Consider the following 216,278-nt stretch of genomic DNA (forward strand, 5'->3'; position numbering starts at 1 on the left):
TCCCTTGTTTGTCTTCGGCGCCTTTGAACTAAAATGCAGGCATGGAGAGAACAGTGTCTGTGGAAGGAGAGGAAATGTTAGTTGGAAGGAAATAAGAATCTGAACTATAAAAATTGTCCCTAAGACAAGAAGAGGGTGACTGCCCCAAAGTCAGGTGACACATCTCAAATGGGGCCCGGGAGTGTTTGTGACGTGAGTTATGGTGTGTGTGTGTGTGTGTGTGTGTGTGTGTGTGTGTGTGTGTGTGTAGGGGGAGTGGCGAATCTCTGAAGCAAGCTTGCTCTTCCCAGTGGAGATGAAGACCAGAGGAAATGCCTGGATTTTTGTTTGGTTCACTGCTCCAGAAAAACAGCCCTAGGGTGAGGAGCCTGGGTAGATTGTTCAAGGCAAATGCAAGGAGGCAGGAGGCCTGGGCAGGAGGAGGGGAGCTTCTTCCATCTGTAGTGCCGGATATGGGTTCTCCACACTGAGATCTCCCGCACTGCTGTCCTCCTGTGCTCTGAAGAGCCCTTGGAACCCTTTTCTTGGTAACATGAAATCTCTATGCAGGGCTTCCAGGATCTATCTGAATGATGATTTAGACCAAGTTGTTCACAGCCTCCTTCCCCGCCAATAATTCTTCCAGAGAGCATTTAGCTGATTTGGAAAAAGTCTATCAAATCCCCCAGAGGACAGTGTGCATCTCAACTGCGGATGAATGTGGTTCTGCTTCTGACCTCCACACTCCAAGTCTCACAAACGGAGTCACTCAAATGTGCAGAAAATGCTTGCCAGCTTCTGAAGGGAAAATCGGTTACTGCTGAGGGAAGCCGGGTGTGGGCGAAGGAGATGAGAACGCTTCTCTGGGTGGGTCATGTCAATGGTTTTCTGGGTATTTCCAGAACTGGGACTTCAGTGAGCCAGACTCATCCTGCCCTCCTCCTGTGGAAACACCTGACTAAGCACCTAATATGTGCCAAGGGCTTTGTTCAGGGCTTACAAAGACTTAAGAAAACAGTTGGTGAGCCCTGAGCAAAGAAACACATGAGCTAGGCTGCACAGGCAGCCCCGCTTTCCGCTCGGGACACCTCTAAGGGGCAGTGCAAGACCCCACAGACAGCAGTGGGATTCCCTAGTGGGAGGAAGGGAACTCAGTGGGGATGCCGAGGGGCTTGAATTTGGGGAACAGGGTTTTAGAGAAGAGCAGATCAGAAACGATAACCCAGATATCTGCATGCAGGTCCCCTTTAGTCTTTGGCCACATAGAAAACTGCACATGCCGTAAGACTTGGCACAGGGGCCGGGAGTGGGGTTCAATAGGTAAATGTGCTTGTTCTACAAGGGAAAGACTTGAGTTCGATCCCCAGAACCCCACATAAAAAACTAGGCATAGAAGTATGCCTGTAAGCCCAGACCGTGAACAACTTGGTCTGGGAAGGCAGAGATAGGGGGATTCATGGAGTTTGAGGCCAGTTTCAGTGAGAGATCCTGCCTCAAACAATGGGGCAGAAAACCATTGAGAAGACACCTGACCTCTGCCCCCCCCCCACTCACTGCCCTCTGCCCCCCCCTACTCCCAACACACACATGCAAAACACATGTGTTTTGCACAGCCTGACCAAGAACAGCTGGTAAGGGAGGTGAGCTGGTGAGACTCTGAGGTTACACAAGGATGGCAGATGTTACATTGCTGGCCAGTCAACTCTATCACCAAACACTGCGAATTGAGCGGAGGCTCCAGAAATGCCCATCCTTCAGAACAGGACCACACTAATCCTAGCACAGGGGCCACTCTTGACCCACATTATCAAAGCTTAAAAGTAAGCCTCAAAAGAATGCAGTAGAGCAGTGGTTCTCAACCTTCCTAATGATGCGACCCTTTAATACAGTTCCTCAGGTGTAGTGACCCCAACCATAAAATCATTTTCATTGCTATTTCATAACTCTAATTTTGCTACTCTCATGAATTGTAATATAAACATCTGTGTTTTCTGATGGTCTTAGGTGATCCCTGTGAAAGGGTCATTCCACCCCAAAGAGGTTGTGACCCACAGGTGGAGAACCACTGCAGTAGCATCATGAAGAAATCAGATGTCCACCAGAGCAACACACAACACTCTAGACTCAATGTTGTACCATCCAATAATGCTTAGCATCCAGTAAGAAAATCAGTAGGCAGTTGAAGTAGGAAAATAGAAAGATGAGCCAGGAAACAAGGTCAGAAGGAACAGAGTAGCGGTGAGACAGACATGGGCAGTAACAAAGACTTTAAGATAGCCATCACGCTGGGCGGTGGCGCATGCCTTTAATCCCAGCACTCGGGAACCAGAGACAGAGGAACTCTGTGAGTTTGATGCCAGCCTGGTCTACAGAGTGAGTTCCAGGACAGACTCCAAAGCTACATGGTGGAAACCCTGCCTTGAAAAACTAAAAAATAAAAATGAAAAAAAAAAATAAATAAAGGATAGCCATGAGAACAAAAAGGAAGGAATGGACATCTCAATGTAAATATCTTCACAGAGAAAGTTTTTTTTTTTAAAAGACCAATGGAAATTACAGAACCAAAATAAATAAATAAAACACATACACATGGAGTCTCAATAAGAGAGGATGAAAACTAATCAGGCAGAGGGGAAAGGAGAAGAAGTAACGACCAAAGTTTCCCCCAAAGATCCATATGTTAGAAATTTGGGTCCCAACAAGGTGATATTGGGAGAGGGTAAAAGCTGTTACATGAACATGATGAGTTATTTCGAGACAGACCCCAAAAATATATCTTTAACAGGAGTCTGACGGGATGGCTCAGTGGGTAAGGGTGCTTGCTCCAAGTCTGACAACTTGAATTTGATTCCCCGGAGCCCAGAAGAAGAGAACCCTCTCCAGTAAGTAAGTCTCAACTACAAATCAATCATGGACTTAAATGACTAAAACTGTGTGCTGAAACAACCATTTTCTATTCATAAGTTAACTAGCTTATAAATTAGTGTTTGTTATAGCGACGGAAAACTGACTAACCTAACAATCAACTGTAAGTCATGGCAGAAAGACTGGACTAACTACTTCTCAGACAAAGACACAGCAGTCAGTGCACACATGGAAAGCTCTCGCCATCATGAGTCACGGAGAAAAGGCAATTAAAATCACAATGACATCCAACTTCCCAGCCACCACTGTGAGTAAAGGTAAAGAAGGTTGATGATCCCGAGGGTTTATGAAACCGTGGATTAGATAGAACTGTTACCCATCGTTGACAGATGCATAAAACAAGCTCTTTGTTAAACCACCAAAGGAGGATAGCGATTTCTCCATACTCTCACTTCTTTCTGTACAGCACTTCCCTTCTGTTAGCAAATGGACTGCCTCTTGCAGGCTAGCAAGGGTGTCTTCAACCTTCCATCTACCCAGGGTCCAACCAGATCACCCACTCCAAGTGCCAGCTGTCTCTGCTTGCTCTTTGTACCTCTGGCCAGCTGGGCATAAAAAGAGGTTTGTATAACCCAGCTCTTTCCTCAGATTAAGTAATGTGCTGGAATCATTCGGAGCTTGGGGGATACACTTACTGGTTTGTTGTAAAGGGTATAATAAAGGATTCAGGCTGGGCAGTGGTGGCACACACCTTTAATCCCAGCATCAGGAGGCAGAGGCAGATGGATTTCTGTGAGTTCGAGGCCAGTCTGGTCTACAGAGCGAGTTCCAAGACAGGCTCCAAAGTTTCCAAGAAACCCTGTCTTGAAAAAAAAAAAAAAGGATTCAGATGAAGAAATATATTGGACTAGTCCCAGAGGGTCCCAAGAATAGCCACATTTATCCCCAAAGAGTTAGAGATCACCACATTTTGGAAGCTCTCTGAACTCCATCTTTAGAGATATTTATCTGGACGTCATATTATAATCACGGCCAATTATTAACTTGATTTCCCCCTCCCTTCCCAGCAGGATAATGAGAGTCTGAAGGTCCCTAGCTTCTAGTTGTGGCTCTCATACTGGTAATGAGCCCTGACCCTGAAGCTAGCCAGGAGCCCACTACAAGTCACCTCATCAAAACAAGAGAAGTCCCTATCACTCCAGAAACCCCAAACAATTTAGCAGCTTTGTGCCAGGAGGGATGGAAAAGACCCACTGATAGAACAAAGGTGACTGACTGTAGCATCTCTGTCCCTCAGGAAGCTGCAAGAGTTCAAGATGCCGAGCGTCAGACTCTGAAGGGCTTCATCCTTGAGTACCAGTCTCAGAATATTAGCCAAATAGTCTTCATTGTTGGTTTCTTATCTAATTAAATACATCTCTACTCTAAAACCAAGCATTTCGATTCTTAAGTATTCACCCAACAGCAATGAAAAATGCACATGGACCAAAGATTTCAGTGGTATTTACAGTAGTATTATTCATTATGGCCCTAAAGTCAAAACAACTAAAATGCTCATTAAAAAGAAAACAAACGGACACACCTCAGCATCCTCAGACAGATGGAGTACTACTCAACACACAATGCTCAAGATATTATGCTGAATGAAAGAAGATGGAACCAATCGTGCATTTCATGAGATTGGGTGATCTCAGGGCTGGCTACAGATAGTGCATTTTCTATAACATATAGATAACTCACAACAGCAGTTACTTACAGCCAAGGGTAGACTGGGAAGAAAGAATTTCAGAGCATGAAAATGCTATCTTATTAGGGACGTGAAAAAATTTAAATGTGGCTAAAGAGATAGTTCAGTGGTTAAGAGCACTTGGTTTAGTTCCTAGGACCCACATGGAGGCTCACAACCTGTAACTCCAGTTCCAGGGGACCAGGTGCCTCTTCAGACTTGCTTAGGCTCCAGGCATACCTGTGGTGCATGTATGTGCATGCAGGCAAAACATCTATACACAGAAAAAAAAAAAACAATTGTGGTGATAGTGTGTTCCCCAATGTATTGTGCACCCTAATTAACTTATCTGAGGTCAGAGAACAGAACAGCCACTAGATAGACATAGAGGCCAAAAAGTGGTGGCATGCATACCTTTAATCCTAGCATTCTAGAGCAGAGATCCATCTGGATCTCTGTGAGTTCAAAGCCATGCTGGAAACAGCCAGGCATGGTGACACATCCCTTTAATCCCATGAAGTGATGACAGGAAGCAGAAAGGTATATAAGGTGTGAGGACGAGGAACTAGAGTCTTCTTAAGCTTTTAGCTTCTAGCAGCTGTTCAGCTGAGATCCATTCAGATGAGGATTTAGAGGCTTTCAGTGTGAGGAAACAAGATCAACTGAGGAACTGGCAAAGTGAGTTTGGATGTGGCTTGTTCTGTTTCTCTGATCATTCAGCGTTCACTCCCAATACCTGCCTCCAGGTTTGTTTTTATTAATAAGACCTTTAAGATTCACGATACAATCAATCAGTTATAATTATCAGGAGTATAGGTTAGAGAGATACATACTCATACTGAATTTTGTCAAGCTGCACACTTAAAGATGTGAGCAGCTCCCAAGAAACAAACCAACTAACACATGCCTTGTCACAAGAGAGATGCCATGAGAAAGATGTGGGTTTGACATCTGATTTTGTCATGTATTATTTGCCAGGCTTGGTAAAATCAGGTCTTCTCAAAATTCATACTCCTCAGTCATCAGGAGGAGAGTGAGAATGAGATAGAATAATGTGTGAAGTCAGCAGGGGTCCAGTGATTGTGAAATTATTTTATGTTATATCATAATAAAATGGCATGTGCCACTGTAAAAAAAAAAAAAAACTTATGTAAAGAAATGAAATAATCAACTGTAATGCCACCCAAAATAACTCCTGTAAACTTGAATGTAGAATTCTTTTCTGTTCATGTATATGTTCATGTGTGTGTGTGTATATATATATATATTTTTTTTTTCATGTATATTCCTCTGTATAACTGACAGTGTCAGGCATACGCAATATTGATTCTTCAATTATGTAACAAGAGAGTGCTTTTAATAGATATGTTTATAAAAATATCAAAGAAGCAAGGCTGGTAACTTCTGAAAATCTGTGTCCTATAGAATATCTTCATTGAGCATGTGTGTGTGGGGGGGGTGGTGTTACACATACGCACACATGTGTGGGTGTTGTTCCTCAGGAGCAATCCACATTGGTTTTGTTTGTTTGTTTGTTTGGTTGTTGTTGTTTTTATTTTCTTTTTCTTTTTTGAGACAGAGTCTGTTATGTAACACTGGCTGTCCTGAAACTCACTATGTAGACCAGGTTGGTCTGGAACTCACAGAGATCCACCTGCCTCTGCCTCCTGAGTGCTGGGACTAAAGGTATGTACTACCACTCCTGGCAATCCACATTGTTTTTTGAAGCAAGGTCTTTAAAAGTTCACCAAGTGAACTTTTAAAAAATTAGGGCCAGCCACATGCAGAGTGTGTAAAAATGCTTGCAACAAAGCCTCAGGGCCTGAGTTTGGTCCCTGGAACCTACGTGGTGGAAGAAAAGAGCCAGTTCCTCCAAGCTGTCCTTTGTCAATGAGCATGCTGTGGCATATGTGCCTAAACAAATGTCTGGAAAAAAAAAATCAGATGTGGCTTCCCAGACTCCATAATAGCCTTCCATGTCAAGACAAAGTTCAGCAGGTGTCCAGAACCTTCACGCTTGGGGAGATCTAGAATGTGTAGCTCTGAGCATTGATGAAGGCTCTTCTCCACATCTCCTTGGACCACAAGCTGGGTAGAAATGTTTTTCTCTTGGATTCTTGGCAGCATATGGATCTTCCAATGCCCATGACCTAGGCTTCTTTGGATTGGCACACTGACATACCTACCAGGCCTCGTAGCCAAGACAAAGTAATCAGGGAGAGCAGTCCCCTCCACTCTGACTCAAGCAAGATAAAGGCTGAACAGATGGTAACAAACTGGGACCAGAGTGCTACCTCATCCAACTCTTTGAGTTCCTGGCTAATGGATCATAATCAGCTCTCAGCTGCATCACATCCTCCTCCTGCCTTCAGACATCACAGTCTTTCCTTGCAGACTCCGATTTCTCATCAGTCTTTGAAGCTTTCCTGATTCACCTAGGTCGACCAGTTGTCCCTGCTATGCAGTACCTGCCACTGGCCCTGCGCTTCATGGTCATAGCTCTATTTCTCGCCTGTCTGTGCTGCTACCCTTATCTCTGTGAAGGTTTGGTGTGTTGTCCATGCTATGGAAGGCGACGAGGGGAAATTGCATTCTGATGTACAAGTGTAGCATTTTTACTTTCTGAGGAGATCCTCTTGGTGAGAAGCCTTTGGAAGGACAAGTGAGGAAGCATCGCTTTCTTAGAGTTGCGGTCAGACACTTAAGTGCAGTGATACCTGTGCTCTCTGCTCACCCATTTCTCCTAGGTGTTTTTCTTTCTCCTCGGTAACAGCAGCTGGCCTTCAGGGAACCTGTGCCACTGCATCCAAGTTTCCATCCTCTGGGTTCCGTGCCTTCCTACCCATGTTCCGTATCTCCTGCCTGGGCTCAGTTCAAGCTAATTAGCCGCCTCACCAGAAAGTGAACAGAAAGACAGTCTTCCTTCTGTGACTCAGTGGAGGAGGCTGATAGGAAAAGCATTGTCAGGGTCACTTTTTCATGCAACTCCCAATATGAATCACTGTTACTTAGGTCACTGGAGCTGCTAAGGTTCCCTACACGTGATAACGTTCCTACGGTTAGCTTTCCCTAGACTTCTCTAAACACTGGTAGTGTCATATCCTACAAACACATGCCTGCATTTGGTTTTCATCAAGATAGCCTGTGGTGGTATTGTGTTCCCCAAAATATTGTGTACCCTAATAAACTTATCTGGGGTCAGAGAAGAGAAAAGCCACTAGATATGTAGGCAGTGGTAGCACACACCTTTAATCCTAGGATTCCAGAGGCAGAAATCCATGTGTTCAAGGGTACAGCCCAAGCATGGTGACTCATGCCTTTAATCCCAGGGAGTGGTGGTAGAAAGCAGAAAGGTATATAAGGTGTGAGGACCAGAAACTAGAAGCATTTGGCTGGTTAAGCATTTGGCCTGGTTAAGCTTCAGGCTTTCGAGCAGCAATTCAGCTGAGAGCCATTCTGGATGAGGACTCAGAGGCCTCCAGTCTGAGGAGACAAGATCAGCTGAGAAGTTGGCCAGGTGAGGTTAGCTGTGGCTTGTTCTGGTTCTCTGATCTTCCAGTTCACCCCAATAACTGGCCTCAGGTTTGATCTTATTAATAAGAACTTGGTAAGATTCCTGCTACAATAGCCAGAATCAAAATTTCTATTGCTTATTAAGCGAGCAAACAAACTCCTGGCAATACCGGCAGCTGGCTGCTGGGTCCACCCACACAATCTCTCCTGATCCATCAGGCAGGGAAGGAAGCTGGCCAGCTTACACATTGGGGTTAACTGGCCTATGGGCTCTTTTAATGTCCATTGTAAGAGAAAACTCCCTGAATGCTGGATGAGGTAGGCAGCTGAGTGTCTCTGCATGCGTGAATCTTGTCTCTGCTGAGGAGAGAAACTTCCTGTGGCAGCTGGAATATCAAGTGGCTGTTCACCATCAAGTCCTGCAGGTTAAAAACTTACCTTCATAATTATACTTGCAGAGTAGGTCTTTCGAGTAGTGTGAGGGCTCTGGGGACAGTCTGTGGAAATTACCAGGATTGATGGGCTAGCAGGCAGCTCCAGAAACACCAAATAAATCCCTCTGCTATCTATCACCCTATCTGTCTATAGCCCTCTATCTATCTATCTATCTATCTATCTATCTATCTATCTATCTATCTATCATCTATCTTCATCATCATCATCATCATCTATTCCTCATTAGCCTATGTAACTATCATCTAGCTCTCTATCCATCTATTATCTATATCCATCCATTATCAATTTATCATCTATCTATCCATCCATCCATTACCTATAAATTATATGTACATTGATTATCTATCTCTTTCATCTATTCCTCTCTCATTAACTTGTCTTCTCATCACCGATCACTCTCTTTATATATCTATCCATCATTATTTATCATATATCATTTATTCTCTCTATCATTTATCCATCCATTATCTATCATGTATCCATTCATAATCTATCAATCATCTCTTCATTTATTTTCTATATCTCCGTCATCTGTCCATCATCTACTTTCTGCTTGCTCTGTCTGCCTGCCTGCCTGTCTGTCTATCTGTCATCACCATTAGCTCTGACTGCATTTTCAAAGGCCCTGGCATTTCTGTACCTTAGTTAGCTCGCTGCTAGTAATTTGGTTGTTAGTCTGGCTTGCTGAGAAGGCCTGAGGCACAGCGCACCGTGGGTTGATTCTTGCTTTGTGCTGAAGCTCCCACTTTCTGGGTGACACTAGAGAACATAGCCTACACTCATTAGTTCATGCTTGTCAGAACTTACGATATCCATAAAAAAGCCGCTTATGAAGGCCCATCCTGATTGGGAACAAGTGACACCTCTAGCTCGCTCTTAATTGTCCTTCTATGCAAATTGTTCTTTCCCTTTCTAATTTGTTATGTGAGAAAATATTAAATTAGTCTGAACATGTAGGAACGGTCTCCCAGTTTTGAGCTTTTCACTTCTTCCCTTAGGCGTTTAATCGTTTTTTTTTTTTTTTTTCTTTTCTTTTTTTTTTTTTTCTGGTCTAGATTTGTTTGGCAAGTTGAAGAGAGAAGATAACAGGATTGGGGGCTGAGGGAGGCAGCTTTTTAAAGACAGACGTACAAAAGGAGCTGCCATCTGAGGTCTCAGATTAGGATGGGAATCACATTCTCTATAGCTGTATCTTTACTATAATTGAATGTTTAAAACAGAGGCTCTGACGTGACTCAAGAGCCTGCAATTAAATTTATTTTTCTAAGAAGTGCCCTCTTAGTATATAATATAGCCTAATGGCTGCCCTTCACAACTCACTTGGAAAAAGAGAGTATTTCATTGTGAATATATTTCATTTTAAAGGGCATATTACATCTTAATACACGAATTTTTGAGAAACGACAAGATGTTAGGATTTCTGAAGACCTGGATACTTACTCCTCTTCTTGTTACTTATCTGTTGGGATGACCCTGACCAACCTGAGCCAGAATTTCCATTTCCATCAGCTTGCAACCTCTTCCATGACTCAGCCACATGACCACTGAGCTCCCTAAGAGGCAAGGTGCTTTATAAATGGGAGCAAATGTTAGAATTCACAGGACATGTCAGTTAGGAGTAAGGCATACACAATCCCCAGCCAGCCTGACCTGGATGGACTAGAATGGGCCTTGATGAAATTAATACCAGAGCCTCAGGGCCATTTGAGTAGACTTCCTGACTCCATGCTCTGGTCTAGGTTACTATGTGGAGGGCAAGCTTTCTGCAGGGCTTTTGGAATTTCCCAGCAGAATAAACCCAGAATGCACTGGTGACCCATGGTTGACATGTGCAGGAACCGGTCCTGCTGAGATGTCTGCACAAGTTCATAAGATGTAAACCGAGACCTGGGGAGATGGCTCTGTTGGTAAAGTGTTTACTGTTCAAACATGAGGATCTGGGTGTGATATTACCCAAGTCAAAAGCTTTACATGGCAGTGTGAGCCTGGAATCCCAGCTCTGGGGAGGCAGAGGCAGGAGGATCCCTGTGACTTGCTGGCTAGCTGAATCAGGCAACTTCAGGTTCAGTGAGAGTCTGAAATAATAAAAATGGAGAGTGATTTATGAAGATACCTAATGTGATCGCTGACCTCCACATGTACACGTGTGAACATACACACAGCATAAACACACACAGAGCACATATACACAGTTTACACACACAGCTTATATACACACAGCTTACACTACACACAGCACACACACACGGTGGACAGGCACACAGCATATACACATACAGCTCACAGACAGCATACATACACAGCTTACACACACACACACACACACACACACACACACACACACACATTTTTTGAAGAAATAAATACCTGCCATTGACTGCTCCTGATGACTAGGTTCTTGGTTCTTGCCTCATTCCATCCCCACAACTCTTAGTTTCCCTGTTGCTACAATAAAATACTTGACAATGTAAGGGAGAAGAGGGTTATTCTGTCTGGGGCAGTTCATCTTGGTGGGGCAGTTCAATGGTGGGGCAGTTCATCATGGTGGGGCAGTTCATCATGGTGGGGCAGTTCATCATGGTGGGGCAGTTCATCATGGTGGGGCAGTTCATCATGGTGGGCAGTTCATCATGGTGGGGCAGTTCATCATGGTGGGGCAGTTCATCATGGTGGGGCAGTTCATCATGGTGGGGCAGTTCATCATGGTGGGGCAGTTCAATGGTGGGGAAGTCAGGTAGGAGCTTAAAGTAGCTGGTTGCATTGTATCCACAACCAAGAAACACACCAATGAGTATTTCTTAGTGCTCACTTTCTCCATTTGATACAGTCCATGATCCCTTTTGAGGGAGTAGTCCTGCCCACAGCCAGGATGGGTCTGCCCACATCTGTCGACACCTCCTCACCCCAAGAAACCATCTCCCAGGTGTTCCCAGCTTCTGTCAAACTGACAGTTGAAGCAAACCATCCCCGTAGCCCTCTGAAGCTCTTATTACCATGTCAGAGAAGAGGAAACTGAGGCCCAAAGAGGCATAGTCACCTGTCCAACATCAGAGAAGGGGAACGCCCAGCTGCGACTCTCAGCTGTGCGGTTTGGCGGCAGACCCTGAACGTTCAGCTACCACACAGGCGCGGAACGAAGTGGTGCCGAGCCTGATGCTTGCACAACTTTAAAGCGCCTCCCCCAAAACACAAAGCTGCAGACACAAGCCAGGCACGAAGATGAATATCAACTTCTAGGGAGGAAAGAAACGGCAAAAACCACACAATTTTAAATAGCTGACAAAAATACCACAAGATTCACAAAATTCAGAAAAATGACTTTTTACAATTAATTTACTGTCCTGTATATTTTTCTGTCCCCTTCATTTTGTTTTTTGGCTCCACACTTTGCTCACTTCTTATGATTTTGAAATCTCTCTCTCTCTCTCTCTCTCTCTCTCTCTCTCTCTCTCTCTCTCTCTCTCTCTCTCTTTATAAAGAGAACAGGAAGTTAGCTGAGTTTTTCCCACAGCTCGGTAAATAGGATCCCACCCCCCATTATAGTAGCTGTAGCTCACAAAGCAAGTCACTTTGGAAGGACATTTATCTACTTTTGTGGTGCCCATACAGATGTGACTGCACAACAACAGAGATCCCGATAATCCTCGGTTACGGTCTCTAGACACAAAGCTTTTATTTGCAGTCATTATTAAGAGTGAGCTGAGTTAAGAGCGTTTCTGGTTGCATCTGATAGGCATCTGAGCCTGTTTGTGTCCCTGATGATGAAAAGAGCATTCTATCCTTAGCAAGTGGATCTATACTTTCTGAATCATTTCTCCGCTCCCGCAGAACCCCACACCCATTTTCCTTGGCCATGTTTGTACTGAAGAGCTTGACCGGTAGCCCTCCAACTTTTAGGAGTATTTTGAGAGTGCCCACTTAGAGCTGGTGCTCTATAGCAGCATCCCACAAAGGCACATGAATGTGTCCCCTGGAAAGCGCCTACTCGATAAAGGATGAGAAGTATAAACTGTCTGTATATTTGCTGCCAACATTTAGAAAAGAAAGACACTTATGGCAACCTGGCTGTGCTTTTCTGTGTGTTTGTGCATGTGCATGTGTGGTGCATGTGTGTGCAGGTGTGTGTGCCCAAGAGCACATACCAAGGCCAAAGGAGGAGGTCAGATGCTCTGCTCTGCATACTCAGCCTTACTCTCTTGAGACAGGGTCTCTCACTGACCCTGGAGCTGGGTTCGATACTGCAAACCCCAGTGATCCCACTGTATCTGTGTCCCACAGCACTAGGGTTACCAACACACACATAGCCACTCTTAGCTTTATATATGTGCTCTGGAGATTTGAACTCAGAACCTTGTGCTTATCTAGTAAGCACTGTGACTCGCGGAGCCTTATCCTTATCCAGTAACTCAGTTTAAAAGGTCTTAAAGGACTTGGTAAGCCCAAATGAACATCAGTACATGACTGGATAGATAGTGGGCAGTCAACACGGTAGATCCTTCGCAGGTTTCAGGGGAAATGAAGTATGCATCTAGACACAGGTAAGGAAAGGTAGCCTTTATTTAATGTTAAATCTTGTGAGACAAGAAGTTAGAGGACCGTGTAGACTCCTGGTTATCTATGTGTGAATTTTGGCATGGTTGAAAATGTACTGGGATACTTTGGATGCATGTTTAGGAAACTGAGAGGTGCTTGTGTCTGAATCTCGACTGAGAATTGGGGAATGAGAAGGGAAGGTTTTAATTTTGACTTTACACCTTTTGGCACTGCTGGACTAAATTGATGCTGCATACTCGTTAGTAGCATATAACTCAAAGCAGTTTAAGAAGAAAAGGAAGTGCACTGATTCCCAGAACTGTGTTGTTCTAGAGCGCCGGCCAGGCAGGATCCAGATGGTGTGGGGCTTTTTGCTTCTCTCGCTTCAACACTCCTCCCTTCCTTGAGTTTACCCACAACTAGGCTCTCCCTCTGAAGTGACAAATGGCCACCAGTCCCTTCAGACTTAAGCTTCTCTCAGCTCAGTGGTCACTGGGGGGATTGGGGCGGCAAATCAGCTTGACCACACAGGTGACACCTGGACCCAGGAAAAGCCATAAGCTGACCCTACCCAGGGAGGGCCTGCATCTAAGGGGAAACACCTGACATTCCAATCATTCCCTACACCCTAGACAAATGTCAGGCCTGGGTCCTGAACCCTGGAAATTCCCTCACCCCAACCTCTGCTATGATAAAAAAACAAAAACAAACAAACAAACAAAAAAAACCAAAGCCACCCTGCCTGGGCTCCGGGCTCTCTGATCTCACCACTGCATAGGACAGAGAGTCCAAGCTTCGAGCTTGAAAATAAAGGCTCTTTGCTTTTACATACAGGATTTGTTCTCCGTGGTGGTCTTTTGGGGGTCCCCACGATCTGGGCATAACAGTCACGGGACAAAGAAGAGAGATCACTTTCCCGAGTTTCCAGTGAGAATCATGGGGTTGAGTCTCCTTGGATCAGTTCTACAGTTTGACTTTCACTAAAGCTACAGAGATGCTATAGGCAGAGTGGCCAGCTAGAAGGCCAGGCCAGTCTACCTAAGTCATGTGGAAGAGCATTGATAGAGAATGGGGAAAGGACTCCAACAAGGAAAAGCGGGGCCCTTTTCTTAAAGATGAGGGAAGTTCTCATCAAGTGAGAACAGCCACCTGCCACACACATTCCATTCCAGCCTTAAACATCAGGAGACTCTTTATAAAGATAGTAAGTCTTCAGGGTAAGCCACCAGAGAGAGCACAATAGAAACCATTAACTACCACAATCGAACTCAGGGGAGAGAAATCTCCCCTTTGCTGGCTTTTCAAAAGAACCTCAAGTTGTAGTGTGCTGGAGGAATTAGGCCAACAGAATAATTAGTGGTAAGTGTTGGGTTGGATTCAACAAATTATAGTATGTCTATACAATGGGGGAGGGGGGAGTCTGTAGACATTGAACCAGGTGGTAGATGAATATTGATACAGAATGCACTTTACCACAATACTTTCAATTCAGACTGAAAAGCAATATTTACAGCACGAGCTCATCTTTATTTGTCAAATGTGTATGCCTGTGTACAAAACAGAAAGACAAAACGATTGCACCAGCGCTTCATGGATGGCTGTTCTGGTTTGTACATTATAAATTGTACTGCTTTACTTTGGTTCCGTATCTGAATTTCCTAAGCTTTCTCTAATGAATATTTATCACCTGAACATGAGCAAGGCACAATGATACACATGTATGAGAATGTCATAATGAAATCCTTTATTGTGTATGCTAACTTAAAAATTCATAAAAATAGTTATTACTGACTGAAAAGCCAGACAGTCCCATGAAATCCAATATTCATTTCCGGAGACAAAAATGCCTAATGCTTTTAGCTGTTTTTCTAGAATTTATCCCAATTTCATGAGATTATGTGTTTATGTTGATATTGATGCTGTTTAGGGGTTTATGTAGTACATACATATTGGCTTTCTGTTTGTTACCATTCCTAGCCACTTGCTAACTACATGGCTGTGCATGCGCTGTCCAGCAGTCAGGCAAAATGCTTAGTCACTCCAGGGCTTCATGTCCTGCTTAATCCCTGTGCCTTGGGTGGTGTAATCTGCATGCAGTGTGATCACGTAATCTATGCACATGCACGGCGTAGCTAAGTAATCCCATATGCGCATGCGTGAGGCGACCTATGAAAGCAGGCTCCCTCTGCCTGACCCTGTCGGCACTTTTGTTTCTGGTAGGCCTATTTGCATGTCTCCCCTTCCCCTCCCCTAATAAAACTCTTATAGTGGGTTCTGTTGTGCCTTGTGTTTTCTCTCGTGCCTGGTAAATAGTGCCGCAAATAACACCGTTGTGCTGAGATTTTTCCTGGGAAGGCATGTCACACATACATCTACTCACTGCAGATAGCGAACTGAAGACAGACCAAGAGTAACAATTCAGCCGAAGTCCAGCTTGGTGAACGAATGAGTTTATGGAGGTAACTTACAGTGGTAGGGGTGACGAGTTACAGAAACAGGGAGGACCCAAATGCAGCTGCATCACTGAGGAGCCCACCCCAACAGGGTGAAGATTCTCAAAAACTGCAGCCCGGTAGCTCTCTGCATAATTTATAGTCAAATTCAACTGGTGCTGTCCACAACTGTGCTGGTCAAAGTCTCCTCCTCCGGCCGTGTCTACTGCTTTCATAATCTTGGGAAGGGATCCTCATGAGTTCTGTAAATTTCAGCTTCCCAGACATGTGAAGTTTACTTCCAAGATCTCATGAGCCTCCTCCCTTCTTTCTGGAGGGAATATTTGCATTGGGAGAAAACTCGTATGGTGCATGTTCTCATAAAGAAGATGGAGGCATACCATGGGTAGACCAACCCCCGTTGCCATCCTCCTACCATATGTGCTTGCCTGAGCCAAACAAACTATATCTTTCAATCAACTGCTATTTGTTGTTTTCATGGTTAGAGCAATGTGACTATCAGCCACCGCCGAGCCATCTGCTGCTGTATGTCACTTTCCCTAAATAACCATTCTTCTTAAGGATTTTCTTTTGACCCCAGAAAATCTGCCACTGAGTGAAAACCTGTTAAATGTAAATAAAAATTCTATTAAATGAAGGGGGTGAACATATTGAGGCATTCCATGTCAGCCCCAAATACCCAAATGACTTTCTCAGACAGAAACATACCTAAGACACGAATATCATCAATGTATGTTCAAATACACAATCCAGGATGAGCTGAAAGTAACTAGTGCACATTTAATGCCATATAAGGAGGGCTGAGCTCATTCACCAGAGCTGGCCAAGCAGAGTCCAGGGCGTGATGGTTGAAGGCAGCTGTACTTGAAGGTCTTCTTATCTCATCGTTTTCTTCAGCAATTAGTCTGATCCTTGTCTTTCGTCTAACTGAACTTAGACACATTGGGTGCAGAAACACAATTTAGGGCTAATTAAAAGTCAACTAAAAGGGGAGGGGGAGTCAAGCCGGTGGAGACAGTACATGCCTGAGGCTTTCTGAGATGGTCTTTCTTGCTTAGTGTCCTTACCTAACAAAGCATCTGGGAGCTCTTCCTAACACATGGAGCGACTAATGTATCTAATGTGCTAGCTACTATCTGGAAACTTAAACCAATGTGCTCGGCTATTGTGTGAAACTGTAATGTCAAATGATCCTTCTTATAGGAATTATGTTGCATGTGCTTCTTGGGTAAAACTTTATCTCCACAATAAAAATAAGTTAAAGGACAGATAAATGTTATCTAGAATGTGGCATAATTTTAAAGCAGATATTGTGAATAGAACATTTGAACAGTCCTTGTATAAAGTAATTACATAGAGTTTTGTTTTTCTTACACATAATTGCTTTTCCTATCTTCTTTTGAGGCAGCTATCTTGCTATCTAGCCTAGGTTGCCCAGGCTGCCTTCAAACTTCAATCCTCCCACCTTAGCTTCCCAAACTGTGGGCCTACAGAACTTTCCATCATGCCCAGACCCCACTGCTTTATTACAATATTTTATTTTGAAATTTTTTTCACACAGTATATTTTGATAAGCATTTTTCTCCTCCCCCAATTCCTCCCAAATCTTCTCATGCCCCTACCCAACCAACTTTACTTTCTCTCTCTCTCAAATAAACAAAACAAAAACAAACAAAACACACAGTAAGAAAAAAAAGCCCAAATAAAGCAAAATGATACAAAAAGTCTCCAAAAGCACGGTCAAGTTTGCTCATGTTGGCCAACTCCGCCTGGGCAGGGGGCCTGCCCTGGAGTGTAGTTGTTTGATAGAACCGTGGGAATCCACTGGAGAAAACTGACTTTCCCTTTGCCAGTGGCTATCAGTTGCAGACAGCTTTTTGGTTAGGGGTGGGCCTGGTCTCCACTTCCACTCTCAGTGCTGGGAATCCTGTCTGGTTTGAACCTGTGCGGGCCTTGTGCATGCTGCCATGGAAGACCATATTTCCTTGGTGTCATCTACCACCTCTGCTGGCTCTTACAACCTTTCTTCCTCCTGGATCCCTGAGCCCTGGGGAGAGACATTTGATCCAGACATCCCATTGAGGACCGAGTGCTCCAAAGTTTCTCGCTTCCTGCATGTTGTCTAGTTGTGGGTCTCTGTATCAGCTCCCATCTACTGCAGCAAGAAGCTTGTCCCACAAGAGCAGACAGAGGCCCTGATTGGAGTCTTAGCCCAGTGTCTCCATTGTTTTTTGATTTTGTTTTCTTTATTAAAAAAAAAAAAAACTACAAACAAACAAAACCAAAATATTTGATGTTCTTGAAATTTCTAGTAATCTCTTTTGTAAGGTTACAGAATGATGTAGTCAAACATGTCATGCTCGATTTTGATCCCTACAAATGCTCCCTAACTGACGTATCAGACAGCATTCTCTTGGCCTTTTCCCGTCCTCCTGCAAAACCTCTCTTCCTTCCGGTGCTAGACTGCAGGCTGAGCCCATTTCTCCCCCTGCAGGCTTTACCCCTTTACTTTAATGGAGCCTATCCCTCAATGCCTTTCTTAGAAAGGTACTCAGAGGTAAAAAATTTTAAGACCTTCTTTTTCTGGAAATGTCCCTATTAAATCTCATTTTCAACTAATGTTTTGGCATAGTATAGAACTTAAAATTAGAACCCCTTCCTTCCTAATTTTAACACACTGTTCTGTTATCTTCTAGTTCGGTGACAGGCTGACCTCTATTTCTCCCTGACAGCCTTTATGATCTTTGTTTCTGATGATCTGAAGTTGGGGGATGGCAGGCTTTGATGTAAGGATTTCTTTGTAGGGGCTTCTCGTGCGCGCCTTCACTTTACACATCTCACTTCATCACTCTCCGTTTTCTGTTAGTGAAACCTGACTGGGAGTGGCGTGGGTCTACTGAGTGTCCTCAGCTTACTACCTTTGCGGCCAGAACACAGAGGGCCTGAAGGGACAAGCCCATTCAAGAAGAGAGGGGACAGTCTGAGGGTCAGGGGGGTGGGTGAGAGAGACACGGAGCTGTGTGAAGACCGGGAACTGTGCCTGCTGAAGCATACCAGTGCAACCATGCTCAGTGGGCCAAGTTTCTTACCCAGTCTGACAGGCAAAGAATAATGAAATAGCAGTCAAGCCTCAGAGGTTACCCCTGGGGATGAGGAAAAGCTTGGGAGCTTTTGTGCGCATGCTCTAGTGTGGACGTGCAGGAGTGGATGTGTGTTCATGTGCTCATGTGCATGCTCACACATGTGTGCATGAGTGCAAGTGTGTACACATGTGTGCATACATATGGATGCCTCTGTGTATGTGTGTGTGGTGTGTTGTTCACAATACTGTTCAGAGTGGGTAAAATGGGGTGAAAATCTACAAAGCCTGACTTTGTATGAATGAGATGAGCATGGGTCTACATTTCCACTCTCACAGATTTGTACTCTCAGTTCTCTTTGAACATGAGACTTTCTGACCTCTATCCTCCACCCAGACAGATTTTCAGGCTTTTTTTCATCTTTATTATTATTTTTTATGACAACCTCTTTTAAGTATTAAAATAAAAAAAAAACTTTAATGAAAGTATGTCTGTGTTGGGGGAGGTATGTGCATGTGAGTGCAATGCTTTTGGAGTCCAGAAGAGGGCATCTGATGTCCTGGAGCCAGAGTTGTGAGCCATCTGACAGGTGCTGGGAACTAAGCTCAGGCTCTCTTAACTGCTGAGCCATCTCCCAGCCCCCAATTCCTGTGATTTATAGTAAAATACCCGCTTGTTTCCTAGCCAGACACTGTGCTCAGTCCTTTATGTCATCTTGTTAATGTTTCCTGGATCCCTGTGGAATAGATATTATACATCATTTCCAGGTAAAAAAAACAGAGACCCTGAGAGGGAAGTAATGTACCTGCATCTTTATAAACTGCAGAGCATGCAATCTGAACCTAGATCTGATTCTGGGTGCAGTGTGGTCAATGGAGCAAATTTTTGTTGGGAAGCTACTCCTGGACACCTTCCTGACTGCTGGGAAATCAGGCAAGAGCACCAGGCTTCATGGAACTTGCATTCCACCAGTGGAAACAGTGTGCAAATTAGACAGCAGAGTGTGTCAGACATAAATAATACTCAGAGCTAAGAAGGGAACAGAAAAGAGGGATGGGGAGGGCAACAGTCTGGAGAGCTGAAGCTTAGGCTGATGCTGGGACGTGGGTGATGCTGGGGTCTGGGTGGTGCTGGGATATGAGTGATGCTGGTGTGCATGGTGCTGGGATGTGGGTGATGCTGGGGTGTGGGTGGTGCTGGGGTGTGGGTGGTGCTGGGATGTGGGTGATGCTGAGGTGTGGGTGGTGCTGGGGTGTGGGTGGTGCTGGGATGTGGGTGGTGCTGGGATGTGGGTGGGTGTGGGTGGTGCTGGGGTGTGGGTGGTGCTGGGGTGTGGGTGGTGCTGGGGTGTGGGTGGTGCTGGGGTGTGGGTGGTGCTGGGGTGTGGGTGGTACTGGGGTGTGGATGGTGCTGGGATGTAGGTGATGCTGGGGTGTGGATGGTGCTGGGGTGTGGATGGTGCTGGGATGTGGGTGATGCTGGGGTGTGGGTGGTGCTGGGGTGTGGGTGGTGCTGGGGTGTGGGTGGTGCTGGGGTGTGGGTGGTGCTGGGGTGTGGGTGGTGCTGGGGTGTGGGTGGTACTGGGGTGTGGATGGTGCTGGGATGTAGGTGATGCTGGGGTGTGGATGGTGCTGGGGTGTGGATGGTGCTGGGATGTGGGTGATGCTGGGGTATGGGTGATGCTGGGGTCTGGAGTCTGAGTGGTGCTGGGGTCTCAATGGTACCGAGGTTGGATGGTGCTGGGCTTTGGGCAGTGCTGACTTTTTGGTAGTGCTGGAATTTAGAGTATGGTGATATGAGAGGAGGTGGATTCTTACTAAGAGGTACATTAATATCTAAGAGGCGAATTCTTACAGGAGGTACCTGATTAAGGACACATTGGGTGTACTCTTAAAACTGAATATGGCCGTTCTCCGGAATCATTGGGCTAGTTGTTGAGAACAGGCTATTATAGGAGCGAGCCTTTCCTGGCTCCCAGCGCTGCAGTGATCTCTCACTCTGTGATCACTGCTGCCATGATGCCTTCTGCTATGGTAATAATGCAAACTGCAGGGGTCCTTGCAGAGCTTGTGCCCTGATGCTGGGACAGTTTGCCGCCAAATCTTTAGCAAATGAGTCTCTTTGGTTTATTAGTCCTCAGTTTTGTGCGTTTCGTCATAGTAACAGAGAACAGACTGACAGAGTGGCCATGAAGAACCTCACATGGGGCTTTGTATGAAGACCCCAAGGAAGACAGTGAATAAGCCATACTGTGATCTAGGCAGAAAGCATTCTGGCAGGAGAAACAGCCATACAAAGGTTCTGAGGTGTAGTGGGGATGTCAGGTGTATCCAGAGAGTGGAGCAGAAGCCACATTAGGGGAGGAGGGAATGCCGTATTCCTCTGGCCATGAAATCTGTACATCACCACACCAGGCACACATGGGTGAGTCCCCTCCAGTAAAGCAGGCTCACATCCACATCTCTCTAAAGGCTGCAGAGAGTAGAGGCTGGGTTTTGTTAGTAGGGAGAGAGGGAGGGAACCTGTCTACCCAAGCTGAAAGAGCCTGGGGGGTTCATGGGTATGACCGGTGAGTGAGACCCTTCACATGGCATCAGAACGGCTGTGACGCAGCCCTGAAGTCCCTTGTGCCACCATGTCCATTGTCTCTTCTTCCTTGCTGGAACCAAGAGAGAAGCTGTCTAACTCTGAAAGCTGTGGATTGGAGGAACCTGCTCCTCCCTAAGCACTGCCTCCTGAGGAGTTAATCTGCTCATCTTTCACACCTGACAGGTGACTGTGTAGAACTCTCTGTTGAACTCAGATCTGGGCTGGAGACATGGCTCCTGGGTAGCCTTAGTTCCAGACATTCCAAGTCGGGAGTTTTGGAGGTTCTAAGGAAATCAGGCTCAACCCAAAGGGAATCAGATGCAGAGAACAAAACAAATTGGATTCTTGGAGGAAATTGCTTTTTGCCTCTTCGGTCTAGCGCCTTTTTATTCAATTCTGGGGAGTGCATGTAAGTTAGTTATAAACAATCAACTTGATATTTTCCACCTGTTAATCAATAAATATTTAATATTAAAGAAGCCAATTTGGGAGTGTCTGGTGGGCCTGGGTGACATGATTTCAGAAGGCTAGCTATGCCTCAGCTACCTCCTTGGGTTTTCTCTCCTAAACTGCCCTGGTGACCCCTTAGGACTTCCACTCCGTGAACTTGAGTGTTGAGTCTCTTCCAAATGACAGCCATTCCCATGATGCTCAGCAGTCTATGAGGTGCCCCCTGGGCATCAGCTGGGTGGAACAGGGACAATGGTGACTATTCAGGCTTTTAACTCTCTTCATGTGAAGAATTTGACCTCGAAGTTGGGCTTGGTGGCAGGAGCTCGAGATGAAGGCTCAGAGACAGAGGAGAGACAGACAGTAGCTAAAGCATGACAAGAAGAGGCTGAAAGGGGCTGAGGAGATAGCTCAGTTGGTAAAGTGCTTGCCTTATAAGTATGGAGACAGAGGACACAAGTTCAACCCCCAGAACCCACAAAAAAATAGCCAGGCATTGTGGCATGCATGCTGGTAATCCCAGAGATTAAAGGACACCGCAGAGATAAAGGACAGGCAGATTCCTAGTGTTCTAACCAATGATAGCCGCCATCTCAAAGAGAAGGTGTCTCTGATACACATTCACATGAATGTGCAGATACACAAAGAAGAGGAAGAGAAGACACTGACCACACAATCCTCCTTGTAATTTTTTTCTCTTCCCACCCCATAGCTCTTATCTCACAATGTGTGACTTCATATAATAAGGACAGGAGAGGAAGAAGAGGAAAAGGAAGGGGGATGGGGGGGAGGAAAAAGAGAAAAAGGAGGGGGAGGAGATGGAGGTAAGAAGGAGAGAGACTCAGGGTCAAGCTGAATAAGGTCATATCACTCCAGTTGGAAACTCCTTCTTGATGGGGTGGCACAGTGTACTCCTGGGAGAAATGGTCATATAAGCTGGCTCATTGTCAAGTGGTGGGGAAAGAGGAGAGGGCATGTCCCTCAGCCTGCAGAGTGCAATGTGGAGGAGGTTTTGAGAAGGATGTGGGCCAGAGCTAAGGCTTAAAGGATGTAATATTCTCTAGACAGACCCAAGGAAGCAGCACAGTCACAGAACCGCTGGCCTGTACCATGCCCTGCCTGTGGGAAAGCCAGCTCACATCTCATTTGCAGGGGATGAAGTCCGGTTTTACTTGAATAGCTATATGGGAACTTGGGTCTTGGAGTGCTTTAAATATCTTGCTAAGAGGTTAATGCTTCAAGCTGAAGAGACATGCAGGGATGCAGAGACCTGATTCCGTGCTACCCCAGGAGAAACCTCCATCTCTAGCTTCTAAGTCTTGGTCTGTAACAGTGCAAGTAACCAGAGGGTTTGCCTATACATCCACTCATCCACACACCCGAATTGTGCAGCTGCTGACTCACCATATACTCACCCATACGTTCATCCGCTCACCTACCCCCCTCACCGGTCACACATCCATCTGCCTTTCTGTCCACATCTCTTCCACACCTAAGATCCACTCCCTCTCAAATGACGGGGCTATTTATTTTGTTCTGTCTTCTTTCTCTGTCCTCAGCCACTGGAGCCTTACTTCTGTCCAAGTTCGAGCAGGTTATAAATTTGTAGAGTGGTACATATGTGCATAATCTGTGTCCTCCTCTCTTGCTGGGAAAGTTCTGTTTTTCCATCTATTTCTTTGCTGTGCTGCTGAAGCAGGAGTGTATTTTTTCTCCCCTTGGATTTGAGCCTTCACAAGTGTTCCAGAAGAAAATTAAACCAAATAGAGAATTAGATTCCCCTCCCTTTTCTTGGAAATATCTTGCCACTGGGCCACGCTCCCTGGGAATTAAATAACTCTTCAAAAGGAGATCAGAAATAGATTTCTCAGCGGGGTTTCTAGACGTCAGTAAATGAATTTATGGAAAATGGGTTAGGTTTGGCAAATTTTAAATTGCGATCCGGTGAATGTGTCATCTCTTTGTACAAATAACTCTTTTTTACCCTCTCCTTCTCCATATTCAACTGGAATAATTGCTCTTTAGTTCAGTTGTCCAGTCTTGGATATCCCCTCCAGCTTGACGCTAATGGGTAGGAAAGAGGATGCAGTGGATAACTGATACATGCTGTGATAGAGTCCTGACAGATGCAGCATCAGCCATTGTTTGGAGTTCAGTGGCAAGAGTCCAATGTGATCTAAACTGGAGGGTCGTCAGATGCATACACTTTGTAACTCTGCTTTCTCATTGTTCAGTGGGAGAAAGCTTCACAGGCCACCCCACCCCCCAAGCAAACTGAAAATTTGCCTATGAGAATTAAACACATCCTGCAGTACTTCTTTTAGTTCAATTGGAGCTAGTCATGTGTGAATATATTTGAGATGGGGAATCCAGAGGGAGTGGACAGAGGGAGACATATTGAGAAGCAAGATGGAGGAGCCATGGACAGAGGGAGCAGGATGGAGGAGCCATGGACAGAGGGAGCAATATTGAGAAGCAAGATGGAGGAGTCATGGACAGAGGGAGGAGCCATGGACAGAGGGAGCAATATTGAGAAGCAGGGTGGAGGAGCCTAGGTCTGCATGGCAGTTGCACTAGGGACAGTTTGAAGCTACCTGGGGATTGCAGGAGCAGAGTGTGTTTTCTCTCTCGCCTCTAGATCCCTTGACCTGTTGCTTGCTCACCAAGCCACCATACCCATAGGCCTGGCGGTCAGTCAAAATATGAGAGTGTCACAGACAGGCTGAGGCTTCTCACTCATGACCCTCATTCTTCATGTCTGCTGAGCAAGCAGGATCACCATGGGGAAGAAACAGGAAAGATGAAGCTAACCTCCATGTGTCTGCTAGCTTCTCTAAGAAGCTACTTCAGGTCAGGTCTCTCCAACACCCAATGCCCGGAAGGCAGAGGGAGGGCTTTGCAGCCAGGCTAAAGTGAGAGGTCAGGTCAGGACTCCCCCACCCCACCCCCACTCACCTGCAATGCCTGGGGAGAGGAAAGCATAGCATCAGTGGCAGCCATCCTGCTAACACGGGCCAGACACTTCGCAGATGTTACTTCCTGTAACACTGCCAGCAATCCCCTGAAGCCAGGACTCTGTGTTCCCATTTAATAACCGAGGAAATAGAGGCACTGGGGGAGACTGAAAAAATGTCTCTTGGGTCCTAATAAGTGGGACAAGGTTGAAGCAAAAGAGACCCTAAGGCCTACACAGGCTAAAAATCACCTCAGTGTCCCATTACAGAGTGTGCCAAGGCAGAATAGAGCGGCAGAGGAGTGCAATGCCATAAGGGGGGGCAGGCACCCCAAGCATCCCTTCACCATCACTGCCTCCTCCACCTCTCCCCTGCTCTTCCTTCTTCTCTTTCTCTCTTTCTGTTGCTTTGCCACTTAGGAGCTGAGGTCTGGCTCCAGACTCTGCCCGCTGAAAGACCCCCACCAAAGGCCCAGACACAGTTCCCCCAGAAACCCAAAAGAGCTGAGGGAAGAGATATCTTAAAACTGAGTCAGTTCCCCCTTCCTGGAGAAGGTGAAGTCAGGTGTTTTCAAAAGAACAAAATCAGGATGTCTGGTGGTGACTGATTAACCACAAGTTAATGCCCTTCTCCGGAGATAACATGACCAGACCCTGGAGATGAGTTGTAAAACTCCTGACAGGGCAAACAGATAAGCTGAAATAAGACAAAGTCCAGGCCCAGGAAAAACTGGACCAATCAAGGATGGACCCTCTAAGAAATTTTGTGGTTTTTGCCTATAAAAACTAACTTCCCCAAGAAAGAGTAACTCCTCCCTGCCTCACTGCGCTTTGGCCAGTGAGTGCTTGAGATGAGTTCCCTGTCACAACTTGTAATGGAAATAAACCTTGCTTTTGCATTCTGGTACCTCGTCCTCAGTGTCTCTCTGGGGGTCACGATCTGGGCACAACACCCGCCACAGCCTCCCTGCGTTGCTTCTTCGGTGGTTTCTGATGAGATAGGAATTTCCGGAAGACACAAAACTCCACAGCAGTGAAGCGTCAGGGAGCTCAGAAAGATTCAAATCCTGACTTATCAGCTGTGTGATCTCATGGGGTCTCTCATCCTCCCAGGTCTCAATTTTCCTGTCTTGATAAAGGAACTGGTGCCCACATCCTTCTAAGCAAGCTGCCATGAAGCCTGAGGGACACTGTCACCCAGGGCTTGAGCAGCATTGGGGGTTACAGAAAACTAACTGGCCTTTCTGGACTGGATGGTCTCCCACATGTGACCCCTCTGACTTCCTAACCTTCCATCTCCCCACCCCAGCTCCTTTTCTCTTCCTAAGCCTCCTACCTACTTCATGCTAAGTATGAAGTATATACTCACATTTAAGTATTTTTACATGTAAACATATACTCAGTCTTTCTGTGCTGTCTTCAGGGGACAAATCTAGGACCCCTGGAGATCACCAAATCCATGGATGCTCAAGTCTCCCAGACAGGATGGTGTAGCATTTGCTTATAATCTATGTGGCTCTGTCTAGAGGTCTCACAACAGCCAGCGTACTGCAAATGCGGCCGGAATGGGTGTTTTGTATCTTATTCAGGGAACAGTTCAAGGAGAAGTCTGTACATGTTCACTAAGTATGACTTTCCCTCTCTTTTCAGCGCATGGATCCTTGATGCCGTGGCTACAGAGTCCACAGCTGTGGCTCCATGTATGTGCACAGCTGTGTGGATCCACACACAAATCAGAGTCCATTTCTCTAGCTCCTGCTCTGTTGTCTTACTCATTTCTACAGCACCAGCACCGTAAAAACCCACCTGCTCTTGTTAGGCGTTTAATAAATTAACAAACGCTGTTTGAGTGAATGAATGAAACTGTGCGTTTTTTAAAAAACTTATTCCGCACACCCCGGCCTCCGAGTGCTGAGCCAGGACAGTGGTCCCCGCAGCTCCACTCTTCTGGGTGAGTTGAGGCAGTTTGGATGCGAGCCTACCAGCAGATACTTAAGTGGGGGAATCCTCAGTAGCAGAGGTCATGGCCAATGGGAAGACAGGGCGTCCTTTGGCCCAGTACCTCACCTGGATTCCTTCCCTTCCTCTGAACTCATCTTCTTTGCTTCCTCCCCGTGAGGCCTCAGCTGGCAGGTGAACCGGCAACAGCTGTGCTGCAGGCAAAGCAACAAAGCAGGAAATACGTGCAATTTCCTGAGCAGAGGACTAGGAGAGCAGGGTTCATAAAGAAGAGGAAAGCGCGGAGCTGAGCCCCGGCTGGAGCCTGCTAACCTCATTTCCTGGGGACCCCAGGAGCCTGCAAATAGCCATAGGGTCCGGGAGGGGGGCATGATAGGTCAGCCCACATCCTGGCTCCAGGGCGGCCGGGTCTCAGAGCCATCCAAATCTCCGGTAGAGCCAATGCAGGACTCTGTGCCCTCACAGTTGCCTCAACGACGCGCTGTGTTGGAAATTTGTGAACTGGTTTCAGCCCTTCAAACTCAGGCTCCCTTATCTAAGTGCTTAACCGGACAGTCGAAGACAGCTTCAGAGTTCCCAAGCTTTTTGGGGCGTATGGAGAAATGTGGTTTCTTGCTTTGTCTATCACAGATTTCATTTTCCACAGCAGTTCCAAGCTACTGGATAAAATGCAACCCAGCCTTCCATCTGTGGGTTTGAATCCACAGATTCAATTAATTGTGGGATTTTAAAAAATGTTTTTTTTAAGACAGAGTTTTGCTATGTAGATTTGGCCTGGAACTCATGGCAATTCTCCTGCCTTAGTCTTCAGACTGAGCCAACACTATTTTTCAAAATTTGCGTCTGGCTCTGCTGAAATCGCTCAGCAGTTAAAGGAGCCTGCTGGTGGCTGGGCCTGGTGATGCAGGCAGGAGGGCAGAGAGAGCAAGGGGATCTCTGAGTCTGAGGTCAGCCTGGTCTACAAAGTGAGTTCCAGGACAGCCAGGGCTACAAAGAGAAACCCTGTCTCAAAAAAAAAAAAAAAAAAAAAAAAAAAAAAAAAAAAAAAAAGGCACCCGCTTGTAAACTTGATAACTTGAGTTTGAGCCCTAGTCTCCATGTGATGGAAAGAGAGAACCAACTTCTGAAAGCTGTCCTCTGACTTCTACACACATGCCTTTAGCATGTGCATAACATGAACACATAATAAATACATAAAATGTAATACAATATTAAATTAAAAATTAGCACAAGTACTGAACACATTGGAGTTCTTTCCTTGTCAATCCCACACAGCACAGCCTAGCAATCATTTGTGAGCAGTTACTTAGTAGCAAGGACTATAAGTAGTCTGGAGATGATATAATGTATGCAGGATGCTGTGCAAATTCAATGTCATTTTATGTAAGGGATTTTATAATGATATCCAAGCAAAATCCTGTAACAGTCTCCGAGGACAACAAAGGGTGGCCTTATGCTTCGGTCCAATCCCATAAGCACAGTTTGATGCAAGTCTTTAGAAGTCATGGTTAGCTTCTTTAGGTTAAATGAAACCTTCCTAGTCTCTCTTGGTTCTTTTCTGGTGTCTCAGAGTGTGTGCTGGCACAGATTGAGGCAGTAGAGGAAGCCTACCTCTGGATCCTTGTTGGAAACTGATGAAGAGTGGCTGCTCTGGGCTACTTCTTGGCCTGCGCCTGCTTGGGTGTGATAGGTCCAAGTCTGGTCTGGACGTCGAACCCTATGGCTAGTGAACTGTGTTCCCTGGCCCTCTCTCGTCAGGTCCTAGGCATGCTCCTGTTAGCCTGCTCAGCCCCATCTTGGTTCTTACTGGTAGGCACCTGTCATGTCTTCCATGGAGACACCATGAAAAGCCAATCATGTCAATGCTGCCTTCCAAGTCTATACTTTTCTTTCACTATGGCACTTTTGTGGGAAATATCAAATATATAACACTATTTTAAACATACAACTTCAAATATACATTTTTAGTTGGTGGTTATCTAGAAAGATGCCACACACTCAAGAGGAATTTAACTAAAGAAAATTGAGTGAAGATAACAAAGTATCACTGGACAGAGGATTAAAGGATTAAAGAACAAAGAGAGAACAAGGACACCAGGGGACCAGCAACAGTGGGAAGCTGTGACCGCCTTTTGTTCTTAAGGGGAGAGACACTGAGTGAGAAGTGAGTGCATGGGAAAGTAGCAAGACAAGATGAACAGCAGGCACAAAAGTTGATAAACTATGACCCATGGCCTGTCACTCATTTTGTAAATAAAGTTTTATTAGAATGTAGTCAAACTCATTTACTTACACACTGTACTGTCTGTACCTACTTTATGATTCAGCTAAGGGGTAACAGTGACAGAAACTGTATTGTCTACAGTATTTAAGTTATTTACTGTTTGATCCTGTGTAGAGAAAGTTTGCTGATCGCTGCTTTTATGTGCTGAAGTATTTCCCATGCCACTCATTTACCGAATTCCGAACTGCTCAGTTCCTCAGAATGTAACTATGTTTAGAGATGAGGTCATTTTTGTTTGCTTGCTTTTGTGTTTGTAGGCAGATTTTCATGTATCCCAGGCTAGCCTGAAATGACCCATGTAACTGAGGCTGGCCTTGAACTCCCGATCCTCCTGCTCCCATCTCCCGAGTACCATATTACCTGGCTGAGGTAAGGTTAACAATGAGGTGATTAGAGTGGCCCTAGTCCAATCTGACTGGTGTTTTCACAATAAGAAGTGGGGACACCGATGTGTACATAGGGAAGATCTTGGGGAGCTGAGGAAGATAGTCACCTACAAGTTGAGGAGGGACACCCCAGGAGAAACCAACCTTGCTGACACTTCAGTCACAAAGTCTTCACCTCAGAACTGTGAGGAAAGAAATGCATGTTGTTTACGGACCTCCATGTTTGTCATGGTAGCCCTGGATATGAATGTACATCTGGAGGCAAGGAGGGACTAGATGGAGTGAGCCCTCACCATTCTCTCCCACTCCTGAACAGCTGTGGAGACACCACTGGCTGAGCCCAGCCAGAAACCTGTCTGAAGGCTCGCCTCCCAGGGCACAGAGCCAGGCCCAAACCATGGAGAATGGAGGCAAGAGCAGAAAGTAGACAGGCCAGTATGTGCGTAGGAAGAGGGGAGAATGGCGGCTGCCAGGAGTCTCCATCTCACGGCACCCAGAGTCTCCACTGGCTCTCACTCTTGTGTGCATCTGTCGCCTCCATTTTTCTGGTAAGGAAAATCACAGACATAGTAAAATGTCACCCGAGAAGTGTTCAGTAGGTGTCTCTAGTAGATAAAAACTTAAAAGAAACAGGACCACAATGCCTTTATCACACCCAAGGAAATGAACAAAAATTGCTTGATTACACCTGGTCCTATCCCTGCTCAAAGTTCTCTGTTGCCTCAGAAGTATGTAAGAGCTAGTTCTTCCTCACAGGGCTTGAAGGCCATGCATCATATTTATTCACTGAAAAACCTTTATTTGTCCTCTTTAAAATGTCTTGCTTATCACACCCCCATATGGGCTTGTTCCTCTGTCCCCAGAATTTCCTGTAAAGTGCCAGATAGATTTAAAGTCTTGTTACGTTCAAGGGTGGTGACTTCGATTGCATCATTTTACAGGAATGGAATTTCTGCTTCTCCCACTTTCTGTAATGGTGAGAAGACAGTGGGTTTGATGGAGTTAGCTGATCTTCCTGTTACCAAACTCTGTTAACTATTAACTATCTAACAGGAGAGAGTGGACTGATGACCACTGCCCATTGTTACCTTGCATGCTCATTATTTCAATCAGCTTGTAAAATGTCGACTTTTCTTTCTCTCTTTCTTTTTATTTTATTTATTTTATTTTATTTTTTTGAGACAGGGTTTCTCTGTGAAGCCCTGGCTGTCCTGGAACTCACTCTGTAGACCAGGCTGTCCTCAAACTCACAGAGATCTGCCTGCCTCTGAGTGCTGGGATTAAAGGCGTGCGCCACCACTGCCCGGCAACTTTTCTAATCTAATACTTCCTCTATATTTATTGACAGAATTATTCTATAAGGAAGAACTTCCCCTCATCAACTAGTGACTCTGAAATATAATCTTAATAAAAAGGCAAAAGTTACGTTCTTTATTGCTTTCAGGACACTGAGTTGGTAGGATAAATATCAATGGCTTTTTTCTTGGTTGTTATTAAGAACTCAGCATTTGGGGGCTGGGGCGATGGCTCCGTTAGTATTGAGCTTACTGAGCAGATATGAGGACATAGTCGACCACTGACACTCGAGTAAGAAGGCAAGTGTGACCACGTATAATCCCAGTGCTGGGGAGGCAGAGGCAGATGGAGCCCTAGAGCTCAGCGGCCATCTAACTTGGCTTAAACAGTGAGCCCTAGGTCCCAGGAGGAGATTCTGTCCTCAAAAAATAAGGTGGACAGCTCCTGAATCACAGCAGCCAAGTTTGACTTCCACACACCCCCAACACACACATATACACATACATACTGATACACAAACATACAAGTCAGAGTTTAAATATATATTTTATATTCTTAAATCTACTCATGTCAATACTTATTTTTAGCTAAATTGCTCCATTTTCAGCCAGTGGCTGATTTTTCCAAATTGGTTCTTGTGTCCTTTTGACTCAATACCACTAGCATTTAGTGATGTCCTTGCTCTCTGGCACAGTAAGAAGCCCGTACACATCTGGTGTAGCTCTTTCTCCACTAATGAGGCCCAAGGCTCTGCCCAGTTTCTCTAGAAAACAAAAGCTGAAGGAAACCATGTATTCAGACTTCACTGGGAAGAGTTTTGGGGAAGCAAGAGAGGCAAAAATCGAATAAAATCAAAGACAAGGCAAAGAGAGAGATGTTTACATGGAGCAACGTGCCCAGGTTGCCTCCTCTTCTCAATAGCCCTAGAGCAATGGTAGGCACTATCTCACCTGCCATTTCCTCCTGTGTCCCTGAGCTGTGCTTCTCAGCCTGCCTCTCATCACAGCATGAGGGGAAGCCAGAGTACCCACATGGCCAGTCCAGCCAATGTGCAGTCGAGATGGTCTCTCTAGACACTCACTACTGTTTGTGGGGAGTCCCTCGTGTGTGTTGGTAACAGTGATCACGGATTTTGCAGCTGGTAGAACAATGCATCGTTGTTGGTACTGCGTGGATCAGGAACATGGCAATAAAATTAAGGCCACTGATGTAAGGAGGCCATGTAGAACTAGGGTAGCACATTGGCTGGCTTTGGTATGTCCATCCCTTCTGCCACTTAGAGTCATGCATGTGTGTTTAAATCCTCCTACAATGTTCAGATTTAATAAGAAGCAGATTATCTGCACTTCTTCCCTTAGAGGGGAGGGCAAATCCAGTTATTTGAGGTAATGGCCTATTGCAATCTCAAAAGACTTAACAGTAAAGCTACGGTTCAATGGTCAAAATCCATATTCATTACCTCACCCCTCAGCTGCCTATTTTAGTCCTGCAACATCTGGTTCAATAGAACCTGAATCATCCACCCTGGTGAAAACGTTTCCACCTAGACTCCAAAACCCTTGCATTCAGTAGATGCTGCAGTGATAGGAAAAGGAAGCAAACCTTCCCTGTGTCTGCTGGGGATGCTAGTGAGGCCAGTTAGAGTTCACTTGGTCTCTGCACCCAGGCATCTCAGCAGCATGAAGCAGGCTTCTTCAGCATTCGCACTACATTTAGGGTAGTGATCCTGCAAAATGACCTTGGTTTGGCTTGCTAGCTGTGACCTCGCCAAGTCATCCCGCCATTTTCAATTCAGATGATGCTATCTGGGGAATGAGGCACATGGAAGACTCTGTCTTGTGGTTCTGAGCCCCTCTGTCATGTCTGCTGGGTACTCTTTGGTCTGTGACAAGGCAGTAAAAGATCTCACGAGGACCAGTCAAGCATTCTGTCAACCCTCAGATGCTGGTGCTGAGGAAAAAAGAAAGAAGCCTGTCTCTGGAGTAGAGTCGGATGGAGTCTGATGGAAAATTGCTTTTTCCTGCCAAATTAGAAAGGTTGACGTCATTGATGTGCCCAAATGGGGACAGTAGGTTACCGCCAGACATGGTGCTGTAGCTAGGGCTCAGACTCAGTTCCCACTGCTTTGATGTGGTCATTTAATATCACAGCTGGAGTGGCTTCACTGAACAGGAACCCATGTGTTGGGACCATTCCTGTCCTACTTTGGTCCAAGGCCTATTCTTTTAGGAGCATAGAGACCAAGGAAAGGGGGCTGGCTAATATCAGATGGCTGTTTTGTGCCCAACTGCATAATTTCATTCATACTCCAGGATTCCTGTCTCCAGATCTTATTCAGTGCGTCTACCACTGTTCTAGTACATTCTCTGTTGTGGCAACAGAAGACCTGAGATTGAGTAATTTATAACCAGCAGAAGTTTATTTGGCTAGTGGTTCTGGAAATTGGGAAGTCCATAAGCATAGCACTGGCACTTGGTGTGGACCGTTGTTCTGGGTCACCCATGGCAGGAAGTGTAAGGGGCGAGGTATGTGATTATTTTATACATGTGTGTAAGGGAGCACCAACCCCCACTTCTTAACTTTTTCCCTTGATAACAGCCTTGATCCGTTCATGCTCTCACGACCTCGTCACCTCTGAAAGGTCTGGTCTGTCAACACTAGTGCACTCAGGTTTAAACGTGTGTGGGCCAGAGACTGTCCTCCTCCATTGCTCTCTAGCTCCCACGCATGAATTTTGAGAAACACATCGAAACCATAGCGGCCACCATCTACTGACATTAGGGACCCAGAGAATGGCTGACTTAACATAGGGAGTCCTGCTCCATATGCCGCCAATGAAAGAACACACGGTGCCCCCAAGCCGGTCGACACAGAAGATGCAAAGCCACAAGTTCCTCTGTCACCAGAGACAACCAACCAGATAAGAAATGGAGCGGTAACTTGGTGAGGCTTCAGCTAGAAGGCCTTCTTGGGTGAGTTGCAGCATCAGGACACTGGAAGTGGTATATGGACTGTGGTCTTTTCTTCTAGGTCCCCGACTAAGGGGCCAAACCACTTATTGCTGCTGAGGGGTCAGTATTTTCCCACATTACCCACCATCCTGCAGTAGCTCTGCTCACAGGGAAGTTCCTTCTCCCCATCCCACCCCATGCAATTCATACAGCCGGTTCTAAAGCCAGAACCCTGTTCCCGAGTGAATTCCCAGAGGCTTCACACTCAGGTGGATCCAGAGGGCTCTCCAGCTTGCCCGTGGTTTAGCTCTCCTTCCTGACGCTCAGGACTGTGACCCAGCGGGTCTCACGGCACTGGAGATATTCATGGCGGGGCGTTTGAATGCACCAAAATAAGATGCAGCAGAGGGTTGGGAATGGAGCCGGAATGGAGACCCATGATAAAGTGCTGGCTCAGCATGCGTAAGAGTTCAATCCACTTCATGTACTATGTATGGTAGTGCATCTGTCTTTCCACCACTCAGGAAGCAGATGCAGGAGGATGAGAAGCTCAAGGTTTTATATACATGCATACATTCATTCATTCATACATGTACACACATACACACATATACACATACATACATACACATACATACATGCACATATACATAAACACACATACACATATACATACATTGAGAGTGAGACAAAGACAGAGTGTGAGAGAGCCATAGAATTCTATAGCAAGGCCATGCTGTGATTTGAATGTGTTCTTTTTTTATTGATTTTTTATTTTTATGTGCATTAATGTTTTGCCTACAAGTTTAATGGAATTATGGACAGTTGTGAGCTGCTGTATGGGTGCTGGGAATTGAGCCTAGGACCTGTGGAAGAGCGGCCAGTGCTCTTAACCCCTGAGCCATCTCTCCAGCCCTCTCTGCTGTGTTCTTAAACCCTATCTGACTACAGGATTCCAAGAGACTACACACACTATACCACAGATGTTCATTGGCATCTTCGTATTGGTCTCATGGATTACAGCAGAAAAGCAGTGACTCACTATATAATAAAAAATGGTACATTTGGGATTCCGTCTGGCTCAATACAGAAGACACTAATGAATGATGTGAACAGGTGGCACTGACTCCCATGGCACCTCCTTGGCACCACGGTCTTCCAACAAAAGAACAATAGAGGAGGGCTGGTGCCTCCTTTGCACAGAAAAGAGACACGCTTTTGAGCTCCTTGCCATTAGGGATAAAGAAAAAAAAAAGTCACCATATCAACAGGCACATGGCCGGTGTCAGACGTACCACAACTGGACTAGCAGCTGTGCTGCGGTTGGTTGCCACCTGCCTCGGTTTACAGTAATCCACTACCATCCACCAAAGGCTGAGAAGAGCTCAGGGAGGGATGTGATGTTCCTGCGTCCTTTTACGTGGGTGAAAGCAGCACTATACCCCGGAACACCTCTTACAACAAAGCTTTGCTTCTGGCTTCCCACTTTGACCACGACAGAGGGTGAGTCTCCCCACAGCCCTCAGATCAGCCAGGGGACTGGTAGGAGGGCTCTGTTATGTGTATTCATCCAAGCCATGAATTCTAGTGAGAATTCTAACTGGGGTTCAGAGAACTACACAAGGCATGGGTCCCTGGACATCTCTCCCACGGTACATTTACTCTAGCAAAGGGAAATAGGTTTGTTCTGGAGAAAGATAACGTAGGAGTTCATATGGATGTTTTCAGCTGATTACAGTCTCAAGGTGTGTGGGTTTTGCCTGTCTCTCATCTCGTTTCCATTCGTTTAAATTTTCTGTGTGCCTATGTTCATGTGTGTGCTGATGCACATGTATGTGCATGTACACTGGTAAATGCCGCTGTGTACATGGAGGCCAAAGGACACCAATCTCAGGTGTTTTTGGACACAGGCTTTCTCACCGGCTTAGAGCTCACTAAATCGGTTGGCTTGGCTGGTAGACAGCCCTGGGAATCCATTCATCTCTGTTCTCCAGGGCTGGGGTTGCAAGTGTGACACTATACTTGGCTTTTTCATGTGAGTTCAGGGGAATTGAACTCGGGTCCTCATGCTTCCAAAAACACTTTCCTGATGGCAACTCTCTTTCCAGCCCCGACTCTTGGTTTTTGTTTGGAAACTCTGAATTCATAATTACATTAACAGAAGTACTTCTTTGTTCATCCTGCTGTATTGTAGGCTAGTTTTAAGAGGACAGAAGGAAGAGTGTCCTCTCTATACTAGGCTGTACCATATTTGGTACTGATCACTAGAGATTATAATACATCAGCCCCTTTGAACTCAGACTGTGTGACTTTCTTTGGCCAATAAAATGGGAGTCGGTGAGAGTGATGCCGGTCATTTCCAGGAAGAAAGCTTAACAGCCCAAATGTCTTTTCTCTTTGCCTCAGTGACTGGCTTTAAAATATCCCAGACATGCTGTTCCCAAAGCTTGGGTTGCAGCGGGAAGATGGTATGGGGTGAGGCTGGAGCCCACATATAATAAAGAGGCAGCCTGAGGCTGTGGAAGGCACAATCATTTGGGTTTATCTGTCACTATAACACAGCATCTCACCCAGCCTGTCCTGATCCTCATGACATTGAATACATTGAAGATTTCTCCCTGTTCTTCTTAATCCTTAGGATATATATCCCACAGAGAACTTACTGTTTTATAGAGCTGTCCACACTCACTCCTTCTCTTCTTCTTATACCACTAACATAGTACTGGCATTGCCATGTTCTTCACGCTGGGCTATTGTTGAGAAAGATTCATAGATGTGGAATTGCTGTGCTGGTGGCCAGATGAAGTTGAAATTTTGCTCGATGCTCCAAATCTCTCCCTGTTAGGCTGGCATCTTGCTGAATTTCTCCCAGCGCCTTGTGATAGGGTGAGTGTAGTGGTATTTTACTTGTGCTGAAATGTGGTAATATTCTATTCGTGCTTTAATAAATAAAGTTTGCCTGGAGATCAGAGGAAATAGCAAGCCATTTTAAATAAACAAAGAAGTCAGGCAGCGGTAGCCCACGCCCTTAATCCTATCACTTAGCAGGCAGGATCTCCGTGTGTTCAGGGCCACACTAGGGAACAGAGCCAAGCGTGGTGACACACAACTTTAATCCCAGTACCAACCATGGAGTTCTGGAGGCCCATACAGACATGAAGTAACAGAGCTGGCCAGGAAGAGGAAGTGATGTAGCTAGACTGAGAGCAAATCAGATGGCAGAACAGCAAGGCAATAAAGGCGTGGGTAGACAGGAAGTAACTCACATTTGGAAGCTGCAGAGTTGGTGAGGTAGGGTTGGCTGGTGGCTTTCCCTATTTCCCTGATCTCTTTAAGGCTTTCACCCCTATATTTGGCTCCGTGTTTTTTATTTAATAAGACCATTTAGAAATTCGTCTACAGATGAGTCTTCAGTCTTATCAACACAGCTTACTAGTAGGTTTTGGGTATCAGCCAATATGATAGGGAAGGAAGATTGCTCAGCTAAGCATCCACCTGATAATTCATAGTCTGAGAAAGTTGAGCCTCTTACCACATAATTTAATGGCCATTTGTGTTCCCCTAATGGACTATTCATATAATCTGCCCATTTGGGGTGGCTGGCAGCTTTCTTCTTAAATTTCAGAAGCTCTGCATCCCCTAGGAATATTCACATTTAGTCTAAGATATAAACTGCACTTCGGATAGAATGCAAGGAACTATGGGACATCTAGCATGATTACTAATGCATCCTTCCTTTGACCCAGCAACCCCCAGAGGCACTGGACTTGACCTTGCTGAGCTGGTGAACCAGCAGTTTCCTACTATTCTTCTTCTTATACAATAAATAAACAAATAAACCCTTAGCCTTAAGGTCATCAGCGTTTTGTTTATGTATTTGCTTTTATTGCTTGAAGTTTTCATATATATTCAAACTATTGTAAATATGTATTTAAATGTTTTCTTTTTCACAAAGCAGGCCAAACATCTTTCTCTTGTCAGTCTGTCATTTTTTCTCCTCATTTATTTCTTATATTTTCTTCCACATGCCCCTTAACAATTTAAAATGCAGAATCTGATATAAAGTCTACCATGTATTCCCCAGTGCACAGCAAGCAAGTTCCCTAGTGATATAGTTTAGTTTGAATATGTCCCTAAAGTGCTGGAAACTTAGTCCTCATGGCAGTGTCTCAGAGGCAGGACTTAGGAATAGATTCCTGCATGGTCCAGCCATGGATGGGTGGATGAATGGATGGGTCCATGAGTTACTGGGGAAGTGGCTTTGAGATATAATCTTGCTGGCGTACTTGCTATTTCATTCTGTAATGTCCCATGTCAGGTGAGATACTGTGAGAAGGCCCTCATCAGGTCTTGCTGTCAGCCTCCAGAACAAGACAAGACAAATCAACTGGTGTTCTTCACAATCTACCTAGTCTGTGGTGTTCAGTCATAGCAGCAGAAAACAGATGTAGACACTGGGAAGGGCAAGGGGAAGGTCAGGGATCTGAGGGCTTTGTTCTATTTCTCTGTTCTCTTTTAGGAGCAAACACACTGAGATGGAGGGTAGGCCATGGAGCACTGGGGACAGCCTGCTGCTGACACCATTCCATAGTTCATGGAACCCCTAGAAATAACTGGGGTGTGAACAGAGGCTGAACCCTATCTGTTTCCCTGCCCCTGCTCAAGCCCACTCAGAGCTTTGTTACCTTTGGGTCTTACCCCTTTGGCCATATACACCATGTCTTTCTCCCTGACCTGAGAGAGCTTGCATACTTCAAGACACCCACGCCACTAGTTCAGCTCAGGGCTGTGCTTGGTATTTTAGACGAAGGATCCTAGATCCAGTTTCTACCCCACAGAAACGAAAGCACTGTTACTAAAAATGTATATTCTAAGACATTTGTTGCAATGTCATCTGCAGTGGTAAGATCTCACCTATCCTAGTTAGGGTTTCTATCATGGTAAACACCATGACCAAAAGCAACTTGGGGAAAGTTTTATTTTGCTTACACTTCTATATCACAGTCCATCACTGAAGTAAGTCAGGGCAGGAACTCAATGCAGGAACTGATCTGGGGGCATAGAGGGATGCAGCTTAATGGCTTGCTCTTAATGGCTTGCTCATTCTGCTTTCTTGTAGCACCCAGGACCACCAGCCTAGGGGCAGCACTGCCCATGGTGAGCTGGGCTCTCCCCATGTATCATCAGTCAAGAAAATGTGCCACAGGCCGGCCCACAGGCCAATAAAATCGGGGCATTTTCTCAGTTGAGGTTGTCCTTCCAAAGTGATTCCAGCTTGTGTGAAACTGACACAAAACTAGCCAGCACACTATCTTTCTTGTGTGCGTGGCACTTGGGATAAAGTGTAGGCCTTGTACATTTGGAGCAAGTGTTTCACTACCAAGGCCCACCCCCCAGTCCACTTCCTACTTCTTTAAACATTTTTGATTTAATTTTCCTTGTAGCAACATGAGTGTGGGAGCAGGTGTGGCACAGCAGGTGTGGAGGGCAGAGGACAGCTTTGAGTCAGTTCTTTCCGCCCTGGGTTCCAGGGTTTGGCCTCAGGCCGACAGGCTGGAGCATCAAGCACTTCCACCTACCGAGCCCTCTCACTGCCCTCGGGTTCCACGGCCGAGCACTGTGGCCGGAAACAAGAATGTTTCTCAATAGGTCCAGTAAATGGTGGTGCTTCCAGGTGACAGGCATTGAATCTTTCTCAACAATAACCCAGCAAAAAGAACATGGCAATGCCAGTACTATGTTAGTGGTATAAGAAGAAGAAAAGGAGGAGTTAGTGTGGACAGCTCCATAAAATGGCACCTTAACAGTAAGTTCTTCGTGGGATATATATCCTAAGGATTAAGAAGAACAGGAAGAAATCTTAAATCGTATTCAATGTCATGCGGATCAGGACAGGCTGCGTGAGATGTTATGCCATAGTGACAGAGCTTCTTAAACATGAGCAGCAGCTGGATTTATTGGCCTGAAAAGGTGGCAAGATACACTGCATTTCAAAAGGTCCTCCAGGGAGATGAACCCTGTGGTGTGTGTGTGTGTGTGTGTGTGTGTGTGTGTGTGTGTGTGTGTGTATAAAAACAAACAAACAAAACAAAAAAATTCCTTTAAGTCTGCAGGTTTGTAATTATTTATTATTTATCTATCTTTATGTGTATGTAAACATGTTTGTCTCATGTGCAAGTGTGCCCTTGGAGGCCAGAAGTGGTGTCAGATTCCCTGGAGCTGGAGTTACAGAGAATGTGAGCTGCCTGATGTGGATGTTGGGAAGTGGAACTCTAGTCCTCTGGAAACCCAAGCCATCCCCTCAGCTCTTATACTACCAATACTATGATTATTATAGTAACATATAATAACATAATAAATATTACAATAAAACTATTGCTATTTTAAGTAAGCACTGATGAATACAGAGAGATTGTCTTGGGCTGTTACTACTCAGGATTGTGCAGCAGAAGAGAAAGATGAAAGAGGAGACAAAATTGCTACTTTCTGCAAAATGGAAATATTATTTATGGTAAAAATTAAAATGGAAATGTGGAAATTAGCATCCTAAGTTATAGCTATAATATTATAATGAATATGGAAAAGTTATATAGGAGTGTGGAAAAATTAAAATATTGATTTAATTACGTGAGTAGAGTTTGGGCAATTTTTATCTAAGATTCTGTGGCTATTTCGATGTTGTTTTTCCTAGCAACTATTTCAAATGGGAGCCCAGTATAGCTCCTGGCGCACAGACACTCAGTAAATGTCAGATGTTGCTACAGTCACTTTATTTTGAGACCAGCTTCCCGAGCAGCTTCCTGTTCTTGGACTCCTTCCAAACGCCATGGCTCCTCACAGCAGCCACCATGGCTCCTCCCTGCGCTGCTGTAAGGCTGCTCAGTGGTCTTGACTATAGAGCTGTCTGGTCCTGTGACACCCAGCTCACTGCCTAGAGCACAGTGACACAGAGATGAGGGGTCCATCTTGAATTATGGGTGACCCCCTTGTAAGTGCAGAGATCCCTGTAAGAGGGAGGGAGGAGTCAAACCTAGGGGCTGGTGCCATGCTGATGGTTGGAGCAGCATCCACAATCCAAGGACTTTGAACAGCGACAGGAGCTGGAGGAGGAAAGAATGGTCTCCCCCAAGCTGCGGGAAGACCCCTCACTACGCCTGGGTCAGTTGCTTTTCTCGTTGCTATAGCTAGTTTCCTGTAAGGAAGCAACGGTTTCTCCTGGCTCACAGTTAGAGAGGACACGTTCTATAGTGGTGGAGAAGTCACGGCAGGAACTAAGTCTGGCTGGTCACATTACATCCACAGCCAGGAAGCAGGGAGTTAACAGGAAAGTGGTGGAGGGCGGGGGTGTTAAGGGACACACAACATGAAACCTCAGTCATGTACTTCCTGCAGCAAAACTCTACCTCCTAGAGGTTCCATACCCTCCACAGACAGGGCTACCAGCTGTGGACCAAGCACAAACACATGAGCCCATGAAGGACATTTAGCATTCACCACCACGTCTGACCTCCAGAGACTCATTTTAGACAGACCATGACAATGGTAAGAAGATCTCTTCTTTCAAATTACAAAACCATGACCACCTTTTACACCACCTATAGCAAACTGATAGAGGAGGGTTGGGTAAAACGTGTCTCAATAACCCAGTTTCCTGTATAATTCCATTTTGTTAACTAGAGCTAAGTACTACACTGCTTTCTGCTTGAATTCCTGTATGACTAATTCCTAGTCCCTTCTCAGGCAGACGGATGCCTGGGGAAGCCTGTGGACAAGGTGTATGCTTGGGAAGACAACAGCTCCCACACACATTTACATATGTATAAATGACAGAAACAAGAAGACCGGGAGGAAATGAAGCAAAATATTAACAGAGGTGGAAATATTAACTTGTTTTCTGCCCTGGGCTTTTGAGGATTTCCCTAGATATCTCCAGCAGCTCGCAGACATGACTCTGGTCAGAAAAAAGAAAACATAATTTTAATTGATCAGAAATGAGACAGTCTAAGTGTTTGCCCCATCCTCTGGCACTGCAGAAGTGATCACGAGGGTAGAGAGGTGGGGAAAGGTCTGTGAGAGGGCAAGATTCTGGGCGGGGGCCTGGACACATCTGCATTTGAGGACAGTAGAAGCAGAAGGCGTGCCTGGTGGGGGCTGATGTGACCTGAGAAAAGGATTGTGCTTCCTCGGGAGGGATGGTTTGAATGAGAATGCCCCCGTAGGCTCATATTTTCAAACACTTGGTCCCCAGTTGGTGGAACTGTTTGGAAAGGATTAGGAGGTGTGGCCTAGCTGGAGGAGGTGTGTCACTGGGGACTGGGGCTGGGCTTTGAGGTTTCAAAACTTCATGCCATTCCTAGTTAGCTCGTTGCCTATTGTTATGTCTCAAGATGTGAGTTCTCAGCTACTGCTCCAGCACCTGCCTGCCTGCCTTCTGGCTGATGGTTATGGACTCCAACCCTCTGGAACTATAAACCCCAAATAAACACTTTTTTTTTAGAAGTTGCCTTGGTTTGAGTGTCTTATCACAGCAACAGAAAATAAAAAAGATATTAGGGTAATAAATAAACCCAATTAACTTAAAGGAACAATCCTCAGAGGTTATAATAAGAGTACAAAAAATGTCAAATATTATTATTATGGATGATTAGTGTTGGATGCTATATTAGTATGCTCTGTACAAAATCTAACACTATATTACTGTATTATGTCACTTAATCCTCCCGAACACTCTCACAGAAAGGTTTCAGAATTATCCCTAGATATGTAGATGAGGTTATAGAAAAACAGATGTTGGGTAATTGCCAATAAGTAGTTGAATCTGGATTTGAATTTCCAAATCATTCAAAATAGTGTGTTTCAGAAGTGGGTCAAAGAGGCAGGCAAATGAAAATGCCGGAGACCTTGTCATATCTGGTCAATATTCACTTTCTATTGTGGTGTAACAAATTACCAGAGTTAGCAGCTTAAAATTATACCCTTCTATCTCATTGCTGTGTGTTCTGAAGTCAGGTGGGCTTGTCTGGTTTCTCTTGAGGGTCTCATAGTCTCAAGTGTCTGTCATGGCCAGACCAGGCTCACATCTGGAGACTGTAGGGAAATCCATTTCCAAACTCTTTTATGTTGTCACTCAAAGTCATCCCTTATGGTTGTAGAACTAAGGGTCTTGTTTTCTTTCTCGCTGTTGTTAAATTCTTCCCCTGCTTCTCATTTCTAAATTCTTTTGATACTCACTGAATAAGACTCCATACCTTTACATTAACCCTGCCCCCTCTCTAGTCTCCCTTTTGCTATAGACCATGTGACTGTGGAGGCATCTCAGTCTGCTAACAAATCCCCTACTCCAAGGGGAGCAGGTCGAACGGGGCTAGTATCACTGGGTCATTCTTAGAATTCTGCCCTTGGCCACGAGCAGATTTTTGCTTTTGTCTTGGCAAAAAAGAACAGTTGGAGTTTTGATAAAAGAATGTACCTTATGGAATAGTGGGTTTTGGAGAGATTACTGGGTATTAGTGTCTAGAGGGGACTGAGCTGAGGAGAGAATGAAAGCAAAGGGTCCGAGGCAGGATTTCTCATAGCTGGACGGGGCAGAGCTGAAAAGAAAGCCAGATGGGAAAGACATTAGGAAGTGAGACTTCCGTGGGTCGGGGGACTCGTTCTGCAGGACTCTCGACCTTTTGGGACCCTTTCCCTCCAGGCTTTCATCTGAGCCTCATTACACACCTTGAGGCAGATGGCATCACTCCCTCCAAATGACAAATGGGGAAGCTGGCAAGTCTGGGAACATCTGTGCCTCAGAGGTGTACTTTGAACATGTGGCCAAGACTGCTGCATGGGCCTATTCTTCCTGGATCTCAGGACCAGGACACTAAGCAGCATGGATTGATGGCTGCATTGTTACGGTCCTCTGGGTTCCTGTCATCTACCTTTGCCTGGCCTGTGGGCAATTTTTTTCCATCCTAAGAGAAACAAGTCGGGAGTCTGGTTGACAGGCATCCATCAGAAGACAGGAGACAGGAGAAATTCCTCTCACATTCTGGGCTTCAACTTTCTGAGGGGAACTTCGGAGAGGCAGGATGATGAGAGGAGCAGCAGAGAGATTTGCCTCATCCCTGTAAGGTATGGAGAAGAGGCAGGACTATTTAACAAGGAATGGGAAGGACAAGGAAGATGGAGAGTGGGTGGCTCACAGAAGGAGTGTGGACACTGGCTGGTTGTGGGGAGTTGGAGCAATTGCAGAAGAATGAGCCCCTGCAGAGACACAAGATGGAATCCCCACTGCCCACATTCCCCTAAGGCAGGAACAGCTCCGTCTAGGATGTTAGGCGTCAAGGTTCCCAGGTTTTGCATATGTGTGCCCTAGAATAAGTGCCTACTGCTCCAGAATCTGCTTTTGTGACTCAGAGATACCGATGACGGCTGTGAGGGTGGGCCCCGGGGCCTGTCAGAGCAGCAGCCTCCTCCAGTGACCCGTGGTCGGGCAGCCAGGAAGTCCTGAAGGAGTCCTTCCCGTGACTGAAGAAGCAGCTACAGCCCCAGGCAGCCTGGCTTTCAGAAATACTATAGGGGGAAAAAGCACTCCATTAAGAAATCTAGTCTGGTAATCTCAGGCCTCAAACACTTGCATTTTCTCCAGTCTGTCTGGCTGGGGGGAAAAGGCAGGAAGGAGAATTTAAAGTGGCATGTATTGATTGGCTCGGCTCACCAAAAGAGGGCCCTTTCCCAGCTCTTCCAATTACTAGAGAGACACTCCACCCCCACCCCTGGAGTGCTCCCCCCTCCCCATGAATTATGATGTTATCATCCTTTGCTTGCATTTCCGAAAGCTGCCTGGTGAAGCACCGTTTCTTGCACCTGGGAGGAATCAGCTGATGAATGGGATGGAAGTTCGCATTCCGAGACCTGGGAACCGGAAGTGGTTGGGAGGGAGTTGAGTTCTGAAGGTTGACTACCTGGTACTTTAGGAAGATCACGACATTTGGAGGGAGCCTGGCCTGGGCTCCAGTCCTGCCACCCACCCTCCTTTTCATTTTTGATTTTTATCTCTGTGCACTTCCCATCTCCAAGCATTGGTTTTCCTGTCAATAAAGCGACAGACCTCGCATGCTTGTGAAGATTCAAATGGATGCTGTCTTTGAGTGCATGAAGAGAGGTGTTAGCAACACCCTTGGGGATTGTGGCCTCATATCCTGCCTTGTGGGTGCAGGGGTTAGAGTTCCCAACGGATGGGAATCCCTGTCTTGAGTTCTCTAAAATAACTGTTGGATTAGACAGTGTTAGTTCCTTTAGCTTTGCACTGCCTCTTCTTGTCTGAGATTTCAGCAGCGACCACTAGGCTGGAGTCCTTGTCTGGTGAGGGTTCACTTCCTGAAGACTCAAGGCCATGTTTTGCTGTCTTCACACAGTGGGAGCCCAGGTTGCTCTCCAAGGTCCCTTCTGTAAAGACTCCACTCTTCGGACTCACTCACCAAAGCCCTCCCCCCCCCCCCGCCCCCTCCCGCAATCTCACTCCATCTTTGGGGGCTAGGATGGTAATATGAATTTGGGAATGTATAAACATTCATTCCATTACAGTTGCCAATAAGGCTAATCAATCTGTTTTTAGGATCCCAGAGACTCCCTTTATCTGGCTTTCATTTCTCTGGGCATTCTCAGGAAGAAAGTAATTACCTCCTGAGGCAGTAAATCATTAACAATAGCATCTCAGGTGAGTGAGTGAGTGTGTGTGTGTGTGTGTGTGTGTGTGTGTGTGTGTGTGTGTACATCAGCACACACTGTGGGGTGGGATGGAGGGGATTGTTTGGGGTAGGGATTGTGCTGAATCCTCTGACTTATGACTTTGTGATCTTTACAAGAATGTACCTGCAGAGATGGAGTTAACATGATCCACAAAATGGGAGAGACAGGGAGTTGCGTTGTTCTCATAGATGTCTTCATGTGCACACATGATCCTTTTTTTTTTTTTTCAGGCCTGAAGGCTCCCAATGCATAGTTAACCAGGACAACCATATGGACACTCGAATGGGCTGCATTTTTAGGGGTTCAAGCATGACTCAGATGACTTCTGTATTCAAAAGACCTGCAGCCGAATACACAGCTGCAATATGCACAGAGTTTGCAAAGCTCTGCGCACACAGATTATAAACCTGGACTACAGCTAGCTAGGAGATGGGAACTCATGTTGACTCATGTGACTCTGGGGCAAAAGCTTTCCTTTCCTATGCCTTGGTCATAAGTGAAGAAATGTAATCAGTCTTGAAGGACTCCTCCAGATACAAATTCTGTTGAATGTATATAATAGACCAGCTACTTGGCAAGAGCTTGTATAAAGAGGGCTTAGTCATCTACTAATCCAGAGATGCACAGCCCACGGCTGATGTGGCATGCTAAGTGAGATCATAAAACCCAGGGGTTTTTTCTTTCCCTTTTTCTGTCACATGTAAAAGTATCAGCTTCTCTCATGATCACAAAGTGGCCTCCAAGTAATGCCTCTTTGTTGGAAACAAACAAGAGTAAGGGCAAAAAGACCCTGAAGGCTTAGACCAGCAGAGTGTCTCCATAAATAAGCAAGGGATGGCTTCTCATGAAGGCCTGAACTGAAGGTTTAAGGTCGAGTCTCCCAGAACTGCACACCACCGCCGCTTGACTTCTGGGTGGCTAGCAACTGAACTGGACTTGGATCTGACTCACACTGTTGGCTGCAAAGAAAAAAAAAGTCAATTCCTGCAATCCCACATGAACACTCCTGGATAATCATGAGAGCACTGGCCAGTCAGCTGATCTCACGATGGCTTACAAAGACGGTATCCATCTAGAACATTCCTGCACATAATCCTATGCACTATAAACCCATGAATTCACAAGCATTGCTCCCTTGACCTCAGCTGGGTTCTGAGAACCTGGTCCAGAACCTGGCCTACCACAGGTGCACGCTAACTACCTGTGACTGAACCAACAGGTTTCCCATCAGTGTACTTGGACCTCAGTGGCCTGGACTCTCAGGCAGAGGGGGATATATTGGACAACTGGATTTTCTGGCAGCTGGAAGGTGAGGCAGAGATGCTGATGATCTTCGATGAATTCCAATTACACTGCTCTAGCAGTTTCTATCCCCGAGGCTGAAGGGTGGAAACCATATGCTACCTGTGTGTCAGGTCTCGGGTCCCACAGGAAACATAACAATGAGAGCAATGGAGAAGAGCTTTGTTTACAAAGCTGTGGCAGATTAAGGGAAACCGATAGGGGGTGAGGAAGTCCTTTGGGGATGGTAATGTGGGGGAAATGTTTTCATCATCTCTCGTGGAAAGGATAGGGAGAGAGTGGCTCCCTCTAAAAACAGCTGTGCACACAAGATCCTGTCCCTTCCAAACTCCAAAGAACAAAACAACCTAGGGGAAGGAAGGAAGGGAGGGAGGGGAGGAGGGGAAGGAGGGAGGGGAGGAGGAGCCCTAGCCTTTCCTGGGCCTGGAGCTGTGGCAGGAGAGCTTTGTCACACTCATGGGGAGCTGAAGGACCAAACATTCCCATCTCCTTCCTCCCGCCTTTGGACCACCATTTGGTGCCTCCCTTTTGCTAAGCTGGATGGGAAACTGTAGCAGGAATCTTAAATGGTCTTATTAATAAAAACAAACCTGGAGCTGGGTATTGGGGTCACTGCTGGAAGTTCAGAGAAGCAGAACAAGCCACAGCTTCCTCACCTGGCCAATTCCTCAGCTGATCCTGTTTCCTCAGACTGGAAGCCTCTCAGCTGAACTGTGCTGCTCCAAAGCCTAAAACCTTAACCAGCCAGTTCCTGGTTTTCATGCCTTATATACCTTTCTGCTTTCTGCCCTCACTTCCTGAGATTAAAGGCTCACTTCATGGGATTAAAGGCTTGAGTCACCATGCCTGGCTGTTTCCAGTGTGTCTTTAAAGTCACAGAGATCTGGATGGATCTCTGCCTCCCAAGTGATAGGATTAAAGGCGTGTGTGCCACCATTTTCTGGCCTCTATATCTAGTGGCTGTTCTGTTCTCTGACCCCAGATAAGTTTATTAAGGGTACACAATATTTTGGGGAACACAATATCACCTCAGGAAACGGGGCCTGTGGGCTGATGTAGTCTGTGGAGGTCACACTCCAGAGCATCAAGTGGGATAAAGGGTGTGGTGTTAGGATTTACAGTACGCAATAGCTTTGGTCATTGTTCCTGTTCTTAGTGTGGGATTCCCAAAACCTTTCAGAATTTCTGAAGTCATCAGAGGCATAAAGGTGAGAACAATAAACCCTTCAGCCATCCTTGAGTTTGTGTGAATAAGGTGAGGTTTGGAAAGCTCCTCAGGAAGAAGGCTGAGTGCCAGGGAGGCGACCATTTGACCCGAGGTTGGCCTTTCAACCTGAAAAACAAACATCCACAGAGGTGAGCACAAGCAGCAGCCAGGAGGGGAGCTCACCTGGAGAGGACTCGGAAGCTCTGTGTCACCCCCACGCCCTGTCACGTGTTTCTTTGGAGTTCAAAGACTGATATTCCTAAAACAAGGGGATTTGTTTCCCTTTTAGTGTGTTGACCAGTTTGATTGGATAGAAATGAAAAGTCTTTTGAAGAAACGTGAATCCGATTCCTATTCCTCTGGTGCTCCCCATCCCTGGCCTAACTCCTCTCATCCTGACTGGACTTCCCCCAAACAAGGACTACATGGCCTCCAGTCTTCGTACCGAAATGTCATTAGCTATAGGAAGAGACTGGCGTGTCCACACTCCCGGACAAATGTCTGCTAGGGTGTTGCCCGGTTTCAGTCCCACAGAGATTAATGTGCGAGCTGTTGTCTGTTTGATGGGCTAATGCAGTCTGAGGCCATGTGTGTTCTCTGACCCAATGCAGCTCCTCCCCTCCCCAGAATCATTAACTAGTCCCTTGACGTCCTCCAACTCCTCCCTCTCCTACAGAAAAATGTTGTCTGCTGGGCAGGTGAGCTAACTGCGCTGTGCGATGGCCTCCAACCAAACAATTCATGGCTGCTTTTTCTCCAGTGGATTTGCATCTGTCATTTTTACCCCTGGACCATCTGGGGACAGAGGAGAATTTCCCTCTGGCCACATACATTTTTCTCTTCATCCCTTCTTGTCATTTCTTCTTCCTCCTCTTCTTTTTCTTCTTCTTCCCCTTTCCTTTGTCTGTCTGTCTGTCCCTTACTTTCTGAATGGCCATATGTAGCCAGGCCAGACCTGAACTCAGGTCACTATGTATCCAATGATGACCTTGAGCTCCGGAATTCCCTGCTTCCACCTCCTGGCTGCCGGGGTTCCAGGTATGGACCACCATGTGGTGTATGTGATGTTGGGGGACTGAAACTGAGCCCCATCCCCAGCACTCTTGCCTCGTCCTCTTGACTATGTGCCAGCTCTGTTTTGTGTTTGTTTGTTTTTTGAGACAGGGTCTCGTTTCATAGCCCTAGCTATCCTGGAGCTCACTCTGTAGACCAGGCTGGCCTGGAACTCACAGAGATCCACCTGCCTCTGCCTCCCGACTGCTGAGATTAAAGGAGTGTGCCACCACACCTGGCTTATGTGCTTGTTTTGTGTTACTGTAACAAAATCTCTTAGACCAACTTGAGAAGGTTCATTTATCGTGGTTTCAGAAGTTTTGGTCCATGGTTACTTAGCCCTTGCTTTTTGGCACATGGAGAAGCAATGCATTATGATGGGGGCAGTGGCAGAGGAAGCTGCTTCCCTGGTGGCGGTTGGGTGTCCAGGTCCCAGTGTTCCTTTCTAGGGCATGTCCCCAAATGACTAGGAAACTTCCAACTAGGCCTCATCTTTGAAGGATCCTTCTGTTAGTGCCAATGCTGGCGACCCAGCCTAAAACACAGGGGCCTTTCGGGAACATTCCAGATCTGACTGTAGCAGGCTGCCCCAGGGCTTTGCCTTTCCGTGATAAATTCATGACTTAATATCCTGTTTTTTGGGGTTCTGGGAGCTGTTCTTACAAATAACTTGGGAGAGTGTAGTGGTATTTGCTCCTCCAATGACCTTGGGCTATATGGCTCAAAAGAGGCGCTGCTTCCTGCCATTGTACGCGACCTCGTATAAGGAGGAGAGAGGGGCCGCGTGGCCCCTTCTCCCTTCTATCTATCTATCTATCTATCTATCTATCTATCTATCTATCTATCTATCTATCTATCATCTATCTATCTATCTATCTATCTATCTATCTATCTATCTATCTATCTATCTCGTGGTGTAATCAGACTCCAGACAACCTGGGAATTGAACCCGGTTCCTCTGGAACATCAGTCAGTGCTCTCAACCACCAAGCCACCTCTCTCCTCACATTGGGCATGACTTATTATGATCAATCTATGTGAGTCTATTATATGGATAACAGAATTTATTAAGGTATAAATTGAGGAAATACACTCACGAATACAGAACGGAGTAGACAGCTGAAGGTGTCCTCTGTTCTGACCAGGGGTGAATCGACCTCACAGGCAGGAGCAGGGAGAAGGGGCATGTGACCCTTTTCCAACTCCTTGTAAGAGGTCGCGTACAATGGCAGGAAGCACCACCTCCTTTGGGCCACAAATGGGTGGAGCAAATACCACTTTAGGAGAGACTGTGGGTTCCTCTGATTAGCACACTTCTGTTGGCCATGGAAGTAGGGGTGACTTTGTGGGATTGAGGCCTTGGGAGTAATGAAATCAGGGTGGGGAAGAAGTGCTGAAGTTCAGGATTAACATTTGAGTGCAGATGGGAAGTCACTTTTAGAGAGGAAGAGGCCAGGATCGGCAGTTGGAACTGAGTTTGAGTTTGAGGTAGGCTCAGTATCATTTATTGAGTGATTGTTGTGTGCCAGACTCCATGTTAAATGCTTTGTATACCACACCACAAACCTGCCAGGAAACCGGTAACTTTCATTTTGCTGGTCTAAGTGAAGCTCCGACTCTCAATGACTTGTTAAAGGCAGAAATGGCAGTCAGAGTCGAGATGGCCCAGGGGCAGAGACAGGATGCTTTCTTTCACTCTAGTGGCTGCCCTCTGGATGCCACAGATTGCTTTTGATTCCACTTGAACCTCCAGAATTTTTAAAGGACCCTTAAGGCAGAGACTGACCTCCCCAGATGGCATGTTTACACATAAGATCCTCATTATCTGACGTCTGTGGGGAAAGTGGATGTGTGGAAAGCTTGGGCTGACGTGCAGCTGTTGTCTGGAACTGGGTGATAGCTGCTCCAGTTAGACGGGAGATTAGTTCTCCCCAGCCACAGTCCCACCACTCTCTCTTGGCCCCCAGTGCTAAGGCTGAGGAACAGTTGTTGTTTCTCATCCTGCCTGGCTGCTGGCTCTTTTGCATTTGATCCACTCTACTTGTTTATGTTTTATATGTGCATGTGCATGTATGTGTGTGTGCGTGTATGTGTGTGTGTGTGTTTTCTTGGGTGTACATGTACATGTGCCTATGAGTGTGGAGGCAAAGTGACAACCTCACTGTTGTCCCTCAGGAGTAGTTCACCTTAGATTTTGATACAGAGTCTCTCTCCGAGACCTGGGGCTCCCTGATGAGACAAGGCTGGCCTCAGGCATCCTCCCATTTCTGCCTTCCAATTGCTAGAATTACAATTGTGTGGTACCACACACGACACTTTTTACACAGATCCTGAGCATTGATCGCAGGTTCTCGGGCTTGCAAGGAAAGCGCTTTATCTACCTAGCCATCTCCTAGTCCTAGTTATTTATGCTGTCTTCTTGGTTCCATTAGGCATTTGGCCTGGGTCTCCAACACAACCACTTCCCTAAAGTACAAGATGATCTATTGGAGTTTGAGCATGCATTGGAACTTCATTCATATGTGTGGCCTCCTTCCTTTTCAATGTTTACTTTCATGTTTTAGTATACTTAATATTGCAATACAACAGTCATGGCTATAATTACAAATAAATTATGCATGCATCTTGGTCATGCTTGCTCAGAATCATTTCATCCCTAGGACTTTGAGATAGGCTTTGAAGTTAGTGGTCTTAGTCCCTATTTTTTACAATATTTGTGGGATGCTATGAAAATACCTTCAGCTTTCTAGGCCTAGACTAGAGACTGAATGCCTCACGAACACTTTACTACTGAGCTGAATCCCAGCCCCCTTCAATTCATATTTTTTTTTGTTTTGAGATGAAATCTCACTAAATTGCCTGGGTTGGCCTCAAACTCACTTAAGGCAAGCCTTGAACTTGAAATCCTCCTATTCTGTCCTTCCAAACTGCTGGGACTAGACATCTGTACTTCCAGGCCTAGATGTAGTTTTTTTTCTTTTATCCTCTCTTAATCTGGATGATGGAGGTATTGATATGGTTTATAGAAAGATCATTTCAAAATTCCAAACCCTAGCAAACTGTCAAGTGTGTCTTTGAGGGAAGCCAAGGGGTACAGCATGTGGCGGCTGGTCTTGGAGGGTGACTGGAAGACCAGGAGGGTGCAGAGCCATAAAGTCAGGGTTACAGTGCCACACACTCACCCTGCCCCAGCCTGCAACAATGACTGATTCTCAGGTTGGTGACTGCTGTTGACAACAACAGTGGCCTTGCTCTCCTTTAAAAAAAAAAAAAAAAAAAAAAAAAGCAGCTTCCCTGGTTCCATTGACCTCCCCTCAGTCGGCCTGCACTCGCTTTCCCAGGGAGGACACTTTTCTGGCTTCTACCCAAAGTTCTTTGCCCTTGGGCTCCTTCTGGCCCAGGGAGAGAGCCGGGATTTAATGGAGGTGAACTCAGGGGAGGGTGCTAGTGGTGGTCATGACAAGCTTTCCTACACCCCAGAGGGAAACTATAACCCTGAGACCAGGCATGTGGCATCTTCTCAAGGAAGGGCTGGTCTGCCTCATGGTGGGGAAGACCCAAGTGTGTGTGGGATCTCTGTGGTGGGATGCTTCATGTCTGCCCTTTCCTCAGTCTAGTTGCCAAGCTTGATTTTAGATGTTCTCATACCCTCAAGGTATGGGGAAATCAAATCAGCCAGAATTGAAGCCTGTAAGGGAGCCGAGTAAAGACACAGATGTCCCCTGCTCGGGACAAAGGACCTTCAGTGCTAAAGCTGGGACTGGCAGGGCAAGTGGCTAGGCAACCTAGGTGGTACTGGAATTCAAACCTCCGTAAATACTGTCCAGAGCGCACTGTGGGTGAGATTTGGGGTCTGTGGGAAGGCAGTGAGCCCCGAGGGAGGAACCGAGTGCAGGCGGAGTTAGTTCACTGTGCTTCTCCGGCCCTTACAGGGCAGGCGAGCATGGCGAGACTAGAGAGATGGCGCCAGATCCGATTCCCGCAAAGGGGGCCATAGCCTGCGCACCCTCAGAGGCACTACTTCCAGTGTGCCTTTTCATTTGTGACTCCAGTCCAAACCCCTGAAAGGAAGGTGAAAGACGAGGGGATCGGGGTTTTGAGAGGCTTGGAACCTGGTAGGCGTCACCAAGATAACACACGGCGGTCTGTTTTGCTTCCAGAGCTTGTCCGGTCACTGGCAACATCATTTCCCAGGCGGACTCCCTTAACAACGGAATCCTTCCGAATGATTTTTGCTGTAACTCAGAAGCTGAGCTTTGCTCAATCTCTCTGTGCCTTTTGAATACTTGATTTTCCATGATTGGTTGGCTGGGGGTGTGGCTGAAGGTGGGGAGATGGGGGCAAATGTCAGTGTCTTCTATTTCTAACTTATTAACACCAGATCAGGCGAGAAGGTCAGAGCTGTCAGTGCATTCCAGGTGTTTGTGAATTTCAATTATCTTGCAGAACTCTCCACTCCCAATCTAGATGGCCTACGGCTCAGTCTAGTCTAGAATCCAGGAGCGAGGAGCGCCGCCTGAAAGCTGTTTCAGCTTTGTGTGGAAGGAAGGTGGCTGATGGTTCATGTACATAGTCTCAGTCACTCACCAAAATTAAAATATTAGCATGTGTGACTCACTTACCTTGTTGCTGTGACAACATATTTCGATCAAAGCAACTTAAGGGAGAAAGTTCAGGGTACTTTCTCACGGGTACCAACTCACAGTTCGGGGTACTGTCCATGACAGCGAAGAAGTCACGGTGGCGGGACTTGAGGTAGCTGGTCACATAGCCTTCACAGTGAGGAAGCAGGGAGGGATGGTACTCAGCCAACTTTCTCCTCTTTCTACAGTCCGGGAGCCTCCAGCCCGTGAAATGGGACTGCCCACATTTAGAGTGTGTCTTCCCATCCTGACCTAATCAAGATAATCCCTCACAGGTTTGCTAAGAGGTGATGCTAGACTCTGGCCGGGTGACAGTATTAACTATTGTAATGTGAGAGACCGGTAATCAGGCGAGACTTTGTTGACTACAATTACTACACTGTAGAGAGACTCATTTGAGCTGAAGGTGTTCTTGAAGCTAAAGGAAATCCCTCCACCCATTCGGTCATTCTATAGACAGTTACCAGGTGTCTCTTATGGGCTGGGCATCATGGTGGGTGTTGTAAGGATATGGAACTGAGACTAACTACAGCCTTTCCCTCATGGGGTCCCCAGGTCAGCTAAGGATAGGCTCCTGGATATACAAAACGAGAGGGAGAGCATTACAGGAAGAGGTCATGACAGCCAAGATGGAGTATGTAAACCTGGTGTGTCTGGAACTGGGGGGGGGGGGCTGGTGTGGCTCACAGAGCACAGGGGGCAACAAAGGAGCACAGAAGGAATCTCCAGAAAGGCAGGAAGTATCCTATGGTGTCCAGAAATAGACCCCTGGAAGACCTAAGGGTCAACGAAGAGAGTTCAATGTCGATAGTTAAAACTTCCAAGAGTCATACAAACTTGGGAGCTGCCGAACCTAGGTCACAGAAGACACGTTCCAAAGTTTGGCTGAAGGCTTGGTATGTGCTGTGGGTCTGGTGTATTTCCCGGACAGAACTGGAATCCATTTAGAGGTGAGTTTAGAGCATGGGAAGAACTTCAGAGGTTACAGCAGAGGATGCTGTGCTAACTTTCCATGACAGTAACAAATAACTGAGACAGTCACTCAAAAAGAGAAAAGGTCTATTCTGGCTCATAGTTTTGGAGGCTGTAGGCCATGATTGGTTGCTTTGGGGCCTGGGATGAGGCAGCTGTACATTGTTAGGACTGTACAGCAGAGCAAAATTGCTTATCTCATGGCCAGGAACAAGCCAGTAAGAGGCTAGGTCTCACCATCCCATTTAAGGATGCACCTCCAATGACCTAAGGTCCTCTCGTACAGCCCCACCTCCTAAAGGCTTCACTGCCTCCCAAGAGTGCTACTCCAGGGTTGGGGGATAGCCTTGAACACATGGACCTTTGGAGAACACTTAAGATCCAAACTATAGCAGTGTTCCAGCAGTGAAACTTGCCCGAGATTGGCAGGCCAGGGGGGAAACGGAAGGTTGGTCCCAGGTGAGTGAGTCTACTGGACTGGCTGGTGTAAAGACAGGGATAAAGAACAGACCAAGCTGTAGTCGTCTCCTCCCCAGACAAGGGGTGAGACCAGTGCGATGGAGAACAGATGTGGTCCGGTTATGTGTTGTTGTTCTAGACTTCCCTCTACTCTGGTTTCTTTATCTGCAACTAGGCGTCCGCCAGACTTCTCCAGCAGAGCTGCTGTGAGGGCTGGAGTGGGGAGCCGTGCACACAGGCTGTGCAGCTATCCTTGCAGGGAACGCTTTGCAGGTAACACTTCCTCCTTAGGTGCAAAGTGAAGCGCAGGCACTATTTGGGGAAAGAAGAAAACTGGGCCCTCTCACAGCCTTCTGGAGTTGTGAGAACTTGTCTCAGCAGCCTCACAGGTCATGTGCTTACTTCTGAAGCACTCCTGAGGGACCACTGGAGGTGGGGAGTCTGGCTGGCCAGGTTATCAAGGTCCCCAGCAGGAGTCTGCCTCAACCTAATACTTCAAGAAGAGGGCGCAGGCACCTGCCAAGCATCCCAACGTGCCTGTTTCGAAGATGCTTTACAAAATGCTGGCATGCACTCGATTCTCAGCATGCAGGAATTAGCACTGGGGCTTTGGCAGATGCTCACAACCAGGTCTAGTGTGTAAGTAGCCTCAGCCAGCCAGGTTCAAGGTGCCTTTCCTTAATCATATCTGGAGCCAATAAACTCCTAATAAAAAGGAGAGGATAAAATGAGGATTTCTAAGACAACAGGAGCAGCTCAGGGTGGCTGGTATCAAAGTTATAGTCATCTACGAAGTTTGTTTGAATTCATATTGCATTTGACTTTTTTTTTTTTTAAACCTGTAGCATGAATCTCTTATTCTCCAAGGTATAATGCCAAGCTCCATTTCATTTAGTACCCACTACCACCATGGATCCTAACAGCGAAGGCATGCCGTCCTGACAGCTCCCGTGACAGCTAGAGTGTGTCTGCACTCCGTGAGCACAGCGAGTGGAAACCTGGTGGGACAAGCATAAGAACCCCTGATAGCTGGTCTCCATCTCGTCTTGTCTAGAAGCAGCACCTAGCTCTTTAGGTTGTTGTGATGATAAAGTCTGGATTTCTGTAACATGAATTCTAAACAGTCTTTTAATAAAAAAAATCCTGGGGCCTGATATTGAGGTGAAAGCTGAAAGATCAGAGACAAAGGAACAAGCCACCTTGTATCTGTAGGACTCCTCAGCCTGAAAAGCTTTCCTCAGCCAAAAGACTTTAGTTCCTGTCTCCTCATGCCTTATGTATCTTCCTCTGCCCAGCCATGTCATTTCCTGTCTCAACCTTCCTAGTGCTGGGATTAAAGGCATGTGACTCCCAAGTGCTGGGATTAAAGGTGTGTGCCACCACTGCCTGGCTTCTATGTTTAATCCAGTGGCTTGTTCTGTTCTCTGATCTTCAGGTAAATTTTATCAGGGCACACAATCTATCACCACAGTTTTCTCTATGAGACAAATGATAGGGAGAGATTTTGGATACAGGCAGATTGGATCCTTGTCACTTTTTTGCTGTCTCCCTCAACAGCAAGCAGAATGTAGAGTGGGGTTGTGTGAAGAGAAGGAAAGAACAGTTAGCAGAAATCAGGCACCCCACCATTATGGCAGTAGTGCCGTCTAGCATGGCAACAAGATATAAATAGGTGCTAATAAGTAAAATCAGGCTAATTGCTGAAAAAATACCACTCCTAATAAGTCTGCCTTACATAAATGTTTGCACATGTTAAATCATTTAATACCTACGCACCTGGTCTTATCAGCATGGAAAACTGCCAACCTCGCTCGCCATCCTTAGTGGTGCAATTTCAGGCAACTCTCTTCATTTGCCTGGGGCTCAATTTCACTGGCCATAAAATGAGACTAATGATGAACTTCTTGTAAAAATGGACCAGATGAGGTAATGTGTAGGAAAGGCCTTTAAAAACGGGCCAGCACTGTACTGAGGTGGTTAGCAGCAGTTATTATAACTAATAATTGTCCACAGCAAGCATGTATTTCAGGGGGTGAAAATGGTTGAGAATAGAGTTTGAAAGCCGACCTTCGAGATGGTCCAGAAGGGCTGGGGGAATGGTTCAGTGCTTTGCTTGCAGTACAGACATGAAGACCCGAGTTTGATCTTCAGCACCCAAGGAAAAAAAAAAAAAAAAAGCCAGTGTGGTGGTGTGCACATGCAATCCCGGCACTGGGGAGGAAACAGGAGGGCTCTTACTGGCTAGCCGGTCTAGTTGAACCCTTCAGCCCAAAATTCAGTGGGAGACCCTGTCTCCAGAAAATAAGATCGAGAGGGATTGAGGATACACTGACATGGACCTCTGCCTTACATAGACATGTGTAATCACCTCCTCCAAGAATAATCTAGAAGCACTATATTCCAAGCTCCTGTTTTTCTTTACAGTGGAGTCTATAAATTAGAAGCATCTAATCTCTCTTTGACACACTGTCTTTTTATTATACCATCTTTGGTCCTTTGGGTATCTTCAGAGGCCAAATTGTTAACTTGTTTCTGAAAGAAACCTGGGTGTCCCAAGCTTCTAGAATAAGGTAGGTCTCCTTATGAATGTATCTTAAAAATTAAACAAAGCACTTCGTTGAGGATTAAAAAAATTGATGTCCTGTGGGCTGCACTGAGCTATTCATAATCTGACAAATATGGATTCACTATTTATATCTAGGAGTTCTGCTCTCTCAAGCCATGCCCATTAGCTCCCCATTCAAATTCATTTTTGGCTAAAAGCAACCAATGGCAGACCCCTGCTGGCCTAGACTGGTACTGTATAGGGGAATAATACACTTCCAATCCTATTAATGGAGATATCAGCAGGAGACTAAAGAGCTGAGGTGCCAGATGTTCAGTTCTCATTCTCTGTCTCTCTGAATACCTGTGGAAAGTGTTGAACATCTTCCCCAATTGTTCTTTAAAGAAAATACTTATTTTACTTTATGTGTGTGTGTGTGGTGAGTGTATGCATGCACACTGCATACACGTACAAGCCTGTGTTCAGAAGAGGGAGTTGGATCCCTGAAGTTACAGGCAGTTATAAGGTGCTGGGAACTGAACCTGGGTCCTCCAGTGGGAGGGGTAAGTGCTCTCACCACGCACGGAGCCATTTCTCCAGACCTTTGCATTCTTTTTTTGATACTGAGCCTTTTTACTGAATCTGAAGCTTGCTGTATCAGCTAGGCTGACAGGGATCCTCCTGTCTCTGCTCCCTCCAGTGCTGGGGTTACAGATGAGTGGCCTCCCTGAACATTTTATGTGGGTGCTGGGGTAACAGATGAGCGGCCTCCCTGAACATTTTATGTGGGTGCTGGGGATGCATACTTAGGCCTTCAGGCTTGAGTGACGAGCACTCTATCCACTGGGCCATCTCCCCAGCCTCACCTCCCTCTATTTCTAATTGCCAATATTTGTCAAAAGCCTGCTGAAGTGGGGGCAAGAAGAAAGGCTGGTTTTCGTCTACAATGGTGGATGGTTCTTGAAGGGGGATCGCAGATCTCAGTCTCCCTTTGGGGTAGTTTGGGCTTGGATCTCTGTCCTCACAGCTCATGCTGTGTTGCTAACAACAGCTTGTAGGGTGCTCAGGTTTTCCAGTGTGTTCATAACCAGTGTTCGGTGCATATTCTAACCCCATTGAGCACAGCATCGTCTCTCAAAAGCAAAGAGGAGGACTGCAGGAAGGCCAAGGGAAAAAGGAGTATTTAAGGACACAGGCAGAGGGATTGCACTAGGAAGTAGAGTCTGTAGGATCAGGAATACCCAGGACTGCAATTCTCGTCATCATTAGTCTCTCCTCTTTCATGAAACGGGAATAAATTGAGGTCCACTCCTGTGAGGTAAAATAGGACCCCTGGGAAAGGAAGCAAGGCAGAACAAGGACAGGAGGAAGACCCCAAGAACTTGTGAAGAAAAGCATAGGTCTTGTTTGAGGGACAGGGATGTGGAGTGCCCCTCTGGTTGATGGCAGCTGGAGGTAACAGTGACGAGGTTAGCCAGTACAGGCAGATAAAGGACCTGTTTGTGTCCCACCTTGGTATTGGCTGCAGTGGACAGAAAACAAACCTGAAGAGCAGACCAAAGGATGAGGAGAGCCGGAGGGATGGGCCAGACCATTTCACATCCATTTGAGACCTCACAGATGACCTTTTCTCTTCCCCTTACAGTACAATGGGCTAAGGAGGTTTGCCAGTCAGGGTCAAAAGTCAGGGTCTTCACTCACTTGGCCCATCCAAACTCATTTGTGACACGAGCCAGGGTATCTTTTGCCTAAGCCCCTCACTTTCTTCCTGCGCAGAGCTCCTATCTCTTCAGTTTGGCTTGAGTGACACAAACCCACTCTTCACAGTAAAACAAAATCGTCACTTCATTAGAATCCCAGGGAATGTTCTGTGATTGCAAGGAGGAGAGCTGTGATTGCTAATCCAGACAAGGAGGTGGTTTTTGGAGGTCTTGTTGGCTGGGCCAGTAGGCAGTGAGAAACCCACTCTTGATTTTCTGCACTCTTCTTCCATATGATGAACTCCGAGATTCACAGCCAGTTCCCTGTTAATAGCTATTTTGGTCATTACCACGGTTTTTTTGTCATTAGAAACAATTTTATATAAACATTCCTATGCAAAAACTCTTGCATGTGTCAAGGTTTTTAAAGAGGTGCGTTTTGAATATTTGCTTTTTATTGTTTTTAATTATGTTTGTTTCTGTGTGGGTATGTATGTGGGTCCTAAGTGTTGGCCTCCTGGACCTGGCATTACACACAGCTCACAGTTGTCTGGCAGTATAGAGAATAAACTCTGCAGAAGCAGAATGTGCTCTTAATCACTGAGTCATTGCTCCAGCCCAGATAAAGAGATTTCCAGAAATACAATTGGCTTCCATTGACTTTCTCTTCCAAAATACCTACTTTGATACTTAACAAATAATAATGATTTATTATAATAATTCTACTATCCAATCAACCTAGGAGTTCATTTAACCTCTGTAGAACTCTGCTTGAAGTGTCTTGTTTTTCCTTTCACAGCCTTGGAAAGTGTCATGAAATGAAATGGTGAGCTCGTCCAATTTCAGGCCATACATGATGTTGTACATTCCTAAAACCAAATCGCCACGTGCATCTGCACATACATTAATACAAACATAAACACACAATTCATACATGTGCACATATACATACAAATGAAAACCCCAAGTCCCTGGAGAGGTGTGAAACAGCGCAGTTGAACATCACACCATCAACAGCTCTGCTCACGCATGCCTATCATTCACAACTACAGTGGGTAAAGTTCCCAGCCCCTGGATACAAAGTGGAGGAGGAGGCTGAGGCTGAGAGTGAGAGGCAGGCAGCAGAGAAAAAGACAGCTGTCCCTGCAAGGGGGGCTATTTATTCCTTACCATTGTTAAATCCTTCTGTGGCATTCCAGAGGGTCTAACAATCTCCTAAGAAAACACCACCCTTGGGTCTCTTTTTACATGAAAGGACATGAACTCTGTACCAGACAGCCTACGGCTACATGGGAGGAATTGTGATCTGAGGGTCACACACATTTCTGTAAGAGGAATGGTGTCCTGACTGAATTACCAGACACACACACACACACACACACACACACACGCACACACACTGTACACAGTACACGATTAGTCTCTTGGGATAAGGGAATGGTGGCACAAAAACTTGACTCAAATGAAAATGAGGTGGCAAAAATGAATTCCAAGAATGCTTCTCAGGGAAACAGTTGTACGAGGTTGCAAGATATACTTTGAAAGCCATTTGGAAGTGGGTGTGGTGAGACCCCAGGAGGGATAAGATAGATTAACAGCAGATGGTTGCTAAATGGTCTTCTAAAAAGGGGTTAGAGCTTTTGTTTCTGAGTGTGGTACGCAGGTGGGGCAGAGCTCCAGTGACAAGCACCCCGACTCTTCACACTGCCTCCATCTTTCCTTTAAATAAACGTTGATCTAATGTTGAAAGAACAGCCGTTTCTCTTCCTGATGTGCACATATTTCCCTCTGGCGTTGAGCACACACTCTCCAGCACCTCCCACCCACATGCTGTGTCTGAAGGTCTCCATGGCTTCAAGGAGAACATGCTAGTGAAAACATAGGAAGTTAATGGCCAACGCTGTTGGAAGCCAGACAACAATAATTCCTCCTTCAACCCTCCTGGTTTCCTTTCTTCTTTGTGGTGTTGAGGACACTGCACATGCTGGGCTCCACGCCCAGCCCCAAACTCTCATCCTTGAAAATGGATGTAAACTCAAACTGGGGTAAATGGGGCCCGCCACCACCCTCGGCTTGCTTGGAATATTGGTTGTATCTTTACCTAAACAGGCCAGTGCTGTACTTACTTGACACAGAATAAAAACCCTAGACTGAAGCCCAAGAAGAGTTCACTATGATTTTACAGTGGGAGAGCTGGGCGAGAATGGGACTCCTCATCTTAGAAGACTCTACCCTTAGCCTAGGAGTACAAGGAACGGCATGGCTGCTGGAGACGGCACAGTCGCTTAGAGGGAGGCTGGGGATGGGAGTTAGGTTTCTCAACTCTCTTCCTTGCTCTGCTAGGAAAAACAGGTGTCTGTCCACCTGCTAGGAAAAACAGGTGTCTGTCCACCTGCTAGGAAAAACAGGTGTCTGTCCATCTGCTAGGAAAAACAGGTGTCTGTCGGTGGTACCGCCTGATTCAGGCTTGCAGCTAAAGGTGTCTTCCAGTTATCAGCATCCAGAACAGTATCTGGAGAAAGTGTGACTTCGAATGCTAATCAGTCTATCCACAACATGTCTGAATAGTTCCTTTGTGTGAGGCAATTTTGTTAGCACTGGTAACACAGCAGCCAACAATACACCCTTCACAGAGCTACAAAGAATAAACAAACATAAGATAATCTGAAGTACTTACAACGGGTCTAACAGGGACCATGAAAGAGCCTGGAGGATCTCAAGGCTAGACTGAGCAGTCCTGTGTGGGCTAACGTAAGGATATGCTCCATCCACATCTGTAAGGGGACTCCAATGATGAGTGACTGTCAGCCCAATGAGTAGTTATCAAAAGCTACTATTTCCCCCTCCCTCCTTCCCTCCCATTCCCTCCCCTCCCTCTTTCTACCCCATCCCCTCCACTCCTCAGAAAGGCTAAGGCCTCCCATGGGAGTCAACAAAGCATGGCATATCAAGTTGAGGCAGGACCAAGCTCCTCTCCCCTGTATCAAGGATGAGCAACACATCCCACCATAGGAAAGAGGTTCCAAAAAGCCAGCTCATGCACCTGGTCCCACTGCTAGGGGCCATAAATAGACCAAGCTACACAACTGTCACCCACATGCAGAGGGCCTAAGTTGGTCCCATATAGGCTCCCTAGCTGTTGGTCTAGAGTCCATGAGCTCCCACGAAAAGCTACCATTTCTAAAGGCTCACTGTGTGTTCCAGCACTGTACTAGTTCCTGGATATCATCTACTTGTTTACTCCCTAAGTTAGGAAAGGACAAAGTCAGTACTAGAACCAAGACTGTTTACTTCTGAAACCCAGGCTCAGGAGAAAGCTTTACTTATTCCATGTTCCAAAGGCAGAAGGCACATGTTGCTTTTTCTTAAGAGACGCCACAGTAGTGTTAAACAGTTCTTCATGTTAACAGGCCTCCCCTCTACCATCGCAAAAAACCTAGGTCTAAATTTTGTTTTTCATGTCACTCCATCATTCTTCATTCCATCCCCTGGAGACTTGCTTCTTCCCTACTAACACACACAAAATCAATTACGTCACATTACCCAAGGCTCGCTGTGTTTATACAATAGAAGGAGAAGAGCATGTTTTTGTGAGCAGAGATTTTGTTTTTCTATTCTGTTACCTCCCAGGGGAAATAGAAATACCTTCTCTGGAGCTAGGCAGTGTGTGTGGTTTGGGAACTGAGTTGACAAAAGGGTGGGTCCACATCACACCTTATTTACTTTCTCTTCGGTGAAAGGATCTTAGCTATTTTTTTCTTCCAAACCAAATCCTCTTACTCTTGAACAATGACCCAAGCCGAGAAATTTCCCAAACATCTGAAACCTGAGAATTTGTGTCTGGGATCCTTGGAGCTCATGTTTTCCAGATGGAGAGACTGGAAGAAGGGGTAGGGGAGTGGGAGGAGGTGGGTGGATGAAAGATGGGGGAAGCCTGAACTTTGGATCACTTCTGACTTCCTTGGAGTCTGCCATCTGACAGTGTGCCAGGCCCGAGGAGACAGCGGTTGTCCCTCTGAGACTGTGCCAGTGACGATTAGGAAGTCATTGTGAAATCGTCTTTTCTAAGGGCAGTGATGGGCTTCGGTAGCACAATATAAAAGAATGCCTATGGCTTGGCTATCACAAGGGGTATAAACACTCTGGATGGATTTTGTCATCACTCCACAGGTGGTATGCCTGCAGCCACAAGTGGTAGACCTGAGGGACCTTGATTCTTTCCCGAGTCTTGTCCTCTTGCCAGAACTGGGGGAGGGCTTAGCAGGCAACTTTGAGTAAATAACAGACAAGTATTGTGGCTTTACTGAACATGTGGCGACATATAGATTAACAGAAATGGGCTGAGTATAAGAGTAAGAGCTAGTCAGTGGTAGGCCTGAGCTAATGGCTGAGCAGTTTAAATAATACAAGCATCTGTATGTGTATTTTATAAGTGGGCTACAGGACTGCCAGGGCTTGGCAGGACCCGGAGAGAAAAACTCTAGCAACAAAATATAGTTTCGACAAATGTGGGAATGCTTTTCTTGGATCAGATAGGCCCGATCTACCAGGGTAAATGGGTTCTAATTTACCTGTTAACAAATAGAATTGGTTTAAGTGTGGAGAAAATAACATTTTTTCCCCCTTTTGTTTTTGTTTTGGAGGCAGGGTCTTGCTTATGTAAGCCCAGCCTGGGCATGACCTCAGAGTCATCTGCCCTCATCCTGTCATGAATGGAAGACATGATGTAAAATGAAATACATCAGACACAGAAAGACAAATACTGTCTTCTCACTCATAGGTAGAAACTAAAGATGTGAATCTCGTAGAGAGTGAAATAGAGGAACTAGAGGCTGTATGGGCAGGGGATACAGAGAGCTTAGGTAGTGAGGACCAAAATACAGTTGAGAGGAATACGTTTTGGTCTTTTGTATCCCAATAGGTGACTGTAGCTTACAACAATATGCTGCCAGGTGAAAATGTCCACTTCTACTGCTACCTACCAGTGGCTTATCTCTACCCAAACCCACCCTCCTGACACTGCCACCACCAAGACTACTTCTTTTTTTTTTTTTTTTTTTTTGGTTTTTCGAGACAGGGTTTCTCTGTGTAGCTTTGCGCCTTTCCTGGAACTCACTTGGTAGCCCAGGCTGGCCTTGAACTCACAGAGATCTGCCTGGCTCTGCCTCCCGAGTGCCACCACCGCCCGGCCCACCACGACCACTTCTTAAGTGTGCTCTCCTACTGTGCTTCTGGCCTCTTCGAATAGGTTGATTTTAATTCTAGGATACAGCCTCTCCCTGGGCCCAAAAGGTCTTTTAATGAATGGGGTTGTGGGAAAAATTAATAAAAAAAGTTCCTTTCAGTTAACACCCTTTACCTCCAGATGTTAAAATAAAATAGCAGGTAGCCAATAGCTACAGCCTTGGACTCAATGTTCTCAAGACCAAGCAGAGCAGTCAGGCCCTTTTGAACCTGCTCTCCTGGCCTGGGGCACAGGAGTGCTTTAAAGTGTCCTGGTTTAGAGAGGCAAGCAAGCAGAGATTTCCTGCAGTGGCACGCCTGTAGACCCATCTTACCCTGAGGTCAGAAGACACCACCTCTGCAAGCTGAGTGGTGCCCAGAATTAATGGACTTCTTTGGAGTATGATATGAATCTGGGACCTGGGCCAGATAGTTTCATTGGGAAAATGTGGACAATTTCCACCTCTCTCCTTTCCTATTGCGGACTGTATGGTTCTAAAGTGAATTATGATTTAATCTTTTCTGCTAAAGGTATACAAAATGTTGGTTGCAAAGAAATAATGAAAACCATTTTCATTTCTTTCAATGAAAAGAAAGGAAGATGGTTGATTGATAATATTACAGTAAGAGACAAAACTCTGATCATAACCACAGCAAAAAGCTATAGAAAAATCCTTGTCTGTGCACCAAACGGAATGAAACTGATTAAAACACCATTTCTACACACAATCAGTGCAGCCTGTGCTTTTATAACCATGCGGTATTCATTGGACAGAAAGATAGTTCCACTTGAATGCTCCTGGATTTTTAAAAAAAATCTTTGGGTCATTAGATCAGGAACAGGTTACTCCAAAGTCCTTAAAGGTCCATGAGAAATGAACTGAATCTTCATTCCAGGGCTAAGTATATATACTCCATCGGGATCAGAAGTCAGTTACCCTTTGGTTGATGGCTCCAACATAGAAGTTCTCCAGGGAGGGAATGGTATCCAGCTCCATGTTCACCTTGCTTTTGAATTCTTTCTTTTCCTAGAACAACTCACCACCGGTTTTCCAGGCCATAGTGTATTGACATTAATGTTTATTCTTCTTGCAGCACAGAGTTGGAGAAGTAGAAGTGAGAATCTGTTATTACAGGTTAAATTGTTACACTCAATTTGCAGAGAGGGTCTAGCTTTTTTTTTTTTTTATTGTACTTCTGATTTTGTTGTAATGACTATTGCCTAAAATAAATGGGCAATCGACAGGGGCTTTGGGATGCCTAAGTGACTTTTATAATAGCAATATTTGTTGTTGCAGAATTTGACCTGTATTCTGGTTATTAGTTTTATTCATCACATTGAAAACTTGGCACATCTACTGTTCATGCCATTATATGCAAAGCACTGTAGCATGAAAGTCACTTACAAAGCTAGAAGAAAAAAACGTCTCTGAACACAAGGGGCTCACGGGACAATGAACCCTCAGTTAAGTGGATGTACATTTTGTTTAGTTAAATGTTCTGGATTGTCAAACATTTATTCCTTTTAAGCCCAAGGAGGTTTTTCTTTCTCTTTCTACCATCTGTTATAAGCATTTAAAAGTATTTACTGTACAAATACTTGCTTTTGAGCATCTTGTGTGTGTGTGTGTGTGTGTGTGTGTGTGTGTGTGTGTGTGTGTATGTGTGTGTGTGTGTGTGTGTGTGTAAGCTCAGTCATTATTCTGAATAGGACAGTGAGACTCCTTTGATACAAGTGTCCTCTATGAGGTTTGGCAACCCCTCCCCCGCCCCTGGTCCACTTGACATTGTCACTCCCTTCCTTGAATTTGGTTTCTCTGGAAGTCTTCTCTGTCCTTAAGTTCAATCTTCTGTAGACTTGGAAACTAATCAAATATTTACAATTGTTGGAGGAGAACAGAGGTTCTGGGCCGGTGCCCCATGTTTGGATGTATGGCCTCTCTTGGACGTTTGCTTTCTGGTATTTATTTCCACTAGGTAGAAGGCTTGGCTGCTTACTTCTTAGTTTTCAATCATTTTTCAGTGGGTTGCACTTCTGCTAGGGTTTCCTAGTTGTTTCAATTACTCATTCTCAAGCCATTTGTTTGGATTTCATGTTCAGGAACCACAAATAAATGAAGTTATCAGACGGCTGAACCTAGATGAATGGGTAGCAACTGAAACCTCAAACAGCATGAAGATTGTGATCCATTTTTATATGGTGGATGGCATACTGTGGCCATCTCAGACACAGAATTGTAAAATAGATAGCTTCTTTTGCCACCCATTTCCAAGAATAGGAAGCAGGACTACATCAAGCTGCTGGAGACATCTTCATGTGTCAGAGCTGGCTGACACTGGAGATTCTAAGTCTGGGAGTCAAGACAGCACTGATGCTGTCTCCCGGTGATTCTATTACTTATGGCCTTAAAATGAAGGAGGCAAAGCAAGACTAACAGTTCTCTCCTTCCTAAAGTGCAGCTCTGGGTCAGAAGAGGATTGCAATGCTGTCTTTAGTCCTTCCTTCACTGTGTTTTTTTTCCAGGCTGTACAAAGCAAGGGCTAGCAAAGGTCTAATTTATTTACCCAAGGCTGAACTGTGTGGAGGGAGTGCCAGGGGTAACATGATGTTATTTATCAATACCAGATGGAGTCAGTATAGTTAGGAGTGAAGAGGGGATACCATAGTCTGACAGCCCAGCTATTTAAATCCTGGCTCTCTGTTTATTAAAATATACCTTGGCTATAGTACTTAAGTCTCTAAATATGATCTCTGAGCAATAAAATAAGAGACAATAGTATTAGTGCTTTGAGAATTAAATAAGGCAATGTGAAAAGCAAGGAGGAGAGTGCCTGGCCCAGACAAAGAGCTCACTAAATGGTAGCTATTACTGTTAACAAAAATAAATGTTTTAACACTGGAAATTGCAATATTTAACAAATAGACACTCAAGTGCAGCCACTGAGTGACTGCAAACAGTCTTGTTTCTCATTTGTTTGCTGTAACATCGTTCTCTTATTGAAAGGCTGGGAGCCTGATTTTCTGCTGAGCATATCTCACTCTGGCACTTTGTGAAGGCCAGGAGATATTCCAGACAAGGTACAATTTCACTTTTTTATGAGTCTAAAGGAAATGAGGCTACATGTAAGTGGAATCAAGAAACAATCGATTAAAAAAAGGAGCTGTATAAAGGAAAGATAATAAAATGAGAAGGACTGGGACAACAGGATGCAGAATTGAGGTACTGGCACCAGGAAGCAGGGATGAAGACCTTCCAATACACTGTGGTTTGTAATGCTGGAGACTGTCAAGTGCTACAGCGCCTGGCAATGCCCACTCAACCCCCAGCAGCTGGGGAGGAAGTGGGACACAGTGGTCGCTCCACGAGACAGACAGTCTTCTGTCCTGGGGCTGGACCTCAGATTGGCTTATTGGGTGACCTTGTGAAGACCAGGAGATACTCCAGACAAGATGCAATTCACTTTTTTTATGAGTCTAAAGGAAACGAGGCTACACATAAGTTAAATTAAGAAACGATTAATCAGAAAATCTTTTCCCCAAAGTTCCCGTACCATGTAGAAAGAGTTAATGAAGACATATTTGATAGAAGGAAATTATAGCAGGGTTGACGAACATACATGAAGTGGCTTTTAGGATTTTGAAACATTAAGTTTTATGCTTTGGGAAGGTTTGCCTTTTCAGATCTGCATAGTTGTAGCATCTCTGATATTCATACCGGCTACTGAAGGCTGGAGTACATGACTCCAGGTGTCAAGACAACTGCTGAAGTCAGACTGAAATGAGCTTATTTACAACTTCATTTGCTCATCAATTATATTCAAATAGGTACCTTTAAAGTTCCATAGAGATGGCTCTCCTAGCTTAACTATAATTTGTTCAAGGCTGGTTTTTACTTCTAAACATTTGTCAAAAACTGAATTTTGATCTTCCTTCTAGTTAATCAAATTTGCAAAGCTGCAAGTGGTATCTGAAAAGACCACAGGAATGAATATTGCTTACCTTATAACCTACTCCAGGATCAAATCTAATCTAATCTAGCCATTGTTCACTTGGCTTGGTTCTAAATACTAACACTCTGCAGTCTACCCTTTGCCACCATCCAGAGGTCTCCTAAGGCACTTTAGGAAGTCAGGAGTAAATTAGGTCCCCAAAGCTAATAACACAAACACAGTCATCTCTAGCATTGCCCCAGCTAAGTATGCAGATCATCATGAATATTTACACTTAGCAGGGTCTTTTGTGCACAACTCTGGGAGACAAATGGTATTTCCAGTAATAGTTTATTGATTTCCAAATGCACAGGGGCGCCAAGTCTGAACATCCTGGGATAGCAGTAAATCTCTCTTACAAAATAATTTACAGTATGAAAATGATATACTGAAACATTAACTCAGATATGCAATTCCCTTGAAAGATTGAGTGTTCCCTTGTTTAGTGGAAAGGGTGGCAGGGGACGATGACTAAGGAGGGAATGTGACTGTGTACACGAAAACAGGCAGAAGACAATGGATTCGTTGGCTCTACCCACTCACGCGTTGTGGCTTGTCACTGTAAAAAGACTGGTCAGGTTTAACTTCCATAAAGGATACATCAATCAATGGTCCCCTCAAAGTCACATCAAGTCTAGCATGGACTCTGGCTGTTTCTCCACCAGTGCGCCTCCAAATGTCTTCATTTATTTTCACTTTCCTGCTCTGGCCCCTAGTTCTGGTGTTTCTGGTGTGTTCTCAGCCTCACATGGTAATGTGAGACCAAATGATCAAAATGATCTCCTGTTTTCCTGAATACTACCCAGCTCCTGTGGCTCCTGGAATTCCATAGGGTGGGGGCCTCAGAAATACTGGGGTGAAGGCAGTGTCAGTGAGATCTGCAATCTCCCTCTGGGCCTATTCCCTTAGGGCAAGGCTGGACTTGATTTATAATGGGATTTTTGTCTTTAAAAAACAAGCAAACAAAATTCTAAATGTGCCCACAGTAAACATGCAACCGATTTACTGAAAAGCATGTACTGAATAGCTATTACATGAGAGTAGAATGTCAGGAATCAGCAGGACATTTTCTCTGTGGGGAGATAGGACTTCCTAGACCTCTGACTACTACAAGGTTATAAGCTGTACACTCAGGCCCAAATGGAATGACCAAAATGATCCAAGTCACCAAAATGACAAGGCATCTAAATTTCCCATGTTATTAGACATGGTGGAAATGGGTGGGGTGCAATTTCCTTCCTGGCTGTCACCCTGGATCAGTGCTTTAAAAGTTGACACCTACCACTAGGGGCTATTCTGGAAAGCCAGCACTCACACTCCAATTATCTGCTGACATTGTATGGACTTAGAAGAAACCTTTGTGGTGGTATATAAGATCAGCAGGGGCAGTTGTGAGTCTTTCTCATTTAACTTTTTTTTTTTTTTTTTTTTTTTTTTTTCGAGACAGGGTTTCTCTGTGTAGCTTTGCGCCTTTCCTGGGACTCACTTGGTAGCCCAGGCTGGCCTCGAACTCACAGAGATCCGCCTGGCTCTGCCTCCCGAGTGCTGGGATTAAAGGCGTGCGCCACCACCGCCCGGCCTCATTTAACTTTAAAATAATTAAGCAGTATGGTATGTGCACGTGTATATAAATCTCACTCCCATTTACACACACACACACACACACACACACACACACACACACACACACACACACACACCAGGAAGAGTCCAAAGTCAAGTGATTTGAATTGGCACCTTCTCACAGAGAACAGAACACGGTAGCTGGGTTTACTAAAATATGAAGATTTGCTTTTCTATAGCAATGAAGCAGGAGATATTGAAGACTGCTGTCACCTTCACACTCTTGAGGGCTGAATACCACCTTTTTTTCTTTTGTGGGGATGGCACTGAAAAGAAAAGGCTCCCCATCTCCTGGAAGGGGGAAATCTCCTTAAGTTAACAATGAGTATTTAAAACATCTACTAAAGCAGAGGAATAAGGCCATCTTATGTCTCTGAAAAATAGTTTACAATGTGAGTGAGCATATTGCACTGGGGAACTGAAAGCCTCTTCCTCTCTCTGAATCTGTAGGTGAGTCATGGTATGGGGCAGAGGGCTGACTGCAGAGCAGGGAGAACCATGTTTAAAACTGGTTCCTGTGTTTCCTAGCAACGACAGACATGTGGCTTGCCCTGGGTACATCTACAGAGAGCCTGGCTCACAGCCTGTCCTCGGGTACTTCCTTGTCCTGGTTGTCCAGCTGAGAAGTTAAACACTTCTTAGAACTGTCCAAATCAAAGATCAAATCCCTCTAAGTACTCAGAGGCTGCCAGTACTTCCTGTGGGTACCCAACTCATTTCTGGAGATGTTCTTTACCTGAATCACATGATGATTTCTCCCCAGGGATCTGGGTAAACTCTGCTGTCCACAGTCAGTCAGGACACACAACTCTAACTCACACTGACCTGGAAGGCAGGAAGCTTCCTCATGATGGGGCACAAGGCCAAGCAGCAGGGCCTAGCTCAGAGAACGAAGCTGGCGCCACTGCAGAAGGCATCCTACATCTCACACTGACAAATGCAGCCACAGGTACTTCGGGACCTGGGCAGAAGCTGCTGTTTGATGCTTTCCTGGTTAAAGTTTCACCAGGTGCTGGAGACAGCAGGAGCCCAGAAAGCAAATCCAAAACTTGTTCAAAATAAAGGGGAAATGCTTTCCTTGAGGATTCCGGACAGATAATTTATAGAGACAGGTTGGCAAATATTTTTATATTTCTGTTTATAACCACTACATAAATGCTTGGATTCCCAAAATACTGATATAAAGTAATAGCATGATTAGGTATGGAAAGCCAATGATCTGTCCATTGGTAATACAAGGTCAACATATATAGATCAAACAATGATTACTGGGGAAAGACAACACAAGCTTCCAAATTCTGAAGCCTTTTCAATTTTCGGATTTTCCACATTTGTTTTAGAGTGTTTTTGATCCTTCTTTTAGATTTTTTTAAAACAGGATATCATTGGAGGTTATTAACTCAGGGTGCATTAAATTCTCCAGTCTTTGCAGACAGATGGTAAAGCATCAAAACTGTCTAAGCCACCTACTAGTCACCAGTTTGGGAATGAGATCTTCAACCATCTCTGCCCTAATATCCTTATATGTGTAGTGAGCTAGGGTAATCCTAACCTAGAGCATATAGGCTTGGCAGTTTCCTGTCCTCAAAGGAATAAATTTTCTAGCATGCACAGGATTGAACAATGATATAAATAGGACTCCTACAGTAAGCACATGTTGTTTCTGCCTCAGAACTATCCTGTACACACACACACACATCAGCTGCCCCTAAAGCTTTGTGGTAAGTACACAGGTTATAGGCAGGCAAGCAGACAGGCAAGGAAAGGGGGATTTCCCCCAAGGCAGACTCCTTGGATCTGCCTCAGAGACACTGGAAACAGACCTTGGTCAACAGCAACCCCAAGGCTGCTTGACTACAGTTCAGACAGAATCTCAATGGGAACATAGAAATACCACACAAGCAGAGGAGAGGGAATACACTGCCCACTTGCAAACAAGAGTTACCTTCCAAGTCTCCTATCTTCTCTTAACAGTTGAAGTGTATGAACATTCTCTTCTCTACCACGTTTGTTCTATTAAAAATAAGGTTCTCCCCAACTTCAAATCATTTGGTAAGAAAAACTCATGTCTCAACAAGATGTGGTGTGTGTGTGTGTGAGCTTGCAGTTGGGTATCTTCCAGCACACCACTGCTTCCTTGACCCTGAAAAGTGTGGTTGTAAGGAACTGTGATCTGAGAATGGGAGAAGGCCAGGAAATCCAGCTCTGGGGCATGCCTGCTCATACTATATCGGAGAGGAGAGCTGGAGTATGGGAGGGGAACTGAAGGCCTGCTGCAGGGGGAGGGAGGATTCCAACTGTAGCAAATAGAGGGAATGTTTGCTGGCAGATGGACATGAATCCAGCCAGCCAGCGAGTGGCAAGGATTCTTCTCACAGAGCACTGAAGCCACTTTAGGCTAACCTGGGGGTGGAACTGGTACATTTTACAGTGACAATTCCCACTTGGCGATATACATGCCAGTCTTTTATGTTGTGACAGGCCTATTAATCCATACAGCTAGCCCAAGATTTCAGGTTTTATCAGACACTATAGTGACCATTTTGGAAAATTTGGGCAATCTGAATTCTGAAACACTGATTTCAACTTTCGATCAGATTTCTTTACTCCTCCCCCTCCACACTCCTTAAAGTCATTTCCTTTCTATCTCTTCAATCACTTTTTCCATTTCCACAGCACTGAATTATGAATCTCAAGTCCCAGATAACCTCAAGTACTAAAAATATCTTCTTCTTTCCAGCTCTGGACTATTTCTTCAATCCCATTTTCCACCCAGCTGCCCTAACGCCTTCCACAAAGGCAGAAGTGGACTACGAGAGACTGCCGGATGAGTCACTATGGCCATACTTGCTTTAGGCTTCAGTATGAACAAAGTGGGTTTTCTGTTTGCAGGTAAGGAAAAAACTGACTTCCTTCCAAGATATTCTAGAACCTTCCTAAGGAAGTGATACTGTTGACTTGCACAATATTCCAGGGGCTGGCTTTCCTGAGTAAGTTCAAAGCAGCCTTTGGGGAGTTGCCTGAAGAGCCCTCCAAGTTGATCAAAGGGGCTCTTCCTGTGACCTACCACAAGAGAACAAGAAGCACACACTCAGTATGCATAAAACTTGTTGTCCCTTGGAGACATGTGTGCCTGCTGTGGATCTGGGGACATATCCAGTGGAAGAAGTTTGTTGCCAGGCAGCTTTCACAGATATCAGAAGCCATTACATACACGCTGTCACATACACACGGGGAAGGGGTGTTTTCCATGGGGAATGGTAAGTCTTCATGTGTCCTCTTCTTCACTGGCACCACTACAAAAAAAAAAAAAAAAGGAAAAACAGGTGAGTTCAGTATCAATCACAGAAAGGGAGGCAATACAATATACAGGTTGACAATCTCGTGCTACTCCTAACTACCATGATCGTGCAGTAGGGACACAGGCAAGTGCCTCAGTTTCTTTGATTTCTGAATCTAAATTTAACTACAGTGATCATAAAAATTAAAAACTTACCATCCTGGGTGGTGAACGGATTAAATAAGAACACATGTAAAATACACGGTACCCAGTATACAGTGAGTAAGTAAAGGAGCAGGAGGCCTCATCAGACTTAGAATTTTAATGAGCAAAATAAACTGCTGGTAGACACCAGGAGTTTGAGTTCCTCTAGGTGTTAGGCCACCTATTATTAGGTCAGAAAAACAAGCAGCAGCAATTACTGGCACTCTGCACTGGGTAGAGCCAATGTCTCGCCCATGCAGCAGAGTCAGTCTCCAGGAAGTACTCTACCTCATCAGGACACTGGATCATTCTCTGCGTACCTTCCTTGCCCTTAACACATTCCATAGTTCTGTATTTATTCTGTATTCTCATTCCCCTTCTACTGAGGTATATAAGGGTAGCATTAATACTATTTTCCCAATGTCTACACATCTAGAACTTGTACAATAAACACATAGAGGTGCTCAACAAACACTGACTTCCAAAAACAACAGGAACAAAGGGTGGGGGAACAGACAGGGTTGAAAAGAATAGCCACAGACAGTACTGATGTACCCAGAGGATTCCAGGGTCAGTGTTTCAGTGCCCAAACACAAGTGTATAGGCCCAAGGACAGAGCTACTACTTCCGATGCTCCGAGTTCAGCATCACTGGTCCCAGGAAAGTAAGGCAGCAGGTCTGAGCACACTTACAGAAAGGCAAAAGCAGCAAACCTGCCCAGGCACTCCTCAGCCACTTCTAGAGGTCACCAACTCAAACACGGACAAGAACCAATTTGATCTCCCTCCTGCTTACTGACCTGAACACAGAAATACCATGACCTGGAACTTGGTTGTTTACCTAATCCTTCTATCACTCCTCCCTCCAATCTCAGGATATTGGAATTATTATTTTCTCACTGCCCAGATGAAGAAAGTGAGCTCTTTGAGACATAAGAACCTAGAGTCCTTTGAGATCAAGGTTTAATTTTGGCTGGAAGGCTAACATTTCAAGCTGGTAGAGACAGAAATGGTTTGTAGTGTGTTAGCTCCCAGCTATGACCTAGAAAAGTTCTCAGAAAGGATTATCTTCGTCTACATAAATCTGTGCTCTTTGTTTCTATCTGGGGAAACAGTCAAGATAAAATAAACTAGCAGTGGGGTTCTAGTACTTTCAAGGTACAAACACCTAGGACACAGGCCTACAGATTAAGGAGTATATACTCTAAAAGCCAGAAAAGCCAATTCAGTAATGTGTCACATTCAGAATTCTGCCCTCCTTTTCTCCTATTGGTTGTCCAGTCAAGGGATAAAGGATGCATGTAGGCAGGGCTGACCAGAGGACTGCCATTAGAGCAGTATTTTATTTGGTGGCATCTGTCCCAAAGGGAACAAAGTGTCTTTTATGAGTTGATTGTAGCCAGAATCAAAGCACAGTTCAAACTGGCCCCATATTCTCCCCTCGGTATTCTATTCAGAGCAAGCTCTTTTTGTTTCTGTCAGTCTTACTTCTAATAGAAGAGGACTGATGGTGACTGTACCCTTTCCTTAAGCTGCAGTTCACTTTCTAGCATTCTTGAGATAAAGCATTCATGAACCTACTAAAATTACATTCACAGTTTTGTCTGTGTGTCCCTTTGATTGAGAAAGGCCATGATTTTCATCATAGTCTCAAAGAGGTCAGCAACTCCAACCCCAAACTGAGAATATCAAATCATACACAATTTCTTTTCCAGTTTTTTTTTCCCCCAAGAGGGGGAGGCAGTTTGCGACAGGGTTTCTTTGTGTAGCCCTGGCTGTCCTGGAACTATGTAGACCAGGCTGCCCTTGAACTCAGAGGTCCTCCTGCCTCTGTCTCCTGAGTACTGGAATTAAAGGCATGTGTTCAGGTATTTTACTATAAAACTTGGAGTAGCTCAGGGAAAAGGTCAGAGGTATTGACTGACAAAATCTATTCTCATTTCCCTAAGAGAGATCTGTTCTGGGGCCTGAAAGATAAAATTATCTCACTGTTTAGAGCATGAGACGCTGTGACTCTGACATATTATTTATTGATTTCCTCAATTGCTAAATATTTATTGAATGTCTAATGTGTATTTGGCTAGATGTCAGGACTAGAATAAGAAAGAAGGGCACAGTAGTCACCCACACAGATGTCACAGCTTTGGTGTGATGGACCTGGGGCGACAGCTTGTTTTGTTTTGTCTTTAAAGAAAAAAGAAAGCATATTTTCATAGTACAACCTATTTATCATGGTAATTCAAAAAAGATCTTAATGAAATGTGTAGCACAGGCTACCCCAGCTGGTATATGGTCTCTTCTGGTGGGTTACCCATAACTTCCATCTGTGACAGGCATCTCCTCTCCTCTCCATTCTGCTCTCATTTATTACATGAGCTAGCATATGTTCATACAATCTTATCTGAAATGCCTTAAAATCTCCATCTTCTCCAAGTGAAGCAGCACAGTTTTCCTCTTCGGTACCTATCTGCTTCTGCAGAAACACCTACTTGTTACATAGGGATCTACAATTGGACTGGGGATTGCAGAAGGTGTCTGTTGCAGAAGGTGTCTGTTGAATGTATCAATTTCTAGTGAAAGAGGGGATTAGGCAGAGAGCCATGCTATCCATTCTACTGAGGTCCTTAAGGAGGGGGTAGCATTATATAATGACCCTGAGGTCATGAGACTGAGAAGGTTGAAATCTCAACTTCCTCATGGCAGTGCTGTATCTTACAGTGACTATATCTTACAGTGTTATAGTCAGAGATTTAGATACACATGATACAAGGAGTTGGACCCTTCCTTTTAAAAATCAAAAATCAAATTTGTCTTCTTCTTACCTTCCCTCAACACCTTTGTTTTGGCATCTGAAATTATTATATTCTAGATTAAATATGCTATCTCAATTTCCTTCAGATATCTGAGATGAAACGGGTTCTTTTTTTTTTTTTTTTTAAATGTGTATGTGGGGTGTGTGTTTATGTCTCTGTGTGATCATACGGAGGCCAGAGGTTGAAGTTGGGTGTCTACCTCTATAAATCTTCACTTTTTTTTTGAGACTGTCTTACACGGAACCCAAAGCTTACCATTTGAACTAGAATAAATGTCAGCAAGTCTGTGGCATCTGCCTGTCACAACTCTTCCCCTAGTACTCGGGCGATAGACATGAAACGACAACATGCAGTTTTTAATGTGATGAGCTCTGAGTTTCTAAATTTAGGTTCCCATGCATTTGCTGGTCCCCATGCATTGAACCATCTCCCTAGCCCTTATCTTTTTATTGAATGAAAACTTCCAAGCTAAGGAGATACAGGGACTGGACAGAAAGTTTCACGGTTCTGACCATTCTAAGGAGGTTTCTAGAAAAATTTTCCCTTGTCAATGCTGATAATAGCAGGGCACTGAGTACTGTGGATTAGTCAGGAGGCTTCTACTCACTGACTGGTCTGGATTGAAGACACTGTATTTAGAAATAGTAGTCTCAAAGCTGTAGTACACATTCCCTGGTTGTATGTAATGACTTTCCAGGATGACTTGGACATGGGTAATCTTAAAGAGAACAATTTACAAGTCTTTAATTTCTACATATCTTCTTCCCTAAAAGTGATCACCTAAAGAACATGGGGTATAAGTTTTGTAGTCAGGTCCACTTTCAAAATCTTCTCACTCCCACTTCAGAAAAGATATGCACACTTTTCTTCATACTGCATTGTATATGCAAAGACTTTAAAGAGATCCCATGAAAGCAGGGTGAGAAATAGTAAGACATTATTCTCTATTTCATCTACACAAGGTAATATACTTATCTATATGTTTCACTAAAATCTAAACTCAGAAGTCAACTGTCATAAAGTATTAGTATGTTTATTTGAATTGAATATAAATAAAATCAGATCTAACAGAAAGTGAGTGTGATTTGGCTGGCTAGTTTGGGTATAAGAAAATGATCTGCCAATTAGATTATATAGTAAATCTCGTCTGTAAATTTAATAATTTTGTGATGCCAGTTTTGACAAAAAACATACACAAAATGAGATGAAAACTACAAGATGTGAGCAGTTACATCCTTTCTAATTATCTAAATCTGACCCAAAACTTAAGGAATTAACCTAAAGGTGGGAAAGGAAGCACACATTTTTTCTTATATTCCTTTAAGGGATATAAAACCACAAAGTTTATCTAAAGGAACTAGGAGTACCTAAATTCTGAATGGGAGGGTGGTGTGAGATTTAGCACCTTTCTGTCTAGGGACAGGGTCTGTGGGAATAGGATGGGTGGGGCCAAGGAGTCCCAGCTAGTGTAATGAATGCTGTGTTCTCTTCCCAGACTTGGACACACTGAGATAGTCTTTCCATTTTGATGAGGCACCTAGAAATGTGAACTGGGAGAAGATACAAGGCCCAGTCCCACTCAACCCAAGCACCTGCTGAAAGAGGGTTACCATGCAGAAGGAAATCCGACAAATCTATACAGACAGGTGGCTCAGCTTTGCAGCTTCTGTCTTCTGAGTCGAAGGGAAGGAAGCTAGGAAGTGAGCTGGCACGCACTCAGAGTTGACAGACTTAACAGTTTTTTTTCCTATGCACATAAATACTTTTACTTTGATTTGGTTATCACTTGTGTCTTGCTGAGTTCATGGTTATTAATTAATCATTGCTCTAAAAGAATTAGTCAAGAGAATAGAGAAATTAGGAGGTATTGACACTGAAGAGGGAGGAGGAAGGCTACATGTAGTTAGGATTAAAAAAGATTTAGTATTCTTTAAAAAAAAATTAGGCCACATAGGCACTGCACAAGAAGCTAATTAGGAAGCCTTTAGCTTTCAGTATTTGAGGAAGCAATTGTCTAGTTCTAGTAAGTGACTGTCTAGTTCTAGTAAGTATGTCAGCTGTGTGGGGGATGTATCACACTCTGATCCAGGAGTTTTCCTCCATGACACACCTGCCCCTACGGCCTGGGCAGAAGGGGACTGTGCTGCTGTGCTGTTAAATATAGGAACTTACTAGTCTTGACCTGTGGAACTAGTCAGGTATAAATATAAAGCAAAGCAAAATGTTCCTCGTGGTCTTGGGTCCAAGAAGAAGAAGAGTATGGAAAGATTGGCATTCCAGTCCAGGTTCTGCTGTATGACTCTGGAACACATTTTCTCACCTGAGAAAGTGGGACAGCCTGAGTGATAAATGTAATTTAGGAAAACTCCAAAACAGATAAAGCTAAGCTCCTTTCCAAATTAAACACTTGTTGAGTCAATAACTGGCTCTTATTTGTAGGGTTTACCCTTTCCCATGCCCCTCCCCTTTCTACCTTTTCTATCCATCTGGAAGGCTGGTCAAGTTGTACTATCTGTTTTCCTAGTTGGGCCCAAACAATGGGTTGATCGGCATCTAGAAGAGCCTGAAGAATAAGCTCTGATCTGAGCAAAAACTTGATGGTTCCTACTTCTCTTGTGGTTCTTGAAAAAGCAAGGCTTTGCTTCATTCTCACTCATCTTCCTTCTCAAGCCATGGGAAAGAGAAAGGAAAGGGCCATTCTTTCTCTAGACTGCATTGTGATTTATATATAGTCTTCCCTCCTTGGGTAACTAACATGATTTACAAAGGCCTAACTTAATGGTCCATAAGCAATTTATATTCATAGCATTTCTAACAATTACTTCTAGTACTGGCACCTCCATTCTGCAGTTAAGAACTGAGATGCTGGGGCTGGAGAGATGGCTCAGTAGTTAAGAGTACTGGCTGCTCCTCCAGGACTCATATTCACTTCCCAACATCCACATGGTGGCTCACAACAGTCTATAACTCCAGTTTCAAAGGGTCCAACACTCTTTTCTGGCCTCTGCAGTTACCGGACAGTACACAGACATACATGCAGGGAAAACATGTATACACAGAAAATAAAAGACAATAAATCTTTTAAAAAAGATTTGGTTTGCTATTATAGATTCTGGTAGGCACATCTCCATTTTACAGAAGAGAAAATTGAGGTCCAAGGATGTTACATGATTTATTTGTTCAAGGTTCATAGCCTGTAAATGATAGATCTAGGTGAAACAATCAACTTCCAGAAACCACACCGAACTGAGGAAAGAGGTGAGTTTTTAACTCTTCTAGTCAATCCCTTGTTTCCAGCCCTATAACAAGTAGTGGTGACTTAAGATTTTTTTTAACACCTGAAAAATGGGACAGTAATGCCCACCATCAAGTTTTGTAGTAGAATTAAAGACGTGTGCATTGCTTTTTTTTAAGATTAAAAAAAAAAAAAAAAAAAAAGCCAGGTAAGAAGGCTTATAGAAGAAGGAAATACAGATCTGGTTTGTCTCACAGCCTCACAGCTGCCATGTCTGCAGATCTATTTAGAGCCTCTGAGCATAGCTTTTGACCAAGTGTCAAGTTTGATCCCTGTGAACCTAGCAGCCATTTTCACAGGTGATGCTCCTCACACTTACATAAAAGTGTGTGTAAAGTCCTTTTTCTCTGGAAGATTACAAACCTTTCATCCAGTGTCCTGCAACAGGAAAGTAAATGAATGGAAGTAACAGATAGCTCCTTAGCCTGCCAATACCACATCTGCTTTAGAACTCCCTTCCGGAGGACTGAATTCTTTGTTGCTGCCAGATTGAAGAACTGAGGCTACTTCTAGCCAAAAAAAAAAAAAAAAAAAAAAAAAACAAAAAACAAAACAAAACAAAAAAAAACAAACAAACCTTTTTGGATGTCTTTTACTCTCTATACTAAATGGGTACTAATTCTATGAACAAGAAAAAAAAAACTTTCTATAGCACCATACACCAGGGATAATCCCCATTAACACACTGGAATATATTTGCATCTGTCTTTTCTCTGCATGTATAAAATACATACCTAGCTTTCATAAAATTGGCTCATACTTCCTAAGCTCATTTATAACCCAGTTTTTCCATTCAAGTATCAGTCATAAACATTTTTCCTCATCAAGAAATATATTTCTTTAAGATTATGATTCATGATTGAATTGCATATATTTAGAATACCAAATATTGGATATTTAAAGGATTTCTACCATTTTACTATTTCCCATATTTCTGTGACATACATCAATGCTGATGAATCATCCTTAAAAATTTCCAAAGAAAAGTATCAGAAGAGAAACTTCTAGGTCAAAAGGCATTATTGTACTTTTAAAACAAACTTCAAATGTTAGAAAGACTTTAGATTAATAAAGAAATTATGCTTCACTCTTCTTACTGTCAAAAAGAAATTGTTCATATCTTGTCATTTTCTGTTTCAGGAAACCATATTGAATGGCCTTGGTTCCTGGGGCTTCTGGTGATTGCCATAGCTACTCCTGATGGTACAGTACTGCTTCTTAGATACTTGGTAGGATGTCCTTCAGTTGGGATTTGTTGAATGTCTTGCTCATGATTACAGGGTTTTGGAAGGAAGATGACAGAATTAAAGTGTAATCAGGACCATGTACTATCAAAGTTCAAGTTCAATATAACTCCACACTGTTAAAGCTGATCATGACCATTGGCTTCAATACTGATTGTCAAGTTTCATACAGTGTACTATTTGGAAGTAAGCTACTATGAGTAGCCCAAACTTGCTCCCGCTCTTTGAAGAGTATTTATATAAGTCAACTGAAATACTTTTGGATGTAAGATTTGTCTTTTCTCCTTTTATTCACCTATTAAGTCATTTATATGAGTGTAGACTCCTAGGCATTAATTTTATACTTGGGGTTATAATCTAAAACTATTTTGTTGTTCAGTTTTGGCCTTTGGGGTGCTTTTAGCTAGTTCTTAGCTTCCCTTGACATTTCTTCACCAATGTGAACTTTTTTGGCTTGCTTTTGAGCTCTTTCTTATTTTATGATATTACAAGATCCTCCAGGCTTGTCTTATGTTTTCCCCACTTCTTAGAATCAACTATTTCTCCAATAAGCCAAGGATAGGTTGGCTCCTGACACATTATTGTTAAAATGTGTGGCAGAAATCATTGTGTGCTGATTTATAACCATTACTTACACAGAGATGAGAATGCCCATTTTCCCTACATGCCTGCCACAAATAGGATGGTTTCAAAGTCTATGCAGGAAACTAAAGTAGTATAGAAATAAGAATGTCTGTGTGTGCATTGTGTGCATGTGCATGTGTCTGTTAAGAGGCAACTGCCGGGAGGACAGTTAAGTTTTCCTTTTTTTCTGCCATTATATTGGCTGCAACCTTCCTTCCTTCCTCCAGCACTTCTGGACATCACCTCCCTGCTGATCTCCTGTGAGTGAGGACTGAAGGAACCCTTCACACCCTCTATTAGGGCCCATGCAACTCTAGGGGTGGAAAACGAGAAGGAGAAAATAGCCCAAAGGTTTGCTTTCCCTGCTTCCTATACCTTCAGGAAATCACCTGACCCAGTTTCCTCATCTTCTCTTGGCATATGAATAATGGAAACCAAATCTCTTAAGGAGTTTCCTTAAAAACAAAAACAAAAACAAAAAAAAAAAAACTTAGACATAAAATTTAATAAAATCTGGGGCTTCAAATTTTCTGTTGCCCCAAGCTGCTAGATCTTGCAAGTAACCAAAGGAAAGGAAAAAATGATCAATAAATAAATGTACTTGACACTAATCTTATCTCTATAGCGTGCACAAGCTTACGTTATTTCAATAGCTTTGAGTCCCATGATGACTGTGGGAAAAGGTGTGAAATCTGTAGACCATTATAAGTTGGAATAACTACAACTCTTAAAAAACTAAGGCTACTTCTCCTATTGCTAAGAATTATGAACGTTGATTTAGTAGTTAAACTGAAGAACCAGCCTGCCCCCATCTTAGACTTAAAAGCCATCTTATAGTAAGGACAAACTAAGTTCATTCCTATTTATGATTAAACATCTGTTTTTCAAGGATTAGGCTATGTCCCACCTGTAACCTTAACTACAAATGGTCCTGGCCTGCAAGTTCCAAGAGTGACAATCATGTCTTTGTTTCAAAATAATTGTTTATAACCATCTTGCAAACCTACCTTTATTTTAAAAGGTTATATAACCACCTATGACTACCTTGCTATGTCGCCTTGCAATCATGTCTTTGTTTCAGGAGGTAGTTAGGACTAATTGTTATGTTTATGCTCCTCTAACCCTGCTTATTTTGCCCACCAAATCTCCCGTTTTGAAACCCCCTTCCCCTAAACCTCGTCTCCCTCACATTCAATGCTGACCTCTTGAACCCTGCCTTAGGGAGAGGTAGTCCACATACATGAATAAAAAGCTTACTTTACTTAATTGCTTTCTTTAATTAATTTGGCCATGATGATATGGGGAAGTGGTCTTTCTCCTCCCACCTTTGTTTGGGATTAACAAAACATATGTGGTTTTGAGTCACAGCTCTACTATTTAGTAGAAAGGACTTTTGACTTTTGCTTTTACTTGAAAACGGGGGACAAATTAGTTAGTAACTAGCTAAAGAGTTACTAAAAGGAATTAAACGTGACACACACAAACACACACACACACACACACACACACACACACACAGTGTAAGTTCACCCACGTGGTATAATATCTAGCATACTTTAGGCACCCGATATATTTTGGAGTTACAAATGAATACGTAATGTTTAAAATGACCCCATAGAGTCTGAATGTTCTGAGAAACCTCCTTAGCAGACCGTGGGTCACCATTGGTCCTAGAGACACTGCCCAGGAATCTCACATGTTGTTAACAGTTTGTCTCTACAGGTAAACGAAGAGCCCATTTTCTTTTCTAATTGTCACTGAAATTAAGGTGTATGTAACCACTCCAACACCAAGTGTGGATCAAAGTGCTGTATCATAAACAATGATTGCTCTTATAAAACATAGACTTGCTGGTAAAGGGCAGGTCTGATCAATGGATCAGTAAAACTGTTATCACCAAGGACTGTCTTAGTTACTTCTCTATTGCTGTGATAAAACAGCATGACTAAGGCAACTTACAGAAGAAACAGTCTTGGGGGCTTACAGTTGTGGAAGGTTAAAGTCTATGACCACCATGGTAATGCCCAGTGGGCAGGCAGGCAAGCATGGCACTGAAGCTGTACCTGAGAGCTTCTATCTTGATCTATTAGCACCAGAGCTATCTGGAAACGGCATGGACTTTGGAAACCTAAAAGTCCACCTCCAGCGGCACACCTTCTTCAACAAGGTCATTCCCTCTTAATCCTTCCCAAACAGCTCCACCAACTGGGGACCAAGTATTCAAATATATGATCTTATGGGGGCCATTCTCACTCAAACCACCACAAGGACCCAGTAGAAGCAAGCTTATGTCTAAACATCCCCAACAAGGGAACCTCAAAAACCAACTTATCTCCATAAGGAAAAGATTTATCTTCATGAAGAAAAATTCTCATCTTGCTTCCCTATTAAACAGCTACATGTTTGGAATCTTCCAGTGTTCTGCAACTTAGCTGCAAGTTGCTCTCAAGACAGACTCAAACTGCAAGACTTTGAATTGTTACCCCTCATTTTAATGATCATTGGCAGGAGAGGGGTAAGGATGTCATTAAGTCTTCCAGGCCATCCTGAGGGTGAAAGAGTGTTTAAGCCACTGCTTCCCTCTCTCATTCAGATGAATGTCAGCTGAAGCTTGGATCCAGTAGAGGGAGAGTTGCACTGGAACTGTGGTTGTGACTAGTAGTATGTAGCAGAATATTTTAAGGTGTGTCACTTTTGTTTATGCCATATTTGTTTAACTCCGTGAAGCTGTGCTACTATGCCTGTGTGAAACACCTGATGGTGTAATGAAGAACTGGCCACTAACAAGGCAGGAGAAAGGATAGGTGAGGCTGTCAGGCAGAGAGAATATATAGAGGGAGAAATCTGGGGAGAAGAAAAAGAGATGAGGAGTGAAAAGATATAGGCGTCAGAGAAGGAGGAGGACTCCAGAGGCCAGCCACAGAGTAAGAAACAAAGAAAGGTTATTTAGGAATACAAAGGGAAAAAGCCCAGGAGCAAAAGGTAGAGGGGATAAATTAAAGTTAAGGAAAGCTGGTTAGAAACTAAGCCAAGCTAAGGTTGGGCAGTCATAATTAACAATAAGCCTCCATGTGTGATTTATTTGGGAGCTGGGTGGTGGGTCCCCCTAAAAACAGCCAAAAGACAAACAATAACAGTAGTAAAAAAAAAAAAAAAAAAAAACACATGATAATCTTCAAGATCCCATTCTCTCACACACAAGAGGCTTCCTTTAACAAAGGTTTCCATGTTGGTTAAGGGGACACATTATAAGCACTCACTATAGGAATGGTGTGATTATTTCTTAGATACTGAGGTAGTCACTTACCAACATTTTTACATTCAGTTTTCACAATAACTGTGTAGCAGCACTGACAATCCATTTTACAGATGAAGAAAATGAAGAATGGAGTAAGAAAGTATCATCTCACGGTCCCAGAGCTAGATAGAACTGCACCTACAATCAAGGCCTGTCCCTTGTTTTCAACCCTGTACAGGAAACTCAGTGATGGTTAGGCAATCTATTAGGAGGCTTGTGAAGTCAATCTCCCGGCATCTACCCAACCAGCTAATGCCTCAATGCTAAAGATTTTCCAAGGCCTTGGGAGACTTAAAACTCCACTGTGGTTACAATTGCTAGAAAACTTCATGTCATGGTGAATCCCCAACAGCCTTGTCAAAAGGAGGTTGGAAGTTAAGACTTTTTCCCCCTTTCAGTTTTTACAACTATTCCTGTTATAACCTTGCTGAAAGACAGCCTTTCCCCTCAGCTTCCAGATAACAGTCATGCAAAAGACCCACTACCAAGACACATGAGAAGCAGAATCACTAGAACAGAGTCCATCTAGGTCAATTTCAGTTTTGTCTGTCCAGGTCAGAAGCACCAGGCTATTTAATCTCATTATCCATTGTTTTATAATCTGGGATAAAGAGTTATCAAATAATTCCCTCTTTCAATGAAAATATTTATTGAACATTTGCAATATATTAAGCACTTTAATAGGTGCTGCTTTAAACCATCATGAAAGAGAGACAAGGTTTTGGCTCTCTTGCGGTATAATTTCCAATGAAGCAATAATCAGCACACTAACTGTACTGAGTAGAAAGTACTATGAAGAAAATGACGCAAGACGATAGGGTAAAACCAGTGCTTGTGTCAGGCCATTCAGGAAAGTGGAAACATGAGGCTACCCCTTACAACTGAGTAAGTATTAAATGAGTAACAGATGAAAATGATTAATGTATTTCCTAATAATTAGTACCCAGCCACATCTAAATGTTCTATCACTTCTGTACTTGTCTTTTTCATCTCACAGTAGCTGAATCCCTACTAATGTGCAAATAAATAACCAAGTGATGGAATATAGTTAAAGACCTCAGAGTGTGCAAAAATGTAGGTAGTCTGCACACTATAAGGAAGAGAACAAAGTTACGTGACTCACATTTAACAAGTAAGAAACTGTTTTATCACTCATCATTGACAGATGGATTAGTACCATCCAGGAAGACAATGGAGTCAGGAAGAAGGCATGCCAGGTGGAGGGAACAGCTTGAATCAACTCTGGAAGATGTGAAACAGCTTAGCATGGTCAGAGGGCTGTAAAAAGTCCAGAATAGCCAGAATAAAGCAAGGGTGAGTAGGTTGAAAGTGACTCATCACAGCTCCCGGTGCTTCCTTTCATAGGTCATGCCTGAAGTGTCTCCTAAGAAGATGAGGGGTATAGATGGGAAAGAATAGAAGATTAGGAGGGTGTCAGATCTCCATATGGCGTCTACCACACTGCCAGCACTTCAAAATGTGAACAAGAGCAATGTTTAAAATATTCAGGCTGTATTCTGTGCAACATTCCCTCAAGACAGCACAAACAGATGTTTCAGGGGAAAAAAAAAGAAAAACAAATACCCAGTGGTAACTCAATATAAAGTCTGCGTGGGGGAACTGGGCAGGCATCAGGCTTCTGAAATATGACTATACAATCAGTGCAGGTCTGAGACTCAGAATGAAAGAGTGTCAAGAGCTAATGTACTAATGCTGGAGGTCTGAAGCAAGGGAAACTTGCTTCTAAGCAGAGCCTGTGTGTGTGTGTGTGTGTGTGTGTGTGTGTGTGTGTGTGTGTGTGTGTCTTTTTGCCAATGCCAAACTAACTTGTCTGTTCTAAGGCCTATGCCAGGGACAGCAAGAAAACTCTTAATGGGGAAAGAAGAAAGTGTGGAAACAAATGTTTTCTATCAATAGGCCAGAGGTCTCTGTGGACCATCTTCCCCAGGGTTCTGAGTAGATGTTTGTATAAGATAGCAGAAGGTCCTGTTCTACTGCCTGATCCCTACTCATCTATCCCCCTTCTTGCGGCAGGTATGTTTATTATACGTTTCCCCAGGAGATGGAAAAGATGGTATGAAAGTTCTCTCCACCTGTATCCTATTCCAATATTCAGCAAGCTGAGGAGACAGAAAATAGGCATGGATTCAGCAGGATCTGCCCTTACTAGGAAGCAGGTTCCTAAGACAGGTTCCTGTAGCCATCTGAAAAGATGAATACATTTATTTTCAGCCAATCTTACCAGAGGCTCTTTCTGGATTGTACTTCAGTGTTATCAGATGAGAGAGAGCACCAGTCTGGTCATTACTAGAAGACCCCCAAACCCATGACAACAGCAAACAAGGGAGAGGGAGGAGTGAGCAGAGAGACAATACATAAATACAGGAAACTGAACAACGCAGCCTTCCATCTACTGCATGTCATCTAATTTAAACTAAACAAGGCCTATTGCTCTGAACTCAGTGTCCTGTATACTGGAGGAAGCAACAAATACTGAGCATGAGATCATGTGAGGAACATACAAGGCCTTTATTCTTTTTAATAGGTCCCCAGAGGCCATTAAGCAAAAAGTCCCTATGAAAGTTGTTCTTCATTCTAAAGTCCTATACTTAGAACTTGTCTTCTGCTTGAAGCTGTAGAGTTAAAAGTTGGCTGTGGGACTACCTTAACCCAGCTAAGCACAGATGAGTTACTGGATGAGCCGGTTGTAACCACCGAGGTAGTGGGATGTAACCACTGAGATGGATGGTTAGGGTTACTGGGGAAAGAAAATGCCCAGCTTTAAGGGAGCTTGGACTAGTGTGTGAGAACAGAGTGCTAAAAACATTGAAGTAAGGATAGTTAAAGACACATTTGCTCTCCTCTCAGTTTTTCCTGAAGCCTGTTCTGTGACACTGAAATGATATAATTCTATCACTCAGACTCCATCTATGGAGACGGGTCTGTTTATGTTTATTTCAACATAAATCTAGTGTCATGGTATTTATTTATGATACTTACAAAGCAGTCACTCTCTGTTGGCCCTGCTATAAGACCCTGCCAGACAGGACAGTGCAAACACCCAAAAGAACACCAGGATAACAATGCCCCGAGTAAAGGCTGAGCACCTACTAAGGCTGCCCAATTGATGGGCATCTGTCAGTAATCTGTAGGACAGGCTCCCCTGCTGTCAAACTTCCAATCCTGCCTTTCAAACTGAAGAAACCCAGCAATCATGCCCAAGAGAGACAAAGGTTTAAAGTCAATCCTTTCACTCAGTAACTCCCCTGCAAAACTGACTCTCCTTGGCCTCAGTTTTCTTGCTTGTGGTTAGTGAATCCTAGGTTCTTTATGAATGTAAAGCATAGGAAACTGGTAAATGATCAATGTTTTCATGAAATGTATGAGGATAATGTCACCTACTGCTCTGTTCTCTTCTTCCTTAAAGGATTAGGAGTCTCAGGTTCTTACATTCTCAGTCCCAATCTGACTTGTTTAATATAGAACAATGCATTACAGATAGCTTCCATCTATACCAGCATGAGAAGTTAACATAAAGTACGAAGATCAATTTGCTTTCCCAACCCACTCTCTACTTAAATATTCCATGCAATCTTCACTCAGCCCAGGAATGGCATGGAAGAATGGTTAAGTATTTCACACATTTCTTCAAGGAGAAGAGAATTCTTTTGGGGGCTGTCTTTACATTTAAGGTAAGACACTCCTTTATAAAAAAAAGCTATTTTAAGGACTTTTAAATAAATAAATAAATGTAACTAGGAAAAATGATCACTCTCACAGTTTAAATAAAGCCAGTGGAAGTAATATTTGTTGTTTTTTAGAGAGAGGGCTATTTTCTCCACAAACTGATCTTCCAGGTATCTCTCCAGAGTCAAACTCCTGATAGTACTTGGGGATCTGGTGGGCCTAACCCACTGGCTAAGTCACATGCCTCTCCTTGTCTACTGAAGAAGATAGGCAGACCATGCTCTGGAAAATTAAATGCAGTAGTCCAGCAAAGGAGGCTGGGGACCACTGGTCTATGTGAAAAGCAAGATAACATCTCCCCCCTCCCCCCCCCCACACCAAAGCTTATCTCTTAACTGTTTTAATTGGCATGGATGGTTATGCTTTACAGATGTAGAAATTGAGGCTCAGGGAACATGGCCACATCTGGAACCCACATTTGGACAATTACAAACCCCATGTTTTTCAGTAAAAAGAAAGTTGAGGTTGACTGTGACTTCTGTCAAGCCTGCATCACTCAGATCTCATTAATTAGAAGGATAGGTGCTGTGCAAAGCATGGTGGCTTCCATTCACCTGATCAAAAGAAGTTTCAACCTATCAGTCTCAAGTAGACTATAATGCAATCTCTCTGGTGGATCTTTCTTTGATCTTTTGGTTATCAATTACCATCTCAAAGAAAAGGGTTGGGAACTGAGATAAAGTAAACCTGGTGAGGTCATTTTTCTCTCTGAATTCTAGTGTCCCCATCTATAAAATGGGTCATATATAACCTATGTAATAGAGTAGGTGTGAGCCTAAATAGGAAACCTTATTAAAATTCTAGCACAGGGTAATACTTTTTATAAACAACGATTAATGTAACTACTGCTTTTATTTCAGATTAATAGTTTTTAAAAGCTCAGAGGCTTGCAACAACTTGTTCTCATTCAATAAGTACTATTTATAGTTGAAAAAATAAAATCATGTGTTTTTTTCATAGCTAAAAACGAACAAGACAAAGAACTGTAATGCAAGCACAGAGGACTGAGTTCAAGAAATAAAGACACATTTTCTGTGGGGCTAGCCCTCGCTGGTATGCTATAATCTCTTTCGAACTGAAGTATAGCTTTGCAGAAACTGTAATATATACATAGATGACCAGGAACGTTGACCATTTAGAGGGCCAAGGACCTGTAGGATGAATTGATGCCAAAGGCTTTGCTCTAGTTTACAGTCCCTGAAGGTAAATTTGTTAGGAACTCTGTTAACATGGGCAGCTCAACAGAAAGCAGGGTTCAGGCTGGTCTTCAGGCTTGCCCAACAGTTTATTTGAGCACAAGGCAGTGAGATGAGGGAGAGTCAGGCTGTTAACAAAGTATCCCTGCTTTTACCTATAACGGCTGAGATATGAGCCTAATAGGAGCCACACACAAGTTCCCTTTGTAGGAGTTTTAGTCTTCCTGCAATTCTGACAGACTTGATCTGGTGGTAAACTGTCCTTGCCTCCTGTGTTCTGTTCACAGAAGCAAGTGCTGCATGAGGCAGCTTCCCTATGCACCTGCATCTCCATGTCCCTTTCACAAAGGCTTTCGAGGCTGAAGGAAAACTAACCCTGCTACGGCAAACATAAAATGTGCTTCAGATCACTGTCCCCGAGGAACAGTGGACACTGTGGCAGACTGCCCAGACCCACAGGTCTCAAATGTTCCTGTCCTCTTGCTGTTTTCCCTACAGATATAACAGGCAGTTTCACTATGTGAACCTACATGTGTGATCAGAGATACAATTTCACTTATTTATTTGCATTTTAGCTAATCCCTTAAAATTTTGTGTAAAATCTAAACTTTTTAGCACAGGACAAGTATTAGTAACTTTCTAGCATGAAGGGGCAGAAAATAACTTCTTCAAGGTTACTGCTTGGGTTTCATCTAGCATGCATTTCTGGGAAGGCACAAACTAGTTCTTCCTGTTATTGACAAGAGTGTGTAAAAATTAAACCTTGGGAGACTCACAGAGGGAAAGCACTATCCATGCAACAGAAAAGGAGGCATCGGAAGTTTCACAATATTTTTTTTTAATAGATTTTCAGCTATAAAATTCTGGTGAGATTTATTATCACATATAGAGAGCATTTTTACTTTCCCTAAGCCAATTTCTAGAACAGGTCTTGACCTTTTTCTTCTCCTCCATCTCCCCCTCCCCTTTATGGAGCATGTGTTGTTGGAGGCAAATGAACGTTTTCTGAACCCTTAACAATATGTCTTTTAGTATATACAGATAAACATACATACAAACACACATATATGAACACATTCTAAGTTTAGTTTATAATTACTATTCTGTCTTGGATTTACCTTGTAAATAGTAAGTCAGTGATCTTAAATTAAGTAGCCAAGTTTTATTAGGGGGGCATTCCTAGATAGTTACAAGATTTAGCTAGTATAATATAAACATGTAGTATTTTTGAGGATACTACTATATTCTGTGAACTACAAGACCTCTTACCCTTTAATTTCTGCAACTTATGAATGACAACTCATAATACTAAATGCCTATAGCATCACAGCTATAGATACACTGTGCAAACAAGGGAGATAATTTCTTGGATAACAGAGGATTATACCCCCCCCCCAAGAACCCAGAGCTTTATGGTCCATACTCATTCTTTACAATATGCGCTCACTCTTACATAAAGACCAATTCACACAACTACTCCAAATCCCAGCATACTCTGCTTCCAAGTGGATTTTTGTCTCACTATTCACCCTCAACACTGAAGGTTATGCCAATATATGGCTAATGGACAGGGAGATGGAGGTCCTGAACGAAACAGCAACCTTTGCTGACTCTGCACATAAGGTTAAGATCTTGGAAGACTCCCTTTTCCCTTCCTTACAAAATCTGAGTGGTTTGTGCCTAGCAAGCAGTGCAAACATGCATTCAGAAAGTAATCTGCTTGCATAGGTTTGCCAATATGCACAGCAAATAATCTTCAATGTGCCCTTCCAGGAAAGATCTAGACTCTCATTTCAGGCACACAATTCATTCTGACCAAACCATTCTATCTACTGCATGAGTGCAAGAACATATGCACACACACAGGGCGCCTCTCATTTCCTCTGGAGTAATGGGAGCCTGGGCAATACTTTAAACATTCATTTTCTAACATAAATTAGAATGGAGCATCAAAAACACCAGTGACATCTGCATGGAAACAAAATGTAGTCATTAGAGTTGGTGCTATTACAATGAAAGGAAATGTATTCATAATGGTAGAGCATTTAAAATAATGTAATGCTGGATTCTGTGTTCATAAAAACAATAACGAAGAAGCAGGATAGGTCATATAAATTAAAAGGAGTAACAGGGGCACAGAGTGGCTTCAAGGGCTCTGGGCATTGTCAGTGACATGGCACATGCCTAGATACACAGAGGTGAAGTTTGATAGTGAAAAGGCAGAAGAAGCTGGAAGGGCACCAGGCTAACACTGACAGAGTCTGAATTCTGTCTCTGCTCTACCCTTCGATACTGGGCAAATTACATCAAAACTTGTCTATATCTCTGTTACTCAGATACATCTATAAATAAGGAGAGCTGAATCCTCTCTTACCAGCTCCAGGAAGAGAGGAAAGAACAAAACACCTGTAAAGTGCTTAGTATCCAATGCATAGTAGGCATGCATATAATCAACAGTTTCTTTTTTTTAATCATTAAATAACTGTATGACACTGTAATATCAGCAAAATAAAGTAGAACTAACAAGCCCTGGCTTTGCAATGCACAAGTTTATTATAAACAGCAAATGAAATGTTTGTCAGATACTACATATTAGCTGACTTGGTAGTTGTTCCCAGCTCATTCCACTAACGATTACTTGCATATATGTCCTACACTGCAGCTAGCACTGGCTGTATAAGCTTGCTGCAATGTGTATTACAAAAAAAGAAAAAGAAATCTGGTTTGGTGCTAAGGTTACAAAGTATGATCTTGGCAAAGTGTTTACTTCCCTGATTAATAGAGACATGATCCTTTCATCATGCTTGGGCAAAGATAACAATACGTCAAGATGCAGCCCCCTTTTCAGTCATAAGGGAATCCTAGGGGTGGCTGATGACTCCGTGACTAAAAGTACATGATACCAACCCTGGCCACCTGAGTTTGATCTCCAGGATCCACATGGTGGAAAGAAAGAATCAACTCTTGCAAACTGTCTCTGATAAGACCCAAAGCAGTCTTGACATCAGAAGCCACTGAGCCAAAGCCAGAATTCATTTTCCTTTGTATGTATTCTGTGATACAAAGAAAGCTTTGTTTCCAGAAAGTACTGGCACCAGAGTTTTCTGTTGCTCAAGCCGAACACAATTCTAACTGATATAATGTGGAAGTACTCAGGAGAATCAAAAGGCATACACTTGAGGATATCTTTTCTTTGCCAAGATTTTCCTTCCCCTTGGTTCCAGATCACTAACATGTACTATTTTTTTTTTTTTGTATGTATGTACACATGTGCAGAGGTCAGAGGCAAGTCTTAGGTTTTATTCCTCAGGTATCATCCACCTTCCTTTATTTACCTGTTTTTGAGACAGGGTCTCTCTGGAGGTCACCTCGTATATGATAGGCTGGACGGTCCATGAGCCCCAGGAAATCTTCATGTCTCTACTTTCCCATAGCTGGGTTTAAAAATGTACCACTGTACCTGGCATTTCTACATGGGCTCTAGGGATTAAATCTGGGTCTTCATGAAGGCAAATATTTTATCAACTTAGTCACCTCCCTACCCCTATTTATACTGCATTTTAACTTATTTTTTAGAATTCCCCTTGATAACCATTGTGTTACAAAGTCACCTGAATTTTAAGAAAAATTTAAACACACTGCAAATAGCTTCCTTATCCTGCCTCTGGGTTGAGAAAAGCACAGGTGAAGGTTGTACTGTTGTTTTTGTTATTTTAATAGTTATTTCACTTTGCAGGCTTGCATTCATGGCATCTCTTATTCCTATTCCCTAGATTATTTTATACCATATATTTTATTCCTATTCCCTAGATTATTTTATACCATATATTTAATCTACTCTTATTTACACAAAATAGTTTTCTTTCTTCGCTATTTAAAAAAATGTTTGTTTTCCTTCTTTCTTGGGAATAATTTTATTTGGCACCAAAACACGTATGACTTGAAAACAAGAAGAGGAGGATGAGAAGAAGAAGCAGAGAGTACTGTGTGTATTCATTTAGATGTTCACATCACATCATTCAGCAGTTCCCTTCTGAGGTATCCAAGTTCCACATTGGTGACCAAGGTTCTGGAGGGAGGGAGAGAAGGAGAGGGAGAGGGAGAGGGAGAGGGGGAGGGGGAGGGGGAGGGGAGAGGGGGGAGAGAGAGGGGGGAGAGAGAGAGAGAGAGAGAGAGAGAGAGAGAGACTAAAACATGTAGTGGTCTGATACAGGTCTGGAGTTCTGTGCCTTGTATTTGTAGCTCTGCCTCCACTTCCCGTATCCATTTTGGCTTGGCTAGCTCCTTCGTTCGGTCAGCTTTCTGCTCAAACACACCTCCTTCAGTCCTTTGAGCACTTTCCACACCTTATCTACAGCAGCTTCCTCTCCCAAGCTTCCAACTCACTTCTCTGTTTCATTTTCACTGTAACACCGCTATCTGAAATTATTTTGTCATTTAATGATAAGTTTTTGTTTTGTATTGCTTTTGGTTTGGGGGGGGGGCAGAGTTTCAGTGTGTAGTCCAGGCTGGCCCTCAATTTAAAATCTTCCTGCTTCTTTCTAGCTCTCCAGTCCTGGGATTATAGGTATGTGTTTTTGTCTCTTTTCCTACCAGAATAAAATTCTAACAGAGAGATCTTCCCTGGCATTTTTACCTTGTATCTTGGCATCAAGGGCAGTGTTCAAGTGCCTAATAAGTATGACTTGAAAACTAGAGGAGGAGGAGGAGGAGGAGCAGCAGCAGCAGCGAGTACAGCTTGTATTAACTTAGTATATCTCCTCTACTGACCTTTATCTCCTTTTAGGGGAGGTACTGGGGTTGACAAGCTTGGTGCATACTATGGATAGTGAGGTAGGCTTTGGGAGCCTATGTGGTGTTGAAGAAAAAACAAAAGTCCTAGTCCAATCCTTATAAAATACATGGAAACGGGAGTAGATCCGTTCATCTCTCAGCGCTTTAGTTTCATAATCTATAGGAAAAACTGATTCAGTGAATCAGTAGACAATGACACGAAACAGGGATGGCAGTTAGTTAATTCTCGGCTATTCCCTAAAGCTGTAAAAAGAAAGCAGTATAGGAATCCTAGGGAAGTGGTCTAATATTTTTCCTATTTCAACAGTTCCCTTAGCAACTGTCCTGATACTTTAGTAGTGGTTCTCAACTTTCCTTATGCGTTGAACCTTTAATACAGTTCCTCACGTTGTGTGGCCCCAACCATAAAGTTATTTTGGTGCTCCTTTGTAACTGTAATTTTGCTACTGTTATGAATAATAATGTAAATATCTGATATGCAGGATATCTGACATGTGATCCCCATAGGGTTTGAGACCCCACAAGTTGAGAACTGCTGTTTTAGGGCAACACTCTCAAGATGCTATGTCATAAAGTTCAGCCCACAGGCCAAGTTTTAAGTCTTGAGTACATTCTCAAAACTCTGAGCATGAGTCTACCCTATAGAACAGGAGAGATTTATTTCTCACTTCTCACTTATTTTAAATGGCTACTGAATCCCACAGAGATAAGGACACAAATCCACTTTAAAGAACTTTGGGTGTTGATGCTTCCAGAAATATACAAATCCTTAGGTCTTATCAAACCAGTACAATCAAAGCCATAAGGGCTGCTGGAGAGAATACTTGTCACAGCTGTTTGAAAAACTCCAACACCTTAGATTCACTTCATTTTGTCGGTTCATTTGTTCATCAGTAAGCACCAAGTAAGTGTCAACTCTTTATGTAGTCCTAGTGATAAGAGTTGCCAAATCCCGGGCAGTTATTAGATGTTAGTCATTATCACTTGCTGTGGGATGTCTTTCTGTGAATATGTGTTGCTATGAGTGGTTAATAAAGAAGCTGCTCTGGCCTATGGTGAGTCAGGTTATAGCCAGGCAGGAAATCCAAGAGAGACACAGGAAGAGGAAAGGAGAGGTGGAGGAGAGTCAGCTGCTGCTCAAGGAGCAACATGTCAACAGACCAGTAAAGCCATGGAACACGTGGCAAAACATAGATTAATAGAAATGGGTTAATTTAAGATCTAAGAGCTAGCTAGCAAGAGGCTTGTCATAGGCCATCCAGTTTATAAATAATATAAGCCTCTGTGTGTTAACCTGGGGCCAAGCAGCTGTGGGAGGCGGGCAGGACCAGAGAAACTTCCAGCTACAATCGACCAATCTTTTATGTTCTTCATCCTTACTCTATCCCATAATCACTACGAATAGCTCCAGTCTACAGACAAGAAATCTGAAGCTGGGTTGACATAGACCTCCTCCTCCTCCTCCTCCTCCACCTCCTCCTCCTTCTTCTTCTTGGTAGTATATTGAATTTTCTATTGCTTTTTGCATGATTAAAATTTGTAAATACGACAACACTGTCTTTTGTCTATTTAACAAGTATTGAGCTAAGTGGATTTTCTCTTTCTAATTTCTGAGTCTTGAAGACTGGCCTCAAATTTGCATTTTTTCTGCCTCACCCTTCTCAAGTGCTGTGCTTATAGGCATGCTCCACCACAGTCAGTTAGACTAAGCCTTTGTAATGCCAAACTCCACGCTGTTAATGACCACATTTTAGCAAATAGGTTCTGAACATGTACTTGGTACCTATCAGGGTGCTAGATACTCTCTTAAATTCAAAATAGACTAGGACCTTCCTCGGGGTGGGAGATATATCTCACTTATTATGTTCCCAGTCTCCTGAACATGCCTTGATGTGTTACTTGATAAGAATGACTCCTTTTCTAAAAGACATAGCAGAATAAAATCGACAAGCTTATATGACTAAATTAACATTTAAAAAAGGACCAAGGCACAAAACTCTAAGGGTCAGTGAATGAAGAAGGCAGGAAAAGGGAAATGGGCTTTTCTCCGCCATTACTAAGTAGTCAGAGGAGGCTTATAGACTCAAATGCTTTCAGGACATGACAGGCAGGACAAGTCAATGACCTGCGCTGTGAAAGGCTGTGGTACACTGAAAAGCACACGCCTATCTTAACAACAGCTCAGCTCTAGCTGGCCACTATCATGGAGAAATATTCACCTTTGGATTTTAAATGCTGATCCAAAATTTTAAAATTACTCAAAGCAGACAAAATATTCCTTTATGACAGATTTGATTGATGACTTAACAGCCTGCAGTCTTAAAATTCAATTACTATTTCATAATCTCTAAAAAATATTTTAATGTACATGTGTGTGCATGTGTGTACACAAGCATACATGGATGTGAGGATGTCAGATATCCTGGAGCTGGAGGTACAGGCTGTCAGCTGACCAATGTTAAGTGCTGGGGACAGAACTATGGTTCTCTGCAAGAGCAACAAGTGCCCTTAACTGCTGAGTCAACTCTTTAGCCTCTATTTCATAATCCTTTCATGGTCAAGGGCCCTCATTTACCTTAACGGGCTTTAAATTTTGAGATTCTTAGGTTTTTTTTGTTGTTGGTTAGTTTTTTTGTTTGGAAGGAAACAAGTTTATTTAGCATGCTGCAAAAAAAAAAAAAAAAAAAAAAAAAAAAAGAAAAAAAAAAAAAAAAAAAAGAGCAACTGGTCCGACAGTAACAACTTTTAATCTTCCAAAAAAAAGCATTCCAAGTAGGTCATTAGTTTCCTTATAAAAATTTAATGGGTGTGGTGGCGCAAATGTTTAATCTCAGCACTTTAGAGGCAGAGGCAGGTGAATCTGAGTTCGAGGCCAGTTTGGTCTACAAAGAGTTCCAGGACAGCCAGGGCTACAAAGAGAAACTCTTGTCTCAAAAAACCAGCCCCCTCCTCCCTCCTCAAAAGAGAGAGAGAGAGAGAGAGAGAGAGAGAGAGAGAGAGAGAGAGAGAGAGAGAGAAATAAAAAGAATTTAATATATTAATTGACAACAAATCAGGTCTTCATAGGAGAAAAATGATTAACTTCAACCTAAACAAGCGAAGTTGGCATTTTTATTAAGGAGTAAAAATTCATTATAGATTAATGTTAAGATTTTTCCATTAAAGCTTTAGATTACTGAAAATACACCATAGATTTTATTTCTATCTTGGAATCTGGAAATTAGAATTATTGAATTAAGAAAGTGGGCTCTACGATCTGATAGCAGTGAGTATAGTAGGAAAATGTGGGATTTCTACTCTAAGAGAACAGTTTCGATTGTCGCCTTTACTAACGGTGTGTGTGTGTGTGTGTGTGTGTGTGAGAGAGAGAGAGAGAGAGAGAGAGAGAGAGAGAGAGAGAGAGAGAGAGAGAGAGAGAGAGACTGTTCTAGTTTGATTTCTGTTGCTGTGAATAAAAACCATGACCAAAATCAACAATGTGCATGATGGTATGTGTTCAGGGAGTGAAGGGGAGGGGTCCATCTTAAACTTCCAGGTCACAGTCCATCACTGAGGGAAGTCAGGGCAGGAAGTCGGGCAGGAACCAAAGCAGAAATCATAGGAGGTTTCTAATGGCTCACAGCCTTTGGCTTTGGCTCAGTTATTATTACTTTAAATATGGCTCAGGTCCATCTGTCTAGGGAAGTACTACCCACAGTGTGCTAGACCCTCCTGCATCCACTAGCAATCAAGAAAATGCCACACAGATATGCCCACTGGCTAATCTGATGGAGGTAATTATTCAATGGAGGGTCCCTTTTCTCAAGTGTGTCAAGTTGACAACCAGGATTAGCCATCACAGCAACCTTCAATGAATTATACAGATTCTTAAGTAATTTCACCTACATTATAGGACTTTCCTGGGTAGTGAATGAAATCAAGGAGAGAAGCTACTTCACAGGGTGCTGTCATTATCAGAATATTAACTAGTAAGCCTTCTTTAAACTCTGTTCTGTGCCTACACTCAAAGCTTGAATCCATGTTAAATGCTCTCTTTGGGCCACCTAAAATAAATCACTGAGCTTTTAATCCTCATTCCTCACTTAAACTTCCTTCAAAGCATCTTGCTTGGTCCCCTTCCCTAGAGTTCACAGACTATGGCTCAGTAAATGCTACACTGCAGCACAGAGTTGTGAGCAACCTCAGACTGATTACAGTTTTAAAGAAGTTTTCCTATTATCAATTACTAACATTTCCCCTGCAGCTACTAACCATTCCACTGCCTCTACCTGGCTGAGCAAGTTTTCAGGGCCAGGACCATCAGGAGTCTAGACAATTCTAGCTGTTGCCATCACTTAGTGAATGTATTGTGCTAAGCCCTGTTTCTGCACAGCACAGGTGGAAAATCCAAAAGTCACAGGTCAAATCACTTCTCAAGGCTGTGTCCATGAGAAAATGATTTGGGTTTTGACTTTTGAATCTACATCTATCCTAACTTCAAAGACCATGCTGTCTGAACTGCACCAAGTGGCCTCTCTTCAAGTAATAGATCTGAGGTGGGTATATGTCTATGTGTATATACATATGTATGTATGTGCTTGTGTGTATTTTTGTATGTGTGTATGACCTTCTTTCACAGACAGAATACTTTGAGAATGTTTCTTCATTATTCCCACCACAGCAGAGAAACATAATAGAAACAGAGGAAAGTCAAAGGAACAGAGTTGGCAGCACCTCCAATTTCCTTCTTGAATTCTCTCTGCTAGTAGAGTAGCAACACTGAAGATTATCAATTGCAAATGAAATCTTTGACTGACAGAGGAGGCAGCCTCATATGATGACAAGTCTTTTCTTTGCTCCTATCCATATTCAAGTAAATATTATCCTCAGTTAAATCACATTTGTGATCCATGCTCTTTCCCTCTCATCATAACTGAAAGAAGCACCCTGCTTGATAGTATTATCATTAAAATAGTACTGGATCATGAATAAAGTGAAAATTCCTCTATGATATACAGAATCATGATGATGGGGAGCACACATTGCCTTCTATTACATCTTTATTCAAAGTAGTCCAGGGGTTAGTGACAGCCTGAGTCAGAGCTGGAGAACTAGAAACTGGAGAACTGGTTGAGTTTTCCAAAACCATGCCTTATTAGGAAAATAGGTATCAGAGTTATTTCTTAGCAGTTCATGTTGATAGACAGACCCAAACAGCCAGAAACCAATGTTTCCACCTCTAACATAGTTTACTAATAGTTAAATTCATTATACACTGCTTTAATGTTCTCGAAGTCATATGACATCATTTAGCATAAATCCCTTGTAGCCAGAGTTTTCCTGCCCGGCCCACAGTCAGGACAAATCTCTAGCTACAAATGGAGTCCAATGAGTTGGCAAGAGTTTCCACCTAAAACCTGAGAAAAGATTCTAAAACGGAGGTAAAAACAGCTTCCTAATTGTCTCTCTCAAATGAGCGGCAGCTTGCCGGTTTTTGTGGGTTCCTGGCGTGTGGTATGGTGGGAATGAGGCCTCTGCAAGTGGCACATTAAGCTGCATGGTGGATTTAGCCTCTGCTAGTACAAAACAAAAAAAGAGGTTTCTGGGCTACACGCTGCTTGGATAAAAGCATAGACCCATGATAGCTCCCAGAGCTGGTGGTAAAAGTACTACCACTATGTTGGGAAGCTGAGGTGGGCGGAGCCAGCAGCCATAGCACCGTTTCTGTCTTACAAATGCTGCAGTTTAAAGCAATAAGACAGATTCAGATGTAATAGTTTACAATGTGTGTAAAATGTATGTAGGCTTGAAAGAGACAAAAAAGGTGACATATACTGTTATATAAACAAATACATAGTTTTAAAAAATAAAGTCTTTAAAGAGATAGTAAAATTAATATAAAAAAATAAGCCACATAAAGATGAATCATAAAGATGGATTGTGTTGTCTTTGGGATTTTTAACTGCAGAAAAATATTTGATCATAAAAGATGTTGAGTTAAACCAATATGTATATTTTAAAGATACCTTGACTTCAAAATTTGGATATAAGGATGTGTTGCTTTGGAAAGGAGGCTCTCCTTTTGTTTCCACAGAAAGCAAGAGGCTATGGATTTGTTCCAGATTAAGATACATCAGGTTTGACCAGCCAAGACCCCCTGAAAGGTCTCCGATGATACCATGGCCCAGATAATCCAACGTCCAGATCAGATTCAAGGCAATTGGTTCAGACAATACAGCCTCATGGACTATTCCATAATGCTAAAATTTTCTTTGTGTCCCCATAAGATACAGGGCCCCCCTCCAGCAGGAAATAGTAAGAGAAGCTACGCCCAAATTCCCAAATTATATGTAATTTTACTTTGTTAAAGTTAAAACCTTCCTTTTTGAAAAAAGAAAAGAAAAGGGGAAGTACTTTGGGATGTTCTGTATGGCAAATGTGTTGCTCTGATTGGTTAGTAAATAAAACACTGATTGGCCAGTAGTCAGGCAGGAGGAAGTATAGGCAGGACAAGGAGAATTCTGGGAAGTGGAAGGCTGAGTCAGAGACACTGCCAGCCGCCACCATGACAAGCTGCATATGAAGATGCTGGTAAGCCACGAGCCACGTGGCAAGGTATAGATTTATAGAAATGGGTTAATTTAAGATATAAGAACAGTTAGCAAGAAGCCTGCCACGGCCATACAGTTTATAAGCAATATAAGTCTCTGTGTTTACTTGGTTGGGTCTGAGCGGCTGTGGGACTGGTGGGTGAGAGAGATTTGTCCTGACTGTGGGCCAGGCAGGAAAACGCTAGCTACAATCCCTCATAAGTCTCTCAACACCACTGAGGCATGAATCAGTCCTGTGTTGGTTATTAGAGAACAGGGCTCCCAAGAAACAGGGACTTTTTCCTGTCACTGAAAAAGTCCTGTCACTGAAGGAATAAGAGAATAAACAATCAGTTGACTCCAAATTCACTCTTTTCCTCATATACTCAGCCTGTAAGAGGCAACAGTAAACAAGAAAATGGAGAAGAAGCCATATGTTAAGTTAATGGTCATTGCTCTGATTATCTGTGAAATGCTGGGTGTGCCCCGACAAAGTAACTTATTCTGGGATGGACACTGAATGTGGGCAATTAGGGGGCTACTCTGTTATCTAGTTATTGGGAAACAGTATGGATCTGAAGAAAATATAAACTTTCTTAGACTGTATACTTCTGTCAGGCTCTGTATCACAGCATAGCAGAACATCATGTAATTTGCTGACCTTTCTTAATGCCCCAACCTATCTCAGGAAGGAAAGGCCCATTTAACTATAATGTCCTGAACTGCCTATGACCATCTATCTCAGGAAAAGTTAACCAAAAGACAAATGGTTTTACTGGGCTTTCTCTGAAGACAGTGGTAAGGCAATGGTGAATCCTGCATCAAAGAATTCCTGTGGAGCTGAGGACAAAGTGATACTTTGACAATTTGAAATTACAAAGTGAGATGAGAAGCACAAGGAAACAGAGAAGGCTGTTCTATTGGGAGAACAATAAAGTAGATAAAAGAAGAAAGTAAAGAAGGAAACTGAGAAAATGCTCTAGTTCTAACCAGTGTCCACTGTCTCTACCAAACACAAACACTTCCTTGTTGTGGAATATTAGTTTAAGATGTGTTACATTCGTTTATGCTGTGGGGTATTTGCTAATGATGTAAAGATGTGTTGCATTCTTTTATGTTGCATTTGTTTAACTTTGTGAAGCTGTATTACTTGACCTGCCTAAAGCACTTAGTTGGTCTAATAAAGAGCTGTACAGCCAATAGCTAGGCAAGAGAAAGGATAGGCAGGGCTGGCATGCAGAGAGAATAAATAGGAGGACAAATCCAGGGAGAATAGTGAGGAGTGAGAAAAGGAGGAGAGGAGGAAGCTGGGAGAGGGGGCAGCCACCCAGCCAGGCACAGAGTAAGAAGTAAAGAAAGATATACAGAATAAAGAAAGGTAACAGCCCAGAGGCAAACCATAGTTAAAGAGAAAAGGGATAATTTAAGTTAGAAAATTGGGCTAGAAACAAGACAAGCTAAGGCTGGGGGCATTCATTAAGTAAGAATAAGTCTCCATGTATTTATTCGGGAGCTGGGTGGTGGACCCCCAAAGAGTTAAAAAAACAAAACAAAAAAAAAAACAAAAACAACAACAACAAAAAAACAACAAAAACTACACTTCTTGAATTGGATCCTGCTAAATGAATACCACTTTTCCAGATTCTTCACCTCACCCTGTGCTATCTGAACTAGCTTAGGGGGCGTTTCTGTTTCTTATCATTAAATGGCTGCTGACTAACACAACAACAAACAGGAGACATGGGAACAACTGAAAGGGTAGATGGCTAAAAAAGAAACTAAGGTTTTTATTTATCCTGTTAGATCTATAGTGTGGAGAAGAAGCCAATACAAACTGGTATAATGCTAAAAGAACTCACTTAGTCACTTTGTTTTCCAATTCAGACAGGAAGGGGTGAAGCTTAAGGGGCTAATGTAATCAAGGTACAGTGATGACTCAGATGGTCTAGTATCTGAAGCTACAGCAGCTTTTTGACACCTCTCCCACTACATCAAAGTCACCTCTAATAACAGGTGTGAAGTACTGATTTATCACTGAGAGAGACGCCAAAACAAAAACTTACCTGTGTCTAATAGAGGCAATTTCTTCCTAATCTTTTTTACGCAGTAGGGACAAAAGCAAGGAAGGCCAACTTTGCTTGACTTAGATGACTCAAGTAAAGATGTCATGCTACCTTTTTAGTGCTGGGATTGTTAACACATGGGCCCCCATACAGTGAGGAAGAGGAGTCTGGTGATTGTTGAACTCTCACTATCAGAAGTTGCTTCTTTTCTAAAGAGAAGCACCAAACAAAGGAGAGAAGAAAGACAGAAGCATGCCCTTCAGAAGGAGGAAGACTTGGCACACGTTTTGGATTCTGTAGAGATGTGGCAGTAGGGAAAAATAAGGTTTCTCTCCAGACTTCCAGGCTGACATTTGTGAAGATGTTATGATACTGCAAAATACACTGGTGGGAGCATAAAATGACCCCAGGATATCAAAAGATGCTGGAGAAATGTTGCACAGAAGGCTGCATTAATTCTCGACTTCATGGCTTTGTATGTTTCCAAAGATCTGACCTTGGAAATGAAGAATCATTTTGTCTCCTTTTTGGATTCATAACATAGCCCAGGAGAGAGTGAGGGGAAAAGCTGAGCAAAGTCGAAAAGAGAGGCCAACCCCCAGTGTACTCAAACAAATACAAAATGGAGCTGTTAGTAACATCTTTTGTTTCCAAATTACCCTTCCTTCCCAGTGGCACCACTTCTATTATAATGTCTGTGATCTGCAGAAGGAGAGAGCAGAGAGAGAGAGAGGGAGGGAGAGAGAGAGAGAGGGAGGGAGGGAAAATATCTTTAGGGTGACATCAAATTCAGAATTCTCATTTTCTAAATGTTTAAACTTAGGCCTGAAGAATTTCAAGAACTTTCTGAACTTACTCAACTAAATAATGCCACAGCCAGGATTACTCCTCAGGCCCATGTTCTACATTTAATCCCATGCTTCTCTTTATTGCTGCCGTAATGACCATGGCCACCATCTTCTAAGAAACAGCCACGGACTCAGGAGTCCTTCCCAGTCATTTTTCCATCAGGGCCATGGCAAGAAGTGCTCACGTAGTTAAACAGATCTACTACACATGCAGAAAGAAAAGCCAAAAGGTCTAAGGCTAGCACTTAAGAGCTTGTGTATCACACAGAGGGTGTGACACACCAGGTAAGTAAACAATAGAGGTAAAAGTTCGAGCTAAAGAGGCAACGAAGTCCAACCTTGAAGGAAAGATAGGGATGTATGTATGGGTAAAATGAATGACAGCCAAGTCTTCTAAGAGCAGAGCTCCAGAGTAAGAACCAGGCATCACAGCCATTGGTCATCGATGTTATAATAGATCCAGAATGATCTTTTTTGAGTCATGTAAGGAAGCCAAAACGATTCTTTTCCTCTTTACATACAATAACTTTTAATTAAAATAATACTACATGCTTTTCTTTGACACAACCACCAAAAATTAGTAAAAACCAATAAAAAGAAAAAAATTGTATCTAATACAAAGTCTTAGGACCCAATCAAGTCTTCCCAGGTAAACTTCTTGGCACTCATTAGACACTCAGTAGACACCCAATGAAGAGACTCTGTTATAATCTTACTAATTACTACTGCCAAAGGAACTTAATGTCCTATTTCACTACTGATTATTTTGGTAAAAAATTAATGCCTGTAATTTGACTCAGTTCAGGAAGAAATTACATATTTAGGAAATATTTTTTTTTTACTCTCACAAACATTTATTAGGATAAAGTTTTGTGAGGAAAATGTGACACAAATGCAGTGGCAGGAAAAAGGAACAATACAAAATTTGAATAGTTTACATGTATTTAAATGGGTAACAGTGGACACCAACTTATTAAGGTATTAAGGTCTTACACTCTACTATATACAACTTAAACATGGCATAAAAGCAGTATTATAGATTATCAGTATGTATGATAGTGAAAATGAAATATGTTCAACTAAGTTAATTTTTTACTTAATTATTTAAAAATCTTAGAAATAAGTAAAAACACCATACATCAAGATTAACTAGACCTAAAGATTATACAACTTGATGAATTTACATATAATTAGAATAGGCATTTAGAACAGAAGCTGTGGAACACATTAAATTTTATACTTTCAGTATTTAATACATTTTATGTACGTATCCTAAATGTTTCTAGTTCTAATTCTATCATGGGTTTTTATTTGGTTTTGTTGTGGAAAAATTAATTTAATGGGAAAAAACCCTAAAGGACAAAGATACAGATATACAGGCATAACTCTTTCAGCCTCAAGCCTCAGAGCCACCATCTCCTTTATTGAGCCTCTTCTACAGCTTGGCCTCTGCTGTTTCATTATCAGGCAATACTCACTTCAGAAGCAGGAAACAGCTCTTCGCCAACCTCTCTCTACCCAGCAACCTGTCAGGAGAAGCAGTAGCAGGGAAGGCTCTTTGAATAGTCCAGTCCTTCCACTTCATGAAGAAATCAACCCTTTATCCTTGGTTAGTGTAAATAATAGCACATTTATGATCAGGTCTTACTTGCTTGGACAGAGAACTTCATTGCTCCAAAAATCTATGCTACCAGAATCACAAAACATACAGAAGCCAGAACTTGTACTCAATTATCCATCAGTTTCTACTGAGAAAGAAATGTTTCTAAACAAGTACCTGAAGCGTGATCCTAATTAGTCTTATTAATAAAAACCTAGGGTCAGATACTAGGGTAAAAGCTGAAAGATCAGAGAAGTAGAGCAGATACTAGAGATTTCTTACCTCTCCGAATCCTCAGACCAAATAGGGGCCTGAGACCCTGTCTCCATTTCCCGAGTGCTGGGATCAAAGGCATGCACTACCACTGCCTGGCTGTTTTTCTCTTTTAGTCTGGTTCAATCTCATGTAGAACAGGGTGGCCTTGAACTCCTGATCTTCCTGCTTCCTCCTCCCAAGTGCTGGGATTAAATGTGTGCCACCACTGCCTGGCCTCTATGGTTAACTAGTGACTAGCTCCGCCTCCTGATCTCCACGCAGGCTTTATTTGTCAGAACACAAACAAAAATCCACACAAGTATCCACATCCAAGAATAAGCAGGTGGCTTTTTAGATAAGGTATGAGGAAAGGGGAGACTGAATCTATTAAAGCCACCAAAGAAGATGGCAAAGGGCCTAAGTCTCTGAAGGGAGTTCTAATATGGGCACAAAGTGCTTACAACAGGAAGGGCAGTTTCTTCAAGTCAGTTTGGTAGCTACAAGAGCTCACATCTTTCTTTCCAAACAGCAACAGGATAGATCTCATTTGAATAATGGTAGTATTGTTTGTTTATATAAGCACAATCTATAACTCTCCTGAATAAATAACATACTTTCCTATCATCATTGGCAGTCCTGCCTAAGTGAACAGCCCTAGGTGCTTTAATATACTTGGATTTTAGCAATAATTAGGATACATAAGCATTTCTGCCAACCATTTGGATACCAACCACATGATGGAGGAAGTTGTTCTTAAGGTCTGACTCTAAGGATGAATCTACGCCTTAAGCTTTGATTCTGACACTGTCTAAGCAGAACCCTTGCCAGTTCCTGGGAGTACTGATGAGAGTGATGCTGAAGAAATAGGTTTGGGTGACTTTCCCTTACAATGCTTTCTAAAGGGAGTCGAGGCTGAGTCACATCAAGGTTTTTTCTTCCATATCTAGAGCATCTTACTACTTCCCAAAACCTCATACAGTTACTCATTTAACTATTCACTCCTAATTGCTAGCACCTTGCTACCTACAGTTTGCAGACAACAGAAGCAAATTCATTAATAACAGCTGAGGTGATATAGCCTACAGATGGTGACAGATTGTAAGCAAGTGAACTTAATGTCTTCCTAGTCCAAATCAAAGTTCTGACTTCTACTTGCATTCAAACCTTTAATGAGTGGCTATTATGTTCTACAGCACACTGGTGGAAAAGCCAATTAAAAAAAACAAAAACAAAAAACAACCACAACTTTATGTCAAGTCCTTCCTAACCAAGAAGGAAAACAATGAGTTAAATATAGAAAACATTTTCACATGGCAACAGGTCTTTATAGAAAAGCAAAGCAGGTTAAAGAATAAAGTTCCTAAGAAGTAATATCTCGGGAGGCCTGGGTAAAGTAAGTGAACAAACCACATGAACATCTAAGGATGACAATTCAGGCAGACAGAACATGAAACAGGTCACTGTGGTGATGTTTTATTTGTGCTCTAACAAATAAAGGGCAGAGCCAGTCACTAGGTTAGACATAGAGGCCAGACAGTGGTAGCACGCACCCTTAAATAATCCTATCACTTGGGAGGTAGAGATCTCTGTGAGTTCAAGGCCACACTGGAAACAGAGCCAGGCAGTGGTGGCACACACCTTTAATCCCAGGATTTGAGATCTCATGCCTTACTTGGGAAGGACACATGCCTTTAATCCCAGGAAGTTATGGGGAAGCAGAAAGGTATATAAGGCGTGAGGACCAGGAACTAGAAACTTTTTAGCAGCAGTTCAACTGAGACCCAGGGGCAGGGGGAGGGGGAGAGGGAGGAAGACTCGGAAGCTTTCAGTCAGAGGAAATAGGAAATACTTGCTCTCTTGAAAGAGAAGCTTTCAGTCTGAGGATTTGTGGAAACAGGATTGTCTGAGGGGTTGTCGAGGTGAGGTTGGTTGTAGCTTGTTCTGCTTCTCTGATCTTTCAGCTTTCACCCCAATATCTGGCACCAGGGGTTTTTTCTGTTTTTTGTCTTTTTTAATTAATAAAAGACCGGTTAGCAATTCGTGTTATGGGACACCAAGAACACAAAGGTCACGATATAAGAAAGATTTCCTCATCTGTTGAAGAAGAATAAGAAGTGAGTGTGGTTTAAATTGTTCAGTGGGATAAGTGGCCAACATGAGGGCAAAGCAGTGAGCAGTGACAGTTTGTGACTTTACAGTCCACTTCTCCTGGGTAATTCTAAAGCAAAGCTGGGCCTGGTATACTAATAAATCAAGAGCTACAAGCTCTTCTTAGCATCTGGAAAGTTTCCTCTACCTTGTATGTCAAGAATGGGATGAGAAGTGGAGATGGAAGGGAAGTAAGAGTGGCAACAGCAGCAGATTTCTTGGAGAGAAATTCTGTAGTCCAGACCAGGATGGAAACCTGGAGGGAGCGGAGAAGGCTTTGGATTTGACATATACTTTAAGATAAATCTGTCAGGGTTTGTCAATTAAGTAGATATGAGATGCAAAGAAAAGAAATGATGAGAAGGACTCCTACCCTGAGATAGGATGCTACCATTTCTAAGAAAGCAGAGTCAAGGATAAAAGCATTTGGCAAAGAGAAGAACACAGGGTCATGCTTTGAACAAACCCAGTTCTGAGAACAAAGACATGAAAGACAGAACAAGAAGGCCCTCCCTCGGTGTAAGTCTTCAACACTTGTAGCTCCAGCTGAGGAACCTTGGACAAGCCACTCTCACTCAATTTAATCACCTACCTAATACACGGGCAGCAAACCCACCTCTCCTGACTGACATCAGAAGGAAATGACAGGTTGTGGAATATTAGTTGAAGATGTGTTACATTTGTTTATGCTGTGGAATATTTGTTTAATGATGTAAAGATGTGTTGCATTAATTTATGTTACATTTGTTTAACTCTGTAAAGCTGTATTACTTGGCCTGACTAAAGCACCTGGTTGGTCTAATAAAGAGCCGAACAGCCAATAGCTAGGCAGGAGAAAGGATGGCGGGGCTGGCATGCAGAGAGAATAAATAGGAGGAAAAATCCAGGGAGAAGAGTGAGGAGTGAGAAAAGGAGGAGAGGAGGAAGCCAGGGGCTAGCCACCCAGCCAGCCACAGAGTAAAAAGGATAGGAAGATATATAGAAAAAAGAAAGATTAAAAACCCAGAGGCAAAACATAGTTAAAGGGAAAAGGGATAATTTAAGTTAGAAAAGCTGGCTAGAAATAAGACAAGCTGAGGCTGAGCATTCATTAAGTAAGAATAAATCTCTATTTGGGAGCTGGGTGGTGGGCCCCCAGAGAGTAAAAACAAAACCAACTACAACTTGTAATATAAATTGTATAGGCAATGTATCAAGATTAGTTTCCTTGCTTCCTCCTTTGCTAATTCTCATAAATGCTTGTTTAAATGAGTAACCTTTAATCTTAGGTTGTCATTAATTATGTCTTCACAAATACCATGTCAAAAAGACTTGACCTGTCATCATCCAATCTTATTTCATCTGTTTAGCACTTTACATTTTAAAGGGTATAGAATATTGTTTCTGATGGTTTTTCTTATACACAACCTTTCATGGGTATTATCTTAATCCTTAATATACAGAGTAACTACTAATGCCTCTATATATGACAGATGAAAGGCAGGCAAGTTCTACTGCAGGCCTTCTGGTCTCACTGTTCTGTCTGTTGGCCTGCAAATCAGAAAACTGAGATCTTGGTGTAAAATCTATTTGTCACTGAAGCCTAGTCACATTAAAGAATTCCAACACACTGAATGGTGGGTATTTCCATAACCCTTAGTGAAAAACAAACAAACCCAATGACTATTCATCAGATGCAGTATTTGATAATTTGCAAAACACTTCTTTTCTTGGATCCTGTCAATGTGAGACACCCTTGATATCTGCTAGATGTACAAGGACTCTATTATGGGACCAAAGGATGAGCCAATTTAAATACCAACTTTAAACTGGAAAAAAAATCACAGCTGAACATTGCTTTATATTTAGTAATGTGTTTTGCCACACTCATGCATCACTGATTTCACCAAGATCTGAATTCCTTTGTGCTAGTCAACATGCTAAACATTTGGGATTCAGTAGCACCGCCGTGCTGCTACTGTCAAAAATAGAGCGGAGGCCAAGTATGGCGAGATACTCCTAGCATTTGGGAGGCTACGGCAAAAGAATCCTGAGTTTGAGGCCAATTGGAGCTATTATAGTGCAAGTTACTACCTCATAATGCCAAAAGTCAAAACAAATAAATAAGCAAGTAGAAGAAAAGGGATTACAGTGTTAATTATAACGAAGAAAACACAAATCCTATTTATGTCATTTTTAGATAAAATTATAGAAATTAACTGTTCTTGTCTTTAAAAAATTTTTGAGTAAAAAAAAAAAAACAAAAAACACCCTCAGCAGTCATTTCTAGGTTTCTATTCCCCAGGAATGTAATACCTTCACTATCTATATACTTGATATTTATATTTCAATTGTGGTAGAAATTATCTTTTTTTTATTAAGAATTTTTTTATTCATTTTACATACCAATCACAGATCCCCCTCTTCCTTCCTCTCACCCTTCCAGGCTTCCCCTCAATTCCCTCCTACAAGAAGGTAAGGCCTTCTATGGAGTCAGCAAAGCCTGGTACATTCAATAGAGGCAGGTCCAAGCCCTTCCCCCTGCAAGGCTGTACAAGGTGTCCCACCATAGGTAGTGGGCTCCAAAAAGACAGCTCATGCACAAGGATGGATCCTGATCCTCCTGCCAGGGAGCCCCGTAAGCAGATCAAGTTACACAAATGTCGTGCTTATGTAGATGGCCTAGTCCAGTCCCATGGAGGCTCTACAGGTATTGATCTATATTTCATGAGTTCCCACTAGTTTGGTTTGGTTGTCTCTGTAGGTTTTCCCCATCATGATCTTGATGCCCCTTGCTCTTTTCTCTCTTCGACTGGACTCCTGGAGCCCAGCATGGTATTTGGCTGTGGATCTCTGCATCTGCTTCCATCAGTTACTGGAGAAAGGCTGTATGATAACAATTAGAGTATTCACCAATCTGATTACTGGGGTAAGCCAGGTCAGGCACCCTCTCCACTATTGGTAGTAGTCTAAACTGGAGTCATCCTTGTGGATTCCTGGGAACTTCCCTAGTACCTGATTTCTCCCTATCCTCATGATGTCTCCCTCTATCATGGTATATCTTTCATTGCTCTCCCACTCCATCCCTATTCCAGCTTGACTATCTGTTCCCTTATGTTCTCATCCCTCATCGCCTACCTCCATTGCCCCTACCTCATCCTCAGTTTACTTATGGAGATCTCATCTATTTCCCCCTTTCCAGGGCAATCCATTCACCCCTCTTTGGGTCCTTCTCTGGAGCTGTGGGTTATCCTTTCCTTTACATCTAGTATCCACTTATGAGTGAGTACATGACATGTTTGTCCTTCTGAGTTTGGGTTACCTCACTCAGCTTGGTATTTTCTAGTTCCATCCATTTGCCTGCAAATTTCATGATGTCATTGTTTTTTTTTTTTTACTGCTGAGTAGTGTATTGTGTATATGTACCACCTTTTCTTAATCCATTCTTCAGTTGAGGGGCATCTAGGTTGTTTCCAGATTCTGGCTATTATGAATAATGCTGCTATGAACATAGTTGAGCATGTGTCCTTGCGGTATGATTGAGCATTCTTTGGGTATATGCCATCCAGTTATGCCAGCACCATTTGTTGAAGATGCTTTCTTTTTTCCATTGTACAGTTTTGGCTTCTTTGTCAAAAATTAGGTGTTCATAGGTGTGGGGTTAATGTCAGGGTCTTCAATTCATTCCATTGGTCCATGTGTTGATTTTTATGCCAATACCAAGCTGTTTTAATTACTATTTATTACTATAGCATTTATCAAACTTAACACTAGCCTATGGAACCAAGTTTAGAAGGTGAAGTTAACAACCCAATTCATGGTCATCTCATACACTTGGGAAGCCCTGTACTGGAGAATTTATACTTATACATGCATGACATAGGTCTTTTCAGTAGTCTGATTTTTTTTGTTTTGTTTTGTTTTGTTTTTCAAGACAGAGTTTCTCTATGTAACAGTCCTGGCTGTCCTAGAACTCACTTTGTAGACCAGACTGACCTCAAACTTACTGAGATCCACCTGCCTCTGCCTCCCAAGTGCTGGGATTAAAGATGTACGACACCAGCACCCGACTGTCTAATGACTCTTTAGGCTTGCAGAGTTTTGAGCCAACAGAAGAAATAAAATTCAGAGAAGACCATAGGCTAATAAAAAACATACAAGGATTGTGTGTGGTTTTATTTTCTACCAAGATCCAATACCTCGATAGCACTGTGTGTACAGGGTAGACATTTGATAAAAGTTGTTAAACGGCCTGATAAAGAAAAATATGATAACCAGCTCACCAAGATTTTAGATGACAGTCACAACTTTATTCTAGCTTTAATTATTTCAGTTTCCATACCTATACTTTCAGACAGTGCTTAAGTTATTATTTTTGAACAAAGAATTGAGAACTATTCCAATGGCCTTTCAGACCATGACCCTTATCACATTCAAAAGCAAGGTTACACTGTTTTTGTTGATGATCAGCACATCAACGACATCTTTGAAATAATCCCCTCTCTATTATAGAGGAAAATTACATTTTCCAGCATAATTATTCAGTCAACTGAACTCCTAAATTCTGATATTTTTTTCACACACACATTACCTTACTAGATTTTGAAAGTTCTGGAAAATTGTGGGTAAGTTCAGTTTTCAGTAATGGTTATCACTCCATGCTCCACATTTTCCATCCAGCCAGAAGGATTGAGAAAGTTTTGTCTTCTATAATAGATATTAAAAGAAGGACAAACAGGCCTCCTAAAAATGTCCTTTAAAAATTACACACTATTTACATTCCTAAGCCCATACTTGAAATTCCAGAATATAAGGACTTAAATGTTACCATTCTTTTCTCTGTCTCTGTCTTCCCTCCCATACTTCTCTTTTCCTTTTTTCCTTCCTCCTTTGCTTCCTCTTATTCTTTCTGAGACAAGGTACCATGGAGCCCATGCTGGCTTATAACTCCCTGTAGAGCAGAGGCTAAGATGAACTTGGATTTCTGTTCTTGCTGTCTCCACTTTCCCAGTGCTGGATTATCCCCTGTTTCTGTGGTGCTGGAGATTAAACCCAGGGTTTTCCTAAGCCAGTACAATCTCTAATTGTATTGTAAATGCTTACACCCATAGATAAATGTAGCAATGAGCCCTCATCAAAGAAACTTCTTTCTGTAGCAGATACAGACTCTTAACAGAGATCTACAACTGGTCAAACTGTAGAGAACAAGTGGCTGTGGCATGCCCAATCCCAACTGGTACATCTACAATGCAACCCCTAAACCTAAGTCTCAAGGAATATTGTGGAGGGGGGAAGAGAAAGATTCTATGAGCCAGAGGGCCACAATGCCTGTTGTGAGCTAGTATCTTTAGTTATGACAGGAAAGCTGCATCCATGAAATCTCAAAAACATGATTGCTTAATAAACATGACCTTCATAACGACAACAGTAGTCGACATGCCAACATGGATGGAAGAAATTCCTATTGTTCCTTCCTTGATGAAGAGCTATAGGCAATGGCTGCTGAGAGAGAATCAGCTTTCTCCAGAGATGAGCCCCATGACAGGTTATCCAATCCTAAATGGTCCTCCCTAAACACATGCACATACATGTATGAGCATACATACATATGTAACAATAGTAATTAGGGAAGAGGTCATGAGTTTGAGAGGGGGCAGATGGAAGGAGTTCGAGGAAGGAGTAGAAAGGGTAGAAATGACGTACTCTACTAGTGACAGGGAACTTATTAATTTCTTAAGGAAAGACTTTCAATGTCAGAACGCCTGACTCTGATAGTGTTTGTCTTTTCATGGGGCTAATGTATATAACTGCAACACACAATAAACATTATTGTTCCTCTTTTAAAAATAAATAAAGAAATTAGAAGTTAAAAAAAGTAAGAATCATAGAGGAGGATACTTGATGTCAACTCCTGAAATTCACACATGTACACACACACACACACACACACACACAAGAAAATAGTTTTTTTTTTCTTCCTTGTTTGTTGTTTTTTTAGATTGGGACCATGATCTCCAACAAAATGGTAAAAGTAAACTTAATAGGACAATAAGATTCAGTACAAGGACCTATAAGTTCTCTGACTTGCTTAAAGTCCTCAACATTTCTGGATCTCTATAAGGATAATAATATTGTCTTCTTCCTAGGTTATATGGGTTTCTTGTGTGTAATGGGGTACCTTCATCAATACAGCTCCAAAAGAACTGATAAAATAAAGCCATGATCAAGTACCTAAGTTGATTACTTCTACAAGTCTTTTACTTTCTAGAAAACTGTCTCCCCTTCCCAACCACAGAGGCTGAAACTCCTAAGAAGCACGCTTTGTGGGTCCCATCCTTCAGATTTAACTGTACTTCTGAATTGCTTCTGGCTGGGTAGTATCACTGAGGTACTCATTCATATGCTTCCCTGAGTTTCTTTTCATAACCAATGTAACATTCTTCTTTCCTCATGTTCCTTAAAGAGACTCAGTTGGCTGGGGGAACTCGACCCTTCATTTTAGTTTATCAAAATTCCCAAGCAGAGGGAATGAATGCTGAATGTTAGGGCATGCTGGGTTGGAGCATCTGTGCCTGGCCTTTGCATATATGCAGCTTGCCAGTAATTGCTAAGTTTTCTCTCTGACAACAATTATCACCCCAATTTGTTCCCCACCCCCACTCCACCCCCCTAGTTAATTATCAGTTCTGGAATTAAACTGCTTGCTTCTCCTGCAGTTGTCATGGCAACAGTTGGCCTGCACCTGCCACTGGGTGAACAGAGGCTCTTTCAGAAGAGGCAATGGCAGTTGCTGGCTCTACAAAAGCCAGGGGGTAAAACAATGTTTACCTGTCTAGGGACTGAAGTTCCTGTTTAGTCTCCTTCAGGTACTTTCTTGGCAAGCCTAATCTCAACTTTTTTTTTTTTTTTTTTTAATACTGCTAGTTTGTATTTGACAAAGAAAGGGAAAATTCTGATAAAGTGCTGAATCCCTGTTGACTTTTATAATACTGCCCATCAGCTTTACTAATTCCCAGCCAACAAGTTATAAGATCTAGATCTTCTGTCTCCTGACAAAGGCACTGTAGTATAAATGCTAAACATGGAGAATTTTAAGCTTGCTAGATCTGGGTTCTTCTAATCCTAGCAATATTACTTGCTAACTGTATGGCCATAGGTCAATCACTCAACTTCTTAAAGTATCAATTCTACCATATCCATAAGTGTGATGGGTATAACTATAAGAGCTGCTTTAGAAGTATAAGAGTCCATAGGTCTACCTCCTACTCAATGTTCACTGTTCAGAATTCTCACTGTTGTTGCTGGTTTACTATCAATCCTGGACAATGCTTAAAGACAGGACAAAGCTGCCATCTTGGTCACTTTATACTTGTCTGAGTGACAGTACCTTAAGTCAGATAAAATGCCACATTGCCCCACAACATCTAGATCAAGATGCATCTAACAGCCAGAGCAGAGAAATGCTGAGATGTGCTACTTTCCCTGCCTGGCTTCCCTGAAATTTTGTCAGCTCCTCCTTCTCTGTACTGTTTTTCTCATGTTCAATCTCACTTTCCTTTAAATAGAAGTGATGGAACCAGAGTGTAAGAAGACGTGTAGTCACCAAGGAAACAAAATGCTTTTCATTTTACAACCACATTGCAACCTACAGAGAACTGGTAGTGGTACTGAGGACTTGGGGGAGTGGGGCGTTTATATAAGAAAGTGTTTTTCTTGCCTGAATCCCCTGCTTATGAATAAAAAAGCATTTCTTTCGTGATCCTATAAAAACTCATGTTTAAGGTGTCTAAACAAGTACCTTTTGATTCACGGTAAAAATCTCACCATTTGAGATACTACACACTATTATTCAGTTTTGTCTTTCTTAAAACTTTGAAATCACTTCCTTATAGTTCTAATGTTAAGAAAACTTCTACTTAGTGACTCTACAGCTCATACCAACAAAAACTAATGGGATAAAGAAAGGAAGAAAAACTAAACAAAACCCACTATTATTTGTTCCCAGCATGTAATATAAATGCCTATTAAAAGTTTCCATTGCCCTACCTCTTCCCACCCCCCCAAAAAGTACCCTTAGAGGGTAGGGAAATATGCAGTTATCTCTTGCCTGTCTCTCATTGGAAAGAAGCAAGAAGGCACTTGAGACTAACTAGCAGGTTTCTTGCACAATGAAAAGGAAACAATGAACAATTTTGCTGTGAGGGGGACATAACAAGGCATTAAATATAGTTATTCTTTAAAAAGATGCTAGAGTTCTAACTTCCTAAAACTTATTCTGCTAAGGACCAAGCCAAATGGCTAGGAAGACAAACAAGAAAGAGAGTGGGGCCATAGACAAACTCCTTAGCATCAGTTCTAACTGAGCACCAACATAACATCCTTTCACATCAATTTCTTTGACTAGTTTTTAAGTAAAAGATCTATGCCCTCCATATGGAAAATGTTGGTACATTAAAATTGCCTTTCTCCATTAATTTGAAAGGAATTAGATAACTATTTTCCAAACTTGGTTTTAAATTAGAAGAAGGTAGGAACTATAAAAATAGGAATATAAATAGAATGCAAATCAAATGACGTCCTTCTACAAAAGTTTTATCTCAATTTTTTATTTTTCCATATAACAGATACAAAAAGAATGCTTTCTGTTTTGTGTTGTTTGTTATATATTATTGGATGTCAGATTTTAAAAATTACATGTTTCTTTTGTGTGTATTTATGTGGGTAATTGTATACCAGAGCATGCATGTGGAGTCAGATGAAAAGTTGTGGGAGTTAGTCTTTACTTCTATCATGTGAGTCTCCAGAACCGAATTCAGGACTCATTATGCTTGGTGGCAAGCCCTGTTACTAGATGAGCCATCTCACTGGCCCAGATGTCATATATTGATGGAGAAAGATGCATTCAAAACAAACAAAGAATCTACAAATTATGAGGGGTGAGTAGAGGAAGGACAGGAAATCCCAGCTTCAAGAAGTAATGTGTAACAGGAAATGTCTATACCTTTTGATGTCTCAGCACAGCATCCCAGGCCCCTTACAAGCTCCACTCTACATCTCACCAGTTTTATCTCCTGCAGTCCGTCATACAGTCATTCAATAGTCCTCACACAGCATATGTAACCTTTTATTTGCTGGTTTCTCTGCTTGGATGACCTTCCTATTCTTTCCATCAAAAAATGCCTAGTCCTACCCATTTGCCAAGATCCAGAAGAATTCTTTGAGTTAGTAGTACACTACACTCAATAGATTTACTTCATAGGATTACTATCATGCAATGGTATAGATTACACTCTGGAGTCAAACTACTTGAGCTTGGAAGCTGACTGCCATTTTTTAAAACAACATGATTTCATAAATGTGTAACTTCTCTGTGACTCATTTTTTCATCTCAGATGAAAAATAAAGATAATAAATATATAAACCAGTTATTAGGGCTATCATTAGCAATACATGATTTAATTTATCTAAATATTTAAAATATATACTCACATAGTTGGTAATTCATTAATGTTTCTTTAAATATCTTAATATTATACTGCAATTCAATATGATAATAAAATTATTTATTTAGCTCTCTCAAACTAGACTTTGAGACCTTTATAAATATAAGAAAAAAAAAGTCTTTGTCCTTATATCCCCAAGGCCTAGCATAGGCCTAGGCACAATTTAGGCAATCTAAGATATTTGCTTGATAAATTAATGAAAGAATTCTTCTGCAATCTCTTCTGTTTGGGAAGTTAGGAAACAGAACTCCCAATGGAGGGCCTCATTTTGATAAGCCTTGAAGTCTATTGTAGAAATAGGCACAGCATCATAACTACTATGCCGGGCAGCAGGTAGAAGTTTATTAGAGAAGAGCTACAGCAGGAAAGGTGACAATCCAAGCCTGTTCTTACCCAGCCTTGTCTTTAGCATTATGAAATCCTGAAAAGTAGGCAGCTATATAGGAGAGTATATGCTATAACTACATGGCATTTCCATTTGGAGGCAGATTCATGTCAGAGGCATTTTAACTGAAATTTCTGGCTGCAAATGGATTCTATCATGGTTAATACACGTGCACAAAATAAAGTTGTGACTCTCAGGCGAGTTTCTGAAAACCAATTACTTTAGCAAGGAGGCTAATTTGGTATAGAGAGGCAGCACAATGTGCAGCATAGTTTCATTGTCCACATGGCTACAGGAAGAGACAAACAACCCAACTCAGCATGGGAAAACAAAGTAAGCCCATGTTCTATATCATGGAAATGTCAGTTAAGAGACTCCCAGGCTGAAAGCCAACTTAAATGTTGGAACCTTACTTTGCATAATAAGCTGCCCAGGAATTTCTACTCTACCCACAAATATCAGAGCTCCTTTCTTCAGCTTTTAGACAAGCCTCCTAAGATGAAGAGAATGCAACAACCAAACCATCAATTTGCAACCTGAGGACAAAAGAAACGTGTGTATCAGTGACTTAATTCATTTATTTCAATATACTCTAGGAAGTCAGAAAAATATATGGTTATTCATTTTGGAAAGGTAGAATATATAACATGCACCTTCAGGGTAATTTTTTTATTTAATTAAAATATAACTACTTTATGTCCTCTCTCCTACCACTCCCATGCCTGCCCCACAACCAAACGAATTAATGGCCTCCTCTTCCTTAACCATTGTTGTTACTAAAGAAACAAAACTGTGATTTACAATTTTTAAAATTACTAATTAAAACACACACAACTAAAATTAATAAATATTCCCCAAAGACTACGTGCTAGATAGAGGCTTGGCTGCCAACTCTGGCAGTACTGGGAGGTAGTGCATCCTTAGAAAGTGAGGTCTGCTGAAGAACCAGGTTATAGGAGTGTGCCCTCAAGAGCTATTGAGATTCTGGCTCTTCTATATTTTTGTCTCCCAGGCACCAAGAGAGGAAGTTTACTATCTACCATGATGTACTAGCTTGTCACAGGTCCAAGGACAAGGCAGCCCATGACAATGGATTAAAGCCTCTGAAACTGTGTGTTAGGAAAAAGTAACTTCCTTATTGGGTACTTTGTTGCACAATGGAAAAATGACTTAATACAAACCCCAAACTTGGTAAAGGTAGGATAAGGAGGTGAGTGAGAAATAACAGTATACAAGGTTAAGTGACCATCAGTCACGGGCACAAACAAGAAGAGAAGAGAGGTAAAGTTAATACCTTTTGCTCTTACTCTTTCCAAACATGCTTCCTATTTGATCACACAATCAGCACGGGTCACATTCACAATGATCTCAGCAGGCGCTTTAAGCCTGAATAATAGCCAGCTTTGAAGATGAAAATTCTACAGAAGTTCCCCCTATAGCTGATATTATTAAAAAGCCATTTTCCTCTTAGTTTAAAAAGAAAAATCACAGAAAACCTCAACAGCAAATCAAAATTTAATCCTGATCTTGCTCCTTTTCCTCTGAACACAAGAGTTTAAGGGTCTTTCTCTGCCTCTGGCCGACTCCCACAAAACAATTGCTTTCACACCAGCTGATCATACTGCCACCCTCTCTCCTCAAATACATATTACTTCTCAGCAGGCTTCAGCAGGGGTAGAGAAGAAGCCAATCTGTGAGGCAGTGAACACAAGATCTCCCATAATAGTACAGAGAAGACAGAAAATTGCAGCCAAAAGTGTAAATTGCTTTTTGCTTGAAGAAAAAAAAATCATTCTGGGCTTCAAAGACACCTTCTTACGAGATGACTCCATATAGGTAATATCCATGGTCTACGTATTAAGTCTTTTGCTCTACCATACCCTCTGAGGATCCTTGCCAGCCATATGGCTGTGTATCATGATCTGAGGACTAGCTAACACACAGCAAGCAATATGCAACTATCCTGTGACGTAAAACAAAGGCGTGCTTGGCTCCCTAGAGAATCCTCTTGGTGCTGGTGCTCAGGAGACATTGTGGGGATTAAATAGATATCCCTGGATAAGTACAGGAGCTAAGCACAAGAGAAATCATTTTCAGAAAACAGGCCACAGCAATTACACATCAGTGAATCACGATCCCCAGGTTAGAGGAAGTGATACTCGAAGGACTGTGTGTGAATTCTCTTGGTTTTCACCCTGGAGTCACAAAGAGCCTTGTGTTTGCCTTCTGCAGACAGTCCAAATGAGCCCCGAAAACAGATCAGACTCACTTCCTAGTTCTGCTACTTACTAACTAGCTTGTGATCTCTCTGAGAATTTATTAATATGTCCTCATTTGACAAGTGGGATAATTATATCATGAGATTTGCATGAAGTTAAATGAAGATATATAGTAAGGACTTCGGACATAATAAACCTTCAATGCAGGGTAGCTACAATTATTATTGCTGTTGTTAATTTGCTAGACAACTATACAGTAAAACTTGGTAGAGAACAAGCATAAACAAAAGCACAGTATCTGGCTATATCTTATCAAACAGCCTAGAAGGTCAAAACTGGAGGAAAGAAGGCAAGAAGATTCCAGCTGGTGGAAGGGAAGAACAATCTATTCCACAGGATACGGGATTTTCTTGTTGTTCCTTCCTCAGTAGAGGATGACTAGATATGGGACCTAGTTTCCAGATTCATTCCTTAGCCATTCTTTACGCAGGGAGACCTGCTTTTCCTTCCTTCTTCCTTTACACATCAAACTCTTGTTTAATCTCTCAGCAACACAGAAAACTTTGGAAAAAAATTCTCTTTGGCTTGTTGAAATGGTAAAATGTGTATCATGAAAGAAATTTTAGATCAAAGGCATCTGCCCTGAAGTACTAATTGGAATAGATTGAGCCAAATGATAGTTCAACACAAATAAGCTGAATGGAACCAATAAGCATGAATTTAAAGGTTAAAAAGAAAGTAAGAATCCTCTTCCCGCCAGGCGGTGGTGGCGCACGCCTTTAATCCCAGCACTCGGGAGGCAGAGGCAGGCGGATCTCTGGGAGTTCAAGGCCAGTCTGGGCTACAAAGTGAGTTCCAGGACAGGCTCCAAAGCTACACAGAGAAACCCTGTCTCGAAAAACCAAAAAAAAATCCCCTTCCCTCTTTTTGCCAGTTTAGAACACCCTCTCAAGTACACACAATACTGAAAAAGGTTTTGTCAAATCCTAGTCCAAGAGAATTCTGCTGACATCCATGGCAGTCTGGCTTGAGGGAGAGAGCTTAACATCTTAGTTACTAGTAAAGAAACTTTATGCCTTGTCAAAATGACACTAAGGTATCTGCAGTTAAACTTGAAAACTAGTTTCTCACGTCTCTGCATGTATCCTTTTACTCTCCTAATCAATGTGACTTTGGAATGTGGCCATAGCACACTGGAAAGTTCAGCCGAGTCAAGCTCTGTCAGGATAGAAAAGCCATTTGCTATCCCATGGAACCTTCCTAGTACTTCTGCAGAGCTCTTGTCTCTTAGCATGGTCTTGCTTGAACGCTCTTTAGAGGAAAGAAAGTCTAGAGCTGTGTCTGCCCTAGATTTCAAGAACCTAGAGAATAAAGGGGCGAAGTGCCATGGAGAATTTGGTGTCCAAACCCTATCATTACAAGTCTAGTGCTATGGCTTAGACATGTTCTGTCCTTGAGATTCACATGCTGCACATTTGTCCCCAGTGTGGCCATATCCAGAGGTAAGGTAACCTTTAAAGGGTGAAGCCTAGTGGAATGTGACTTGGCCACTGAGGCACCACCCTGGGAAGGAATTAATTTAGTCCTATGGAGTTGGGTTAGTTCTAAGAAAACCTCCCTATGAGCCTTTCTTCTGCACATATTCAAGCTACTATGATGCCATGCACAATGAGGTCCTCACCAGCACCAATCAGATAGTGGTGCCATGGCCCCTACAACCTTCACAACTATAAGCTAATCAATATCCTTATGTAGCACCCACTCTCATGGATTTTGTTGCAGAACACAAAACAAAACCTCCAGTCCATTTTCTATTCTGAAAACAAAGCAGAGACATCTAAACTACAAAGCTGCTCAGGCCAGTTTTTGTTCAAAGTGCTGTTTCTGCTCTTTTTGGGAAAAACTTCATGTAGCCCAGGCTAACAAGGCTTGCCTCAAACTGTTGATCCTTCTGCCTCTACTTCCTGAATGCTGGGATTACAGGCCTATGGTTTAAAATTCTTTAATGGCTTTCCACTGACGCTAGGAAGTGCAAACACCCAAAGAAGGCTTCTAAGTCCAAAATTACGACAGTGTGCTTTTTATCTTCTACTTTCTCTTGTCTAGGGCTTTTACATAAGAATTTTCCTTGACCCACAACAACTAACCCATGCTCATCCTTTGCCCGCCTTCTCATCTTCCAGACCTCTGTCCATATATACCCTTTTCTATTAGGGCTCCCCATTCATTCGATTCATTTATTCACATTCATACACTCTCTCTTCTTTCCTTCTTTCGTCTCCCCTCTTTATTTTCCTTCCTTCCTTATTTTTCTGGTTTAATCCTTTACTCAAGCAGCTTGGACTTCCCTTACCACAGCATTTCTTCCATACTGCTGCTTTACAAGCTCGCCTCTTCTATCTAGACTCTAAATGCACCAAAGTAGGTACCATGTCTGCCTTAGTCACCATTATGGGTATAACAGTGTGTATGTAGCACAGTACCTGTGCTACAGCAGGATCATAAAAATACATTTTTAATGTTTACTTCTTTATTTTTGTATGTAAGCGACTGTATGAATTTATGTGTATCCCATGTGAACAGGAACCCACAAAGGCTAGAAGAGGGCATCAGATCTCCTGGAATTAGAGTTACAGATGGCTGTGAGGTGCCATGTGGGAGCCATTATTTCTCCTAACTGCTGAGCCATTTCTTCAGCTCCCACAAACACATTTTAAAGGAATAAAAAAAATGGGAAGGAGATAGTGAGGGAAGGAACCATAATATAGAGCAAGACTGTTCCTGAAAATGTTTTCAGGTAGAATCTGAAGGGATTCTCTGAGGCTCTGTAGGTTTAATGCATGATGCTTCTGGCTTGAACAACAGCAAACCAGAGCTCGTTATTTCCCTGTAGTTCTAAAGTGGAAGCCGAGAATTACAGTTTTTAAGAGAAGGAAGTACCAAAAGATGTAGATCCAGGACATGATTTGGAACATCTTAAGAAAGGGGTTCAATAGTGCCAGGTATGGGTTACTTCCTATCCATCAGTGAAGTCCCATAGACTTTCCCAAAACATTACAGGCTATTGGCATTGTTCTTGGTTACCTCTCCAGAATTTGATGGTAAGGCCTATTGTTGAAGATACCACATATTTGAGTCAGTAGATGTAGAGAAATTGAGCTGGCACTGACCTAGAAGATTCATCTCTAGTGGCTAGCTTCCACAGTAGTGAAGATACCATACAGGCTTATGGGGAATGATGTACTCAATAATCTAACTCGCTGTAAATCTTACAAGATATGCCCATGGGGAATAGTGGGACCAATAATCCAGGAGTAACTGAGCACTTTTCTGGTTGGATTTAAGGCTCAATCCACAAAATGGAATGCATGCCTGCTACTGTTAACTGGACCAAGAATCCGCAGCTGGGTAGGCTCCTTAACGGACATCATTTTAAACTGCTCCCTAAATATTTATCTTTATAGCTATAAATTAGTGTATTTTCAACCTTTATCAGGGAAGCTTCTTTTTGCAGCAAATAGTGACTAACATAAAGACTCACAATTGATCAATATGCAGAGACTAAGAAGATACCATAGACTGCTCAGCCCTAAATAGGACATTTGTATCATGCCCTTCTCTGCAAAAGCCTCAGGGGATCACTAGAGAATAGGGTGGAAAGATTTTAAGAGTCAGAGTTACTACAAAACAGTGTTTCAGGACATGACAGCCCTCTACACACATGAACTCACAGTGCCTATGACTGTATGCGCAAGGCCTGCACGAAATCAAGCCAGCCAAAAATCCCAGAATGGAAGAGGGAGAGGCTCACAAAGTCACACCCCTAGGTGAGGACCTATTGGCAACTGATGGCTGCTGGGGGAAGAAAACCATCCAGTTTCTTCTGGGCGGTGACTTTTGATAGGTTGCCCATGTTCCACAGGATGGTCCTACACCCATGCACACACTGGCAGCACTAAATGGACTCTGGGTTTAAAAGGAACACAAGAAGTTGGAAGGTAAAAGTGATTGTGGGGATATGGAAAAAGTTGGAGAGGAGGAAGTAGGGAGTAGATCTGTCAAAACACATTATATTCCTGTATAAAATTCTTAAACAATACATTTAAAGTGAGGGAGAAGTTCAAAATGTGGTAATCAGCTTTAACTGTCAACCTGACAGGATCTAAAATTACTCATTAGACAAACCTCTATGTAAACTTGGGAGGGATCATGTGGGTTAGACTGGCTTCTGAGCATGACTGTAAGGCACTATCTTGGTCAGGTAAGTGCAGTGGGAAGGCCTTCCCACTGTGAGTGGCACCATTCCCTAGTTGGGATCTCAGACAATATAAAATGAAAAGGTGGGGTGAGCCCAAGCATTCACTGCTCTTTTCTTCTGCTGCAGATGCAATGTGACCAGCTGCTTCGAGTTCCTATTGCCTTGACTTCCCCACCATAATGGACTGTACCTTGAACCCTTTCTCTAGTAAACTGCTTTGGTCAGGGCATATTTCATTACAGCGACAGGAAAACAACAAATAGCACCTGAGACAGGAGCAAAGAGGAACTACATTCGTTGTTTGGAAATAAAACCAGAGTGAAACACTGGCTCCACGGGCAATCCTGGACAGTTCATTTAGGTTTAAGAAGGAATGGAGCTCCATTAGTGAATCTGGCACTGAGTTCTGAGGAACACTGGTCTCTTTAGAAGCCGCTCAGGCTCTACTAGGATGAAGTCAGTGGTTCACCAAGGGATACAGTCTTAACTCCACATAAAGAAAAATGTTTTATACTCATTGGGGTTCTACTTCAAATTCATTAGAAAGGCTGTGTGTATGGTTAAAATAAAAGTTCAAATAGCAGAGACACCCTTTCTGCTATCTCCCTGTCTTAAGTCTATTAGTCTGCATGACAGATGGGGCCTGCCTGGACAGTACAGTTTGCTTGATGGCACAGCTGCAGCATTTCCTAGTCTTTTCTCACTGCTCAAGCAGATGGAAAGAGAAGAAAGGAAAGTCAGGTCCAAGTTTACTAAAGGCTGAGGCAATAATAAATGCTCTGTTAAATTTCTTCAATTGTTGACATAGAAAAGTACAAAGGCCTCCTTCCCGCTCCTTAAATTTTTTTTCTTTCTTCTTTCTTTCTTTCTCTTCTCTCTTCTCTTCTCTCTCTTCTTCTTCTCTTTTTTCTTTCTTTCTTTTTTTTTTTTTTCCAAGACAGAGTTTCTCTGTGTAGCTTTGGAGCCTGTCCTGGAACTTGCTGGACAGTCTATAGACCAGGCTGGCCTCGAACTCACAGAGCTCCACCTGCCTTTGCCTCCTGAGTGCTGGGATTGAAGGCGTGTGCCTGCACCTGCACCACCACCACCCAGCCAAATAAAGTTTTTTATACCTATGACCTAGAACTTATTTTGACATTCATCGTGACAGAAATAATGTACAGTCTAGAGCACAGTGACAAAATCTAATTTCTATCAAAAAAGAACACTGTAAGTTTAGTAGGTCCACCTGATAGTCTAGTATCATTCAAATACAGAGCCCGCTCTTCTTAACAAGGGACTCTGAATGTGCTAAAGAACAAAGCAAAGTCTCTGTCACCATATACTTTCAAGTCTACCTTTATCTGAAGTTTACAGGCAGAAAATGACACAGACAGGGAAGGAGATGGGAGTCCTACAGAATAAAGGCCTCACAGCCCTGGATTAAGACAGATATTCCTTTTCTCTGCTGTCCTTTACTTATCTATATTTCAGGAGGCATTAGAAGGTCACAAATGTCATTCCACTTCTGAAAATAGACAAGCAGCAAAAATGTCATCTTACCTGGGTCCTTCTTCTTCACCCTGAAATAAAAAGAAGAAACAGTGTTAGAAATCATTGTTGGTAAAAACTGGTTGAGATTTCTTTCATTTTCCTCTTTATGCCCAAACCAAAATCAAGGTTGTTTTATTTATCTTAACAAAGACAAACCAAAAGATGTCTAAGAGCTAAGACAAGGACTAATATATCCTTATGTTCAAACTGCCCAGCAGAGATGGGCTAATAATTTGCCCTTGAAAGCTTTGAATGTGAACGCACAGACCTAGGAGGTCTAAATAATAGCCTTGCTTTTTTATTTCTATGGCTGGCAGTATTTAGATCTGAGCAAACCAAGAACCCCAAAATAGCAGCAGGTCTTGGGCAAAGCTGACCAGCTCCAAAAGCATCAAGCTGTTTTCTTCAAAAACTTAATTTCTGTCTTGGTCTAGCATTTTTTCTTGAAATATGAACACAGTGGTTCTAATACACAGCATACTAAGGTAGGAAGAGTTCTAAATTAGGACTCAGGAAATAGAGATTCTTCTTGAAGTCTGAGACTTATGAGGATGTGCTACTGGGACACACTAACTGGTTAAAATGACCCTTGGTTTCCTCCTCTGTAAATGGGTAGTCTGAGCATCAGTAATCTACCTCATTCATTACCCAAACAGTACTTTTCCTCTTTTTCTTATTCATTCTGCAAAAATGTGTATTCTTTTTCTAGTTGTTTCATTTTCTTGACCTAACTTGATCAGTAACCCTCACAGCAGATTATTTGGCATCTCCCTCTGTAACAAAATGAGAGCTTTCAAATGACTTTGAAGCCTTTCCCATGGCAGTTCATTCATCCTTCTAGTGACAAAGTACCTTTCACACTCCCTTCTTCAGTAATTTAGGGTTGATTTCAGTAGAGAACATACCTTCTGGTTGCACTCCCCAGAGAATCAATTAATAAATGATTCCAACTTGTATAAGCTGGAACCAGACACTGTGGGTTCAAATCTTGGCTCTATCACTTACTTGCTGTGTTACTCTAGCCATGTTATTCTGCCTCTTTCAAATTCAACCTCCTAGTTTATAAAGTGAGGTAATAACTGTCTCTGAATTAATAGGATCAATATGAGGATTAAATAATGCTCAAAATTGCTAAGCATACATAGTGCCAGAGAGGACATTGTTAATAAAGGTTACTGATTAATATCAGTAGTAATTTAGTATGGATCATTTAAAAAAAAAGTGTGTATAAGTGCTAAGGACAATGATCTAACCTTCTATGAGGTCTCAACAAGGGGCTCATGTACACAGAAAATAAACTAAGTATGTTATGGGCTCTACTGAAGGCATAAAACAGAATGACTTCAGGGACAAAAGGGAAGAGAGGGTGACATGTACATTGATACTTGAGATAAGCAGGATTCTCCCAGGCTGACAATACTAAAAAGTGGGAAGAAGACTGGACTAACAAGAGAAATGCATAACAGTTTAATTAATATAGCCACACAGTTAGATAGTTAGATAGATAGATAGATAGATAGATAGATAGATAGATAGATAGATAGACGATTGATAGGACAGTAAGAACAACACTGGAATAACAAGAGCAAAGACATAATAGTTTCATAGATAGATGATAAGATAGATGAAATGAAGGGAGGGACAGAATTTGGGTTCTGTGGAACAAGAAAAGGAGGATGTGTCTATGTATTCTGGGCAGTGTGGGTTTAAGAGTGCAAGTGGGATAAAGACAGATTACCAGACATTAGGCCTGTAAAGGAAGCTCCAACCAGGAAAGTGATTTAATCATTCTATGTACTGGAGATTAAAAAGAAGGGCATTTCTTTTCAGAGAGTTTCAATATTGTAAGGGCACTAATCATTTGTACTTCAATGAGAACAGGGGGCAAAGTAGTAGAAAGTAGAAAGGCTGATACAGGGGTGATATAAGTTGCATTTTGATCAATTAATACATCTCAAGAGTACTATAATACAGCAAAGAAAGTCATATAATTTAAATTTCGTGAGTTATATAACTACCAATGACACAATTAAACCTCAACAAAATTTTCCAATTATCTTTGGCTATTTAAACATAACTACCTAAGAGAACCTTGTAGGAAAGAAAATACATCTAAATATACTCCCATGATTTAAAGCAAGTTCTCTTCACAGTCACACATCTTGGTACAATGGTTATGAGATGGGATTTGTGTATTTCATGGTACACATACCCTCAGTTCTAGCACTTAAGGCTGAGGAAGAAGGGTGGTGAATTAGAATCTTACCTACATAGGAAGGCTTGTATGAGATTGAGTAGGATTTTTGAGTTATAAAAACAATCTCGCATTAATCCCAGGATTAAAGTTTGATAATTAACATTTCCAGATTCAGTTTTCTAAACAAGTATGTGATATAGTGTCCAATAATGGGGACCATTACTGAGCTTCTTCTGAATTACTAATTGATATTGTTCATCAGGAAACAGGAGAGGAAAGAAAAGGCAGTTTTGTTGTATTTCCACCTTTCTCAGAAACAACAGTCACTACTACAAAGCATGCAGAATGCCAGAACAAAGGTTTCACTACTGAAACAATGAACAAAGTGTAAGTCTATTTAGACAGCTTCACCAGACATCCAGATGGCTATAACTTGCTGGTAAAAGATGTGTAAGTCTATTTAGACAGCTTCACCAGACATCCAGATGGCTATAACTTGCTGGTAAAAGATGTACACATGCTAGTCTTGCTACCCCAAATGTTCACTGTGGTGATATAGTGTACCCTAATAAAGCTTGCCTGGGGATCAAAGGACAGAGCCAGCCACTAGATTAGACACAGAGGTCAGGCAGTGGTGGCACACACCTTTAATCCCAGCATTTGAGGTCTCATGCTTTTGCTTAAGAAGTACACACACACACACCTTTAATCCCAGGAAGTCATATGGCAGAGCAGAGAAAGTTATATAAGGCATGAGGGAACAGGAACTCACTCTCTTTAGGCTGAGGATTTCGTAGAGGTAAGAACTAGTAGCTGGCTGCTCTGCTTCTCTGATCTTTCAGCTTTCACCCTAATATCTAGCTCTGGGTTTTTTATTAAAAGACCATCTAAGATTTGAACAACAGTTCACCTCTATCCTGAAAACCTTGCTAATTCTAGGCACTCCTTTAAGATCAGGCCTGACTCAGTAACTTCCTCACTGAGAGCTTGGGGAAAATAATGCTCTTTTCTACTCTTTGTGTCTGTGGAGTTCATTCTTTTCACCTAGCAGCTAAAAAAAACTGATGGTGACAGCACCACATGGTGTCTCCCTCAATGGATTTCAACCATTTGAAAAAGTTTTGTTCGTATCTAGGGTGCATAAGTATATAGTAAATAATTACTTAGGAGTTCAGGCAAAGATAGAACAGGATTTAAGAATAATTTGTATTGCCATTATAAGTTAATTCTGGCTACAAATATCAGAAGTGACTTGTTAGATTAAGCATTATTCCCAAATCCCTCCTTCCAACATCATGAATGCTCTTGGATGACACAATGCACTCTAATGTGACCCTTTCTTTCTACTTCCACCAGGTTCACTAAGTTCAAGTTGAATCCCAAATCTGCTTATTCAGGTAAACCTGCAATCATCATGACAAGTTAAATAACGAAAATGAATGTAAGAGAGACAACCGTTGTCCCCAAGAGTTGTTTTTTGAGAATTTAAATGCTTCACAGTATTCATTAAAGATAGTAAAAATTAGTAACAATTTTGAGTATAGGTGGAACATGCAAAATACCACAAAACTTAAATTACAACGTTTAAGATTCTACATTTAACTTGCTTTGAATCGTATCTCCTTCACTATGGAGTAACACTAGATAGTTTAGGCAATAGTTTATTGTTGATTTCTCAGGGTGCTGGGAATCAAACCCAGAGCCTTAACATGCTATGTAAACACTTCCATTGAGCTATGCTCTCGTCCTAACTGGGCTTTTAAAATGGTAGTAGATGTAGTTCATACTTAGAATCTGACATTCAACTTCAATTAGCAAACTCACATTTTTCTAAAAATACCTGGACTCAAAGTCAAAACTAGTAAATTTTAAAATTCAAAGTAAATGCTTAAGATATATACACATTTTATTTTTATTAATTTCTCCACAGAAACCACCTTTTCTAGGATTACCTATCTCATTGCAAGTCAGAACTCTCCTTTCAAAAACTGGAAGGGTTTGGGGCATATACTCAATTGACAGTGTGTCCAGCAAGCACAAAGCTCTGGATTCCATCCTCTGGACAACACAAATGGAAGAAGGCGGCATATGTCTCAAATCTCAGCACTTGGGAAATAGAGGCAGGAGATAACCCAGAGGTTATCCTCAGCCACATGGCAAGTTTGAAGCAACAGTTCACCTCTATCCCGAAAACCTTTCTGTCATTTCTCTTCAGGAGCTCTGTATTCAAGGCATATTCCCTTTTAATTAGTTTTCAAAAGTCTAATCTGGTATGTCCTAGTGTGGATTTCTTAAGAGTTTATATTGTTTGGGTTTGCTCTGCTTCTTAAATTTGAAGGTTTACATTTCCAACTGAATGTTGGGCACCATTATTATTTTTCAGACTTTTTTAGCTTAACATTTCTTTCTTGCCTCTTGATTAAATGAGCATCAGGCAGGCCCTTTGTTATTGTCCCATGGGCCCCTGAAGCTTAGTTCAATTGCTTTTTAATCTTTTGATAACAATGGATCACTATCAAATTGTCTTCAAATTCACCAATTCTTTTCTGATGTCTCCAATTTGCTAAAGAGCCCATGCAATGACTTCTTTGTCATGTCTCTGTGTGTTTATCTATGTGATACTGGACAGAGAACCCAGGGTCTGTCTAACACATGCTATGTAAGTGTTCTACCACTAAGCATTGTCAGTTATCATGGTTTTAAATTTTATATTATCATTTGGTCCTTTTCTGCATCACCTGTTTCCCAGGTGCTTGTAAATATCCATTGTTATGATAGCTGTCCTTGTCTGATAATTCTAATAGCTCCATAATCTTGTTGCTGCCATGTGCTTTTTTCCTTACAGTTGGGGTTTTATCAATGTAATGAGTAATTTTGGACTATACCCTGAAAATACTAAGTTGTATTACAGCAATCTGTAACTATTTATAACCTTCTATTTTAGAAGGTCATCAACCTGTTAAGTTCAGAATGAGTATGTCCTGAACTACTTTTGTGGACTCTGGTTTAAATGCTAACTTAGTGTACATGCCTCTGCCTGGCACAGATGACAGTACTCCACTCTAGTTTCCACAGTTAGCTATGGAAAGGGAGAGGTGCCAACTCATTACTACAGAGCAGAGTGTAAGCAAGTTTCCATCCACTGATCCTGGAGTGGAGGAGCAGTGGCTTGTTAACACAGGGTAAGAGGAAATAGAGCTCTGCAAACAGTCTCCACAGGGAAGGCTATTAGTACTTCCTTATTGAAAAAGCAGTCAGGAGTAACGTTAGAGTTCCACCTACAGGTGCATGTCAAATGAGCCTTACTACTGAGAGGAGAAAGGGCATAAGCAGAAAATAAGGTTTTGCCTAAAAGTTCCATGGAGAAATAAAGATAACTTGTGGTGGCTGGAGAGATGGTTCTGTGGTTAAGAGGGCTGGCTGTTCTTCTAGAGGACCTGGGTTCAATTCCCAGTACCCACACAAATCACAACTGTCTGTAACTCCAGTTCCAGACAGTTGCCAGAAATACATACAGGCAAAACACCAATGCACATAAAATAGAAATAAATTATATCAAAGAGAAAAAGATAACTTGTTACTGTAGGGGAACATAGATATCAGATATTCAGTCCACTAGCTCCACTGCAATAGTGCTAACTGGGGCTGATGAGCAGTGAGCTCTTTATGTATTTACTCTAGAAAAGGCAGGTATGATCAAAAGATTTCTCTAGAACTGGATAACACTTTTCCAAGTTCTTTGGTTACAGACAGTAGATTTTTCTTGGGAATTCCCTTTCTGTCTGTGTCTGTTAGTGTTTCCATTTTGTAGAACACCCAAGCTAGGAAATACAGGAAGGATGGGATTCTTGGTAACACTCTGCCTTGTAGGTCTTTAAGTTCAAAGTTCTCAGGTCGTACTATGTGGTGATATTGTGCTCCCCAAATATATTATGTATCCTAATAAACTTATCTGGGGTCAGAGAATAGAACAGCCACTAGATATAGAGGGGAGAAAATGGTGGCACACATGCCTTTAATCCTAGCATTCCAGGGGCAGAGATCCATCTGGATCTCTGTGAGTTCAAGGCCACACTGGAAACAGCCAGGCATGGTAACAAGAGCCTTTAATCCCAGAAAGTGATGGCAGGAAGCAGAAAGGTATAAAAGGCGTGAAAACTAGGAACTAGCCTGGTTAAGCTTTTAGGCTTTTAGCAACAGTTCAGCTGAGACCCATTCAGATGAGGACACATAGACTTCCAGTTTGAGGAAACAGGATCAGCTGAGAAACTGGCAAGGGGAGGTAGCTGTGGCCTCTTCTGTCACTCTGATCTTCTAGCTTTAACCCAATATTTGGCTCCAGGTTTGTTTTTATTAATAAGACCTTTTAAGATTCATGCTACAGTACTGAATCTTTTCCCCTCTGTTAAGTGACTTTCATTCAGGGATTAGAGAAAGGAGTAAAATGAAACATGATCATGACTCCACTGAAGAACCAGAAGCTCAGTTCTCTTTCTTTGCTTTGTTTTGTTAGATAGGCTCTCACGTATCCCAGACTGGTTTTAAACTTATGTGGCCAAGGATGACCTTGAGCTTCTAATCCTGTCTCCACTTCCTGAATACTGTGTGCCCCAACACATTAGTTTTATATGGTGCTAGAATCAAACCCAGGGCTTCAAGAATGCTAGGCAAATGCTTTACCAAGTGGCATCATGAGACCTGACATTCTGTTTTTAGCATTAAAAATAAAATAGATTGATAAGTGGAAAGTTGGAAAGATGACTAGAAATACAGATAAGCAATAAGGAAAATGTAAGTGAATTAGAACTTAAGTGATAGGTTATAAGGGTGTAATCCAGAAAATCCTTCCAATTTTGCTGTATGTTTGCTTGATATTTATAAAAATATTGAAAAGGAAACCTTTGACTAAATTCCAAATACAGGTGATTTTTCTTCTAATTCTGTATTGTACAAAGGAAACAAGAGAGTTCCTCTGTGGAGTGAGAGGTATTGGATATTTGCTCTAACTAATAAATTACCAAATTAATTGGAATGAGATGCTATTAATGACACAGCTCTTTGGAAATGCTCTACCTAACAGAATCCTTCTTCTATTTATTTATTTATTTATTTATTTGGGTGCCAGATCTCATTACAGATGGTTGTGAGCCACCATGTGGGTGCTGGGAATTGAACTCAGGACCTTTGGAAGAGCAGTTGGTGCTCCTAACCTCTGAGCCATCTCTACAGCCCAGAATCCTTCTTCTTATTCTTATAGCTTCATAGTGTCCACAGCCTAGTCAGTCTAAGCTTTGTCAGCTATTGTATCCTAAGAATAATTCTATAAGCTGAAGTATTTAAAGAAGAGTTAATGTTATGGAGAAGCTAAATTCATTATTTAGAATAATAATAAAAGAGAGGGAACTAGTCACAAATGAAAGCTTTCTTTTTGAAAGTATAACTTAACATAGGGCCTCAATGTGAAAGGAATCTGAGACAGTTATTGCTTTTGACCCTTCCAGTCAAAATAACTAGCTCACCTTAAAATGCCTTAAGTGAATTCTCCTGATTTCTCCCATTACAAGCAGGATACTTAACATACAACACATAGAAAAGGGAAAGCAGGCAGTAGAATAAGACAAACTTAATTCTAAATTCTGGTTCCATTCTACTAACTAAATGACACTGGGTTAGTGTTTCTGTAGTTCTTTGATTCCCAACATAGCATCTATATAGTCTTAAGAGTTAAATAAAATAACTATAAAGTATTCTCTTGTATATCCAGAAATTCAGACACACACTGCTAATTTTAGGAAGGCTGACATGAAAAGAACGACATCTATTCTTTCCACACACAAATGAAAACTAATCAAGAGTCTTGGATGGGTAGAATGGTACCTCATATTCCTGTTGGACTGACGTGGACAAGGCCTGAGTCTGGTACTATACTCTGACTCCTTCACTGGCCAGTATATATATTCCTTGGCCTGGGTAAGACTGCCAGTTAATGCTGAACTCACTAATTCAACAGCAGTCCTGGAAAACCCGCAGGACTGTCTCACGTTTTCTTATAGGACAAACTACCTCACCCTACCTAGCATGTGTTTGACCAGAAGTTTTACTTAACATTATGAAGTCCTATTGAACACTAGCCTCTCTCTGAAATAGATGTTTTGTGTTTTTTTAAAAATGGTTGCTTTGGCTGACTTACCTACCTACCTACCTACCTACCTTTCTACTTTCCCTCCCTCCCTCTCTCCCCCTCTCCCTTCTTTCCTTATGTATATGTGCCTGAGTATATGTTTATGTAACGTGTGCATACAGGAGCTTACAGAGGAAACTGGATCTCTGCAATTAGTTACAGACAGTTGTAAGCCACTATGTAGAAGCTGGGAACCAAACCTGGGTCCCCAGCAAGAGCAGTAAGTTATCTTAACTGCTGAGCCATCTTTCCAGATCTTCCTCCCCCATGCCTGTATATTCTTGGTTGGCTTTTTAGAATTAGCTGTGTAGTCCAAGTCTGGCCTCCAACTCAAAGCTCTGACTGCTTCTGCCTCCTAAGTGCTGAAATTAAAGCTAGTTACCAACATGCTTAGCTTGTCATGGTATATGTATGTATATGTGTATTTATATATATGTATATACACACACATACATATACACACACAATTGGAAATGTCCAAATATGTTTGAAATATCCCAACACTTTATCCTGTTATGAAATGCATATAGTTAAGTAATATTGATTCACATTTATCTTGTGTCTTTTGTTCATGTTATTCTCTTTTCTTTTCATAATAGTGCTCTACTTTTTGATTTGTTTATTTCTTAAGAATTTTGGTTTTCTTTTTGAAACAGGGTCTCACTATACTGGCTGAAGTGATCCTCCCTTCTCATCCTCCCAAGTAGCTGTGCCACAATTCACAGCCCCATGTGCTGCTCTTAATCCAGCAAATATACCTTCAATAATACAGATGGATCCATAAAATACCCAACGGGAAGCACCCCTTTGTGGTGATATATTGTGTATGCTAATAAATTTGCCTGAGGATCAGAGGACAGAGTCAGCCACTAGATTAGACACAGAGGTCAGGCAGTGGTGGCACACACCTTTAATCCCAGCATTTGAGGTCTCATGCCTTTGATTGGGAAGCACGCACACCTTTAATCCCAGGAAGTAATATGGCAGGGCAGAGAAAGGTATATAAGGCATGAGGGAACAGGAACTCACTCTCTTTAGGCTGAGGATTTCGTAGAGGTAAGAACTAGTGGCTGGCTCTGTCCTCAGATCCTCAGGCAAGTTTATTAGGGTAAACAATATATCACCACATCCCTTTGCTAGTCACAAAATTAAATCCACAATTTTTCACTCAGTACTATTTTAGGCTTTACCTGACTCATTCTAATTCAGTCCTGTTCTCAAGTCTAAAAAAAGTTACCATTTCTATATTCATTTCACAGCTTGAGATGGGTTATGTCTGTCACTTGCTCTCTTCTCTAGTTTAGATTTTTGGCTTCTCTTCTTAACTATGATTAGTATCTGCCCCACTGACTACAATCCTTTAAATTATGTTGGATAATACTTTGCTAGGACAAAAAGCCAGGTATAGACCCTAGTAGCCAATACCTGCACTCTTCAGTCCATACTAGTTGAAATCCTCCCCAACTTTTCAGTTCATTATGTTTAGAGATCACAAGCAGGCATTTTCATAGCTAATGAATATGACAGTCAGGTTCCTTATAGTTTTCCTGCTAAAAATCACCAACATTTTCATTTACCTCTGCCTTTGGCTCAGCTGATTCATTAGAGGTATCAAGTTGTTCCTTGGCCTGGGCCATCTGAGTCATCAACCTATCCATGTGAGATTGGATGTCCGCCAGTATCTCAGTCACATGAGCTGTGGCCATTGCTTCTTGGATGTCCACTAAGTGAAGGGCCTTCTGCTCCTCATCAGCAATCACTTTCTGAACTTTCTTAAATTCTTGCTGTATAAATACCTTCATCTGGTCTCGAGTTACCTGTAGAACACAGACACGTAAGAAGTGTAGATTGAACATAGCAATGAAATGGAAAGGTAGAGTTTTTTAACAGTGCTAAGAAGTCCTACCCAAAATACAGATTATGGTTGCTATCTCATTTTGAAGTCTTAGTAATATGCTCTCAATAATATTCTTCCAACACCTTCGATAAATGTCCTGGTAACCGTTTTTATTGTTCAGGAACTAATTCCTTATCTTTGTTTTTTGCTTTGGGTTTTATTGATTTACATATCAGTAATATATAACCACTTTAAAAAATTATAATAGAAGAATATATGAAATAAAAAGTACAATTTCTAGCCAGATATGGCAGTTCAAGCCTCTAATCCTAGTATGCCAGAGACTGAGGCACAGGAATGTCAAGGAGTTCAAAGTCAGCACAAACTACCAGTGAGTTTCAGGACAGCTGAGCTATAGAGGACCCTGTCTCAAAAACAAACAAAAAAGAGGAGAAGAGGAAGAAGTTTGAACCAGGAATAGTGGTACATGCCCGAAACCTCAGCACCTAGAAGACAGAGGGAGGAGGGAGGATCAAGGTTTTGCGGTCATGTTGGTGAGTATAGTAAGACTGCCTTGAAAAGTCAAAACATAGCAATAATAACAAAACTCAAGGAAACTACCAGTTCAGCAGGTGTTCTATTTTTTATATGGTTACTCACACATACCTAAAACTGGGTAGAGTTTCTATGGATTACAGTGAATATATGGCTCTAAGTCTTGCTTTTCCACTTAAAATGTTAGTGAAATACAGACAGCACCTTCATCTTTTGTATTACTTTTTACCACTTGCAGGATATAAAAATGTATCCCATTTATTCCTTTTATAACAGAAATGTGCTATTTCTACATTTTTGCTATTACAGACAACATAACAATGAATATCTGAGGAATAACTCTTAATATTTACATGAGTGTCTTCAGAAATCTCTCAAGTCACTAAGCCATTTCATACATATGCTAAAGTTATTGTGATGGTGCCAAACTGCTCTCTGAAAAGGATGGAGTGTGAAAGGAATGTGTGAAAGGAAGCACTTCTCTACAATCTTATCAATACCGGGTAATATCAAACTTCTACATTTTTTAATATAGTAGGCAAAAATGTCTTATTTTACTACAACCATAAACCGAACACACACACACACACACACACACACACACACACACACACACACACACACACACACTGAAGAAGTAGAACTAAAGGTAACAGGAAAAAGGACCATCAGGAAAGAATGTGGGAAGAAGAACAAGTAGTTGTTGCCTAAGTGAACTTCTTTTATAGATAAGGAAACAGACATAGAAGTAAACTTAGGTAGGAAGAGGAAGAGACTTTTTAGTCTTTTTTTTCCTCAGCCTGAGACTCTTTTCATAGAAGTCTAGCAGGGTGAAAAGATCACACTGGAAAAATGTAAGAAAAAAAACTGAGGAATAGAAAGACTGAAAGTAGGGGAAGGAGATGAGGCCATTTTTAATTAGCCTATTACAAACTGAATGAGGACTGACAAGTACCTCTTTTAACAATTCCATAAGGATGCCAAGGCAAAAGAATGCCTGCATGCCACATCAACTGGCTAAGTGATCTAAGCCCTCCAGAATTCAAATTGTCCCTGTAGGTGCTCTCCCTGGTACTAGAGAAAAGAGGGTGGGAAATGTAAAATGAGTTAATGAGTTTATCAGATTGGGTAGGCTTTGTGCTTATATAAGTTTTTTTATATTTCTATTTTAATGTATACATGTCAGTGCTGCTATGATGGCCATTTCTGGTCTGATATTCTCCCTAAATATTTTTAATGGCTTTAAGTGACTGAAAATGACAATTATGATAGAAACTAACTGCAATCTACTTGACTAGACGTCATATACACATGTGGCTGAAAGTTAGGAAGCTAGCATCACAATCAGGGAAACTGGTTCAGAGAAAAGGCAAATTAAGCCAGGCAGTGGTGGCACACACCTTTAATCCCAGCACTGGGAGGCAGAGGCAGATGTATCTCTGTGAGTTTGAGGCCAGCCTGGGCTACAGAGTGAGTTCCAGGAAAGACGCAAAGCTACACAGAGAAATCCTATCTCAAAACACCATAAAAAAAAAAGAAAAGAAAAAAGAAAAAAAAAGGCAAATTAATCCTAAGTTTTAATAATTAAATTCCTCATTTCCTATTGCTTTACATAGTTTTAACAAGACACTTCATCTTATATAAAGAAAGCAAAAAAACGATGAGTGGAGAGCAGAATAATCTATCAAACCTTTATACCTTCCTATTTCCATCTATACTAATTCACAGGTGGATACATTCACTTTACTCCAGAGCCTAAGGAACAGTCTCCCTGGGAGAGGGCGTGCAGAAGGATGCGTGTTCTGGACAAGGACTCCTGCTTTCTAAACTTCCTTTCCAGTTATCTCACCTTGTCACCAGAACTCTATCCTGCTAAAAACCACAGTTCTCAAAAGCAATGAGCCCATTATGCTGGTTCCTATTACCTGGAAATTTCAGATATCATTTCTGAGTGAGTTTATTGGTACTTCTTCAGCCTGTTCTAAAGTTCCCCAGAAATGTCAGTGATAGTCTCACTATATGTGATGTCTATAAAAATAATACTACAAACTCAGAGAAGAAAGGGAGATAGACAGAATGGTGAAAATGGAATCTGGAAGCTTCTTTCTAGACAGCATCCACTAAACTATCAAGCCTTACTCCAAACACAATCTTAATGTGGACTCTTAGAGGCTAATTAAACCAAGATGGAACGACTTAATTAGGAGAAAACTATGCTCCTCCTCTTTGAAGTGCATACTTACTAGGGCACTGAGTATCTCCAGGAAAATGTTACCTGAGGGACATGGAAACTTCCTCTTGTTGGTCAGCTGGCTCCCAGTTTGCTAAAACCTTTAGCACTTCCCTTTTGAGCACAACCGTCTATCTGGTTATAGCTGCATTAGCATACAAATGCTATTACTTAAACACAGCTTTATCTATAATTTGGAAACACTGGTAGTGAATACCTATAGGTGACCTTATTTTATATGTGAAGAAGGGAAGCTCTGGGGAAGAACAGTCTTAACGTGTCTCTGTCTCTCACTCTGTCTCTCTGTCTGTCTGTCTGTCTGTCTGTCTGTCTGTCTGTGTCTCTCTCTCTCTCCTTGGATGTCCTGAAACTATGTAGACCAGCCTGGCCTCAAACTCAAGAAATCTGCCTACCTCTACCTCCTCAGTGCTGAGATTAAAGGCACAGTCCACTACACCCAGGGATGGAGTTCATTTCTACCTAAGTTATTTCCATATTTAATAGAAGAGTTCTCTTATGATCCCCACTAGGATAAAGAATTTACATCTTAAAGAGTTAAATCTTATCCCATGATATATTCTATATACTCCTATATTTAATATTTCCTAGCTAGGCTAGACCCAAGAGGTATGTAGAATGGCACTTTACACATAAATAATTGAACACATAAAACCTTGAATTAAGAAGCTTGTACTTAAAAACAATATTCACTCAAAGTATTTGACATGGACTGGAACTTAATAACTCCTTGATAGCTGAACTATAGGAAACCAGGTTTTATTTCTTTTTACTAATCAGAGGTAGCTTTAAGAGAAGAAGAATGGAGCCGGACGGTGGTGGCGCACGCCTTTAATCCCAGCACTCGGGAGGCAGAGCCAGGCAGATCTCTGTGAGTTCGAGGCCAGCCTGGGCTACCAAGTGAGTTCCAGGAAAGGCGCAAAGCTACACAGAGAAACCCTGTCTTGAAAAACCAAAAAAAAAAAAAGAAGGATAGCTAGAAAGCAAGCATCATGGCTTAATAAAAATGTATTCCAGAAAAGTAGGTCTTCTTCAATGACAAGATCTCACAAGTCCATGTCTCATGTATGACTGAAAAAGCCAGTTTATTAATAAAACAACAGTGCATTTCTCAGGCTACGAAAATTATCAAGCAGTTTAGAAACACAGCAGATATGAACTCTGAACTACATTCCATCACCAACATTCTCAGTAAAGTCATTCTCATGACCTAGTTAGAAACCTGACTTCCTTGGGTTTTACACTAGGGTATTAAGATGTTTCAAGAAGACAGACATTAAGGAGAGTGGTATTTCAAGTCTTCCTGTTGGGCTACAACCCAGTAGAGGAGTGCTTGCCTCCCATCTGCAGTGTCCTTGGCTTAGACCCCCAGCAGCACAAAAAACAAATACCCCAATCTTCCTTAAACCAGCATTCCCACCTTCCCTGCATGCCTCCAGAGAAAAGCAGCCAGGTGTCTGCTCTTCACTTCTCTTCACGATCCCTGTTTTGCTAACAAAGCACCACGCTCATAGTCTAAACTCTCTATCACAGTTGCTGCACTTCTCTAGCTCCTTCATTACCAACTTCCTCTTGGCAATTCTCTACACTCTTCACAAGTAACTACGATTGAGAGTTTTCAACCCTGCACCATTCACACTTGAAGCTAATAATTCCTTGCTGTGGGGAAATGCTAAGGCACTGTACGATGGCCAGCAGCATCCTCCCTACCTCAGCTCTGACAACGTTGCTGGAAGCACTGAGAAACACTAGACTTTGCTTTCGTAATTTCATTCCATCTTTGGAATGCAATTATTATCCCCTTGAGAGAATTTTCTCTCCAGGCAACTCATCTCAGGATTCCTCTTGACTCATGAACTTCTCCATCTGGACACATTCCTATTACCTAAGCCATCGTCACACTTCAAGCCAAATCACCACCATTCCCACCTTTGTTTTTCAGTGTCCCATGTTTGGGACTATCGGAAGCACTATGTGTGAATTGCTTCAGTTAGCCATCACAGTAGCACCGTGAAGAAGCTATCATTATACTTATTTTACAGATGAAGAAACTGAGGTGAGGAAAGAAATCTAACCCTGCTCCAAGTAAATGGCAAACTGGAGTTTAAATTAACATACTTTGAATACATAATCTGCCTTCTAACTATATTATTTTATTTTCCCATCAAACACTGAAGTGCCCTCTTACCTCCCATTCAAAGTAAGGGCATTTAGGCAGGTATCCAGGATACCAACTCAGGTCAGTTTTATCTTCCCCTTCCCAGGTTTTGCATATAGCACTAGGCAGCTGGTTCTGAGGGAACCACACTACCTCTGACCTTCTACAGTATAGCTGGAAGTTTCTCCCAGCTATGAAAATCCCTTTCTTTCCTTAGCATTCCCCTCCACTGATCTTCATTAAACACCCAGGCTCATGCTTCAGCTCTCCATTTCAGCCCTCCCTTGCCCATTCTATTGTGGCCCTTTAATCTAGTCCTATTCTCCCCACCACCACCTTCCTAAAACAAAATCCTAAGTGATAAAGCAGTTGATTTGAACCTATGGTTAGAATCCTGCTACTACTTTCAACTATATCTTGCATAGTTTTTGTTCCCTTTTCATCTCTCCTTGGCTCCGAATTCTTAGCTTTTTGACCTTGACTTCAAACATCACTTTTGATCCTTTCAATATTAGTGACTATACTTGTTCCTCATTCTCATCACATAGGAAGAGAGACCTTAGCTTTGATAGCTTTTGACCTGGCTTATACCTCTAACTTTCCAAACCACATTCTCTCAGACAATAATCCAAAATTTCAATCAAAATACTCCATCCTTCCTCTATTTTCCTGATATTTCTTTCCTAAACTATGTCTTGGTTTTTGAGCCATAAGTTTTAGAGCTCCTTACACATGGCATTATGCTTCATCCTTTCTTTCCCCCACAGTTCTCCTTCCTCAACATAAACATGCATGCCTTGAGCATACATATCAGAGGACAATATGTCTTGGAGATTTTTGTTGTGGAATGTTAGTTTAAAATGTGTTACATTTGTTTATACTGTGGAATAGTTGTTTAACAATGCAAAGATAGGTTGCATTCTTTTATGTTGCATTTGTTTAACTCTGTAAAGCTGTATTACTTTACCTGTCTAAAACACCTGATTGGTCTAATAAAGAGCTGAACGGCCAATAGCTAGGCAGGAGAGAGAGGATAGGCGTGGCTAGCATGCAGAGAGAATAAATAGGAGAAGAGAAGGAAGAGAGAGGAGCAAGAAAAGGACAGAGGACACCAGGGGCCAACCACCCAGCCACACAACCAACCACAGAGTAAAAAGGAAAAAAGGTATATAGAATAGGGAAGAATAAAAAGACCAGAAGTAAAAGGTAGATGGGATAATTTAAGAAAAGCTGGCTAAAAATAAGGCAAGCTAAGGCTGGGCGTTCATAAGTAAGAATACGTTTCTGTGTATTTATTTGGGAGCTGGGTAGTGAGTGCCCAAAGAATAAACAAACAAACAAACAAACAAAAAACCCACTAGAGGTTTTGATACTTGAAAGGGCCTAGTAAGCACATGAATTGAATCTGCTGATCAAATTGAGAAGTGAACAGCAACTGCACAGTCCAGGCATCTAAGAGAGACACAGTCACACCAAAGGATGAGCAGCCTTTAGTGAGAGACATGAACATCTAACCACTATGGATATAGCACCGCTGCCAAGCACCTTCTCCTCCTGGGACTGTTTGTCCTGTTGTCAGCTGCTATGACTTTATCATCCTGACAACTTGACATGCACTGAAATGGATGCAGCACAAAGCAGTTCACTGGGGATGCTGTGCTCGTGTTGACTAGACATTACTGCTTGTTCTTCAGATACTTCTCTCTTTACCTGACCTCAGAGTAGTAACAGAGACCACAGTCACAAACTTCTGAGAGCAGAAAAAATAATTCTGGATGACCTGCACTCCAGGACTATAAAGCAGAAGGAGTCTCCAGGGACATCCAGGACCCATAAAAACTGAGAAGAGAGCTTCTAGTCTGTCTTGTTTTTCTGTGACCTCTCCTTCTGAACCCAGCATAAACCAGAAAGATAGTTACTTAGTAATTAAGTGGAGGTAGAAAGTGACACTAAAAGTTTGTGAGGGAAACTACACATAATTTATAATATTTTTGACCCTGTTACATTTGCATACACTAAGAAGGCCTATTCTATCTGCTGAAGACTAAAGCAATTTTAAAAGGACTCACCTCTTAACTCAAGTCCACAAAAAGAAGAACACCAAGTGTCCATCCTCATATGTGGATCCTAGCTTTGAGTTTTTAGATTTGTGTGTGTCTAACTTAAAGAGATTTATGAGCTCAGGAAACTAAAAGGATCCAATGAGAGGGAGGGGAAGAGGTGGGTGAGGAGAGAGTAGAGCATATATATGAAAGCACAAATGGAGGCCGGGCAGTGGTGGCGCACGCCTTTAATCCCAGCACTCGGAAGGCAGAGCCAGGCGGATCTCTGTGAGTTCGAGGCCAGCCTGGCCTACAGAGTGAGTTCTAGGAAAGGCACAAAGCTACACAGAGAAACCCTGTCTTGAAAAACAAAAAAAAAAAAAAAAAAAAAAAAAAAAAAAAAAAAAAAAAAAAAAAAAAAAAGAAAAGAAAAAGAAAAAGAAAAAAAGAAAGCACAAATGGAATACTTGAAATTAAAGGGTTAAACAGGGCAAAGGGTGGGGATACAGGGGACAGGATGGAGTGATGATTTGGTTAATTCAAACTAAGATGTTTGAAAAAAAAACTATGGAAACCCAGTACTTTTTAAGCTAATTAAAAGAAGAGGAAGAGGAGGAAGAGGAAGAAGAAAAGACAACACAGACGCTGAGGAAATCCAAAGAATCATTAGGTCAAACTTTAAAAACCTCTACTCTAGAAAATTAGAAAACCTAAAAGAAATGGGTAATTTTCTCAACTGATACACTTACCAAAGTTAAATCAAGAGCAGATAAACAATTTAAATAGACCCATAAGCCCCAAGGAAATAGAAGCAGTCATTAATTCTCCCAAACAAAAATAGCCCAGGGCCATACTGTTTTAGTGCAGAATTCTACCAGACTCCCAAAGAGCTTACACCAATGCTCCTCAAATTATTCCACAAAATAAAAATAGAAGCAGCACTGCCCAATTCATTTCATAAGGTCACACTCACCCTGATACCCAAACAACACAAAGATTCAACAAAGAAAGAGAATTACAGACCAATTTCCCTCATGAACATTGGTGCAAAAATACTCAATAAAATACTTGCAAAGCAAATCCAAGCACACATTAAAAAGATCATCCACCATGACCAAAAGTAGGCTTCATCCCAGAGATTATAGGGATAGTTCAGAATATGAAAATCAGTAAATGTAATCCACCATATGAACCAACTGAAAGGAAAAACAAAAACAAAAAACAAAAAACCATGATCATCTCATTGGATGCCAAAAAAGCCTCTGACAAAATCCAACATCCCTTTATGATAAAAGTCCTGGAAAGAGAAGTACAAGGCATATACCTCAACGTAATAAAGGAAATTTATAGCAAGCTAATAGCCAACATCAAATTAAATGGAGAGAAACTCAAAGCAATCTGTGGGGGCCCACAGAGGCCTTATACTCAAGATCAGAAAGGCTGAGCTTGCTTTACCCAGCAGGGCTGCATAATAGGATGATTTGGCCAAAGGCATGGTTAACCAGGTGTTTTTAAGGGTCTATATACTTGTTGGTACTTTATATCTCAACCTTGAAAGGGGGAGGTCTTTTGCCCCTCCACTTGCTTATGTATTTAAAAAGCCCATCATGAATAAACTCAGGGCTACTGGGTATTAACCCAGGGCCCTCCCAAAGCTATCCTGTGTCTCTCTGTCTTTTCTTCCTCTATGTCTATATTTCCTATCTAGCATTTCTCAATTCCTCACTCCCCACTACAAGGGACCCTTTGGTAGGTTGGGGCTGGACCCCAACACTGGGCCCCTGACAGCAACCCCACTAAAATGGGGGGGGGGGTTCACCTCTCAACCTCATTCTAGTTGTCTTTCAATCCAAATACCTTCCCTACAAAGTCAATTACTTGTATATTAGGGAAACTCTACCTCCAAAATAACTGCATATCACCAGGCACCAGTAGACACTTAATAGGGAACTTTCCTTTTACAGGTCCTCTTCTCTGCAGGTGTAGAGTCCAGGGAGTCTGATGTACTAGAAAAACGGTTTCAGGACTGGCTCTGCTGGCCACTTCTTGAAGCTCAGGCAAAAAAAGTTTATTTGTAAAGTAGAGTAACAGTGTTCTCATAGATTTTTTTTTTATGAATTTAGCATAAAATAACACATGGAAAGAGTTATGTATACTCTCCAGGCACACAGGCCAGTGAGTAATCTGCTGCTCAGAGATAACAGTATCTGAACAGTCACTGTGGGCGTCTGTGTGATAACTCACTGGGTTCTCATAAGGAGCTCCTTGCAAGCTTTTTTAAAGAGAGACTCCACACTTGGGAACTGAGATTCTAGTATCCTGAGAGCACACAGGAAAAACATTCTTAGAAGTGAGGAATATATAGAATCTCTTGCCTTAGGAGCCTCAAGTCCTTAGGAAGCAATTTCCACCTTCTCTAGTTTGACAAGACCTCACTGAGCATCATCTCAGATAGTCTACACTATGTAGCTGAAGTTTTCCTGTGTCCTACCTGGCCTTTGGTCAGGACAAATCTCTCTCACCCACCAGTCCTACGGCTGCTTGGACCCAAGTAAACACACAGAAGCTTATATTAATTACAAACTGTATGGCCATTAGCTCAGGCTTATTACTGACTAGTGTCTACATTTAAATTAACCCACAATTCCTATTTATTTATATATTAGACAGAAAAGGGGAAATGCTGTGGGATAATGCTGTTGCATACTGGTTTAACAAAACTGATTGGCCAGCAGCCAGGCAGGAAGTATAGGCAGGGCAAGCAGACGAGGAGAATTCTGGGAAGAGGGGATCGGGCAGGACACAGGAAAACTTCCAATTACAAATGGGGCCAAAATGTGGGTCAGGAGTTTCCACCTAAAACCTGAGATAGCTTAAAAAAAAAAAAAAAAAAAGGTTCAAAAACAGAGTTTTGGGAGGTGGGCAGAGCCAGCTGCCAAAGCTTCTATTTCAGTCCTAGTCAATCTACAGTTTAAAGCAACAAATTCACAATAAGTCAGATTCAGATTAAATAAACTTCTAAATGGTTTATAGTGTGTGTATGAAAATGTATGTAGACTTGGAAGAGGGGAAAAGGAATATAGACAGTTATATAAAGAAATAGTTTTAAAAAATAAAGTCTTTAAAGACAGTAAAGGTAATATAAAAATAAGCCACATAAAGATGGATATTACAGAGAGAATCTGAATTGTGTTGTCTTTGGGATTTTTAACTGCAGAAAGACATTTAATTATAAAGGCTGCTCAGTTAAACCCATATATATATATTTTAAAGATATCTTGACTTCAAAATTTGGATCTAAGGATATGTTGCTTTGAAAAGGAGGCTGGTTTTGTTTCTACAGGAAGCAAGAAGCTATGGATTTATTCCAGGTTAAGATGGATCATATTTGATCAACCCAGACCTCCTAAACCTTAACAGATGGTTCCTATCAACAAAGGTTATAGCCGGTCTTCCCAGGACTTGAACATTACCTCAAATATTCTCAGGATCCCCATAAGACTACCAGCGGCCCCTATCACCAGGAAATAGCCTAGAACACTATGCCCACATTCCCCAAAAAATAGATTAAGGATGTTTGTCTTTGTTTAGATTGTTGGTTGCAAATTGTTATTTATTGGTCATAGTCAATCTCCTTCTAAAAGAAGAAAGAGGGATAGGATATAGATATGATAGGATGAAAGGGTAGATTATTGAATTTACTTTTAAAGAACAACTTGATTTAAATTGCTATAGATTTTAGTTTATTGATACAAATTTAAAGTTAATTTTGTTATACTGTATGTATATTTCTACTCTTGTTTAAGGTATTATGTTTGTGCAGTTCATTTGAAATTGTAATGGATAGTTTAAGAAATACAGATTAATAATTAGTCTTCTATGATAAGTCATGTTAGTTTAGTTTTCTAGGTATACATAGATATATTTCAGATAGATAGGTAATCTTCAAACACTTCAAAGACCTACAAAATATGGCATTTAGGACATTCTGGACAGTGAGAAACATCTGTTCCTGGCAGGATCGATCTACTTCAAAGAGAAAGATGGGTGTCAAAGACACTCCATATAGAGTTATCTTCTTGGCAAAGACAGCCATTTGGGCAAGAAACTGTTGTTGCCTGGACTACTTGACAAAATGTTGTGTCAACTGGACATTCAGGACCCATGGAAAGGTGACCACTGAATTTTGCAAGGCAAGGTGATTCTTCAGGTTCCTGCTTCACAGAGGAGACTACAGGATATTCTACAGGACACATGGAGAAAGAATTAAAAAACTCAAGACCTATAGGATGAAGATGGATGCCCCAACACTGTATACGAACTTTAGGTGACTGTCCAGGGAGACAGCTGTCTCTGTCATTCTAGATTTTTGGAAGTTGCTTACAATGCATTTCCTGTTTACTTAGGTAATATATCCTTCTGGGGTCTTTGATGTAGTTGAAGACTAGATAGTTATAGTTATAATTTTCCTTGGTTATGATAAAAGATAAATTAGATATGAAACTTTAGACTCACAAATATAGGATAGATGGAATATTTTCATTAATTTTGCCAAATACAAATAGACTAGATATTATAACTATAATTCTTGCTTGATAACTATTTTTTGTTATATGTAATTTTACTATGTTAAAGTTAAAACCTTCCTTTTTGATTAGACAGAAAAGGGGAAACGCTGTGGGATAATGCTGTTGTACACTGGTTTAATAAAACACTGACTGGCCAGTAGCCAAACAGGAAGTATAGGCGGGGCAAGCAGACTAAAGGAATGCTGGGAAGAGGAAGAGCAGAGTCAGAAGTCACCAGCCAGGCACAGAGGAAGCAAGATGTAAAGGCAGAACTGAGAAAAGGTACCAAGCCACATGGCTAAACATAAATAAGAATTATGAGTAATTTAAGTATAAGAGCTAATCAGTAATAAGCCTGAGCTAATGTTCATACAGTTTGTAATTAATATAAACCTCTGTGTGTTTATTTGGGTCTGAGTGGCTGTGGACTGGGCGGAACATAGGAAAACTTCCAACTACAAGACTACAATAGCAGCAAAGCAGAATGTGTTGGAAGAATGGGTCACATTCTGCTCTTCAGTACCCATAGAGTCTCTAGACACAGTAGTCTCTTCAATCTCGCAGATTGCCTCTGACTCTATTTCCTTTTCTGTGCAGATGGAAACCCTATTCTTTCCCTATGGGAAATCAGTAGCCTGTGTTGTATAAGACATCTTCATAGCCAAACTACCACTATCTTCAGGATTCCAGCTGGACCTGCTCACCAAAGACCATCCATCACAGTTGATATTCCCTCTTGGAAAGGGGATGGAGAGGATCATGAAACCCTTGCTTGAGTATGCAGTCAACCCTCCCAACCATTTGTATGTAATTCTGCCTAAGTACACATGGCCTTTGGGTCTCTGGGAAAGGCTAGAGGTGGGGAATATAGGCAGGGAATGATGCAGGGAAGATGTTCCATCTATACAGCTATGGGGAAGCTACCATCCTTCCTGGGTACTACTGTAAGTCATCTGTCCTCCTGTCCATAACGCCTCACCCATTGCTCTGTAAGGAACTCTAATAACTCATTGGTTCCCTTGGGTGAACCTTAGTGGAACTGTAATTTGGTTTGTCATTAGGACCTAAGGAGGAGGGGTAGATATTGTTCATGTCTCTTTTCAAGTCAAGGAATTTTAGCAACATCTGTATATCCAAGAACCAAGAGCCACAGTATTCATTAACTAACATGCTTTTCAGGTCCCCAAAGGCTGTGATACCAAATGTTTCATATCTCTGTTTCGTATCTCAAAAGTCTTCATTTTGAGGCCTAGAGTTGTAATTCAGTGATATGGTGCCTGCCTGGCACCTACAAGGTTCTAAGTTCACTCTCCAGCACCACAAAATAAAAATTTCCATTTTCAGATTATTAATTACAACACAACATGATTAATCCTACTACTATAGAGATAAAACTGAATGAAGGTTCCAGTAAATTGACAGGTAATAGGTGCTGTGCTATATGGACCAGGTCATGTGAATCTTTCAATGTAAAAGGAAAGGAAAACATGCCATTCTTGATAAGAAACACCCTGAAAGTCTGAATAAACTCTACATTGGTATATATTCATAATCTACTTGTATAGGTAAAATGTCAATAATGTTCTATGTAGTCTACATAAAAATCACAGTAAAATACTTATCAGCATCTTAAGCTCTGTGACCTTCCACAATTTCTTTCCTCAATTTTTGTTTATTTTAGCCCTCTATCTAAATGCTGAGGCAATTAGAAAGGTATTGTCCTCAAATTTTATATAAACATATCCTTAAAAGCATCTAAATATAGACTACAGTACACTGAGAGTTGTACTTTAAAGACTTAGTTTTAAGTTACCAAAGAAAGCATCTTTTTGTTGAGTATACTATAATTTTATTTCTTGAAAGGTTTAACTTATCAGGAAATGTGGAGGGAAGGTAGGGAAGATGCTAACTCTTACATAAAAGTCTAGCTGGTTTTTATCACTATTATCATAGTAGAGTTTTATATCTAGGTTCCCAGGCTCCTAAATTAAATGTCAAATACAATCCACACTCGAAACATGAAGCGTGGCTGCTATGGAGGAGTGCAGACAGTTCCACTCTCCTCTCCCCATTAGCTGTGTAAGCAGCACCTGCAAGCATTCAGCAGAGTAGATTATCAAGTCTCCTGTCAGTGTAGAAAGGAGCAAGGGTGGACATCACAATGAAATGGTTTTATTAAGCCATTTAATGCTCAGTCCCTTTGCTTTCTAACAATGTTCCAGCTCCCCCGGTGACTCAAAAATCATTGCCATCTTACTTATAAAATGCCTATAATCAATGTATGTAGAAGTTCCTTATGTTTTGGGGCCCCAATAAGAAAGAGTTACAGTCAAAGGGTAAAGCTGCAAAGGAAACAAGAGGGAGTAGGGGGAAAAATAAAGAATCTTAGTGGCATTTACTTTAAAGCAGGGATACACCACTTGGTGTGACTCTTAAAAGAAATATAACTGCTTTTTCTTTTAATTTGGCACCAGGCAGATCTGCTGGAGTATTTTGTCCAGAATAGCAGAAGAGATGCTATGCAATGAATTCTTATTTTTATCACGAATACCAAGACACAGCTGCACACACACAAGGTGGATATATCTACCTTGACTTGCAGGAGCAGGAAGCTATGCTGAACAAGGCCACATACTTGACAGCCAGACCAGGCCTGCAAAATGAGCCTGCCAGCCACACCAAGAGATCCTAACTTTGAGAATTTAACTCAATTTATTTGCATATCATTATTACTCAAAGAGATATCAATGACCCTTAAAACCTACAATCTATAAGTATTACTAAGCCTGAGAAGTGCTAATTGATCCAAATAAAGAATCTAGTTATTTGTAAGTGGGTAGCTAATTTTTTTCTCAGAAAGGATTGGAAGGGTCTCCTCAATTTTGTAGAGAAGTAGCTGGCCCCAGATCCACTTGTCCCCCTTTTAAAGGCATTTCTCAGGACTAGAAGGGCTAGTAGTAGCCACCATTAATAGGATATCATACTTTATCTCATATAGTCTTCCTTTCAACCTCTGAAGTATATACTATTATCCCCTATTTTACAGACAAAAAACCAAAAATCAAAAAGTTGAGCACAGGATTTGCCCAAGCTTGTACAGCTATCCATGTCAAAGCTACTCTTAGGGTAGGAGCTGAATAATTGTAGAACATATACTGCTTCTTCCTGTCAGAGGTGAACATCAGGTTCCTGACCCTTATGCCTGTCTAAAGAAGGAAAAGAAAAACATTGTTCATGGCTGACACTTTAAGGATGGAGTAAAGTAATTCAGGCAGTAATTTTGCCTCCCCCAAGAGCTTTATGAGATATGAGCCACAGATCTTATAATTCACTCATTAAAGAATACAGTTCAGAGCTGAGCATCATGATACATGCCTTTAATCCACTGCTCAGGAGGCAGAAACATGTAGATCTCTGTGAGTTTGAGACCAGCCAGGTCTATGTCGTGAGTTCCAGGACAACCAGGGATATGTATGGGGACCCTGTCTCAAAAAAAAGCGTACAGTTCAGCTTTTTTTCTATTCAGGTTATTACTATATCCAGAGTTGTGGAACTAGCACCACTATCCATCTCTGATCCCTTTCATTATCCCTCAAAGAAACCCCATGCTTGTAAACTGTCACCATTTCTTGGCCCTAGACAACGCCAAGTCTACTTCCCATTCCTATAAACTTGTCCAATACGAGCTTCTGTATAAGTAGAATCATACATTATTTGGTCATCTGTGAATAACTTTTTAAAAACTTATTTAAGGGATATGATATCCCCAAATGTCAAGAACACAATATTCCAAAATCTGACTATAGAAGAGTGGAATAGGTTACCCCAAAATATGACTCATTGTTAGGTTAAGTTGCTTTGATGTTATTATTCTTTTGTTTTGTAGACAAGACCTGACTATGTAGCCCAGGCTACATATTCACAGCAGTCCTCTTGCCTCAGTCTCCTGAGTAACGAAATGACAAACACACCCCACCATTTCCCAGCACTGACTTAGGATTATTTAACACAAAAAAACTTACCCTTTTGTGAGAGACTTACAAAGGAAATCTGTCTAAGGGCATCTCCCTCTCTGTATAGAAAAAGAAGGTGCCTCTAAATCACAGATGCATATCTACCATGCACACCTCTCCATCTTTGTTTACCAATCTGTTTTGGACATCTCCCAGAACTGGCCTATCTCAATGATATTCACATATCAATTCAAGCCTATTCACTGGGTTATATATGCAAACAAATTTGTATTCCTTTTTTCTACTGTTGATTTGTTTCTGTTCAAAGAATTTCTCAATTAAGAACTCTCAGTGGTAGAGAGGAAAATTATTTTTTTTCCCTACATGAAATTTCCAAGGGTCGTTGATGGTATGGCATCTACAACTACTTCATTTTTCACTGCTAAATACTATTTCACTGCAAATGTACCATGCTTTATTTATCCATTCTTCAGCTGAAGGACAAGGGGGATTGTTTCCACTTTCTGGACAGATTGACTAATGCTGCTGCGAAGATAAGTGTGTACATTTTTATGTTCACCTGCTTTCATCTCTCTTAAATATTTTTGCACACACAACAATAGAACTGCTAGATAATATAACTCATTGATTATCTATTAGAGGGACTGACACTACTTACCAATGTGGCTGTACCATTACACATTCCAGTCATAAATGCACGAGGGTTGCAATTTCTCTACACTCACACAGTAAAGAAAACTGCAGATCAACCTCCCATATTTCTGTTATACCTGGCTTGGTAAGTCTTGAACTCCTTGCATCTATGAAGTGGGACAACTGGAGCAAGTGGTCAGCTTTACAAGAGGGTACCTCTCTGTCATCATAAGTAAAACATATTGACCAGTAAGAACATTGATGCAATGAAATAGCTGATTATATGACTAGAAACTCAACTCTGCATTACATTTTCCCTGTTCCAAATAACTTTAGACTACAACTGTCATATTTACCAAAATACAAACAAAACAAAAAAACACTGCTGTAGCAGGAATCTTAAAAGTTCTTATTAATAAAATCAAACCTGAGGCCAGTTATTGGGGTGAATGCTGAAAGATCAGAGAAGCAGAATAAGCCACAGCTACCTCACCTCGCCAGTTCCTCAGCTGATCCTGTTTCCTCAGACTGGAAGCTTCTGTGTCCTCATCCCAATGGCTCTCAGCTAAACTGCTGCTCAAAAGCCTGAAAGCTTAACCAGTCAAAAGCTTCTAGTTTCTGGTCTTCACACCTTATATATCTTTCTGTTTTTGCCATCACTCCCTGGGATTAAAGGTTCACTTCTTGGGATTAAAGTCGTGTGTCACCATGCCTGGCTGTTTCCAATGTGGCCTTGAACTCACAGAGATCCAGAGGGATTTCTGCCTCTGGAATGCTAGGATTAAAGGTGTGAGTGCTACCATTTTCTAGCCTTTGTATCTAATGGCTGTTCTGTCTCTGATCCCAGATAAGTTTATTAGGGTGCACAATATTTTGCGGAACACAATACCACCACACACTGCAAAGAATCTGTTCCTGCCACCAAAAACCTAAGGCCTTATTAACTAAAACTTTTATTCAACAGTAAAGGCAAATTGGCTTTCATGATTCTACTACCCCAGAATGGATTCAAGGATCAAAGTTTATTCAAATGATAAAAATGTATGCATTTATAAAGGCTGTTAGCTGTAAAGGTCAGAAAACAAAACTACATATATAGTGTATATGTGTTCGTACATGCATACATACTCATCACACTTACACACACACAAGCACGCACGCACGCGCACTTAAAAGGCAAAGCACAGTAGTATCCTAAGTTTTAGCATCTCTCATTTAATGTTACTGACCCTATACCTTGGATTTCAGAACTACCCTTGAATTATGTGAAATAGCTAAGATTCAAGAACCAGCATTAATAAAACCCCCAACTTTATAACCTACTATGGGCAATGGAAGAATAAGTGATTTTTTTCTTTATTCTTTGTACTTTTCCGTATTTTTCGAAATGCCTACAGAGAACTCATATTACTTTTACAATAGAGGAGAAGGTAAGAAGAAAAGATCTCTTTTCACATGGATAAAGGGAAGGGTGTAAGAAAAAAGTAAGAGATTCATTTTCCCCTTTGTGCTCTCAATGTCTACAGAGATGAAAGGGGCCACAACTGTTTCTGAGTGGCTCCTATGCCAGAAGCTAGAGCTGGCCTGAGAAAGTAGGAGTGTTTTTCCCAACTGCTGTCCTCAACCAATCAAGTCAGGTTGGAGCTCTGGATGTTACGGATCTTTCTTGTCTTTCCACACTGTCTTTTAGAAAAGGCCATCTACCAATTCTAGTGCTCTGGGACTGTGGTAACTGTGGCTGAAGGATCCTAATAAGGCAAAAGAAGATGTGCGGTAAAAATAATGAGAAGGGTTCTACCGAAAGGGGTGACAGTCTACATGCATCTGTAGCCTATATCTGCTTGTTTACAGATTCATCCCAGTTCCGGGGTCAATAACATGGAATAAGACAAACCAAAAGTTAAGTCCTTAGCCAGGCTTTGTGGCACATGCCATTAGTCCCAGCACTTGGGAGACAGAGGCAGGGGGATCTTTGTGAGTTTCAAGCCACCCTGGTCTACATAGCTGAGTTCCAGGACAGCCAGGGCTACATAGAGAGAACCTGTCTTAATAAAAAGTTAAGTTCTGGCCTATCATTTACTAGCAAGCTACTTAACTCCTTTAAGTCTCCAACTACTCATTGATAAAATGGGACAAATTCTTTATTTCATGGGTGTTGTAGTAAGTAATATACATCAATTACTGTGTGTCAAGATCCATGCTAGTAAGTGTTGAGGTTATGAAAACAAAATAAACATGACTTATATCCTCCAAGATTCCTACTTATAGCTTTTTAAATAAAAAGTACAGAAATAGGTCACTAATTTTCAGAACTCTTCAGTCAAAGGAGCATGCTCATATGCATTATTTGATAGCTGAGCTATCTCAAGTTTTAAACAATATGTGTTTCTGTTTTGGTGAAGACAAGCAACGGAATGAAGTATCGCTTAACTCTTAAGAGTAACAGAATATTAACAAGAATTCAAGTTAGGTTTTGATTAACCATTATGATTTTTAAATGCAAAGCCTATAACTCTGACATTCTAATTAGCACAGAAGGGCAGACTAGGTTGTATTCCATTACAATGATACTGGTTATGAAAAAAATGACCACAAAGTTCTTGTAATTACAAAATACAAGAAAGCCATCCTTAGATCTATCTAACAAATTTCATATTTATAGACAGCTTTTGGTATCATTATTTAGTAGAGTATCTTTAGAGGCTTGCAACAATAAACAAACAAACAAACAAATAAAAAGGAAGAATTGGCTATGCCTTAGACCTGCTAGGACTGGGTCCTACATCTGCTTCCACGTCAGTCAAGACAGTAGAACATAAACTACTCTAATAGAGTTTCAAGGTGCTTCCATCTTTGAAACTACTTGGAGAAATTAGGATGAGGGCTGGAGAGATGGCTCAGAAGCTAAAGGCACTGGCTGCTCTTCCAGAGGATGTAGGTTAATTCCCAGCACCTACCAGGTGGTTCACAACCACCCATAACTCCAGTCCCAGGGGACTGACACCCTCTTCTGATCTCTGTGGGTACCAGGTACACAAGTGGTAAGCAGACATACACACAGGCAAAACACACATAAAAATAAATTTTAAAAATTAAAAAAAAGATTATTATGAACTAGAGAACCACCCTGTTTTTAAATGTTTGCTTTAAGTATACTAGTTAAAGAAAACAATGAAAAGCATAATCTGAGGGGAAGAAAGTAATCAATAGAAAATAGAGAAAGTACCTGTTACTAATGGCATAAAAAGTTAGTTTGATAAAGATTAGTATGTTGTGCTTTTGATTCAGTCTTTCCCAGATAAACCACAAACAGTCACTCAAGAAAGCTGTTAATATAAAGAACTCAGTTTTTACTGTCCTACAAGTCCAGGGCTTCCGCATCCTGCCACAGACATGCACCTAAATGACTACATCTTTTTCTTTGCTTTATTTTATTCTGCATTTGAAACAGAGTTTCACTGTGTAACCCACTAGAACTCATGATGGTCCTGCTTCAGCCTCTTAAGTACTGAGATAACAGGCCTAAGGCATCACTCTCAGAGAGATATCTTTTATTTCACTAAAGCTGAGCAGAAATATAAGAAATCTACATGCAAATAAACAAAACAAAAAACAAACAAACCATGCTTTGTGTAACATGTTTATGAAAATTAGCTTGAAAAGAAATTTTTGCAATTTGAATATCAAACTTATTTGGCCAGTTTATTATTTAAAAGAGTTTCTTGATAATCATTTTTATACAAAGTAAAGGTTGTTATTAAAAGTCATCTTTATCCACAATTTAGGAGATGCTAGCTACCTGGAAGCATGTGACCTTTAAAACAAAGCCCACCAAAGCAACACATACATGCATAGCTTCCTCCAGTCTTGAATAATTTCTTAGCCATCACTGGCTCTGATCCCTGTTCTCAAGGTCTAGTGGCTGGGATTTGATGTTTCCCATGGTTCCTCTAGGTTTAGAACTCAGCCTACTAGAGAAGCACAGCACAGTCTTTAATGACCTCCTGTCTTGACTCAACACCCCTCTTCACACTCCTTCTTGAGTCCTTTCCTTCTTCCTGACCTGTTAGAAAGGAGATGATGAAACCACCCTGCCTCTTTCACAGACCTCACTGACTTTCCTTCTGTCTCCCTTTTCTGTTCCCATTTCTTTGTTACTTCTGTTCAATTCATTTGTTTCCTAAGCCTAGATTTTTATATATTTCAATTTCTTTTTCAAATTTGAAAATCACTTAGTCTTATTTTTAGGTGCTCTATTTGAAGAAAGCAGAAAAACAAAACAAACAAACAAAAAGCAAGGAAAGTAGCTCAGTTTAGCACAGTGGTTCTCACAGTCTGGGACTCTGTCAGCCCACATCAACTGAATCAAAACTCTGGGGGTGGGCCCAGAACACACTCTGTCTCTCTTAAGTACATATATACATATACATATGTATGTATGTAAATATATAGTTATAGATAAATAAATTTATTTATTTACTTTGTTTTTTTTGGTTTTTTTAAGAGACAGGGTTTCTCTGTGTAGCTCTGGCTGTCCTGGAACTCACTCTATAGACCAGGCTGGCCAGGAACTATTAGCCATTTGCCTGCCTCTGCCTCCTAAGTGCTGGGATTCAAGGTGTGCACCACCACTGCCTGGCCTAGAACTCTATCTTTTAATAAATCCTCTGGGTGATTTTTATGAACAATAAAATTTAAGAGCAGCTGATCTAGAAAGTATCTGGCATGCTTGAATAAGATGAAGTGTTCTAGTTTCCCTTTTTACTGCTGTGACAGACTTCCATTTGCATAACATAGTCCATCAGGGAAGTCAGGGCAGGAATTCAAGCAAGAACTTGAAGCAGAGATCATGGAGGACTGCTACTTGCTGGCTCCCTCACAGGCTCATGCTTAGCTAGCCTTCTTATACAGGACCACTTGCCTAGGTAAGGTGGTACTCCAAGTGGGCCGGACCCTCCAGCATCAATTACCAATCAAGACAACTCCCCTCACAGACAAGCTCACAGGTCAATTTGATCCAGGCAATTCCCTAAGGGAGACTTGCCTCCCAGATGACACTAGGCTATATCAAGTTGACATTTAAAGCTAACCAGAACCTGAATCTTATCAATAGGAGAAACTAACGTTCTTCTCCCCCCCCCTCCCCCCCCTCCCCGAGACAGGGTTTCTCTTTGTAGTTTTGGAGCCTGTCCTGCATCTTATTCTGTAGACCAGGCTGGCCACGAACTCACAGAGATCCACCTGGCTCTGTCTCCTGATTGCTGGGATCAAAGGCGTGCGCCACCACCACCCAGCATAACTAACATTCTGTCAACACAAAAGAGTATCTAGAATATTCTGCATAATGAAAAAGGCAACATAAAACCATAGGCACAGTATAATTTTTGCAAAAAAAAATTAAAATCCAAAAAATATCTAGAAGTTTATACACCAAACTATCAATAGCTGTAACTAATTTGAGGGGAATTCATTCTAGCTTTCCTTTATGAATATCTGTATTTATCTACAAGGATATATTGCTTTACAATTAAAGAAAACAGTTAATACAGGCATCTTCCATTGCTCTTTAGCAAAACACACAGTTAATGTGAATTCAGGGGCTGGAGAGATGGCTCAGCTATTAAGAGCACTGGCTGCTCTTCCAAAAGACCTGAGTTTGATTCCCAGCACTCATATGCAGCTCATAAACCATCTATAAGTCCAGTCCCTCCATGAACATAGCATGCATGGAGTGCACAGACATACATGCTGACAGAGTCCTATACATAATAAATAATTTTATTTATATAGATATAAATAAATTACTATAACTATATATAGTTTTTTAGAGTGAATTCAGTTGGCAGTAGACTTCACTATCTGGACAATCAAGTTTTGTGATGCATTAGGGGTTCTAGAGGAAGTGAGGCAGAGATAGTGCTCAGTCCCTACAATTCAATCAGTGTCTCTATGTAAAGCAACTGTATCCCAAAATGACAAGTCAGAAAGCCTGAGCTAGTCTGCCCTTCTTAAATAAGCCAATCAAAAAGGGGATGGTAGGGTACTGTATGATAACAGGACAGACAGAAACTTAAGGGCACTTTTGGAAGATAACTGATTTCTGAGAACATTTTTTACAAAAAGTTTCTATTAAAAGTGTCCTGTTTTTCTCCCTTCTTCCTGATCTGGCAGTCACTCCACACTTACACTCACTCCTTCTCAAGCCAGCTCCATATACACTCAAGCAAATTCATCCTGTAGACTAAAAGGCTTAAAGGTGAAGGGGTGGACAGTGTGTGTACCCAAACCTAAGATCAAGTCAGGACCTTAGAGCTATCTTTTAGCTTATATTAGGGCAGTGGTTCTCAACCTTCCTAATGCTGCAACCTTTTAATACAGTTCCTCATGTTGTGGTGACCCCCAACCATAAAATCATTTTCATTGCTACTTCATAACTGTAATTTTGCTAACCTGACCCCGCAAAGGGATTGACCCCCAGGTTGTGAACAGCTGCATTAGGGAATGCTTTAGCTGGACTTTTCTCCTCTGTGGCAAGTTTCTCAAAGAAGCACTGTCTGTATTCATAAAGGAGGCCAAAGCCTGTATCATCAATCCCCTTTTACTGCTTTGCTAGTCACAAACATGCAGGTATGGCAGAGACAGAAAATACAGTTGTTTCCTGCAATACATGTTACACACAAAACCAAAGAAACTTTTCAAGGTGTTAGTTTTCAGTTACCTTTAGTACTTAATTGGTTCAGCTTTATCGATGGAAAAATAGCAGGAGTCCTCCTATTCTAGGTAGAAGAGTTGTTAAAGTTATATAACCTTTATTTCTATCTAGATGCTCACTACTGCTGTTCAAGAAGAGAGGAGATACTACTAATGTCAATATTTTCAGTGTCATATGAAAAGAAAACTACTGATGGCTGCAGTTACCTATAACGAGTCCATTGATGCCAATGGCTCTGCTTCACTGCGGCGTTCAAAAACCATGATTACACAGCACAAATGTGGTAAGACCCGATGCTTGGTTTGCAGTGAGAATTGAACACAAAGGCACTAGAGCCATTTGACTCGAATCTCCACAATATACCAGACTTGGAGCAAATAACTCTACTGTCCTTAAAATAAAATAAATTAAACTGAGATAAGGAACCACTTCACAGGGGTTTGTAATAATCAAAAATATGGAAAGGGAGGGAGAATGAGGTGCTGTGTTGAATAGGGAAAGAGTGATGAAAACATGCTAGAGGTAAACAGTGATGATGGCTGCATAGCACTCTAAGTGAACTTAATGCTACTGAAATACACATTTTAAATGGTTAAATTGTTATATATTTTATCACAACTGTGTAAGATCCCTAGTGTAGGACCTGGCTCTCAGGTATTCCTATTTGATAAAGAATTTGTGAGGAAAAAAAAAAAAAAAGGAAAAAGGAGAGACATAAAAATAAAAGCATGTTCCTTTCCCTCCTTACCTATGAGAGGCTCTTTTCCAACAGAGCCATCTAATCCCAATACCGGGTAGTGCTGCTACAGTAAGTGTCTCAGTAAGAAGAAGGGAATCTATTAGTCACAATCCCTCCTGCACATTCAGCTCCCAGCCCACCACCTCCACTCGCACCCCCACTCTAGTTTGACATCTCCCAGAATATCAATCCTTCAGCTCCCCAAATCTTGAAAGAAGCTAGGATGCTCTGGTTGACCAGACTCTAGGTAACAAGGACAAGCTCAGAGGCAGCTGCCTCCTGTAAGCTAGGGATTGACAAGGCATATTAGTATTGTGCACCAAATGGCCAGGGACCAGAATTATGCTGATGAGTATCTCAGATGCCTTTGGGTAGATCTAAGGGACACAGAGGACAGAAGTCTCAAAGGTCTGGTAAGGAAAGATTAAAAATGCACTTCTCTGCAATTCAGAAAAAAAACAATTAATGATTATATGTTCTAAGTCATAAAATAGACAAGGGGAAATAGATGACTTTTCCCCAGGCATATGAGAACACTGTTTTTGACGTGAGGCTTAATTGAATCTAAACAGAAAGTACAGATAAATGATCATTAACACTCCCTGTACTCAGATCAAGGAGAACAAATGCTTGAGGTACCAACACCCAGTTAATTCCAAAACAATACTTACTTTAGGGTCTGAGCTCTTGAACTTTAACCTTTCCACCAACTCTATCATAGCTGCTTTCAGTCCACCCGAATCTTTGCTCTAGGAGAAAAAAAGTCAAGAGTCACTACGCAGCATATCATTGCTTTCTCAAACACAAACAGTATTTCAGAGGACAAAATGAACAGTGAAATAGAAAACAAATTTGTCATCTTATTAGGCAAGAGGACCAAACAACTAAGGAAGGTGTGCTGTGCTGTCCCTTCCTGTCTCCATCACAGACGAGGGTTAAAGCAATAGACTGGAATGAAAATGAAACACACTTGTGGCTGGGTGTGGTAGCACTTCCCTTTAATCCTAGCACTCAGGAGGAAGAGACAGGAGGATCTCTGTGAGTTCAAAACCAGCCAAATCTACACAATGAGTTCCAAGCCAGTCAGGCTACAAAAGGAGGAAGGAAGGAAAGGAAGGAGAGAGGGAGGGAGGGAAGGAGGGAAGAGCAGGAGAAAGGTGAGAGGGAGGGAAAATTAAATAAATATAATTTGCACAGGATGACTTCACTGCCTCATCGCAGACCCAACTGCCTGTGTTCAAGACCCTACAAAGGAGAGTTCTGTCTTACGGACTACTGATTTTTACTTTGAAGCTTTATGTATCAGATATATAAATATACAATATTATTTATACTTACAAAAATTAAACATCTCAGGCTTAAATTCAAATGGAATTACCATCTGCTAGTTATCAACAGAAGTGTTTTGAGTCAGACACATGGTTTTGAAGTTGTTTGGCAAAAATTAGTTGACTAACCTAGGACAAATTATTGAATTTCTCAAAATCATCTCTTTTGACTACAAAATGGGGATAATATAAAGGGTAATATGAGGCTTAATTGAAATGTTTGCAGAAGTATTAGCAGAGTATACAGCATATAGTAAGTGTTCCAAAATGACACTTGCTTGTTATTATTTAGAGTAGTACAATCCAACAAAAATGTAATGTGCACCCCCATAAAACCTCTATGTTACCTTAAGTTTCAGAGTAGCTATAATAGGAAAGTAAGACCACTTATACATTTTACTTAAGTATGTCTAAATATCAGCAACATATAATTTCAATATGAGATCTTACCTATTAGCCTCTGACCTTTGTCTGCTCTGGCCCATTTCTTCTCTTGGGAATCCTTTCTTAATAAATTACCTCTTCTACCACACACACACACACACACACACACACACACACACACACACACACACACACACCAGGGCTGGGGGTGGGGGCAAAAGGAGAGGGAGGAGGGAGACATAAAGGGAGGGGGAGGGAGTCTTATGATTCCCACTCACCCCCAACTAGGTCTTTGAAATCTAGTTCTTATTCATACAGCCCAATTCAACCTGGACTAGGCACATTTCATGTTACATGTGGCTATGCCCACTGCAGAGGTCAGCACAGAATACATACCCTTACCGCCTGGTTTCAAATGCCAACTCTAGTAGTCCTACCTTCTGCGTCTCTACATCTGTCTATAAAATGAAGCTAGCAATAGTAGTGCCCACTGCATACAGCTGAAAGAGATAATTGTGTTCATGTAGGCCAGGATAGTTAGAAGAGGACCTAGCACTGGATAAAAAGAATGAAACACGCATTTAATTATTATTTTTGTCTGTTTTCTTTGTGATGTTTTGAGTTCCTTAAAGGATAAAACTATCTTTTAATGTCTGTATCTCCTACACCCTGCATCAAGAAGGTGGTGCTTTGCCAGGGCCAGAATAATGGCTCAGCAGGTAAAGGCACTGTAATTCCAATGGTTTCAAGTCCAATGACCTGAGCTCAATTCCTGGTACCCACACAAAGGTGGAAGGAGAAACTGGTTCCATAAACTTGTTCTCTGACCTTCACACATGCACACACATGCATGTCTACAAATATTCTTTCTCTCTGAAAATTTTTAAGACATATAAGGCAGTCTTAAAAAGAAACAAAAGGTGTAAAATGTCCACTGAATGAACAAGTAGATATAAAATCTTAAGAAACACTCTCGTTATAATTCTTGCATGGAGCAAGATCTAATTTATTTCCTTATCCCAGAAATTCTATGAGCAAGGCAGGACCACTTATTTTACCAGTAAGGAAACAAGAATAAAGACAGGGATTGTCATTTTATGGGAGAAGGTACAAGAAGTACAAGAATAAACAAATACTACAAAAGTCACTTACTCAAAATCAGCATGAAAAGCAATCACAGGATGGACAGTCTCCAAATCTACAAAGCTAATTCAATTCTTCCCAAACAGGAAATACTTTGTAAGACTCTTAGTTAGGATTTCTATTACTGTGAAGAGACACCATGACCATGGCAATTCTTATAAAGAAAAACATTTAATTGAGGTGGCAGTTTACAGTTTTGGGGGCTTAGTCCATTATCATCATGGCATCAAGAGCATGGCAACTAGTAGTATGGCGGCATGCACACAGACATGGTGCTGGCTATATCTTGATCAGAACTGAAACGTTGGGCGGTATCTTGCACATAGGAAAGCTCAAAGCCTGCCCCCACAGCGACACACTTCCTTCAATAAGGCCATACCTACTCCAACAAAGCCACACCTCCTAATAGTACCACTCCCTATGAACTGTGGAGGCCAATTACATTCAAACTACCACTGACTCCATTCCATAAATTAAAATATACTAAAGTCTGTCTTCTCCCACTAATCTTCCTCCCTTCCTAAGACTACAAGTAGAAAGTATCATACGACCATATGTCCTCTCTGAACACAACTGAGATCACATTTCCATTCTAGCTGTGGTTCTAAAGTTTAGTCATTTCTATTTTTTAAGTGGTGGCTTATAATTCTCCCAGTTTCTCCGGTCTTTAATCTCTGTGGTCTCACACCTGACAGTTGGGAACAGGAATGTAGAGGTCACATACCAGGGAGGGTGAAACTTTTAAAAAAGGGTTAAGTTACCAGACACAATCCTGCTTTTTACAAGATGATCAGACAAAAGAGCCTGTCTGGTGATATCATTCCTCTAACCTACTCTTATTGGCTGAACAAGGAGGTCACTTGTCCCTGGAAAGCTCTCCCCCTCCCCAACATAGACAAAGACACATGCACCCCTCAGCTGTCAGCACCCATTATAAGCTATTCAGCAAGAGCCCTGATGGATTATGACTTTCCCCCTGGCTGTAGAAAACAGAAAGGAATGCACTAAACTATGTCTTAAAAGCCTTCAGAAACAAAGAATGAAGGAGGAATCCCTAAGCAGCAAACAGACTTTTTGCAGGCAGCTGTGCCTTGCTAATATAAAGAGATGAGGAAACCCTATGCCTTTTCCTAAAGATGCATTTCATCAGCAGAATATTTCCTCCTGTTCACAAAACATCAAAAACATCACCTACCCAGGGGAGACCCAAGAGAGTCTCCCTTCAGGAAATCATCCAGTCTACCTCTCTCTCCAGCCAACTCACTTATCCTCAAACATTAATCGGGCTTTATATTGAGCCTGCTATGTTTACCCTCAAAACAAGTATGAAGAAAAGCCTTCCTAATACCACCATCACCAAGAATGAAAAGAGAATGTTTCTTTAGGGCAGATCTGTCTCTGACAAGTTTTAGAATTGGTGCAAAACTACAAAAGGAAGATCCTGGTGCAAGTTCACCCCACCCACAACCCCTGTATTCTCCACATCTACACTCTAGGGAGTCTAATGTATAGGTGTTCAATTGAGTATGCAAGCTCTGCAAACACCTTCTCAAACAGTCTCTATGGCCACACCTGCGACCTAGGGCTAAATACATAACATGGGTAGAACTCATTGGCCTGATCCATCTTCATACAGACAGGCTCTATAGGCCCTGGTAGTGGGCTGAAGACATTCTGTCAGAGTTCTTGGAAAGCAGTCTGTAAGGGGACAGGAATGGTGAAAGGAAGGAATTTGGAAGACACAGGGCAGAGGCTAAGAGGTTGTTTGGGTCTAAGGGTGGAGTCTGAGTCCAAGTAGTCCCAATCTGTAGAGCTTTATCACGTTTCTGCTCGTTGTTGAGGGCAGTCTAGACAATCAACTGAATCTTATATATACACAGGTACACACACTGCTATATGTCCCCCAATGTTTCCTCTGAATCCTTTGTTCTGAGAATTGGGCGAGGACACAAAGGCAGCTAATTCCAATCTTGCAAGTATCTAGTCCCATAAATGAAAAGATTCTACCATGTCATTTTGGAGCAAGTAGCACAGCTGGAGAAGAAGAGGGCTTTTCCTTACATGGTACCTCCATCCCATAAAGCCATCTAGGACACAGGTCAGCATGCGCATACCTTGTTTTATGCACTTCTTTCCTCCACCAAGGGAGTGCAAAATAAACAAATGCTGTGCTGTGACACCTATAGCTCAGAATCTGATCCACGGTCACAAAAGTCAGTTCCTAGGGTTAAGTCACAGTAAAACTAAAGTGACGTCCACCTCTCAGGCAAAGCTCCAAAGCACTGTCACATGCTCTTTTGCTGGTATTCCTCTATACCCTTAAAAGTGCCAAATTCTCATGCTGCAGATAAAAAAAATAGCTGGTGGAAATCAAAATAAGGAACCCAAAGGGCTTAAACACCCCTTCACTAGCATTTCACACTAACCAGAGATAATGTATTCACACTTAACAGTAGTTTAAAATGGTGTTATGGAAATTAAATCATGCCTCCTAAATCACAAAACCAATCAATGGCAAACCAGGAACAGAAAGGTAGAAATGCAGAAGATAACATGTACAAGAGAAAAGACTAATATCAACAATATATGAAAAATGTTTAAGAATTTTCTATAAATCAGTAAGCCCATAAGAAATGTGAACAAAGGATATGAACAGAAAAGGTGAAATGAGATGCATTCATCAGAAGATACAAAAGATGCTCAAAGTTACTCATAATTAAGATATTATTCCTTACCCATCAAGCTGAAAAGGATGCTTTAATCTGAAGTAGCCGGTACCAAGGGACTTTGGGGAAATTCTGTACGTTTGATTTGGAAGTATAAAGTGAAAATGCGATTAAAGGCTGCACCACCACTGCCGCCCGGCTGGAGTGTTTCTTTCAGTAAGCTTATTTGCAGAATTGTTTAAAGTAAAACTAATTTTCCTGCAGCAATTGAAACAAATGTTCCCCTTTTGAAAATGTCTGCTGGAAAAATAAAGATTTGTAATTAAAAAAAAAAAAAGTGAAAATGCTATTCTGAAACCACATGTCTATGACGTACACGCCCATCTTCCTCTTGAGGGAAGATATATGTCAAAGGTGCATAAACAAAAATATTTATAATATTTTCAATAGTGAAGAACTACATATCCCAAGTGTCCAATAGTGAATAAATAAGCAACTATGGAATTAAAGAACTATGGAATATGACATAATAAAGAAAATAAAGTAGATCTTATATATCTTGATTTATGACAGATATACTATGAGATTTCTTTTAAACTTGCAAATTAATTCATACAGTATATATTTTCTATGGGCAATATATATGTATACAAAAATAAAAGCAATTATTTCTGGGTCTGGTATTAAGCATGGTAGTAGGAAGATTTTAGATTTAGATTTAGTTCACTACTAGTGGCATATTTAAGATTTAATTTTTAAAAACAACAATGAGACAGAGGGAAAAGGTAGGTTAAAGATATAAGAATGGAAAGCCTGGGACTCATACTTCTAATGTCTTTCCCATTAGTTTACCTAAACTTAAATACTAGGGCCTATTTTTTTTTATGTAGTAAATATATGAACCAGCAGGAATGAGAGGATCTTTACCCAGTGTTCCTGTATAGATTTCAAGTGGCCTAAAATTCTCAAAACCACTGAACATGCCATAGTGGCTTCTCTTAGGGTCCCCCCAAAAAAGAGTTTAACTCTCCTAGTGTAACACACATTGCACAAAGAAAGGAGGCCAAACACTACTCCTAGCTGCCACTAGTTGCTATGTGAGGTTAGGAAAGTAATTTAGTATCTGGGTTTCTATTTTTTCTATCTTTAAATAGAGAAGATGACTGGATCAGATGCTACAAATGTGCAGCTTGTAATCTACAGAGCTGTTTCCTTTTGCTTTTAGTGTTGTCCTATATATTACAGTGGCATTTAAAATTAGCTACAGGCCGGCGGTGTGGTGGCGCACACCTTTATATATATATAATATATATTTTTATATATATAATATATATATATATATATATATATATTTTATTTTACAATACCATTCAGTTCTACATATCAGCCACAGGTTCCCCTATTCTTCCCCTCCCACCTCCTCCCCTTACCCCAGCCTACCCCCATTCCCACCTCCTCCAGGACAAGTCCTCCCCCGAGGACTGTGATCAACCTGGTAGACTCAGTCCAGGCAGGTCCGGTCCCTTCCTCCCAGACTGAGCCAAGTGTCCCTGCATAAGCTCCAGGTTTGAAACAGCCAACTCATGCAATGAGCACAGGACTTGGTCCCACTGCCTAGTTGCCTCCCAAACTGATCAAGCCAATCAACTGTCTCACCTATTCAGAGGGCCTGATCCAGCTGGGGGCCCCTTAGCCCTTGGTTCATAGTTCATGTGTTTCCATTCATTTGGCTATTTTTTTTTCAATAATTGAGTAAAATCGAAATTTATTATAAGCCACAGTCGTCCTAGGGACCTCCATGTTATATATATAGCCTCTATGGTTCTATGGGTTGTGGTCTGATTGTTCTTTATTTTATATCTAGAATCCACCTATGAGTGAGTACATACCATGACTGTCTTTCTGGGTTTGGGCTACCTCACTCAGGATGATTTTTTTCTAGTTCCATCCATTTGCCTGCAAATTTCATGCTTTCATTGTTTTTCTCTGCTGAGTAGTACTCCATTGTGGATATGTACCACATTTTTTTTCATCCATTCTTCCGTTGATGGGCATCTAGGTTGTTTCCAGGTTCTGGCTATTACAAATAGTGCTGCTATGAACATAGCTGAGCATGTATCTTTATGGTATAAATCAGCATTCCTTGGGTATATGTTCCAAATGTTTTTTTTTTTTTTTTTTTTAAAAAAGATTTATTTTTATTTATTGTGTATACAATGTTCTGCCTGCATGTATGTCTGCAGGCCCGAAGAGGGCACCAGCTCTCATTACAGATGGTTGTGAGCCACCATGTGGGTGCTGGGAATTGAACTCAGGACCTCTGGAAGAGCGGTCAGTGTTCTTAACCTCTGAGCCATCTCTCCAGCCCGGTGACGCACACCTTTAACCCCAGCACTCAGGAGGCAGAGCCGGGCAGAAGAGCCAGGCAGATTTCTGTGAGTTCCAGGCCAGCCTGGTCTAGAGCGAGATCCAGGACAGGCACCAAAAGACAGAGGAACCCTGTCCCGAAAAGGGGGGTGGAGGGGTGTGGGGGGGATATAGCTACAAATGTTTCTAATCAGGAGAGACCTACCAGGTAAAATGGTGGTCTGGTAGCTCTCTCCTTATGGGCCTATGAAAGACCTGAGTTAGAATTAGAAAAACAAACAAACAAAACCCCATTCTATTTCAGAGAGGAAGAACCTCAAAAATTCAAACTTAGTGATAGAGCAGCTGGAAAGTGCAGAGAAAGTAGGTAGAGCCAAACATAACCCCAGCCTCAAAACAAAGTCCCTGTGGGAGGAGAGGAAGCAGAAGCTTCCCTCATTGAAGAGATAAGCCAGCAGGGCTGGCAAAATGAGACCCAAAGTCCTAGTTACATGATGAGCCCATAGCTCTCACAGTTACAAGCTTTGGTGAGACAGTGATTGCCCCAACAATGAGACCAATTCTGTAAATACACTGGAGGGTAGTGCCTAGGTACCATCTAGAGGGCAGACTGTTTTAAAATGAGCTACCCTGGAGGCCTGAGAAAGCAAACAGTTATCAAAGAGCCCGAACTCAACTGTCAAAGCCCAGGGTGAGAGACTGTCCCGACAGCAGTTGTATAGAATGAAAGAAGTGGACACTAAGAAGCAGAAGCATGCAGGAGCAGGAGGCTCAATGAAATGAAGTCCACTGGGAAAAGAAGCCCTGCTTTCCAGCCAACGTCATCCAATAAGGAATTCTGAGGTCTGGTCTTCCTGAGACTAAGATTATCAGGCAGATCAAACCTCTAGAGCCCACCAACCCATCATTGATTGTAGAGGCAAGAAGTCTAAAGTACCAAAGGACTACTTGGCACCTACAGTGGGGCAGTTAATGCTTTCTAGGTTTTCAAAGTACAGAGACAGGTCTTCATGTACAAATCTAAATGCTGTTTTTGCTTCCCCTCCCAACACACTTGGGAGATATGCATTCCCCAAAGCTACCCCAGATAGAACACTAATCAGCCTACGAGACAGTCTGGGGAGTCTCCAGAAAAAAGAAGAGCATGCCAGCCCCACAGACTACAAAGCTAACTGTGGATAGCAGAAGCTTTGATCCACAAAAGGAAGCTATTAAAGTGAAGAGAGACTCAACTCTTGTCCTGTTCAGGCTCAGTACCAGCATAAATCATCTAAAAAAGTCTTCAGGTTCCACTTACCCTTCCTACCCAAGCACAGAATGACAGTCTCCAACTTTGAGGGCCCAGAAAAAGGCTGCTCTATCTCATCCTTTTAGTTTCCTATTTTTCATACTTTTATGCTTTGCCTTTTGAAGCATGTATTAATTATCCTGATATAAAAACTAAGGACATTAACAAAAACTATAAACCTACAGATACAAAAGTTCTCAACCAAATACTTGAGAACCAAATTCAACAACACACTAAGAAGAACAAATGATGAAGTTGGTTTCATGCCAGGGATTCAAGGCTGGTTCAAAATATGAGGGAAACAACAACAAAGGAATACAAATAGGATTCTTCCTATTTGCAGATGATATAACCATAAACTTAAAAGACCCTAAAAACTCTCCAAGGAAAATTTCACACTTAATAAGCACCTTCAGCAAAGAAACAGGATATAAAAATCAGAAACTTTTCTATATACCAACAATAAACTTTCCATGAACAATTAGGGAAAATTTCCCATTCACAATAGCTTAAAAGCAAAACAAAATCTTGAGAATAAACCAAACCACAGTATTAAGAGACTTCTATAATGAAAATCTAAAGACACTGAAAAAAGAAACTGAAGACTCTAGAGAATGGAAAGACTTCCCATGCTTAGGAATCGGCAGAATTAATATTGCTGAAATAATATCACCAAAAGTGGTCTACATATTTAACACAATCCCCATCAGAATTCAAGTGGCATTCTTCACAAACACAGAAAAAAACATTATTATGGATAAGACCCCAAATAGCCAAAATAGTCAGAAAAAACAATGCTGGAGTGATTACAGTATATGATCTCAAGCTACATTACAGGAACATAGTGATAAAACTTCATGGTACTGGTACAGAATAGAATGTAGACCAATAGAACAGAACCCAGGACCCACAAATCACACAACTACAGTCACCTAATTTTTGACAAATCTCTCGATTATACAACTGGCAATGAATCAAAGACCTTACTATAGAACCTGAAATGTTGAATGAAGCTACTAGACTCTAGGATCTTTCCTCTAGGCCCTGGAGGAAAACAGCAAACACACTTTAAAGATACTGAAGGCAGCTGTGGTGGTGCACACCTTTAATCCCAGCACTCAGGAGGCAGAGGCAGCCTGGTCTGAGTCTAAGGCCAGCCTAGTCTACAGAGCAAGTTCCAGGACAGCCAGAACTACACAGAGAAACCCTGTCTCACAGGGGTAAAAAAAAAAAGATACAAACAGAGACGTAAATGTTTAATGCAACACCATTCACAACAGTTGATTTATGAAACCATTATAGGTATTCAACAACAGAGGAATGGAAAAGAAAAATATGGTGTATATGGATACATACAATGAAAACATTTTCAGACAAAAAGAAAAATGAAATTATGACATTTGCAGGAAAATGGCAGCAACTGAAGATAATCATATTAAGCCAATTAAGACAATGGCAAAATGCTAAATAGCATGTTTTCTATTACTTGTGGTTCTTAGATGTGTGTATATGCCTGTGTATACCTTGAAAGTAAAAGTAAAGCTAAGGGGACAATGGGGACCAATGACAGGAGGAGGGTTGGGAAAGGGAGGTTATGAGGGGAAGTATGTTCAACATACTATAATGTACAAAAGCTTAAACATTTAAAAACAAGACTTGGTGAGTAGATAAATCTACTCCCAGAAACCATTAAGCTACTAAATGAAAATTACAGTTGCAGGAGTGGGCCATTTTCCTGAGTTATTGGCCAGGGAAGCCCCAGAAACTCTCAAAACAATACAGGCTATTGGTCAATGCTGTTGGCTTCGCCCCACAACTATATGGTAAGACCATATTACTAAAGATACCACATACTTTGGTTGCAGGATATAGAGAAATCAAGTGGGAGCAGAGCTGAAAGTTTCCTCCATACTGACTAGCTTCCCAGTCAAACTAGTGCCAAAAGGTTCCATGCAGGCTGCTATAGGCAAAATGCCATTAACAGTCTTACTCAGCTATGGATCCTGTGAAGTTGCCAGCAGTTGTGTGCGCACTGGTGCAACAGTGGCATAATTTTTATAGGGTAACCAACTCTTCTGTTTGGACTTCATCCACAGGAGGAAATTCATGTTTAGTAGGGAAACCTAGATCCAGAAATAAAATGCATGTTACTTATATGTGGATCCTGGAATTTAATTTTTATGTAAGTTTAGGTAGGAGATGTATAGGTCATGAAACTAGAACCATGAATGGAAAGGGCGATGTGCAGGGGGAATAGAATACATATGACATGAAAATGGGAATGGAGGTTACTGGGAGAAGAGACTACCAGGAGGAAGGAAAGGGGAGAAAGAAGGAGAATTGAGGAGAAGAATCAACAAAAATAAAGAATATGGGAAAATGCCATGATGAAACCCATTACTTTACATGCTATTTTAAAATTAAACATTATGTTAAAAAGAAATGAAATGAAAAATTAATATCACCATGCCGTAAGTAAAAATCTTTGCCACGTTCTGCATTTTATTTAATTTCTAACTTGAAACTCACTCCCATGCTGGGCAACCATCTTTAGTTCCTCAAACTCAAAATTATTCTTGGATCTAAAATCCATTAGCATGTATTTTTTATTTTTACTATTGTTTTGAAAGATTTTATTTTTAATTTATGTGTCTCTGTGTACATATCTATGTATGCCACATGGGGGCAGATGCCATAGAGGCCAGAAGGGGGTGTTACAGGTGGTTGTGAGCCACTCAACACTGGGAACTGAACTCTAGTCCTCTAGAAAAGCAGTAAGCATTCTTAACAGCTGAGCTGTCTCTCTAGCCCCTCAGCTGTTTTAAACCTAACTCTAACATGTATGTTAAACCTGTATGTTCTTTTCCATCTTCTACCTCAACACTGGGCAAGTGGTAATACTCGAACTCTTGCTACGCTATAGTCCATTCTCCACATAGAAAATGAGTCAAGTTTTGTTTTCTTTTGTTAGATTGGGTTTTTGTTTGTTTGTTTTGCTCTTGTTGTTGTTTTTGAAATAGGGACTCACTATGTTGGAACTTGCTTGCCATCCTACCTCAAACTCCCTTGTGTAGATTAAAGGTGTACACTACCATGCAAGCTGAGTAAAGTCTTAAGAACATAAATCAGATCACTTATTCCCTTGCTTAAACAGAACAAGGCCACTCAGAAGAAAATCCAAAGTCTTCATAATGGTCTACTTGGTAACTTGAACTTTTCACTCCTCACCACCTCCCTAAGCCTGCCCTTATTCCTTATACTCTGGTTTCATCCTATGGCCTTTACACTCATTCTGTCCATCTGAACTACTATGCCCCCAGACCCTCCCATGATTGGCTCTAGCTCTAACTGAGCTGTTAGAGCAGTATTAGAGCCACCCACTCCCAATACAACAATTAAAGAGACAAATGAAAGTGAAAAGCAGAGAAAGAGATTATTCAATGTGGCCACATTGGGAAGAGGAACAAAATTCAGGGTTTATTGGTCTCAAAACTATCTTCAGGATATTGACATGAATTTTAGGGTTAATTAAGCAGGTCCAGCTTAGGTGTGGTCTTGTCCATTATTAATTTTCTCAGCTCAGGTCCTACATGTAGTCTGGTAAGTTGTTAAACCCACAATCTGTTAATAGATGAGGGTGCAGCCTGGTTCTCCTGACTGCAGGTGAATTTTATTTAATCAAACACATTTTGCATCATTAAACAAATGTTCCAGAGCATTAAAAAAAAAAGTAGCACACCTTAAATGTTCTACAAGATGCTCTGTCCTTTTAGGTTTTGCTCTTCTCAAAAGTCAAGCTGACTTAAGTAGGAAGGGTTTGCTCTCTCCTTCCACTACCGAAATGAATGAAGGCAGATGCCAGCTTTCATCCTGCTTTTAGACGCCGTGGGCTCATGAGGACTCAGTACTGTTTAGCAGAAGTGGCTTCTATGTACCGGTTTCAAGGCCACTATTTCAGGTCCTCTTCAGATCCTTCAACTGCCTTCCTCTCCTCTCACTCTACCTAGTCTATAGTGTATTTCTACCTTTCTAGTGTGTTTGTTCATAAAATTGAGCATTATTTCAAATATTATCTATTACTTAAATTTGCTTAGTACGTATTGTTCACAGACTAAATTCAGTGACATCAGGGACTTAAGAATTAATTATTGTTAGGTTCCCTACAGTCAAAAATACTCCACATGGAAATTATTTTTTTTATAGATTTTCTTTAAATATAAAAGTTATCATTCAATACATATATTTCTACCAGTTGCCTGCTTTTCAAACATTTTTTTGAGATTTATTCACAGTTCTGGTTTATTCATTTTCATGGCAATTTATGGTATCTAATTATGATTACCCCATAATTTATCTGTGCTATCTTCTGTCAAAGGGCATTTTAGTTTCAGTGACTAGGTGGAAGTAAACCATGTACAGTGACAATCTGACTTGCTCAGGTGCATGAGAGGTTCTCTGTAGCTGATGACTTTAAGCTCTTGCTTAGGTACTCCCTAAAAGAATTTTGGAAAACCATGCTTCCTCCTACATTTTAAACTGACAGCTAAACGGGGCATGCATGGTAGCACACACCTATAATCTCAGCACTTGGAAGCCTGAGACAGGAAGACTGCTACAAGTTTGAGACCCGACCAGCAAGGACTACATAAAAAGACCCTGTTTTGAAAGGTCAAAAATAAGAAATGAAGAAATAAACAAATTGTCAGCTAAAATATCTCAGCATAAATTTTCCACCTGGAAAATTAAAGGATTTCAATAAATAATGTATTGAATGAATAAAGAAATCAAAAGGAAACATAAGGCCATTAAATTCAAGTAACACAAATACAGCTTAATAATGTACCTCATAAAACTGTGGGAAAAGTTAAATGACAAGCGTGTATGAAGTTAGTTCACAGTACAGATGGTGGCACACAGGAAGTTCTCCACACATTCTGTTGCCATTGTGATTGTTACTAACTGAATACACACTGACAACTCAGGATCAGATAATAAACTAAACAAATGCTGAATAGGAAGAAATTAAGAAAGCCACTTGTTACAAAAACTATTCTGAAGAATAGGAAATCTTTTAGGTGGATGAGAGAGTAGTTTGAAAGTATTTATGCATGAAGTACATCCCTGTTGACTGCTGTCTACAGGTTCTGTGAAATGTAAAAAGCATAAATGAGAAGAATTAACTCAGAATACACACAGAATAAAAGGAATAGGAAGAACATGCGTTCTGGTATCAGAAATGAATTCAAATACTTCTTTTTACTTAGTACTGTGAACTGAAGTTCCCAGAGAAAACAAAGTTAGCCAACAACAATAAAAACACCCCAACTGTTAAATACTCTACGAGACTGATGGACTCATTAGAATTCCCGTGGTTGTGGAGAGCTGGAATGTTGAATCATTTTGTGCTATCTTTAATCTCTTAAACAGCTATTTATTGCTCATTTTTGTATTTGAACTAACACCCTTGTGACTATCAGGCAAGATCTTTTTTGGAACATACAAACTGTAATTTCTATAAATCCAAAGGCTAAGAATGTTATCAATAGCATCTGAGGTCTACAACAGAAACTTTCCACTTAGCTGTAGACCTGATGTAGGTGCAGCTGTGCACCTGATGCTCCCACCAATGGATTTTGAGACACTTTTCTCTATGACTTTCTCTGTTCTGTTCCTATAAATATTTCATGAAGCTGTTACCATCTTGCATAAGGTATCTAGAGTAACCTGAATCTGTGTTTCTGGGCAATGGGCACTCATAATTGGCTCTGGAATAAACTCTTACTCTTTTGTGGTAAAAACTGTGATCGTGCATTGACACTGAGTGACCTGGCAAAACCTCTTTAAACATCTGGCCCCTCATCTGTAAAATGGGACTCATGGCAACAAAGTCTGCTAGAGTAAAGATCAAATGTAAAAACATATGAAATGTATTCAAACTTCTGAATAAATGGCAGCTATTACTTTCTTTTTCCTTTATCTCTAGAAGAGTCTCAAAATTCAACAAACTGTAATCTTTTAATTTTACATATCCAGACAAAGGTTAGCATTTTTACTCTATAATTATTAAGTCAGACTCTGCAATTCAACACAACTTATACCCTGCCAGGGTTCATAAAGACCCAAAGTCCTAGAAGAACAGGGGGGTCCATAGAAACTTCTCTTCATAACTATCTACTAGAGTAACTGAGCCTATCCTCTACCCAGAAAATAATCAACTGTTCCCATCATCCCTCAACTTCCGTAAAAGCTTCCACAGTTACAGAGTATAAAACTGAATCTAAAGAGGACAACAGCCAAACCTGTGAACCCAAAATAGACTAGCAGCTGTGTTTTGGGTAGCTAATGCATAAGATACCAGCAGGACACTGAAATACACAGGAACCTGTCTCTGAAGAAAAGTTTTCAGTAGCCTATCAAATTAGCAGATTAGAGCAGGCAGAAAGAACAGAAGGAGAGGGGGCTGACAGTTTTCACAAAAGAAAGCTTAGTGTCCAGAACATCTACTGCTACCAGACTAACTTGCCCGGAACTAGGCTCGGAAAAGAGATGGCCTCAGATAGTTTTCTACAGTAATAAGGTAATAAGAGCCATCAGTTTCTGGGTGCTTAGAAGATCATGCACTGTTCTAGTTCTAGGCTCTATGTATGAGCTTATTTCTCTTTACCATACCCCCAGGGGAGGAGGGAGGGGAGACACAATTATGCCCATGTTAAGAAACAAAGACTCAGAGAAGCTGACTGAATTACCCAACTAGGCCTGTAATTACACAACTAGGCCTGTAAGGATAAGGGCAAAGACTTCAATATTCACTCTACAGTTCATCCTTGGTAACAAAATGTCACCTTTTAGTTTGTCATCTGTGGTTTGGTGAAACGATTATTTTCTAGCCACCCTTGCATATCCCTTAGACAAAGCATGGGATTGAGTTCTGCCCCATGAAACCTAAGCAGGAATACATGCTTCTGAAGAGATGCCTTAAAATAGAGGGAGTATCTTTCACTTTTATGTCTGTTATCTTAGAAGTTACAAGTGCTGGCTAGACTTCAGTGGCCATCTCAGTTTGTAACAAAGATGGCAGAGAGGAGCTGGCAAGAGCCAAGATAAAACTTCATGCTTCCTCCAATCTTAGACTGCCGACATCCAGACATCAATTACATGAGGGAGAAATAGCCATCCATCCTGTAGGAACTGCTACCAGTTTAGGATTCCAAGTTATTCCATTACTTCATGTATAGGTGAACTGAGTCCTAACATATATACTGACACACTACAATACAATCTCTTTATCACTTTTTCAGTAATGCCTTACTAGATAAAATTATTATACTTTGTATCATACATAAATCAAGTAGGTCATGTGTGTCTATTATCCAATAGGCCTGCTAGGTGCTGGGAACATAGTGAAGACTAACATATACTGCTAGGCTTAGAAAAGTTGATAACAGAGGGAACAGAACCAGCACTGACATAATAACCATTATTTGGGGTTGCAGTAAATGCATACCAATTGTTGCTCTGGTGGCAGAGAAAGTTTATCTAATACCATACCTACCCATTCCTTCCTTCCTATCTTTCAAAGCATGCCTCAAATACCACTTTTGCCAATAAACCATTCCTGGTGTCATGCCTCTGGCTAAAACCACTTTCTTTCTCTAAACTCATACAACATGCCATCCTGTTTATAACTCTCCTCTACACTTGATCTCATCTGAAAGGCCAAGAAGCAACTGTTCACATCTCTCCTCTAAATACTCAAACCCGCAAAAAAAGTAAAACTATATTTTTTTTAAAAAAATCAGTTTTATTTCCCACTGATGTTGTCTTGAGCTCTAATGAGTGTCTCCCTCTCTGTCTCTGTCTCATGACCTGCGTCCCCCAAGCCAGGCTTTTGGATTTCTCATCTCTACCCCACATACCAGAGCCACAGCTTTGTTCTTTGCCTATACTCTGCCTTCTACTCAGAGAGGTCCTGAGTGCCTGTGCTCCTTGCTGCCAGCCAACAGTTCAGCCCCAGATTATAGATATTAAAGTAGCCAACAGGAAGACGTGTACACAAGGGAGCTGCCACCTCAGACTGAATAAAAAGTAATACTCAAGTTGAGACTAAAGTGGTGCCACTTAAGGGTGGGTCTGTCACATACCAAGTCATCCTCTTTACCTTCAGCTTTTTCACCTTCTGATAAATACTTACAGATCTACTGAGTACCCAGTGTGTCATACTATTAGTAATCTATTAGAAAAGGAAAAGGAAAATGAGACAGAAGATAGGTGAAATGGATAGAAACAATGGAGAAACAATACACACACACACACACACACACACACACACACAGAGGTATATGTATATACATACACATAAGTTGATGAGGAAAAAGACAGATAATCTAATTCTGAGTTTGCTCTTTTGATCTGACAGTACATCACAAAAGAGGAAATACAAAAGATACTCAGAAACCGAAGGACTGCAATTAAAACCACAATATGACACCATTACATAATCACCACACTGGGGAAAATTAAAAATACTGTTAATACCAAGTGGTGGTGAAGACTTGGGGCAACAGAAAATGTTTTCATAATTATGCAAACTAGAACAACCACTTGGAAAACAGATGGTAACACTGGGTACTATTTCCACTTAAATATAGGAAAATGGCTATCAGGAGGCATGACCAAGAATGCCTGTACCTACACTATTTTTTGAGGGATGTGTCATTTTGTTTTTGAGACAAGATTTTCCAAACTCACTATGGACTTGAGATCGACACTGAACTCTGATCCTCCTGCATCCACCTCTGGAATGCTGAATTACAGACATGCACCTGTTACACCTGCATTAGTTGTAACAGCTAGAAATTCCAGAATCGAGAAACAAGTCAGATGTTCATGTACATGGTAACTCGCAGCATATCCATAAAATGGAATTCAATACAATTCATTGAAAAATAAATCACAGCCAGTAAATGAATAAATCTCACAAATGTCTTTTAAAAACTGAATCAAATTCAAAACACTGCATTACAATACATTTCAGGTTTAAAAATGCTGTAACACATAAAGATAACCAAGAAAAGTATTAGCCCAAAAGTCAGGAAAATGGTTACCAAAAGAAGACACAGGAAAGAGGTATGAAGAACGTCACTATTAGTAATAATGTGCTATTTCTGATCTGGGTGGAGCTCTCACAAGTATTTGCTTTGTAGTTATTTGCTAGACTGCATATTTTGTACACTTCTGAATGTGTATTTTACAAAAAAAATAGGAGTAAGGGAAATACCAATACGAAGTATTTTCACTATCAAAGTATTAGTTATTCTGAGACCAGTGGTTGTAAGACTGTTGAGGAAAACAGCCATAATATGACATTTACCAACTCGCACCACTTACCACAGCACACAGAAAAACTGTTCTTACTGATCATAGCCATCCACTGTATAAATAAAAGGCACCCCAAATGCAATCAACAAATATTTACTAAATGTCTTCTGCTGACCAAAAACAGGTCCAAGATAATATATCCAAGTCTAGACAGTGGCCACGAAAACCTCTGTCCCGCACCAATTTAGCCTTCCAGCTACACACCTTCCTACTAACTCTGAAAACGAAGTGCCTAGGAAACTCAAGGCACACACCAAGTCACCGTCTATATCATCGGAGTCTTTTCACTACAAGAACTGGCTACTTGGTTTTTGTCAAAAAATCATGGTTTCTCACATTTTCAGGTGGGCAGAGTTGCCATAACAAGAGCCCTAAGTCAAAACACGGATCCTAACAATGGCGACAATGTGAAAATTGGCCTAAATGGCGTCAAAATTCTCAAGGAATGCTCTATCTGGGATCCAGGTAGAAGTGACTTGCAAATTTTTAGAAATTTGACCCAAGGTTTTCCGTGTACTTGTATTTTCTCAGATAAGCATCGACAACTTGACAATTTCAACCAAAATGGTAGGAGTAGGCACTGCTTCCCAACCAAGTGGCTCGTTTTGTTTTGTTTTGAGAAGAGAGACATGAAAACGAACGTGGTCACAGCTACGCTATCTGGGTTGAAGCTGGGGGTTCTGGCCCCCTTAGACATATGTTCTGAACGCCCATACTCACTCTCAGTTCTTCGAAGGCCTCATCTAGCGTGGACAGCTGGTGGCCCCGGTGAGCCCCAATGACTGGGCACAGGACACAGATGAGCTGCCTATCTTGCTGGCAGTAGGTGCTCAGATCCAGCCCATGGTCCGGACACTTCCTCTTGGCCACTCTCTCCGCCTCCATCTCTATTTCGGGGTCAAACTCGCTTTCTGCCTCAGTTTCTCCTTCTGCCTCGGATTCTCCTTCTTGGTTGTCTTCCTCCGCCTCGCTCTCCTGGTCATCCTCCATCTCTTCCTCGCTGTCTTCTTCGCTCTCCTCCTCGCTCTCGTCCTCGCTGTCTTCCTCGGTCTCGCTCTCCTCCTCTTCCGACTCACCGCTGTCCTCCTCCTCCTCTGACTCGCTCTCTTCTTCGCCCACCTCGCTCTCTACCTCTCCCTCTCCCTCGGGCTCCCCTTTGGCCTCGACGGCGTCTTCGGGGGCCGCGCCGTCGTCCTCGCGGGCGGCCGCCGGGGCCCAGGCCGGGGCGCCATGGACGTACTCGGCCAGGCGGTGGCTGAGGAACTTCTGGCGGTGCGCGTCGGCGTGGCGGCGGCAGTAGCAGAAGCCGCAGTCGCGGCACACCTCCTCCGCCCCGGGCGCCTCGTCGGGCTCGCACTCGTCACACGTGCCGTCGGAGGCAGCTCCTCGCAGGCCGCGCCCACTCCGGAGGCCATGTGGCTGCAGGGACGCGGCCGAGGCCTAGCGGCTGACGTGCTCTCCGCCTTCACCGCGGAGCCTCCTCACGCAGGCCCGCCTCCCCCGGGGGACTGACCGCCCGCCCGGCCGCCGGCCGCCCGCCCCGCTCGGCAGCCCCGAGCCGCGCCGCGCCGCGCCGCGCCGCCTCCGGACAGCTGAGGCCTTGGGGCCGGCCCGCCAGCCGACAGCGCTGGGCCCGGCGCCCGCTCGGCCTCTCCGCTGTGCGCCGCGCTGCGCCTCGTCCCTCTCGCGCCACTTCCGGCTGGGCGGCCCGCGCCCCGTCGGCCCCCGCGCCCCGGTCGGCCCCCCGCGCCGCGCAGCTCAGCCTCCGTTGCCCGGCAAGATCGCGGCCGCCGCGGGCCCGCGCCGCCCCGGTTCCACTTGCCCCTCGCCGTCAGCGGCCTCCTTTCACTTCCTGAGTCACTTAAAGCGGCAAGAGCCCTTTTCGGCGTTTTCCCGCGGGGCCGAGCATCTCCCCCCCCCCCCCCCCCGGAAGGAGAAGCTCCACCGCGGTCTCTCCCTCACTGAGCAGAAGGCGATGGGCCCCGCCTTCCCCACGCCCTCCCTGGAGGTGTCAACCTGCCCGAAAACCACTAGCCTGAGGTCCCTGCGGACTTAGGTCACTCTCGTGTCAACCTGTCCCCGCCCCCATTTCAGTCCTAGGATTCTGCAAGGGGCTAAGGCCCAAGGCTGTTTACCAGGCTGAGCCTGCTCTCCGGGGATTTCTACAAGGATCCCCACCACCACCAAAAGGGCTGTGTTTCTTCTACTAGGCTCCGGGAGCCTCCGAGTCAGGCTGAGCAAACAGGCAACATTTTCCATCCAAAGCGACACCATGCATCGTGTTGTTTGCAGAGTCTATTTGCATTCCAGTCTCCTAGGGACTCACAATCGCTGGGTGGTAGCTGTGTCAGGAGAAGGGAGGTGCAGGGAGACCGTATTTATGAAGTGAGATTCCAGCCCCCAGTTACTAAGGGGTTGGTTCCCCCTGGATTCAAATCCGGCTCCAAGAAAATGGAAAGGAGCTGATACCCGTTAAGCAAAATGCCCTAGACTCTGCTGGATCTTTAGGTGGTGTTTTCAAGACTTGTTTTAGAACGTTATTCACAAAAATCCCTAAATCCTAAGGTCACCACTTAGTTTTGTAAGCATGAACAAATTTATTCACCTTTCTGTTTTTCTGCTTTAAAACGAAACAAACAAAAAAAAATGTGTAAAGTAGAAATAATGATAATATCTACTTCATGGGGATGTGTGGATTAAATGTAAAGGAGTTTGCACTGTGGTGATCACTAAGATTTAATTATTATTTTTAGCACAAATTGTAGTTAGTGCCCGACAATGACCCTTTGAAGATCATTCTGTATCTTAGGCATGTAAGACATTTTTGGCGGGCTGCTGGCAATGTAGACTTCCCCATCTCTACCCTCTGTTTGTCTCTCCAGTAACAGAATATATATATATGTTTGAGAGAGGAAAAGGGACATTTTGATCTAGTGAGGCAAAGAAGTGGGTTAGAAGAATGGAAGGTAAGTGGGCATGTGATGCACGCTTTTAATCCCAGCACTTGGGAGGCAGAGACCAGCGAATCTCTGAGTTTGGGGCTAGCATTGAGGCTAGCACCGTCTACCTGGGGGGAGGGGAAGTTCCAGGACAGCCAGGGCTACATAGAGCCTATCTTTTAAAGGAGAGGGGGCAGGGAGCGAAGGAAGGAGAAGGAGGTAGGTGGCCTCTTGTTTTCTTTAGATAGGAATGCTGGGATTTCCAGATCTCCACAAAAACATCAAGGGATGTAGATTAATAAAAATTTTAAATAATGTTTGATGTCCCTTAAGATAGCGTATGTTTAGTCTCTGTGCAGCTGTTGTTAAATATATATTTTTAGAAGGTTTGGAGATATGTGTGTGTGTGTGTGTGTGTGTGTGTGTGTGTGTGTGTGTTTCCAGACAGGGTTTCTCTGTGTAGTTTTGGTGCCTGTCCTGGATCTCACTTGGTAGCCCAGGCTGGCCTTGAACTCACAGAGATCTGCCTGGCTCTGCCTCCTGAGTGCTGGGATTAAAGGCATGCACCACCGTCGCCCGGCTTTGGAGACTTTGTTTTTGTTTGTTTGTTTTTAAACCTCAGAACAATTCTATAGAATGCTGGGGAAAAAATAGGTTTGTTTTGTTCCAATTAAATTCTGTGCACATTTTTGTTTTCCTTCAGTTCATTTCTCTGGAAATTACTTCTATGTTTTCATTCAAAACAAAGATTGATACACCGCTCTGGAGAAAGAAATTGGCCAATGCCAACTCAAGCTTCAGCATCAGTAATTCTGTGAGTAGTGTTTGTTGCTCGGTTCTTTCTGTTTCCCTCCCCCAGATGAAAATAAAACTGTTTAGGCTTTAGTAACCCAATGGCATGGTTATTACAAAATCTTTGAAATGAAAATACCTTATAAAAAGTATTTTTGACTGTGCATTGTGGCATACACCTTTGGTTCCAGCTGCCTGGAAGGCTGAGGCAGGAGAACTGTGTATTTGAGTCCCACCTAGACAACTTAATAAGACACTGTCTCAAAACAAAATTAAGAAAAATTGTAGGAGGTATAGCTCAGTGGTAGAGTACTTATTTAGCACATAAGAGGCCCGGGGTTCAATACTTGGTACCACAGCCCCCTGGCAAAAGGACATTTATAGATCCTAGAGTTTTTAACAGGAGGAAGTGACAACATGTTGTTATCATTATTGTCCTTGGTTCTTTTTAATTTCAACCTAACAAAACACGATGCTGTGAAATCCAATATGTGATACTTCACAATCTGTCTTTGAGCCTTCTGTGGAGAGAGACTTACAAGAAGAGTAAATGAAGTATTAAAAAGGGACTTCGTAAAGTTCTGGTGACCTAGTTAGTGGATTTGGTCAGATGCGCTTCTCTGCTTCTCTCCAGTGAAAGCAGAACCAGCCAGTTCTCCAAGCTTAGTAGTCTTCGGGAACATCTAGAGATAGCCTTGACATACTAACCTATTACTTCATGGAAAATTACCTTAAAATGTAGAACCTTGAGATAACAAACATCTGTTGTCTCGCTTAATTTCCATGAGTCATGAATCCTGGAGTGGCTTAACAGTGAGTGGATCAGGCTTAGAAATGTAAGCAAGGATATTGTCAGTACTACAGGCGTTTAAAGGCTAATCTGCAAATGTCATATTTGCTTGCAAGTGAGCTCGCTCACATAGCCATTGAAAGGAGGCTGCACTACTTTTTATAGGACTGTTTGACTGTCCTATTAAGAAAGCTGAATTTCCCCCAAAGCAAGAGAGAACATGGTGGAAGACATAATATCTTTTATAACCTAAGGCATCTATTGTTATTTCCAACATAGCCTGTTGGTCATAGAGATACTATTGTGCTGTCCAGCGTGGAAGATACTGACCAAGGGCATAAAGATTTGAGTTTTGGGAGCTTCTTGGCAGCAACCGTAGTCTGCCTTTTGGTCTCCAGTGATCTGTCTATCCCCCATAGGTAAACTGTTCTCACTTTGTTCCATAGTAGATGTCTCTTCCCATGATACCATCACTCCAGAGTCATGTCGTCTAAACTGACTGCAGATGTATATAAGTCTCCCAGGCATAATGTTTTAAATTAAGCTTCTCAAGTATAGCTCTGTCCATCTTAACACCAGTGTTTCCTGGACCCCCAGATACATTTGCAGGATTGGCTCAATAGAATTGGAACAGACAGTCTGTTCCAACAGAAGAGAGGAAGCTCTGGGTGGCTACTGGTCCATCAGGATCCTTAAGCCCAGTTGCATACATCTTGGAATTTCTTTGGTTAGGGCTTTCAGGCCTATTCCTGTGTGGGAAGAACTTTCCACAGTTCTTGAGTTCGCCTGTTGGACTCTTAATTCTTTTCCCATTTAAAGTAATATATGTTTAAAAGGCTGGAGAGATAGCTCTGTGATTAAGAGCACTGGCTACTCTTCCAGAGGTCCTGAGTTCGGTTCCTAGCAACCACATGGTAGCTCACAACCATCTCTAGTGAGATCTGATGGCATAATGGTGTACATGCATCTAGAGCACTCATATACATAAAATAAATTAATTAACTTTGGAAAAAGTAATATATGTTTGAAACTGTATAGTATTGTCACTTTGATTTCTAACAATAGAATCTAGGAGCTCTAAATTCCACTTTAAGTTTTACTCTCTCTATACTTGCTTGTATAAAGACTTAAAAGTAAGTCTCCTATAAATATAATTCAGTTTATTCTGTTACACAGAATCCATACCTACAAATCTTTTCAAAACAAATCCATGTCTCCTGAAACTGTCCCTCTACTGAAGCTGCAGAGGCACACACCCTGGGGCATCTTTGAATCCTATTTTTGTCGGAGTGACTCTCTGAATCCCCGCTATGGACAGTTTTGAGTTCTAAATAAAGGATTGTTCAGCCATACCCTCACCCCTCAGTGATGCTTGCAACATCATCCTGGACTTTATCTTTGTCTGGAAGCCATGTCTTTATTTTAGCATTATTTGCCACCCTTAACTGGAGATTTTCAAACTAGGTACTTTTTTTTGAAGAGTTCTTCCTTCGGATGAGCTCTTCCTTTTCACAGTTGTGAAGATATCAGGCAGTACCATCAACACTACACCGGGAAATGACTTTGGCTACAACAGCCAATCGATTAGGCACACTTTCTATTTTCCACATCTCTGTAGGTGACAGTGTCACCAAACTCCTGTCTCTATATAACAAACACCACTCCTAGTTTCCAATAGCATCTTCTCTTTAAGCTCTCTCCTGTAGCTATCTCAAAGACCATTTGGATCTGACCAGCAGTTTCTTCAACGTTCCAGTTTTTTACTAATATTCACCTCAATGTCCTGCTAGCTTCTTCCTGTTGCCCAAGTTCAAAGCCATTCCAATTTTAGAGTTTTATTACAGAAGAGCATCGCTGAAATAAAATCTGTACTCATGATCTATTGCTGCATAACAGTTCCTTCAAAACTTTGAATCTTCCTCAGGCTGCTCGGCTCCTTGGCACTGGCCTTGTCTTCTCACAGGGGTTAACAACAGCTGTATAGCATCTATCTCAAGATGCTCAGCAGGCAGATGTGGAGGACAGGGTACTTGGCAGCTTCGTCTCTTGCAAATTCATGTGAGAGTCTCAGAAATAAATGATACATTTCTAAATAGCAAGTGTGTGTTATTATGTGACTCTTAGGTCTTAAGCCTTTAAACATTTTGTTCCTGGGGCTCTTCCTCTGACTCCCTATGTCTCTCTGGTCCTGGGGACCTCCATTAAAATAATTCAGACAAAACGCTAGGTGGAGTTTATTACAGAGAAAAGTAGAGCCCTCTCAAGGGGTGAGAATGGACAGTGGCCAAAGGGACCATTGCAGGGCAATACACACTCACTCGTAAGGGGTGACAGTTGGGAAAAAGCCAAAGAGAACATTATGCTCATCTACATTTTTGGCAGTTTTTAGCCTATTTCTGAAGTCTCTCGAACAGACAACTTTTCCTGTGGTGTGGGTTTCCTATCCAGGTGATTGACAGGTCCACTTGGATTGATTCTTAAAGGAGGAAAACAATGGTAACTCCCAGAAAGCCTGCTGCTAAACAGGAATTTCACAGAATTTGGTTATCTATTAATGACCTCCCAAGAAGTTTAGAATACCAGGTCTCTAACTAGAGCCGGATACGGCTTGGATCTAATTCTTTTGACCTGTAATCAGTCTCACAGTTTGGGTTCTTTGTTTTACAAGCTGCTTATTTTGAGGTAGAGGTCCATCCATCTAAACCTGCTAATATTTAGCTGCCTGACAATGTGAACTCCATACAAATGAGGAAACTTAAATTCTGGGAAGAAAACAAAACATTCACACACACTCACACACAGCACTCGAACAACAGCAACAAGAACTTCATAAAGGTTACCCTGCCAGAGGGTAGCTGAGCTGAGATCCTGGCTGCTCCTGGTAGTTTTACCCACCTCCATTCCCACCCCTCAGCTGTGGTGGCAGTGTGTGTCCTCTTCACTGCTCCAATAAGAAGAGTGAAGGTTAGTGTGACTCATAATGTGGCACGATTAGTTTTAGAAAAGCCTCTAGATGTTTAAAAAGAGAACAAGATGAACTTCATAGTCCACTCCTGCTGAGATGGTGGATGGGCCCCCTTCAGCTGGTCCCATTTTTATGTAATTAGACGGTTATCTCAGTGCCTGATTTCATTTTCTCCAACAAGCCCCTGAGATCACCTAAATCTCATCTCTTCCTGTTATCATATTAGCTACTATCTTATCCTATTATGTCAGGACAGTGAAATATGATACCTCCCAGCTCATCCCAGTCCCCCAAAAATACAAAGAATGAAGGTTTTGGGGCTGGGCCTGACTCTGCTTCTCAAACGGCTGTTGAAGATGGATATACAGAATAATGAGTTGCTTGGCACAACAATTTTCTGAACATTTCATTTTGTTCAGTGCTCACACATGAATGGTTGAACAGTTCGCTGCTGCTGCTGCTTCGTGTAATACTATGAACACTTCCACCTTAAAAGCAAATATCTGCAAAAATAATCCCAGATAAACCCTGATCAAGATATTTCATGACATTCATTTAGTATGTTATTTGCTAAAGATACCTCATTTTCCTAATCATCATTCCATTCACCTCAAGAATTCAAAACATTCCCATGACGCTTGTTTCCCCATTGTTCTCAGATGCGTTCTATAAATTACTTCCTAGTGAATGCCTCCATTTTGCTAGTGTGGAAGCTGCAGGCCGGGGAATTATATGAAAGAGCATCCAGTCAATTGTGAGTTAATCTCTGACTTCCTCCCTGGTCTCAAGCCAGCTCCCTAAACCCAGGCTGATGCTAATTCTTTTTGTCAAACTGATGTTTTCAAGCCCCTCTTCTTGGAAATGCTTTCCTAGGGGGTGGTCTTGGCTTTTATCTGCATGGACTGCAAAGGAAGACAGACACTTAATCATCTGTGAGATCAGCACTCTGGGAATGGGGGGTAGGGAATCCTTAAATTTGCCTTCCATTTCTCTACTTGGGAAAGCAGTCACCTCTGGACTGGAACTAATTAAAGACTTTGTATTTCAGAGGTTGGTGCACTTCCCTTGTAAATCAAGAATTATGAGGGCAAATCTCCCTGAGGCATGTTCTCTCTGTTTATTTATTTATTTTGGAACCTGAGTACAGGTAGACGAGTTAGTTATATGACTCAGATCCTAATCTGCCCTCAGTTTGTGCAAGACATCTTTCTTATTTCATTCAATTTTAATTTAACTTTATTTCTTCTTTATCTTCAAATTCTATCTGTATTCCCCCAAGTTTTCCCCAAAAGGTTTCCACAAAACTCTCTTCAGTGAGTTTGATTAATGTCATTGTGTGTGTATGTATCTTTTAAAAAATGTATTGCTTTGTTTAACGTATGTATTAAATTTTACATAAACCTAGAACTAAAGAATTCTTTGTCTCATTATTTTACACAGTGCTGTGTCATTAAAAATCTCTAATACAGCAGGGCGGTCGTGGCGCACGCCTTTAATCCCAGCACTCGGAGCAGAGCAGCGATCTCTGTGAGTCAAGCAGCTGGTACCAATGAGTCAGAAAGCGCAAAGCTACACAGAGAAACCTGTCTCGAAAAAAAAAAAAAAAAAAAAAAAAAAATCTAATACATGGGCGGACTTATCTGTGAGAGCACCTGCTGCTCTTTCAGAAGACCCCATTTCACTTTCCAGCACCCACCTCGGGCAGCTCACAACACCTGTAGCCCCAGTTCCAGTGGCTCTGACTCCATTTCTGGTCTCCACAGGGATCTGCACACATGGTGTTCCTACATACACTCAGACCAAACGCATACACATAAAATTATATATTTAGTTGTTGTTGTTGTTGTTGTTTTGACTACTAGGTCTGTCTCTGTAGTTCTGGCTCTCCTGGAGCTCACTGTGTGGGCCAAGCTGAACTGACTCATAGAGACTCTCCTGCTTCTGACTCCTGAGTTCTGAGATTAAAGGTTTGTGTCACTATCCCCAGCTTGCTCTCTCTGTCTCTGTCTCTGTCTCTCTGTCTCTCTGTCTCTCTGTCTCTCTGTCTCTCTCTCTCTCTCTCTCTTGTGTCTCTGTTGTGTGTGTGTGTGTGTGTGTGTGTGTGTGTGTGTGTTGATCTTGAATATTGGGCTGGAGAGAAGCTTAGGAGTGAGAGTCCTTGCTGCTCCTTTAGAAGATCAGAGTTTGGTGGTTCTTAGCACACTCATCCAGTGGCTCCCAACCACCTGAAACTCCAGCTCCTAGCAATCTGACACTTTCTTCTGGCATCCACATGCATTTACACACACACACACACACACACACACACACACATGCACACACACACACACACACACGCACACACGCACATACAAATAAAATAAATATTTAAAATCTATTCCTTGACAATATTTGGCATTATAGCTAACTTTGTAATTTTTGTTAATCTCATGAAAACTCATGATAATACTATTTTTAAGTGTCTTAGTTTTTAAAGAAAGATTAATAGTTCTTTGTGTGCATAGACTGTTCATAACTTTTAAATTTTTATTTCATTTTCTGCTCTTTTTTTTTTTTTTTTTGGATGATTTCCTTGAACTTTCTAGACAATAACTCTGGTCTATTTAAATGCTGAAAACATCATCTTCTGGTCTGCCACCTGTCCATTAACATTGTTAATAAGAGTGTCCATTCTGAAAAGAGCTTATGTATTAATATAGTCAAATCCATTTGTGTTTAAGAAGTCTTTCTTTGCTCCAAGATCATAAATACATAGATTGTTGTAGTAAAAGACAGCTTTTGACTCAGAAGAAATGAGATGGCTCATTCTCAGTAAAACATGTGACCCTAGTCCAGGGATGCAGACTCAGATGGCCCCACAGAACGTGTTCCAACATGGAAGTGCTTACATGGATTTTTATAGTCATATGAATTAAAAGGGTCATAAATAAGGCATTTTATGAACATACTGGTAGGAACATCAGGAAGTCTAGTTCCATCAAGCTAGGGCCTCTCTGCTCAGCCTCAGATGCTGTCTGTTGGCTTCTTCTTAGCTCTGGAGTTAATGGAAGCTAGTGGTCTGATAACTTAATACCTTCCAAATGTTTTATCTGACAGCCAAAGGTTGTTTATTAGGACATACAAATGGGAAATGAATGAATGAATTATTAAAGAAATTAAGATAGCCCAAGTTAATTTTGACTCTGATTCTGCAACATTCCACTTCACTATGATTACTATTTTAAGCAGTCAATCAGTCGTGTAGATCTTTAGCATGGAGCATGGCTTTTTTTCCCCCTGGAAACTTTCATTCACATCTCCAACATTTTTTTTCTTTACTTTCACAGTAAAGTCCATCTTCAGGTCACTTTTATCATGGTTGCATGGTTTAGAGTAGGAATCTGTATGTTCCTTGTAGAATGAAACGGCTTTTTAACAGCCTGCTTTAATTTTTTAATAGTAACTATTAATATAGAAACTTGTCTGATAGGAGGGACCACAACGGCATAATTAAGGGAAAAAGTGAGAGGGGGCTGTCCGATAACTATTTCCCTCTCTTATGCTCCCTAAATGTGTTATGTCTTTAAAAACAAGGCAAGACCAGGAGTGCTGCTAGCACGTTCTTATGGCTAGCATCAGGGGCATTCTTCTGTTTCGGCTTGTCTCTCTGTGTTATCACAAGTAGTTTGGGTTTCATCCACAGTTACTACAGGCTCACAAGCCTCATATCCCTGTTCCAGATGGCTGAAACAAAGGAGGTTTCAGTGTTTGGTCTCTGTCCCTAGTTCCTAAAGCTGCTCCCCAATGTCTTCAGAGCAGTAAAATGCTGCCTTTTGCTATGGTGTTGAGGCTCCTTTGACTTCAAAAGCAGAGCTCAGAGGACACAATCAATCAATCAGTTAATCAAGCGATCAGTTAATCAATTAGTCAGTCTCTCTACATGGGAGAGAGACAGATCTGATCTTCTGTTTTCCTTTCACCAGTTTCTTTTTCTTTTCTAGATAGACAATAGAAACTAGCAGTTTGCTTCTCCAAACTGGGTTGCAGAAACTAAATCTATGCTCTTCCTTCTGTCTGCTTTTCTCTTTGGGGACTGTATCAAGACCTGCAAGGCTTAGGGACTGACCTAACCGGGGTGATGGGGAATGAAGGAAGGACAGACACATACGAACAAACTGGGATCAGGTGGGCCATGCACTCTGATGGAGATGTACTAGCAGCAGCCAGGAAATTCAGACTGTTTATTACACGAAGCATAAAGGAGGAGTGGGCGGGTTAGTTAATCTCAGTAAGGGACTCTGCAGGGTCAGACTTCAGTCATCCAGGGACTAGGAAGCTGTGGGTGATAGTGTCTGCATGCACACACCCACACCAGGGAAGGCCTTTCCATCCCCATGGGTCTGAGGCATTGTAGTCTTTAACATGGTCATGTTCCTGTCAACAATGCATATTCATTCAAGACTTCATCGCCTCTCCACAGGACTGACAATAATGATTTATATGATCTACCTTATCTGATAGAGCTTGTAAGAGGATCAATTCTTCAATTCTTATACCCTTTTTTTTTTTTTTTTTTTTTTTTTTTTTGAGACAGAGCTGTTTCTCTGTGTAAGCCTGGCTGTCCTAGAACTCACTTTGTAGACCAGGCTGGCCTCATACTCAGAGATCCATCTGCCTCTGCACCTCCCCATCCCCCACCCTCCATCCCCCCTCCACCGAGTGCTGGGATTAAAGGCATGCACCCCAATCACCCAGCAGATAATCAGTTCTTAAGAGGCCCCCTCTCATGTCTGGGAGGAGGGAATGCTACACAGAGATCCCAAGAAGCAACTGAATGAACAGGACTCAATGGGTTTTCTCCTCAGTCTATGAATCACAGTAACAACTGTTGGCCTTAGTCCAATCACACCTGTGCATAAGAGTCTCCAAGAAGAAAAGGATAGGGTTCAAAGAGCTTCTGCAGAGTTTCCCATGGATATTCCTGGGGAGTAGTACACCCGGAAAGGACATGGAAGCTTCTTTTCCCAGCCAGATTGCAGGGAGTCAGACTGGTCCAAGACTTTTTCTTGATGTAAGGACAAAGTAAACTTTAGTTCTGTGTTATTATTCAGGAGTGGACTTGGCAAGGCAGGTCTGAGGCTGGAGCCTGTGCCTCAAAGGAGTCAAGGTTTCAATTTCTGGGGACCCAACTCTTCTTTCTGGGCTGTGGTTATCAATCCTAAGGCAACTGTATCTAACTAAGGCATCCATGGTGGCTTGAAAGGAAATAGCCTTCAAAGGGAGTGGCACTATTAGGTGTGGCTTGTTGAAGGAAGTGTGTCACTGTGTGTGTGGGGCTTTCGGGTCTCTTTGGTTCAAGCTTCCCTCAGGGCGACTTTCAGTCAACTTCCTGTTGCCTTCTGGTCAAGATGTGGCCAACATTATGGCTGCCTGCACACTGCCATGCTCCCCGTCATGATGATAATGGACTGAAACTGTAAGTGAGCCACTTACAGTTAAATGATTTCTTTATAAGAGTTGCTGTGGTCATGGTGTCTCTTCACAGCAAGAGTAACCCTAAGACAGTATCCTGTGTTCTCTTTGCCAACATTGTCTGATTGATTTAGCTCTCTGCTGACCTTGGTGATTTCCCCTGAAAATAGTATATGGGAGGCTGTACTTCTTAATAACTTGCTTGGCATAAGGCACAGCTTGTGCAAGACCTCCCAACCCCAGCTTTTATCATCTCTACCATCTATCTTCTTTATCTTTTTCATCCCAGGCAACTCCCTCTCAGGATCCTATCACTGAAGACTGACCCACTGGTCCAGGTCACCATCTATGCCTTAGCCCATTCATCGTTTCCTTTGTCTTGGTTGGTTTGTTGTTTCATTTGATTTCTTTTTCGTGCAGGGTCATATGATGTAGCCCAAGCTAGCCTGGAACTTGAGGGGATCCCGCTGTGTTAGCCTCCTGATTATAGCCTCCTGGGATTCTAGCCATGCTGCTCTATACTTAGAACCTTTGAATTAGTATCCTTTATCATAAAACTGTAAATGTGTCTGCCTGCGTTCTGTGAACCACTCTAGCACATTAATCAAACTGACAGGAAGGTTTCGAGAAGCAGGATTTATATCCAGCAAGCCAGAAACCCAGGCAAAACAACCTGCAGCATGTGATTGGCATCTGAAGGGGGTGGTAGTCCTGGGGGCTGAGCCTAATGGAATAGGATGCTATCTTCAGGAAGGTACCAGAATTATAGTGAAGGACCCACAGCTGGTACCCACTGCAGAACTAAGGAAGCATTTTCTTGACGTGTGAAGAAAGTGCCCCGGCTCCTCAAATATACCCACCTGATGTCAGACATGATCTGGTTTGTGAAACAAGCTCAGGGAAAACTGAGTAAGGTTTTGCTCTGTGCTGCCATCAGAAAACATCTCCTGAAACTCAGTTACTGCAGCCTCATCTGCTGAACACACAGGTCACCCCATCGTCATCCCTGAACTGGGTTTCATTTGACCGCCTAACTTCCTTCCACATTATCTGTCTCTACTTCCTCAGCCCTATACCCTGGAGCTCCAGAGACCAAGCCAAAGTATGTGCTAGATCAGATAACTGCCCAGATAAGGCAATTCCCTCACTCTCTCATAACAGCCCCCATGCCAAATTTTATAATCAGTTTGAAAGTACACACACAGCACTATAGGAGTAAAACTGAAATTTTGCACTATCTACTTTAATATTTAATATACTTTATTAAATATAGTTTAAGTTAAATATTACATGAAATATTTTGAAATATTGACTTTTGTCATTGTTACCTGGGTGCTATTTATTTATTTGTGCTCAGATTGAATCCAGGGCTTTATATATGCTAATTTTGTCCTCTACCGCTGAACACTGCTCCCAGCCCCCAAATACTGATTCTTTGGCTCTGTTTTGCCTATCAGATTTTGGGAAATGATTTTATTCCAGTCGTCATTAGTGACCCCGACTCTTCAACATCGCCACAGCCACTTTTTCTTCCTTGCTAAGTAGCTTCAGCTGGCCTAAAGGCTCAAACCTCCTGCCTTAGCCTCCCCAGTGCTGGGATTAGGGGTGGAGGCCACCACACCTGGCTGAGGGCCACTTTTGGAACACTAAGTGCAATTATTCAGAGCGGATAATCGTCACGGTTTTCTACAGTGTTTGTCATAGCAAGCTTTTTGAGGGTTAAATGACAAAGCCATACAAAGAACCCTAAGTCTCTCTCTCTGTCTGTCTCTCTCTCTCTCTCTCTCCTCCTCCTCCTCCTCCTCCCCCCCCCCCGTCATTCTTGCATCTTACCTTCTTCCCCAAATGGAATTTTTTTTCATTTAAAATCAAGTTAACTAGAAAATCATCTCATAAAATGAGGTCACGTGGAAGCTGAGTTTGGCAGCTCATGATCATAATTCCAGCACTTGGGAGGATGAGATCAAGGCCAGCCTAGGCTACATTGGGAGTAGGTCCAAGCTAGCCTGAGCTACAGACTCCTGTTTGTTTTTTTGAGAATCCTGTCTCAAAAACAATATCAAAAGTAAGAGGTTTGTTGTTGTTTGCGTGTTTGTTTCATTTTAAATGAGATACTGGGGAAAATCCAACACAAGGTGAGTCTTTCTTTTTCTCCAGGGAAGAGTCTTGCATTAGGCATGGCCACTGGGAGTGGGGGAGTGTTCCCTAGGTGTGCCCTGCCTCTCCGCTTCTGCCTTCCTGCCTCTGTGGTTGCTGTTCCTCTCCTGACAGACCTGCCTCATCTCTTCCCCCAGATGCTGCCCAGCTCTGTGCTCCATGGTGCCTGCTATTGTGGTCAGTTTTCGGAAAGCTGTTCATGTGTCTTCACCTCTGTGCCTCCAGGAGAAAGGACGAGGGGTTAAGCCGGCACCCTCGGCACCAATGACCATGTCTTATACCTGCCTCTTTCTGAAACTCTGGAGTGGTGTGCGTAGAGCGCAGCATGAGTGACCGGGTCAGGACACCCTGAGTTAGCAATGGGGCCTGTGGCCCCTTCTGTCAGGACACTAGGTCTGGATCAGAAGAGCCCAGGCAAGCTGTCATTCACAGTCATTGCACAGAGTGACAGGCAGAGGAGGCTTAGGTTGCTAGTCTCTAGATACTCCTAACGGTGTTTTGCCTTCATTGGTCCAATGTCCTTCCTGCTTGTCCCTTCTTTCCTATCCCCACCCCGCAGCCTTACTCAGCAAGACTGTACAAAGTTTCTAAACCAGAGTTCAAGTCTCCTCCTTTACCTCACAAGCAGTGTAAGGATGACAAGAGCCCAGGAATCCTGATGCAGGGTAAGAAAACGGTGTGGGGGAGGGATGAGAAGTGCCACGAATATAACTCTTCTGAGAGATGAAAAACTCAAGGCGTTTTATGTTTCACTCTGTAGAAAGCGTCCTAGTGACTCACAGCAAATGTTCAGTAACGAAAAACTCTTTGAAGATTCCAAACAGATCTACTCTGGCTTAATCCTGAAATCTATATCCACCCTAAGGCAGCGTTAAGACACGATGAGAGTCGGGCTGAATGGAATCACTGCATCACCCAAGAAAGACAAACCTCATCTGTTGGGAAGATGCCGCGGAGAGTCAGTGAGGCTGTTGATCATGGTGCTTAATGCGCATACGTTTCAGAGTCTAGCATATTGGGATGGGAATCCAGGTCCACTGCTACTTAGCCAACAGACTCTAAACTCATTATTTAACTCATCAGTTAGCCTTGAACTCCCAGTCCTCCTCCAACAGCCTCCCAAATGCTGGGGCTACAAGCATGTTTTCCCTTCACCCCGATTCCATTATTTAAAATGTTAAATGTCTGTTATCTGTAAAATTCAGGAGCACAGCAAACCTGAGGTAATATATTTAGGATTGTGCTAAGCACATAATAAGCAATCATTTAATGGGAGGCATTACTTTATGCATATTAACAGAAGTTAAAAGAGCACCCATTGTATACAATGAAACAATTATGCCAGAGGACAGAAAATGCAGAAATATGAGTTTTCATTATTATTATTATTTTATTATTATTATTTTAGCAGAGTCTCGTGTAAGCCATGAGGGCTGTGACCTGACTGTGTAGTCAAGGTTGTCCTTAAACATCTGATCGTTTTGCTTCCTCCTAAGTGCTAGGTTTATGTGGTCCTGTGGATCAAATCCAGGGCTTCATACATGCTGGCAAATACTACATTGACTGAGCTACATTCTCCATCCTGTTTTTGTTTTTTGAAATAGGGTTTCATATAGCCCAGGCTAGTCTTAAACTCATTGTTTAGCTGGTGGCAACCTTAAACTGATCCCCCCCTACCTCCAACAACCAAGTAACTGTGCCACCACACTTTCTTTTTAAGTATTTCTTTCTTTCTTTGGTTTGGGTTTTATTTTATTGATTTATTTTGTTTCTTTGAGACAGAGTTTCTCTGTGTAACAGCCCTAGCTGTCCTAGAACTTACTTTGTAGACTAGGCTTGTCTTGAACTCACCGAGATCTGCCTGCCTCTGCCTTCCAAGTGCTGGATTAAAGATGTGTGCCACCACTGCCTAGCTGTGTTTTTACTTTTTTTTTTTTTTTTTTTTTTTAAAAGATAAAGGCATTCTTGAGCTAGATGTGATGACCCATATCCATTAAGTGCAGCATTTGGGAAGTGGAATGTGGATGGACAGCTTGGGCTACCTATTAAGTTCAGTACCAATATGAGCCACAGGAGATCCTATCTCAAAAGCAAAAATAAGTAAAACTACCAGAAGACAAGTGAAAGCTTAAGAAACCAGAGTTCTCGCCAAGCTTTCACCTCTACTAAACTTGGATGTTCTGAGCATCCAATTTCACTGGCAGTCTGAAAAGAGAGGAGCAGAGGGCTTCCCCTTCACCTATTTCTATGCCACAGGCCTCCAAAGTCTCATGATTTAAAACAATAACTAAGGTTTTCTTGGGGTCTTGTGACCCAACAGGACTCAGCTGAGCTGTTCTGCTCCATGTGGTGTTGTTTGAGGCCACTCATGCAGCCACATGCAGCCAGATGCTCAGCTGGGGCTGGAACACCCAAGATCGGGTCCCTCCCATGCTGGCGGCTGTTTGGCGGCCTCGGTTCTCTTCTGTGTTCACTCTCATTTTCTGGGGCCATTTTCCCTCTGCACATCCCCTCCGGTAAGATAACCTCTTTGTGTGGACTCTGGATTCCCAGAAAACAGAAATGGAAGCTTCAAAGCTCCTTAAAGCCTAGGCCAGATGTCACACATATTTTCACTATGGAAGGATGTCAAGGCAAGGAGAGGGCAGCCAAGGTTCAAGAAGAGAAGACAGCCTCTTCCAGAATCTGCTCAATGTTACTCGGTAGAAGGGCATGTGTGGTTGGAGGGAAACAGTTACCATGCTCCACATGTGGGAAGGTTCATTTTCACTGTCAACTTGACTGGATTTAACATCTTTAGGCTTGGTGATGCAGACCTCTGGGTGAGGGTATTTCCAAAGAAGATCAGATGATGGAGAAAGACTCACCTTGAATGTGGGTGGGACTGTCACGTGGGCTGTGCCCTCAAGTGGAATGAAATTAGGATAGGTGGAAGCTAAGTGGTAGGCTTCCCATTAATCTACGTCCTGGTCTCCTGTGTTGTGAGCAGCCCTGCTCTGTCATGCCCTCGCTGGTGTGAGGAACCAAACTGTAGCTGGAGAGCTTCTCTCCAGGTCCCACCAAGCCCCCACAGTCCCACAACCCACGTATAAAATAATCACTAAGATGCTTATATTACTTATAAACTGTATGGCCAATGCAGGCTTCTTGTTATCTACTTCTTCTATCTCAAATTAACCCATTTCTATTAATCTATAAGTTGCCACGTGGCTCGTGGCTTACTGGTACCTTACATCTTGCTTGTCATGGCGGCGGCTGGCAGGTCTCTCCCTCTGCCTTCCTGTTCCCTCGAAAAGGGGAAATATGGTGATATTTTATTTGTACTGAAATGTGATTTTAACTGTATGTTAATAAATAAAGTTGCCCCTTTCCTCTGGCGGCAGCCATCAGGTGAGCCAAGATGGGTGCATACAAATACCTGCAGGAGCTATGGAGGAAGAAGCAGTTGGACGTGAAGCGCTTTCTCCTGAGGGTCCGCTGCTGGCAGTACCGCCAGCTCTCGGGGCTGCATAGGGCTCCCCGCCCCACCCGGCCTGACAAAGCACGGAGGCTGGGATACAAGGCCAAGCAAGGTTATGTCATAAACAGGATTCGTGTCCGCTGTGGTGGCCGCAAACGCCCAGTTCCTAAGGGTGCAACTTACGGCAAGCCTGTCCATCATGGTGTTAACCAGCTAAAGTTTGCCCAAAGCCTTCAGTCTGTTGCTGAGGAGAGAGCTGGACGCCATTGTGAGGCTTTGAGAGTCCTGAATTCTTACTGGGTCGGCGAAGATTCCACATATAAACTTTTTGAGGTTATCCTCATTGATCCATTCCATAAAGCTATCAGAAGAAACCCTGACACCCAATGGATCACCAAACCAGTCCACAAGCACAGAGAGATGCGCGGGCTGACATCTGCTGGCCGCAAGAGCCAGTGGCCTTGGAAAGGGCCACAAGTTCCACCACACTATTGGTGACTCTTGCCGTGCAGCCTGGAGAAGGCACAATACTCTGCAGCTCCACTATTACCGCTAATACACGTAATGTTTGTAAAATTCATACCCAATAAACAATTTAGGACCATCAAAAATAAATAAATAAATAAATAAATAAATAAATAAATAAATAAATAAATAAATAAATAAAGTTGCCTGGAGGTCAGAGCTAATGCAAGCCATAGCAGAAGTCTGGCAGTGCTAGCACACACCCTTAATCCTGGTCACATGACAGGCAGATCTCGCGTGTTCAAGGATACCACCAGCATGGAGACACATGCCTTTAATCTCAATACCAACCATAGAAGACCTGGAGGTCTGTATAGATGGGCAATGAAGAGGAGGTCATGTGGTTGGGTTTACAACCAATGAGAAGGCAGAATAGAAAGTCAATGAAAAGGACAAACACACAGGAAGTAGGTCTCTTGCGGAGAGGTAGGACAGCAGTGGCAGTGAAGGGTAAGGTTTTTAATCTCAGCTCTTAGCTATTGCTCTGACCTCTTGGCTTTTGACTCTGTATTTGGCTCTGTGTTTCTTATTTAACAAGATGGTTACATCTACACCATCTCACTTTCTGAATCTGTGAGCTAAAATAGATCCATCTTCCATTAAGTTATAATGTTAGGTATTTTGTTACAGTGACTCAAGAGTAACTAATGCAACGTGGCCATGCCGACTCTGGTGGTTCATATTTGCGCTTAAATCTCTGAGGGATTTATTGTGAATCCCACAATAAATTCCCCATAGAGTATCTAGTACACTTCAGGCCTTGAACCCTTCTCTGTGTTTGGTTCTGCTTCAATGGACATCCTTTGTATAATATTCATCCAGACCCTCTTGGCCCCTTCCTGGTAACCCAAATCCTCAACATCCTTCCAGATACAGCTGGTTGCAGCTCCATTACCATCTCCCATTATTCCTTATGAACTGACAAGCAAGTCTTTTGAGATGCTTCTGGGAAATATTTTTTTCCTGAACAAAAGGAAGAAGCATATAAGAAGAAATCCCTCCCTCCCTTCCTTCCCGCTTTAACATTTTGCCAAGGGGGACAAGTTGTGGAAGCCATTTTGTAATCCTGGAGGCAAACCTAAATGGTCACAGAAGAGCCTGTCAACCCTTGATATCACTAAGCTTCAGATTTAACCAGCCCAGAACTTCCAGCCTCTGGATTTCTTGCTATGGAGGATATTAAGTCCCTATAAATAAGCAAGTCTGTTACCTGCTGTCTTAAGTACCCCTTCCTGATCTCTGTGAGTCCTCATGGTTCTAGAGATGCTGGCTCACTGCTGAACTTAGGAAGGATCAAATAAGCCAAAGCTAATCAGTTAGCATGTACTGCCCAAATTCAGCGGTAGCTTCACAGACAGACCTGGGTCTCTGGCAGAGCCAATGAGGGGGCACTATGACTTTCCTTGGACTTATGGAAGAAGGAATTCACTTGTTTTTCATGCTTAAAAAAAAAAAAAAAAGCAGAAGGAGGTGGCAGTGAGAACTGCTGTGCTACTAATGTGCTAACATGAAGAATTCATTCTGATCCAAGCGAGAAAGGAAAACGGATTATTGCCAAGTATGGTACTGTACCTCATCTTGCACTATGCATGAGGTATTCCAGCACTTGGGACCTAAAGGTAGGAGAAACTGAGATTAAAGGTCTCTCTCCGCTATCTGGAAAATTCAAGGCCAATCAGGGCTACATGAAACCCCGTTTCGATCCTTTCTCTCCACAAAAAAGCTGATGTGATAAGATCACTTAATTCCCAACTCCAGCCGTGCCCTGGAGCCCTGGTTTTGGAGTAGGTTGTTCTGATACTTTCTGTCACTTTCCAGGGTAGACTATGAGCTGAGGAAACTTATACATTATAAAGCATGTGCTAAGCTGCCACTTGGATTTTAAGGTACTCTCTGAGACTTTTATTCAGAATATCTATTACTTGTTTGAGTTCAACCACACCAATAGTTATAGTTGACATTTATAATTAGACAATGTAGTATTAATAGGCCTTGAAAATGATCCTAGGTTCAAATTCTAGCTCTGCTAATGATTACATCCATGACCTTGAATTTTTAAGTTGTAAGACTTTAGCTTTGATGTGTTTAAAATTAGAGCTGTGATGTTTATGATTCATTGAGTGGAATCCTGAAGAAGTAGGCTCTAAAACCAGTGAAGGAATAGGCTTGCCAGCCAGAGTGAGGGCGAACAGGCCAACAGCGAAAGAGCTGCTTTCTTCTGTGTCCTTTATATAGGCTACCATCAGAAGGTACGGTCCAGATTAATGGTAGATCATCCTACCTCACAAGATCCAAATTAAAGATGGTTCTTTCTACTTCAAATGATTTAATTAAGAAAAATCCCTCACAAATGTACCCAGCCTCTTGGGTTTTAGTTAATTCCAGATGTAGTCAAGTTGACACTAAGAATAGCCGTCACAAGTCTACCGTTTGTCATCTTGGCACACAATCCTATCTCTAATGTCATGCTTAATTTCCAAATGAAAACAATAACTAGGATGTAATTATGCTTAACAAGATATAACTATCCCGTGTACAATCACAAAAGCATTATCTATTTAACCAGGTCATAATTATACCTAACATGATAGAACTATCCCTTGTACGAACACAAACCCACTTCAAATTTTAGAATAAGTGGTAATGTCCCTCAAGGGATATTCTTTTAGTATCTCAAAACTTAAATACGAAAACCACTGATACTCTCTTGATATTACATTACATGATGTGGTAGTTTGAATAAAAATGGACCCCATAAACTGGGTGTGGTGGTGCCCATCTTGAATCCCAGCATTTAGGAGGCAGAGGCAGGTGGATTTCTGTGAGTTGGAGGTCAGCCTGCTCTACAAAGTGAATTCTAGGACAGCCAGGGCTGTTACACAGAGAAAGTTTGTCTTGAAGGAAAAAAAAAAAAAAAAAAAAAAAAAAGAGGACCCTGTAGGCCCATAGGGAGAGGCCCTATTACGAGGTATGGCCTTGTTGATTAGGTGTGGCCTCCTTGGGGAGTGTGCCACTGTGGAGGCGGGCTTTGAGGCACGCTCAAGCTACACCCAGTGTGGTACACAGTTCTGCTGCCTTCAGATCCAGATGTAGAGCCCTCAGCCACCCCTCCAGCACCATGTCTGCTTGCATGCCGCCATTCTTCTCGCCATGACGATGAACTGTAAACCAGCTCCAGTTAAATGTTTTCCTTAATAAGAGTTGCCCTGGTCATGGTGTCTCTTCACAGCAATAGAAACCCCAACTAAGACACAAGATAAAGAAATAGAGGAAAGAAAGCACAAATATCTGTATATGTCACATTCTTAACAAAATGTGATGGAAACATTTGTTTCTGCAACTGATCATGTAGCATTAGTTGGTATTTATGATTAACTTCCTCTATGACCCATTCTGTATTCCCTCTACCATCAGTAATCACTTCAGCAGGTCTTGGTTCTGTTCTTGGAGGAGTAACCCATACCTTCATTCCTGAAGGGTGTGTGCCCTTCGTAATCCATCCTGGATTAGGTTGTTGTAGTTTCCTATTGACTTTAATCACAGGACTTGGCAGTACCAAGAGATGCCCTAAAGGATCTGTACTCCAGACACAATCTTTCTTCCCTCTATTGTGGAGAAGCAATCCAATTTCTCTTGGTTATGTAGACCAGTCTCTCCTCCTAACATTGTTACTCCTTTCTTAGCCTGTTGACTTAAGGGCATCAGACACCCAAAGTAGCTAGGGGGAATCTGAGCTTCCAGTTCAATGGAATGTTTATTGTGGCTCCTAGCATGAGCATTCCCTTCTCAGGAACCAAAACTTCTAGTAAAACTTAAGGTGGCAGGAACAAGAAGCCAAACTTTTCCCTTTTCATTCCTTGGTTCCTGGACCTGTGGATCCTGGCTACGGGGGAAAACTGTTCCATAGTGGACAGTGACTCAAAGCATATTGCCTTCTGGAGAACCCTCCTCCATGCCTCCAGGATCCTGCCACCTAACTGGTGCTGTAACTGTGTCTTCAAAAGGCCATTCAATCTTCAGGATGCTGGGAAACGTGGTAAAACCAATGAACTCCATGAGTGGAGGCCTACTGTCACACTTCTCTGCCTGTGAAGCAATACTGTGTGGAATACTATGATGGTGGATAAGGCATTCTGTAAGTCGCAGATACTGCTTTTGACAGAAGTGTTGCGTGCAGGAAAGGTAAATCCATAACCAGAATAAGTATCTACTCTAGTAAGGACAAAGCATTGTCCTTTCCACAGAGGAAGTGGTCCAATGTAGTCAACTTGCCACCAGGTCCCTGGCTTGTTACCCCAGGGAATAGTGCCATAGCTTGGCTCAGTGTTGGTCTCTGCTGTTGGCAGAGCCTGTGAACATGCCATGTTAAATGGTAAAGAGAAAAAAAAGTGGCAAATGGAAGGTTATTAATCAGCTGACCTCCTAATAATGGGAGCTTGTCCTGGATTATCCAGTGGATCCAATGTAATCACAAGGGCTCTCAAAAATTAAAGAGGGAAGCATAAAAGATAGAGTGATACAATGCAAGAAAAACTTAACATGTCTTTTCTATCCTTGATGATGGGAAATGGGACTATGAGGGGACCAAGGAATGTAAGCAGCCTCAAGAGGCTATTGGCACTTTTTATCTTGGGGGTAACTAACAGCTGCCCATTGTACTTAATGTGCATTCAATAGCAGGGAACTCATATCTGGTACTATAAAGACCCATGGCTGGAGAGGTCATAGACCATACAAGAGAACCTACTACTGCCATTTTCCTAAACAATACAATTTCTGGCCGTATTCTAAATATCTGTCCTTACACCCACAGATAACTGTAGCTCTCATGCTTTTTTTTTTTTTTTTTTTGGACAGGGTTTCTCTGTGTAGCTTTGGAACCTGTCATGAAACTTGCTCTGTGGACCAGGCTGGCCCCAAACTCACAGAGATCCACCTGGCTCTGCCTCCTGAGTGCTGGGATTAAAGGCATGTGCCACCACTGCCCGGCCAAACAAGTTTCTTTTTTGCAGCAGTTGGAGCCAATACAAAGTTGAACGACCACTCAAAATGCAGAGAGTAAGTGACCATGGGGTGCTCTGCCGTCCGTTGGTACACTGCAGTGCAATCCCTACCCCTAAGACTCGGGTGGAAAGGTTGTAAAAAGCAAAAGACCAGAATACCTGCTATGAGATAATGCCATTTAGATGTGACAGGGAAAGTGCACCCATGAACTCTCAACAACACGCGCCCTACACAAGACCTGCACAATGGCAATGCCAGCTGACATGCCAGTGTGTGTGGAGAAAATTTCACAAGACACCACCCATAGAGGAAGAATTGCAGGCAATCAATCGTTTCCCCTAAGAAAGGGAAAAATCGGTCTTTCCAGGGAGGAGTTCCTTGATAGATTATTCAATCCTAAGCACTCAGCCCTAAGTAATAAACGTATGAGCAACACTAAAAAAAAAAAAAAAAAAAAAAAAAACAATAATAAAGAAGAAGAGGTAATGAATTTGAGAGGGGGTGGGGAAGGACAAGGGATGAGTTGGAGTGGGAAGATGGATAGGTGAAAATAATATAAATATAATACACATATATGAAATTCTCAAAAAAATTAAAATACAAAAAAAGAACCTAGAAAAGCTAAGAAAGTGAATTCTTACTTGGACCCCAAGAAAGAGATACAGCTGAGTTGATTGACATCCTGAGCTCAGCCAATGGTGCCTAAGGCCAAACACCTTCACTGAGTCTCCATGTGGGTTAATACCAGGGTCTTAGTCAAGAATGTAACAGACATGACCCGTTCTTACAGAGTTTATAAGGTGGGTGTTTCTGTGGCAACTAGCACGTTATGAAATCCTATTGGTTAATGATCATAGCTTTACCAAGGAGAATTAGAAGGTGTAAGTCAGGACAGCAACACAGCAGGGGTGTGGGACAGAGAACCATGAAGGGACAAAAATTGCATGGCATCCATCAGTCTGTATGCTACAGACTGCATGTTTATGTGCCCACCAAAGCTGTCATACATCAAAATCTTAACGATCAATGAGACGAGCCCCATGAATGGGATTAGGCACCTTGTAAGAAGGAAAGTTCATGAACCTGCCAAAATAAAACACTACAAGAAGACAGCCCCCTGCCAACCAGGAAGCAGATCCTTACCAGGCCCTGGGTCTTCAGGTACCAGCCTCCAGCTATGGAGCCATGGGATAGTTCATTAACAGCCCACTCCAGGGCTTGCCTATGATTTCATTTTCTTCTACTTTATCCCAGGCAGTTTAAAAAAGCCTCAAGTATGTGCCCTTTGAAACATTCCTTTGGACATTTTATATTGTTCAAAGTATTATATTAGGAAATATCTCCATAAACTTAAATAATGAACCATTTCATTTATTACACAGTGGATACTGGGCTAAGTCAGACTCCTGTCAGCCTTATGAATTATGTTTCTATCTTGTCCATTTACAGACAGTGCAGTTGAGGCTCAGAGAAGTTTAGCTACTTGGTCTGAGATGAGAGACGGCTGGGTTGTGAAAGTACTTACCATTCAAACACGAAGGTCCCACCACCCCCTTAAAAAGATTAATGTGAGAGCTCTTGCCTGTGCTCACAGCTCTAGGGAGCAGAGACAGGAGGATCCTTGGGGGCTTGACCGCCCGCTGCTCTAGTCAACTCAGTGAACTCTAACTTGAGCAAGAGGCCTGTCTTTAGCAATAAGATGGGGAAGTTTCGGGGGTAAAAGCATTTGTTCTGCTGCTCAAGCCTGTTGACCTTAGTTCGACCCCTAGCATCCATGGTAGAAGGATAGCACAGATTCTCAAAGGTTGTCCTTTGACCCTTGCACATTCCGTTCCCGTGGCACTACTACCCCCAATACATACAGCAATAAATAAAATTCCACTAAAAAAAAAAAAAAAAAAAAAAAAAAAACTAGATTGGGAATGATTGAGGAAGACTTCTGAATCATTCTCTAGCATTCACACACAGACATGCACGCAAACACATGCACATACATTATTATTATTTTTTTTGTTAGCATTTACATGTTCACAGAGCCATCAAATGGCAGGCATAACGTGGGACTTCGGTGCCTGTGTCCTTGATCCCTGTTATAAAGCAAGAGCAGAAAAGGCACAGAGAAAGAAAAGCCTCCATTTTCCTTTAGATTTTTTTTGTTGTTGTTGTTGATTTTACTGTGGCCCTTGGATGATATAATTAATGTCTGTTTTGTTCTTAGCCTCTCTGAGCTACTTACCCAGTTATCCCCCAGTCAGTGGTTTTTTTTTTTTTTACCTCCTAGTACTTTTTTTCCTTTTACAAATCTGTCTCTAGAATTTTAATCATTCTTGGCTTACTTCTCTGACATCTTAACCAGAGAGGAGATGTGTACTGGAATTGCAATCACAAAAGTGCCCTGAAAACCAGAGAGAGAGAGAGAGAGAGAGAGAGAGAGAGAGAGAGAGAGAGAGAAGCAACCACAACCCCAAACTCTTTTATAGCACATCTAGTACATCTGATCTACACAGGAAATTAGAAAACATCACATACTCACATACTTAACTGGAAAAATACTTGAAATGAAATGAAAAGTGAGATTTACTGTTATTTAGATTTTGATTAAAAAATGTTTATCCCTTATCTAAGGCTCCAGGACACTGGAAATGAAGAAGCAGAGAGAACGCTTACTTTATAGAACTTTAATGATCTTCTCGTATTATGTTATATTGCTGTTTCTTAAGCCTGTGGTCAAATACAATAGCTTTATTAAAGCTGTGATTCAGTTAGAAAGGGGAATGAATTTTTCTGCCATCGGAGAACTGGTGAGGGATGGGAGAAGCCAGTATTTTAGGGAAAGAAAACTGTAGAAGTAACCGTCTTATTCAATAAGAAACACAAAACCAATGCAAAGATGAAAGCTCAAGAGGTCAGAGCTAAGAGCCTTACCCTTCACTCTGCAGCTATTCTCTTCAGCCAAGAGACCTACTTTCTGTGTGTTTGTCTTTATATAGACTGTGTGTTCTGCCTTCTCATTGGTTGTAAACCCAACCACATGAGCACCTCATCACTGCCTGTCTGTACAGACCTCCAGGTCTTCTATGGTTGGTATTGAGATTAAAGGCGTGTGTCTCCAATGCTGGCTGTATCCTTGAACACACAGAGATCTACCTAGCTCTCCCTACCAAGTGCTGGGATTAAAGGCAAGCACCACCACCGCCCGGTTTCTACTATGGTTTGCTAATAGCTCTGAGCCCTGGGCAACTTTATTTATTAACATACAAATCACATTTTAATACAAATAAAATATCAGCATATTTCCCCTTTTCTATTTTAATAAAAAGAAGAAAGGAAAAAAGTTGTAACTAATGTAAGAAAAACTATATACAAAAGTACAATAACTAAGCCGGGCGGTGGTGGCGCACGCCTTTAATCCCAGCACTCAGGAGGCAGAGGCAGGCGGATCTCTGTGAGTTCGAGGCCAGCCTGGGTTACCAAGTGAGTCCCAGGAAAGGCGCAAAGCTACACAGAGAAACCCTGTCTCGAAAAAAACAAAAACAAAAACAAAAACAAAAAGGTACAATAACTATATACCATATATACAAGCAATAAATACCTAAACAATGTCTAGTCCATTTGTATTTGACAAATTCAAAGAAAATAATTCCATTATCTATCCTATTTTGGTTAAGTCCAAAATGTACCTAATTCACTTTCTATCTTAACTAATCTTCAACTATAACTAATCTTCAACTATAACTAACTAATCTTCAATTCTCTCAGAGACCCAAGAAGAAAATAATATTACCTAATAAAAAATAAAAGCAGGAAGTGCATGCTAACAGCTTCAAAAAAAAAAAAAATGTGAGTTGACAGAAACAGCCAGCTGCCTAGACAGTCACTGAGGTTTCTCTGCAGTGTTGGGGCATCATCTTCAGCCTATAGGCTTAGTGTATCTGATAGATTCATTTGTGAAGTAGGATGTACACAAGGTCAATAGTTTGACCTCACATTGGGTGAGAGCAGTCCATGTACCAGAAACACCTGAATTCCACTAGTCTCATGTCATGATTCAGAATTTTAAATTCTGGAAATTGCTGATTTTTTTTAAATTCAGCTGTCCATTCTTCTTGGCTCTGTGTGTGTGTGTGTGTGTGTGTGTGTGTGTGTGTGTGTGTGTGTGTGTGGCTTCATCTCAGCATCCCATTTTTCTCCACATCCCTCTATTATATGCCAGTCTACTATTGAGGGGTGTGAGCTTAATTATTCTTCAAGAATAATTGTTTTCAGCTGCTGTTCTATTGCACATCAGAAGCCATCAGCCCACTGCCTGTTCAGCTGCCTTCGAAGAAAAGGGCACTGCACCTTTTCTGGATTGCGAAGGTCACTTCAGGGATGGTGCCATATTGTCCTGGCCTCAGAAGATGCCTTTTGATAAAGCCATAACCACACATATTTTGGCAAGAATCGGTAGTCCTTTGTTTCATGTCCTGTCTGTCCTGTTTGTCAGCAGTTGATTTGAGGATACTTTGTTGTCCAATGGCTTACTTTTGCCACAATGAAAGTTAAATCCATATGCAGTTTCTTCAATGCCCATAGTTTCTCCAAAGTAGATTGGTACTGCCAGGAGCCGACATGTCTCATAGTCATAACAAAAAGGAAAATTTTCTAAGTTATTAAAACATTTTAAATGCCATATTCTGTAGATCTCTGAAGGGTTAGAAGATGACCTGTCTATCTAAAATATATCTGCTCAATTTTGAAAACATACCTAATATGACTACAAGTTCTGTTATAATGTCTAACTACTAACTTTTGTTTCTTTATATCCTAATAGTTGGTAAAAATGACACTCAAGGATCAGAAAATTGCATTACATTGTTAAACAAACGGTATAAGTACAATTAGAAATATACATATAGCATTTTCTAACAATATCAATTTCAATATATATATAATTTGTACAATCTAATCCAATCCAATGTAAAGTATTTAAAAGCAATAATTGTTTTTTTCTTTTTCTTTTCTTTTTTTTAAAACAAGAACCTTAAATCTAACCTTCTTTGCTTAGTCCTTTTCCTAACCCTTGACAACAACTTGTAACCAACCCCCCTAAACTATGAACATTATCCCAGACCCAAAACCCATTAAAAGACAAAAAAAACCACCCACACCACACCACCTCTTTGGGAATGTGGGCATCATATTCTTAAAATTGCTTCCTGCTGAGTATGGGCGAAGGTATCTTTATCCTGAAAAGAAAAATTTTAGGTTAATTGTCAAATTCTAGGAAAGGTAACTATATCCTTCATTATCCAGTCTGTGTATAATGCCAAAGTTCAGGGTTTATCTCAAGTCCTTATTTAAGTAGTCTTTGAGACTGGATCATCTTAGCTAGTCCTCTCAAAATTGCTCTGAGCACTTTGTAGTCTAAAGCTGATATGTAGATGATGTTTGTCAGCTTAGCGATATTATTATTGTCCACGTGGAATTGTAGCTGATATCTTATTTGTACTAAAATGTGATTTGTATGTTAGTAAATAAAGTTGCCCGGGGGTCAGAGCTATTAGCAAACCATAGTAGAAACCGGGCAGTGGTGGTGCACACCTTTAATCCCAGCACTTGGTAGGGAGAGCTAGGTAGATCTCTGTGTGTTCAAGGATACAGCCAGCACTGGAGACACACGCCTTTAATCTCAATACCAACCATAGAAGACCTGGAGGTCTGTACAGACAGGCAGTGATAAGAAGGTCATGTGGTTGGGTTTACAACCAATGAGAAGGCAGAACACACAGTCTATATAAAGACAAACACACAGGAAGTAGGTCTCTTGGCTGAAGAGAATAGCTGCAGAGTGAAGGGTAAGGCTCTTAGCTCTGAACCCCAGGCAACTTTATTTATTAACATACAAATCACATTTTAGTACAAATAAAATATTACCGTAGGAAACCCTTCCAAAAATACAGAAAAATATAGGACAGAAGGTGGCTCACCAGAGGGGCTGGGGTTTGCCGAGTTCACTGATAAACAGGGATATTTAACTTCTGGTCCATTCCATAAGATGAAGAGAAACGTGGTCTGGGGCTGCGTGTGGGCACCTGATAAAGTTTGCTTATGTTGTCCCAACTTTCCCATGTGGTATTGGTGATAATAATGTAATATAATTACTACTACTACAACAACAACAACAATGCTCACATTTGTTCGTCATTTGCAACAGGCCAGATAGATGCCCTGGCCATTTCTTTCTGTATTTTCAATACTTCCACATACGTGTACATTGTAAGCTGAACAAATTCTCGCCCATGTCCCCCTTCTTCCCTTTCTATGTTGCTTCCAGCTTCTGTAAGTCTCCTTTGTTCCCCTAGACAGTTTCTTTCATGCCGTGTGTGCACGCAGGATTTTACAAGTGTGTATAAAAAGTGTGTATAGGAACCACAAATGAGAGAAATACACAATACTTTTCAGAGTCCGAATTAGTTCACTTAATACCATTATCTCTAGTTGCCTCCATTTCCTAACAAATAGTAAAACTTCATTCTTCTTTTATGTTCAAGGAAAATACACTGTATATACACACTACATTTCTTTATCCATCCTGTTTTTTGTTTGTTTATTTTTGTTTTTGAGACAAGGTCTCCCATAGTTCCTGTGAGCTCTTGCCCACTCTATAGTCAAGGCTGGCCTTGAATTCATGATTCTCTTGCTTATACCTCCCAAGTATTACAGGTGTGTGTTATAACCTAGTCCATCTTATACCATCTATTTTCCAGAACAATCTCAAGATACAGATACAATTATCACTTGTAATTTATAAGTATGGAAACTTACCTATGCTTGCTCAAGTGATAGAACCTTGATTTAAACTTATATTCCAGTCTATATACTTGGCCATAATTATGAGACTAAATTCAACACTCTGCTTTCCAGCAGGCCATGTGCCCAGGCACTTAGGGATGGGGCGGGAGTAGAGTGAGCCCTCTCCAAGAACCAGTAACCTCGACGCAGCCTGAGAAATGAAGGATTTGGAAGGAAATTGTTGTGGGCCCTCCAAACTAAAGCCGTTCTGGCTCCTTTCAAGGGAGAGAAATGAAGCAATTTCAAAGAGTAGGGAAGGTTAGGGGTCAAGACTAAGCCACCGTAGCTAAGCGATATAGAAATGCAAGCCTGTCATTGCTAAAGTGACAAAATAGAATATCAGGACACATTCACAACACCCTCACACAGTCATTATGGAAATTAAGTGCTGTTATTTCTGAGACATTTTTGTAAGCTATGTGAGGGACATATAACACCATGAACAATTACTGATGCGACAGAAGATGAGAAATTGAGACTCAGGGCAACTCTAATCTTGGCCAATTTACTTAACCTCTCTGAACCTCGGTTCCTTCCATTGTAAAGTAGAAATATTAATAGCATCTGCCTCACGGTGTTCTTGCAAGGTGTAAAATGATAGTAATATAAACAAGTATTTGACATAGTACACTACACAGAATGAGCCTGATGGAAGTCCATTCTCCCTTTTGGTCTCAGTTGTCTTGAGAGAAATACAGTATTTACCTATGAGTAGAACCTTTGAAGTCTAATCATTCAACAAATACTTACTAAGCATCCTATGTGTTCCAGGGAGGATGTTGCACGCTAGAGATCTGGAGGATTTTCTACGGGCCTCCTGTGGCTTATAGTTTGGCAGGATTGGGTGCTGAAGATAACAAGAGCAGTGAGGATGCAGCTGGAGTGTGCAGGAGCAGATCTAATACATTCTGGGGGATCAGAACATGCCTGCCTGAGTAAGTGGCTGCTTAACTAATGCCTTCAGGGAGAGTGGTAATGATGGCCCATGTGGACTGGACTTTAGAGAGCCAGTGGTAACTGATGTTGGGTGAAGTCAGAGTGGGATCCTGGGTTTGTCAGCCCTGTTGCAGAAGCAAGCTCCTCAGGCGAGACTCAGAGCCCAGCAGCCTCTGCTCCATTAGAACTCCCAATGTTAGAATCCAGAAAGATAGAATTCTCTTTATGTGTCTTCGTATTTCCCTACTCAGTCAAGATTCACAAGAGAAAACAGAGACTACCTAATGTATCCAAGATTGAAGGTTCATGAGGGAAGGACTTAGAAACTGGGGGATGGTGAGGGTAGCCGTGAAATAGCCAGCGAAGCAGCCCCTGACTATCTGTTCCAGAAAGCCCAAAGAAAGGGATTCTCCAGAGCCCTCCTGGAAGCCATTGAAGATCACTCTGGCCCACATGTCAGCTTAACAGAGGAAATAGCTTCTCCTGTTTCATGCTCCAAACATGGGGTCAGGTCAGAGCTTTGTCAGCCAGGCTTGACCACAAAACCCGTCAGGGAAGGGGGTTCTGAGAAGTCTAGCTCCTGGCCTCTCTTTTCTGAGCCATGACACATTTCACCTGGAAAGAAGTAGACTATGCTTTTATCTAGTCTAGGACACACCTTTACTGAAAAGTACTCTAGAGAAGAGAAATATGCTAGGTAATCATTGCTCTGTCTTCTTATCCACAGGTAGGCATGTCCCCATTCCACAAACATAAAAATGCATGTACATGTGGCTGGGAACAATATCCCTTATAACTGATAGAAAATTAGATTAGAAAATGTTGGTGCCAGTGGTCTTTCTAGATGCTCATCTTCCAAAACAAGGTTTGCAGAGGGATGCTAAAGCAATGCTGAGCCTGATATCTGGTGAGAGTTGAGGAGCTCCTTTCAATGGGAGTAAAATGTCTGTCTTGCCTCTGCCCTATGCTGATCAATCACCTTGATTCACTTCACAGGGTTCCCCACAAGGATGGAGAGGAAATGTAGTTTCTAACAGAATCATAAGAGTTATCCTTGTTATACAGCCAATCTTGAGTTGTTTTTTCTTTTAAGATAGTATCTTTTGTAGCCCAGGCTAGCCTTGAATTCACTATGTGTCTTTGAATTCCTAATCCTCCTGCTTCTATCTTGCCTGGGCTAGGTTTTTGAATGCAAACTCCCATATCCAGCTAAGCATGTGTCCACACACAGGTACAGGTACACGTGTGAGTGTATGTGTGTGTATGCACACATGTGTGCATGTGTATGTGTAGACCAGAAGACCATCTCCAGTGTCATTCTTCAGGCGTTAGCTACTTTTTTTTTTTTAAATTGTTGTTCTGTTTTGCATTAGTACTTCTTACTCACAGATGAAGCTAGGCTGGCTCTTCAGTAAGCTCCAGGGATCTGCCTGTGTCTGCTTCCCCAACTGGGATTATAAACCCACACAGCCAGCTTTTCTTAAGTGGGCTGTGGGGATCAAACTTGGGCCCTCATAGTTGCAAGGTAAGCAATGTACTGTGCCATCTCCTTAGCTCTAAGCCCCACCCCTCTCCAGAGCTGAGGACCAAACCCAGGGCCTTGCGCTTGCTAGGCAATCACTCTACCACTGAGTTAAATCCCCAACCCATATATATATATAAATGTTTTATATATATATATAAATATATATAAATGTTTTATATATATATACACACACATATATATATATAAATGTTAAAAATTGTAAACTGTATCACAGAGATGGAAAAGTGGACAAAAAGAAAAAAAGAAATTGCTACAAAACAAAAGTCTCAAAAATCTCTTTCTATCTGCTGCCAGCTGGGATTTCTTCCTGTACTGGGGCTTAGATGGCGCTTGCCTTCTGCATGGCGCCTTAGCATCTACCCCCACATCATGCAAAACCCAAAATGCCCAACCGGGGATGAAGAAAATCATAGAACGTGCCTTCTTGACTCCGTGTTCCTTCTCTCCGGGTAAGAGTTGTCCGTGCTGTGTGTTTTTGTTTCTTCTTTATGGTGCGTAACATTCTACTGTAGTGTTGGGTATTTGGGCATTTTTGGTGTAGGACTATCAGGAACAGGGATGCTACAGATATTCTAGCATATGCCTCTGGTGACACATTTCTGTTGGGTACAGACCTAGTAGTAGAACGGAATATGTAGCTGGCTTTAGTAGATATTTTCTAGCCAGATATGTTGAGTGTGATGGGAGCTTCCCAGCTTTAGTCTCTCAGGGGATCACAACAGCACTGCCCAGGATCACAACTTTTTCAGAGAAGCTTCCAGATGTAGATTTGAACCCTGGAAATATTCCGTAAGGAGGAAAATGACTGTGTTATAATAGATGAGGGGAGGGTGAAGCAGACTCATGGTCTCTGGGCGAAAAGGAAGAGTTTGGAGGAGACAAATGCATACTACTCAACGACTGTGGAAGAAATGTCTGTGAGAAGAGTTTCTTGTGGGGGGGCACATTTTCCTTTGCCTTACCTGTACCTGGCTACCAAGGCATGTCCAAAGTTCCTGCCTTCAGCAGCCTCTATGTGCACTGTTGATTTTGGCGTCAGCCGCAACACATATTTTGCATAGCATTTCACGTCAAACAATGGGAAATTAAACATTTGATGTGAAGCAATGTCGAGTTCCAAGGTGGAGGGCGGGGGAGGGGCGAGACTGTGTCTCCAAGTGGCTGGCACCTTGTCAGACGGAATGCTTAATGCAATGCACTTAAGGAAGGGTGTTGATAGAAAGTCTCCTTGTTCTGTGGTGTGCATAAAAATGTTTCCCACTGCCACTTCCCCCAGCCTTCTCTGCCCTTGCGTGTTGATTTCATCTCATAATGCAAAGCTGTACAAACATGTTCTCTCTCTCTCTCTCTCTCTCTCTCTCTCTCTCTCTCTCTCTCTCTCTCTCTCTCTCTCTCTCTCTCTCTGCGAGTGTGTGTGTGTGTGTGTGTGTTAGTTTTGTTTTCTCTTACCCATCAGCATAAAAAAAAAAGGCATGATAGGCCAGTGGAACTGCGAGAGTGAGAAATCAGCTTCAATAGTGAGAAGAAAACAACCGTAGTCTCTCCTTTTTGTCTTTTTATCTCTCTCCTTTTTATCCTTTTTTTTCTGTCCTACCTCTCTACCCTTTTTATCCTTTTATGTTGTAACCAGCATGCTGCAGCAGCATTATGGGCATAACAGACAGGAAGCCACACTCTTTTCTTGTCAATGTTTGGTTTAAGAGGAAAAGGTCTCAACTCCTTGTCATTTGCAGGGTCTTCTACATTTGGGGAAAACTTTTTGTTTGTCTAAGAAACACATATAAACATGCACGCCCCACAAATGTGTGAATGCCTATTATTTGGAGAATTGAGTCTGGCAGGTGGAAACAAGCCCCGTTGACACATCTCTATTTATTGTGTTATTTTTCCCAACAAAGGCTCAGATGCTAACTAGCTTTGTGAATAATTTGTGGAGGGGAATGCAATCATTTTTCTAAGTCAGCCGGTGGGTTCCGTTCATTGCACTCCCCACCTAAAAATAAATTCTCCGGCTGACTGAGAACACACCGATACTTGCTGCGAGTGAAGCAAACTTATGGGGACCATTAAAGTGCCAGGGCATTGGAAAATAACAGTGGAGTGAATGCTGATTTGCATTTATGTCATAAAATAACTTGTCACCTTCAATTTATCACAGTAATTGGTACCAGAGGAGAATGTGCGATGTTTGACTTGGTTCAAAGCCCCCTTCCCTCACCTCACAGTCCCTGCCTGAAGTAGTAGTGGGCATGCTTCAAAACAGAAGGGTCTCAGATCTCTTTTTTCCATACCTTTGGAATTTGAGTGATGAGATGCATCAATATATGCAGGAAAATTAATAATTATGATTAATACACATTATGTGTTTCTTTTATGATGGATGTCATGCTGAGTGGTGTTTTTATTCATTACTGCAGTCAGATTTCACAACAACCTAGAAGTTACATTCTATTGTTGTCTCCATGTCACCCAAGCAAAATGTAAGGCACATGAAAGTGAAGTCACTAGCTCAAGGTCATATAACCAATAGGTGGTAGAGTCAGTATTTGTGGCCATGAGGCAAGACCTTGGTGCCTATGACATCAGATACTTTGCTGGGCTGCTGCCTGAGGCACAACATAATATAATATTAAGCCAGGCCATTACCTAGGAACACATTCTCAAGGATCTTTAGATCTATGAGCAGGATATAATGACAATGACCCAGAATTATCCCCTGCCAACCAAGAGAGACACCTGGCTGGGACAAGTTACCTTTTCCAACTGCTTTTAAGAAACTAATCAATGGTTGGTGGGTTTTTAGCAATATAGTGAAGGCGTGGTTCTCATGTTAGAACAGATTGCCTTAAAGTCTACGATTCCAGTTCAACAGGAAGCAATTTCTCACGGGACATCATAGTAGCATCTACCTTAGGGCAGTTCTCCAGCTCTCTTCATTCAGCTATTATCAAGGCAGACTGTATATTTTATTTCTATGAATTATGAGTCGTTCCTCTGAAGGCTTCTTACATGTTTCTGAGCTCAAGTCTTCTGTGTTTCAGGAAGGAGGTCAACATGGCTTCGTCTGACTGGTGTGAGAAGGCAATGCATGTTCAGCTTTCGGGAGTATGTAAATCACACTGCATCTGATGACAGACTAGGGCTTAGATCTTCCCTCTACCACTGCGTTGGAATCTGGCCAACTCACTCTACTTCTCTGAAGTTGGATTTCCTCTTCTGTCAAAACAAGCTGATGATACCTCCCTGAAGAGCAAGGAGAGTCAAGTGCACACAGTTAGCATTGATAGGACACGTAATAGATGATGTCATGAATTCCCATGCTGTCTTTTATCTGCCTTATGCTTTGGAGGGACTCAGCTAAGTACACTAGGCTCAGTCTTTTTTTTTTTTTTTTTTTTTTTTTTTTTTAATATTGTAGAACATACAGAACATACAATTCTGAAGCATTAGCGAGTGCAGTGGCCTTATGTATACACACATTGTTGTGCAAACAACATCAGCACCTATCTCCAAAACTTTTCAACATCCCAAATGGAAGCCCTGTGCCCATCAAGTGATAACTCTCCATTCCCTGCACACCCAGGCCACCACCTTTATGCTTTCTTTTTCTGGGAGCCTGACTAATCTATTTACCTCATATAAATGGGAGCACAGAATATGAGTTGAACACCTCTGATACAAAAATCTAATATCTGAAATGTTCTAAAGTGTTGCTCAAATTTCTAATGGTCTTATAATAAAAGACCTAGGGCAGATATTGGGGTAAATGCTGAAAGATCAGAGAGACAAAGGAACAAGCCACTGCCTCATCTTACCTCTAGGACTGCTCAGCCTGAAAAAGCCCCAGCCGAAAAGGACTTCAGTTTCTGTCTCTTCACGCCTTATATACCTTTCTCTGTCCCGACATCAGTTCGTTCCTAGTGCTGGGATTAAAGACATGTGTGCTTCCCAAGCAAAGGCATGAGATCTCTAGTGCTGGGATTAAAGGTATGTGCCACCACTGCCTGGCTCTGTTACTCTCTTAGACTGAGTCAATCGCATGTAGTCCAGGGTGGTTTTGAACTCACAGAAATCCAGACAGATCTCTACCTCCCAAGTGCTAGTATTAAAGGCATGTACCACCACTGTCTGGTATCTACGTTTAATCTCATAGCTTGTTCTGTTCTCTGATCTTCAGGCAAATTTTACTAAGGTATACAATATATCATCACACTAAAGCCTGAAACTTTCTGAGTACCAACATGATGCCACAAGTGGAAAAATTTACACCAAGAAACTTCATTTTATGCTCAAACTTATGAAAATAGTTGTATAAAATTATCTCTAGACTATCTGTGTAGTTACATAGGAAACAGAACTGAATTTTAATTTTGTGTGTCAGTCTTATCCCCAAGATATCTCATTCTTTCTATCTGTCCTTCTGTCTGTCCATCTGTCTGTCCATCCATCCATCTGTCCATCCATCAATCTATCTACAAATATTACCCTCAAATTAAAAATTCATTTCTGGTCACAGCATTTCAGATAAAGGATTCTCAACCTAGATTTATCCTTTTCTTTACTGATATTTTGAGACAGCTTCTCACTTTGTAGCCCAGGCCGGCCTGGAACTCACTAGCCATCCCAGACTGATCCTGGACTCCCCATCTTCCTGCAGCATATACCCGAGTTCTTGGATCATAGTAGTGTGCCACCACACCA

General features: G+C 42.1%; 2 protein-coding genes and 1 long non-coding RNA gene across 3 annotated transcripts; 2 read left to right on the forward strand and 1 right to left on the reverse strand.

Annotated features, from left to right (window-relative positions):
- Positions 1–71,025: 71,025 nt before the first annotated feature.
- Trim44 (tripartite motif containing 44) lies at positions 71,026–179,690 on the reverse strand. The gene is given in 7 exon segments (XM_037205042.1): positions 71,026–73,222; positions 105,379–105,426; positions 125,790–125,809; positions 135,736–135,975; positions 160,296–160,373; positions 178,899–179,554; positions 179,557–179,690. Coding segments are annotated over 7 exon segments (1,107 nt in total). The 5' UTR covers positions 179,594–179,690; the 3' UTR covers positions 71,026–73,194.
- A 2,012-nt stretch (positions 179,691–181,702) lies between these two features.
- LOC119087867 lies at positions 181,703–184,794 on the forward strand. Its single transcript, XR_005091363.1, has 2 exons — positions 181,703–181,931; positions 183,146–184,794. It is a non-coding gene; the product is annotated as an uncharacterized LOC119087867 (long non-coding RNA).
- An 11,849-nt stretch (positions 184,795–196,643) lies between these two features.
- On the forward strand, positions 196,644–197,333 carry LOC114710758 (60S ribosomal protein L15-like). The gene has a single exon (XM_037204393.1). It carries the CDS (start codon positions 196,673–196,675, stop codon positions 197,228–197,230), a length of 558 nt encoding a protein of 185 aa, XP_037060288.1. The 5' UTR covers positions 196,644–196,672; the 3' UTR covers positions 197,231–197,333.
- Positions 197,334–216,278: the final 18,945 nt, after the last annotated feature.

Source organism: Peromyscus leucopus, chromosome 4 (assembly GCF_004664715.2).
Source record: "Peromyscus leucopus breed LL Stock chromosome 4, UCI_PerLeu_2.1, whole genome shotgun sequence".
NCBI classification, from domain to species: Eukaryota; Metazoa; Chordata; class Mammalia; order Rodentia; family Cricetidae; genus Peromyscus; species Peromyscus leucopus.

Bases quoted from the DNA above. Each gene is read 5' to 3' on its own strand.
- LOC114710758 (XM_037204393.1), top strand. From the start codon at position 196,673: ATGGGTGCATACAAATACCTGCAGGAGCTATGGAGGAAGAAGCAGTTG.